The 237,555-nt window shown below is 42.2% G+C and overlaps 1 protein-coding gene across 2 annotated transcripts; it reads right to left on the bottom strand.

Annotated features, from left to right (window-relative positions):
- Nucleotides 1–27,983: 27,983 nt before the first annotated feature.
- Nucleotides 27,984–224,889, bottom strand: HS6ST1 (heparan sulfate 6-O-sulfotransferase 1). 2 transcript variants are annotated; one of them, XM_053389598.1, is made up of 3 exons: nt 223,646–224,889; nt 57,040–57,090; nt 27,984–29,161 (listed from the first exon to the last, which is right to left on the bottom strand). In XM_053389598.1, exons 1-3 carry the CDS (start codon nt 224,164–224,166, stop codon nt 28,453–28,455), a joined length of 1,281 nt encoding a protein of 426 aa, XP_053245573.1. In that variant the 5' UTR covers nt 224,167–224,889; the 3' UTR covers nt 27,984–28,452. The 2 variants fall into 2 exon arrangements, with proteins under 2 accessions (XP_053245573.1, XP_053245574.1); XM_053389599.1 differs by lacking the exon at nt 57,040–57,090 and having other exon boundaries at nt 223,646–224,878.
- Nucleotides 224,890–237,555: the final 12,666 nt, after the last annotated feature.

Genomic DNA, 237,555 nt, shown 5'->3' with positions numbered 1-237,555 from the left:
TCCTGAAAGTCCACAGGTAGACCTGGTCTCACATCCTTACCCCTGCTGAGGATTCCATGCCTAACAAATAAATTGCTCAGCAATAGCAAGGATCCCATAGATTGAGGCAGATCATATAGCCCTTTCCCTGTTTGATTTGAGCTGGAAAAGAAGAACACTCAGGGGAGATTAAAGGGCATGATGGGCTTTTTCTTTGGCCAGAGTTGTCTGTATCGGTAAGTTTTCTGAAGATAAATGGGGCAAGGAGGGAGATGCCTCCAAAAGGGAACAGGGGCTGTCTCTCCTCTCCTACCTCCCAGAAGCTGCCTAAGACATCTAACACACTTGCCTGCAAAAGGTGAGGGCTGGCCAGAAACACCCAAGGCCAAATAGGGTAGACAGCCCTCTGGATGCCCAGAATTCATGCTTTTCTTTTGTTTTAACCCATCTCTTTTTTATAATCCAGAGTCCAAAGGACAATCTTTACACAAGTGGGGATATACAGGAGAAGAAATATCCCTAGGGTAAGGCTCCCTAAGTGGTGGGCCACAGCCTTGAGGAACATGGACCCTCTCCAATATCTTCTACCCAAATGTCATGCATGCTGCATGCCCTTTTCTGGGCTGTTTCCTAAAGATTGACGAGTGAGCAGGGCTTCTTTGAGAGAACAGACTTTAATGAGCCTTCACTGACTGGAGAAAGAAGTTCTTCAGGTTCTCCACATTGGGGTGAGGGTGGAGGACTTAAGCAGTAAATATAGAGTGCTTCTCACGTAGCCTGCAAAATGGACCTAAATCTCACCTTCAGCATAGAGCTGCTTATCTCAGTTTCGTGAAGGTCAAAATAGTTTCACCACCACACCAGACACTCTCTACACAACATGGATACTATGTCACCTTGCTGCCAAATGCCTTTCTGATTGATATCAGACCATGCACTTCACAAAGAATGCGGAGCGTAAGTGGCTCAGGCTTAGGTATCCAACTTTCAGTGAAGGTAATTCAGCTGGTACACAAATGACTAGATGTAGTGCTAAATTTATGGAAACACCAGGAGGGCTGATTGTAAAAGAACACATTTACCTTCTGAAATATGGTGTACATGATCCAGTGTGAAGATTTGCAGATGCTCTAGTCAGGGTGATATGCCAAACCCTCTAGTTGTGAGCAATTATTTAATTATAGAAGAAATGTGTAATTTTCTAGCTATTGAATGAGCTAGGGGTGACATGATTTCAACAAGAACAGAATTGAACTGCATTTTCTTGACATATGCGCCACCAATAGAGCATAAAGTATAGCACTTACTGTGCTATTTTAAAGAAAGGCACTTGGAAAGCTATTTATTAAACTTGCTGCAGCTATTGAGACAGCTTTATATGCTTGCTTAGCTTCATAAAGAGGATTTTTTCTAAGTTCAGTGTGAAATGTTTTCCAGTTGTGTATGAAGGTTGTGTTAGCGTTCCAGAAAATCGAAGTAGAAAAATAAGGAAATGGAAACCAATATTTTTCTAAACTGCCGTTTCTTTAGGATTGGCAGTTTGATTCTCTCCCCCACCCCCTAATTTAACATTCATTTGCCCCCAGTTTGGGTGGTGATCAAGCAACAATGCTCTGTCTTTACACTTGTGGGTTCTGAAGCTCCTTAAGAGATGACAACTCCTCTGTCAGGTTTCACAACTTGAACAAAGGAAAAAGAGAATGAGAGAGGCTATTGATGCAGTTGCCTCTTCCATGTTCTCTGCTTCCTCTGCAGCACGTGGGATCTGTGGCAAACTGAAAGGTAGCAGACATTCATATTTGCTCAGATTCACAGCCACCTCGATGTCCCATTATAAGACTTCAGTTCAGAAAGTGTCTCTGTTCACCATCCGTGCATTATGATGCTATATGAAGAGGGCTCTCCCCAAATGAGGGAACTTCCTTCACCTGAAGACTTAGTAGAACACAAAGTTCCAGCCTCTGCCAGTCAGTGCAGAACACAAATATTCAGGCTGACTTATAGATAAAATCTGTTTTATTTTGACATAATTACACACATTACAGATTTAGATTTAGTTAAGCACTGAGGTTTAAAGTGTTGCCTGAAAAATAACCATATCAGATTTCCTATGAATTAAATGCTTACCTTATCTGTATTTGTTGGCTCCTTATCTAGGTTACTGCATTCTGACAACTGGCTGAAGGGGGAACCTAGGTGCTTAGCTAGTAAGGGATTCTGGGGATATCTGGTGTGCAGGGCGGTGGTGAGGCAAGCTGATAAGGGATCCACATAAGGTCATTGCTTTTCATGCTCAATTTCTCTCCCTTAAGTATGGAGGAGAATTTTAGAAACCTGGAGTAGTTATGCCCATCAGGAGGCCCATCAGAGAAAGTGGGTTGGGCTCAGGTATTGGAGGGGTGAAAGGGATAACAAAGCTAAGGGACCTAGACGGCTGTATTAAGCAATTTGGTTTACAGTAGTTACACAGCTTATGGTGGTCATGTCCCTGCACAAACCACTCTCTTCTAAAAGGATGGCACTGCTGGGTTACTTGGGTTATAAGAACATTACTATTTATATTGGCTCATTTATAGGCTTCCCTATCTGTTAGACCTGGAAAAACGGCACTAGTAATAATAAAATCACACTGGTTGAAGAATAATGCTGGCTTACAAAAGCACTATAGAACATTCATTGTACAGAATACTGTAAGCACAAATAGACGGGTCCCTATTTGTACTTTTAATGTCCTTGAGACTTAAATATCAAGCTGGCTTTGCAAACTCTGTTTTGAAGATTGCCTGTGTTGTAGTAATTTCTGCTCTGCTCTTTCCCCTGCCCACCCCAAAGAAATTTCAGCAGTTCCTTTTCTCTCTCCCCCACCCTTTCTTTTTAAAGCATGAAAGTCAGAGATGGAAGTAATTGTTAGCTAGCTGTTGGGCTTAAAATGGGAATGAACAAAGGGCTTTTTTGCGGCATTTATGTATCTTTTTCAGCTGTGTCCCCATTAAATAATAATGTGCTGAGTGAAGCTCCTCATATCTGTTGATGTACAAAATGTTCAGTACCTTCAGAATGTTACCAGGTTATAATTTATCCTCCCAGGTCTGCTAAACACAATAAAGCCATTTTCATTGTTCCTCTTTAACAAATGTATTCTGATTTATTGGGTTCTGATAATGTACTAAGTTTGGGGGTCTGCAGAATTTACAGAATTTAACTATCTGAGAAAGGCTTGCAGTGTGTCAGGGTTTTCTGTTAGCCACTGAAAAGTGGTATGAGGTATTCCAGTAGTTAAAATGTTGTCCTTCTCACTGTATCAAAGGAACTTGGCCATTCAGGTGAGACGTTTTATTTGTTTTTTGTCCTTGCTGTGTCATGGGCTCAGGGTGAATGCATAACTCAGAGATTACTATCTAAATGAATAAATGACTTGACAGAACACACAAGAGCAGGTTTCAAAAGATGGAATATAACCATAAAAGATCAGAGAGAAATATTTTATAATTCACACTTGTACCCAGTTCTTGCAGGGAACTCAAAAGTATCATGGAGTTTCCCATTCAGCAATTATAATAAAATATTCAAGGTGTTGGGTTACCTGTTCTTCATTACATTGCCCAATATTGCATGCTCTATTAATGATTTGTAGCCAGGATCTAGTTCTCATGTTAATAAGCATGTGATCATTTGCAAATTGCATCCATGTTATACAAATGCCACTCCTACTGCTACCTTTTCAGAGGGAGTATGTGTAGGCAGAAAATGCCAGCTCCTAGCCCTAGATACCCAACCAAACAAAGGTAACTATATGCAGTGTATTTTGTCATATGAAGAGTTTACACAATGAAGTGTTCATGTCCAAGATAGGCTTTAACTAAATGTTTCACTTTTATTACCCAGTTGGGATAGATTACCCAGTTGCTAGTATATTAACTAAAATATCGTTAACTGTAAGCTGAAACCATAAACTATTAAAAGTACACTGGTAAGTCTGTTCTCCTGCTCTACTTAGTCAAGGGCTGGAAGCACTGCCGATTATTTATTTGGAGTTTTAAATACTGCAAAGCAGGACTTAGGTGTTTCTATTGTTCATTTTCCAGACACCAGTATTTAAGCAGTGGCATCTTAACAGCTAGCCTGTGAATCTTCCAGTTTCCTGCATCAAAGAAACTGGGGCGTATATGGCCAGTTTTGGGGGAATTTCTGTCTTTTAGTAGGTCCATTATTATCATCAAGTATTTAGGTCCATTTTCCAAGTTGCAGAGCTAGACCCATCATGTACAGGTTATGTGACTTATATGCTCTCCATCTGGTTTGTGCCAGCTTGCTGATCTTTCCTGACTTGCTGATAAGCACACCCGAGTCCCAGCTGCATGCCAGAGGCTTATGGAACAATCTGTTCAATTATTTCCAGTGAGACAATCAAAACAAAACTGTTTTGGACTTTTCTGGGGCTTAGCACTGAGCAGGACTGAAACATCTTTGGGCAGGCATTTTGCTCTACACACCAGGGGCCGCTGTGGGCATAGGAGAGCAGGGAGAAGGACACAGGCTAGCAACAGCTCAATGAATTTCTGCTCATTGGAATACAGTATTGTCCATGGTGACTGTAGGTGGAGCACTTGCACTGTTGAACCGGGAATTCCCAGCAGTGTTTTGAAATTGGGAGATGCATTTGTTCCATGTGGTTTGAAATGACATTTCAGTTAGGAGAATTAACAGAGAAGAAAGGCAAATGGCGCTTAGTGATCTCTATTAAAATTAGGCCTCGGTAAAGGAAATGCACAGTTCTTGTGTTTCTGCATGTACCCCTAGAATGGTCTATGAAGGTTTGCTGGATATTGGTCTTTAAATCAAGAGCAGCTACTACTATGCGTTACAGTTTTTTTCGCTATGCAGCCAAGGTGAGAGAGTGCAAGCACAAATACCAAATTCATAAAAATGAGGATCTGCAGCATAACCACTGCCTCATAAGCAGCTTTGGGTTACATTCCTGATCTTGAACATCCAGAGTTAATACAAAGTTTTGAATTAGTTGAGGGCAAACAAGCAGAAGCTTAATCCAGATAAGACAAAGAGTCTGGTGATCTGGGAGTAAGTAAATGGCCTATTTTGGAGGAGTTTGTGCTCCCCCTTAAAAACCAGGTAGGATTCAGCCTTTTTGTAAATAGCTGTGTAATCTAGCTACCCCACCCTTTCTTCAAGAAGCTCAGGTTCTCATCGCCTCCCTACAATGAACCACCCTGAGATCTACAGATGAAGGGTGGTATATAAATTTAATATATAAAAAATAAAATAAGTAAATGCCAATGAATGTGTTCCTCTGATGAACAGCAACCATCTAGGGTAGTATAATTCGCACCTGACTTCTTATGGGTTAACTGATTTGGCAAAGCTTTCCCTTTGGGGATTTTAAAGTGTTTCTGCTAATATATTTCATTTTTTCTTTTTTTGCATTCAGCCTCTCAGACACTTTCTTTTCCTGTGTAGACTACCCTCCCCAAAAAGATATTCTGGAATGTCCTTCAAACATCTCCTAAAAACCCAGTTGTCTCCCCAGGCCTATTTTGGAAGTTTGAAAGACTTATCCTGTTCAGCAACTGACTTGTTTTAAATTATGGGTCTTAAATGTACTGTGTTGTTTCAATTTTAAGCCAAATCTGAATATAGGTTGCACCCCTATAATGAGGTATTGTTAAATGGAATACACCCACACCCATAAATCTCTGGTAGCATCCAGTACTTTTTATAATCTTAAAATCACATGCAACCTCTAGACTTATCTCACAATGAATAACTCACTGGGCAACCAGCACCACCTTGTCAAGAAGCATGGGTGATCCTTTTACAAAAACTACCAAAATGCTGCGCAATTCCTGAGGTCTCAAGTCACCACTTCTCTATCTATATAAAAATGCAATTATACAAGCCAGATTATTTTTGGGGTGGGGGGAGTGTGGCTCATTTTTCAGAACAATGTATGCATGTGAACTTTTATTTGTATTTTAATTGCATTTTTGGCATTTTGATTTTATAAATTTATGTAGACTACTTAGGGATTTCTGCCAGAAATGTTTAGTGGCAAGTACATTTTCCAAATAAGATAAATAAATAACTCTTAATCATTTTACTCCTCATCAGACGTAATATATCTGAAGTAGGAAGTATCCCTTGTCTTTCCTCCTCATGCTCCCATTTCATGGTCAGTCTTTTCATTTTGGGCATATGTGAGACTGCCACAAAGCAAACAAGTTATGGCGGAAATGTTAGGTTGCAGGGGTGTCTGTTGAATCATATAATGGTTTGCTCAAAGGTAAGCCCCAAATTGTTCCATGGCGCTTACTTGTCAGTAAGTGGGGCTGTGATTACAGCCTTAGTCTGTTCTGCTAGCTCAAGAGGCGATGCAGAAGGCTTTCTGCACTTGCCCTTGACTATAACAGAATAATAAATGTCCCTGTTCCCTTTATGGCGTTGATCAAAGCAAGAGCTGTGCTCCACAAGCAGAAAAATGATTTGAAAGTTGTTCCAGTACTATCAAGCATAAGCTGATGTAGTATTTTGAGTTGCTGTGTTGTTTTTAAAATGCATGTGCATTTTTGTTTTAAAGATGTTTCAGCAAATGGGAGTTATTTTGGAACACGAGGAAGGCCGGAGAATGAAAATAAGTCGTCACTTCATTTCTTCAAAGGCTTGTTGAGGAAGGGCCTGACCTTCTAGCCACTGCTTCATTTATTTAAGACTTTAAAGTTTAAATGTCCATGCAGCAGAAAAACAAACAAAAGCTGCTCTCTCCTACAGGCCCTGCAAAGCAGGATATTTGTATTGTGTGTTAACCAGAGTGCTGTCATGACCTTAGGGGCTGTGAGGGCAGTGCCAGGTTTATGTATAAGCTAAACAAGCCATAGCTTAGAGCCCCACTCTCTTGGGCCACCCCCAAAAAAATTTAAAGGGAACAAAAACTGGGCGTACATTTCCAAAATATAAGATAAATATAATATACTTCTTAATTGTATTTCAGTTCAACAATTACTTTGATAAAATACATATTTTGTTATGTGCAAATGGCTTTAGATACCTATTAGGTAAAGGTAAAGGGACTCTTGACCATTAGGTCCAGTCACAGAAGACTCTGGGGTTGCGGCGCTCATCTCGCTTTATTAGCCAAGGAAGCCGGCATACAGCTTCCGGGTCATGTGGCCAGCATGACTAAGCCGCTTCTGGCGAACCAGAGCAGCACATGGAAACGCCGTTTACCTTCCCGCCAGAGCAGTACCTATTTATCTACTTGCACTTTGACATGCTTTCGAACTGCTAGGTTGGCAGGAGCAGGGACCGAGCAACGGGAGCTCACCCCGTCGTGGGGATTTGAACCGCCAGCCTTCTGATCGGCAAGCCCTAGGCTCTGTGGTTTAACTCAAAGTGCCACCTGCGTCCCTCAGATGCCTATTAAGCCCATAAATTACCATATAGCATATATTCAACACAAAAAAGTGACAATTTGTTGTTGACAAAGGACAGCTGGTCATATAAAGGGCCCCATTACCTTCAGTAGCTTAGGGCCTCATCAAACCTAAATCTGGCCTTGTGTGAGGGGGTTCCAAATCCTAAGGCTGCTTCCAGGCAATTGGCGCCTAGCCAGCTGCTTTTTCATTCTAAGCTACCATCAGAATAGCAACTGCAGTAGCTGCTGTCGGGGTGGCACAGGCAGGGTGGCATTGCGCCCCTGGTTTTCCAGTGCCAAGTGTCGCTGCCAGATACTGAGAGGGAGAGGACTGAGGTGCAAGGAGGTCAGTGCTGTGCAAGTGTCGCATCAGATTGCTGCCATTGCACCCACACCACACAGAGCTCCTCGCCCCGCCCCCTCTTGGTACCCAGCTGTGGCGCTTGCCATTGAGCTCCCTGTGCCCAGGGCCTTTTTTCCCAGCCAGAATTCGCCAGAACTCGGTTCTGGCACCTCTCAGTGGGCGCCATTGCCATTACAAGAGAACATGGGGAGCTCCGGCCCCTCTTTCTAGAAAAATGTCACGGCCTGTTCCTCACCCTCTTCTCTGTCAGTAACATGAGAACACAGTCAAACTGTATGGTCTTCCATAAGGTACTAAAGAGCTACAGGCTATGTCAGTGTTTCTTAGTTTTGTTTTGATTTCAGGAAATTTTTCCTCATACTGTACCACCCGCTGTGCAGAAGCTGACCTTTGTCATTAGATGCTCTCCTGACAGAGAAGATCAGATACACCTGGCCAAGCAGCACACAAAATGGCCAGATAAGAGCAGTCCCTGAAGAACGGGCAAAGAATGAGGAGAAACAAGCAGGGAGGTGCCGGAAGAGAGCAAGGCCACCATTGTGGAAACAAAACATACATTGCCTGCTGCTGGTAGATACATTATTTATTTCGATTGTTTATGACCTGTCATAGTTCACTTGTGGACAGGATATGCTGTGTCATTGGAGAATTACAAGGTTGCTAATAACTCACAGGAATGAATAATATACTTGCAGGTGCCCTGATATAATTTTTACAGCTGTCTGTGTGGGGTGGCAGCTACTTAGTAATTTGACGCAGACGTTTTGTAAAATGGCAATTATGAGCAAGGTGCGCAAGTGACTAGTGGGAACAGCTGCTGTTCAAAAACCAGGACCTCTCCCAGTCCAGCCTTTCTCCAAATGCCCCAAAGTAGGGAAAAGTCATCAAGAGCAATGCTAAATTTGAAACTAAACTATTTAAGCATGATTTCACCGTGTCTAATTTCTACCAGAAGTAGACTGGAGTGCCATAATTACAACTGAAGAACGTCTGACAGGCCAGTGGTGTGCTGCTGCTGCTGCTGCTGCTGCTGCTGCTGCGTTAAGCCAGCAGGACCAGCAGCCAAGATCTGAGTGCCAGGACAAGGGGGAAGCCAACCCACTTATCCAGCTGCTGTGGGACCCAAGCAGGATACTGGCAGCCCTAGTCTAACAGCTGCCATTTGGTGGCGTCTTGCAAGTTGTTATTAACAGCTTTTCTGACAATTAGAACATTTAAAATAGAATACCAAAACAAACATTAAAAGCAGCAGCTGCATCATTAGACTTCAGTAAGTAACAGTCGAGTCAGTATGTGGGGAAGACCTTTGGAATGAGAGTGAAAACGCTTCTGCCTTCTGGCAGAAGTTATGCTGAAGGCTTGCCAGGCAGGTTTCCCCGGACAGGGAGCTCCAGAGAGCTGGGTGCTCTTTCCTGTCCATACATGGCTCATCTGTGCCACATGTTAGGGATGGAGGCGGGGGCAGGAATTCCATTTGGTATGCATTTTGAAGTTATCTGGGTCACACTTCCCAAAACCATATACAAATCGAAACACTGATCACTCAATATTCATATCTCTGACTTCTTTTTTTTTACAATGCAGTGTTGTTCTCTAACCCAAAGACATCCAAATAAATGCATATGTAAATGGAACATGGAATCCAAAAATATACTCTGGAGCAGGAGAAAACAAGCTTGCTCCATCTTCTGTGTGACAGTCCTTTACAGTGGTACCTCTGGTTTAGAACTTAATTCATTCCGGAGGTCTGTTCTTAAGGTGAAACCATTCTTATCCTGAGGCGCACTTTCGCTAATGGGGACTTTTGCTGCGTGTGCGCCTCCGGCACATGATTTCCATTCACATCCTGGGCCAAAGTTCTCAACCAGGAGCAGCTATTTCCGGGTTAGCGGAGTTCATAACCCAAAGCGTTCATAACCTGAGGTACCACTGTATATATTTGAAGATTGCTATTATCTTTCCTCACAGACTCTTCTTTTCTAGGCTAAACATACCCATCTCCTTAAACTGTTCCTCATAAGGCTTGATCCAGACCCTTGATCATCTTCGTCGCCCTCCTCTGCACACGTTCCAGCTTGTCAATACCCTTCTTAAATTTTGACACCCAGAACTCGGCACAGTATTCCAGGTGTGGTCTGACCAAGGCGGTACTACCAGAGCGGTACTATTACTTCCCTTGATCTGCTGCTGCATCACACTGTTGACTCATATTAAGCGTGTGATCCACTAAGACCCCAAAATCCTTTCCACATGTACTGGCAAGACAGATTACCACCACCACCCCATCTTATACTTTTGCAGCTGGTTCTTCCCGCCTATGTGCAAAACCTTGCATTTGTCCCCGCTGAAACTCATTTTGTTGGTTTTGGTCCAGTTCTCCATTCTGTTACAGTCATTTTGAATCCCAATTTTGTCTTATACAGCATCAGCTACCCTTCACATTTTGGTGTCATCTGCAAATCTGATGAGCATCTCCTCAGTTCCTTCATGAAGTAACCCTTCAACTTGGTATCTGTTTTCAACAGAGAATCTACTAACCCAGCAGCCTGGGATCACTTCTCAGAGTTATAACATGATTGTGCCCGTATTTTTCGCCCCATAGGATGCACCGGCCCATAGGACGCACCAAGTTTTTTTGGGGGGAAATAAAGAAAAAAAAATTTATTTCCCCCCCAGGCGCTTGTGGGGCCTGCTGTCCCCGGAGCTTGCGGGGCAGGCAGCGGGGAGAAGCGCTCTTCTCCCCACCGCCCGCCTGCAGAACAGGTCCGGGTACAGCGGGAAGACGCGCTGCGCCTCCCAGCTGTCCCTGGAGCTTGCGTGGCAGGCAGCGGGGAGAAGCGCTCTTCTCCCCACCGCCCGCCTGCAGACCAGGTCCGCGGACAGCGGGAAGATGAGCTGCGCCTCCCCACTGTCCCCGGAGCTTGCGGGGCTGGCGGCGGGGAGAAGCACGCGTCTCCTCGCCGTCAGCCTCCAAACCACATCGGGAGACAGCGGGATGGCAGCGTTCCGCCTCCCCGCTGTCCCCCGACCTTGTGGGGCTGGCGCTGCGGCTCTCCTGAAGCCTGGAGAGCAAGAGGGGTCGGTGCACACCGACCCCTCTCGCTCTCCAGGCTTCAGCGAAAGCCTGCATTCGCCCCATAGGACGCACACACATTTTCCCTTCATTTTTGGAGGGGGAAAAGTGCGTCCTATAGGGCGAAAAATACGGTAGTTTGGAAAAATTATTTCTTACTTTGGACTTTCTTTTCTTTATTGGCATCTGCTTTGCAAACACCTTGGTATGCAATACTCAAAAGGTAGGATTGTTCCATAGTTGTATTGCCCTTCTTTTTTGCAAGGCAAGGAGAGTAAGGTCCCTAACTCCTTGTGTTAGCATTTTAAAGCTAATTTAATGAAGAGCAGAGCAAGTGATAAGATCAAGCACAGTGTTGTCATTGTCAGCAAGTCTTGAGCTACCAAAAGGTTTATAACAAAAGAGATGCACAAGCACAGGTCCTCTTAGTGATGACTGTGCTGCTCATTATCGGCAATTAAGAATTAAAATGCAAAGCTGAGATTCCTACCGGACATCAGGGTCTTGCCATCAGCCAAAGGTCAATTGCTGAACACTTTCAGGGCACAGCTGAATGTTTTTTGCTACAGAAACAGATGAACCACAGGGACGTGAACGTCTAAAATGAATAAATAGGCTGTTATTTAAAAGGGGGCTCAATGATTAAAACAAATAGAATATATTGATTTCTTCAAAATCTGTAATAAAGAATTTGGAATTGAGTTATGTCAAAACCTACTGACCACATAATAATTACATATTAATCTGTCATAGGTATTGTGCTGAGCCATACTTAAATGTAATGTTTCCTCAAGTCCATGTTGAACTACCATTTTGATTACCAACCTAACAGTGAGAGGTTTCTGTTTAAAGGTTATGGAGGCCCTATGGTGATCATTAGGCAATAGGATAGCTCCAATAATCTTAACACATGCCTGGAGAAACATTTTGCTGCAGAAAGATAAATATTATGAGGAAAATCTATGAACACAGCCTTTAAGACATAACTAGCCTACCGGATATTGATATAGCTGAACTCCCAAGGGCCAGGGAACATGAAAGTTGTAGTTATAATCCAACAACATATTGAGGGCCACAGGTTGGCCACCCATGATCTAGGTGATGAGTGACACTGGACCAGAACAACTTGGTCATGCCCCTGTGACCCCACTGGCACACCATGCATGAACTCCTAGCTGTTAAGTAGAATTGTTTAATTGTGCACTGAAATGGAGGCATGCCTGTCTGTATGTATACTGTTGAAAGCTATATAATGAAGCTCTCTCTGAGCTCTAACAGCTTGATAATCAACTGTTGCTGTTTTCTGCGCTTTCAGGTAAGTGTTTAACCTTAGGTCACACAATTAAGATATTCAGTTGCAAATCTCCATTTTGAAGTGAGTTGCCTCTTGGTCTTTTGTTCCCAGGCACAGTGGGAAGAAGATGCAGGCTAATGTAAGAGACAGGGCTTTGATTTTTGCTCTGATGGTAATTATGTTATATATTTAAGAATAAAAACCTGTGTTTGAATATGCATATGCCTTCTGGGTGTATCATTGATTGTTTTGTACCTGTTTTGAAGGAGTTCTAGTTAGTAAAGCTTTGAATCCTATTTATGGGTCATATTTTGAGAGCATATTCCAAAAGGTATTGGCCTTTATGCATCCAATTGCTTCATGCTGTGAAATATTAATATCTGCTATAGTAGCCACCCTACCAAGTCTAACAGCTGCCACTGCATCCACACTAGTGGATTGTGCCTGATGGGATAAGATCACCCTATGTGCTGTGCCCCCATCCCCTCAATTCCCTATCTTCAGCCTGAGAGTTGAGAAACTACTTGATGACTATGTATGGATTTGTGGTAGTAGCAGACAGTGCAGTGAGGCTGCTTCGCTTGCCTGACCTCCTTCCGGCCGAGTCCCTGCTACATAGTGTGATGGAGAGTGGGAGGGGTGAGGCGGAAGGAGGGATGTGCAGGACAAATATACCAGAAAGAGCACTGGCTTGGCTGCAACCATCACGTTTGCCCCGGACTGACCTTACCAATGCCTCACCCATCCCTTCTCCATCATGGGATGCACCAACACCACGACCAGAGAGATGCCAGATAAGGAGGGCAGCCCCAGTGCTCCTCTTACTTTCCAAAGCAATTTTATGCTCCTGTTGGTAAGTAGCCAGTACCAACTGAGCAGATCTCATTTATCTAAGGGACATGTTGCCTTTAATAATTCTAATATTTAGTTAGAGTTATGGCTGCAATGCCCTCGGGTTGCGTTAATTAATGGTCTCTTGTCAGACTATTAATCATCTCTCATGTGGAACTGATTGTGGTCCCAAAAGGTGAATTGCACCTTTCTGAAGGTTTTCATTTTAAAGTTTGAAGCAATGCTAGAAGAGGTATTAATCCAACAGAATCTGGCCAGCATTATAGGCTTATAGCCTCACCTCGTAATATGAAGAAAAAGCTTTTTGGGGTGGGGAGAGGAGCTCACCAGACCATCTGGAGATATAATAAATCTGACAGCCATAGCAATCTAAGAATCAAACACAACTTCATTATATTAGGAAAAATGATTTTCTAATTAACTCATGAGGAAACCTTGTGATTCATTCACCCTAATAGAGTTTGAGAGTTCAGACTTCCTCATCAGTGTCATAAAATCATTGTCCCTTATAAATTATCGCTTTCTCTAGTCTGCAGAGGAGAGCTTGATAGATTAATAGGGTATTTAAACAGTCTACAGATAACTCTAATAACGATCTTTACATTTTGACATGCACTAATGTAACTAGTTTTAAGCAGTGCTTAAGAAATCTCTTTTGAAGTAAATACAATTTGATTCCGGGGAATCTTCTTCCTTGAAGCTAACTTCAGCATTGATCTTCACTCTCAAAACAGAAACATTTGTTAACTTTCAGTCCTGCCAATATCAAGAAGTGGAGTTTTCCCTCTTGTTAAAACCTCAAGGCAGGTATTGTGTAGTCCTATGGTTGAACAGAATTAAATTTTTTGAATATATATATGTAGAAATTCACTGGGCCGGAATTAAAGAAACAGTCCCTAATTTTTTACTTCCTTACTAGGAAAAGCAACAACAAATATACTTTATTGCTGAAGATTTTGCATTTGGCCAATTTTAGAATCTTTCAGAAAAAAACCAAGACTTACTGATAGCCTATGCAAAGCAAGAGGAGAAATGTATCACCCTCCCAATTAACCTTTCAAAAGCTGTGCTCTAAAGACACCCACACCTAATGAGGTTCCCAAATTGAAATCAAACATTTCCCTAAAAAAGTAGATAATGCCAACTTAGCTTCTAATTCTGCTCCTCTAGCAGATGCTACCAACATTAGGGATACATTTAAAGCACACTCAACACCCCCAAGAATCTTGGGGAAGTGTTGCTTACCCCTCACACATTTACAGTTCCTGGCAACCTTTAACAAAATATAGTTCCTAGGATTCTTGGTGTGTGTGTGTGTTTAAACACGTTTAAAATGTATGGTGTGTAAGCAACCTGTTTACCTTCTTAATCCAGCTCTCCCTTTCTAAATCATAGCGTTGGAAGGGACCCTGAGGATAATATAGTCCAACCCCCTGCAATAGCAAGGAATATGCAGCTGTCCCATATGGGATTCGAACCTGTTGCCTTGGCATTATCAGCACCACGCTCTAACCAACTGAGCTATCCAGCTGGCAGACCAAACTATCCACCCATGCAACAGCAAGCATAAACCCAAAGAATAAAATAAAAAGGTGCCCCAGTCATTTTAAAAGTTTTCCCCCCCTAAGTGTTAGCAATGCTGTGTTCCCATGAGGCTAGTGCAATATATAATCCTGAAATAATAGAAGGGAATATCCTTGCTATGTGTGTTGTTGGGGATGTAGGAAACAGAGTTCCTTATGTTCACAACTAAAATTGTATTAGAGAAGACTTCCTGTTTTCATTTATACTGCAAGGAAGCCCACCACTGACTAGAAATAGGTGGATTATTTTTTTAAAAGGAAGGCCCAATGGATCTGCCAGAAAAACCTTTCTGCTCTTTGAACTTAAATGAATGCAGAGTGAGTGCTCCAGCACTGAGGAAGTGTGGAAGGGAAGCAAAGACACTAAATATTTTAAAAATTAAATGGAACTAAAGGTCAGACAATGACATACTCATGGTAGTGGGAGTTAAGATGGCTCACACCCTCCTGCACTCCATCTTCTTGCTTCCATTTGCTTGTGTCATGACTGAGGGGAAGAATGGGAGAATCCTGACACAGGCTGCACACACACAATATTTGAAGCACATTTCCTCCGCCCTCAAAGAATTCTGGGTACTGCCATTTACACCTCACAGATTTACAATTCCCAGAAACCCTTAACAAACTTGTAGTGCCCAGAATTCTTCAAGGGGAAAGCATGCTTCAAATGAACTTGAAAGGTATAATGTTTATCCTTTCTCCTGCTCTCTGAAGTTTGGGGGCAAATGACAATTTCAAGGGGTAGGGTGGGGGAAAACAGTATGGGAGCAGGAGGAGTGGGAAAAGGATATTGTGCATTGTTCACAAGTGCTGGGCCTTTGGGATGCCTGTAACCACAACAAAATATTCTGCCAGAGGCCTTTGGCCTGCTTATTCCAAAGTCCAGAGGGATACTTAGCTGTGTTAGGCTGTTGTAGAACAACAACAAAACAAAACCCTAACAAATAGTGTGGCATGAACTTTAATGGGTAAGGCTATTTAATATATTTGATAAAGCTGTTTGAGTACAAATTGTATGTATAGCTTGCCCTTCACCAAATGGCCTTAGGACAGCCCGATATCCAGTAAGTAGCTAGCCGTCTTTTTATAACCCCTGTTCTTCTGAGGACATTTTAAAGAATCTTCTCAACAATTCTTTTCCAGCTCATACACCACACACCTGCAGGATCACCTTACTCCGTATGTATCCACTTGACTACTTTGATCTGTGGAGTTGATGCTGTTACAAGTGTCACATAATACTTGCTCTGCACTTGTAAGGAATCAGACCTAAACTTTGGAACTCCCTGCCTAGTGACACCAGACAGGCACCTTTGCTGTACTGTTTGCAATGCCAACTTTAAACATTTTTTTTAGGATACATGTCTAATCTCTTAAGTTTACTATTAATTTTAATTATCTGTTAAACTCCTTTAATTCTCAATTAAGCATATAATCAAACAATCAAACAGCATATAATTTGGTTTCCTGAAAATAAACAAATACTGAACTCCATCTGTGAAGTTGGTCTTGCAATGTAGGAAAATAGAAAAAACAACAATAACTAGGGCATCTCATTTCTGCAGTTGCATCCTCAGCCCAGATTCACCAGAGAAGAAAAGGCAGCAGAACTCATGGAACAAAAGGGTCAGATACATTGGCCCACCTTACTCACCAGTGACTACACTACTTGGCGGTGGATATCCTGTCTGATTTCCAAGCCCTACCTGATGATGCCAAGGATTGAACCTTGAATGCAAATCATGTGTGCCAGTGTTGCCCCTAAGGCCCTTCCCACAGCCCAGCCCAGTTTGACTGGAACAACACACATGCTTATTGAACGCAATCTATCAAAAGGCATCTTCATAAGTACATGACTGTCCTGAACTACCTGGCAGCAAGTCAGTATGTCAAATCCAAAGTCCAGCATTCAAGAAACACAGTCCAGGGTCAATCCAAGTAGCCAAGTCTGAAGTCCAGCAGCCAGGATACAGTCCAGAGCCAAACCCAAAGCACAGCCCCATAGAGGTCCAGGAGCATCCAAACATGGCTAGTGGAGCAGACACAGCCCCTCAGCTCTGCTTCCTTTTTATACTTTGCATGCTGATTGCAGAATCTGGGCTTGATGAGGCAGATGACCCTCACCTGTTCCAAGTCTACTCCAGCTGAGGAAGCACACACCTCCTCCCTTGGTAGCAAGCCCCACCTGGCCAGCTAGGGAGCTGGTCTGTGGGCCCTTGCCTGCCTCAGCCTCCTAGAGTACTTTCCCCACTGCTCCCTATGCCTCAGAGCCCACTGTGTTTATGGGAACAAGAGCTCCTCTGGCTCTGGTGATGAGTCCTGCTGCTCTGGTTCCTGCACATTGACCTCCATCCCCTCGCCATCCTCCATTACCCTGTGAATATTTCCTTTCCCTTCCTCTGCTTGCCCCAGTGTGTCCCAGTCCCATCTACATCCCTTGCCAGGATCCTCTTCCTCTTCCCTGTTGTCCTGCCAGTTCATGACAATGACATATACTGGAGACATTCAGAGCAACGTGATGTTTGATTGTATGTTGCTAACTAAGCATCTGGTTTCCATCACCACAGCCAGACTGAAGAATGCTCTCAGTCCAAAGAGCAGAGAGGAAATGTCCTGCTGCTTGTTAAACATTTTGAAAGCACTCACCTATTTTCCTGGCATTCCCCTTTGGTAGCCAGTTGGGATGCTGACTCTCCTGTGCCTCATGCTTCGCCAAGGTGATTTAACAGCCCATCTAGAGGACATAGTGAAGTTACTGTTGGCTTCGTACAACTTTTCTTGGATAGATTGGGAAGGAGATGTCTTGGCTGGAAGAGTGATGTAGGCCTCACAAAAATGAGAACAGACTGTTGCGTGCAGCCCAATCTCTGAGCGGTGAGAGGTTCCAGGGGTGCCTGAGCTTACCCAGGTTTTGGTTTCCTTAGAATGAAAGTTGTTGGAGACTGCGGTTTCATTTACACATATATACAGTTTGATCACAGGACGGAGGGGCTCACAGCATTCCTCATTAGAGTTCCAGGAAAACCCCCAGCAAGACATGTCTCTGTCTCTCCAGCTTCCAGCATCAAACAAAACTAATACAAACTCTGGCTATCATTCTTCTACCTTACAAGGTGATGTAGCTTGCAACTAGGTGAGGAGGTAGGTTACCCCAATCTCTATGGCAGCAGGGCAATATTTTCTAATGTAAGTGGTGGTGCTTAACCATGAATTTAACAAAGGAACTGGTTTGACTGCTTTCCTGTCATACAGTCTAACCCCACATGCAGACGTATCATTCGGGCTGATCCCTCAAACCATAACACTACCTAAGTATTTCTCATATATCAAGGTAGAGGACTAGAGTCTGATTGACTGAAGTGGTATTGGTTACCTAATAAAATGGTTGGAACATGGCAGCCAGGTCCCCTACACACACAGCCTCCTTTCACAAGGCTGTTGAAACTGCAACACCCACATAACATAGAAGCTGTTGAAATTCAAGGCCCCCCTTTTAAGGTTTTTCTATGGGGCAAACAGAGGACTGTCCCCTGACAGCCCTTCAAACAGAGGACTGCTTCTAAGTCCTTTACAGAGCAGAGTTGTTAAAAGTCTCCAAGGCTGAAATGGAAGCTAAAATCCTGGATTAGATAGAAGCCCTGCTCTGCAGGTTGTGCTGACAGCAAGACACCATTGTCTCCTCTTCCGATATGACGCTGGGATTGTCAGGGTCAGCTCTTCCATGCCGGAAGAGCAGGCAGTCTCCCGGGGCAGCAAAATAATGAGCAGCTGCTTATTGTTAGGAGCATACGAAAGATATATGGAGTGGGAAGGTTTAATCAGCAATCCAGCCCAATCCCAGGAGCTCATCTTGGAGAGCATAATATGACAAAGCATAATATAAACAGATCATTTGTCAACATTATTGCTTTGGGGTATACTTCTGGGTATACCTCAACTTTTCCAAAAGAGGTAGATATCGGCTCCTCTAATCTTGGAGCCCCGCTCCCCTTTTTGCCACTCCAAGTAAAGCTAATACAATTAGGTTGCAGAGGTTTTTTTTCTGAATTCATAAGAAGAATCTGCGGGATCAGGCCAATGGCCTATCTAGGTCAGCATCCTGTTCTCACAGTGGCCACTCAGATGCTGGTGGGAAGCAGCACCAGAGCACAAGAACACTGTCCTCTCCTGTGGTTTACAGACATTCATTCGGATTGTCAGATATTCATTCAAATTCATTCAGATGTCTGGCCTAAGTAACTGAATCGTAGTTGATTATTGTGGAAAGTGAATAGACAAGTGACAACTGGGGTGACAAGTGTTGCGATATTCACCACGTGGAGGTTAGGGGTTGGAATCAGCCAAAGCATAGTGATCAGGGACAGAGCAGGGAGGACTACCCAGCAGAGTGTGTGGACAGGCTTGTGATTGTGCCCTAAACATGTTCTGCTGGCACCATCTTCGTTACCTTTGGTGCATCAGGCAAGGTCTGTTCTGTTGTCTTGTGCACATAATAGTTTTTGAGATCCTTTTCAACTGTTCTTTTTATCTGCTGGCTTGATCCTTTTTACCTTTGTGGGTTTGATTGTTTACATTTATTTTATTGATGATGTTAAGCCCCCTTGCCCACACTGAAAGGTGGGGTATACAGCCTATATGGAAGCAAACTTTTGGATGGGCAGAGTCTTACGATAAGCTCAGTTTTAGCATAGCAATCAAGCATTTGCTTATCTATCCATCTACTTTGTTTCCTCACTGCCCGAGGAAATAATGACTCAATGGCATTTGGAGAGCTAGTAAGGTATAAAGGCTGAGAGTGCATTTAGTGTGTCACCTGCAGTGATAAAGTTATTAGGTCTGTGTTCAGTATCACCAAGAATTGAGAGTAGTCCAGGGATACTTAAAAAAAATATTTTTATAAGTTGTGTGTCCTTGTTTCTCAATTTGACCCTTTTACGTGGTTTTGTATGTTTTGTGGTATTTTATGCATTGTGATTCACCATTATTTTTATTGACAATAGTTTAATAATTCTTTATTGTAACTGATAAGTGTAAACTGATTATTATTTGCTGATATTTAATTTTACTGTTTACTATTATAGTCTAATGGATTGCTTTATTTGATATGTTGTTTATTTTAAAGTTATTGTGACTTTTTTGTATTGGATCAGATCGTTAATACGTGTGTGATCTTTGCTGCCCATTTTGTAAACCGCCTTGTATATAGTAATAAAAAAAGGCGGTATACAAATTAAAAGTGAAATGAAATGAAATGAAAATATAGATCTGGAATCTCTTTTCCAAACAAGCAAGCATTTAAGGCAGTGCAATATTTAAACAACAGCAGCAACAATAATACTTATTATTTTATTATTTGTACCCCGCCCATCACACTGGGTTTCCCCAGCCACTCTGGATGGCTTCCAACATATATAAAAACATAATAAAATATTATACACTAAAAAGCTCCTTATACAAGGCTTCCCTAGAAAAAGAGGTGCCAGAACTCACCACAAACGCCTCCCTTGTTCTCTTATGATGACAATGGCGTCCACCTGAGAGGCGCTAGAACTGAGTTCTGGCTGGAAAAAGTTCTAATTTAAGGTATGAATTACTGTCTTTTCTCTGCTTATTTTCTCTACTTACTGGCAAGATCCCTAAGGAAACATTGCTGTGTGACATTAAAAAAAATGTGCACATTCCCCACTCGGGTTCATTTTTGTTCCATTATGCTGACCTTGAGGGTTTTTGAACGGTCCACAATTCATTGTGATGCCGTTTGTGGATAGGACAAGTATGTCCTGTGATCATAACTATACTCACACCCTGAATGGACTATGTATACAAAGACATTTGTGAGCTACACTGGTATTGCAAGTTGCAATGGCCTTCTTCAGAAAAAAATGAGAGTTGCCACTAGCATATGCCTCATTGAGTTTGAGACATCCCAGGTGTGGTTTTTCTTTTAGGGGGGCCATAGACTGTGCTTGCACATCCCATATACTGTATTACTTTTGATTCTGGTGCTCTGGTGTCTTCCGTGTCAATCAGGTGGCTCCTTCACATGCATGCGTACTTTTTACTGCCTCCCTCCCCCGGTGCCTTCCAGATCTTTATTGGAAATGCTACCTGCTCCACAGGCGAATAGGTTTTGCTAGTGGTGCTGTAGCATCTTAGGACACAGTACAGTGAAACGTGGACGGGGATCCCCCAACAAGGTATTCTTCCCTCTCAACCTTCTCCCAGAGGCATCAACCAGGAGTTTTTAATGAGGCAGTGAGCTGGCGCCCTTGTCCCTGCAGGTATCTTGCAGCAGCCATTAATTTACTCTTGTTCCTGTGCAAGGAGATTTTGCTAGCCATTAGCAGAAGCCAGATGGCGTTTTCATACTAATGAGACTTTGCATTCTAGAGGAACAGAGACCAACCTCTGATTCCACAGGTATTTCTTTCTTAGAAGCCTTGTCAGCCAAAGCAGCAGGGATAGTGCTTTAATTTTTTGCCTGTGTCATGCACATTTGCACATGATACATAGCGCCTTGGTGGGACGGTCTTTTTGAAATTGATGTGTTCAGGGTGTAGATGTATTGCATGGCATTACTTCATTGTGCTACAGTTGGTATCTAAAGTATCCCTGAGTACTGAGCAACTTTTTCAGATGTGCTCACCGTGAGTGGTCATTTTTAACACGTCTCTAGAAAATGGTTGTCGTGTTCAATGGCAAAGAATGACAATTAATATTATTGTCCAAAGTTAGCTCTAAGAATTGAAGGTTTCAGCCAAAAAAAGAGAGGCTTTCTCAAAGTAGGGCACATAAGGTTAGGATACAACACCCCAAACAACACAGTCCCCCACTCCCAGCACCCAAGTGTTCACATTCAAACTACGTATGTTATAATGAGCATGCTGCCTACATCTGTTCTGAACAGGAAAACTTGTGAAAAGTTCCGCACCCATAGCCCATTTTAACATGTTCCTATCTGCCCCACACCAAACCAGGGCAACTTCCATCCCTTGTAATAGAGGCCTGAGGATTTGTCATACTTTTGTACTAGCCAAATAAATGAAAAACAGAGCCTGGAGAGACAGAACAAAGATAACATGTACACCAAACAATGTTTTTAGGGTTTATTTTAATCTGCTAACATCCAGTCTCGATCTAGACAAAAAAGAAAAGGGAAAAAAACCACAATTAGATGACTGTTCCTTTTACTTTGCTTTGTCCATTTTCGTCATAGGTTTTGAGAGGAAAAGGAAACAGGCTTCCTTTTCATTAACACTTTTTTTTTAAAAAAAGAGAGAGATGTGATAAATAAATATATAAAGCTTTAAATGTTGCTTCATTCAAATTAAACATTGCTTTTAGTTCCTGCAGCGAACATGCAGACCTTACAGATTCAGTCCACTGGAAAACAACTGTTGAGATCTTCTCTCAGTCAGTGTTGATCAGAAGAGCCTGTTCTGAGATCTCAAGTGGGTGGGAAAATAGGGAGGGACTTGGTTTAGAGAGATCGTAAGTAGCACTCTGTTCCTTGGCAGAGAAAAACACTCAAGGAAGGGAAATGGGATCCTGTGTGTGGATTGTCCATGCGGTTCCTGGTGCTTCTTAGGCAGTGATGGGGAAAGCAAGGACTACATGAGCAAAGCAAGCAATATGACACAAGACAGATCTCATTTGATTCCAAGAGTATTTATGTCGGCAAAGCCTGGCGATGCCTGAGGATTTGTCCAGCGATTAACACAGGAATATAGGAACGTCACAGTGAAAGTGTTTTCAAAAAGCACTTTAAAAGCAGTTTGAAAGAGGCAATAAAAATAAGTTAAAAACATACTCCAACATGTACAAAGCAAATCATCCTTTGAAAATAATTTTAACATAATTTTTTTTCATAGCATGGCTCCTAAGTTCAGCGTGTAGAAGGAGCACCTGAGAAAGGGGAAGAGAAATGTAGAAACCACAGAGAAAAGTGTGGAATGGGGGTGGGGGCAGAGGCTCATTTGCATATAATGCCCTTCAGATTTTATTGGAAACCAAAACATTCACTGACGGTAGAGCAAAATGATAATAAAAGAAGAAGAAAAAACCCAGCCTCTTTTCAATGGATCAGCGCATGAGTGCATGCAGTAAACTCCTGGTGACAATTATTTGGTTGGGTAATTGCTCTGTGCTTTAAGGGACTTTAATTCAACCCTTGAATTTGTTTCTGCTAGTGGAATGTGATAATGCATCATTCAACAAAGAGGAAAACTGAGCAGAGCTGCGATCTGAAGCATATGCTTTGTAAAACAGTGGAGGGAACGAACAGTATGAGGATTTCCGTGGTGCTGGCGTCAATTCGTTATCTTTCATCATTAACTATGAAGAGCTGCATGGCTGAAATGGATTTTAAGGCATTATAGCACCAGCCGGAGCCTGGTCAGAACTATTCTGGAGCATCTACAAGTTTCAATGAGACTGACATTCCCATTATGATTAAGGCGCATAACTTACTTCCAGCTTTGACACTTTAGCACTAAATTGTGAAAGTTCTGACCTGCCTTTCTCCTAGACAGGTACGTGTCTTCGTGAGACAGCCTCATGCGGAAACTGCACAGTGCAGAGTGTGCTATTAGCCATGCCTGTTGAGGGATCAGAGTGGGCTGAATGAGGATGTGCACTGCAGGTGTCAGGTGTTGCAAGTGCACCTGGTCCCCAAGGAAAGCTCTTTGCAGACACTCTGAACATCCTTGTTGGTGATATAGTCAGCCTAAAACCCAAATGAGCATGTATTTCAAATTGCCTAAGGAGAAGTTCCTTGAAAGTGGGGCTTGAGTCATACTGTGTATGCCATTGTGACCCTTTGCTGTAATAGTTCAGAGGCTGCACAAATCAAGCAATCTATTGTTTGGCCTAGTTCCTTCCTGCTACCCAGGATCCAGGCAAGGTATTAGTAGAGATGCTGCAAAGCTTTGCAGGCTACACCTTCTTCCTTGGATCAGAGCAGACATGTACTGACCAGAATGCTGCTGAGGAGTGAAGAAGAAACATAGAGAGCTGCTTAAAGCAGGTCAAACTTATTTGTCCATTTAGCCCACTGTCTACTTTGTGTTTGGCAACAGGTAGACGACCTTCCCATCACCTGCTCCCCCCTCAAAAAAGTAGAAATTCCAGGGGTTGAACCAGGGACCTTCTGCATGAATCTACCACTGAGCTAAGGTTGCTTCCCAAGTCAATGTCTTGCTGTGCTGGAATCCCATAGGATCCTGGACCAACACTGGCCTTTATTCTCTCATGTTCTGTGTGCATGTGTTGGAATTGCCATTGCCCTCCATATGCTCTTATATCCAAACAGACCCAGGAGGAAGTGAGGTCCATAGCTTACCAGGTTGCACCGCAATCTAATATTGCATAGACCTCCTCTGACTTGGTTTGCTTGTTTGCACAGATGAATTGCTCCTGAGTGCAGGGAGAGTGAGAAAAGCCCAGTTGTACCAATCCCTGTAAAGTTTTCAGCTTTTTAGCAGCAGAGGAACCACCCAAATGGATCAGGGCAATGGTCCATCTAGCCTAGTATCTTGGTTTCCAGTGACCAGCCAGCTGCTTCTGAGAAGCCCATAAGCAGGACAGCCTTCAACTGCAAATTGTATTCGGAGGCCAGCTGCTTCTGAACCTGGAAGTTCTATTTATGTATCCTGACTAGGAGGTGTTGTCTCATTCTCTATTACAGTGTTGGCCAACATGATGTTCTCAAGATATTTTTGGACTCACAACTCCGAACAGATTTGAGCATTGGTCCTGCTGGCTGAGGCTGATGGGAACTGGAATCCAAAAACATTTGAAGGGCACCATGTTGGCTACCCCTCCCGTATAAGGGCAGAAGAATCAGTGCAGACACCACAGCAAAAGTAAGACACAAAAATCAAAATTAAAGGCAGCAGCAGTTCTTCTGGCTACTTAATACCTCTTTTTGTGAAGATTTATTTGCTCCAACTTTTATTTTTAGTACAACCACTGTTAGGAAAAGCTGCCCTCAGCCTTATCCTGCATTGTTACTCATTGGAAAGCATTCTTAACAATGCTTTCTTCTGGAAATAGTTTTGCAGTGATGGTTGATAGACAACACATCTAATATATAGTTTTTACGGAAAATGTTTTGCTAGGCTAGGGTCTGATCTATCACAGGCTGTTTACACACATTTAAAGCATGTACACTTTTGAAGCACATTTGAAGTATATTTCCCCTCTCAAAGAATTCTGGGTATTGTAGTTTATTAAGGGTTGTTGGGAATTGTAACTTTGTGTGGGGTAATACAGTGTCCAGAATACTTTGAGGGAAACAATGTATTCTGAATGTACTTTAAAGATATTGTGTTTGTTCCTTCAGAGCTCTTTCATTGGTTCTTTGCTCCAAACGGCTTCCATGAAAAACCATTTCTCAATCACTTTCAGTGTGACTTTAGGTGGTTGGCTGACACTACAAAACCTGCTTACTGTCTTAAGGACTGCAATAGTGGAAAGCTATGAGCACTGGGGGGAGAAGTTTATCCAGAGCCAGAAGTGTTTTTCTGCAGTAGCCACTCACATGGCTGAATACAGATGTTGATTTTCAGTGGCTGCAGTAGATATTTGCAAGACTCCTCTGGCACCAAGACTGCAAACATTATACACTGTTGCTGTCAACACAGGAAAAGTTCAGTAAATGACACGGGAGGTGAAAGGGTGGAAACACTATCCACCAAAATGTTGGAGGCCTATCAATGCTTAAAGCCACCCAAGAAAGGACATTTGGTGTCCAAGCAAAGACTTTATCACACTCTTTTCTTCTTAGCCCTCGAGAAAGCCACAGACCAGTTTCCCTCTGCTTCCTGCACTCTATTATAGCTCCTTAGCCATTTAGCTGCATCCTGAGTTCCTTCAGTGGTATCTAGGCTTTTAAGTTCAAATTATCATATGCCTACTAGTAAGCCTTTTTGTAATGGTTTAAGATTAATGCTTTTGATTTATAAACAGGAAAATTCAGGGGAAGGAGATAATATGTCAAAGCTGGGACAAGTATGGAGGTCTAAGCAGAAATGATCACCCACCTACTCACCTTCCTTGGGTAGATTTAAGGGAAGCTGATGAAACAACATTCAGTAGTTTTATTTCCTTAGTCTGTTCTTAAAACACAATGTTACACAAAGAAAATGTTGGAGAAAGACTACCACTGATCTCCCCAGAGGTCTAAGATTTCCACAGGCAAGATCCATTAAGGTTTACTCGGGTTGTTGTGGAAATAAAATTTAGGCACAACAAACAAAACACTCCACTTTTATCCTTAACCACACAAAATGCGGAAGCAGAGCTTGGCCTTTGGAACCTGCTACCAATCGTGCAAAGTATAACACAGCAGGCTCTCCAGTCTTCACGCTATGAATATGGATTAGCTGCTGCAACCATTTTTATATTATAGATCCATAACTATGAATGCACAGTAGAAAGCCTTTAGGTAAAGCTACATGCTCTGCATATAGAACAGCTGCTTCTTCATAGCACACATACGTTTGTGGGAGAAGGGAATGTGAAATAGCATTTGCTTTTGTTTGTAAAGAGTTTCTTTAGTTACAGAAATGCACAGGTGTCCTGGGAATTTAGCAAACTGCCATTCATCCCCAAATGTAGGATTTTTAACCTGCAGCCTCCTCTACCCAAAATAATGCTTTAAAAAAAGCAACCCAAAATAACTAGGATGAGATAGTTTTCCTTTCGTAAACCTCAAGGGCATCTTTTTAGCCAGCTGTGCACACTCAGAGAACAGGAAGGCCTTATTCCTAGAAACACTGCCAGGCCCATACAAGACCCACACTAGCACTGATTGACAAATAGATCTGGCAAAGTACTTAAGAACTTGCATATTTTTCAATGTAGGGTAATCAGGAGCACCTGGGCATTTGGGCTGATCAGAGAAACACTGAAAGAAAAGGACAGGTTTTTCAATCAGCCTGCATGGGGTGGGATTTTTTTTACTGGGTTTTTAATTTCCATATCACTCCAAGTCCCTTTTCACTGACTGGCCGTAGAGAATGCGTAGACATAACAAGCTCTGTGTGCTTAATCAGGCAGGCTTCTATACTAGAGACATGGCTTCCCTCCTTCTGGGGAAACACACACACACACACACACACACACACACACACACACACTATGGTTTGGAACCCAAAGCTTTGGCAACTATGCAGACAAGAGTAGCCTAGGAAGAGGGAAATCCATGGGAAATGACAGTGCTTCTTTGTGAACAAGTATATCAGTCTCTCTTTCTATATTTCCAGTTTTCTCTCCAATACACAGTGAGTCCATCCTTTGAGCATCAACCTAACTGCCAGCTTATTCCGATTTCATCTACAACCTAGTCATCTGCATCCTAGGGAACAGGGAAGGAAGGTGACAAACACAGCTTGCTTGAGCTCCCCCCCCCCCCTTTCAGAAAGGCTTAGTAGAAAAGAAAGACACATGCTTTGGATGGAGATCAAATTATCACTTGATGCTCTCCAAACAAAACTTAGATGTTTTTTAAAAAAAAGAGGAAAAGGGATTATTGTGGTTATTAAAGGCTGGAAAAGAACACCAGACAGTGCCTGAAGCAGAGAATCAGTCAAGATGCCCAGTTTTCCAAATGCTACAGCTTTGTTAAAATAAGACAAAGGCAAGGCAGGCTTTGCCCATCCTGGAAAACAGTGGTAACACTGCCTCTTAAGTTCAACAAAGCAGCACTCCTACAGCTGGTGGATGCAATGCAGAAAATGTTAGTTGCTTCTAAATCCCATTGAAATCAATGGAGTTTGTGTCCAGCTGAACGCTTAAAGTGCAGCCCTATACTCTATACCACTCGTGGGCACTAAGGACAGCATGGAATGCCAAACAATGAGCATTTTGAATATGTAATATCTGTGCCAATTCAAATGAAATGCCTTCCCACTGGAAGCAAAGAGTGTTTTGAAGCATAAACATAAGCAAGAAAACAGCCAGCAATGTGGTGATCAGCAGTTTGAAGGGAACATCATGGACCACCTCCTTTTAAATGTCAGGGATTGGTGTACCCCACCCCCCCAGTTATTTCTAGGAAAGGACGTTTTCATGAATATGTGATAAGAACCCATGTTTGGTTTTATGCGGGATTTAGTAGTTAGCATTTGAATAACTGCCCATGAGGTAAAAGCTGAGAATATTTGTGCACAAACCCACCGGTTGTTTTGGTAGTACAGTATGTAGGATTGGGAATGTGTGCATGCAGGTCAACCAGTGCCATGTATTCAAACTTCTGTGCTTGATATGCGGTCCAGGCTGTATTTTGCTTCCTTGAATATTTCTCTTTCTCAACTTCCCCTTTCCCTTTCTGATTGCTTGTTTTGATACTGTTCTGTTCTTTTTGACCATGGTTTTCCATTTGAAGCCAAGCAGCTGAAACTGGAGGGAAGTCACCGTCTGGCAAATTCGCTGCCATTTATTATGACTTTCGCAACTGAAAACCTCGCTTGAGCAAGGGAGAAAAACATTTGACATTTCTGAGGATCAAATTACTCTTGCCAAGGGAGAACAGTGGTTACAAAGCTACTATCAGTGACCTCTAGATTTGCATCTAGGAGGATATGAAACATTACACTGTATTTGGCGTCAGAGCTGGGGGACCTACGCTTGTGCATTTTAAACTCTGAGCTCTCTAGGACTGATTCCTTAATATTTTTTTGTTTTATTTTATTTTATTAAGAACCCCGTTGGTCTTGTAAGAAACAGTAAAAAGACCCTTTGTTTATAGAAGCATTCTACCTTCTGTTTTACAGACCATTTTTTTGTTTTTTGTTTAAATAAGAGTTGCTGTTTTTAATTCCATGTTCTTTTATTATGGAAACCCTAAAATCCTGTTCTCAGTATAAAATTCCGTCAAGGCTACCACTTCTCTATAATATGGCTCATGTAGTCCTCAGTAGGCAAGCGCCCTTGCTCTTCCGTCTCTTCCTTGGGAAGTGCCTCATTAGACCGGTGAAGAAGCCGCTCTTCCCGATTCTTTATCCTCTGCTCCATCCTCTCCAGCTGCCGCTTGTACTGGTATCGCTGTTGGAAGAGGTCTTTTGCATAGTCGTACAGCTGCATGTCCAAGTCATTAAGTTCTTCGATCCTCCTTATGGTGTTGTTGTCTACCTCTACTCCACCAGCCCTTGTGCTGTTGTACTGCATGAACGGCCTGATGAATTTCAGATTGAAAGTTCTCTCAAACAAGTACTGTGTTTTCCTCTGGAACTCTGTCAAGCCAAAAAAGGCCATGTCTCTGAGATTCTTCTTAGCACTCTCCAGCAGTATCTGTGCTCGCTTGTTTTCTGGTATGAAGGACATATTATAGCAACCCACCAAGCTCAGGTCAGCCAACATCCTCACTTGGCGATTGTTGGCTAAGTTATACGGGCAATCCATGAATTCCTGAAGAGTACAGCCTGACCAGTCTGTGCCTTCATAGCATGATGGCAGCTCTTCGGGGGTTGGCGTCCGGCCATCACACATGTGCAAGGATGTTTTCCAGGTGGCTCCTCGTTGGACGTGCCTCCATTCGCTGAGGTAACGAGATACAGGATCTCTCAGCAGAGTGATGTAATAAAACTTCCTGTAAGAAAGAAGAATTGTATGTGAGGATTTTATACACATTGTAATATAACTGTTTGGCATTCTGAGGCCTAGCATATATAGAAGATGGGACAATAATCAATGAGCTGCTTTGTGTGGGAAATTGCAGTCAAATATAACTATGCATGAGTGCAAGTTGGTGCATGAAGGGGTTAAGACAATAGAGTTGGATTCCTAGACTTAGCTAAGTCACCCCCCACTTCCTGTTCCCTTGTTCTCTGTGCCATGTAAATGACCAAGAAAGATGTGTCTAAGCAAGCTCCACGTTCACAGCACATGTTTGAAGTTATCTCCCTGTTTTTTTCCTACCCAAGAGCATTCTGCCTGTGTTCTCACTGTTGCTGCTTAGATAAATGCATGAATTTGATGTTTGGAATGTTTTATAAGTAAATCATTTTAAACATACTTAACAGTGTGTGGTCTGTTCATTGCAAGAGGGGTAGAAATAGATGTTTGCAAGCAGACTAAATGGGACAAAAGGGTCTAACAAGCTGTAGAATGAGACATGTGTGGTGCTAACTGCTGCTTAATTTTTGTGAGTTTAGACTCTACTACTGGGGCTCTCTCCTGCTGGAGGAGTGAGTTTAGCCCCAGGTTTTGAATCCAAGAACCCAGCCAATTCTTTGGTTATTTACTCCCCAAACAGGAATTTATATTTTTCCTCCCACAGTTTGCACATCATGTTCGGCCATAAATTATTGCTGTAAGTAACATGCTGGTGCACACTGCACACTTCAGTCCTCACTCATTCATCCATGTCAAGATAAAGCAAACCGGAGTGGTGGTTTAGCATAATGTATGAATCAGTGCTCATAGTTTGCTTCTTCCAGACAATCTATGTGTAGAAAGTCAAGAATAAGCTTTGGTTTCCAATTATCATGGTTTGCACTTAATGCTGAATGTGAAGCAGCGTGCACCAGCAGACTGCAGCTTCATAGAAAACCATAGTTTATTTTGAACGATGGCTTACTATGACGTGCAAAACAGACCAATTTCTAAATGCAGTTACGATTGGTCTCCTTTTTCTCATAAGAATCTCTTTGATAAACTCATTTATGTACAAAAGGATTACATTCCCCTAATTAGAAATCATCTCCGTCTTCCCCCCCCCCCAAATTTCAGGAATGCTCCATTGTATTTGTTTCCAGCAACATACTGTAATGTCAGAATACATAAATGGAATTCAAATGATTTACCACCCTCATATAGCTTGCTTGCTTTAGGGATCAACTGGCCTTTCAGACTGCCATGCACCTTAAAATTCAGTCAAGAAGACTCACTCTGGAGCACTGGTCAACAGTTACTACTCAGATAACTCACACTTCACACACAGAGTGCCCAGGCATAACTACAGCATTTCTGGAATCTCCCCTGGCCATGGCCTACTCTGCACTCTCCCTAAGTGTTTTTGCCTGGAGGGAGGATGGAGAGATGTGGGACATGGATGTGTAGAAAGAAACCTGTGGATTTGCATGGCTGGAGTGTAGCCTGGCACCACTGGCATGTGACCAATGTTGCCTGTGAAGGCTGTAAATGGTTGCTCACACTTTCTAACATGGCCAACCCCAAATCATTTTCCTCCTGACTGTGATACACCAAGGCTGAAAGCATTGCTTGAAAAATGCAAACAGAAATTAACAGGCTGAATGCTGAAGTAGACTGAGACAATATTATGCTGTTTGGAAATATACAGTGGTACCTCGGGTTACATACGCTTCAGGTTACAGACTCCGCTAACCCTTAAATATCACCTCGGGTTAAGAACTTTGCTTCAGGATGAGAACAGAAATTGTGCTCCGGCGGCAGCAGGAGGCCCTATTAGCTAAAGTGGTGCTTCAGGTTAAGAACAGTTTCAGGTTAAGTACAGACCTCCGGAACGAATTAAGTACTTAACCTGAGGTACCACTGTACTAAGGACACATGCACGTCCATCGGGCAATGAGTGCAACGTCAAGTAAAAGACTTGTGTGTCTGAATCAGGCACCACACAATTCATCAACTCAAACAAAGCTTCCTTCCCAATGACCTTGCACTTTCCGGCGGAGGCAGGTCACCAATTATCTAGTGATGTACATGGTTGTATTTAGCCCTTGATGCCCAACATAAAAAAATTAATAATAATTGCTCTTCTTAAAACCAGCAGGTAAGTTTTCCACCTGCCAACAGTTCCAATGTGACTTTTCTTTCATGGGCAATGCCCACTGCTGCACAAGGCAGCCATTTCATTTAAAAGTGCACCAAAGACACTGGCAAAGAAATTAAACTGCAAACAATGGTATGTCCTTACTTCTTAATACCATATTGGCCCGAATATAAGCCACACCCGAATATAAGCTGCACCTTTAAAATTGGAGGGGGAAAAGAAAAAAGAGGAAAAAAATACTGAAATATAAGCTGCTCCATTCCTCGCTGCTCCTGGCTGCATACTGGGCTGGGGGATGGGGGGGAGCCGCACTGCGTTGCCCGCGGCCTTTCCCTTTCCTCTCTCTCTCCCTTCCTGGCCTTGGGGGAGAGGATGGGGGACTACACATGGGGTGGCTGCCGCTTTGCTGTGCTCCTGGCACAGTATGCCCCACGCTCCTGGTTGCATTCCATAAGGTTGCGAAGCCACACTTCAACTTTTCATGGTCGGAATTTGGAGGAAAAGTGAGGCTTATATTCAGGCCAATACGGTAATTCACGAGGGTCTTGAATGCATTGTTCCCCCTGCCCCCCTGCTGAAGTCACACTGACAGAAATTTAATTTCATTTAATGGGCATTGGAGGAAGTCTAGAGTGCATGTCTTTCAACTTCTGCTTTTGTAAGCAGAGCAAATAGGAATGTCTGCTATTCAGGCTCTCACCAAGCTAAAGATGTCACACTGTCTAATAAGTAACCACAGAGGGTGGGTGGAGGGGGAGGTCCAACTTCCCATGTGTTTCTTTCTCTTCTCATTCCATTTAATAGCAGCCCATAATAATGATTCATCTTCTCTGACCAGGATGCAGCTATGATTTAAATTATCAGTGCTAAGAAACCCCTAACAGGCAGGGATAAAATATGACAACGGAAGGCACCGGAAAGTGATGACTGATGCCAGATGTTCCAGAGAGCGGGAGTGAGCGACAGATTCTAAACATTATAGCCTTTTAGTTTTAAAAAGGGTGAACTCTGGTGGATGTATCTGTCTTTAGACTAGAAGTTCCAAATATAATTTTAAGTCGTCCCCTCCTCACCCTGGCTCTTCCAAGAGGCAGTATTTTATTATTACTGCAGTCCTGCCTAGAACTAGGGTTTTCCGCCGTGAAAGGTGACCACCTGGCAGTGGATGATGATTACAATCGCACAAGAATCCAAATCCTGTGTCAAGAAACCCCAGATGGATGCTAAGTAAAATATAAATCCCATACACCTATCAAATATGTGGAAATTCATTGCTTCTAAACTAGTTTGCATGACTTGCTCTGAACCAGATATGGAACTTCTGGCAGTGATCAATACATGGTGCAGGATGGGATTTGGGATTCCCGGAAAGGGAAACACAACCATGTGTTCTAAAAGAACCAGGCAGCCACTGCAGGGCACAGAGACTCTGGTCCTAGCTTTGTATTGACATTACCTGAGCATGTTTCCTCACCCTTGCACAGGGCTTCCACTGATGGGGTTTGTTATGTGATCTACTGCCGAGTAGAAATGTACAGGATTGTACTATTTCTATATTGTATGCTAATCCTTCCTATTCCATAGCTGTGGTTGTATTGGCAGGGCTGGTCTCTGCCCTTCATGGTTCTGATCTTTCAGATGTGACCACTGAACCGGCTCCCCGTATCTTGGGACATGACGAGGACATGAACTGGTTATTTAGGATGTTTTCAGCACCAGGTTAATAATAATAATAATAAATTTATACCCCACCCATCTGGCTGGGTTTCCCCAGCCACTCTGGGCGGCTTCCAGCAAGGTTAAGACATCCTTGTTTGCTCAGCCATGTTAAAAGGGCTACGTTTGGTTTTTCTCTTTTAGTTTTTATTATTTTATAGCATGTGCTTTGATTATAATGCATTTGATGTTATTACAGGACACTGCCCTGGATCCCTTTTGGATGAAGGGTGTTTTAGATCATTATTTTCTTAATGGACAAAAAGGACAACAGAGGTTTCCTCTCACACAACAACTTTCATGTAGGAATAACACAGGAACATCGAAAACTGTCTTCTATCAAGTCAAACCACTGGTCCATCTAGCTCAGCCCTGTCAATCCTGGATGGCAGTGACTCTCCAGTGTTTCAGACGGAGGACATTTTCAGTCGTACCTGGAGATGCTGGAGAATGAACCAGGGACATTTTGCCTGCAAAGCAGGTTATCTACCACTGAGCTATGGCTCTCTACACATCCTCTTTTGGTGGCCTGCAACCATAGCCTAATGAGGCTCCATCTTGTGAAACGTTTCCACTTTAGTCCCTCATAGTTGTCAAGAGAAACTGGGACGGAAAGGGAAGCCGCATTAGGGAATTGTCAAACTCCTACCTCTATAAAACTCAAGCTTTATTTAAACAAATATTAACAGTGTGGTAGAATATATATATTTCTCAGGAAAAAGACAGTCCTCTATGCCAAGCTCAACTTTGCCTGTATCGCAAGCTATAGGGCATTGCTTTAATCCAGAGTGTTTATCCTTGGTGCTAACAGCCCGTGATAAAATGCAGCAGGGCTTATCTGGTCTAGACTTTTGCAAAAATATACCTGGGCTTTGAGTACCTAGAGAGTAAGCTTTCTTGTGTCAGCCTTTCTCTCACCAAAAGAAGAACTCTTGCTGCTTTGCCTAATTCATTTTTTAGCTTCATGGAAGCAATTAAGCAAATTATTGTGCTCCTATCGATCCCTTCTCCAAGGTTATCCCTGCATCAAACACAGTGCCATTTAATGAGCCATTCACACAGGAGGTCACCAATCTGTTACAGAAAAGAAACAGAGGATTCTCTCTTGCTTCCAGAGTTGCCACTTAGGCAGTCGGCCATTCTAATGGCTCTGAAATTTGTACTTGTTTACTTAGAATATTTTCATCACTATGTTCTCAGGGTAGATGGCAACCATATAAACATCCATAAAACATAAGCATACATTAAAATCTTAACAGTAATTTGGAGTAATAACCATATGAATAAAATGGCAACCTCCAAACCAGCCGTGTGAGTTATATTTCCTGCATAAGGCTAACTAACCAAACTAATACCAAACGAAAGCCTGTGCACATAAGTGACTTTTCAGTTGATACGGAAATGAATAAATTGACACTGCCAACTGCATATTTGTTACTGTCAGGACTCCTACAACACAATACCTACCCTTACAGGTGTGTGGGGGGTTCAAACCCACATTTCCCATTTTCCATTACGTGGTTCTTTCCCATAAGCTACCTTGCAGCCCACTGTGCCATCTCCTTTAACATTTTTGGAGTAAGTGTGTCTTTGTCTTGGTACAACAGGCCCACCTGCCCTTCTCCTGGTCATATGGTCCTAACCTTGCTGTACTTTTTAGTTAGTTTAAATGTACAGCATGAAATAAAGTGCTTATTTCCCTCACACAGACCAGTATCCTGTGTGCCTATTATGGTATAAAGGACTCATAGCCTGTAAAAAACCATGGTTAAAATGTACAGCAAGATTAGGACCATATGACCAGGCCATGCCAAGCATTGGGAGATGATTCATCTTTACCAGTCTAACTTGGGCCAATTAACCCATATTTCGTGTCTGGCTGAACAAACAGCAAAGGACTCACCTTATGCTTGCAAAAATGATGTGGGGATGCACAATAGCTAGGAAGAAACAAGCAGTAACTTACTCCCAAGTAGATGGGCACTGACATGATAAATTACCATATGGGAGGAACCTAAGGAACACTTTTACTGGTTCAAGCCATGAGTGCAATGTAGTTACAGTGGTACCTCGGGTTACAAACACCTCAGGTTACAAACATTTCGGGTTACAGACTCTGCTAACTCAGAAGTAGTACCTCAGGTTAAGAACTTTACCTCAGGATGAGAACAGAAATTGTGTGGCGGCAGTGCAAGGCCCCTTTAGCTAAAGTGGTACCTCAGGTTAAGAATGGTTTCAGGTTAAGAACGGAACAAATTAAGTTCGTAACCAGAGGTACCACTATATAGGTCAAAAGGGTACTCTGACCTGACACACTTATCTAATAATAATAATAATTCGCTTTATCTTGCCTAAGGCAGCCCAAAGCAAACTACAGCCAGCAAGGAATGTACTGGGACCGGCAAGGAGTGTACTGTGAATGCATTGAGAAAGGGGAAGGATGGAATTTCTTTTGGCCGCATAAAATTGTTGACTGAAAGTGCCTGTTTCACAAGTCAGAGCTCTTAATTCATTGTGCTCTTGCTTCTGTGTTAAAGGAATTTATTTGATAACTATGTAATGGACTTCCCTGTAAAGGAAAAATCTGAAAAAGCTACTTCCCTAGAAGTCTTTTACCATTTGACGCCACACGATTCGATTTCCACTTCTCATCTTCCATCCTTACATAACATGCCCTCTCTGTTTGAATGTAATTTAATATGTGTATAATGATTGGTAGAAAATAGGCTTAATTTTCCTCAACCTGTTTCCTCTCATATGGCACTTATTATAGCTCTTCCTGTTCCCCTGCATGAACAAAATAAAGCTCTCAGACTTCCGAATGTCACCAGCGAAAAGAAAACACACACACACACACACACACATACACACACACACACACACTTCCCTATATATGTACATGCGTATGCAAAATAATGGTTGCAGTACAAATTAACAAAAGCCTCTTTTCTTAGGCTATTAAAGGGGGCTGGGGGCGGGGAGGAGTAGCAAAACAAACTGTTATGTTTTTCATGTTTCCAGCAGTCATGGCTTTGTGCATATCAAGTGAATGTGTGCTTTGCTAGCTGCATTTATTATAAAAGACCTTTTAAAAAAAAGCCAAACAAAAAACCCTTGATGGATGGTACCCTTGGGAAGTTAAAAAGATGAATTGTTTATGATGTGAAATGCTGAGCAGCTTCATGAACACACTCCTCCGCTCGCAGGTCATAACTCACTGAATGCTTTCGGTGGCCCTGTCACATGCTATATACTGATCCAGCAGATAACACTGATCCAGTAGCTGTTTGCATGGAGAACAGGTCAAAAGACCAGGACTGTAAAAGGAAAGTGAGCAGAAATACAATATGGAGGGAGTATAATTAATATTTCAGCAGTGTCATCCAAATAATCAATAATAAATAAATCAGGCAACATTGGACAACAACAGTTGGTTGCTATACTTTAAATAAGCCACACAAACACCATTTTCAAAGAACAGCTATTTGGTGCCCTTCAAGCCTGTCTGCGGTTAATTGAAAACTCCAGTAATTAAATCTATGTTTGTTATTATTTTGGTAAATATCTGTGCCAAATGAAGGAACTACTGGGGTTAAGTTTGGAGCATTCAAAATACCAGGTGGTCTAATCAAAGCTATGATTTTATCTCTCTCGCCGCCAGTGGAGATGTAACAGGAAAACATGGGCGACAGGAATGAATTGTGGGGAGACTCAAGTTTTGCTTGTCAGAGGAAGAGTCTGGAAGCATCTACTTCAGGTTTTACAATAACCACAGTTCCCTGTATTATTTGAAGTAGGAGACTGTGGTTTGTATAAATACTAGTCATTTACTTTAATTAGTGCACACACCAGAACCACAAACCTGCAGAAGCTTATGCCACAATAATTTCGTAGTGTTGAGGCCCAAAATACTGTACCGTTTTTGTTGCAACAGACTAACATGGCTACCCCTCTGGAATGTTATAATTAAATTTAATTTGACTGTTATCCGATTGTTCTGCTTCTCTGATTAGTTGGATCCAAGCGAAGCAAGTGCCAGATTGAATAAAAGACAAGGAAGGCAAAACTAAATATAAATGAGAAAAAGGCCACTTCTGGGACATAAATGAGAGCCTGTGTGGTGCAGTGGTTGGAGCATGGGTAGCCAACATGGTGTTCTTCATGTGTTGTTTGAGTACAACTCTCAGCCAGCATGGCCAATGGTCAACAACTGAAAGGCACAATGTTGGCTATTCATGGGCTAGACTAGAGCATCAGTCCTGGCCTGGTGAAGCCTGGGATTCCACTCAGTCATGGACGTTATTGTGTGACCTTGGCAGCCCATTATCTATCAGCTGATCCCAACACCTTGTCTGATAGGGGAACATGGAGAGGGGAACGTGTCCTCTGCGTGGTGCCCTGAACTCATTGAAAAAAGGGCAACATAAAGATACAGTTGTGGGTACCAAGAGCATAAAGACCTTAAAGCAGATTGATGGAAGTAGTATGGCTTGCATGGAATGCAGGCAGAATGCCAAATCTCAGGCCATCTCCCTGCTCTGTTTTGACCTCCCTGGGTGGTCTTGGGTATCACACTTTCTTTTACACTCACTTTCCCATCTGTTAAATTGGGAATATTAGTGATTAATGTTTCACCGAGGGCTGCTGTGAGGATGAGTCAGACAGATACGGTAAAGCACTTATTATTTAATTACTAGTATTCGGTTGTGGAAAATCCTAGTGCTGTAATATCAGAGAAAAAGAAAACACATTTGTGTAGAATTAAAATATTCTATACCAAAATAAAACAAAGAGTGGGGGTGGATTGATTTGCCAGATGGTGCTGTAAATCACGCTCTGTTTGCTTCCGATCTTCCCTCTTACCGGCTAGGATAGATTCTTGAATGATTTACTATAAAGCGACTCAAACAATAGTCATCTGTAAGTCTGGAGCAAAACACACCAGTTAACACAGCTGTTGCAGTGGTTTAAGAAGGGGGCATTGAACTGATCACTGCCACGGCACAACTTCCATACATTTACACACTAGACTATGCAGAAGCCTTTGGAACTGAAATGAAAATGAAACTGTACCTAACAACTACATTTATTCTCTTTGAGAAGCTGACGTGTAGCAGGTGGACACATCTAGGCTTGCGGGGGGGGGAGACTATCTCCAGCAGCAGAGAGGAACCTTACAATTCTGGGGGTGGGGGGGAACCCAGAAATCAAAGGAGAAAAATGTGAAGCGATGTTCTCTGCACTTTATGTGGCACACAAAGCTCTTGCTGTGAATGACACCTCTAGAAACTGCCAAAAGTCAAGTGGTTTTGCAAACAGGGGAGGGAAACATCTTACAGAGATGGTCAAAATGGTGGCGAAAACTTGGTCTTAGAAGTGCAATGGGAACATGGCTTGAAATATGAGATTGCTCTCCAGAAGGCAAGCGGCTTGGAAATGCACTGCCGATTGAACATGGCAAAACTATTCATTATTCTAGTAGAATAACCAAGACCACTGCTTTCTGAAAATGCAGCTAGAGACTTTATGAGCCTCATTAATCATTTTTCACAAACTGCTGATCTGGAAACAGCAGGGCAATTCGTGGTTTCAACTTCATTTGCCTGAAAAGACCATAGCACATTTTCTCCGGAAATTAAGGTTTTCCTCCTGTTTTGAAGAGGAGTGCACAATTGCCATAGTACTATGCTGCACAAAGCACCATGCTAACTTGTATCAATGGTCTGGTCTAGACATATGTAATGGCTAGCCAAATAACCTGCAGTGGCTTCTTAAATAACAAAAGCAATTATTGCAGTGTAGAAATAATCACACCCAAAGACTTATCTCAGACATCCTGTAATGTGATGGCAAAATTGTTTAGCTGACCGGATTTAAGCACTCAGAAGCCATCAAGCTGAATCAGATAAGAGATCCATCCAGCCCTTTGTTCCTGTACATTTATTTCCAACTTTAGGACCACTGGTATGGTAGAAAAGGGACCTAAGAAAGAACTGGACCAATGGAGTTTAGCAGCAGGCTAGAGCTCTCCATTACAGACATTTTGAACCACTGTGCACATTGCCTTAATCAAACCACAAAGGACTGTACTTTCTGTTCAGCTGCCTAAGTATATTACATACGGGTTTCTCTCCTTTCTTACTTACTTTACATAGTGAACAGGAGATGCAGACCAGGTGGCTGGTACCAAGACAAGCTAGAGGAAAGGCTGGGAATGCATGGTGACCTTATCTACCTGCCCTCCAATATGTACCTGGCTAAAGGAATAGTTTCTTCTGTTTCTTTTCATTATAGGAGTGAATATTAAGCACTATTGGGGGGGGGAAATGGAGCAGCATGTTTTCTTTACTTTCTGGGTGTGACAAAAGTAATTTGCTGAGGCCAGGAAAATTTTTTTTTCACAAGGAGCCCTCTTCTTTCAGATAAACAGATTTGTAAGAAATTGTAAATGTCTTTTCGTCTAGAAGTTTATGGCCCTATCTAGTGTTTTGGCCTTGCATGTTCCAAGCTTCGATGTCAAAAGCTATCAGGGCTGAATTCCTTTATCCTCAGCTTTCACTGTTGCAATCTGCAAAGGCTCCTCTGACCTACTGTGCATGATTAAGCAACAGAATTATATTTTATACTCCCCTCTTCCTAAAATTCACATTCGTTTTCATCAGAACTCACGTCCTCCTGCCCTTTCCCTTCATTTTTTTGTATTTTGTAATCAGCCCACTTTCACAGATGACAGTCCCTTCCTTTTCATTTCTTTCGCCATCATCAGCTTCTCCCTTTAAAAAGCACCAAAAAACAACTAAATCTTCTGCATTACTGTTTCCTAGGTTAACTCCTGTGCCCTTTTAGAAGATGGACATTTAAGAATAACAGCATGCTGGCAAATGTACATGCATGCACACTATGCATTTGCTTTTGTTTTCCCCCTGATACTCTTGACTGACATGGACATGTGGCCATTATTCTGCACTGAACAGTTCAGCATGCCCAAGGAGAACAACTGGAATTATTTCTTCGCACCACCCCTTGTTCTTTCCCAGCACATGGCCAGCTAGCTAACTCTGGAAAAACGCTGTGCCTTGATCCGTTTGGATTGATTCTTAGAAACCAAATCACAAACAGGCCTGAAATATAGTTTAATATTTTGCACATATTAGGTGTAGCCTATTGTTTAAAAAGGAGTTGGGTAGTCTGATAGGAAGTTCGCTTAGCTTGACTACAGTTGCATTATTGAGTGTTTCTAAATCCTGCATTCCTAAATTGCTTTTGCAATTCTGAAAAACAATAATTACATTTGGGAACTGAAACCCTGTAGGAAAAGAGAGCACAATGGAATATTTTAAATGTAAATGGAAAAGTCATTTTTCTGTTTCATTACTAAAGTGTAATTATCATGCCTGAAACGTGATAAAACATGCCTACTAACCCTGATGTGTATGTTCTACCTCTACTGTCGGAGTCATTATGCTTCTGAATACCAGTATCTGGAAATCACAAGGGAGTGTTGTTGCACTCAGGCCCTGGCTTTTGGGTTTCCGTAGGAATCTGCTTGGCCACTGTGAGAAGAACATGCTGGACTAGATGGGCCACTGGTCTGATCCAGCAGGCCCTTCTTAGGTTCTTAGGAGAGTGAGGAAATCACAAAGTTATTTTCTCTTGTCAGTTTCACAAAGTGAACTATCAGTGTGCCTCGCATGCGGTCACACTTGAGATGCCATTGTGTGCTGTGTGCATGAACACACCTTCAAAAGAGATCAGCCATGTGAAATTGACACGATCAAATAATTTTGCAATGACAAAAGGTTCATATTGGCTTTAGTTCCCTTGCAACAAAATACAATGATTTATTTATGCAAACAAACAAACCCACCACCATTGTACAAGAGATACATCAATGTAGTATAAAACAACAGTCACTTGGTTACGATGCTGCCGTTTTATACATACATACATACATACATACATACATACATATTCTAGTTAATGCAGCAGCCCGTGTCCTTGGCGTTCTGTGAAGACTCATACACGACAAGAAGTTTTCATGTGAAAAACCCGTTAACAATCAAAGAGTCATAGGAATAAAGTAATATCAAACAAAGTGAGACTGACAGACAGACAGACAGACAGACAGACAGACAGACAGACAGACACACACACACACACACACACACACACACACACACAAAAAACCACCACTCTGAAATGCCCACTGTAGATGATAATATAGCAGTAGTTGCAGCCAGAGCAAAGGATGCTTCAAATGTCTGGCAATTCTGGGGTGCAAAAAATCCACTAGATGGCACTTTGTTACTTTGAAAATCTATCAGATGAGAAGAAACAGCCTGCGAACATATTGCAGTCTTTTCTTTTTTTATAAAACCCCCACAATAATACTGTAGCATTTCATATTATTACAACACATTTACTCTGGTTCCCATGGGGTTTCCTATGTGTCTTACATATTAAGGTCACAAGTGGAAGCGAGCATAACTGTGGGGGAAGGGGGAGGGACAATTGTGAGTGCCTGCATTTGCTGTGCTGGTCTCAGCTGCAGGAGGCTAGTGAGCTGACAAGGATCTACGAGCAGAACCAACTGGCGCCAGGACACATCTGGGTACCAAGTGCATGCTTTGCCAGGAAAGCTGGGCACACCAAGCCAAACAAGAACATCCTTGGCGTATTATGGAACCTCCCTTCTGCTGCGCAGAATTCACAGGACGTGCCACCGGTTTCCGTGTTATATTAATGGTTGCAGCTTTGTACAACATAGTCACTGCTTGCTAAAAAAAGGCAGGGTGCGCCAAGGTTTCTCTGACACGAATGCCAAAATCTAGCATTTTAAATGTGCTCGAAGAATGCACACAGATAGGCCAAGCAGAACAATTTCTGGAGCTTCACCAAAAGTATTTGAAATGGAAGAGAGAGAGAAAAATCTAGCAACAAAACTGAGGTACTTTTGTGGCTTCCACAGTTTGAGCCAATGGGGTGCTGGGAATGATACTGCCTGCCAAATGTAGGGACCCCCCAATTCCTGGCCACTGCTTGGTGGTAGCATGTTCAGAATCCCAACACAACTTTGGTTGTGCACTTGGTTCAGAAGAACTCCTTTAATTTTGAGTGAGCATAATAAAGTCTCTTTGCAGCTCGCTTTAAGTACGCTGCACTCGGCCTACAACAGGAAAGATTCCCTTTGTTTCCTCAAGGGTTCCAATAGTTCTTTTACTCTGTAGTGAGTGGAAGACAAGAGTGAGAAGGGAAAATTCCAGAGAGAAGTGGAGGAAGTGCTTTTTCCAGCTGTATGCATGGCCGGTGCAGCGTAGTGGTTAGAGCACTGGACTAGAAGTTGGGAGAGCAGGCTTCAAACCCCCATTCAGCTATGAAACTCATGGGGTGACCTTGAGCCAGTCGCCAGCTCTTAGCCTAACCTACCTCACAGGGTTGTTGTGAAGATAAATGAGGAGAACCATGCATGCCATCCTGAGCTTCTTGGAGGAAATGTGAACTATAAATATATTCAAGCAAGTAACTTAGCCTTTTCAAGCATTCTTAATTTTAATTTGTGGAGTGGGAGGAGGGCCACATGCACTGGCTCTGCCCCTCCAACCCCAACCTGCCACAATGAGCAGAAAACACTGAAGGGGAAATGGAAGCGTGTTTGACTGAATGTACCTACAAGCTCTCCCCTGATTGTGCATAGGGTTCCTGATTGCACGGTGGACCTTCCTTTGTCAGGGTGAGGTGGCTGGGGGTTGTTGCACACCCCTCCACGTCCCTTTCCACAGATACAATTAAAGAGCACCTGGATAAGGCTTTGGTCTTCCCCATATGAAAAAGGCCGCTAAATCATGCAGGCTTCTCATTGCAATGTTATCAAAAGCACAATAGACTACGATCCTTTTATGCTCTATGTAAACACAAATAACCTGCAAGCATTTGGAATAATTAAAAAAGGGAGAAACCTGGGACCAACGCCACCCCACCCTACAGCAGCGGCCTCTGCTATGGTGCACTGTTTGTGTTGAACATTAGGCCATAATTGATTATCTACATTCCTCCCCTCCCCTCTGCAAAAGGACACAAGATTCCAGTTAATGCCTCTTCCTGATCTTCCTTAGAATATTCATGTGGCTGACCATTCCTAACATAGCATCTTCCATGTACTCTTCTCTGTGAGGGTAACTCTGAAAGAACTTGTACTGAGGCAGACGCTGCAGAGGAGGAGTAGCCTATGGTGAACGGTTGCAATTATAAAAGTGGTTTTCTAGCCCTGGTGTGAAATGTTGATCTTCAAATAAGGGGCCCTATATCTGCAGAGTTATTGAGTTACAGCATATTGATCTCTCCTGTAAAGGATTCCCCCCCCCCCCAGGTTAAAGCTTCTGAAAGATAAAGAGTAGGGTTGTTCATATCACGTCCTTTTACTAGTACAGTGGTACCTCAGGTTAAGAACTTAATTAGTTCTGGAGGTCCGTTTTTAACCTGAAACTGTTCTTAACCTGAAGCACCACTTTAGCTAATGGGGCCTCCCGCTGCCGCCACCGCGGAATTTTTGTTCTCATCCTGAAGCAAAGTTCTTAACCTGAGGTAATATTTCTGGGTTAGCAGAAGTCTGTAACCTGAAGCGTATGTAACCCGACGTACCACTGAACCATCAGCTATTCTACCATTCACACTACAAATATTAAGTCTGTGCAGACAGGCAGACAACTGGAGATGGTAAATACTTTCCCATTTCTAAGGGTAAGTGTGGGTTAGTTGAGACAGCATCAAGTGTTGGACCAGTGTTGATGCGAGTTCAAATCCCTGCTCATCAATGAAGTTTACTGAGACCACTTCCTAGAGCCAATTACTATCTTTCAGTCTAATTACCTTTGCCAAGAGAGTGGGGACTAGCAACCTTCTGGTCCATCACTTGTGCTTATTCTCCCTAGGAGCTCTGTTCTGGACTTGACCCCAGGCCTCAAGATGTGGTGGGGTGAGTTTAGTAATGCCATGGGTCATCCCCCCCTTTCCCTTGTGTCATGGCAGTTGACTAATGAGGTACCTGGCAAGTCTCTGCATTGGCCCTGACCTCCAGCTACTTAAAGAAAGGTCAACATCCTGCATATGCCTATGGGGGGACCTCCAACATATTGTGATCTGGGGCCTGGGAAGATTACATTAGGCCCACCACTTTGGCAATGCAGCAACCATCACTGTCTTCCTTCCTTGGGTTCTGGCCTCCTGACTTGTGCCATGGTCACAGCGGTGCCCGGCTTACAGGCCGGAGTTGGGCAATTTCATTGCAGGTGGAGGAAAGGCTGGCCCTGATCCACAGCTCTTGCATGTGGATGCCATCCAAGGGTCTTGCTCCTGAACAACCTTGCAAGGCTGTTTTGAGCCTGAAATGGGATGGTTACCACAGTTGCTTCCACTGAGCTCTTTGTAGGGAATAACTGGACACAAATAACAACAGTTTAAAATCCACATTGATTAACACAACAAACTTGTTGTGTAATGGATCTTCCTTTTGATTCAATTACATTTCTGCTGCATGAAAATACATAGTGGGAAAACTTTGGATTGAACCGCCCTTTGCTAACACTTTTATCTTCTGTCCCTGAGAAAAAGGGGCTGGCATGCCCCTGGCTAGTCAGAAAGTGCTGCCATAAAAATAAATAAATGTGTGACGATACGCAGAAACTGAAAAACACTAAATATCTCCCAATCAATGCTAGGATGGTCACAAGCATCTCAATGCACTATATACTCCCAAAGGAATAGATGAGAAGCAGGTGTTGTTTCCTCTTCATATGGGTCTGAATGCCACCCTGAGGAGCACTAAGATTTGGATGGCTCAGAGGTCACTCCACTCTTACAACCTTCTTCTGCACAACACCTGAGGCTCTACCATCATCCCAGGCCTCTGGGGATGTCTCCACTGTAGCTTCTTTATCTCCACAGCCACACAGGAGCATGTGAATGTAGAATCAGCTATGAGTCCTTCAAGGATTGCCCACTCTCCAAGGGGGATGGAGCCAATGGGAAGAAAAGGCCTACCAGTCAGCCTAAGCTATCAGATTGCTCTGATTCTTTGCTGAGACAACAGTTTCCACAGCAGGGCCCAGTGGAGCTGCCCAGGGTCCTGATCTGCTTGGCTTGGAACAGGCTCTGGTAATTGTTATTAGCTGTTCCACCAGAACAGAATAACAGGTGGGATATGGAATATGGAAATCATATTCAAGGAACCAAACCAGCCAATAGGCAGAGAAGGGATAGCCCATGATAAATAGGGCCTCATGAGGACAGTGCTTTAGCAGCAACATTTAAAAAAATCAAAATCAAACATATAATCTAGATTTAAAAATTTAAACAACTACTGACTGCAATTACATTTACAATTAAAAGATCTACCAGAAATATACTTAAATTCATTAACTTAGTCCGAATTTGCTACCTCAGGAGACCAGCTGTTCCCTGAATACGGGGCAGCAATATACAAACTACATCTTGCTCTCGTTTGATCTAAATCTTTTGGAAGTTTCAGTGATTTGGCTGTTAACATCTCTTAGGTGATAATTAGCCTCCAGGGGCTGCGAACAATGATTGGGAGAGTAAATGCAGAGTGGAAATGTTAAGCAGTGGAGTGTTTTGCTTTGCTTTTTGTTAGTTCTACAGATTAGGAGGAAGGAACAGTGGAATAGACAGAACCAATTCCAAACAGAAACCCAGTTTTGCCTCACTGTGTTGGCAGTTGCAAATAACAAGAAGCAACCCAGCTGGATGTAAACTCTTTAGGCTTTGTAACACTGGGTTCATCTCAGGCATTGATTGCTTGAATGGTGCCAGTCCAATGGCTGTGCTTTGTAATCTGCAGTTTGCTTCGGGCTCTGACCAATACTATGGCAGAATTGAAGGAATCGATTGATTCATTCATAAACCATAGTCTGGAAAGGTAGGCTTTCATTGAATGTAAGTAAAGCTGTCTTTTGTGAAAGGGTATTCAACACTGAGGAGTGCTGTTTTGAAGAAACTCAGCCAGATCGCCGGGGTTTAAATAATAATAAATTATTATTATTATTATTATTATTATTATTATTATTATTATTATTATCAACACTAAAAGATTTGCCAACATTATTTAGTCAAGAGGGTCAGCTATCTCCATTAAGCATGCAAAAAAAAAATTGCTTACACTGATATCCTTTTATAACCAGCTAAAATCTTTAATCGTTTGACATCTATAACAAATAGCAGCTGATTTCTAGAATGTCTTTTTGGAGCCTTTGTAGACTTCATACTTGCCTCTTTGTAATACATTCATTCATTCCCCCCCCTCTCTCTCTCATACAAATTGTTCCATTTCTGAAGCCAAATGCATTTGGGCTTGACTTTTACATCAGTGGAAAACCTGCTGCCAATACAGCATACAGAGGTTTGATAGCAAGGGTAGCATACAAAAGTAATCAGTTAAACCCAATTACATATCGGGTCTTATGAAAAAACGAGACTGTCACATTTGTCTCATGGAACTCATGACACTAGAAGAAGAAAGTGGTGGGGGGATGAGTAAATCATCTTCTACTTGGAAAAGCTGCTCATGACCTTTATGACCCTAGTCCGTCTATTCAGAGTGCTGAGCTGTTACTCAGAAAGGCACTGCAGCACACCTGTGTTTATAACTGAGCTGGTATGAGAGGCAACAGGAAGGTGGGCGGGGGCTGGTATCTAAAGATACTTTTGAACCACCCAGGTGTTTACCAGGAAGAAGATGGGCAAGCTTTCCTGATATGGAATACCCTGTCAGAGAGCCTTTAGTAGCAAATAATATTGAATTAAGCAATACAGTATTCAGCTTAAGACTTTGCAACTGGATATTCTATTTTGCTTTTGACTCAAATATGCCTTGAGCAGAACTCACCCTTCTTCAAGATTTATCCAAGATAGGAGTTAATGAGATAATAGGAAGATGGACTACGCATGACAACACTCTCCCATGGAAGGATAAACATTTGTTAAATGAGAATACTCCTAATATGCACAGTGGGATACTTAAACCAAGAGCAAAACCTCCAAGTTATTCTGCTACTCTATTAATTTCCTTTCAATGAAGTCAAGGGACTATCTCCCTTTCTACCTGATTGAAATAACTTGAGCATAAATACCAAAATGCCTATTTATTGATGGGTCTCCCACTCAATTATCCTTTGAAGTAGATCTTCTTCGTATGTTTATGGAGATGCTTATTTCCCCAGTTCCTCTGTTCTAGACAGACCCTTGTTCCCCAAGTATGTTGTTAAAATGTTTTTTGTTAGAGAAGGCTGCATAAATCCATTTATTTCATGTCGGTGATTGACAATGACAGTGATGGTGGTGTGGGAAACCCTGCAGGAAACATTGGTCAAACGCAAACAGAGCTTCCCAAGGTCCATGGGGTCCCATAAAGGAATTTTTGTGTAAGTCAGCTACTTCTTTGACACTGATCTTTTGCTTCAGAGACTTTCTTTCTTTGTTGGAAGAAGATGTGAGAATCTTTTAAATGTAATTTTACTGGAGGATAAGAGCTAATTTTGGGAGCTGAAGTGCCACCCCCCCGGACCCGGGAGTGATCCGCGAGAGAGCCTGTTGATGAGGTATTGAAGAGTTTGACAGCTGTCAAATTAGCTGTCAAGACGGAAAAAGAGAGCTTTGTTTCTGTTGTCTCTGCTGGTTATATTTGTTACAATTTGGTTATAATTTGTTGAAAACAAGGAAGAATTGATACAAACTAACTTGACTTTTGGATTTGAACTGGAAGGAATTTTAAGTAACCAAAATCCCTCTAGAGGGGGTTTTGGGACATTACAAGAATGGCTGAAGGAGGGAAAATACATGCTAAATTGGACAGAGTTTTTGTTCTCTTGGGAAAGTTACAAGGCCAAATTGATGTTTTGGCTACAAATGTTGCAACTCTGGATTTAACAGTAAATAAACTCATTGAATTTGATAAGGACTTGACTCAGGAAGTCCATGCAGCTGGACAAGAAGAGAAACTTGAGAACTTTGAGAGTGTGGAGAAAGAGATATATGTTGTTCCTGAGGAAAAGGAAGGAGGAGCTGTAATGCTGCAGATGACAAAGGAGAGCCAGAGGCCTGACATGATGGCTACAAAGGAAAATAAGAACTTGATGTTGAAAATCTGGTTTGAATTGGAGATTGAAGAACGGAGAGATCTCCTTATGTGGAGATCTGAAGATCCAAGGATTACAAATCTGATTAAGGTGGAAGTTGGAGCTTTGGGGACATTTGGACTTGAAAGGAGTAAGAAACAAGATTCGGGCTCCACTTTTAAGTATGGAGGTCTGGCTGGAAGAAACATGGATCCCATTGGGCTAGAGCTTCTCCGAGATCTGGTGTTTAATATTAAGGACTATCAAAAAAACCGGCAGAGAGGAATTGAGAGAGAATTAAGAGCCTCGGACGTGAGATCTCCAGGCTGATAGTAGATTAAGACTGATGGACATTTGTTGGGGATTGAAACCGGGAAAGTGGGGGGTGGAGTTTGGGGATCCAAAGGGTGCATAATTACAATCTGTTTTTGCTTTTATTCTGTTTTGCTATTCGTATGAAAATTGGGGAAGTCGTGGAAGGGAATTTGGGTCGACTTTAGAAAGAGGTTTTAAGAATGAGTATTGATATATAAATATTGATGTTTATAAGGTAAAATTGGTTTTTTTTTTTAATGAACTAAATAGAAAAAGGTCAAAAATTGGGGATAAGAATTTGTTGAACTAACAATTTGAATTGGAATATAAGAAGGGGAGGTGTGGGGAGGTCAGGGAAATATGTTATAGAAAAATAAGGATTGTAAACTTTATGTGTTTTAAACTTTTTTTGTTTTTTGTTTTTTGATTTTTTAATGTATTAAAGTGGAAAATTTCAATAAATATCTTATTAAAAAAAGAGAGAGAATCTTTTAAATGCCCCCTCTGCCTTTTTAGATCGGTTGCTCCCCATTGCTGTATGATTTTATAAGAGAAGGGTTTCCTAAACATGAGAGACATTTCTACTTTTTATTTATTTATTATGTTAAATGAACTAAGAGAATTATAAAACAAATCGCTGCTGAATATAGTCCTACAAAGATCAGCCCTTTAAGTCACTACTGAATTTCATTCCGATTGGCTCTACCTGTTCGGGACTTTGAAGAAGCAAAATCAGACAACGTGTGGGTGGGGGAAAGAGAGGAAAGAGCCAAACAGGGCAGGTTGAAAAGGAAGATGAAAGCACTTGCTAAGATATTTTCAAGCAGGAAAACTAGAGGGCAGAAGCTCAGGGAGCGCCCACTTCAATAAGAAATGAATTCTGAGCAAAAAGATAACGCACATAACTGCATATGTGGTTAACAAGTCAATATATTTATGTTGCATATTAGTCTCCTGTGTGATATTTGCATGTTTAAATTTATTTGATTTATAAGCATTGCATTTTTACACTGCAATTAGTAGTTATCTATGACTGATACTGGAAGTCAACAAACAGGTTGACAAATAAGCATTGCAAGGAAGAAATGTGTTTGATGTATAAGTATTTATGACAGTGCTTTGATGCATACACTGTGCAAACTACAGAAAATTATGTACCCCCACCTATAATATCTGAGACTATAAACTTTGTTCCACAGGAGACTGAAGTGTGGAACAAACTTTACACTTTGCAAGTCTTATGACTAATAATTTAAAATGGCTGCTGACCAAGGTTTAAGCTCTCTCAAGATGCTTCTTACAATTGCTTCCCTCCATGCACCTCATCATGGGACACTTTGGTGCAAATCAGACATAGGACTTGGGTATATAGCTGGTTCCCTCTTTGTTTTCCACTATCATTGCATCTCCTTCCCCTGTTCTCTGTATTCCTTTTTTATTCCAACTCTTAAAGCAATATTAACTAATGCAGCCTCATCCTTTTTATTGATAGCTTGCTCTTTTATCTTATCCTTCCTTCAAAGAGCTCAGGACAGCATTCATCTCCATCACCCCCAATTTTCTCCATACAGTCTTGTGAAATGGGTTACACTGAGAATGACTGTATGAAGGATGGTGATTTTGAACTCTCTTCATCCCAATGAGATTTCACTGATCCAAATATCTCCTATTTTATTTAATTTATTAAATTTGTACACTTCCCTTCATCCAAAGAAAACAGGGTGGTTCAAAATATAAAAAATACAAAATGAGAACACAAAATAATGCATTGCTCCTGCTGCAGAAATCACAAAGGTGATTTCTCCAATAGCGCAAATAGTATCTTGGAGGCAATTTAGATAGAAAAAAAAATGATATCCTTCATCATCACTGCTCAGATCAGATTTGGAGCTCCCCAAAGGCTACTTACAGGTAAAACCAAGATCACTGGGGGACCAGATGAAAGATCTTCCATATCTTGCCTCTTTTGGGGCTTTACAACTACTTCCATATCTTGCCTCTTTTGGGCCTTTACAACTACTTGGTACTTTACAACTACTGTTTGAATGGTCTGGCATCCAAGAAAGCTCACTATTCTGGGCCATTGCTCTTAATGGTTTTGTCACTGTTGCCAAATTCAGGATAAGCTGTGTAAGATAAGCAACTGTTCACAGAAATATTCATAGATCAGCCTTGTTCTTTAAACTAGGTATTTCAAACGTAGGCTCTGTTTTGGTTGCTTCCTGTTTCAACCCTGCTTCCATTAAGATATGCCCTAGGAATTTTATCTCGTAACACTGTATTTTGTAACACTGCATTTTCTATTATTTAGTTCCAGGTTCCTCTCTTGGTACAAGTCTAGAACTTGCTCTAGCTTCTTGTTTTTTCTTATTCTCTGGCTTTTCCCCACTGACAGCAAACCTCATTTTCAAATCTCTACTGGTGTTCCCCAGAAATGTACTGTTAAGAGAATACTCTGGTACCAGAAGTACAATGCCTGCGTCTCCTTCATGTGACTGGAAGGAATGTCATTTTGAAAGAACAAACAGGTTATTCCCTCTCATCCATGTCCTGGAACAAAGAGGCAATGCATCATTACAGAGCTATTATCCTCCATTAGATTAGCTAAAAATGACAGATTGGGCTCCTATACTTTAGCAGTAGACAAAAGAACACTGCCTCATAGTCAGCACACATTTACTCAGATGGTGGCTACTCACCCCAAGACAAGCATACAACGTCTGCTTCCATTAACAGAATATCATGCTGGCATGAAGAGAACTCTCAATGTTTATTGTAAAAATGTAATCAAGCTTTTTGTTTCAATCCAAATGAAGTCAACAAAGATTCCTTCTCAACTGTAGCAGAGATAACCGCAGAAAAGCAGTATTTTCTTTAAGTGAACCACTGGAATGGTATAATTTATTTTGCTTGAGAAGAGAATTAGAAAAGGTAGCCAACTCTCCTCCAAGCACCAAAAGCTAAGGACCGGGTAGGGAATTGTATATAAGAGTTACTAATTCAAACGGTTTTTTACTGTGTGGTCCCTGATCTTCAGCCCTAAAGCTGACAGTGATGAGAAAATATTGTTTCCTAGGAGTAGAAAATTGGCTGCTTTTCAACTTGCAAACTGTCTCTGAGAAATGCACGACCCCAGTAAGGGCCTTAATATCATGTTCACACACAACCAGGCCAAATCAGAAATACTTAAGCATTTCTTACGTTTCTATCTCCTCCAACCTCTATGGAGCTCAGAGCTGCATACACAGTCCCCTATCTCATTTATCCTCAGAGCAGCTCTGTGGAGTAAGTCAGGTAAGTTATAGTGATGGAGTGAGGATACGAGCCAAGGTTTCCCTGTTCTAAATCAGATATCTCTATCCAGTACAATTACAGTGGATCTCATAAGATTTAGCTATATAGAGAGCAAATGAGTTCCCTTTCTAGACAAAATTTAATGCATGTCATAGAGATGAGTTAGAAAAGTTGGTCTTTGCAAGAGTCCTACACTCAGAGCAGGGAAATTCTTTTTTGGAGGCTCAGTTTTAACTTGAGGGCATAAGAATACCAGGAAGGGTCCTATTAATGATTCACACAGAGAAAGCTCCAAGCCTGAATGTTCAAACAGAGCCTAAGGCATACCAATTCAAAGGAAGGGTCTATTCGTCTTCTTTCTTTCACCACTAGGTTGCCATGATACCTTGGAGACCAGTCATCACACCTGATGGATGTTAGTTTTACAAAGCATGTTCCATTTTACACCTGAGTGAACCTGCAGCATTTCACTAACTACTTCCACCTTGCTGAGATTTTTCAGGATGCTGAGTGCCAAATATCCACATTTCATCTTTGACAACCAACAAGTTCCCTCTTAATATTTATATATTTTTAAAGATCGCGCCATAGAAAGAGACCTTGATCTTCCAAAACCTACATATGAAACGCTTTAAACAAGAAATCAAAATCTAAACAACAGATGAGATAGCCAAAAACAGACTCTTGAAGAAGAGGGGGGGACGACCTGAATTAACATTAAGTAAACATTTCTTTAAGTCTCATCATCATCAGCAGCAGCTTTAAGGTAAAGTGACTTGTTGGTGTAGGGCATTTTTTGAGTTGTTGTCATAGAGGTATAAGTGGAAACATGACACTGAAATTGATCCTTATAGTAGATTCCTTTCAGGACAAGAAGAATAGGCAACCATGTGCTCATAGACTGTTCCAGGAGCTAAATTTCCCCCAGTTCCTGTTTGTGGGATCTTTTCAGAATATGGATGACCAACTCTGAAGGGATGTTTTTTTTACTTGTTTTTGCTCCAAGAAAATTATTCCAAAAACTGCCATGGAGGTAAATGTGGCTATGTGGGGAACTATTTGGGGCACAGGTACTTCTATCCAGGTCCCACTGAAATGAACAGGAATGGCCAAGAACACTACTGTGAGAGCTTACAAATGAAAATTCCTGCCAGGAAAACTTCCAATTGGATTTCCCCCTTAATTTTTAAAGAACATGATTTCAAGAAGGAAGCTGAAAGTCTGCTTGTGATAAGATATATTGTGCCAGCCAATCAAATAGTGCTTTGAGCGAGGAATGAGGAGGCCTGCAGATCTGGGACTCTCCCATTCTCTATGAATAGAATCATTTAGAAGCTGCAACAACCTTCCCATTTTAATTCCATAGAACAGTGTGGAAAAAAGCCTCCATTAATGGATCAGGGCTTGCATGAGGATAAACACATAATGTATAAAACTTACCAGATACTGACATAAACAGGGGGCCATGGATGGGAGCATGAAGAGAGGGCCTGAACAAATTCCATGAAGTGCAAGAGATGACTATGGCAGGCAGAGGCAAACTTAGCCCTCCAGATGTGTTTGGGACTACAACTCCCATCATCCCTGACCACTGGTCCTGTTAGGTAGGGATGATAGGAGTTGTAGTCCCAAAACATCTGGAGGGCCGAGTTTGCCTATGCCTGGACTATGGGGACTATAGAAGTGGTTTATGATGTTGCTTAAAATCTAAATATTATCCTACTGCATACATTACTGAACTTTTAATATAATATTTTATTAGGCTTCATATTGTTCTGCTGAACATACTACACTGGTTTGCTGACATCACTGCTTTGGTTTGTTGACATCCCTACATTATCTGGTTGACCTCGGCATGGCAGCTGGCATTGTATTTTACATCTCAGTGAACTGGGTTTTTTTTTTGCTGAAAATTGTATGAAAGAAACAGCTAGCAGAGGGACATCTTTAAGTGAGAACTATTTAACATGATTAACTTCAGTTTGTGTTCCTTTTATATGCTTTTTGCTATTTTAAAATTGAGTCTTGTGAATTTACCTCTGTGGTCTGAATTCTTGAGACAAAGGCCTGTGTCAGTACTTAGACCTTGCAAATGCAATGTATGGGCTCTCTCCCCATCCCTCCCACCATATTTTGCAGATATTTTGCTGGTTTCAAATACAAATTGATTGAAACCCAACTCATACTCTATAGCATGTGTTTACTTTGCTGGGATAGCTCAGTAGAGCATGTGACTCTTAATCTCAGGGTTGTGGGTTTGTGCTCCTTGTTGGGCAAAATATTTCTGCAGTGCAGGGGGTTGGACTAGATGACTCTTGTGGTCATTTCCCACTCTACAATTCTATGATTTTATGAAGCAAGGAAGCTTTAGCCTATAGACTAGAACATGTGTTGCTTCTGTTAAGGCGGTGCTATCTGTTGCTGTGAGAAATACAAACTTGGAAGGGACATGGCTACCCCTAATGGACATTGCTTGTGACAAAATTGATGATGAGCAATCAGAGCCACCTTCACCTTAAGAAGGCATTAACACCAACATTTTTGGTGTTAATCGACAGCAAAGCTACCCCTTGCTTTGCACTATGCCACAGCAATCCCCTGCCCCGGCACCATTTATGAACCTTTTCTTGTTCTCTTTGTCCTTTGAAGGCTTTGTGCTTTGTCTTTCCCTTGCTGGAGTGCAGATCTAGCCTGTTTTCCTCACACAGCAAGATTCCATCCCCTCCGTGTTGATTGAGTTTTGCATTACTGCCTGAATTGGGATGTGGGGGACTCTCATGCAAAGCATAGCATGCGTCTGGGGCACAGTCTGGATGATCCCTTATTATCTCCACTTCCTTTTGTCTTTTCAGTGACAGCCATATTCCCCTGGCACTGGCAGCAACAATGCACTCAAAGAAGAGTGAAACAGAAGAGCCAGCATGATTGAAATCATCATGGGGAAAGTGGCAGACACCCATTAAGGCCAATGAATTCTAATCCTACTACTTCCAACTGTGATCATCATGATGCCTTCAACTGGGAAAGGTACCGTTTATTACTTCTCAAATTCAATAGCAGTTTTTGCCGAGTGGCTTCTAGGGCATTAAGCTCTTGAATGAAACGAAAAAGCCTATTTCCGGTTCCAACGCAGAGCATCAACATTTCTAATAAAAATCGTGTGTACTGAAATCTAGCTGCATCAGACCAGGCAGCCAAGAATCCGGTATGGGCCACATAACAAATGAGACCACATCATAAAAAGAAGCAATGGGCAGGCTTGGGGTTCATTGTTAAAATTCACATCTGGTGTGCAGGGAAAGAGGTATCTACAAATTGAAGCCACCAGGACTCTCCTGCTGAGGAGGTACCTGCAGGTTTCTCTCATGATCAGTGGTCCCACATTAAGTGACGCCGCCCCTGTTGCATTTAGTCTTCCTTCCTCCTCCTTCAGAGAAGGCCACTTCAAACATGGCACAGGAGGATTGTTCATTTTAGCATGAAAATAGCATTAGACACAGTGGTACAAGAAAGCAAAGACAGTCTTCAGACTGAAAGCATACAATGTACATCCATCTCCAGAGGCCTTTTGCAGCTGGAGAAGGAAATACAGTCCTTGCCTTGAAACCCTGCTTTTACCATAGGACCAGAAACAGAGTTCTCCAAGATGCTGCTTTTGTGTAACTGAACAATTTCTCTCTCTCTCTCTTAGGCTGGCTTTGCAAAAAGGGAATTGCCTTTCCTAACTGTGCATACATCACTTTTCTTATACAGCTGGAATCCCTTAGGAGTATAAAACTAACAAGGGCATCCTGGGATGAAGAGGTGACTTTACTAGCATGATAAATTATTATCGGTAATGGGGCAGAAGATTGCATGGAGTCAGTAATCAGGTTTGTGGGCTTTCACCTCTAGATGTTGAGTAGGTGAAGTGAAAATCTTTCCCTTCCCACAGCTATTAAGCACATTAAAGCTAGATGGATATTGGCTTATGCTTTTCAACAATGGGATCCCACCTTGTTGCTGCGTAAAACTAAGTAAGAAAGTTCCCTCTGGTTCACAGGCTATTAAAATATCAAGTTGCAACTGTAAAAATAAAGAACACCTCATAGGACTGTTAAGAAATGTTTCATGTCTAGATCACTGGTTTAAATTAAGACCAGATCAGTATCTTCAGAACATAATCACCAGCTGTTAAATGCTGATGCTTTATGGGCTTTTAATGGAATTTTGTTATATTGCTGCTGTATGTTGCTGTATGCGAAAGCCACCTTGCAAAGGTATATTATACCCTGAAAGTTGGGGTAAAAATATGTGAAAACAATTTTTTTTTTAAAAAAAAAGCAGGAGCCTTGGCTCAACTCAAATCTACAGCGAAGTGGCATTCTCCCTAAAGAAGCCAAAAAGTATGCATCAGACCTGGGGAGAACTGAAATACATTGGTTAAGCACACTGGGGAAACTTGTAGAGAGCTGGCAATGCTGTATTTATTCAGAAACTGATGAGCAACCAGAATTCCAGTCAAATAGCTTGCAAAGAGATGCAAGTTGAAGTCAGGCTTCTGCAATGAGAATAATTAATTACCCAACCACAGAATTCTTCAAGGCCACAGTAAAAGGTTAGCTCCTAGATCACTGAAAATTAGCTGCATGGCCAGAAAGTTTAATTGTTGGCATCCAGTGTTAGAAACTGAGATATGAAAGCTAGAAGCTAAATGGCACCTTAAACCTAGGTTATGGGCGCAATAACTGAATGTCTAGGCGTACTTTTTTAATAACAAGAACACAAAGCTGAAAATGAATGAACTGCAGCTAAAATATTATGTTCATTTTTCTCGCTGTCTAGTCTTTCCCTTGCCCACCCCCCTAGTATTCTTAAAAGGGTCTCTTCTCCAGTCTTCAGAGAGTAGCTGTAAGTGTGGAGGCAGAAAATGGTCCTCCTTTCCTTCCACTCCGCAGTTTTAACCTGAAATCTTAGGCGCAGAACTGATCCCAGAGCTCAGAAACTGCTTGCGCTAATGAAATTCCCTGTCGCAACACTGTTGGCATTAGTGTACAGGGGTTTGGGGCAACCAACTGGCTCACCAACCCAAATACATGACCCCACACCCCTTTGGTCTGTCAGTACAACTGCTGCTGATTAAATTCTATAGAAATCACCATAGATAACCAGATTGACAATATATTGTACTCCTATAAGTGATACTTAACAACACGGAAACTGGAGCTGATACAGCCAGGAACCTCACCAAAATGTTGGAGAGGCAGAACCTCCACAGGCACATACCTCCACATGTGGTGAGAATGCCCCAAAATCCAACCCTTCTGGATAGCGGTCCTATAAGAGATATGCAAAATAACTAAAGAGGTATTAGAACTCACCTCAGAACTGGCCCTACTGAGCAACTTCCAAGATCATAATGACCACTCACACTATAAAGAGCTTATAACCTACCTACTCTCAGCAGCAGGAAGCCTCATAGCTAGACATTGGAAAGACCTGTCAGGAGTGAACATGGACCAGTGGTACTGAATGGTATGGGAAACAGCCTTACTAGAAAAGCTAACCAATAAACTGAAACTGACACTGGGATAAATAGAAGAGGACGCTTTCACCTCAGTATGGCTCCCATTTATCACATACACAGCCCAACAAGACAACAACTAGAACCCGCTGACAACATATGAAGCGATCTGGCTTATGTGACCCAACAAGCCCCCCCTCACAAATGCAAACAAGTCTCACTGCAGCCAACCACACCCAACCAACTACACCCTGCCCCCCCAATCCCTCTTACTGCCAAGGAAATGTAACAAGCGAATATAAAGAGAACCTACCCAGTTGATGCTGACACAAAACTCCACATGTACACCATACAAAATAATATAAATCCTACCACCCCACCCCTCCTCTCCCCCACTCTTCCCCTCCCGACCTTATACTGTACTGAACACTAATGTCTTATAAGAAATGTAACTGATCTGTAGAAAATACTTTACAACCTGAAAAAGAGACAATGCACGTACCTTTATTAAAGAAAACCTTTAATAAAAATTACAAAGAAAGGAAAGAAGGAAGGAAGGGAGAGAGGAAGGAAGGAAGGACAGTAGATTGTACTGTACTCTGTGCATTGAAGCTTCTGAGACCAATTTTGTCTGTGAACATTCCAAAAGCGTATGGCAGCTTATCACTGTCCAAATTCTGTGAAGGAAGGGAAACTTGTCATTTTGGCTAGGATTAAGCTTCACCCAAGTCCTAGAGAAGGAACCATGTTGGGCAGCTAAGTACTGGCAAGCTGACAGGAAGGAAGGTAGGATGCCAAAAGAAGGTAGGATGCCAAAAGGGCAGAGTGCCCAGAAGCAAACTGGCTGAAGGAAAGCCACAAAGTAGATAGTTGAGTTCAGAAATCTGAGAGAAGAGAAGGGGAAGAGACTAGAGGCCTGATGCAAAGAGTTGGTGACAGTATGCTAAGGATTCAAGTAGGCATAAGGTCACCAAGACTAATGTTGAGATGGCCCTTAAGTGTAGCATATAAGGAACAAATTATGTGCATCTCTGAAGTGGGCAGCGAGAACCAAATGCAATGGAGTGGAGCTAAAATTCACATATTGATTTGACCTAAGCAGTCAATTCTTTGGCTTCTATCTAGAACAGCGGTTCTCAACCTGTGGGTCCCCAGATGTTGTTGGACTACAACTCCCATCATCCCTGAGCTCTGGCCTTGCTACCTAGGGGTGATGGGAGTTGTAGATCAACAACATCTGGGGACCCACAGGTTGAGAAAGGCTGATCTAGAAGTTTACAATATATTCTTCAGATATGGTTGCTCAATAGAATAGCACAGTGTGGTAAGTTTATGAATGAAATGGAGATTTAAGACAAAATTTTGTTTGGGGAGGACCTATAGTTCAGTGGTAGAACACATAACTTTGTATGCTGAAGTTCCCAGTTTCAATCCCTGGCATTTCCAGTTAAAAGGATCGGGTAGCAAGTGGTGTGGAATACCTAATTGTCAGACACTCCCACTAAATTGTCAGATATGCAAGTTCAATATATGGCTAGAAAGAAAAACTAGCTATGGCTCCACTTAGCCCTCCCAAGATATGCTCACAGGAAATATGCTTTACAATGACTTGCTGGTCTGAGCAATGGTAACTCCCTGAACCTGCATGCTCATTCTCTAGATAATTAGACTCTTTAAGAAGTTAAATCCTTCAAACTATTGTTGTAAACAGCAGCACTTGACATGGTGACCTAGGACTAAAATAATCCTGAACTCTGATCTGATTAAGCATCCAACTGCCTCAGGCTTCCACACAAAAAGCAAGAACAATGAAAAGTTTAGCAGCAACAGTACAGAGGAGAGAGGTCTTATTTCTGACCTGATAGTCTATGCTACATGGAGCTGACAGGGCATGTGGATGGGCAGGGAAGTGATCCAGAGTGTGCAAACGCCACTCAAGCAATCATTTAAATTACAGCCGCAAGCCAAGTCACTCTGAGACCTCACTCGTAAGGCTTTTATCACTTTCATCTTCCCATCTTCTACATTTTTGGGAGAGAGGTGAAAAGGAAGCAAGGGAATGATGAATGCCCAATTTGCTGGTACAACCAAGAAATCAAGCCAACTCATGAAAGTTATAGCAGGAAGTCCAAATCTCCAACTGTTATCCCATCTGTAAGAAAGAATTATTGCCTGCAACATAATTTCAGTCTCAAATGTGTATAAACACAAAGAGATAAAGATGTAGGTGTAAGACTGGGGGGTAAGTTAGTGTAATTTAATGGCACAGGCACTGGATTAGGGGAACACATCCCTCACAAAATTCACACCACAGCTTTACAAATATGCATCAACTGTCCTTTTTTGTCCCTATATTCTAAGGCAAGGCTTGATAAGCTTTATAGACTTATGGGCACATTCTGAATTTTGAGAGTGGTGGAGTGCCAGTCGCATTGTAAAGAAATTGGCTTAGGAGGTACCTGCACATTTTGCCACATAACTTTCTTTCTAGGAGGGCTAGAGACCTACTTTTAGAAAAAATGAAAGCTCAGGGCACCTGTCCAGGGAAACTACTGGAAGACTTAACATGAGCACCAGGACACCTGCGGTTGCTGGGTTGGCAACTCCTGTTTTAAGTTATGTCCTGTTTCACATTTACTTTCCAATCTGCCCATTAAAAAAATCATAGGAAGCACACAGTGGCCAAATCCTAACTGGAACATTATTTGCATCTAAAGTGCAAGGTTATTAAAACCCAAGTTGCATCATCTGTGGAGATTGATAATTAATGGGATCAAAGCGGACACAGAGATGGAGTGTAACCATTCCTTCTCTTGCTGCAGTTCAAAGAAAAATCTGTCTTCTGGAGTTGGTATTTGCTTTGAGGGAAAATCACTCATTTAGCCAAACTGGACATGGAGCCAAAGACAAAAACCTGACCAAGCCATCCTACTCAAACTGGAGGCCTCACATCACTCCTCAACATGCTCCTGGGAACCTCCTAAACGGGAAATAATTCTCCTAAAGTATCACAAATAATCCTAAATTTTGCAGCAGCCGCAGCCGCTGCCATCTATGGATAAACACAATCCAAATCAGGAATCAACTAGATGAAGCTAAAATATTAAACATTCAAATGGAATGTATTCACTCTGAGTGAATGCAGTTTGTTCCATCTTATTATTCTTGTCACTGCAAGGACATGGCTCTCCCTTTCAACATTCTGTTTCAGCTCACTAAGTCTTCTGACATTCCCTCATCAGTACCTTCAGTGTTGCCCGACCTTGATAACCTGTTTGATGCTGTTAGGTCACATGAATATGGAACTGGCAGCAGTATTTATCCATACGCAAGAGCACAGGGAGATTAATCAAGCGTGCGTTTGCCCTGACTAGAATAGCGAGTCTCTCAATTACACCTGAAGGCTCCACTGGCTCTCCCTAACAGACCTTTCTCTGATCTGTTAAGGTTAATGCTGATTTCCATACTGACCACTGAAACATTAAGGGGAGAAAATAGTACAGATGTTGAACTTCATTTACCACATGACAGACATAACATCAAGCCTTCCATGGGCAGCTGTTGCTTTGGAATAATAGCAGCAGTTCATAAGGATCCTTGGGGGAAAAAATTAAGGTTCATAAATATCATTAACAGTAGGAGGATATTAGGCTCTCTCCTTTAGACTTGAAACAACACTTGCTGAGAAAACTGTTGTCTCAAACGCACTGTACAGTGAATGTGAATAAAAACTAAGGGTGTCACACAGAGATAATCCACTGTCATGTATATTTCCTGAGGGGCTGAGGATTAACATTCACAATAAGTGGGTAGCCCAACATTTCCCACCCTTTTTGGTAAAACTGTGGTTGCTGAAAGGATACCAGACATATGTTATCATACATCAGTGCCTAAGGCACACTGCCCAGTGGTGCTTGTTTGTTTTTTTAAAAAAGAAGTTTCTAGGCTGTCCTTCATTTTGATTAAAAAAAAAATTACTTCCAGTAGCACCTTAGAGACCAACTAAGTTTGTTATTGGTATGAGCTTTCGTGTGCATGCACACTTCTTCAGATACACTGAAGAATACACACCAGTATATCTGAAGAAGTGTGCATGCACACGAAAGCTCATACCAATAACAAACTTAGTTGGTTTCTAAGGTGCTACTGGAAGGATTTTTTAAATTTTGTTTTGACTACGGCAGACCAACATGGCTACCTACCTGTAACTTCATTCTGATGGTTTCTAGAATGGTGCCTAACAGTAACAAGAGCAGCAGCAGCAGCAGCAGCAGCAGCAGCAGCAGCAATACTGTCTAATAAAACATCACATCAACATTGCTTTACAACTGAGAGGCAACTATCAAACTATGAAGTAGGCAGAGGCTGTAAAAATCAATTAGAAATGCCTGACCTGGTGCTGAAAATATTGTAATGCTGGTGCTGATCAAACTTCCTTATGGAGGAAATTCCAGAGATGGATTACTGCCACAGAAGTGGCCTTCTCTTCCAAATATGTACAACATACTTCCCCAATTATTTTTATTGAAAGAAGGGCCTCCTCTGAAGATCTTAATGCATGGTCAAACTGGTATGGGAGAATGTGCTCCTTTAAGTATTTGGGTCCTAAGCTACTGAGCTTGGAAGCAAATAGGCAGCCAAAATAATTATTTAAATATTGATGCAATATGGCTGACTGAAGCATCTGAGGCCTCATGTATAACACATTAAAGTAATCTAACTAGGAGACTATCAGACATGAATTGCTTTACAGTAATGACTACAATTGACAAACCAGCTGAATCTGGTAAAATGTACTCCACAATATCAAGGATACCTGACAGATGAAGGAGCACCCCCAAACGCCATGCCTGTTCTTCCCAGAACCAAGAACCATTAGTCAACAGTGCTTTCATTTTGTCAGGATTCAGCTTCAGTTTATTGACCCTCATCCAGCCAATTACCAAATCCTGGACAATGGTTCAGCCCATCAACAGCTTTACTTGGCTCACATGACAAAGAGAAATAGAGCTGGGTATCATCAATATACAGATCGATAGCACACCACTCCAAACCCTCAGATGACCTCACCCAGCAGCTTCATACAGATGTTAAAGAGCATGGAGGATAAGAAAGATCCTTGCAGAATCCCTTAGCTCAAATGCCATGCTCCTGTAACAAGCTTTTGGTAAAATTGCACTTTTTACACTGCTAAGCAGTACGGACACATGATAAATGGACGACTGACATGATAAAGCTATTTTTGGCCATCTCATCCCTTGCTTTTTCCTTCCAGTAGCACCTTAAAGACCAACTAAGTTAGTTCTTGGTATGAGCTTTCGTGTGCATGCACACTTCTTCAGATACACTGAAACAGAAGTTGCCAGATCCTTCTATATAGTGAGAAGGTGAGGAGGGGTATTACTCAGAAGGGTGGTGGGAATGGGTGATTGGCAGATAGCTGTGATGAGCCTGTTGACGACTCTTAACGACTGCAATAGGTCTTACAGGAAAAAGCAAGGGGTGAGAAGGTGAAAAATGGCTTTGTCATGTATAATGAGATAAGAATCCAATGTCTTTGTTCAGACCAGGTCTCTCCATGGTTTTAAGTTTGGTAAAGCTATCTGCCAATCACCCATTCCCACCACCCTTCTGAGTAATACCCCTCCCCACCTTCTCACTATATAGAAGGATCTGGCAACTTCTGTTTCAGTGTATCTGAAGAAGTGTGCATGCACACGAAAGCTCATACCAAGAACTAACTTAGTTGGTCTTTAAGGTGCTACTGGAAGGAAAAAAATTTTTTGTTTTGACTATGGCAGACCAACACGGCTACCTATCTGTAACTTGCTTTTTCCTGTAAGACCAATTGCAGTTGTTAACAGTCGTCAACAGGTTTACCACACCTACCACCCTTCTGAGTAATACCCCTCCCCACCCTCTCACTATATATAAAGGTCTTGTGTTTCAGTGTATCTGAAGAAGTGTGCATGTACACGAAAGCTCATACCAAGAACAAAGACAGTTGATCTCTAAGGTGCTACTGGACAATTTTTTTATATGAAATGTACATCCGTTATATTTTTAAAATCAGCCCCCAAATTGTTTCTGCAGCACCCAACCTTTGCACATTGCTTGACTTTGTCTTGAAATGTTTAGGAAGACAAAATACAGAGGGCCTTGACAATGCTTAAAAATAAACCAATGCACTAGCAAATTAATGCCCTTTAATATCTAGGCAGGATATTAAATGCGCATGTACTTTGAACATGAGCCAAAAGTAACTTAGAGTTCCTGACAGATCTGCCCCTGGAAATGTTATACAGATAATCAAATACAATGCAACTTTCCCAAACATATGAGTTCATGGAATATATCAAACGTCATCCCTTAAGTGCCAAACCTCACACTGGAAAGAGGCTCACATAATTAAAAAATCATCTATCTAGCCTGAACACGTGCACTTCAGCTAGATGCTCCTAATCTCATTGTCCCTCCTGCTTTCCTCTTCCTGATCATGACATTCAAGATGATTTTTAAGTTGTTTTCCACTTGATGCTAAAAATATTAGATCTATGCATAAGACTATCTGCAAATATACTTATCTTACCTGCAGCACAGTGATAGTTATGAAGCACAGAGGATGGTGATTTTAGATCCAAAGGGAGAACAAAGCCAGACCAAACATGTGGGGGGGAAAAGGGGGGGGGGAATACAGTTAGATTTTTCTTTTAATAATACCGTAAAGACAGATCCTTTAAAAAAAGTTTTAAGAAAGCTTCTGGGTTAGCGCCATCGGCTAATGGCGGATTCCCTCCGAGCTCCGGAGGGAATCGGCTCTGCAGGATCTGGGTCTTGCCGCTGCGGCGACGCGGCGACCCTCAGAAATCACAGGCGCTGAAGCCTGTGAACCTGGTGACTCGGCGGGCACCATTTGCACCCCCCGACCCGTGAAGGAGCCTTTTTAAAGGCTTCGGAACGGGGGACGGGGTGAGCGGCGTGGTGCTGAGAGTCGACTGCTTCTCCTGCGGAGTGAAGCCGCATGCCATGGTCGGAGAGCGCAACAACCCGTGAGTAATACGGAAATTGGATTTGTAAAGAATTTTTTTTTTTGAATTAGGCACGATCGGGGAAGGCGCAAACAGGAAGTCCGTCTCCCCGTCTTATAAATAATCTAAAGCAAGGACTAGCTAACTAAGGTCGAGAGAATTTCTTCTTCTTTATTGGGTAAAAGACATTAATTTCACGATTTGGCAGTATAAGTAATTTCACTGGAGGATAAGAGCTAATTTTGAGAGCTGAAGTGCCACCACCCCGACCCGGGAATGATCCGCGAGAGAGCCTGTTGAGGAGATATAGAAGAGTTTGACAGCTGTCAAATTAGCTGTCAAGAAGGAAAAAGAGAACTTTGTTTCTGCTGTCTCTGCTGGATATATTTGCTACAATTTGGTTATATTTTGTTGAAAACAAGGAAGAACTGATACAAACTAACTTGATTTTTGGATTTGAACTGGAAGGAAGATAAAGTAACCAAAATCCCTCTAGAGGGGATTTTGGGACATTACAAGAATGGCTGAAGGAGGAAAAATTCAAGCTAAATTGGACAGAGTGTTTCTTCTCTTGGGAAAGTTACAAGGCCAAATTGATGTTTTGGCTACAAATGTTGCAACTCTGGACTTAACAGTAAACAAATTCATTGAATTTGATAAGGACTTGACTCATGAAGTCCATGCAGCTGGACAAGAAGAGAAACTTGAAAGATTTGAGAGTGTGGAGAAAGAGATATATGTTGTTTCTGAGGAAAAGGAAGGAGGAGATGTAATGTTGCAGATGACAAAGGAGAGCCAGAGGCCTGACATGATGGCTACAAAGGAAAATAAGTACTGCATGATGAAAATCTGTTTTGAATTGAAGATTGAAGAATGGAGAGATCTCCTTATGTGGAGATCTGAAGACCTATGGATTACAAATTTGATTAAGGTGAAAGTTGGAGCTTTTGGGACATTTGGACTTAAAAGGAGTAAGAAACAAGATTTGGGCTCCACTTTTAAGTATGGAGGTCTGGCTGGAAGAAATATGGACCCTATCGGGACAGAGCTTCTCCGAGATCTGGTGTTTAATATTAAGGACTACCAAAAAAACCGGCAGAGAGGAATTGAGAGAGAATTAAGAGCCTCGGACGTGAGGTCTCCAGGCTGATAGTAGACTAAGACTGATGGACATTTGTTGGGGATTGAAACCGGGAAAGGGTGGGGTGGGGTTTGGGAATCCAAAGGGTGCATAATTATAATCTGTTTTTTCTATTTTGTTTTGTTATTAGTATGAAAATTGGGGAATTCGTGGAAGGGAATTTGGGTCGACTTTAGAAAAAGGTTTTAAGAATGAGCACTGATGTTTAAATACTGATGTTTATAAGTTAAAATTGGTTGTTGTTTTTTTAAATGAATTAAATATAAAAAGGTCAAAAATTGGGGACAATAACTTGTTGAATTAACAATTTGAATTGGAATATAAGAAGGGGAGGTGTGGGGAAGTCAGGGAAATATGTTATTGAAAATAAGGATTGTAAACTTTATGTGTTTTTAACTTTTTTGTTTTTTGTTTTTGTTTTATTTTTTAATGTATAAAGGTGGAAAAACTCAATAAATATCTTTAAAAAAAAAAGTTTTAAGAAAGACTTAGTCCATGAAATACAACAGCCATGAAAGACTAACACAACAAAGAGGGGCTGTTGTGAATGTGAAAAGATTTCTGCTTGTGCAAAGGTAGGAAAGGAGTTTGGCGACCTCTGGGGACAATGAAGAAAGACTTTCATGTGTTTAAAACTTTACCCATTATATTATTGGGGTGTAATGAAAAATCAGGTCTCTGGATATAAAAAAGAGAAATGAGGATAACATGGTCATTGCTTTCTCTTACACACAGTGGAGAAACTGACCTCTCCTGGGCTTGCTGGAACCTGCTAGTTGATAGAACAATCAAAATTGATTATGATTAATAGGCAAATAGCTGCAGCAGGAAGGCTTAAAAGCTTTTTGTCTTGTTGGAATGCAGATGGTCTTTTCGTTATAACAAAAGTGTATGTGGTGTGGGGGCAGGGGGAGAGGAGACAGAATATATTTTTCTTATCTTGTATAGCTAGTAAGAAATTCTTGGAGAAGCAGGACTGGGGGAGCTTGTTGTGCTGGCTAGAATCTGGAGGACATGGAAAGCTGTCATACAAGCATCCTCAGAGCTTTTTATACATGGGTTTTTAATATGGATCTACATTTTCAGTGCCTCTTCTCCAAAGGATATCCTGAGTTCCCAAGAACTAATGTTAAAGAGCATACATCTCAATATTTATCTACATGCAGTGGTACTGTGGTGTCTTGGTTAACAATTCCATGCGATGTTAATTATGGCTGTCACTATTTAATTATTACAATTACATTTTAACCAGCTGATGAACTATACAATTCTAATAAACAACACAGTGTCACAATGCAGAGGCTATTTTGACAATATTTAATGAAGCATATTCCTGCCTGCTTAAGAGAGATTGAACTGTTTACCGCTGCTCCCTTACCTGGGGATCGGACTGCCGGAGAAAAGGAACCGGCTAAGGACTGTCGCTACAAGAAGGTTAAAAAGTAACTGTTATATTGACTTTGGCTACTCTCAACTTGAAATACTTTACTTTGTTGCACAGTAAAGTTACTTGCAGGACACTATTGATCTGGATCCTTTAAAAAGAAAAAAGAATAATTGAAAGGGACTAGGAGGGCTTTTGTTTGTTTTTGGAAAGTGTGGGACCAACTTGAAGGTAAAGAATTGACTTTACGCCCTCTAGAGGACTTGTGAATAGTTTCAGCAATAAGTGGAGCTTAAAACTTGAGAATTTTTTTCTGACAGCTTAAGAGTGTGGGAATGACCTTGAGTGAAAGACTTTGTTATGGCAGATGGTAAAGAGAAAGAGGACTCACAAGAAACAACCTTGAGATCTGGTAGACAATACAAAGTCGATCTTTCTATGCAAAGAAGGGCTTCTGTATCAGGAGCCTCTGGAACTGCAGCTGTCTCAAAGGCAAAAGTGAAAATAATGTCTTCAGAAGAAGCATTTGCTAAGGTATTGGGGAAAATAAATGACTCTTTGGAGGAATTAAAAAAGCAAGGCGCAGAAACTAGAGTACAAGTTGCTGAAACAAATAAGAAAATTGAAGAAATCTCTGGGAAAATTGATTTAAATACAAAAAGTATAACTGACCTTGGGAACAAAGTGAACTCTAATGCAGAAGCAATTGGGAAACTACTGGAAGATTCATCTACAACACGAAAGATAGCTGAGGAAGCTAAAGAAATTGCAACTGCTGCCGAGGAAAAGTTTCCACCGGTTTACAGGAAACTAGATGAGTACGAGCTGGCACTCTCTATGCAGGATATGCAACGCAAGGAGAGGAACCTAAGGATCAGACTTGTGCCGGAAAAGGAAGGAGATAACTTGGTGGATTACTTAACAAAAGAATTCTCTGACTTTTGGAAGCAGGAGCCGGACAAGGAAGAATTTAAGATAGAGAGTGCATTTAGACTGGGAACAAGGCAGAGGAAGAACAGACCCAGAGATTGTTTAATAACTTTAAGGTCAAAGGAGGAGAGAGACAAAATACTGAACCTGCATTACCAAACAACCCTTCAAATTGAAGATTTTCATATTGAGATTTTTAAAGATATTCCCAAGAGTATTTTGGATGCAAGAGGTTTTTACAAGGACTTGGTGACACTGCTGAAAAGGAACTACATACCATTCAGGTGGGAGTTTCCCCAAGGCTTGTCTTTTAAATACAAGGGGAAGAAAAGAAGAATAAAGACAGTGAGTGATAAAGACAAGTTCTTGGGAGAACACGAAGAAGACCTACAGAAAGAGACGTTTCCAGGACAAGGGCATCCTTCAAGCAAGGGACCATTAGACACGGATACGGAACCACCGACAAAAGAGGAACAACAACTGGGAGCTGTAGGAGGAAAGAGTAAATAACCCCATCATGGCTCTGCAACTTTTAACCTGGAATTGTAACGGTTTAAATATTCCCAGAAAAAGAAAAAATATATTTCATGCTTTAAAGAAAGACCAATTGGACTTGATTTGTTTACAAGAGACTCATGTGACAAGAGCACATAGAAAATTATTAATAAATAAAAGATTGGGACAAGAATTTATATCCTCAGACAGAGTAAAAAAGAGAGGAGTGGTGATCTATGCAAAGGAAAATTTGCAACCGAAACAAATTTTTAAAGATGACCAAGGAAGATATTTGGCAATAGAAATTCAATCTCAAGGAGAAAAGTTTTTGATAGTGGGAATCTATGCACCAAATGAAGGGAAAGCTGAATTCTTTAAGAAGTTGCATGAGACTTTGATGGACTACATGGATTACAATTTAATTATGATGGGTGACATGAATGGAGTAGTTTCAACAAATATGGACAAAGCACAAAGACAGGTAGTTACAAAAGACGGAAGACTACCAAAAACTTTCTTTGAAATGACCGACAATATGGACTTGATCGACATTTGGAGAACAAAACACCCATTAGAAAGAGAGGGAACCTTCTTTTCTGAAGCCAAAATGACATGGACACGGATTGACCAAATTTGGGTGACTAGCAGTATGGCGCAGAACATAAAGAAAGTGGAAATCTGCCCAAAAACCTTCTCCGACCATAACGCAGTAAAGATGGTGATGAAGCAAACAACAACTGGCTCCTTCAGATGGAGAATGAATGACACCTTATTTAGAGACGAGGAGATTTGTAAGAAGGCCCAAAAAACTTTGAAAGATTATTTTGAAATTAACTTAAGGACTAAAGTAGAAAAAAGAATAGTATGGGACGCAAGTAAAGCCGTGATGAGAGGGTTTTTGATACAACAAAATACATTAAAGAAAAGAAAGCAAAATGAGAGGAAAGAGAAAATCTTGGAAAAGATAAAAGAAGGGGAAAGGAAACTAAGATTGAAGCCAAAATCGCAAGAGATTTTAAGAGAAATTAAATTATATCAAACACAATACATGGAACTGATGAATCAAGAAATAGAATGGAAAATTAAACAAATGAGACAAAAGACTTTTGAATCTGCAGACAAATGTGGCAAGTTATTGGCTTGGCAAATAAAGAAGAGACAAAAACTCAACACGGTAACAAACATAGAAGTGGAAGGAAAGAACATATGTAACCCAGTGGAAATTAGGAACTGTTTTCAGAGCTACTTTAGACAACTGTACACACAAGGGCCGCAGAAAGAAATGGATATACAACAATTCCTCGAGAAAAATGGGCTGAAAAAGATTTCGCAGGAAAGTAAGATAATTTTGAACCAGGAGATATCAGCACAAGAAATAGAAGATGCCATTCAAAGTATGACGTTGGGCAAATCTCCTGGACCGGATGGACTGACTTCCAAATATTACAAAGTTTTGAAGGAAGGGTTGATACAACCTTTGAAGGAAGTCTGCAACGAGATCATGGAGGGGAGAAGGGCACCCGACACGTGGAGAGAGGCCTACATTACACTTATACCAAAGACAGAGACTGAAAAGACTCAACTTAAGAACTACCGACCCATCTCGTTACTAAATGTGGATTACAAAATCTTTGCTGATATTTTAGCAAAGAGATTGAAAAGAGTTTTGATGGAGGAGATTCATGGGGACCAAGCGGGCTTTCTCCCGAAAAGGCATTTGTCAGATAACGTAAGGAATATAATTGACATTTTGGAGAAGTTGGAAGTGAATATAAACACTAAGGCTGTTTTGATATTTGTGGACGCCGAGAAAGCCTTTGACAATATATCTTGGAGCTTTATGTTGAAGAACCTCCGGGGGATGGGGGTAGGCCAAGGGTTTGAAAATGGTATAGGTGCAATATACTCTGAACAGAAAGCAAAATTAATTGTAAATAATGTGGTTACAGAAGAGTTCAAGATTGAAAAAGGGACACGTCAGGGGTGCCCTATCTCCCCACTACTTTTTATATCGGTCTTGGAGGTTTTGCTTAACATGATTAGGAGGGACCAGTTGGTTAAAGGGATTCAGGTCGGAGCTAAACAATATAAACTGAGAGCATTTGCAGATGACCTAGTACTTACATTACAAGAGCCAGAAGCTAGTACGAAAAGAGTTTTGGAAATAATTCAAGAGTTTGGTCAAATGGCAGGATTTAAATTGAACAAGTTAAAGACTAAGGTATTGGAGAAAAACTTAACACAGGTTGAAAAAGAAAGGTTTCAGAACGAGACAGGGTTGACTGTGGTTAAAAAAGTGAAATATTTGGGTATAAATATGACAGCTAAGAATGTGAACCTATTTAAAGATAATTATGAAAAAACTTGGACAGAAGTGAAAAAAGATTTGGAGATTTGGTCAAACTTGAAGCTTTCCTTGTTAGGTCGAATTGCAGTTATAAAGATGAATGTATTGCCAAGAATGTTGTTTTTGTTCCAAGCATTACAAATAATGGATAAAATGGACTGTTTCAAGAAGTGGCAAAAAGATATATCTAAATTTGTCTGGCAGGGCAAGAAGCCCAGAATTAAATTTAAGATATTAACGGATTCAAAGGAAAGAGGGGGGTTTGCCCTGCCAGACTTTAAACTGTACTATGAAGCGGCAGCTTTCTGCTGGCTAAAAGATTGGCTGCTTCTTGAAAATACAGACATTTTGGATTTGGAAGGTTTTAACAATATTTTTGGGTGGCATGCATATTTGTGGTATGACAAGGTTAAAGCACATAAAAGTTTTAAAAACCATATTGTCAGAAAAGCACTATTAAATGTCTGGGTCAGATATAAAGATTTGCTGGAAAACAAAACTCCAAGGTGGCTGTCGCCAATGGAAGCCAAGGCAGTTAAAAAGTTAAATATGGAGTCGAAGTGGCCAAGATATTGGGAAATCCTGGAAAAGGAAGGGGACAAACTGAGATTGCAGAGTTTTGAGAAATTAAAAGGGAAGGTGAGAGATTGGTTGCACTATCACCAAATAAATGAAGTGTTTAAATTGGACAGTAAAATTGGCTTCCAGGTGGAAAAATCAAAATTGGAGACTGAATTGTTAGAATCCAGTACTAAGAATTTGTCAAAAATGTACAATTTGCTGCTGAAATGGAATACACAAGATGAAACGGTGAAATCAACTATGATTAAATGGGCTCAGGACATTGGTCATAATATTTTGTTTGCTGATTGGGAAAAGTTGTGGACCACCGGGATGAAATTCACGGCATGTAATGCCTTAAGAGAAAATATTATGAAAATGATCTATAGGTGGTACATAACCCCAGTCAAGCTTGCAAAGATTTACCATTTGCCTGATAATAAATGTTGGAAATGTAAAGAAAAGGAAGGTACATTTTTTCACCTTTGGTGGACGTGCCCGAAGATTAAGGCATTCTGGGAAATGATCTATAATGAACTTAAAAAGGTATTTAAATATACCTTTCCTAAGAAACCAGAGGCCTTCCTCTTGGGTATTGTCGGCCAAGGGGTGTTAAAGACGGATTTAACTTTCTTTATGTATGCTACAACAGCAGCTAGAATACTCATTGCAAAGTACTGGAAGACACAAGATTTACCCACACTGGAAGAATGGCAGATGAAGGGGATTGACTACATGGGCTTGGCAGAAATGACGAGCAGAATCCGAAACCAGGGAAGAGAAGCAGCGGAAGAAGAATGGAAAAAGTTCAAGGACTATCTAAAGAAATATTACAAAATGAATGAAAGTTAGAATGATGTTGGACTGGAAAGTAAATGGTTACTATTAGCAATGGTTAAGACAAGGAGAATAAGGAAGATTAGCTTAAATTTAAAGTAAAATAAGGCAAGATTTGCTGAGTAATTGATTAGAATCTGGAATACAGAAAAGGGAGGCATGAGGAAGTCGGGGAAGAAAGGTATAAGAAATTAAGATATGAAATGGTACTTGTTTTTTTGTGTTGTTTTTGTTTTTGTTTGTTTATGTATTTGTTGTATTTATGTTATGTTTGTGTGGTTATAAAAACTGTTTAATAAAAAATATTTAAAAAAAAAATATTTAATGAAGCATCTAGATCGGGGTCATGACAAATATATATGAAAATGTGTGTATCGTGTCTGGTGAAGACTCTTCATTCAGTTTCAAATGGTCAAAAGATGTTGTATTACTGTCCTGAAGTCTTCCATTTTTCAACATGCGGTATTTTTGTGTGCCATTCTCCAAGCACTTAAGACTCAGGCCCAAAGGCTTTGATCCAAGATTTGGAGAAGAGGGTTTAAAGAGTATTGTTCCCTGCATCACAGCCTGAAATCAGAATAGGGTCACCATAGTTGTCCAATTATAGCCTACAACACCAAGACCTGCTGCAAGCATCACTCCAAAATGCTTGGTTTACCATTATTTTTTCATGTTAAGTTGGGTGGACAGTTATGCGTGCGCGGGCACACACACACACACCCACACCCACCACAAAAAAGAGGATTTGCATTGCTAAAAAATAAGAGAAAGAGGGTGCCAATTTGTATAAAATTTGCATTTGTTTATGTATACGATTAGATACAAATGTAGAAGTAGTTTAAATTATTATAATTTATTATATTATATTTATTATTATTATAATTTAAATAGGAATACAACACGCCAGGTGACTTGTCTGCTGCTAACTGTTGATGGACAACTTCAAGGCTCCTGCTCTCCCCATTTATGGTTCCTTATTTCTGAAAGAAACCTAGAGCGGGCAGGAATGGCTCACCCAGTGAGGTACAGCTGCAGTAGCAGCCTCCTAGCTTATTAGGAAGGGTGAGGCAGTAGTGAGGTTGGGGTTGCATGGAGCCAATCTGGGGCTCCCACTGGTGTACCTGCACAGACCTGACCTTGTTGTTGACTCCTCACTCCCCTCTCCTCCTCTGCCAGGAGACTATTTCTGGGGCTCTGCTCCACCAGGCAAGCTACTCCTGAATAGAGGACTGTCCTCTGACAGAACTTCAAAAGAGAGGACTGCCTATTATGACGTATTATTATATCAGTTTTGGTGTGCATAGCTGTGTGGCATACCTGGCCAATTCTGGCATGCTTGGCCAGTTAACTAATCCACTTCTTATCTTTTTGGCAGCCCGTGCCTCAAATTCCCTCTCTTGCTTGCTTTTCTTTTATAAACAAGGAGAAATTCATGTGCAGATGTGCCCTCCTGGTCAAATAACAGCAGGGTGAAAATGAAAAGGAAGAATACAAATCAATAAAGGAGGAAGGGGAATGTTAACTGAAGTCTTTAGGCCAGATATTTACTATCCTGATTTCAATTGTTGAAGAAATCAAAGGCATCTTTAAATGCAGAGTCTCAAAGTTTACTTTTCTAGGAATGAAAAAGCAAACCTAATCAATCAATAGGTGCATTATAATGTCAAGGTACTGAAAGTATTTTTATAACATAGATATGAAAGGATTAAAAAACTTGTCAAAAATAAAGCTTTGGCTTATTGGATATTCAACATAGTTATTACTGTATATTCTACAGGCCATATATATATTTTTTGGTAAAGATTTAAATCATTTAATATCTATGTTGTTTAAAGTATATGACATTCGATTAGTATATTTATTCTTTTGCATTGTTCTTTCAGGAGACCATTGTAAATACTCCCAAAAACATGAAGGGACAGACAGTTTCCATAAGCTCAGTCTATGGAAATAGCCAGAGAGGTGGAGGCAGTATATTTATTAAATAAACACTAGCTATGATCTCATTCTTTCTGAAGTATTTTTTAAAAAGAATGATGAATGAGATATGAATAAAAAGAACTGTAATGAGATACACATTATCCTGGGTTCACGGGGTCACCCAAATAAGCAGGAGCGTAGACTATCCTTATGACTCATACCAGAAAGCACGTCAACCTTCAAACAGGGTGCCTGCTAAGATGCCATTATTCTGTGACAGATCAAGTTCTGTGGTGGAGGCAATTCATGCAATCCCTACTGAGAATGACTGAATAACAGGGAAAGCAGTTAATAGCTCTAGTAAATGAAAACCTAGCACTGTAAAGTGCTCAAGAGGATTGGATTGGGTTAATTTAGAAGCTCTCAATTCTGCATGAAAACAAACTCGGGGAACCAATTTACTTTGTTCAATTTTTTTCCTTCTTCAAACATGAGGGAACATTTCTGAGAAACTTAAGAGGGTCTGTGCACTACTGCGTATCATGCCCTCCCTATGAGGGTCTCTATACACCTTTATTATTAAGAAATTCAGTTTCTGCTTAACACTCATTAAATCATTGTTGTACAGCAGGATTCCCAAGAATTAAAACCTTTGTGTGGGTATTCGCCTAAACGTGTGAGCTCTAAAACGAGGGGAGAGATAAGGGGCATGCATGCTAGCCCCACCAGCAATGTCCCACTGCATGTTGTCCCACCCACTCAGTCCTTGGCTTTCCCCATGCTAGGTGGGGATAGTCTATAGGGGGCTTTAAATCACATTTGCTTGAGTAGAATATGATCACACAGAGGGTTCTGCTCACAAACACAAGTAAAAGCTCCCTGTAGACTTTCCCTGCTCATCCCTGGGAAGACTGGGGACTAAGTGAACAGTGGATGGTGTTGAGAGGCTCCTGCTTTTCAGGAGGTTTCATGTTCGGGCATAATGCTTGAAAAGCACCCCTTATAGATGTTCAGTCAGTTGCCTCTTAAAGCTTCTAGAAGACTGATTATACATGTGGAAGGGATGGATTAAGTCTGCAATTCACTAATGCACGCTCTGATAAATTCCAGATTAGACTAATGCAATATGTTTTACATGGAGCTGTCTTTGAAGACTATTCAGAAATTCCAAACATAGCTGAAAATCCCTTAACTTTTTCAGGAGATGAATGGTACCACAAAGGTGGGGTGGGGAATTTTGGCTTGTCTTTAGTTTTGATCCATAAAGCCTTTCAGGTTTTTGAATCAAGGACCAAGCTACCTTCTCGCAGGCCTGTCTGTACACTCAGGGCCAAACAGATTATATTAACTGCATCGTGTGCAGCTACAACTTTGGTTTCCCTTAATGAATTACAGGTGCCATAGCCTCAGTTCTTATCAGGACTGCAGTGCATGAGGAAGTGAGGTTTATTTCCCCCCCTCCCCAGCTGTGATGCAGACAAGAAGCCTATCCCCCTGTGTGGATACAAGGCTTGGGAAAAATATCCCGTGACACTAATGAAAACTTTCCCCCCAAAGCCCTGTGGTTGCACATGAGAGGAGGTGACTTATCTTAAAGTAAATGTGCTTAAAATTGGAGTAAGTCACCAACCCTGCCAGCTTACTTGAGATGTCAGGACTTACTTTCAAGTAAATATGTTTAGGATTATGCTGCACATCTAGATATCCTGCCACTGCAGGGAATTGAGCTAGAATACATTACAGATCTATTGGTTCAGAAAGCATGCTGCTGTGTGGCCAAGTTCCTTTGTACTTAGAAGATACAGTGGTACCTCAGGTTAAGTAGTTAATTCGTTCCGGAGGTCCATTCTTAACCTGAAACTGTTCTTAACCTGAAGCACTACTTTAGCTAATGGGGCCTCCTGCTGCCGCCGTGCCGCCAGAGAACGATTTCTGTTCTCATCCTGAAGCAAAGTTCTTAACCCGAGGTACTATTTCTGGGTTAGAGGAGTCTGTAACCTGAAGCGTATGTAGCCCGAAGCGTATGTAACCCGAGGTACCACTGTACTTTCAGACCACAAAGTATGGAAGGAGTCTTATGAACAGTGTTACTTGTGAGATTTAATGACAACTTAACAAAGAGTGGTTGGCTTTCCTGCCCACTCTTATGATTGTGCCTGCACATGAAACACGAGAGTTTTCACGCAAGATGGTATGAACATAACTGAGTATTACTATTGAGAATGAGCCAAAGCAATTTTGCATGTAAAGAGCTAAACTTGATTCCTGTTTTTCTACAGAGGCCACTCTCTCTGTCTTGACAAAAATCTATCTTTACATATCCAAGTTATTACAAAATCTAGAGCAATTCTGAGAGGTTCATCTAAAAGACAAGCTTGCACAAAACAGATAGCTTTCTGTTTTTGTTTATATTATTTGGAGCCAACTTCCATGAGCTAGGTCATTATTCACACCAGTCAACTGCCTTTGCAGGACATCAAGATGAAAATGCTCTCCGAACTGTCTAAAGCAAACACAATAGCTTCTCTAATTTAAACACAATATTCTTCTCCCCTCACCGGACAGCAGATTTAAAAAAAACAAAACAAGAAAAGCAATAATTTTAATGATGACCGTATCTGAGGGGAGACAGAACTACAACTAGCTGGATAAATGAAGTTTAATAATTATTTTTAATTACATGATCTTCCATTTCAGCTTTCAAATAGATCCTACAGCTTTGCCCTCTGAAGCCTCATTGTTTTTTTAAAAATACAATAATGAATAATTCAACACAGCTGCAGCCGAGAGTTAAAACACTGCCAATGGTATCAGCGCTGTGATAAATCTACAGGCTGCCCTGCTTCAAAGTTCCCAAATCTGCCTATTAATCACAACACTCCTTGCATTTTCCTAATTTCACAGACAGCAGCTTGTGTATAGCACTGAGCAATTCCCATTTGCCCTAATCTGCTCTGCCAATGCTCAAAGGGCAGCCTGACCCTGTATAACATGGCACCATGGAAAAGGTACAAATTTTGCTCAGGTATGATGACTATTCTCTGAGATAGCGTGCTAGGCTGTCAGTCATGGGGGCAGAGAGGAGGAGGCAAGTGTTTGAAGAATGTGCCTGTGGGAAATATGTCTAGTTATAACACAGTATGTAAGATGAATGAGAGAGGCATTCTGGCTTAGGGAAAGGATGTAGTATTGATTTCCTGAAAACTGAATGTCATGCTTAGTATGGAATCAAAGATATATGGCTTAAGTGAAGGAAGTGTATTTGGAGTTTAAAGAAGGACTATGATCAGCTTGCTTCTTATCTACATTTCCATGTGATCTTTGCGCGCGCGCACACACACACACAAATTATATATATATCACAATATAAAACATTGGGAAGATATCCCACATCAACATTTAGAACCACCACCAAAAGATATAAGCAACTCCGAATATCTTATCAATTTTGAAAGCTTCTTCCTGAGGGGGAAAGGAAAGGAAATCTGTATTTTCCTCAAGATATCACGAAACATTTTATTCTTGAAAAGCCGTTCAACTTTTTTCTTTAGTGAAATCCTTACGGGTTTTTATTTATTTACATTTTTGTTAACACTGCTGGAAATATTTATAAATTATCACAGCTTTTTTAAAAAATATAAAATGAACATGCATATATTACACTATTAACTAATATGAAGTTGTAAGTACACTGTTCTATAACAATGTCAGGGCTTTTTTAAGACATAGGTTAAATACTTATTACACAGGTAACTTTTACTACATAGTCCCATTTGACAGTAGCTTATGTTTCTAAATTCTAGCATATGCCCTTTCACCAAGGGCATAAACCATCCCCAGGAATTTGGGTAACAGTGCAGTCATTATTGTAACTGAACTTTCGCAACTAGGGCAAAAGACATTTGGCTGTCTCCTGCCAAGACAATTCTGTACTCAGGGATTGTTTTACTAGAAGTAAAACCACCCTCAAGGTGCCACTAGGTTCTCTTAGTCCAGGGGCAGGAAAACAATAGTCCTCCAGATGTTGGACTCCAACTCCATCATCCCACAGTCAGCATGGCCAACTCTTACAGACGGCGGTTACTGCAGACTAGTAACATCTGAAGGGCTGCAGTTCCCCACACTATGCCTGCCTTACTCCCTAGCAGCAACACAGAGCCGCCTCATCTTCAATGCTGCCCACCACTGCCGTTGAAATGCCTTTTTGTTAGCAAACTGGCAAGGGAATCTTGCCAGCATAGGATGCCCATCTGTTCCCAAAAACCAGTGGAGCCAGCATAGCAGCTCAGAGCGTTAAGTTTTTCAAGACTTTGCAATTCTTCTAAGAAGAGCCATTGCCGCCTTCTTTCTCTCTCTCTCTCTTTTGTGAGTCTCTGCAGGCTAGAAGCAGAAATGCCACACTTTCCTTTTAATCGGAGGCAGAATTCTGATTTATTTACATCACTCAAGGGCCCATGGCTTCATGAAGGGAGGGAGAATAACAAATCTCAGGAGACTCACAATAAAATTTGTAGCATTCGACAGCCCTGCTCTTTGACATCACCAGTGCATCACCAGGGAAGACAGAATGGGGAGAAGAGGGAGAGGGTGTGTACTATCATCATCATCATCATCATTATCATCATCATCATCAATTAAATTTCTACACCCCTCTTCATTCGAGAATCACAGGGCAATTTACAATATAAAACACAAAAATGCATAACATAGCAACACACAAAAACAATACTCCCCAGTTTAAAAGACCAGAGAAGGCCAAAGGCCTGAGAGAAGAGGAATACTTTTGCCTGGCCTAAAATATGTACATATTTTTTGCCCCATAAGATGCACCAGACCATAAGACGCACCTAGTTTTTGGAGAAGGAAAACAAGAAAAAAAATATTCTGAATCCCAGAAGCCAGAACAGCAAGAGGGATCACTGCGCAGCGAAAGCAGCAATCCCTCTTGCTGTTCTGGCTTCTGGGATAGCTGCGCAGCCTGCATTCGATCCATAAGATGCACACACATTTCCCCTTACTTTTTAGGAGGGAAAAAGTGAGTCTTATAGAGCAAAAAATATGGTATCTAAGGTGCCAGGTAGAAGCCACTGCAAACTGGTTAAAGGGTTTCTGTGTCTATCTTTAGACTTGGGTGAGGGAAAGCCGAAGGTATAGTTTTCAAAGGAAATTCTGGTAGTATCTGGGAAACCAGGAAGGTTTTCAAGGTATTAGCAGTTTGCCCAGATGTGTGGGGAGGAAAGTCCCATCTCTTTAAAAAATTATGCATTAGAAACAAGGGGCATGGTTTCCATGTTGTCTTTTGTCTGTCACATGGCTGTGCATCAAAAAGCCATTAAAAATGCACCTGTCCCAACCACTCCTTTGCTGTCACAAGCACCCTGCATTTTATGTTGAAGTGACAGCAATTCCCTTCCACCAAATATTCACGCATGCCACATGCAAGTGACACATTCAGAGCAGAGATGAAAAGTGGGGAAGTGGAGGAGCAGCAAAAGCCCATTTACCCATGACTTAACTACAGTCGCAAGAAAAACAGAGCTCTGTCTGGCTGAAGAATGAAGTATCTTGCATCTCCTGGGAATGCTCAAGGCATCCTTCAAAAAGGGAAAAGACTGGCTGACAATATCTTACATATATATAGTAGCCTGCCAAAAGTGATCACCAGTCGTTCCTCTTGAAGATTATTAATTTAATTCCTTCCTGATAATCTCCAGAGAAATGAGATTCAGCTGCTCTACAGCCTAAGTTAATGAATGTTGCTGAGTCGGCAGGAAAAAAAAGTGTTGGAAAAAAACCATTGTTTGGGTGCTTGCTGTTGTTTTTAAAAATGAAATGTTTTAATCTCTTATTTGAATCACCCTATTGGTGAGTTTCAGATTATTTAATAACACACAGTCTCTAAAGCTGTGATGGAAGCTCTTTTAATAAAACTGATGGTCATAGTTGTCAACTTACAGATTTGAAAATAAGGGACCAGCAGCCTCAAAAATAAGGGATCAGCAGCCAAAATAAGGGATTTCCCCAGCACAGGTATGTTCAGCTTCTGAGCCCCTCCAAGCCCAAGGCAGAAAGCCCAGCCAGCAGCCAAACGAAGCCTCCAGTGGTGGTTCCCACAGTGCAGCAACCTGGCAAAGGGGATGCAGCAACGAAAAACCACCATCACCTCTCCGCTGGGAAGCGCTGAGCAAAGGCGAGTCCCCAGGCAACGCGGTCGATTTGATCGGCACAAGGCATGCAAGCTCCACTCCCCAGTCGTTCTTAGACTCCTTATTGGGTGAGCAACACAGCCAAGCAACACAGTTGGAGCCTCCCTCCTCCCTGGCCAGCAGGGAGCGAGGGAGAGGAGCTGCTTCCTTTGAAACCCGAGAAATTTAAGGGACATCATCAATAAGGGACAGAAGCGGGACACAGCGCTGGGATAAGGGACTTTTCCGCCAAATAAGGGACAGTTGACAGCTATGCTGATGGTGCATTAGTCAGCTAAAATAGAATAGAAAGGAGGTTAGGATTATCAAAGGATCACGTTATCTCATATGTACCAACTTGAGCATTTTGATGTGCAGAACTTGCACTCCTACAAGTGCCACACAATGCACATTCTGTGTTTGCCATAATTCATTACTTTAGCATGACAGCACCTTCACTTTGGAACTCACTGCCTATTGACATTAGACAGCCGTCATCACTGCATTCTTGTTAGACACTTGCTGAAAAGATTTCTCTTTCACTGTACCTATTCAGGCACATGATTGGTTACATGTTTTATTGTGTTTCATTGTTATTAGATGTTTTAACACTTTAAAAATGTTTAAATTGTTTGTATCTTGTTTTTACGTATGTATTTTTTATTACGTATGTGTTTGCTGACAACTGAGAGATAAACCTTAACCTGTAACTGGCCACATTTTAGCTTTAGAAGAAAATTACTGCCCCTTCTGCCTGTCAAATGCAGAAATTAAGCTGGAAAGGCAGGAGAACTAAGTAGAAACATTTCCCACATATAATAAAGGTATGTGAATCACCATAGCTTCTGGCTATGTAAGCAAGCGCTATATTTTCCTCACCCCAGAGCAATTTGCAAGGGAGCCTTCTAGAATGCTCTCCTCACAGGCCAATTTCTTGTTTTTCCAGAACATTTAACTTTCCTGCTGCAGTAGTGTTTATTTTGTGTGCTGCTTTAAGTATCCATTTCCTTGTGGTTACACGACTTAAAATATTTTTCTAGCCCCTCCAAGACCTTGTTTGCATTTTTTGGTACACTTATTTTATCTTATTCACAAAGTAGAGGCCTGTACTCAACATTTTGTCATGTAAATTCCAATGCATGCTACCAAACAGCAAACCATGGGGAACTTTCTATCAGTCTTTCTCCATTTTCTCACTATTCTTTTCCTCTTCCTCCAATTATTTTTCTTGCAAAGATAACTTTCTCACTATGTTCTTGACCAGCTTGTCTTTTCTTCAATAGTATATCTTCCCCTCCTCACTACTTCCTTGCTTATCTCTTTCTTTCCCTACACTTTTGCTCCGATGCATTCTTCTGGTTCAGCCCAAGAGATTTTGCTGCTGGAGACAAAGGGCAAGATGGTCCCCCCCATCAGTCCTCTTAAAGATGCTGACTGGACTGTTAGTTGAATCTCACTTTGGCGCTGGTAATGAGAACACATCCTCCACCATCCTTGAGATCAGCAGGCTACTTTAGCGGCAATAAGCAGACTGCATGACCCACAAAGTCTGTCTTCCTGCAGAGGTGAATGGCTCAGGAGAAACATCCGGGATTGGCTTCGATTGCTGTTCCACACCATCTGCTGTCAAAGGTGGCCACCTCACTTTGCCAGTTATAGAGCCGTCTGTCTCTCCCTCTCCACCTCCTCTTCTATGTCTCTCCCACCTTCGTCCCTGATGTACGTGCCATTTATGACAAAGCTTCACAAGGACAATACAAAAGAATGCCACACAAGATGTTACGTATTTATAAGGCGTAGGCTCAAAAGCAAGATGGGAGGAAGGAGAGGATGGAGGAATATCTCAGGATCATGTCATACCACTTTGCTAGCAATTCATATTTTTGAATTATTGGTGCTGCCCAATAGTCTGGAAGCAGAAAGAGACGGTCGGCTTTCTCCGATTTCTACACAAATGAAGTGCCACGGTTGACATAGACTAATGTTTCTGTTGGCTGCCTTTCCTGTTGCTCTTAAGGACGTTTCCATGTTTACAGCTGTATCCAAAGTTTGGCTAGTCACTTGCTATCACATTTTTTCAATCTATAGTCCAACCAAATACATATATTCTTCACATCCTAGTTTCACATTCCTTTTGGTCTGAGAATCTGGAATCCCAACTGTGCATGACCTCAGGGAGGGGAGAAAAACTCAAGAGGCCCCTGCTTGCTCTAATTTTTTTCTCCAGAGATTTCCTGGAACAACCATGGCCTTCCTTTAACTGATTTGAGATTCAGAAACAGTGGTGTGGAGAAGTGCAAACAAGTGCAGTTTCAGCAAAGCCATCTCCCCTCTCCCCCCCAAAAAGTTGACTCCTTTATAGCTTAAGAAACACACAACAAACAATTACAGATAGGTAGCCGTGTTGGTCTGCCATAGTCAAAACAAAAAATTTTTTTCCTTCCAGTAGCACCTTAAAGACCAACTAAGTTAGTTCTTGGTATGAGCTTTCGTGTGCATGCATGTGTATCTGAAGATACATGTGTATCTGAAGAAGTGTGCATGCACACGAAAGCTCATACCAAGAACTAACTTAGTTGGTCTTTAAGGTGCTACTGGAAGGAAAAAATTTTTTTGTTACAACAAACAATGGTAAACATAAAAAGCGAGATATCATCTTGGAGATAATAGACTGACCTCTAGGCTGGCAGGCCAAGCATCCCTGAAGAAATCTACTGCAGACAAGCTGTACCGTTTATTTCAATTCAAACCACTTTGCACCAGGGACAAGCTGTTTGAAAACTGCCAGACAAATGGGCTTTGTGAAATCTTCCTGCTTTGCAAAGTAATGCTTTTAGGCAGCTAAACTGAGGAAATCTCCCAAAAGCAACTAACTAATAGCTTGCCATCAGCTGCAGCTGTAGTGCTTCCGTGGCAGAAAATCCCTTTTTCTCTCCTGACCATCAAAGGGGGAAAAATACACTTAACTGAAGGAGAACGATCTCAAAGAAGATTATACATGTTTGGATCCTAATTATGAAACGTGTTCGCATTGTACAGAAACCCTCCTGTTCCTCATCTGCCTAGAGCAGGGCAGCTGGAACAGGATCTAGTGGTAGGCCTCTGCCAGATTCACAGTACAGTAAGCCTACAACTTATGCACATTTAACTTGTCCACATTCAGCTTTACGTGGATGGCAAAAATATTTTTAAATTTTTAAAGGGGGCATGGTTCCCCCTTTTGACTTTAGCAATGCCACCTGCCATTGAACCTAATGCACTTTGATTATATGTGATTTTGTGTTTTTTTAAAAAATAAATGTTTATTAGGGTTTTACAAAACATAGAAATCATCAAATCACATAAATCAAACAATCACATATAACAAAACAGAGAACAGAAAAACAAAAAATACACACTTAACAAAGAAAAAAAAAGAAGAAAAAAGAAAAACCCACTTTTAAGTTTCAAAATTCCATATCCCTCTGTCCTGACCTCCTCACATCTCTCTTTTTTGTGTTCCTCTTTATTCCGTCAAATTCAGCAAATTCTAACCCTCTTTCAAACCTCATTTATAATTATATATTTCCACTTATTATGCCTCTAATTTCCCTTATCTTGGTCCTTTACTCCACCTTGTATACTTTGACATAATATTATTCTAGTCATACCCCCCTTCTCCTTTTTAAGATTCTTCTTTTCATAACTCTTTTAACCATATCCCAAATGCCATGTTACCTTCACATCCCACATCATATTAACACTCAAACATTTTACAATATTTTTGTAAATAGTCCTTGAACTTTTTCCAATCCTCTTCCATCAATTCTTCTCCCTGGTCACGGATTCTGCCAGTCATTTCTGCCATCTCCATATAGTCAATCACTTGCATCTGCCATTCTTCCACGGTGGGTAAATCTTGTGTCTTCCAATACTTAGCGAGAAGTATTCTTGCTGCTGTTGTTGCATACATAAAAAATGTTCTGTCTTTCTTTGGCACCAATTGGCCGACTATGCCCAAAAGGAAGGCCTCTGGTTTCTTAGGAAAGGTAAATTTAAATACCTTCTTCAGTTCATTATATATCATTTCCCAGTAAACCTTAACCTTTGGGCACGTCCACCAAAGATGAAAGAATGTTCCCTCAGCTTCTTTACATTTCCAGCACTTGTTGTCAGGCAGGTGATAAATTTTTGCAAGCTTAACTGGGGTCATGTACCACCTGTAAATCATTTTCATAATATTCTCCTTTAAGGCATTACATGCCGTAAACTTCATACTGGTGGTCCACAACTGCTCCCAGTCAGCAAACATAATGTTATGACCTATGTCCTGCGCCCATTTAATCATCGCTGATTTGACCGTTTCATCCTGTGTATTCCATTTTAACAGCAAGTTATACATTCTTGACAATATCTTAGTTTTTGGTTCTAGCAATTCTATTTCCAATTTTGATTTCTCCACCTGGAAGCCAATTTTTTTATCCAAATTATAGGCCTCTCTTATTTGATAATAATGAAGCCAATCTCGCACTTTATCTTTTAATTTCTCAAAACTCTGCAATTTCAATTTGTCACCTTCTTGATTATATGTGATTTTGACCAAAGGCATGATCCCTGGAACATAACTGCCACGCAAGTTGTGGGTTTACTTTACCTCAGTAATGGTTCCTGGCACTCAGCAGTTCAACAGCAGCAAACTACAAAACAACACTAACAGCGGACCCCCTGCTAGGGTTGGCCTTCTGTTACTCCCTTATCTCTCAGTTTCAGGTTCCTCATCTGTAAAATATGAGAAGTGGGTGCCTTTGCCACAGAGGTTTGTGGCCTTCTTCCATCCCTCCACCTCCCCTCCCCTCCCCAGTTTTCTGTTTCCTCACAACAGTCAGTCAAAATTATTCCTACTGAGTGTGTTCAGTACTCAATGAGCTGTTTTGGAATCTCTCTATCTTTTGCCCCCACCCCCTTTTTTTGACTCTTGCAAACCTTGGGGCTCCCCAAAGTCTGTTGACATCTCTCTCTTGTATGTGGTTGATGCCATTTTGGTTGCAAAAGGCTTGGCACTCAGAGAATGAGTTTGCTATTAGTACATTGGATGCAGCTGGATGACATAGATACTTCATTTATGAGTGCACTGCATGTCTCCTCTATTAAAGCCAAATCACACAGTAAATACTTGTGAAGGAACTTCAAAGGTAGCCTGGAATCTCTTCTGTGGAAGATACGGGAACTCTAGGATTTTAAACACGCACCCACCCCCATTTAAATAATGTTTATTTAAATAAATAAAACTGAAGTAAATTCTAGTCTCCCCTTCAAAAAGCTTGGGTGCAACAGGCAGTGCTGGGGAATTCTGAGGCTCAAATAACCATTGAATTATACACAAACAGACACACTATACTTTGAAATGAAGCTATAGACGCTAGCATTATACTGAACAGAAATGGTAATATGGAGTGGAGAAGGAAGAAATAAATTACAAGAATGGCAATATTCACCATGTGAATTTTCAAAATGGGTTGAAATGTAAAGGGATTTAAGTCATCAATTTGCATAGATTAGGCAAAACTGAAAACCATTGCATTAAGATATCCTGTTTATTTCTTAAAACCCTTCCTGGCTTGAAGCCAGAGGGTCACTGTAGGATATCAGAATGATTGCTGCTTGATGGCTTCCTTTCAAAGTGAGGTGAGGTGAAACGTGGCATATTTGAGTAATTTAGGATTTTCTGCATTCTACAAAAATATCTTCCAATATGCCGTGTTTGCAATGTTGTATATAGTTTTGCCTACCTAACCTCAGAAAAGTTTAGCATCAAGGTGCTGCAAAAAGTACAGAAAAGAGCAACTAAAATGATAAATGAATTGCAACTTTATTTTATGGTTTTTTTGGTGTGTGTGTGTGTGTGTGTCTTTTTTGCCTAGAAAAAGAGATGACTGAAAACATGACTGAAATGCTTACATCAATTTAAATCAATGTAAACCATGTAAAAGAAGGGGGGACGCAGGTGGCGCTGTGGGTTAAACCACAGAGCCTAGGGCTTGCCGATCAGAAGGTTGACGGTTTGAATCCCCACGACGGAGTGAGCTCCCGTTGCTTGGTCCCTGCTCCTGCCAACTTAGCAGTTCAAAAGCACGTCAAAGTGCAAGTAGATAAGATAAATAGGTACCGCTCCGGCGGAAAGGTAAATGGCGTTTCTGTGCGCTGCTCTGGTTCGCCAGAAGTGGCTTAGTCATGCTGGCCACATGAACCGGAAGCTGTACGCCGGCTCCCTCGGCCAATAAAGCGAGATGAGCGCCGCAACCCCAGAGTCGGTCACGACTGGACCTAATGGTCAGGGGTCCCTTTACCTTTACCTTTAAACCAGGGGTATCCTCTGCCCCACAAGCCTAATTGTGCACATAAAAGGTAAAAGGTGAGGGCTGCAGTCGCCAACACCTCCCCTTAAGACCAGCCTTTAAATCCCCCCCTGCATTAGGAACCAGCAAACAGCCTATTAATTCACTACTGCAAGATGTGATGATGGTGTGATAGAAGAGCCCCCACCCCTTGATCCATTTAGAAGTCCTTTATAAGACCAGGCAGGCTGACAGAATCATGTGCCCAGAATATCACTGCTAGGAAATGTGTGTTTCAAAGTAATTACTAAGGTGTCCTTTAGTCTCACTTGCTTAAGGTGCTTGTCAAATGCAAATGATCATCCTTGACCAAAACATTTACCCTTCCCTTATCTTAATAGCCCATCCATTCCTTTGAAGCTGTAAACTCTGCAAGTCTAGACTCTTTAATCTTATAAAGAACCATGATTGGGGAAACTTTTCAGCATACTAAGTGAAGGTTGCTTTCAAAGGAAGTAGTCCTGAGTCATCTGAGTGTAAGGGCCTTTGTGTAATGGCTAGGGATAAAATTAGCTTCTTAAATTGTTTCAGAATCAAGACCAACATCTCTGGAAGCTGTTTGGGCCAGCAGTCCAAAGGATAACTTGCTTTTCCACTGGAAGAAAGACTAGGTTACCGGTAATTCTGTTGCAGCAAAGACAGAATCTTGTTGACTAACAAAGACCCAGATGGATCGTGAATAATAATAATAATAATAATAATTTATTATTTATACCCCGCCCATCTGGCTGGGCCTCCCCAGCCACTCTGGGCGGCTTCCATAAAAACCAAAAATACAGTAAAATATCACACGTTAAAAACTTCCCTGAACAGGGCTGCCTTAAGATGTCTTCTGAATGTCAGGTAGTTGTTTATCTCTTTGACATCAGCTGGAAGGGCGTTCCACAGGGCGGGCGCCACTACCGAGAAGGCCCTCTGCCTGGTTCCCTGTAGCTTTGCTTCTCGCAATGAGGGAACCGCCAGAAGGCCCTCGGCGCTGGACCTCAGCGTCCGGGCAGAATGATGGGGGTGGAGACGCTCCTTCAGGTATACTGGACCGAGGCCGTTTAGGGCTTTAAAGGTCAGCACCAACACTTTGAATTGTGCTCGGAAACGTACTGGGAGCCAATGTAGGTCTTTCAAGACCGGTGTTATATGGTCTCGGCGGCCGCCCCCAGTCACCAGTCTAGCTGCTGCATTCTGGATTAGTTGTAGTTTCCGAGTCACCTTCAAAGGTAGCCCCACGTAGAGCGCATTGCAGTAATCCAAGCGGGAGATAACCAGAGCATGCACCACTCTGGCGAGACAGTCCGCAGGCAGATAGGGTCTCAGCCTACGTACCAGATGGAGCTGGTAAACAGCTGCCCTGGACACAGATTTGACCTGTGCCTCCATGGACAGCTGTGAGTCCAAAATAACTCCCAGGCTGCGCACCTGGTCCTTCAGGGGCACAGTTACCCCATTCAGGACCAGGGAATCCTCCACACCTGCCCGCCTCCTGTCCCCCAAAAACAGTACTTCTGTCTTGTCAGGATTCAACCTCAATCTGTTAGCCGCCATCCATCCTCCAACCGCCTCCAGACACTCACACAGGACCTTCACCGCCCTCACTGGTTCTGATTTAAAAGAGAGGTAGAGCTGGGTATCATCCGCATACTGATGAACACCCAGCCCAAACCTCCTGATGATCTCTCCCAGCGGCTGCATGTAAATGTTGAAAAGCATGGGGGAGAGGACAGAACCCTGAGGCACCCCACAAGTGAGAGCCCAGGGGTCTGAACACTCATCCCCCACCACCACTTTCTGAACACGGCCCAGGAGGAAGGAGCGGAACCACTGTATGACAGTGCCCCCAGCTCCCAGCCCCTCAAGACGGTGCAGAAGGATGTTATGGTCGATGGTATCAAACGCCGCTGAGAGATCCAGCAGAACTAGGAAACAGGATGGATTCAAAAATGCAATTTTATCCTGTCACTTAATCTTATGTTGTTGTTTTAGTTACTTATGCAGTTATTCTAAACTTCTATTTAAATATATATTTGCTTCACTGAACATGGAATATATATTTAAATCTCAACAATAATAGTCAATAAGCAGGAATGGCACAAGGATCTAGAAAGCTGTTGCTTCTGTGCTGCTCTGACCAAAACATTTACTCTTCCCTTATATTAACAGCCTACCTATTCACCCTTGGACAATCCTCCAGGGGCTTCATGCTGTTGTGGTTATGTCCAAAAGTGGGTTTGTCCACTTTTGCTCTCTCACACAAACAGGATGCACTGCCCTTGATCCTCAGCTGTGGATTTTATCTTGGCTTATTTATTACATTTATATCCCACCTTTCCTCCAAGGAGATCAAGGTGGCATATATAGTTCTTCTTCTCCCTGTTTTATGCTCACAACAATCCTGTGAAGCAGGTAAAGCTGGGAGTGAGTGACTGGCCCAAGGTCACCCAGTGAGCTTCATGGCTGACTGGGGATTTGAACTCTATTCTCCCAGTTCTTGTTCCAACCCTTACCACCACACTGGCTCTATGCTTATCAGCTGAATTGGGAGGGTGGGGCCGATTGCCCCTCTGTGCTTATCAAATACTGGGGAGTGGGCACTGATGGATAGTCGCTCCTAATGGACTCCTGTGAGGTTTGTAAGAAATGCTGCATTGTATTGTCACCTTCCAGCAAATGAACTCCAGCCACTCATTACCTCATTCGAGATATAACCTGGAAAAGTTCAAGTAGGGCATAGCATTCTCTGCCCCATTCTCTGGTTTTTCGCTTTTCTTTTCAAACTGACATGCATCATCCTGTGTCTACTGAGCATGCTCAGTCCCCACTGCATTGCTGTATTCTGGGAGGGGCAGGGGGATGGATTTGGTTGCTTTGTATTTCAAAAAAGGCTTTTCATACTTCTGTAAACCTCAGGCTCATCCTCTGAGCCTGGTGATAGCTCCCTCTTGTTTTTCTGTGTTCCTTATTTGGCTCCATTCCTATTGGCTTAACTTTCGCCACATGAGTTTGCTTTTGAGGGAGGAAAATGATAACCATTTGTGCTGCTACTGCACGGTCTTGGTGTTATCCCCTCAGTTTGATGTACCAATGCAATTACAGATCCCTCATTATTCTACTGCTGGGGGAACCAACATGGTGTTATCCAGATATTATTAGACATTAGTTCCCATGAGCCAAGTAGTCTGATGGCAGTTGTAGCCCAACAACATCTGAAGAGCATGGCTTTGGCTAGCCCTATCCCATCTTTTTGCTCTTCCAGTTTTTGCTGAAGCTATGGTTAAGCTTTTCACAGCCATTTTAGAAATTATTCTTGACAAATTTGTCCACACAACAGGGATGAGATTTATTGTATATTATGTAATGTTCTCTCTTCTAACGTTTTAGTTGGCAAGTACCTAACATTCTTTTTTTTAACAAGTAGACTTTCCTTTGGGGATATTCAAGTTGAGGTTAGACTGGGCTGATTTTCTGTTCTGGCGCCATTAGCCATCTGGGGATATCTGTCTCAGAAATGATCAGTACAAATGTGTGTGTGCATGCTATAAAGCAAATAGTATGAGAAGAAGGATGGACTGCAAACAGATCACCAACTTGAAAAGGAAAGAACTTAAGGCTTTCAGAAATGATGCAATGCTCCTACAGAAAAGGACTTCTTAGGCCAGGACAATCAAGAAACGATCAAACCCAATTGCTTTCAATAAAGTGTAGCTTTGTGAATCTGAAGTTATTTCTGTGACTGACAACATAACGGGGGTAAATGGTGTATGATGAGCTACTGCTTGATTCTGTGATAACATAGCAAACTAATATAAAAAAAAGTAATAAGGGCCTTTTGCCATTTATCACGGGAATAGTGGAAAGGAGAAAACGTGCACAGATAAAAAAAGAGATGGTTTCAAATGTACTGCAGTAGCCTGTTTTTGTGCCCATACTTTGCTAGTGGTCTGATCCTATAAGCTGCTGCTCAGGCAAGCATTTAGGCTAGGAGGTTAAGGCTACTTGGATGTATGCCTCAAGATTCAACTGCACACTGCTTCCAGTGACCAGAGTTAAGGGGGACAGGGACACCCAATGGAGGAGTGATGGAAGTTGGAGGGCAGATGCAGTGAATGACTGGGGTGGTGGAACTGGCTTCTCTTGTGGCAATAAAGTCAGGGGGGTCCTGGTTAAGATAACTACCGGTAAGTTTGCTGAAGCGCAAGCAGATGGAGGCTTACTCACCAGCCCAGGACAGCTGATTTCCAAGTCTGTGGCAAATGGCTGGCTGTTAAAAGCAGTAATCTGGTGGGTAGTGGCAGCGGCACAATAAGACATAACAATCTCTAATAACTGAGCAGAAAATTAATAAATAAATGGTCCCTAACTAGCTTTAATTTGAAACACAGCCTGTTGACTGTGTTGTGGGATGAGTGAAAGAAAAGGGTGCTGGTGGTGTTTGGAAACAATAGCAGAAATCTACTTTCTCCTTTGCATAAAAGAAGAACAAAGTGATATGCCACCAGCTGCTCCTTTGCCAGACTGTAAAATGTAGAGGCTCACTGATGAAATAAAAACCTAAAAGTAAAATACTATCCTTTGCTTTGTTTCTTCAAGCACCGTCAAATAATTTAGTCACTTATATACCTCTAACACATTTTATGTGAACATCTAGAATTCTCTCCATTCTTTTAAAGAAGGAAGAATACTTAAATTGCATTCTGCTTGCACCATTTAACACTCGGAAGATACCCGGAAGTCACTTTTTCATTCACGCAGAAGGGTGAAATGTTGGCTTCTGGCCAGTTTCAAATACGTGCACCATGTAGTATCTTAAATGTATGAGCAGATATCAGCAGTGCTGAATAAAATGAATTGTGTTCCTATAATGCTATTTATGCCAAGCACCATTTAAGAGAGTTGGTAACCATGACTGTTTTAAGATGTTTTAAGATGAATGAATACACAGCCCAAGTTCATTGTCTGTAATATAGGAACCCTAATAATCTGGGCGTATTGCTGCATTTTCAAAGACAACTATTCATGTAATTCAGGCCCTGGAACTAGACCCATTAATATTATATCCAGTGTACTCAGCAGGTGAACATAATTAGTGAGAACGGATCTTTCTTAAAGTCTTTTGGAGGGGCCAGATGATGTATGCACTCTGCTGCTGTCCAATTGCGGCTGTCTGCCACAATTAAACTAAAAGCACATGCAGGACTGCAAGCCATTCCCAAGCCAACAAACAGATTAAATGCATTTAAGCATCCATCTCCCCTTCTCTCTCTTGCATTTCTGTAATAAAAAAATTAAATGTTGAATATAATTCCTGAATGAACATAATTTGTGGGGTGTGTCTGTGTGCGTGTCTCTCTGTGTGTACATGTCTATATTGATTAATTCTTTCTACCTGACCCTTTTAAAGAAAATTCCGCTGGCTTCCTCTAATATTATCTTTATTCCCACTCCATTCCATGGGACTTTTTGGTTTCTCTCTCAATTACAATAATTTCACCTTCCTTTCCCCCCCTAAATTTCCCCTGGTTGCTCTGAGGCATGGATCCAGGATAACAGCAGAGAATTACCGTATATGATCACTTTGTCTTTTAAAGCTCTCAGTTCCCATAACTATAGGCCAAAGGTTCTGTGTGCCAGGAGACTTTCGTGTTCCATGGTCACACTTTTCTACCTACATGAGGTCCTGAAGCAAGGGGTGGATATTAATCTTCTCTGAAATATCCTCATTTATTCTCTCCCAGGCAACAGGCCAATGATTCTAATTTGTGCTATTGCCCATGTGCAGTGAGTTCACACTAGACAGACGATGAATTTGTCAGAAGCATGTGCAAAGGGATGTTTTGGACTTTAATCTGAAGACGATGCTTTGGAAACTGGAGGGGACCACACTGCTTTGGAGGGAAATTCTAGGGAAACACTAAAGCTGCACTAGACCTTGGAAAGTATTTTCATACCTATGAATCTCAATATGCCTGTTAGATCCTTCCAACAATGCCTAGCTTGCAGAAGCTGAATGGGCAAATTCTGGAAGCCAAAAAGAAGATTTTGGCTCTTACTTAGGAGAGACTAATTATTAAACTACATGGACTTAAAATCCTGTGTTAATAACCTATTATTATTATTATTATTATTATTATTATTATTATTATTTATTAATTAATTAAATTTATATACTGCCCTTCATCCAAGAATCACAGGGTGGTTTATGATATATTGCGGTTAGATTTATGAGCAAACTATAAACAGATCACAGGATAAGAAATATTAAGGAATAAGTACCAGTCTGAAACAGGGTCAGACAGCTTTCCAAAAGAAAACGCCTATAGTACTGAAATGTGTGATTTCAAATGGGAATAATATTAATAAATTTCTTTTTAGAAAACCCTTTTTGGCAAGAATATTTTGTAAGTTAATTGACCGTTCACAGCTCTTCCTGAACCTAAGGTGAAAATGTTGCAGATGCAAAGCATAATAATCATTCATCGTATTAACTAAAGAATGGCAATACAGCTACAGATATAATGGTCACATATTACATATTAATGTATTGTAATTAATTCCCTGTAGGACTAATGCAGGCTTGGCCTGGAACCAAAGCAGCTGCCTCGAGGGATTCTCTGCATGGCATCCCATTTAAATAACCTAGAAGCAGATACTTATCCACTTTTAGGCCTTTCATAATGTTTGCATGGAAAAAAAGAGAACGAGGCAACGGCGGAGGTGAGGGGTGCACAGCAGAAAAGAATAAAAACAAAAACAAAATGTAGTCTGGAAGTCAGGAAAAGTGAGTTTCCCGTAGCACAGCTCCAGGGGTGCTTTCTGAGTTTCTCAAAGGGGACTGAAAGAACTGGTGCTTACCAGAGGAAACCAAGCTAAAGAGATTATCAGAGTTTGCAATTGTATGTAGGGTTTGTTATTTTATATGCTGCTTCCCATGTCCATCTCTATGCCAGAGATGGCAGGGGCGGGGGAACTGCCTTTGTTCACTGCAGCCAAGGGAACAGGAGACGGAGATTGAGTTTGTATTAATACGGTAATGCAAATACCGCTAACGCTCTTTCCAAGATACACCCACTGTTTTATCTAGTTTATTTAACTATTCTAACTATTATCTATCTATCTATCTATCTATCTATCTATCTATCTATCTATCTATCTATCTAACTATCTAACTATTTATCTAACTATTCCCTAGGAACATTTACGTCTTTCAGCATGGTCCTCAAAGTGTGATTTAACAAGTACCGTACTTCAAACTATGTTAGTTTGAAAGACTTTTGAGATTAGGAAAAAACAACCACCTTGTGGCTCCTTTAAGCAAAACCAGTGACTAGTAAGACCTATTGCATCCAGAATTCCATCTTAGATAAAGCTGCTAACCCACTGTGTAGGCATCCGGGGCCTGTTAGGTACTTAAGAGCAGTGGTGACCTAGGTGTGAGAGTTAGCTGGAGATCTGAGCTGTAAAAACATCTGGGTTATCAGAAGGCTTCCAGCAAGTCATAGTTAAATTTGGAGCTTGTCTGCAAGTGATGGGACCCCTCCTGGGGCTACACCAAATTAATTTTCTACCCATCACATATGCAGTTAGCATGCAGGATTTTGAAAATGCATATAATATTAGCAGCTGATAACTGTCAGGATCACTGCAGAATACAAGGGGAACTTGGACCTTTTCCTCCACCGCTGTGGACCTGAAACTGCTCTGAATTAATTTAACATCCTTCTAGCTTGGCCCCAAGACACTCTACTGATGGGGACGATGGAATCAGAAAATGGGAGGGGCTTCTTTTGGACCTAATCTTCTCACAAAACCACACAGTACTTGCTGCCTGCATGTGTCTAAAAATACATGCACCCCATACTGTCACACACTTTATCCCACAATAAAATAAAAACAATTACAGACATATATCTATAAATAATTTTCATCCCTTCTGGCTGGTGTTTTATTAACAAACCATTACTGGCACCTTCACATTCTCTCTATTTCAAATTTCTGGGCATCCCACGTTATTTATTAGGAAATTTCCACTGTATTAAATTTCCCATCTGCCAGGCTTTATAAATCTCACCATGAATCTGCTCTCGCTCTCTCTCCAGTTCAGCCACCTGCATGTTTAGAAACCTGTCCCATTACTAGTCATTTTTTGACTTGTGGCCTCTTCCAAAGCAGAGGTAAGAGTTTAAGAGGCTAATGGTTGCAACTGAGATATCTTAGCCAATTGAGTAATTTCTTCATGCTGGAGATGTCAGGGCTTTCATGGTGGTAAAGTTAGGGGGAAAGCTTCATCCACTTAAATTTATTCACGTCATACTGCTGTTGAGGCACAAGGACAATGCCAATAAAAGGGGGGTGGGAATCTAATGTTCTGCTCTGCTGTTTTTGGTGATTGAGGCCAAGGGAGGCAAAAGAATATACCTGGAAAAAATAAGTCTCTGAACTTTGTTCCTATTTGCATTTGTTTACTCTGGTTGAGGGGTGGGGAACTAAATGGGGATCAACACAAGCATCAACCTAGTTGCCATATGGCGTATGGGGACTGGTTTGCCCAACTGGTATGGTGGAACCTGCCAAACACACTATATATAGAGTAGGGTTTGCCAACGTGGTGCCCTCCACATTGGTGAGAATACAACTCCCATCATCCTTGACCATCGGCCATGTTGGCTGGGGCTGATGGGAGTTGTAGGCCAACAACACCATATTGGCTCACCCCTGTCTTAGAGGAAATCAAAGGACCACAACCGAAATTCAGCAGACCTTCCACAAAATGACAGGCATGTTCTTTAATCTAGATGGAATACAGACTATCCAGGGTGGTTTTTTTAATAGACACTATAAAGATGACAATAAATCCTCCTTTAGTTGGCTGACACTGCAAAATCAGCCTGAGGGGAATGATGCAGAACAGAAATACATTCACCTTTGCCACTGGAGTATACTGGAACAAGACATGTCCACCATGCCCCTTCATGCTCCCACCCTGAAGGCCAGACGTGCTACAGAACCTCCCTGCTGCTGTCCTGATGAAGAAGGACCAATTTCCATCAGTGAACTGACAGAGAGTCTCAGTCTTAATAATAATCCTGTCCTACACTTCAACTTGATTCACAGTCCCCGATGGAAGATTAATCCACTAAGCCTCTGAGCTCTTAGAAATGACTCAGGCAAGAAACGATTCTCAGTCATCCTCCTCCTCACGTGATAATCACAAAGACAGACAGACATACAGACATACATACATACTATATCATGCTAAAACACCAGATTTGGGCTTGCTATATATTACAAGAAGATTGCAAAGCTCTGATCAAGCTAGCATAGGCTAGGGATGCAGGTTGCGCTCTGGTCTAAAGCACTGAGCCTCTTGGGCTTGCCAATCAGAAGGTCGGTGGTTCGAATCCGTGCAACAGTGGTGAGCTCCCATTACTCTGGCCCAGTTTCTGCCAACCTAGCAGTTTGAAAGCACACCAGTGCAAGTAGATAAATAGGTACTGCTGTGGTGGGAAGTTTAATGCTGTTTTCATGCACTCTGGCACTCGTCACCGTGTCCCGTTGTGCCAGGAGCGGTTTAGTCATGCTGGCCACATGACCCGGAAAGCTGCCTGTGGACAAATGCCAGCTCCCTTGGCCTGAAAAGCAAGATGAATGCCACACCCCATAGTCACCTTTGACTGGACATAACCTTCCAGGGGTCCTTTACCTTAGTATGGGCTATGCCAGGCCTCCTCTTTGTGGCATCTTTTTTTGGGGGAGGGGGAGCACAGCAGGAGAGAGAAAAATGGTTCCTAGATCTCTGAGGGTGAAACCAGAAGAACCACTTCAGAAAAGCAGAAATGCAACTGGGATCAGAGATGTGAACACCCAGTCTTTTCTTGGCAGCTCATCAACATGCAGGATTTTAAATGAATGCTTGTTCTCTCATGTTTTTGGAACCCAGAATCTCAAACCCTGTGGAAGGAAATCTTTGTGGGGAAGGAGAAGTATGTTTCAGAAAAAGGGTGGGCAGGGAAAGATCAAGCACTTCTGTGTCTCTCTAATCCCAACTGCTTCATCTCAAAGCAACTTCTCTGGTTTAAAAGGGGGTGTTGGGCTATCGGGTACCCATAGGAATTCTGCCAGGGCAAGGGTGGGGTGGGGTGTAAAAAACTGAAAGGGGGAGCAGTCCAGTTCTTCTCACACAAAAATGAGAAGAGCAGCACATTTTGCCTCATATCTAAGTTTCTACGAAGACTGAAAACTTACGTTATTTTTTTTTTTTTAATGAAACCTGGGGATCTGGAGATTATAGTTCTTTGAGGCTGGGGACACAACAGCTCCCCCATCACCTCTGCTGTGGACACCCATGGGACCACTATGTGTGCCTGTAGGTAGCTTGGCCTGTAGTGCTGTAAATAGTATAGTTTCTATACAGTACCTGCAACAGGCTCCTAATTTTTCACTCTCTTCTCAGGCCCCAGCACTGCAAATATAATAAATAGACCATCTTTCTAGAGAATATATGAAGCACAGATAATACATGATAACTGGCTGGTTATCCTGTGACCAGCCATTCTGAAAACTAAGTAAGATGTGTGACAAGAATTGACTTTTCACAGCGTAGCATCTTGCTCAACATGTCAGGCAAAGTTATACCGTGTGGGGTGTTTATTCCTAGAGTTTATAAGTGAAACTATCAACCCATTATGGTGTTATTAGACAGGAAGGGTTTGCAGAATTATGTACTGCTATCTACATAAGGGGGACGCGGGTGGCGCTGTGGTCTACATCACTGAGCCTAGGGCTTGCTGATCAGAAGGTTGGCGGTTCGAATCCCCACAACGGGGTGAGCTCCTGTTGCTCAGTCCCTGCTCCTGCCAACCTAGCAGTTCGAAAGCACGTCAAAGTGCAAGTAGATAAATAGGTACCGCTCTGGTGGGAAGGTAAATGGTGTTTCTGTGCGCTGCTCTGGTTTCGCCAGAAGCAGCTTAGTCATGCTGGCCACGACTCGGAAGCGGTCTGTGGACAAACGTTGGCTCCCTCAGCCAGTAAAGCGAGATGAGCGCCGCAACCCCAGAGTAGTTCGCTACTGGACTTAACTGTCAGGGGTCCTTTACCCTTTTTTTATCTACATAAGATGTGTGATTTTCTTTGCCCCTTCATTCATTGCAAGTCTGTTCTTTTTGTTTACAGTAGGTATAAAAAGAGGGGTTAAATTCAGTGACTGAATCATAGAAACAAAGGAAGGGTCAGCAACCTGGCTGAAGGGAAATAATGATTAATTGAACTCCAGAGGTCAATATAATCAAAGCAACAAGGGAAGTGAAAAAGTCCATTTCTTAACAGACGAGTGCCAGCAAGATAATCTTTAGCAATCTCTCTTAGCTGGGAAGGAATGGCGGTGACTAACCTAGAGGGCACCAGAAATGGGCAAGACAAACAGTTTTGATTGCCCTATTGATAGCGTGGCTGCTAACAGTAAAACCATCATCCTAAGAATGTAAGTAAAGCATGCTGGATTAGGCTAATGGCTCATCTAGTCCAGTATCCTGTTTTCACAGTGGCCACGCAGATGCCTATGGGATGCCCAAAAGCAGGACCTGAGCATCTTTCAAAGTAAAATTCCAACCCAACTGGGACTGCATATTTTTCGGAGCTGTTGGACCAGTTACTTCCAAATGCGAACAAGGCTGCTGGGGAGAGGGAGTGAATACAAGCAGGGAAGACAAGTGGCAGAGATATATGAGTGTGGGAACTGAACACAGCAAATACTGTAACTAGCTAAAAGGAGGTGACATGGAAATGCAGCTGTCTAAAATAGCAACGTGGCTTTTTTAATCCTTGGGGAAAGTTAGGTGGTGGAATAAGGAGCTAGAATATTACACTATGCTGCTGAATCAGATGATAAGTCCTCCTCCCTGACCTTGAATGGATGAATCACTAGAAGGCAGTAATGCACCCACTGCGTCACCAACACTGGCACACAGTTGCATGTCCTTTAGCTCAGTCTAGAGGATCTCTTAACATGCTACAGAGTCCTTGGGGCAAGTGGGGCTGTATGGCTAAGCACATAAGTAAACAGACATTGTTGCAGCTTATTTTGAATTCCTTGAGAGCTAAATCAGGCTGGAAACACATTTACAGAATTGGCAAGCTAAGGCAAGATATTTCTTACTGAAAAATGGATACAATAAGCCATAAGCAATAAGCATGACATGCCGCTCCATTTGCTTCTTCCCTCTCACATCAATCTAGAAGGTAGATTGAGATACCTGAGACACTGCAGCATTTGGACAACTCATTCAAAAATAAAAAAGCCAGCAATTACTTTTTATAGAGATCTATTAACAATACACACGTTCAATATGCAGACTGTAAGAGATGATTGGAATAAAGAATTGGAACTTTCAGTATTACCCAGAAAGTGGGAAAATGTATTAGCTTCAATACCTAAGGTGTCATTAGATTTAAAACTAAGACTAATACAACAGAAAATAATATTTAGAGTTTATTGGATTCCTTTATGATTGTATAAAAAAGGGTTAGCTAAGATAGCTCAGTGTCGGAGATGTGGCAAGGACAATGCTTCTCTGAAACACATGTCTGTACAGTGTTCTTTACTTAACAAGTTTTGGGAGAAAGTGTTGGGCTGTGTAACTATGGCTGTGCAGAAAAAGTTAAAATGTTTCAGCAGAGAATATTTTATTGAACTACAGTATATACCTGCAACATGGAAATTATCAATGGGACAACGGAAATGGAATTTCCATGTTCTAATGGTGGCCAAGAGATTGATATTGAGGAATTGGAAAAATAAAAATATGATACCCTTCAATCAATGGATTGACAATATGATGTCACTGGTAATTTATGAATGGACTGTTCATAGGCACAGACACTGTATGGATAAATAGGATAACATTTGGAATGAGTTTATACAAAATGTAGTAGGCTATTAACATTTACATAATCACTAGGACAATAACACTATACCAATTTATACACGAATGTATGGGAATATTGTATACTGCTTCTTTTTTTTTGCATATTTTCGCTTTTATATGCAACTGTGTTGTTATTCTTCCCCCTCTCATGTTTCCTTCTTTTTTCTGTATCACTTTATTTCTTTTAACTGAAATCACCTTAATAAAATATAATTTAAAAAAAATCTAGAAGGAAGGGAACTACAATAATACTTTGGAATGGAATATTATGTAACACCCCTGAAGAGAATGACCCAGGCAAACAAAGACTGCATGCCTGAAATTTGCTCTAATTAATTAATTTCTCTGTAAACCACTCAGAAGAACCTCAATTATTTCAACACCTTCCTAATACTGCCTGAAGGCAGCTTACGCAAGCTCACATCCCCCCATTAGCTGTCTGAACAATCATCCATCTCACAAAGAACCAACTAATCTCTGACACATCCTCCCCCTCAATCTGAGCTCCTTTCACAGGAAAAAAAAATCAATTGCTGTTTATAGTCTTCCACTCCTCTCTCACCACAGCTATCCCTATACATTAAAAATTATGTATCACAAAGACTGAAGTATCACAGTGAAACAGAAGTTTAAAACAAACACTTCTCTTGTGTTCTGATTTGGTAGCTTCTCTTTTTCTTCTAAATTTCCTAAAATAATAATAAAAAAACCCACACAAACATTTGTCAAATAATTAAGCCTGTGCAATCAAATGTTCCAGGGGTTACTTATTTCTATGTAATATTTGCAAATATATTTTATAACATGTGATTCATGCTGTTTCTTTTTCTGAAAACCAGCAAAACAACAAACATCTGGAAATGGTAGAGAGCTGCCTGGCTGATCACTGCTTTGTTGGTTCATTTAAACATTATTCTAGCCACATAGGAGCCACCAACAGAAAAAGTAGGTCCACTGGAGAGAGCGGATGACATTTCAAGCACTGTTACTGTATGTTGAACCTGAATGTAAATTTATCTCCAAGCCCGTGAAGGCTAATATTTGAACCAAAGCTATGTTTTCAAAGGCCTCTCACAAAATTTTATTGTGTTGCATTGGCCAGGTTTGTGTGTTCCTAAAAGCGCCCTGAAACTGGCAATTTGATTTATTCATTTATATCATGTCTCTCTTTCCCAGACCTCAAGATGGCATACATGCCTTGCCTCCCAGTTTTATCCCCCACAATAGCCATGAGAGGTAGGTTGGACTGAGAGGCAGTGACTGGCTTAAGGTCACCCAGGGCGCTTTCCGGCTGAGTGGAGATATCCCCACTGCAAGTGCCCAAAACTTTTTTAAAACAACATGACACTGGATCCTGTTCCCAAGGACCAGCGTAGCTGAGTGGGTTGCTACTGAAAGGAGGCAAACCAGAAGTCCTACTTTGTGCATGGAACCTGTCAGCACCCAGCCCTTTGACTTGGGGCCAATGTGGGTCACACCTTGCTAAGTGCCTTAAAATAGAGTCAGCGTTGGGTGGGGTGAGATTTGCAGGTATGATATAAATTCCCTCAGCTGACAAGGTAAATGGAAGGATGGTCATGGAGGGAAAAAGAATAGTGGAAGTTGAGTAAAAAAAGAAAAGAAGCGTATTCCTGAATGAGGGATGGGGAAGCTGTTGCCCTCCATGTCTTATTGGACTCCATCATTAATCCCAGGCTGTATGGCCAATGGCCAGGGATGGAGTCCAGGAATACCTGAAGAATTAACAGGTTCTCTCCATCCCTGCTCTAATTGAAGGAAATTTCCTTATCCGTGTTTATGTGGCTCAGCCACTATAAAAACTGGGGGCTGAACCTGGCTACTTTCCACCTGTCACCTGAGTATGGATGGAACCCAGCGGGGGGGGGGGGGAGACATCTGCAAAGAAAAGCAAAAGTTGGCAGTTCCTTATCTGGAGAATAACAAGAGACTAGTGCAGCATGTCTTAATTAACAAGAACCGATGGTCTCAGAGCAAAACAGATGGTACTTCCTCCATCTCCCGTAGAAGAGGCAAAAGGAGAAATAATTGTAGTAATCAGATCTTGCAGTTCATATGGGAATTGCTATTAAAGTCTCTCACATGAAGGGGAAGGGCCATACCACACCTGTGCCCACTCGACCGCTTCAGTCGGCGGAATTTGCACTACTACAGGTGCCATGTAACACCCGGTCCACATTTGTAAGAATTCAACCGTTTAGTGTGGCAGCATCTGCACTTTGGAACACCCTGCCTATTGTATGGAAGCTTTTGTGTGATGTGAGAAATCAAATCAGTTGTTCTCTATACGCAGGACCTTTCAATGCATTTGTCATTTTAATGGCTACTTCACAGGACAACATTAATTGAGGGAATATTTGCTTTCCATGGTAATTTAAAAATGTGACCGTATTTTTCAATACACGTTGTGATTAGAGACTGTGTCTGAAGTGAATCGGTTTGATGCACAAATGACGACAGCATTGCCTTCTTACATATCTGATACAATCATAAGTGATTTTATATATATATATATATATATATATATATATATATATATATATATATATATATAATATTCTCTCTCTCTCTCTCTCTCTCTCTCTCTCTCTCTAATTTGTGCTTGCATGTATGGAGGGGTGACAGCATCCTAAGGAGCTATTTGCAATGGATGTTTCAAGACTTTGTTGTTTGCAGTTTTCAGCTCTGATTTTCAGGAATCAGGCTAATGGGAGATTTAGAGGGGGACACCTTTGGGCTCTTTAATCCTGACCTCCAGACTTTTCTTTCTGCTGCTGAGAGGACAAATAAGCATTCATTCCTCCAATCCCACTCCTTTCTGACAAACAGGGGTTTAGCAATAAGTTCTGGCCAGACTTACATTTTGTGAAAATGTGATGTAAGACAAAACTTTGGTGATTTGTAGCATGTATCAATTAACGCGGGTGGCGCTGTGGGTAAAAGCCTCAGCGCCTAGGGCTTGCCGATCGAAAGGTCGGCGGTTCGAATCCCCACGGCGGGGTGCGCTCCCGTTGCTCGATCACAGCGCCTACCAACCTAGCAGTTTGAAAGCACCCCCGGGTGCAAGTAGATAAATAGGGACCGCTTACTAGCGGGAAGGTAAACGGCGTTTCCGTGTGCGGCTCTGGCTCGCCAGAGCAGCGATGTCACGCTGGCCACGTGACCCGGAAGTGTCTCCGGACAGCGCTGGCCCCCGGCCTCTTGAGTGAGATGGGCGCACAACCCTAGAGTCTGTCAAGACTGGCCCGTATGGGCAGGGGTACCTTTACCTTTATCAATTAAGTTAACCTGCCTACCTGAACCCCTCCTGCTCTTTCGGGTTCACCAAAATCCACGGAAATTTGGAACGGTAGTTCGTTTTGAACAAGGATTCTCCCCATGCTGACAAAAATGGGTAATGACATAGTCTTATTAGGCCTTCAAATGTGAAAATCCTGGATTTGTAATTCAATCATGTGCTACTGGTTTTCTGCTAGCTACTTCTAATACCTTAAGTCTACTGTCCCCCACCTGCCTAGAAGTATATGCTATTTATTCTCTTCCTTTATGCTTCCCACAATCTACACTCTATGCTGAACAGATTCTTCTTTATCTAAGAAGTATCTGATGCATATACTGAGTCACTCTTCTGCTTTATGAGATTCTGATCAAGAGATATAGCCTGTCTGGATAAAGCAGATGCCATTTTGCGTAAACCAAGCTGTTAGAAGGATGGTGTGCAGAGTAATGCTGGAGGTGAAGTTTGAATGGGGCATTTGGAATATGAATTCCCCTCATTCAAAAGGCTGGAGAGGCCCACACCTTTCCAAATTTGGGCACTGCCTTTGAATGCGATGTACTGGGGGTTGCCAACCACTGTTACTTCTGCCAGCTAGTCTTCCCTCCCATGTCCACTCCAACTCTCTTTCCCCCAAATCCACCCCTCCATTGTTGTTGCAGAGAGATGCACTGCTAGTAGCAAGGTCTGTCTGTCGGTCTGTTTCTCTCCCCCTCCTTTTCTGGAAACTAGAATGGTGCAACATCAGCATCCCACGATGGACCTGGTACTACTGCATTGACATATTAACTGCAGGACTAAGGAGGGAATAACTGAAAACCTCTGTGTGTCTTTTACCAAAATTGTTACAGAACAACAGCTCTGAACTGGGAGGGAAGCTTTTGATTGACTCACAGTTGGACATTCTGAACTTCAGCTAATTGTGAGTTGGACATGCAGTTCTTTAATGGACACCAGGCTTCAAGCAGGGAGGAGGCCCATATATCTGCCCTAAACAGAGATGAATTACTATGGTGACATGCATCTTTCTGGAGGTGCCTGCCTGCAGTAGAATGTATAGATGTAAAATTCAAGCTAAAGAATGGCTCTCTGCCTAAGTATGAATACAGTCAATTGGGAATTATACCTTGCATACATTTTGCTTGCCCATCTCTGCTTCCATAAAGGTTGAACCCTAGAAGGCTTAGGTTGAGAGCCTCTGTTCCAAAGGAAGAAGTCTCGGTTTGGTAAGCTCTTCCCAACAACAATACTAATACTAGTTTCTATAAAAAGCATTACAGCAACTCAGCCCTATTAACAAACTATTCCTTCTGCCTCCTCTATTCCTTAAAACAATCACAGCAATTAACTATATGGATTATATTATCATTTTAGGAGTACATCTCATGTCTGATAATTGTGATAGGGTTGCCATATTTCAAAAAGTAAAATTCATGACACCCGCAAAGTTGTCTTTTAGGAAACTATAAATATTGGGGGGGTGGGGGGTGGGAGGAGTAACCTAACCCCAAAATAGTGAGTTTAATCTTTTTGAGCTGTTTCCGCTGCTTTTTCCACCACGTTGCCATACATCCGGGTTTTCTCTGACCTTTTGCCCCCTGACATATGGCAAGCCTAAATTGTGAGAAGGAATACAAGCATGTTAGCATTTAAAGGGGCTAAAAAGGCAGTGCAATAATGAGCTTAGCTCATAAGAGACAGCATCTCTCCCCGCCCCCTGCTCCCCAACTCATTTATTCTAAATTCCCTTGAGTAGATTCATTGACAGAGCAAGACATCCCAGAAGAGAAGTATTAGATAAAGGAAATAAAACCACTCTTTTAGAAATTGTTTTGAATTCAAATGGTACTGTGAGAAGCTGTAAACACAAGGCTTAAATGTTGAAGTGCTCCAGTAATATACAGAATAGGAGCAAATAAATTGGGCTGCCAACAGGGTTTTCTGGTCCTTGTATACCATGGCCTCCCTTAGGACACGTGCATGCACACTGGAGATTACAAGTTATTAGAAATCTAGCAACAACTACTCTATGTCCCAAAGGAAAATAGTCCTTTCATCCTCTGTTTATGTTGCTGTGAACATGCAAGAGCCCTCTGTCTCCCACCAGGCTTTTCTTTCCCTTGATGCATTTACAACAAAGGAGAAAGAAGACCAGCTTTTTAACTGTCTCCTTTGGCATCTGGCAAGGATGGAAAAATGGTGTGTGTGTGTGTGTGTGTGTGTGTGAGAGAGAGAGAGAGAGAGAGAGAGAGAGAACTCCTTGCCTCTTTCTGCATCACAACTTCCTCAGTACATAGATACTACTACTACACCACTGTTGGAGTTATGTGAGCTCACTTCAGGCTCATGTGCTCCTTTCAACTCTGTTTAGTGCAAACCATAGTTTGCAATTGTATTCAAACTGGCAAACTATGGCTTTGTGTGGTTGGAATTTAGCCTACTGTCCAAAGGTTAGAGTCATATCCCTTACCTTGCTAGTGGTATCATAGCCTCTGGGAGGTTCTCCATGAGAGAATGTGGCTTTGGGGCTGGAAAAGGTTCCCCAACACATGTGTTAGGGATAGAGATATCTGGGTTACTATTTCCTGTTTGGGCATGATGCTTTAGTGGTTTCATATTCCTCTGGTCTGCAGATGTAAGAGTGGAACTGAAAAACCAGGGGAAGTATGGGTGCATGGAGCAGATCAGTGAAGTGAGCCAAGACAGAGACTGCAAATAAGAGGTAGTTCTTCTTTCTGTCTGCTCCACAATCACACACACACACACACACATACATACACACACACACAGAGAGAGAGAAGCATGTCAAATGCAACATGCCACTGCAGACTGTTAACTCCAAAGAAGGCAATTTTTAATGGGGTTTTTTTGGAAGTGGGTTCCAACAGAGAAGTTTCAATCTGCTAAATAGGCATGAGTTGTAATTCCTGCACCTAATTAATGAACAGTTTAAAATGGGAACTTTGAAATCTCATAGGCTAATGATACATAACTGATTCACATCAAACCTGCTAAAGTCACACTCTTTTAATATACTTGGTTTCTCTGCAAATATTATTTAAACCAACCAAGGGAGAAATTTCAGATATATTTTGTGTGGGCGTACAGCAGCCGCTTAACCTTAACTGCAAAGTTTTAAAACTGCTTTAACTCCGTCATTCCTGAGACTTTTCTGAAATTTAATCAAATTATACCCCTCATGAGGTAGATTCTCTATGCCACATGTCCTACTGATAGGACAGTCAGTCTCACTTATGAGGAATAGAATTTTCAGGCTTTATAAAAATAGAATGCTTGGAGGGAGAAAGTCACTCACCTTAATTATTGTGTCACTCCTGCAGCTCTGAAATATAGAACATGCAAGAAAACTCCTGATTTCTTATCTATTCTCAGTTGGCCCTGCTCGGAGGGATTTGTGTGGCTCATGCTCAGGACTTTGAGTTAAACCCCCGCAAATGCCATCCTGGCAGCCGAGGAGAGGGGCTCTGGGCAAAGAGAGTTCAAGATTCAGTAGGTAATTTTGTGATAGCATTGGACACTTTGCACGATAATGGATTTTCTACATGAATCCTGGAAGAAGGTAGGATGAAAGTGCCTGACTCCAGTGTTGCTTATCTGGGTTCCCTTCCTGGACACCAGGAAGCTACCCAAGTTGCCTAGATGTTGAATCTGGCCCAGCCTACAGCATATAAAGAGAATATATCTGAAAAGAATGCACATTCCTTACTCCATAATTTCAGGATGAACCATTTTCAAGGTAAAAAAACCCCATACAAATATTTACAGAGATAAATTTCTTCCTGCATCTTTATGCAGGGTGTCAATATATGCTTGTACTGTTATAGATAGGAACAGAATTTTGACCTCTGAGTGTATATATGAAATAAACTTACTTTGGCAATTGATTTTTGGCTGCTATATTGCATGCGCTTCAAATACTTGTGTGCATTTTTAAGAATGTGTAACCATGGTCATGATACAAAGGCACACATTGAAACAAACTGAATTTATTTCCATTTAATGATCCCGGACTCAGCATTTCTGATGCATGCAAATCTCTGGACATGGATAAGTTATCACATTCTCTTACTTGCACCCCATACATTATGGGGTGATTTTAGCATATGCAGATAACTTTCCATAGGTTACAAAAAAGCTTTTAAAAAATCCATCTAAGCTTGTGGCTATTGCCACATGTAGAAATGCACTATCAGTCATAATTCATCTGTGGGTCAGTAATGCTGCATCACTAGAAAATCCCACAAACAGTTAAAAGAAACATGTATGTTTAAAATAACACTGAAGCTGTAAGATACCAGAAAATGGAGATAAATATAAACATACTGCAAGGAAAGATAAGATAACATGAAAATGAAGGATTAAGCTCAGGAGTACTTTGAGGCTTTCTAAAGCTACTGGCAGAAATTCTGATCTGATATACTTAAATACCCCCCTCCCTGAAGTCTTAATGTAGCAGCCAAAGTGAAAACAGGCAGTTTCAATTATAAGTAGCACAAAAAAGCAACACAGCACTCCCACTTCCACCTTATCTAATATGAAGAAACTAATTGTGCACATTTAATCTGTAGAGGTCTTATTTCCCATATAGCTCTTCACAAGGAACTCCCCAGATAGGAAGCTGCTGTAGAATGGAAGAATACAGCCTATTGCATATGCAAATATATGTGTGAATTTGCAGGGGAAGGGTGGGAAGATTTGCAGCTGAGCAGGTTAATGATAAAACCGCTTGCATTATTTTTCACCAAAGCCATGCAGCTGAACATGCCAGGAAGCTTGAAGGACAGACAGGGGGAAGGGGAGATTAAAAAGAACAAAGAGATTTTGGCTTCTTAAAATGTTTCTGGCCCGCCTGATAGCAGCACCCGTTGCAAAGCCAGGTGCTGCAGTGCGAGTCTTGAATTTATGTCTCCTTAAAAAGAAGAAGAAAAATCCAAGCTGCCACTCTCAACCATTTGGGAAAACAGATACGGGGAGACAGTAAACCACAGGAGGGAGAGGAGAGGTCATTCCTCTGACTGGGCTTTGGGATCTGAATTAGAGAGTTCTCCACATTGTTGGAGGGGCAGAAAAGAATGAGGACTGTCTGAAGCAAACAGGCAAATAATAATAAAATGGAGGAGGCTAAAAATCTGCAGAAACAGCAGGCACCCCTTCATTTTCCTTCCTTTTTTCCTCCTCCCCATTTCTTAAGACGCGACTAAGCACTTTGAAAAGGCTTTTTGTCAAGAACCTCTGTGCAGATGGCTTCTGATCCTATTCGGAGGCACTGTAGTTCTTAATACAGCTGTCACTTACACTCCTTGCTGCTCTAACAAAAAAAAAAAGGGGGGGGATAATACTAATAAATTTCTGCCTAACAGAGCGCACTGCCACTGACAGCCACCCACTGGGGATGTGGGCCTGCCTCGGACACCCTGCTGGCTCCAAGAGAGGCCCAAGGCTTTAAACTGCTTTCACGCCACATTAACACCCTGCCTGGCAGAGGTAGAGTAGAAGAATCCAGTGCTGCCTGTCTGATCCCCAAAGCTACCAGGAATAGGAACAGGCTGCTTGCATCTCTTACCCATCCTCCTCTCTTTGTGGAAGTGGCAACGAACAATAGGTTTCACTCAATGCAAATGTGGAAGGGAGCTGGGAGAGAGAATCACCTTAAACTCCCCTTTTGTGATCTCAAGCAGATAATAGTGAAAGCCAAGGCCCATCTGTGGATGCTGAGCAGACTTTGTCCCAGTTCTGCAGGCTCATCTATCTATAAGCCTACTTTAGAATCCCCAAGTTTTAATGCATCTTTAAGGAGTGTCGTTGCATTACTTCTCTCTTACTTTACCTTCCCCTTCTTGCGCTTCCCAGCTGTTTCCACCAAAAGCCATATCTAATTTAAAATGTAAAACATTATTTAGATCTTGCTTCAATGAACATTTTTTACGGTATTCTAATACTCTAAAATTCTCATGCATGAGCCCACAGACAGAAGCACACAGCTAGCTCTCTGCTGTAAATATGTGTGCCAGATCCCTCTTTTCATCATATTGGGCTCTCCTCTGTTTACTACACCTCCAAAGTACAATATGGAGCCAATGCAGACTGTATTTTTTCCAGCCTATCTTTATGTGGGGACACAATACAAAATTGTGTTATACTGGATACTTTTTAAAACAGTTATTTTATAATCAAACAGCCACATGGCAGCCATGTTATGGCTGGTGCCTCCAGTATTCATTCAAGATTCAAATGTGCCCACTAGTCAAAAAAAGCTGGTGTGGTTCATCAGTTGGTGAACACTGATCTAAGGAGTTAATGTGGGGAAAATGTCAGGGGGGCTGGTGCACAGTCCCATTTGTGTGCGCAAGCACCACACACACATGGAGAGTTTCTGATCTGCTTTCACTTTTTCCCCATTCAACACTTTGGTCTCTAGGGCCATATTTATAATTACTCAATAGAAACATAATGCCAAACCATGCACAGACAGGCTACAGTTAGCACTTTAAATCATGGTTTCAGATTCTGGTTTGACAGCAAATCACGGTTTGTCAACTTGAACATAATACCAACCAGTTGCCTGGGTGTGATGTCTGCATTGAGACTCTGTAATAAATTCTCATCCACAGCTAATGCAATCAAGTTTCAAATGCAAAGCCCTCAATTTTCAATCTTTTACATTTTTAACCAGGAAATAAAAGCCTTGGTTGAAATGCAATGTGGTATTATTGGAAGTTCAGTTTTCTTAAAAAAAACCAACCCAATAGAATTCTAAATAATACAGTCCATCTGGAGACTTGAGTACAATCTTAAAACTGTCTATCAAATTATGGAAATGCACAAATATAATGACAGAACTCTTTGTCTCATTCAAACCCAAATTGGCTATTGAGTTTTTACTGAATTTCAAAAAGCCACTAGTTAACTGCTAGTCCATTACATATTAAAAACAAGTTTTGCAATGGTTTACATGAGCCAGATAGGCTTTTGCCAAGCAAGAGAGCTATGATTGTGTCTTGTGAGCTGACAATGAATGGGCCCAACTGTAGCAGTCTTATAAGCAGGACAAAGTGGCCCATTAGCATGTAATAAACCTAGGTAATATTAAGGAAGATGCTGTGTAAATGTACCTCAATTTTTCAAATAAAACAGTATTTTTAAAAGGAGAAGCAAATTTAAAATGGAAAGTCTCATTTAGATTCATTCCATTTAAGGATCGTAATTCCCAATTTAACTTTCTCTTCTGTAATAAAAGCATTGGTAGAGCAAGATACAATTATTGTTATTCTAAACTTCTCTCATTTGGTACCTCCTCCAATAACTTATAGTAACATATAGTTAAGCCACCACTAACTCTTTGATTGAGCCCAGATAGAAGGAACTTGTTACGCTCCAAACAACATTTCTTTTAGGGAAGGAAACAGATTCCCCACCTCTCATCTAGCCTGTAAAAAAAGCCTTCACATTTACATTAACATCTATGTCTGTTTCACATTAAGATTGCACTCCCCAACTGTAACAATGCTCTTTTCTAGTGTGAGCTGAAGGCAGCCCTGTTTAGGGAAGCTTTTAATGTTTGATGTACTACAGTATTTTAATATTTTTTTGGAAGCCGCCCAGAGTGGCTGGGGAAGCCCAGCCAGATGGGCGGGGTATAAATAATAAATTATTATTATTAATATTATTTATCCAGAACTCAAACAGGAAAATAGGTTTACTCAAAGAGAGTATCAGGATTGCGTTTATGGGAGAAACTAAGGGCCAACCTGCTTGAAGCTGGCCTAGGTCAGGACCTCCTCCTAATCTGCAATATCTGTCCCTACCCTACTCCTTCAAGCATGTCTTGATTGACATCGTTTCATTGGGATCCAAAACTGAACCTGCTGAAAACTAGATCTAATCTTTATTTATTCCTAACAAGAATAGAATCAAATCCTTTTATATCAGAGTCTTTATTAAACCCAATTAAACCCAAACCGGAAAGGCATGTTTGGTAAAACAACAATATTGATAAAATGCTGACCCTCAGCAAAATAAGCGGGGGAGGGCATCTGGGAAGATTTGTATAGTTTTGGAATCTGTGCAGGCTTCTGTATTTGTCTTCAAGGACTTGGAAGCAGAAAGCAAGATGGAGGCTTGACACATTAAGGCTGTAGCAGATTATAAGGGTAGAGGATAGTAGGAGAAGAAGAACAACATTTATATTATATATATTTTAGTTATTTATTTGTTTGGAGCATTTGTGCCCCGCTCTTTAACCACAAAGGCTCCCAGAGAAGTTTACATGCAATCAAAACAAGACAGTCCCTATCTGCTGGGTTAAAAACTAAAATAACACAGCACACATGGGGGGGGGGAAAGACAGGTAAAGAAAAGAATGCAGAAATGTTGTAGATCTCAGCTAATCTCATGCTACAGTCGCCAACATGGTACTTTCCAGATGTTGTTGGACTTCAACTCCCACCAGCCATAGCCATCTTGAGGACACCATAACCTCGCAAGCTATTGAGTCTGCTCTTGAAAACTCTTCTGACTTACTTTCAAGGTGAGCAAGTTCCTTCAGAGAAGGGGCGGGGAATCCATGTTGCAGGGCTATAGCTCTCAACGTTCTTGTACGTTGGCCATGCTGGATGAGGCTGGCGAGAGTTGGCAACCCAATAACATCTGGAGGGCATCTGTTTGCAGCATCCCAGACAGTGCAGGTCTAACTGAGCTGCATCCTGGTAGCCAAACTCCAAAGTACATCACACCAAGACAAGAGACTAAGAATGGCTGGTGGAATGGGTGGGGTAGCTGCTGCTAATTGGCAGGAGAGGGGCAAGGCATTGGCAATGTCAGTGCTACAAGGCACATTGGTGGAGCCAATCCATCAGTTCCACTGGTGGTGTACCAACCATCTTGCTGCATTTGCACCCCAACCAGTAAGTCCCTGCCAGGATGCTATTGCTTCTGCTCTGTCTGACATACAGAAGGGATCTAGTACTGTACGAACGAGTGAGCAATTTTTAGGGCCATAGCTCAGTGGTAGATCATCTGCTTCATATGCAAAATGTTCCAGTTTCAATCGTGACATCTCTGGGTAGGGCAGGGAATGCATCCTGTCTGAAACTCTGGGTAGTCAGGACTAACGAGTGTAGACAGTACTGACCAAATGGATCAATTCAGTATAAAGTTTCGTCCTATGTTTTCCCATATTGTTGTATCTTTCAGTCTGATTGTTTTACTGCCCTCCTTTTTCTGTTCAGCATGTTTAGCCATTTAGCATAAAGATTAAGAGAACTAGAGCTGATCTGATTCCCTTTTCACCTTGAAAGCAGGAATTTTCAGGGTTGAGGGGGCTTTGCCCAACCCCCCTTTAATCCTACAGTTTTGTGGCAGTTCTTAACTCCCCCCCTCCCTGCAATGCTGTAGCATTTGTGTGTGCAGTTTCGTTCATCCACAAACAATTCTAGCCCATTGCGGATGTGATCCTACATTTTTGCTCTGCATCCAATCAGATTTCTGACTTCACTAAGGGCAAATGAAGCCCATTTAAAATGACAGCAACACTTTTTTAAACTAGTCACACAGACAAGCCTAGTCAATCAGGGGTTATTAATTAATTAATTAAAATCCCATGTAAGAGATCTGAACTTTGTCTCCGCAAATAAGCAAGCACATGCTCTAACTTTCTCATCTAGCTCTCATGTTCGTGAAATGTGGTGGGTTAAGAGCATATCTATGCCTGCATGAAGAGAGAACTTGTATAAATAAAACATGTTGCCAAACCTAACAATTATGCCCAGACTTTGAGCCTGATAGGAAAATGGATTGTTAAGATAGAATACTTTTATTTCAACCTTTTAATTAACAATGAGAGAAACGGCACTGAATATTTTGCCAGGTGTTTTGAAAGGATAGGAGAAGTTAGTGTGGCAGCAATGCTAACTTCAGCATGAGAAAAGTACTGTAGTTTAAATGTGCATAATTACCATCCGTTCCGCCACTGGGCACATACAATGAATGTGAAGGAGTGAGTGACAGCTGCCTGGGATTAAGAGAGCGAGAGAAAAGAAAAGCCAACTGATCCCAGGTCCCTCCCCTTCGATAACCAGCAGCCACTAAATATATGAAGAGGAATGCATTTTGCAAGGCTCAGACCATCTTCACAGTGAATTTAATACCTGACAATCAAAAAGAGAAAACACAAGAATGACAGGCTGAAGTATGCCCACTCCCTCTCCTGAAAAAGGGGGGCAAGAAAAACACACACACCCTCCTCTGGCTCCTCTAACAAGTCAATTCAATAGGGAGATTTTTGGAATTCCTTCCTTTAACCCTACCCTTGGGAGAAGTGTCACTTTTAAGGTCTTAGATAAATGCAGGTCAATCAATACCCTTCAAGGTAGAAAATGTATTTAACGAGAATCTCTTTCTCATTAACTCCACCCTCCTGGCAACTGAGCAGGAAGGGTGGGAGGAGAAACCAGAAAATACAATAAGTAAAGAAATGGAAACAGTTTAGAATAGATGATCCATAGAACAAATATGAAGGCCGTAGAAATTCCTTAGAAATTGTGTTGGAACTACTGCAAAAGGAAATACAACAGGATAACTCTTGTCCCGTTATTAAAAAATCCTCGTCTTATTTATCCCAAACAAGCTAAAAGAGACCAGCTGCATTAAGTAATATAGGATACCAAAGGTTCCAAAAGTAGCACGACAAGGAGACTGGATAGACCATGGCTCGGCCTCAAAATCACTTACATTAATCTTAATGCTGCAATTTGCTTTCATAGAGGATTAAAAGTGGTTTGTGTTTTAAGTTTGTTAAACGGAACACAGAAGCTTTTCAGAGAGCAACTCTGTCCCCAAGATCTCCTGGCTAAGAGGCCTAAGGAAGTGGAAGATGTGGAATACTAATGGAAAGCTCTGCTGGTATAGATGCTTTGTTGATTGGGGTGGGGAGTGTGTGTCATGTAGAGAATGTGGGTGTACAGCTATATCACATTCTAAGCCTCTTTGTTTCCACAACATGCCCACAACAAGGGCACAACTTTACAACAGGTCCTCACTGCTTCCTGGCATGCTTACCCTAGAATGACAGAGCTCTGCATATGGTGCAACTCAGGGTCTCTGTGTTTTGCAGTCTCCAAGCAAACAACCTGGATTACTTTGAAGTCTCCCAACGTGGTTCCAATAGTAGAAAAGCTTATTTAAGGAGTGCCCAAAGTTTCAAGTTGCCTTAAGGTCCCTGACTAATCCAAAGAAAACATCAAATATGGATACATAGCAAGGGGGTGGGACAGAGCAGTTAAGGGTGGGAGATAACTGGGGATAAATGGGGTGTCCCATGTAGAATAAGCAATGGAGCAAATTGAACAATGTGGTCTCTTGAGAAGAACGAGTTAAATAATTGGGTTGCTAAGGGGAGGGAGTTCCTTGAGACAGGAAGTGAATAGATCAAGACTGAGTCTAGAGAAGGGAAGGTGTATTTCAAGAAAAATTGTGGCATGTTGATATGAAAAATCCATGTTCCCTGCCACAGCACAATCGGGTAATCTTATGGAGCAATTGTGAGGAGCTCTATATCCATATCCTATTTGGACTTGAATGCTGACTGCAAAATCAAGGTGTTGTTCTAACAGAGAGTTATGCAGCAGGTGAAAACCTTCCTAACTCTGTGCAGGTGTCATAAGCGATTCCACACCTGTTGCCCTGCTTTCTTTAGAGTCACTTTCCAAGATACTGGAACCTTACAGGAGGAACTGAGTAGGATGCTTTCAAAATCTATTCCATCCTTTACTGATGCTGCTCAGTAAAAATTTTTTTATACTTGTGTTGTGTAGTAGATAGGGATTCACTTCAAACTCAAGGCAGCTTACAAACAAAAATATACCTTGCACAATGAAAAAAACAATCTTAATAATACATAAAGATAAGCTGGAAAATTGTAGTTCATTTGAGACAGCTACCGAAAGGAGGAAACTCATCAAAATGATGCAGCACATTTGCAGATAAGGCAGCCACATCAAGATTAGTCTTGCCATCTGTTATTAGGAGGATCCCTATGAATTTAGGAGGATTCTTGTTCTAATCCAGGCTGATCCACTGATTCATTCCTTTACCTTGTCAGACTACAATAAAACCAGTAACATGTTTCCCCTCCCCTCATTCGGGATTTGTTATCACAATCAAGATGCCAGGACCGCTATCTCAAGGTTGCTTATACAGTACCAGGTCCTATCTACATGAATAAGGAATTTCATGGTGTTTCAGTGACTCTCCTTTTGCTGACTATCGTGGGTCGTTTGCAGGTTGCTGTGCTGGTTCGAAATAACAAGCACAGTGTAATCTGCAGCACCTCCATTAGCTCAGGTCAGCAAGCGAGTCTGACCTCAAAGATTGTTATTATCATACCTTCTTATAATAATTATTACTTTTATTCTTAAAGCAAAACAAATACAGAACCGAGCGCACATTTTCACACTACAGAGACAGATGCTATCCACCATTGACCCTTGATTACAATGATACTGTCTTGACTGGCCTGTAGCATAGCTCAATTAACCATTCTCTCCCCGTAGTCTATTTGTTTTCACAACATTGGGGGAATGGAGCATTGCTGACCAGTTCTGGCTTATTGTGGTTCTTTGTTGGTCTGGGAGAGCTCCTTATAGTTACTTCCTTAGGACTGGTGTTAGGACCAGCTATGAGGTCCAAGACCTCACACTTCACTCTGCCCCAACTTTAAAGGTTATATTTCTTCTCAAAGAATTATTTTCTCATGGTCTCTTTCCACAAAGTGGTTTTCCTTTCTAAGTTGCATTAGGTAGAAATATATAAAATATATAACATATATATTATATATTATATTTCATGCAGCTGGGGTCTGTTCTCGGTCACACTGAATCAGATGTGAAAGGCGAAGCTAAAATAGCACACAAAGTAACGTGTTAGTGCTCGGTGTCTGACAAATGGATCAGCAGTTTCTTTAAGAAGCGCCTTTTCTAATTTTATCTCCATAAACTACAAAGCAGCATTTGACTGCGCAAAAGAAGTAAAAAGAAGGTCAAGGATCCTAGGGGGGAAAAATGAAAGGGAAGACTGCATTGCCACAGGCAAGGAATGTTGGGCCCACACACGTCAGGGTGTTTCTTCAACCATATCAATGAACAGATAATCTTTGAAAAAGGCACTCTTGGCAGTACTGCCAAATTCCACCTCAGCTGATTTTTTTTTAAGACTTGCATTTTTAGCTAAACAGGCCTTTTCTTCTCTTTATTTTTAAGTCAACAATTCATTTTAATATTTGCTGCTTGCAATAGCATATGAAGTATGGTTAAAAGCTACCAAAGCAATTTCCCACCACATCATAAATCTCTCTTGGCAGAGAATAGATCTCAGCAGCTTCTGAGTGATATTTATTTCCCTACCCATTTAGCCCTAGAAGGCTTACCAGTGTTCATGGGACTGCAACCTGTGCAGCAACAAGGTAAATCACGGGCTGCCACATTTTCCTTAAATTTTGTAGAGTTTTCTTTTTTACTTATGGAACAAACCTGCTCAAAACACAACTGATCTGAGCCATAAAACATTAAACTTGTTTTGCTAGATGTGTGTTTCAAACATGCTAGTAGTTCTGGTACAAGCCTTCGTGATGTAACAGTTGAACTTCAAAGGCTTAACCTATTCAGGGTTGCGCTCTTACTTTACTGCGAGTTTTATTCTCATATAAATTCAAGTAACTTGAAACTGATATGTTGTTGTAGCAGGCTTCAGTGTGTTCACTTCCAAACATCATATTGCAGATCAGATCCTTTTCAGATTATTGTTCCTTTCACTGCCAGCTGTACTGAGTTGCTTTCTCTTCTGTTTCTAGGTGGGTTATGCAGAAATAAAGAAGTATCTGATCACCAATTGGGTTAGCCATTTGGATTCTTGGCCTGCCAAATTTCAGCACTGTGGGACTATTGTGGAATAAACACAGTTTTGCTGGGGGCAGGCTTAATCTAAATTTGCCATTCATTAGTTTTTGAAGAGGATTAGGAGGAACAAAGAGTTTGTAATCTGTCATGTGAAGAGAGAAGCTTTGGTGTCACTCAACTCAGGATGATTTGTGGAATAAGATTCCATAGCAATAAGGAATAATTCAACAGAGGCCAGATGTGGATTTCATTTCTCCTTGTCAATATGCTGCCAGGAGCTTCATGACTGCAATGAATGTTTTCTGGACCACAGATGCACAGCCCATGAACTGGGAATCAGATTTTCAGTGGTTTAAATCCTGGCAGAAAAAAGATCGATTTGAATCTTCTTTGCTCCAGTTCCTTTTCTACTGTCTCTGTGGACTTGTGAGTTAAAGGACAGAAATAATACTACTTGTCTCTAACAAAGTAAGAAAAATAAAATTCAAGCTGTCTTTAGATTCTGCCCAACTTCCTTACCAATGGCACTTGGCCTGATAAGCAGTATGGGAGGCCATACTGAATACTGCATTGTTCACCAGGCACATCCATAATATTACTTGGAGTCCTGGCGTAAAATGCCTTAAAAGTTTTTCCTCACCATAAAAAAACTATTTTGATGCACAAACTGTTAAAAAACTGGGCTCCTGAATCAGACTGAAGCCCTATAATTGTAAGGCTATGCAGTGAACAAAATCAATACATTTGGCTGAGAGTTTTGTTGCAAACAAAGGAAAAACAGACATAAGGTTTTCTATTGCGAGTTGAAGAAATATGGTTTCGTATTAGCACTTTTTCTCCTATATTATCTAAAAAAGATGAACTGCTGATTTTCCCCCCATAAGCAAAATTCAAGTCTACTTCATCACATTCACAAGAACAGTCATGGCTGTAGGTTATATATACATACATTCATTTTTCCCAACCTCCAACTCCCAAGAACCTCAGCCAGCAAGTCCAAAATAGAGCACTAGGAGGACGAGGCCTGACATATATGGTATATGAAAATATTTCAAGATCTTACACTTTCCATAGACCACCAGTCTGGCAAATACACATGTTAAAACGTATGTACAGTACTGTATACTGGGGAAGTCAATATGGTGCTCTCCAGAAGTTGCTTATTAGGAAGTAATCCCCAGGTTATGTGGGGTAAGGCAGATCCCTGCTGCTGATCTAGGGCAGAGTTGGCTTCAGCAACTTGGTCAGAACTGTTGGTACCAGTCCAAATTCTGGAATGAATTCAGGACCATGGATAGCAATCCTGCAACTGAGGAAAGAGACAAGTTACTACCTTAACACCAGCTAACAGCTACTGTAGGGTTTTTATAGCCTGTCTTATAGACTGGCTAATACAGCTCTGGGACCCACCTCCTTTGTTGAATTTATAAAGTTCTGTTCCATTTGGAATGGTTTTACTTGTTTAATAATTGTATTGGTTTTATCTGTTCTTGTAAGCATACATAATATTGTTGTAACCCACTCTGGGATCTTACACCCACAGCTAATGGTGCATAGCTGATATGGATTGCTTCCAGTTCATCCCTTTTCTCTATCAGGCCCCTTCTTCTTTAATCTTCAGAAAGGTGAGTGAAATTCGAGAGAGATTTATAGATCCAGCTAGAATTGAGCCAGCTGGCCAGGGAAGTTTGCAAAATCACATGTACAAACTTTAGTCTCAGGTTCCCATGGAAGAAAATATATCTCTATTACCTCATGTTACCATTACAATCAGCTGATGAGGCCCTAATGGTGGTGGGATATGGTTAGTGGCTACTGGAGAGAAGGCCTTTTCTGTGGTGGTGATCAGATACTATGGAAGCACTTTCCCTCTGAGCTTAGGTGAACACGCATGTTAATGACATTTAGGTACCTTTTTAAAACTGATTCATGCACTCAGGCCTTTGCCAGGACTTGATTTCAGAATATTATAAATTTTAACATTGTCCTAGGTTTTCTTTTAATCCCGTATTTTAATGTTTTGAAATGTGTTTAATATTGCTATACACTTCCTCGAGACTTGATGAGGGAAGCAGTATAGAAAGTTTTAAAAATAAATAAATAAAAACAAAAACCATCTATTATGCTTTTACCACGTTGTATACAGGCACAATAGCTGGTAGTACAAATATAAACAAAAGTTTTCAAAGAATAATGCAGAAGTGTTGTTCAATTTTAATTCTTACTCTACACTTTTAATGTTATGAGCTTAAAGCTATTTATTTCACCCCTAATATTTAAACTGAAGTATACTTACTTGGAATAAAACCCTAGTAGAATCCATGATACTTACTACTGAGTAAACCTGTCTAAGATTGGGACAATAGATTGGATTTTTATTTTTTCTTGCCTATGAACAAGGGACCGTTGGAGGCCTGAGGGGTACGGGAAAGGAATGACAGGATCCTTTTAATTAGGTTGAAAACCAACTTGGTAAGAATAGCCTGTCTGTATTGGTAGCTCTAACTGACTGCTCTGAAGACAGAGTGTGCGGATCTGGTGGGGGGTAATTATTGTCTGTGACAATTTGACTGACAGGCTTGTCCCCTTGAGGAGACTCCAAAAATGCTGCTTTCTGGCAAACCATGAATGGAATAAATTCACTTTCTGAGGACTCCATTAAAGAAAGCACAGTGGAAGTTGGGCAACCTGCTAACGGTGGTGATGGGGTTACAGCTCTCTCAGACATCTAGTCTCTGAAAGGTGGCTCAGGTAGATTGGCAGGAGAGGCAAGAGAATGAGTTTAAGAAGCAAGAGTGATTCACTTTGGGAACAGGACAAAACAAAAAACCCTGGAATTGATAAAATTGCTTCCCTGTCCTTCCAATTTAATGTAACTGATAGATTTATTTTTATTTTTGGTTTCTTTATAAAAAAAAGAACTCAAAGTCACTTGCTTTGAGTAAAAATGACCTAAAATACAGTAATATGCATAAAAGAACAAATCCAACTCAACCTCGCTAAAAAAATAAAAATAAAATGCAGTTAAATTCCAAAGGCCTGGATTTAGGCAGGTTCCAAGTCATCTTCATGAAACTGCTTATGCATTACTTTACGCATGATTTTCTGGAAATTAAACTGGACTGAGGCACAATTCATCGCTGAAGACACAGAATATGCATGTCTTGAAATACATGACTTTTGGAATAGCAATTCTCAATTTTTAAAAAAGCAACAACTACCTACTAAGGTAGAGACTGCAGGGATAGGCAACCTAAGGCCCATGGGCCGGATGCGGCCCAATGGCCTTCTCAATCTGGCCCACGGAAGGTCCGGGAACCAGTGTGTTTTTACATGAGTAGAATGTGTCCTTTTATTTAAAATGCATCTCTGGGTTATTTGTGGGGCACAGGAATTCGTTCATGACCCCCCCCCAATATAGTCCTGCCCACCACACGGTCTGAGGGACGGTGGACCGGCCCACGGCTGAAAAAGGTTGCTGACCCTGGTAGAGAGAATCAGTGAAAGACAGCAGACAATAACAACAGGAAGACAGGTCAACCGTTTGCCCCTCAGCCTTCAGGGAGGGGAGTGCTTAGTCCACCACCCCTTGAGTCTCACTCCAGCATTCCACATCTGAGGGAGACAGTTTCCTATTAGGCAAACAGAACAGGTGACTGTTCTGCATAGATCTGAAGTACAGTGCCACATGATCCCCAGTTGTAGGTTGCTATTGCGTTCATTAACATTGTGGTTAGGTATAATAAATTCAATATTTGCAGCTAAAATATTCAAATTACCAGCAGTATCAGGCAACTTAGTCTAAAGCAGCATTCAGTATACACAAGGCTGTGTGTTAGCTAAGAGCTGGAGTGTGCGTGTGTGCTGTACTATATGAATAGCACTTTCTTTCCAGAGGTTAAATGACAGCTGCTATCAATGTTGATTTGTTTTGCTTTCTGCTTAGCAAGATTTATACACCGCTTAATAAAATAAAATAAAAAAGATCCAAGCAGTTTACACAATAGTATACAAATATTTGAAAAATGATAAATACAGAGTTTAAAAACAGCAGACAATACTGTGAAAAGATGCATAACACCAACAGTTTTAAAAAGAAAATATGCACAATAAAATTACATGTCTGGCTAGGCTTGCCTAAGCAAAAAGGTTCTGATAAGGCATAGAAAACAATACAATGAAGGTGCCTGCTGAATATTCACTGGCAGGGGTTTTCAGAAAACAGGTGCTGCCACATAAAAAAATGATTTCTTACAAGTGTGGGACAAACATTATGTGGCACTTGTAAAAGATACAGGGTCAGAAAATTGTTTTTATGAGTGTCTGAAAACGGTGATCATTACTCAAGATGGTGGCTCCACCTGGCACTGAAGGACAACAGATGGGCTGCAGCGATGCCCCTAAGTCCTTTGCATCAGAGTTTTTTAAAGGCCGATGCCTCCATTGCCTGTGCGCTGCTGAGAAGGGTGGGATGGCTAAATCAGTATGTCACACATCATTAACCAATATGAAAACAGGAGCCAGAGCAGGTGACAAACCTGATTAGCATAGATCTGGAAGTAAGTGTTTGCTTTTAAAAAATGGATAAAATCTGGTGGGGTGTGTGTGTGTGATCCCAGCCTGTGTTTCAAAGCAAATTTAATAGTTTAGTAGGTATACTTAATGGGTCTAAAATTCAAAAGTATTGCACGTGCTAGAAGATGAACTCTTATGACCTGAGGAGACGCCTTTTCAAATATTAAAGTCAGGCTAATTGGAGGCATACCGATCTAGGTGAAGCTTTCCGGCTTTTACTTCCCACTGTCAAAATCACCAGGAAGTGCTTTCTTCCCAAAACTGGGCTGCTTGGCTCTTCATCTAGCAAATATCCAGTTCCCTAAGCCACTAAGTGCAAACTCTACCTATAAATGAAATCCAATTATTCTTCCAAATGAAATGCAGGGAAGAGGGTTTTACCATGTGGCCCTGTGGAACAACCCTCCCCCCCACATCCTTTGCCTACTGCCTTCTGTGCACTTTATGCTTTGAATTTGGTTGGTTGGGTGTGCTTTTTTTATATTGCTGGCACCATTAAACAGGGATGCTGTTCTCAATTAAACCATCCCATTGCTTCCCTGAGCTTAATTAGGAGCAGGGCTGTTCAGTCTGGCACAAGCAGTGTTTTCTTTTCAGTGAATGGCTCTAACAAGCTGTGGGTGCTGGTGTCTTCCTTTTTCCTCTTCCCCTTCCTTGCAAGCACCCCCTCCATCATCTTCACAAAACCCCTGGCAAAAAAAGTTTGCAGAGTGAGTGCTTCCCCAAAGCTGCCAGAAAGTGAAAACAAAGCCGCCCTTTAAAAGGTCTGTGCTTCAATGCAAAGAACTCTTAGAAATTGCGACCTTCACTGTACCACAGCATGGATAATCAAAGTTAAACATTGAGGAAAAGTTTAATAAGCCTGGAATAGAATAGGCTAGCAACACTGTAGGTCAGATCTACCTTGAATATTAGCAAAGGAAAGTGTAGGGGGCTCTTGTTTGTGTACATATATACAGATACAGACAAGCCATTAAATCTACTGATAAAAGGCGGCGGGGAGAGGATATCTCTCTGTTTCCACATTTCCAAATAAGAGTTTTGGAATTCAGATTCCAAGGCAAAGGTCCTTGCCGGCTTCACAGTACTGTACTCAAGTATTAGTGTGTGTGTGTGTGTGGAGTGTTGCTGTGTGAACTGGATGAAAATGTAAAGAGAAGGCTGGAAAACTGAATTTGCAAATAAACAAAATTGAACTGCTTGTTGCCATTTAAAACCCTACCCACATGCTCCCCTGGTTCCCTCAGCTGCTGCGAGTGACAGCTTATTTCACCTCCCACTCTCCTTAATCAGTTGGCAAGAGGCACAGATCATGCACAATTGGGCCATTTTGCTTGACAGCCTGTCAGACTGCTGCCTTAGGATTCTTTCTCCTTTTTACAGATCTTTCCTGCTGGCAGGTCTAGGATACCCTGCCACATGGCCTCTAGCTCTCCCTTTGCTCTAGTTCTTGTTCTGCAGCGGAATCTCCCAGGACACCCAGACCAGGCCCTATTGTGCAAAGACTTCCTCGCTCTTGCATCCAGGCTGGCTAATGTGCACTTGCCTTCTGCCGCCTCCACCCCTGCTCCTGTCTCATCAGTTATTAATTGCCTTTTCTCCAGGAGCATCTTCCCTTGGTATGCTCCGCCTTTAGCAATACGCATTCCCACAGGCCGCACTTCCTGGCTTCAGACCTCTCTCTGCCAGGGGGCAATAAACCCTCCCTAACATGGCAACAGTTGTTAAGCATGGAGTGGCTTCTAGGTCTAATTCTAAGGTGAAAACTACTGAAACCTGAAAACAAGACACAGCTACTTGGAAGATGCTGAACTCAAGCTTGTGTCACACATGTGGTACCCACATAATTAAATGATGGCAGGGGTGGTTATTACCTGACTTAAAGGCTCTCCAGTGATAGACATCCTCAAAAGTAATCAGATGACTTATCACAGTGAAGGGCACACAGGCAAGAATTTTTAATACAAAAAAATAACTTGTTAGCAGCTTTTAACCACATGGGCACATTTACAGCCCTCCTCACTGGGTGTTGCTAAAAGGCAGAGTAACAATTATCCCAGATCAGGGGTTCCAGATGTAGGGGGCTCTGGGTAACCAAGCACCCACATAAATTTTGTTGCAGTGTCCCTGGTGCAACTTCTGGTGATTTGGAAGCACCAGAAGTCATGTTTGAGGCCTTGGGAGACCTCGGAGATGCTTTCAGAAGTCTCACGAGGTATCAGAATCTGACTTCCAGGTTCCGAGACCGGGGGACACATGTGATGTCACGACGTCACGTTATGATGTAACATCATGATGTCACGTGCAGGGCACCCATAACCAGAGGCCCAAGTCGGCTCCCCTATCCCTGATTGTTGATTGTGGGGCATGCAGAAGATGTTGTCTGGAGAGAAGAGGAAAAGAGGGAGAGAGAGGAAAGCAGGAAGAGGAACACAATGGAAGGGATGTGTGGATCAGCTAGTCTGCAGTAACAATGAGGAAGACTTAGAGCAGCGGTAGCCCACACACAGTCCACAACATCTGGAGGTCACCAATTTCCTTCAGTCCCAGCTATGGCCACTGGTCAGGAATGATGTGACTTGTAGTTCATTATATCTGCAAGGCACCATGACTTATAAGTAGTAGCGGGCATGGGCGTAGCCAAGGGGGGGGCAGTTGTCCCCCCCAGTAAATATATAGAAATACTTAACTAACAGCTTGGTTCTGCCCCTCCTGACGTAAGGTCTGCCCCCTAACATAAATCCTGGCTATGCCAATGGTAGTTGGCATAGTAATTCTACACCAAATAACACAGGATATAGAGGTATAAGGTATTTAAATTACAATACGTTTCGTATTTTCAATGGGGAAAGCAATGTTGAAAACAGGGACTGATTGACAGCTTGCAACTTGGAAATTAAGTATGTACAGAAGTGGCATCTCCTGCTTAGTAATTTGTAAAAGATGAAGTGAGCATCTAGGCTGCAAACTGGCATCCCTACAGACAATTGACAATGGCAAGTTTTTTCTTAGAAACGAAACTATATTGTTTTATATTCCTGAGACCACCTAATATTTAGAATATGCTCCCACTGAAAGGTCAAATGTACCTGACGACCTAGAGCTGAATGATTCAAAGCATAATTACCTATCCTTTCATCTACTGACTTGTCAACTCAGCAGTCTCCCAGATTTTACATGATTTCAATACCAAATGAAAGAGGAACAGGAATCTTCCCTCTCATTAGTCCTGCCACCTAGGACTTGAAACACCAAGAGAAATGATACTGTTTTATTCGGACCAACTAGTGTTTAAAATGCAACATGCAGCCGTATAACTAAGGGATTCTTAAAATGTCTTGCATTGAAATTGCTTCCAGGCAGGCAAAAATGTGAAATCCATGTATAGATCATTTGTATGTGTAATGCTCATGGACATAGCTGTCTATTTAATTATGTGTACACATGCTTCTTGTTCTATGTGACCAACATACCTACTAAGACTTTGATCTACTTCTGACACTATCACTAAGGGCATTCCTATCTCCTTGTTTCCAGGTTTTCAAGAGAACACATATTTTAATAAAAATTAACTACCTTTCCTCTTCAACAGCTGGATCTGCTTAGGTCTTGAATTCAATCAGATTATGCTTTAGAAATGCATATGGGTAATCCAAGAGAAAGACTATTTACTATGGCTGCAACTAAAAGCAGTCTCATGCTATCTTTTATGGCATTTGTGAGTGTGAAAGGTAAGATTGTTGGTAGACCAATTACATCCTTATCCAATTGCTGTTTCCATCAATTTTATTTTGTTATACTGCTGTCAACTAGGGATAGGGCCTTTTCTGTTATGGCACCTAACCCTACTGAATGCCTTTCTGAAGAACTCATAGTGAGGAACCAGCTTTTTAAAAAGCCCTTTGGTTAACAGTGTAATTTTGGCTGGCTTACTTCTGTGCTACTTTTATATCAGTGGAATTCATTAAATGGATAATGTTAGTGTATGAATTTGAATGTATGCTGAATTTTTTAAAAGGGGGATTATGTTTGTTAGCCACCTTGAACCTCTTTGAAGAACCAGGCAGGCCAGACATTTTAAAAATAAATAAATAAAATGAAGGTTTTGCCAATGAAAGTGATGATTAAAGCATGCATGCACCATTCAGAACACAAGTGAGGTGCACGTCTTGCAGTCTTCCTGTTTTGGCCTACATGTGCTGATGCGAGTTGTAGTCTAAAACATCTGGAGAGCACCAAGTAGGAGACGGCTGGTGTTTTATGTTCACTGTACAATCAGAGCTGATATCAAATCATCAGTTGCTTTGATGAGACAAAGACAGCCAGGCAGAAGTAATAGGAGGTCAAGTGGGTTATGTTTACTATTGACATCTCTCTCATAAATGATACATAGTTCTATCAAAGAGAACCAGACCCATTTAACAATTCTGTAAAAAAATGTTTGGTTCTCAACATTATACTCACTGTCTTTATTTCTCCTTACGCTGAAAATGAGGGCTCATGATGAAATGAATGTTGAACAAGGCATGGTGGGGACAAAGCCCTAGAACTATGCTGTAGTCCTAGCCAAAAGTAAATGCCAAGAGCTAAGCTATGAAATTATACTGCAGCTGTGACCTGTCTTTCCTACTCAGTTATGGCTGGGGACAAGACTGTTATTTCTAACATCCATGCTATATTTACCACCTCCAGTGTGCTTCCAAATTGACCTCACAACATGATTGTAACTGCCTAACTACATTAAGCATGGAACTCAGAAAGCACGTTACCTCTGTACTTGGCCATAACTGCTTCTGTAAGCTGTTTCAAACATGATTATAAAACTCTATGAATGAAAGTGGGGGAAAATATTCACATTCCAGTATATTCTACTGAGACATCTTCTGTTCTCTAGGTTTCTGAAGTATTTATTTCTTTATGAAACTGAGAAACCACAAAAAATTATAGGGAAAGGTTTTGGGCTTTAATTTTCATTATGAGAATAGGAGTGGCAAAGTGCCAAAAAAAATCTGGCCAGCCGTAATTTTTCATAGGGGTTGAGTCTCTTATTGTTTATGGACCAGGGAATAACCCATTTCTTCTTCTCTTTATATTTGCTGAAATTCAAAGGAATGAAGAGGTAGACCTCAATTACTTTACCTCCCCCTTTCTAATTTTTATTTCATGTTTAATTCTGAGCTAGTTTTTGAGGCTCAGGGCAAGTAATAACTACTTTCAAATACAAAAATAGGTTTCAAACAGATTAAGAAAATTGCACACCCTACGCAAAATGTAAACCAATAGCCCAGTGCAAAACACAGAACCTGGCAATATCAATTCTCAGATCCTCAAAACTGCTTTGTGAATAGGGATGTAAAGGTATTAGAATTTCCCCAAGAACAAAGCAGTAATTGCTGTATAGTAAAAAGCATTGATAGTGCATTTTGGATGCAACAGCCAGTGTAAATATCCATAGTTAATGCATATGGGAAGAAAAAAGGTATGAGAAAGAGGAGACCAATTGTACAGTTAAATTTTTACTACTTCAAATTCACAAGAAATTACAGGAGGCTATGGTAGCAGCTAGGAAAATCTCAGTTTCCCATGCTCCCTAGTCAGTTCTTAAGTATTAAACCAGAAGTAAAGGAAAGTAGTATCCTGTAAAGTGGGGACGGACAGGAGCTCAGTAATACAGCCCATCCTCCATATAAAAGATCCCAGATTCAATCCTGGGCACCTCCAGGTGAGGGTTTCAAATAGACCTGGGAAGACAACTTTTCCCAATACTTTTGGAGAGCTACAGCCAGCAATAGCCGATAGTACCGAGCTGCACAGACCTATGGCTTGTGTCTGTATAAGGCAGCTGTTTTAAGCTATCCTTGTGGGTTTGCATAAGGTGTGATCCCCATTAACATTACAGTGGTACCTCTGGTTATGTATTTAATTCGTTCCAAAGGTCCGTTCTTAACCTGAAACTGTTCTTAACCTGAAGACCACTTTAGCTAATGGGGCCTCCCGCTGCCACCACACAATTTCTGTTCTCATCCTGAAGCAAAGTTCTTAACCCGAGGTATTATTTCTGGGTTAACGGCTTCTGTAACCTGAAGCGTATGTAACCCGAGGTACCACTGTACTTCTCTTGCATAGCCTGCGTAAGTCATGCATATTGCAATACAGCCTTCTTCTCCCATCAATTTCAAACTGAAAAGACAATATCCACTTGTAAATGAAGAAGTAGCAATTTGGCACGGATCTAAAGCAAGGGACTGGTATCCAAGAGAACTTCACTTAATTAAAGCTGGCAACTTATGGAGAATAATATAGAAAGTCTCTAGATGCTTTGAATTCTGGATTTAGGTATAATACGCTTGAGGAAAGGGCAGTTATAGTTCACACATTTCAAATGATTGCTAATTACACAGCAGAAGCTAACCAATTTTTCTTAAGGGTCTCTCTCTGTTTCTAACAAGGCCTCTTTCACTAACAACAACAATTACGCCAAGGTAAAGTCCCCAGCCAGAATCGCATTATACATCCTTTTCCACTCTGGGGAAATGCACTTGGCAGCTGATTTGAACAGGATACTGGCTGGGATATGAGGCAGATGAAGCAGGGACAGGTGTTGTAGGGTATTCTTACTAAAGAGAACAACAGCTGGTCAATAAACAATGCACTGTACTCCTGATGTATGTGTGCGTGATTCAATAGTCTACTTCTATACATAACTTTGGAATCAAAGCACCAAATTTAGTACAACCTAACCTATTCCTGAAGCTAACCCCTCCCCCATATGCCCCGATTCCCATGGATGGGATTGCAAGAGATCTTCCAACAAGGATCAAGTGATTTTAAATATCTGCTCTGAACTCTAGTTTTGTGATTGAAAACAACAACTATTGAAGGATAGTTGTGCAAGACACTTGCATTCTAACCTAGCACAGAGTCATCTAACTGATACTGAAAAGCAAACATTCCACCTGTCCCGTTAATGTAGGTCAAGGGTAGCCAATATGGGATCCTCCAGAGATTGTTAGACTACAAATTCATTCACCCCTACTGGCCATACTGGCTAGCGTTGATGGGAGTTGCAGTCTAATAGCATCTGAAGAGTACCACATTGGCTGTAGTCCACCCAGCCAGATATGCAGAAATCTTGGTATAGCAGATCATCACCCAATGTCCTGCAGATGTTAATGCTTGATCCTCTGGTAAGCACAGAAACATTCTTACGGTGGCATTCCCTTGCACAATCCACAATCTGAGAAGTTAAACCAATGGAAAGCAAACTTATATCAAGCCTGGTAGCAAAACGTATTTGTGGGTTGACTAAGATGTCTTTGTATCTCATGGAAGATGTATAATTTTCAATTTTGCAGATTCAGTTGAATCTTTATATTTTCTCCTCCATGTTAATTTGAAATGCAGCACTTTAAAAAAATAATAATGTGGAAAGCATGATAAAGGGACCAATTTTCAACAGACAGTGGGACACTATGCCCCCCCTTTTTAAAGAAGAGTCAACAAGATCCTATCTGCCATATGCAGACTATTGATTAGTTAGTGCCAGCCATTTGAATACAACATCAACTGCATCCAATTTCTTTCACCTCTACCCAGAGTTTATTACATTTAAGGGTGACTGAAATAAGATGGGATGCAATGGGGTTCAGGTAATGGGGTGACTTCCAGCAATCTGCACAGGTTCATTGATATTATCATCTACTGGTGCACTTTCACTGCCACACTGCACATATAGCACATAACTGGCTATGGAGATAAAACTTGATCAGAATGACATATGGATTGCCTTCCTACCAGAAAGCAAGTCCTGCTGAACTTGATGGGACTTTTTGTCTTAGTAAAGATGCTTAGGATTATGTTGCACGTGGCATATTCATCCTGTAACATGAGATACTCCTGAGGGTTATTAAAATGCACCCAGGCTTTCCCAGCTTGAGCTGCTGGCTTCGGAGCTGGGCCAAGCCTTCTACATTTCCTCTTGCGAGCTTTAGAGTGTTTTCCTCTACATCATCTCTAACAGGGCTCTGGCTATTGTTTCAACAACACCTCCATTAAGGCAAGAACACATAAAACCCCATTCAGCTCTTATGTTTTTGAAGTACCAGTGTACTTCACACTTAATCAAGCCTGCCATACAGGAAGTGTTATTGCCAAGTGGCAAGCTGGAGCCCTTGCCCAGTAGCAGATCCACCAAAATTAACCAGGCATCCAGACTGCTGCTTGGAACATGGGGCTGCTGCCCCTCCTACTTGTGAATAGGTTCATTCATGATTAATGTTTCATGGAAGGCAAATAATTCAGTGAAGAGGCCTTTGCTTTCCCAGAAGTGTGTGTTTGTGTGTAAAGGAGATCCTAAGGCTTAGGGTGGCACTGCACATCACATATTCATCCTGTTAACATGATTCACTCCAGAGGCTTATTAAAATGCACCCAAGCTGCACTTTGAGTGATTTCTCAGTTTGAGTGGCTAGCTTTAAAGGTGGGCCAACTGTAATTTTAATGGGAAGTGGCTTTGAATTGAGAACTGTTAAGTGGGGTATACATTATTCAAATAAAAATAACATAAACAGGGACCCTGCAGAGATGAGGTGTAGACCGGAGCTGCTGTGCCTGGGACATCTCTCAGGAAAAATTGCTGATGCAGATCCACCCTCATTATCTGGGATCAACAGGGCAATCTCTCAGAAGTAGGCTAATGCCCATCTGTCACTATTTACATTTCTCGCTTTCAATTCTCCGCCCCCACACTACAATTATGCTTACTTTCTAAGACATTTTTAGTTTTCCTTGATTCCCACTGTCACCCTTCCTAGGCTTATTCTTCTGGAGTTTTTGCAAACCAAATGGCCTGGTTCACATGTCACGGTAAGCCAGACTATGATTTAGCAGGCTGAATGAATGTGCATGCTTCCGGAAGTGAGCCTGAGGCTGCTCACCTCCTCCCATCTTTTTTACTCTTGCACTGCACTGAGCTGAACCAAGGTTTGGCCTTAGCTTAACCATAAGCCTGGGTTCAGATGACACGCTGTCTCTTTGCTAACCATGAGCTGTAGCCAAGGCTTATTCTACCACTATTATGCAATCATTCAGCAGTCTACAGAGAATTCCCAGCTACAATTGTCCAGAGACTTCACCTATCATCTAATTTTCAGGTTTAGTTTCATCCATGTATATACTACTCATTTTTGAGCTGCAGACATAGTGATGGCAATCTAAGGCGAAAGGGTCATAGCTTAGTAGTAGATCATCTGCTTTGCATGCAGCAAGTCCTAGGTTCAATCCCAAGCATCCCTAGGTGGAATGTCCCACTGAACCCCTGGATAGCTGCTGCCAGTGCGTATAGACAATTCTGAGGTAGGTGAACCAGTGGTCTGATTCAGCATAAGGCAGATTTCCATGTTCCATCTACATCCATCCACTTTTTTGGCAAGTTCTTTTTGTCAAGCTATGAAATCCCAAAACTTAGCAGGGTACCATGAACTGACTATCACCTACCCATTCAGTTGTAAAGAAATCATTGAGATTTTGCAGTCTGCTTTGGAATACAGTGGAACCTTGGTTCTCGAACGGCTTAGTTGATGGAACAAATCAGCTCCTGGACGCTGAAAACCCAGAAGTAAGTGTTCCAGTTTTCGAACATTTTTTGGAAGCTTAAAGTCTTACGTGGCTGTCAGCTATTGTTTCCAGGATGCTTGCACCAATTGGAAGCCACACCCTGGTTTTCGAACGTTTCGGAAGTCCAACGGATTACGTTCGAGAACTAAGGTACCACTGTAATCTAAGCCATTCAGCCTAATATGCAGAATATTCTAATGGAGGAAATGCTGATGCTGTCATCTAAATTGCATTTCATTGAAACAACCAGGCCTTTTACTAGTAAATACAGACCCATTTGTGAACAAAGAATCCTTCAACATAACATAGTCTCCAAATGTTCTTCCTGTGAATATGATCAAATTGAGAATAATTCATGGCTAATAAAAAATGTTTTCAAAGCTTAAGATAAATTACAACTAATAGCAGAGTCATACTTGTTACACATTTGAATATGACCATAATGCTATTTTCTGGAAATACTCATTACTGCCAATGCAAAGATTTGAAGAAACTCCAGGTTCCTTTATGAGTTGTCAAATATACTGAATATTGTTCAAGAGGAAAAGTGCCTTAAAACATTTGAGGACATTATCAGGGAAAATCTAGGGTGAGTAAAAAAACATCCAGCAGGCAAAGGACACAAAACCAGCTGTAATATTTAATGCTTTTCCAGGAGTCATTCATTATAGCAAGTTAATTCAATTTGGCTCAGAGTACTTATTGGAACTCCACTTGACAGCACAATGCAAATAGATGTTGGAGCTATAAAACAGGTCAGCATTGATTCAACATATGATCTGAAATTGTTCCCCTGTGTCTGCTTTGGTATGGTCTTGTGACATGAATTACTTTGACAACGGAGATCACCATAGACACTAATTTATCTCCATTCCAAGTTCACTATGTTCTCAAGCCAGTGGGAGAAATATATGGTTCCTTGGCTTTTGATGCAATTGCCAAAACAATAACTCTGAGGGATGGGGGCGTCAGTTTGTATGTTGCGGTGCAGTATGGAAAAAGTTAAACCTGCTTTTCAAATGTCCTCCTTCTAGCTTACTCTCCACCTTCCCAAAATCAGACTTTTTACAGTAAGGAAAGTTACAGAAGAATGTACTGGGGAATGTGGGGTAACCATTGCTTGACACAACATCATTATAACCTCTGTGCAAATTTAATTCAGGATGAATGCTCAATAAACAGATCACCTGGAAGCAACCTTGGTTCCCTTTGAAATAAATAGTAATTAAGTTTTCCATGGCTAACTTTTCATACTGACTTCAATAGGATCTAAGGGTGGCTAACAGTCTCAATCCAACCTCCTACATTAATGGGCAGAAAAGACTAAATTAGAAATTGTTCTGAGCCCTTTCTTACCCTCCAATTCAACAGTTCTATGGATGGAAAGAGAGCGGTCATTTGAGCTGTTGGTGCAAAAATAAAACTAATCGTGGGCAAGTCTGCATGGACAACTAATGGGAGCCATCGGCAAACAATGATAAAACGTATCATGAAAAAAGCCAATACGATGGAAATTTTAAACAATAAGGCTGTAGGTGATAAGGGTAATCATTGTGTGAAAAAAATTGCTTGTCTCTGAATCACTGCATCATTTGTAATCTGGAGAGAGGATATGGTTCTGTGCTTTAGAGATATGGCATCGGTGTTCCCAGTTTTATGCATGGAATGTCATATACAACAAGCAAGTTAGATAGCAAATGCGCCTAGATGAAGAGTAGAAAAGAAAACGCATTTCATTTCTAATATATAATTTCCTTTGCTATCCAAGTGTAACAGAAGCTGTCCATCTTTATACAAAGATACAAAAGAGCACTCTGCTTGTACCTGAGGCACTGGCATGCAATGGCTTTTAGTAACAGAAACACAGATTTTCTCTTTTTTTATCATCAAGCTTTCCCAGCAGGATGAATAGGCCTCTGTCGCAAATGCCCATTTGTACTGCTTTTAAATTCATATTTGGTTATTTCTGTATCTGTTTCGTAACTGGTTTTTTCTAGCCGTTTTAATTATATTTTGTAACCTGCCTTAGGATGTATGTGGAAGGTGATTAATAAATAAGAACAGTAACAGCAGCAACAATAATAATTAGTAACAAAAATGGGATCCAACATCCCATGCTACTATCTTGAGCAAAAATCAAGTACACTAAAGGAAAACCTAGAAAGAACTTCATCTATGCAGCCATAGTTCTGCATGGAAAGTCCTTGGGGTTGCTCCATCTCTACCTCCCAATACAGAAGGTGACAGGCCTTCCTAGAGGCAAGCTGTCAAGGGCTGTGATTCAATAGCCTTTTGGCCAATACATGAAGGTCTCTCCAATTTTCTTCCTCCATGGCACCTCTTCATGTTGCCTCAGTGGGTGTTTATGAAGTTGCCTCAAGCATTGAGAGGCACATGTCCAGGGGCACAGAAGGATGCTTTCAGATAGGGGTGACTCAAATGCTCCACTGTGTTTACAAAGGTCATAGCGCACAGCCCTTTGCATTGAGTGTTGACTCAGAAATTGTTGCCATGTCCCAGACTGAGTAGCAAAAGCAGAGAAGCAACTACCCTAAAATGAGCATCTTTTTACAACAATCCAATAAGAGGGCCATATTCCCCACATGAGGCTTTTATTCCAAATTCCATTACTAGTTATGAAGATAAACATGGATTACAAATATGCTGTTGACAAAAGAAACACACACACACACACTGCCCATCTGACAGGGTTGCCCCAGCCACTCTGGATGGCTTCCAACATATATAAAAAACATAATAAAACATTAAACATGAAAAACTTCCTTATACGGGGCTGTCTTCAGGTGTCTTTTAAATGTTGTATAGTCACTTATCTCCTTGACATCTGGGCACCACTACTGAGAAGGTCCTCTGCCTGGTTCTCTGTAACTTCACTTTGCACAGTGAGGGAACTGCCAGAAGGCCCTTGGTACTGGATCTCAGTGTCTGGGCTGAACAAACTTACCTTGGAGTAAGCCCTACTGAAGTCAGTGATGCTTACTTCTGAGCAGACTTTTATTTCACAGTATGTATTGGCAATTCCTGCAAAGCAACCCTGAATGTGATTACTTAACGCCAAGTGTTGAGACCAACAGAAGACTTAAGCCAGTCTGCATCTGTAATCTATGTCTGTGTAAGTAATCAGATAATGCTGCTGCTGTTATTATTAATAAAATCCTCGCTCCACTCTCAGACCCAGTGAGAAATCCTGATCTGAAAACACTCTAAATGCTCTCAAGTCTTGACCGGCAAAATATATCAGCCCTCACAACCCCAGCTGAAGCAAGGCACCACAATGTCCTTTTCCAAATACTTTTGGAGAGTTGCCAGGCTAATCCTCCTGCTGTAAATACAAGGATCCACACACCTCCCAACAAGGGGAAATGAGCAGATTACACAGTGAAGTAACAAGCTCGGGTGGCACCGAGAAGTAACTATGAGGGAAAACATGACAATTGGCATGCATTCACTTCTCTCCCTGCAACATTTGGCAATGCCAGGGAATCTTCCACTGTGGAACTTGGAGCAAATATAAGACCAGATATAAGAGCTAGGGACAACCTTTACTTTTGACCCCGTTTGTGAGGAAACAGAGGAGCATGTGCAACACAGAAAAACAAGCATCTGAGTATTTGTTTGGAACGGAAAACATTTATTCAGTCCAGCTTGCCAGTAATGACCTATGGACTTGAAACACAGCAATGGAACAGGAAAACGATGCAGAAATGTCAAAGAGGGCACAGAAAGCCTTGCAGTTAGCCAATTATTTATTTGCCCAAAGCAAGTAACAATTGTTTCTCGGCAAATGGCTTGCCAGATTAATCACTTAAGAAAACCTTGGTGAAACACGGGGGCTTAGGAATCAGAGTATGAGCAAATTTGCAGCAGCATGGGGGTGGGAGAGAAAAGCAAAGTTTACGTACCCCCACATACTGTATACTGTTAAAGAATGGACAACTCAGCATGAAAGTACATGATAGCACTGGCAAGTGTAAAATAACTGATGGGGCAAAGGAAGTCTGTTGAATATACCATAACCCAAATTTGAGAAGACTCAGCACTATAGAATAAATTAACCAGTTATTTGGGGGAAATACATTTCAAGAATCCATTCCAAAAGGAAACAGGGACTGTATGACCCATTCAGGGCATGTGAGTGATAGCTACACCTGTATTGAACTACAAATAATCAACATTATATATAAAAAACCCATAGTGCAGCAAGGTGAAGAACTATTAATTGTTGATTATTAATGCAAGTGTTATGTTGCAGTTATATTATATGTCTTACTATGTACTGTTATTACACTATTGTATTTAGATTTAGATTTTTGTAGGTACTGCTTTGAGAAGAGATTTACTTGTGGAAAATGTGGGGTATAAAGAAATTGACAATGACAATATCAAAAACTGGTTGAGTACCCTTGCATGAGAGCTATACAATGGGTGAATGTGTGTTCTCTAAATCTGTAAGAAGTTTATACAATGGTGTCAAGAAGCTGTACTGTAAATTACCATTCCCATCTTGGCCAGTATCAGTTGTAGGTGTGCATGATACTGATTTTATGTAGCTACATTTTCCTGGTGCAAATCGTTATAGTTTTGAATTTGGGGGAAATGGTAATCTGAGGGAAGGCCCCAGGGTTCCATGCAACAACTGAACTGTACATTTCCCTCCCTCCCTCCCTCTCTCTCTCTCTCTCTCTCTCACACACACACACACACACACACACACACAATATCTGGCTACATCTAACACAAGCAAATCTTAGTTTCACACACACTGAGTGAACAAGCCAGGAAACAGCAGTTAACCAGAGTTTCCATTGGGTCTAAACTGGGAAATATGGTTGATGGTGCCCAAACAAATTTGGGTTGGGAGGTCAACTTCAAACTATATCATAAAATTCTTGCTTGTTTGGAAGTCATTCACCATAGTTTCCTTGTTTGGATGTAAGGTAAGGTTAGATGGAGAGGGGATTGAAGTGGTGGGGGTGGTAGTTGGTGCCCACTAGACCTGGTGGAACTGCTAGGAAGTCATTGGGGCATGGCCATCAAATGATCACAGGGCGAGGCCAAGTTGTTTTGCATTTCTCCCCATCCTCCTCCTTTGCAAAGCTACTATGGACACTTAAGCATTGCAGTTTTACAAATAGCACGTAGCTAAACTGAAAAGAGTCTTACTTTGGTTTAGAAGGGTTCCCTGTTGTCACAATTTCTACTGTGGGTTCAGGAAAGGGTGCGTGGGTTTGATGGGGTGGTGGTGTAAAAATGTTTGACATTCTCCTTGAGAGGGTTGTGCCCTGGTAACTCTAGCAGACCAGCTTCTACTGCATGTGGGTGCCTGAAGCTCATGCACCTCAGTTCATCATTATTATTTTAAAAAAATTGTTCCTGTAAATGAAGTCAGTGTTTGTCTTTTCGCTGCTCCAAACCAGAAGTCCCCTTCCAAACTAGCAGGACATTCACTACTGTTGAGTAATCCTATAAGACTTAATGCTTGCTCATGAATATTGGCAACAAATCATACTACATTCAAATTTAAGCTGCTAGGGGGATTAGAAAATGACTGAGAATTAATAAGATCTAAGCATCATCTCTATAATTATGCTTATTCTTGATAAATAGTTTTAAGTACTCTTTCTTCTGCATTTGTAACAAGGTTATGAAAATTTTGCAGCCAGTAACTAGAGACTTTTTATAGAGTGGTAGAATGGAACTGAAAACATATAGGACATATGTTTGTGAACCCCTAAGTAAAATAGTTTTTAAAAAATGAAACTACCATGTATAATATTATTTTTATCACTGAATTCAGACTCCCATATGAATATATAATTACTTCTGGTGAAATACCACAGCTAAAATGAGGGGGCTTTTCCAAATAATATTTTTGTTTTATTATACAAAGAATACACCAGTGTTCTTCTTCAAGGTTGTACTTCTGTTAGAGAAATATCACATTTCCCCAAGACTCATATTATGTCATTAGGAAAAAGAAAATATTTTATAGAATGTGGCTCCACGAGTTCCTGTTGACCTACAGTGCCACTACACGGGTGACAAATTTTTCTCCCCACATTCGTCTTGAAATATTTATTTTTCTTCAAAAATGTAACTGAAAAGGTTGAGCAACTGCTTTGCTGCAACAAGGGTGGGGACATGAAGTCCTTTAGCGGTAACCATTTCAAACTCTGGTAACTTTCATCTTTCTCAGCAATGCCCGCTCATTTCCTAAATGCTTTGCTGTTTCATCTGCCTTGTCTTTTTTAAGAGGCGTAATTCAGTGGACACTTACTTACCTAGGAAGAAGCCTCAGTGAACACAGGCAAGATGGGCTTCTGAGCAAACATGTATAGACTTGCATGGTGAAACTGTAATGGTGGTGTGCTGAACTACAAATTCAACTCATTTAACAGATTAACAAAAGGATCTGCTCCAAACAAGGAGGAACATTAAACTTTGATAAATTGGGTTAGGGTGGAGTGATTACTGTACATTCAGTTCTATTGATTTTAAGACTGAAATAGCATGCCTGAATCCACTCCAGAGATGCAGATGGGATTGATTGCCATTGGTTTTTCAGAGTCTGTGTGTCCAAGTATCTACTACCCAGAAAGTATGCAGACACAGGTATTTGCAGCTTCAATGGGTACATTCCATCTCCATTGTCACAGGCAGTATACTTTTGAATACCATTGCTGGGAATTACAGATGGAAAGAAAACTGCTGTGCTCAGGTCCTGCTTATGGGCTTCTCGTAGGTATCTGCTTGGTCACTGGGAGAACAGAGTGTTGGACTAGATGGGCCTTTGGCTTGATCTTGCAAGGCTCATGTTGTGCTTTGTTCTGTTCTTTACTAACATTACTTAAACACAACAATAAAATATATCTAGGAATTCAAAACTGAAGACCACAGAATACTATAGTGAAACGGTCAAACAACAAGAAACCGACGTGAACAAAGGAGAAACCATAGCAAGTGAACTTGTTCCTGAAGGCAAGGAACAGCCATTCTTCAAAACAGAAGAACACCTGTACCATTGAGGATGGAAATGGAAAGTTGTTAAGGTCCCTGCTTCCAGCAAGCTCACCAAGCAAACTCACAGTAATTAATAAATAACAACAACACATAAATCCTTCCAGAGTAAAAAAAACAAAAACAAAAACCCCCACTTAAAGGGGAAACTGCCCTGTCCACAAACTCTGTGTAGTGGCAGACTGGCAGATACAGCCTCTAAAAACAGGCAAGGAAAACAGAGTCATTTGTATAGCTAGCTCATAATAAAAATCAAAGGAACTGGGTTGTGACTTTTTTGGTGTTTGTACCTGGCTGAGAATCCACCCTGCTCCAGAATTAGGCTGATGAAAGACAAACATGGAAGCAGAGATGAGAGATGCTCTGACCATATGGCACATTTATCTCCATTAATCATTTGGGCAGAAGTCAGGGAAAACAGGAGGCCAGGCAGAAGAGAAGCCATCTAATAATTCAGTGAGAGACTTAAGCAAGGTGGAAGGAGGTAAGGAACTCCCAGAAAACAACATGACATTAATAGTTTCAGTTCTATCCAGGTTTTAGCTAATGGTCAAGAAATCTGAACCCAAATTGGCCATCACATCATTAAAACCTAAAATACTAGAGAAGGACAGGTTTGGTCTATCAAAAGCAGATAATGTGTTATACTTAGAGGAACACGCTACATTTTGGATGTATTATATTTAACTGCCAACCCATATGCACACAGCTATTAGGAATATTACTGGAAGAAAGGGGGATTTCTAAATGGTGCATTTTCCTCAAAGGACTGCTTATCCTTACAATAAGAGGCTAGCCACCCGAGATCTTCATTTATTCATCCCAGAAAAACACGCACAAGAAATCTTTATTTGCTGGCTGAATGGATGGCCAAGATGGCCTCTCAAAGGCCTTTTTAGTGACATAGTGTTATTAAGGTATAAAAGCTCTTTTAAAGGGAGGAAAATCCTTTTTATACAAGAGAGATTATTTCCCATTTTCTGGCTACATATCAAACATGAGAGAATGAGAAGATGCATTTCAACATTTAATAGGAACTTTTTTATATTAAGAAAAGCCTCACCAGGATAAATGGGAGAACCATTTTAGGAGGACTCTTTGACAAGTTTCTCATTAAACATTTATAATAAAATGCTGGAATGCAACCCCCACATCAGGAGGAGCACTCCAGGGCTCCAACTGGCCTTGACTGGGAGTCCTGTAGTGCTGTTTCAGTTAGAGGAAGGGTTGGTGGGGGAGACAGCAGCTGGAGAGTAGGATGGCTCTGGAGAATGGAAAAGGGAAGAGCGGGTCCCTTTTCTATATATAAATTTTTTATTCATTTTTCTTTTTCATTCATTACACACATCTCAGATTCTTAACATTTATTATGTATTCCTTCCTCCCTCCCCTCGTAGGCTTCTCTCAACTTCCACTTCTGGTTTGTTTCTCCTTTCACCCACTTTGCTACCTCCTGACAGAAAAAGTTATTAATAACATAACATCAAACCTTTTTTAATTTGTTCCTCCTGAAACATCTCTGTATAGTACAAGGTAGACCTCAAGGGACAACCCCCACCCACAACCCTAATCTCTCTTCTAGGATATTTACAATGAGCTATTAGGAGCCTGAGCAGAGAATCGCCTTCTTCTCCAGCACATCCATTTCCCATGCACCCTCAACGGATGCCTCATCATTCCATACATCCTAAAAGCCCACATGTCCTTGTCAGGCCACTTGAAGGGTGGCAGTGTTTACTAGGACATTCAGTTTTAATCTGATTTTTAAACAATTTAAAGCTATTATTAAAAGGTTGTTTTAACGAATGGCTATTTTATTCATTGGTTCTATGTTATGAGCGCAAAATATGGTCTGAAGCTCAACATCAAAAAAAACGAAGATCATGGCCACTGGTCCCATCACCTCCTGGCAAATAGAAGGGGAAGAAATGGAGGCAGTGAGAGATTTTACTTTTTTGGGCTCCATGATCACTGCAGATGGTGACAGCAGTCACGAAATTAAGAGACGCCTGCTCCTTGGGAGAAAGGCGATGGCAAACCTAGACAGCATCTTAAAAAGCAGAGACATCACCTTGCCAACTAAGGTTCGTATAGTTAAAGCTATGGTTTTCCCAGTAGTGATGTATGGAAGTGAGAGCTGGACCATCAAGAAGGCTGATCGCCGAAGAATTGATGCTTTTGAATTATGGTGCTGGAGGAGACTCTTGAGAGTCCCATGGACTGCAAGAAGATCAAACCTATCCATTCTGAAGGAAATCAGCCCTGAGTGCTCACTGAAAGGACAGATCGTGAAGTTGAGGCTCCAATACTTTGGCCACCTCATGAGAAGAGAAGACTCCCTGGAAAAGACCCTGATGTTGGGAAAGATTGAGGGCACAAGGAGAAGGGGACGACAGAGGACAAGATGGTTGGACAGTGTTCTTGAAGCTACAAACATTAGGCTGACCAAACTGCGGGAGGCGGTGGAAGACAGGAGTGCCTGGCGTGCTCTGGTCCATGGGGTCATGAAGAGTCGGACACGACTAAACGACTAAACAACAAATGTTATGATTATGACAGAACATCATCATCATCAACAACAGAAGCTCTGAATGACTCGTATTGAAACAAAGCGTGGCATTTATCAAAATTATGAACAATGAACCTAATATAGGGCTAGCCAGTGTGATGCCCTCCAGATTTTTGGACTACAACTCCCATGATTTTTGCCAACAGCTTTGATAGGGCTTATTTTCCCTTACATCCGAGCAGTATATACATTTTATGAAATAAAATAAAAATATATAATTCCCTAAACATTTGCCATGCTGCCTGGGGCTGCTGGGAGATGTAGTCCACAATATCTGGAGGGCACCACACTGGATAGCCCTGACCTCACAGGAGCTCCTCAATTTCCCGGTGTTGTTTCAAGGGAAATCAGCTTGTTATGAATGAATGACAGGAAGGAATCCCGCCTCAGTAAGTGCCCATATGGAATCTCAAGATATCTACTCTCCAAGGAGAAATAAGGAGCTGAATATTTACAGGGTACAGTTGACAAAGTACAGAAATTTACTTTCTGCTGCTGTTCCAAGAAACCTTGAATGTTTGGCAGAATATATGTGGGAGATGAGAAGGAATACACATATTTCTGCTGAAGTGACATTATCCCAAAGGACAAAGATACATACATAATTCAGTCTTAACTGAGATTCCAAGAATGGGTAGACATCTGTATAGCTTTTACCAGATAGGTTTGCATTTCACATATATAGTGGGTAGTATCCAGCCTACAGTTTGTATCCAACTAAATCAATGCGCATAAGAAATGATTTCTGTAAGTGCTATGGAACATCTCCTCCCTCTACTCCCCACACAAATCTGCTCTGGGGTTTTCCCCAGACTCCCAGAGCAAATTTGAGGTGGTGCAGGACAAGGGGACAGGTGGGGAGGGGAGTTCCACTGTGTTTGGGGAAGTGCTTCTAAACCCAAAGAGTTTAAGTTGTATACAGTTCCTATTGAAATCTGTTGGACTTAAATCATGACTAGCTTGTTACAATGATTTCAACAGAACTTGTTCAATTAACTTAGTTCAGATCTCTCTCTCTCTCTCTCATTGAATACCTATACATTTTTCACCCACAAACACTATGTGATATTATAAAGAACTAAATCAAAACTACTGTATAGTTTGTTTTGTCACAGGTCTTGTTTAAGTGAGCAATCTGCTCTTCTCAGTGGAGCAAAGCTAATGATCTACCTACAGCAAGTGCTGTCTGGCAGCCAGAGCACATGCTTTTCCTGCCCCGAAGTCCCTTAACAATGATCAAAAGAGATCAGCTTTGTGGGCAAGAAGGAACTTGTGATTTTCAACACTTGCCTAGTTAGGAGAGCCAAAACGAATTCCAGCTTCAAAAGGAAAAAATGTATATATGCGCATGTAGATTGACCTTTAATATCTCCAGAAAAGAACATAGTGGGAGAAACACAAAACATAAAGATTAAAGCACAGAGACTAATGGTACTCAAAACTGATGGAAGATAAAGTTAACCTGAAAGCAGCAGCAACATTCTTGACAAAGTGAGGTCAATGTGATGATCGGAAAGAAACTTCAGTACCAGGACATAGCTTTTCCAATTTGATTAATGGAGTGAAGGTAAAAGGAGGAGATTGAAAACCAGATGCCTAAACACCTCTTTCAAAAGGGGGGAAAAGACCTTTGTAAGACAAAGAATTGCCAGCTAGTTGCTGGGAAGAGAAGCCATCGCTACTATCATTTTAAACTAAAGTAGAAGCCAAAATGGAGCTGTTGAACAATGCCATCCATAAAAATGCCCTGAAAAAAGCTGAAGTCTTGTATAGCTTCAGTGTTTGAAACAATCCCTATGTGTACAAAGATCATTCGTCTAGTCTAACACATATGGAATTAGTTAGGTCAACAGTATACCATACTGTTGGTGCTATAAAAGTGATAAAGAACAGCAGCAGCTTGGGGTCCAAAATAAGACAGAGATGCCATTAAGCAATGAAACCTCCCAGCCACCCCAATATGGTATTGTAAGGCAATATCAATGGCCTGTTGTGATTGACCCACTGTTCTGTCCTCCCCAGCACAGAATCCCTCTCTCATGATTAGTGGGTTTTGACCAGCAAATGAACCCTGGGTGAGATTTGCCATAGTCTTCCAGAACAAGCTTTGCCCACCCAAGCATGAACTCCTCGTCCAGATCTCCATTCATACTAGGTACATCCCAGACATTTCTCCCCTCCTCCTGAGACTTCCCTGCCTCCATTCTTTAAACACTGATTTTCCCCCCCCAATGGCCACGGAAAAGCAAACACAGAAACTAATGGTCCTGCATTTCCTAGTTTGTGTCAAAACCCAAGGCTATTCTATGATAAGAAAGCAGCAGACAGCAGGTGATTGAGGAAAATTGCTTTTGATGGTGGTGAAGACTTGAGAACCACCCTTTTTCTAAGAAGGTAGCAGTAGGCTCAAAATCGGAGGGGCAAGAGCAACAGACATGCATTAAGTTGCATTTCATTAAGACACATAATACTGAGAAACAATAGAGTCCCCTGTGGCTGCTACAATGGATTTAGATTTAATGTCTTTTCTCTCCAGTGAACAATTCATCCCCCACCTTCTTACAAATGATGACTTGTGGGTCTTAACCTTACAAGCAAGGATGCATGTGACCCATTAGTTACCCTATTTAAAGGCTTTTGTATGAGCTGGAGCCATGGTTTTATATGGAGGCTCCAAATCACAGTAGCAGATGGTCTCACAAAACATACCCCCACCCCTTTTTATTCACCTTCTGCAAGTCATCAACATTCTCTCCTTATTGCATAGATGATGGTTTATATCCGCTCGGCCCCATGTTTGCTTTGCATGTTTCCAGGATGGATAGTGTGGTGTGAAACATTAGTCCCAAACTTTGAACTGAGTCAGCAAGTGGAACCAGGATACCTGTCCTCGTTGTATATGCGTCCCCTCGTAAGTTCCCTCGCAAACTGCATATTCATATTTGCAATAAATGTTTTTTAAAAATCAAGCAAATGTTAACAGAACACTCAACACACATTAGTAAGTGTCTCTGTGCACGTGTGCAATTTTGCATTATTTATAGTTTTCAAAAATTGCTACCGAAACTCCATGCTGGTGGTGCAAGCTGGCAAACACCATTTCGCTTTAAAGTCACACATCTAAGGGCACCCACTACAGATGAAAAGAGACCAGTAGTAATCTGGTTCTTTAAAATATTGTGCTTGCATCTTGTTTGTGCATCTCATAAAATCTACATTTCCAAGTACAGGTATGAAGCACTGCATCCAACATCTGAAGTTCCCTCCATGCTATTTTCTCCTACTGGCTCCTAATTGTTCATCCTTCCCATGACACTTTGTCCCCAGCCTGCAGCAACTGGCTTGTAGAAATCAGCAACTGGGTTTTCACACGTTGGGAATCCTTAAGTCTTGACTGGAAGAAGACATGGAAAATATTTCTCGTTCCCCTGTGCTGTACTCCTCCAAGGGCTCCTTGAGCAGTAGAGGGAACACTATGTTAAAAGCAGGAGCCAAAGTAGAATGAGCAGGGTTTCACCACTGTAACAGCAGTCATTTTACACAAGTGGCTCTCAGTTCGATCTGGTGTCTAATGCAATGTAAACAGGAAACCTGCATCAGCTGGGAATGTGCAGCTGCATTATAAAATGCCTCTCCTATGCTTCCCCCCCCTCATGAAGAATGATTAGAACTAACATAAACAGGATGAGAGAGGCCCCTCAAGTGAAAATGTCCTGGATCCATGACGGAGCATGGGCAACTGGCCTTCCTGCAGGACCATAAACCTGGCTGGTGCCATAATTACTACAGAGATGGGAGGCAGAGGCAGAAGACAATAGGAAATTCTGCCAGAGCAGGTGCAGTTCACTCTAAAAAGTGGCAAAGCGTTTCCATCTCCTGAATGGAGATGGAGAAAGAAACTCAAGGTATTGCTAATGCAGGGGTTGGCAATCTTTCTGGGCCCTTGGTAATATTTGCAAACCAGTGGAAAAAGTCATGGGCTACACACACACTGCAACCTAGGCCCCAACTGCACCATACATTTAAAGCAGTATCATAGAATAATAGAATCACAAGAGCTGGAAGGGACCCTGAGGATCATCTAGTCCAACCCCCTGCAATGCAGGAATAGGCAGCTCTCATATACTAGGATCAAACCTACAACCTTGGCACTATCAGCACCACACTCTAACCAACTGAGCTATCCTGGACATCATATCACTTCAAACAGGCATTGCTTCCCCCAGAGAATTCTGGGAACTATGGTTTGTTAGGAGCGTTGAGAATTGTAAGAAGATCCCTGTTGCACTCACAGATCTACAATTCCCAGAATGGTTTAGCAGTCAATCCCTCTTTCCTAGAACTCTACGAATTGTAGCTCTAAGAGGGGAACAGTGGTCTCCTAACAATTCTCAGCACCCTTAAAAAACTACACTGTCCCAGATCCTTTGGAGGAAGCCATGCCTGTTTTAAGTGATATGATATGGTGCTGGAGGAGACTTGAGAGTCCCATGGACTGCAAGAAGATCAAACCTACCCATTCTTAAAGAAATCAGCCCTGAGTGCTCACTGGAAGGACAAATCGTGAAGCTGAGGCTCCAATACTTTGGCCACCTCATGAGAAGAGAAGACTCCCTGGAAAAGACCCTGATGTTGGGAAAGATTGAGGGCACAAGGAGAAAGGGACGACAGAGGACGAGATGGTTGGACAGTGTTCTCGAAGGTACAAACGTGAGTTTGACCAAACTGCAGGAGGCAGTGGAAGACAGGAGTGCCTGGCGTGCTCTGGTCCATGGGGTCATGAAGAGTTGGACACGACTAAACAACTAAACAACAGCAACAATACAGCAAAAAACAATTAATTTGAATTGTGTGACTCTAATAGTGTCTACTTGACCCCTAAATTTAAGAATGCGAACTAGTCACTTCTGGGGCTCCTCTGTGATTAAGGGCCCTGAAGCTTAAGCTTCATTAGTTTCATAGTAGATCTGCCCCTGTGCCTACTTGCTACCGGGCCAGATTCAAGTGGTTGTTATTTGTTTACAAAGTCCAGCACAACTTGCACCTTGAATGTGGAATTTGTCACCATTTGATATAAGGCACGCTCCAACAAGCTAGCTACTCTCTTAGATGCATGCTTAAGACTTTCAATTTATCCAAGCATTTTCTTCTAGTAGTGAATTATTATTGTAACTGTCTTACTTTTGGTGTATATTTTATCCTTACTTTTGGTTTCTTGTAAACCACTCTGATATATTATAAGGTGAGCAGTTTACCAATTTTTTAAAATACATACATACATACATACATACATACCGTATTTTTCGCACGATAGGACGCACCGGTCCATAGGACGCACGTAGATTTGGGGGGGGAAATAAAGGGAAAAAAATTTATTCCCCCCCCCCAGGCGCGGGGCTGGGGCGGGGGAAGCCTGAGCTTCCCCCTCCCCCAGAACGGGACCCAGAGCCATGCCGAAGCTGCGCGCAGCTTTGGCATCGCTCTGGGAGCTTGCGGGGCTGGGGGAGGAGGAAGCCCTCCGCCAGCCTCCAAACCATGTCGGGAGACAGCGGGATGGCGCGCTGCGCCTCTCCCGCTGTCCCCCGAGTTTGCGGGGCTGTCGACGGGGAGGAGCCGGCTTCTCCCCCCCCCCCGCCAGCCTTCTAGCCAAGTCGGGGGACAGCAGGAAGGGCGCGCTGCGCCTCTCCCGCTATCTCCCAAGTTTGCGGGGCTGGCGACGGGGAGGAGCAGGCTTCTCCCCGTCGCCAGCCTTCTAGCCAAGTCCGGGGACAGCGGGAAGGGCGCGCTGCGCCTCTCCCGCTGTCTCCCGAGTTTGCGGGGCTGGCGACGGGGAGGAGCCGGCTTCTCCCCCCCCGCCAGCCTTCTAGCCAAGTCGGGGGACAGCAGGAAGGGCGCGCTGCGCCTCTCCCGCTGTCCCCCGAGTTTGCAGGGCTGGCGACGGGGAGGAGCAGGCTTCTCCCCCCGCCAGCCTTCTAGCCAAGTCGGGGGACAGCGGGATGGCGCGCTGCGCCTCTCCCGCTGTCTCCCGAGTTTGCGGGGCTGGCTACGGGGAGGAGCCGGCTTCTCCCCCCCGCCAGCCTTCTAGCCAAGTCGGGGGACAGCGGGAAGGGCGCGCTGCGCCTCTCCCGCTGTCCCCCGAGTTTGCAGGGCTGGCGACGGGGAGGAGCCGGCTTCTCCCCCCGCCAGCCTTCTAGCCAAGTCGGGGGACAGCGGGATGGCGCGCAGCGCCTCTCCCGCTGTCTCCCGAGTTTGCGGGGCTGGCTACGGGGAGGAGCAGGTTTCTCCCCCCGCCAGCCTTCTAGCCAAGTCGGGGGACAGCGGGATGGCGCGCTGCGCCTCTCCCGCTGTCTCCCGAGTTTGCGGGGCTGGCTACGGGGAGGAGCCGGCTTCTCCCCCCCCGCCAGCCTTCTAGCCAAGTCGGGGGACAGCGGGAAGGGCGCGCTGCGCCTCTCCCGCTGTCCCCCGAGTTTGCAGGGCTGGCGACGGGGAGGAGCCGGCTTCTCCCCCCGCCAGCCTTCTAGCCAAGTCGGGGGACAGCGGGATGGCGCGCTGCGCCTCTCCCGCTGTCTCCCGAGTTTGCGGGGCTGGCTACGGGGAGGAGCCGGCTTCTCCCCCCCGCCAGCCTTCTAGCCAAGTCGGGGGACAGCGGGAAGGGCGCGTTCCGCCTCCCCGCTGTCCCCCGAGCTTGTGGGGCTGGCGGTGGGGCTCTCCTGAAGCCTGGAGAGCTAGAGGGGTCGGTGCGCACCGACCCCTCTCGCTCTCCAGTCTTCAGCGAAAGCCTGCATTCGCACCATAGGACGCACACACATTTCCCCTTCATTTTTGGAGGGGGAAAAGTGCGTCCTATAGTGCGAAAAATATGGTACATACCTTTGACATGCTAGGAAATGTTATTTACAAGTTAAGAAGAACTAAAATAGATTTTGTTGCTCAGTTGCTCCTATTTTTTAAAAGACAGAGATCAGGTGATGTGGATATATTACATGCAATGTATGGCCAATATAAAGGCCAGCTGAATACAGAAATCCACCAGCAAGCAGAAGCTGATAACAATAGCTGCAAAATGCCTTATTTGTCTGTGGAGATGTACAGCTTTCTCTTATTTCTCAGGAGCACAGAATGATGATAGGCTGGAATGCATCAAGCAACATGAATATTTCAGTCAGACTGTTAGCTTCTATTTGATCACATTATCTCCAGTGGAACACAGCCTCTATCAAGATGCTAGTATTTCTAAGTCTTCCGCTTCACCAGGGGTATTTTGAAAAAGAGGAGAACCCCTTTCTTGACTGTGCCTTCTGTGAGACACTTAAGACAACAAACCAAAAGAGCAGGTTCACACAATGCTCTTAAAATGTTCCAGGAACCTTTGAACAGATTCCCACAACATGTTTATACTACGATGTGGGTATTTTCACTAGCATCAGATAAGCAGAAGGCCTTCCGTTTAAAAGGACATCACTCAATTACTTCAATATAAATTCAGCCTGCATGGTGACCCTGTGAGAGACTTGTGCACCATAGAGTGAGACACATAGTGTGGAATGTTGTTGGAGCAGCTTCCTGCTTTGCATTGGCTGTTTTCCAGATTATGTGTTCTTATAGCTCACCTTTTCAGTATCATTGGTGCTGAAATTCAGGCTCTTGCCATACTGACACCCCAGCATCATACCTGAGTGAATGGACACATTAAATTCTATTGATTGATGTTTCATCAGTATGCTGTAGTTGCTTTGTCTGCCACTTTTTAATCTGTTTATTTTTTAAAAAATACATTTTGAATGTTATTGCTATTTTTACATTGTTATCAACAAACCTGGAATGTAGTTTGAATAAGGGTGGTGTTTATCTATCATCTATCTACAGTTACAGAAAGGTAGCCGTGTTGGTCTGCCATACTCAAAACAAACAAACAAACAAATTTCTTTCCAGTAGCACCTTAAAGTATGAGCTTTCGTGTGCATGCACACTTCTTCAGATACACTGTGCTAATAGGATAATTTTAAAATGCAATCCTGTGCTGCACTTCCAAGTGTACTTAAATGGAGCTAAAGAAGCATCTTAAAAGGGTAAACTTTGCCTGCTGATGGTAAGAGTTCTCCCAATACAATAGCAAGGAGGGATGCATGCCAAATTTGTGTTGCTAATGATATGGAAGACTGAAATCATTGCAAAGGGAACATTCAAACTTCGTCGTTCCCAGAAGAAATGTTACACCTATAAAAGCTTCCCACTGCAGGCCAGAAGCCTGGTGCTGGCCAAGGTGCTAAAAGAGAGATTTTGTTCTCCAGACTTCTCCTCTGGCTGCTGCCTATGTCAGAAATATAACTGTTAGAGACATTAACACAAGAGAATAGGACTAAGAAGCTTACAGCAATGATATAAGGAAGGCCTAGAGCTGCAGGTTTGGGATATCTTTGCCATCTGTTTTGCTGGCAGGCTGGAATTTCCCAGGAGTGAATTCTGAGCTAATTTATCCTGTTTTGGTACACAAAGAAAGCAATTCTTTGTGTAGAGGATATCTCACATGGGAATATTCCTACTTGTTTTTCTCTTGAAACTCCAGCAGGAATCATCTGGATAATTACCTAACTTCGACGACTAAAGAAAATTCTGGCATTCCTGTCAGCTGACTAGAGAGACCAACAACTGCACTGATCATCATACAGCCCTTGACAATGAGGCTTCAAAACAAAGTAGTATATTCTGGCAGATGAATTCTATTCTTTGCTTGAGTTGAAAGGCATTTTGAGCCCCAGCTTGTAGCAGTTATCAGGACTGATTACAGTACTTGGAGGCACAGCCAAAATGGCACTATGAAGGCAGGAACCAGGTTGAACAGCCACAAGAGCAGTACGCAATGAGTTGAGATGAGGCAGGGGAAGAGTATGAATAAAGGGCAGGCAATAAGAGTAAGAGGTTTAGCAACCACTTGGGTTATACAGAGACACAGCTTGCTACAGAACTGCCCCTGCAGTTATATTTCTAATAGTAGCCCCACTGCTCTGTGTATGGATGGACACGGGCCAGAACAAGTTGTTGTCCAATGCAGACATGTACCCAAATTTTACAACCGCTCTGTGCTGCTGTTTTATCAGCACTGTCTTGTCCAATCCTATGTGCTCTTTATGAAAGAACTCCACACAAGAAAGAACCTAGGGACCAAGTGATTCTATAGACGTGTGCAAATGTACCCAACTTTCTAAGCTGGAATTGAAAATATTCAATGAGATTGGAGTACATACTAAGAGCACATGGCCATAAGATGATTTAGAGATTCAGGAAAGAATTCAAAGATGACAAGCCAGATCCCAAGAGAGTGCCTCCATCCCAACTTCTGGGATCATGTATGCGCTTAGTACGCAAATACCTCAGACAGGATTAAATAGGTTATATGCTGGGATAGTTCAGTTGGTAGAGCATGAGACTCTTAATCTGAGGGTTGTTGGTTTGAGCCCCACGTTGGACAAAAGATTCTTGTAGTGCAGAGGGTTGGACTAGATGACCCTTGTGGTCCCTTCCAACTCAACAATTCTATAATTCTATGTACAACTTGCTATCTTTAAAAAAAGGGGGGGGGGACTGATAATCTCAAAGAACATACAAATAGGCTACAAGAAGACTAGCACACTATTTTTCTGGGTTAGAGCAGGGGCCCCTGTGCCTTCATCTCCCACTCCTTCATTATACATATACCGTAGTATTTTGTGCTGTTGTGAAACATTTTGTTTTTATCTAGTTTCAAAACCATAGTATTATTTATTGGTTGACATATACGGTTGTGTGCTGCTTTGTATATGTTTCTGTTTCAAAAGCGGTCTATGATTTGAAACAAAAATCATCCATCTGTCAATCAGTCACTATAGCATAATAAAACAGTGGCCAGGGAAGTCAAAGTTCAAGACCATACATTAAAACAACAACAACACCCTAACAGAGTAGCCCCATCACTACAGCTGCATGGAGGAAGAATGAGCTAGGGAGTTCATGGTGATGCCTGACCCTCCATGATTTTTCTTTAAAACAAACAAACCAAAATGGAGAGGGGAGAGGAGAAACAACAGATGAGCAGTGCCTCCTGGGGATTTGGCAATAGCGTGTGAGTGTCATGGCTCACAATTCTTTCCTCTTCATGGACACTGGTTTTTTTTAACCATTTGAACCTGACATATACCCTTAATTACACACACCACAATTATCTATTAAAGAAAGAAAGGTAGTCAATACACATCTTGTACCTGTGTCTCAAAATTCTGGGGGAAAAAGTGCTTTGGAACTATTAGGTGTAGATGTATGGTTTATTAATGAGGTAATCAGGGTCTTTCCTTAGCCAGGAATAGATGCTGGCCTTTGCAGTTCAAGGGACCTGACTCTTCCACCTGGGAAATCAGGAGATTTTTCATGAAAAAGTCGAACAGTGTGTGTGTGTGTATGTGTGTGTGTGTGTGTGTGTGTGTATGGGGGGGATCATTTGTGTAGCAACAGGTAGGACTTCATATTCAAAATAAATTAGATACATATTTTCTGTACACATTCAATACGGAGTTTCTTTAGACAAGATAACAATTGGAATAATCATGTAAATCACTGGATTGTGAGACTAACCTATCACCGACAATGTACAACACAAGGGAAGAAAAGAAGGGAAGGCTTTGAACAGCATGCAAAGACTTACCTAAATGCATCAATTGAATGGTAGGTCGGGAAGGATGACATCAGAGTTCCATTATAAAAGAGAGAGAGAAAGAGAGAAGAGGCAAATTAATAATTACAATCACCCTGATGACAGATGCTATACTTAGAAACAACAAAATCCAGTGCAAGTTTGGAGGGACAACAAAAGAGACGGCTGTTGCAAATCTTTATAATCTTTATAAAAGTAGAATCATAGAATCATAGAATCATAGAGTTGGAAGAGACCACAAGGGCCATCGAGTCCAACCCCCTGCCAAGCAGGGACAAGCAAATGTAGACAAGCAAATGATATAACTCAGCTTTATGTGGGGACTTTAGCATATTACAACCAGTTCTGTGCAGAGCTATGATTGCTGTTAGCAAGAATGACCAGGCTATGATTGCTGAAATTGTTGCTTTGATTTACAATGAACAAATTTAATGGATTCACCAAGCACTGGTTCAGACTATGTTAGCAAGAATGACCATCAGAAGCTGCAACTGCATCCTTCAATTTAGTACAGTTATGCAGGGGGGAAATTATATGTCTTTGGAGACAATGGATGTGCATGGCATAGAGAAGATTTTGAGCGACTCTTAAGTTACTTTAGTGAGGAATCATAAGGTCAATTTTAAAAAGGTGCACTCCTGTAATTTACAGTATAAAACCTATCAGACATGGTAGCTTGGGCTTGCTTTGAATCAGCTTGCGAAATGGAATAAGACTGAGTGTATGTGGGGGGGGGGAGGGGCGCTCATTTAATTTCACTGCACACAGGTGGTGTAGTGACAATAAAGGTTTATTATTATTATTATTAGTAGTAGTATTAGTATTAGTATTAGTATTAGTATTAGTATTATATCATCCATGCAGAAATTTCTCCATGTGGCAGTAGAGAGCTGAACTGGTGATTTTGCCTCAAGGTCTAAAAAGCTTTCATGGGGTATTTACACTTAAAATACCCCTAAACCTAGAAATATCTAGTGAAAATATTAAAAACTGGGTGTGTATTTAATAACTGGGTTACAAGGAGATGCTTTTATGGCAAGATCTTTATGGGGCAGAGATCCATATATGCTGCCAAACATTTTCATTGGCCACCCTGAAACCTTGGGATAGGGAGGGAACATAAGAGATGGCTTGGATAACTTCCAGACTGGATTACTGCTATGAGCTCTAAGTGGGGCCACTCTTAAAGACTACAGAGAAACCTGACCAAACTGAAGTAGCCAGATTTCTGGCTGAGTTTACATTTAGAATTTCCATAACACCTGTTTAAAATAGCTTCACTGGTTGCCAGATTGTTTATAGGCCAAATTGAAGGTGCTGACATTAGTGCTTAAAGCCCTAAATGTCTCAATTCCCAAATATGTGAAAAACTGCCTCATTCCCTACAGATCCTCAAGATTGGCAGAGGGGGGCTTTTGACTGCTTTTGGGAGGTTTGTGGATGGGAGGGCAGCCTGGGAGAAAATTTTTTATGGAGCGACTGCATTTGGAAAACTGTTCACAGTTCTAGTCGTCTCTCCCCAAAAACGGTATTGCAGAGTTTGAAAAGGTTCGGAAAATGATCAAGGGGGTGCAGCAACTCCTCTATGAGGCTAGACTGCAGCGTTTGGGACTTTTTAGTTTAGAGAACAGGTGAGTAAGAGATGACAGAAGTTTATAAAATTAAGCATGGAATGGAAAAAGTGGATAGAGAAAAGTTTCTCTCTCTCTCCGCTAACACTAGAACTTGTGGCCTTTCAAAGGAAGCTGAATGTTGGAAGCTTCAGAATAGATAAAAGAAAGTACTTCTTTATGCAACACAGTTGAACTGTGGAACTCATTCCCACAGGAGGCAGTGGTGGCCACCATCTTGAATGGCTTTAAAAGACAAATTCATGGAGGACAAGGTTATCAACGGTTGCTAACCACATGATGCCCATATTCCTATGTCAGTCTGCCTCTGAATACCAGCTGCTGGGAATCACAGGAAGGCAAAGTGCTGTTGTGCTTATGTTCAAGCTTGCATGCTTCCCACAGGCATTTGGCTGACCACAGAGAGAACAGGATGCTGACCTAGATGCTCTGATCCAGCAGATTCATCCTATGCTCTTATGAGAGAGCCATTGGTGGCAGCCCTGAGCTGTGGAATTCCCTTCGTTGTATAGTTTTCATGTTATGCTGAAGAAACTCCTCTTTACCTTGGACTTTGACACCGATAGGACCCACCCTATTCCTTGGATAGCAAATGGCGTTTGCTGATTTTAATAACGTGTTTGCATATTGTTGTAACCCACCCTGGGACCATATGGTGAAGAGTCATCATCATCACCATTATCACAAAATAAATAAATCTCAGTGCAGGAAGTACAGACCTACGAAACTTGTTCTTGTTCTTTGTTTTTTTGCTTACTTTTGATCAGTCAGTGAAGACAGATTACTATAACTCTCACAGTTCTGCTATTAAGCTGATTATTCCCTGTAGGAGCCATGTAGCCACAGAAAACTTAATTGGCACATGGCTGATAGTGTGTAGAATTAAAAGGAGGCAACGGATACCAGAAGTACAGCCAAATCAGCAGCAAGAATAGAGCCCTGTGACGGGGGGGGGGGGGAGGGATGTTTTGACTCTGATGGTCTTAACTAAAGGTGGCAAAAGCTAACATAAGGAAGTGTCCACCTCAGTTGAAGAGAAGAAATTGGAAATACCTACGAGGGCAAAGTGAATAAAGAGATAGCTTGAGAACTGAATGCTCTATTCTGTAAAAAAATGCAGTTAGGCATTTTGTGGAGAAGTATATAGCCGTGGCTGGATTTCTGAGAAACCAAATGTGGCACTTTCCCCAGAGCACCAGCTCTGAAGGAGGCCAATCAGGAGATTATTTCCATATCAAAGCAACGCATGAACCCTCGGCACCCTGGACAAGAAAAACTAATTCTTTGTACATGTGCTGATCAGGAAACTGCCTGCATGATCCATCCTTAAATAAATATAAAAAACTGACTATTGCGACGAAGATGACAACTGCCTGTCATGAGGCTGCTTAGTGTCATTCTATAGAGCTCAGTGAAACAGCAGCGGCAAATATACTGGTCTCTAGCAGCCCTTCTAAATATGCCAGCAAACAATTAGTCTCAGCCAGCAATGGCAATGCAGACAACAGACTTAAAAGGTCAGTTAGGCGTCTCAAGGTTGCAGCAGACCTTTGACCTTCAGCTGCCAGTCTCAACAAGCCCTTAGTCCCTCCCTCCCGTGCACCTCAACACTTCCCCTTCTCTTCCTTTCATTCTCTTTCTTCAGGCAAAGGAATTTCTCAAGAGTGCTTCCACATTATTCAAAGCAAGCACAAATGTGTAACCTAATCAACACACTGAGCCCTAACAAAGGAGAGCCACACTCAGCTAACCTGTTCTTGAATGGGGTGCAGGCCTCCTGCCCCAGCATTCCCAAGGGATGCCAGAATCTGTTTTAATCTACATTGGAGAAACACGGCACTCGCTAAAAGCACTTCTTCTTTCCCAGATCCCAGCAGCAGGAGCAATTTATTTCTGCACACAGCCCAGGGTTGCAAGATCCAGCACTACTTGCACAGAGGGAGGGAAGTGTCAAAAAGAAGTCACTCAATAGGATGCCAAAGGGATTGGGGTGGCCAGACAGGGGGAGGAGATCTATCGTATAAAAAGAAGAAAAGCAACAAGAAGGAAGAGACTTGGTTCAGTAATAGGGACCAATTTTCCACCCTCTTGTTTAAAGAGGACAGCTCAAAAGCGACAATATAATTATGCAGCCCAGGAAGTGGGATATTTTCTGCTTACTGACATCCCAGAGGAAGTGGCGGAGATCTGTAAAAGCCTGCAGAATATGGAAGCTTTCCCACCCATTAAAAGGAGGGGGGAAGTTTTGCATTTCTGAACTTTATTTATTTTTGCTGTAAAATGCAGCGCACAAAAGCCCTGTGGGTATCTGGGCAGCCAAAGATTGCTGCTAAGGACAGGGAAGGCAAAGGAAAGAAGAAGAAGAAAAGGGGGGGGGGGGAGTGAAGAACGGTCCACAAAGGCAACACTTTTCCATAACAAGGACAAGGCTGCTGTGTTTTAGAAGTATTAGTTCTGGCTTCAGTCACAAGCATAAAGGAATTTGGCAAGCCCCATCCAGCTCCCTCATTGCTTCAAAACCACAGACCGTTCTGGCACAATTAGCTGGCCCAGCTTAGGAGGAGGCTGCCAGCTAGGATGGAGGTGTTTCATCAGAGCATTTTCTGCTGTCTGACCCTACTGTGTTGGAATCCAGCAATAACTAGCCATCTTTGATTTTTTTTAAAAAAACATTGTTTGACATTACTTCATTGCCAAGATTCCTCCACACCCACACCCCTTCTTCTCTGCATCGCCCGCCATATGGGCCCACGAGGGGCAATGCTGCAAGAGCAAGTATTTTCATCTCTGCGTCTCCGTTTTCAGATGCTCAATTTCCTGACTAATTCCTACCCCCTGCCCCCAATATTTGTTCTCACTTTAGAAGCAGGGAGGCGGCAGCCCACAGCTAGGGCAGTCTCTCCCAGACAGGGGATTTTGTACTGAGCCATATTCTCTCCTAGCTCTAAGCGCCAGGCTTCTTCATCGGCTACAATTCATACACAAAGACAAATGCATCTCTGTGGACACAGATGCCAGTTTTCAGTTTATCCAATCATGGCTCCACCAATTAGATTTCCTGTAATATGGGAATATTTAGCTTTTTGTATCAGTCAGGCAAACAATAACGTCTATTTTTTTTCCAGGCGGAGAGTTGTACACAACTCGTCTTTTGTGACATGGAAACAGGCGCCATCTTCTGCGTTGTGTGTGAAAGTGGAGGAGGATGGAGATAAAAACCCAACCAGCAGGCTGGACACACTTTTCACACTGGGAAGCTCCAGATAGCAAAACCATATCTGGCTGAGGCCCGGTTCTACAGAGTAATTTGCTTAATGGATAATCCAGCCTTGATCTTATCCTGCTTCTATGAATGATAGGAAATATACACTGTGATTACTCCACTGGGTTGAAATAATAATACATGCTCTTTCTGAAGGAAATGTGAAGGCCAAGTTTAAAAACCTTACAAAACAGCTAAACATATCCACTACACATCCTTCTAAAAGGTAAACATTCAGTGTACAATGCTCAAGACTGGGAGTTGCTGTGTAGTCTTGGACTGGTCACTCTTGGGTTAGCCAAACCCCACACTTCCCCCAAGCCCCATCTCTCATCCCTCCCATCCCGTTTCTGATTTAGTTCTAGATTTTTTGGGAAGTTGTTTGTTGTTCAACATTGCCTTATGGAAGGTGAGATAAATACATGTACCTGCTACTTAGACACAAAAAATATTTGATGCTGGTGCCTAGGAATTTGAATTATTTGTTCTGTCTGGATGATTATTAATACTTACTGACAGAACCAACATGTCTACAAATACCAAGGCACACATTTGAGCTAGTTGCAAAAATTAGTTGGGTAAAAGGTCAAAAGCGACAGATGAATGAAACAAGGCAGACACAGTAACACTGGATGGAGTCTCAAGGGAACACACTGGATCTCTTGTTCAAGTTGTGCTAGCTACCCAACTTAGGCTTATTTCTGCATCTTCAATTAACTTCTTCGTCTCTGACTACTATGAAATCATCTACTGTTTAACTTCTTAAGAGGCAGGTACAGGAATTTAAATCTGCCTGGATCTTGCATTTTCTGGCCAGGAAGCCCTTCCCACAAATCCAATAGGTATGAGGCCTGATGGTTGTTATCCTGAGGTGAGAGGAAAACATCTTGCATAGGCCTGAATGTTTCCTTGCTGCTACTTCAGACTTCATGATGCAATGAAAATCAGCTCTAAGAGGAAGTCCTGGTTCAAAGTAGACGTCCAAAATGAGTTAGACAGAAGTCAAAGAATATAAAGAAGGGACCCAAGAGGAATGGAAAGAATGCGAAAAGTAGAAAAGTATAAATATGAAAGTAAATTATTTCTAAACATTACATGTATAGATTACTTAAATAACGGTTTGTGTTCCTGAAATGAAATTATGTATTGTGAATTTGTTGTTGTTGTTTTTTTCCTCTTTCCTTCCTTTTTTTCTTGTTTTTTTGGTAATCTTTTTCTGTTCTTTTTTCTCTTCTTTTTGGGTTTATTATTTATATTTGATTGTATTTGATTGTTAAATTAATAAAGCTTAATTTAAAAAACAAACAAAACAAAACAAAGTAGACCCCCAAAACATGCATGCCAAGGACAGTTTGTAACTGAGAGTCATAAGAATGCCTTTGCAATGCAGAACGCTGTGAGAAAATATACAGCAAAAAGAATAAAGAAGATTCAGGCAAAAACTTAACAGAAAAACCAATTATAATGTTAAAATGCAGCATTGAAATCTTGGTGTCTGGGTGCCTCAAGTGCACACTGCTCTGTTTCCTTCATTCTGTCTGTCTGCTATTCCTTTTTTAAAAGAAAGAAAGAAAACAACAACAGTAATGGTCACAGCCTAAAGCAGGGATAGGGAAGCTGTGACCCTCCAGATGTTGTTGGAGTACAATTCCCATTATCCTTGACCACTGGTCATGCTGGCTTGGGGTGATGGGAGTTGGAGTCCAAAAGCCTAAGGAGGGCCACAGGTTCTTTCCCTGGAAAGCTTGGAACCACAGAGAAGTCACTATTAATTGACACTAGGATGCGAAGCTGTGCATTTAGGAGATGGTGGTGAAGGAGAAAGTCAAAACAGGAGTCTGGCTTGTTTCCATTCTGGTAGCGCAAGAAAGTGGGAATTTAGGAGTATCTGACTTGCAACCAGTTCAGCAAACGAACAGGGAAAAGAAAAGAGCACAGGGAAGGCAAGCAAGTTAAGAAGAGAATAAGAAGTGGCTGCAAAAAGTCAGCAAGCAGCCACAGAAAGCAACTGTATTCCCTTTAGCCAGCAGGTGTTGCTCTGGCAATAGGAAGAGACCAGAGAGCAGCAAAGGCTATAAAGAAACAACTGAGCTGCTTAAAAATAATAAAAATAAGAAAATAACATGTCCAGGCAATACAAGGGCCAAATGAAACCCACAGCCAATGCTTTGGAATTCCTCCCCAACTAGCTCAATGGTCCAGCTGTCAAAGGGAATCACAAGGTCACACGTTCTACACACATCCACGCACGTTCTAGCCTGTTCCCTTCAACTACTTGGAACTGTTATAATAGCCGCTCAATACAAAACCCAACTAAAACATGGCAAGTCACGAAGGCTTCCCCCCGTCCCTGGCCTCCATTTCAGCGCTCATTTGCCTATTGCTTGGCACAGCAAACACTTTTTGTTAGCATGAAGAGGAACAGTAGCAAGGCCTTTATACTCTTGGAATATTGAGGGAGATGGAAAAGCCCCAAGACCTTGAAAATAATAAAAGAGAGAATGCATCAATTCAGAAAAAGGGCACACAGCAAAAACAAGGAAATTCAAGCACAAGTAACATACTAACATGATGGGTGAGGCTAGGTAGCCCACTTGAATCTGGTGTGTGAGGGTTGTTGTTTTTTGGGTGGGGGGCATGAATGTTCCTCCCAATTAGGTAATAACAAATTTTCCCAGTTCCTTATGGAAAACGCAGGGCAGGGCCTACTGCAAGTGAGGCTTTGTTGGTGGTGCTGCCCCTGGGGACTGCCTGCTGGGTGTTAACCCGTGACAAGGCCTTCTCAGCTTCCGTGTTCCTGCATCTGTCTCCCTCATTACTCAGTTTAAGGAGGAACTTAAAAGCATTTCTGCTTTCACCTAGGCAGTTGATGACTGAAAGATACTGTTCCTGGTAACCCTGAAATCACTAGCTGAGAGAATGTTTTTAACTGTTTTTAGAATCTTTCTACAATGTTTTTATATTGGTGTGTTTGCCATTCTGGGCTCCTTCATGAGGGAGGGCAGGATATAAAATGAATGACTAAATAAATAAATAAATGGGATACATAAACACTGAGCCACTGACAGTTTTCTATTACCCAAGCCATCTGATACATGATCAAGCACGTTACCTTAATTTCCTGTTAGGGAGGAACAGTTAATGTCTCCCAACTGCTGCAGCACAGTAACTATTGACAGGTACCAGTAGTTAGTTTGGTACGGGGAGACTAGATTGGTAAAAGCAAGGAGCCGATCCCAAAGTAGTAACGCATCCTTATCAAAACATGGGACATTCTTCCAACTAAAAATTACTCAGGACAGTTTTTGTTGCATAATTACTTTGATTTTTCTGGTGGCTTCAGTCACTGACTACTAGATTAAATTCAGATTTAATCCATACATTCTGACAAGGCTTCAGTCATTTAAGACATCCACCACTCCAAAGTAATGGCTAAATAAATTCCTGAACAGGAGGACTAGCTGAGTTAGCCAACAGAACAATGGGGTGAATCATTATCACCATGGCCTCAAGTTAATGTAGATTCCCACCCACCCCTGTTCTTGTCTTGTCTATGGGTACCAGAGCATGAGAGATGGTGAGTGAACCAAGTCAGCATAAATTTCCCTCAGAAATGACAGACAGCAGATAAAGAGAGGAAACAGAGGAAATGGGTCTGTTTTCTGCAGCTGGTTTAACTCAGTGACAAAGCGAGGTATTAAGGGTGATCCTCATTTGTGATCAAACCAAATTGCTTTTTTTTAAAGTCAACAGCAATTGCTAGACATTACCAGGGTGGCGGAGAAGAGAAGATGCAAGAGTGTTTTGTTTGCTTTTGACAGCAGCCTCACATGCGCCATGACAACTACTTCTGGTTGAGGTTTCCATATTACTCACCAATGAGAAAAGAAGTCAACAGCTACAACTATATATGAGAATCCAGGAGCACCTTTTGGCCTAGAGATACCTCCAAGGCATGTAACAAAACATGCCAGTAACAAAAAGTAAATGTCCCATAAGAAGCAATGCTTCCTCCCTCAGAACTTGGAAACGTATAAAATAGAAAAAGACAACCAGAAGGCAAGATATCTCAATAAAAACTAAATAAACAAACTATGTAGAATGCACAACCCAAGGAATACACAGTCTGAGCAAGCGTATTCTGATCGACTCACTCCTGTATGCCAGCCCCTCAGCTCAGATTTCTGTATTGTGAGAATAATATGCCCATCCCTCATGCTTTTGAACAACTGCAGACATGTAACAGACTTGTGTTGAATTCCTTGTCACTATCCTGAGGGGCAGGGAAGTACAAAAAGCTAATGAAAGAGCCTGTCACTATGGGTATATATTTTTTTATTTTCAAAACTCCAAAGAGGAAATGGAGAATGTGAAGACACCACTGCCATCCTTTCAGCTTGCTCTGAGAAATAAGATGAGATGATGCTCTTCAATTTTCTTTCAAAAGCAGCTGAGTTCAGTGAACTCTTTTAATGAGGATTAGAGGTGAGGCAGAGAGCAAATGGTCTCCTAGCTGAGGGGAACAAATGCATTCCATTTTCAATATCCCTCCCCAGCCCCCAACACCCTCTGGGCTGGGAGGCTCATGCATATTTGACATGTTTTCCGCTCAGACAGTAATTTCAGGAGCAGCTTATCTCATTCTGGTTTATATGGCTTTAAGAAATACAAATATTCTATGTTCTTTATGGAAAGCTCTGATCCTAGTATAACTACAACAAGGACCCTGAGAATTCTAACACGAATCAGACCCATTTTAAATTCAATAGCATTGTTCACATGGCACCCTTAATATATTATTGGGATGCAACGCCCATCATTCCTGACCATTGGACATACTGTCTGGGGCTGATTGGAGTTGTGATCCATGTTGGCTATTCCTGGCTTATAGTGATGGCGAAAACCATGTGGCAACTGAAAATACATTTAAACTCACTCACATGCAGAATATTTATACAACAATCCTGTCTAATATACAAGAAAGGGAACTGTGTGTACATTGATTTGTCTCACCTTAAGAACTGATCAAGGTGGGGAACTTCTGGTCTTCCAGTTCTCTTTATCCCTGACTACTGGGCATACTGGTTAGGGGTGATGTGAGTTGCAGACCAATTACAACTGGATGGCAACAAGTCTCCCACCATCCTAAACTACTTCTCTGTGGTTTAAGAACTGCCTGGTTGGATCAGGCTAAGATCCATCTGGGCCACCATTCTGTTTCCAACAGTGGCTAGTCAACTGCTTCCAGGTATATTTACAACCACAGCATGAAGGCAACATCCTTCTATTTGTCCTCTGGCAGCTAGTATTCAGAGCTATATTGCCTCTAAACATGGAGGTTCCATTTAGTTGTGGCCAATAGCCAAATGTTACCATCTGCAAATTTATGCCGAGACCTTGCTTTCTATTTGTGGTAGATGGTGCCTAGGATTGTACAGGCTGCCTGATGGTTGAAAACTGGATTAAAATGTTCTTAGACCCCTAAATTCAAATATTACAACACAGTAGAGGGAAACAAGAGGCTTCTGGGACCAGGATCCAGTATTTCATGAGAAGTTTCTTGGTAATGAAGGTATACATAGTGCAATTTTATAGGTGTCCATTCAGAACAAATCCCATGAGAATTACTGCTAGGTAAAAGTGCAGCCACGAAATTAAAAGACGCCTGCTTCTTGGGAGAAAAGCAATGACAAACCTAGACAGCATCTTAAAAAGTAGAGACATCACCTTGCCAACAAAGGTCCGTATATTAAAAGCTATGGTTTTCCCAGTAGTGATGTATGGAAGTGAGAGCTGGACCATCAAGAAGGCTGATCGCCGAAGAATTGATGCTTTTGAATTATGGTGCTGGAGGAGACTCTTGAGAGTCCCATGGACTTCAATAAGAACAAACCTATCCATTCTGAAGGAAATCAGACCTGAGTGCTCACTGGAAGGACAGATCCTGAAGCTGAGGCTCCAATACTTTGGCCACCTCATGAGAAGAGAAGACTCCCTGGAAAAGACCCTGATGTTGGGAAAGATGGAGGGCACAAGGAGAAGGGGATGACAGAGGACGAAATGATTGGATGGTGTTCTCGAAGCTACCAGCATGAGTTTGACAAACTGTGGGAGGCAGTGGAGGACAGAAGTGCCTGGCGTGCTCTGGTCCATGGGGTCACGAAGAGTCGGACACGACTAAACAACTAAACAACAAAAGTGTAAAGGATTGCAGCCTAACTTACCGGTATACCTGTGATAAGCCAAAGGTTTTTTGCTGCAGGTACAAATTTTCCTTTCAGTTAACTGTCAAAAGGCCCAAACAATTAGCTGTGGGGCAACTATTGAAGATCCTGCTGCAATGAAGGCTCCACAGACAACCCCTCCTCATTTCCTCTCTGCGACAAGTTTTATGTCAGGAAACAGTCAAAACCTAAAATGGTACTTCCAGCTTGTCAGAAAACTACAATTACCTGTTTTGTAAAAATATAAAAATCCAAATGCATCTAGAGTTAAAACTGTTGACAACACAGCTTTTAATCTGAGTGTTCCACAATACCAGTGAGTATTGAACTTGCTTATTTTAAAGCAATTTTTACCTGATGCTGTCTTCAATTATTCCCATATTCAACAAAAAAGCAAATATTAAAGGTGCCCTTGCTTTCCTAAAATAGATAGCTGATCTTGTTTGCCAATATTGTATGATTACTTGTAAGAGAAGCTATGCCCTTCAGGATCATTTCTTTCTAAAGGAACAGAAATGTAACAGTAAATATGGAAGTTAAAAATTGTATCGTTAATTAAGATAGCAACTGATATCTAGCTGATATCTGGAAGTAAGCTTCACTGAGTACAATTGAATTTACTTCCTAGTGAACTACCATAGAATTGAGCTGTAAAAGAATTGTTCCATTATATAGTCATTGTTTTAAATAAGTCTCTACCTAGAACTTTGTAAGAAATATATGAACTTATACCAAAAAAGTTGCATGTTAAGGATGAATGATAATTATAATAGAATAACCGCCTAGCAAGATGATTCTACAGTAGTAAACATGAAATAGTCATAAAAGTGTTTGGATAGCTGTTGCCTATTCCCTGCCTATTACAGTGGGAAGCCAAACTGCTGTAAGCTACTTCAACACACAAAGCTAGAAAGATGGCAGCATGCACTGAATTAGAAGTAAAGGAATGTAAACACAGATATGTTCCTCCTCTCAGGCATCTGTCCCACATTATTATTACTACTACTACTACTACTTGTTACTGGTTCATATGGAGGAACTGAGTTAGTTTTATATTTTAGGACTCATACCCAATCTTCTTCACCAACATCACTGTGCTTTGAAGACAGAGTTGTTGATAAATCTTTTAGTTATAAACAGAGCTTATACCTGTAATTAAAATGAGCTGATAAAGCAGTCTTGGAGGATAAAGGATGCGTGGTGAATCCTAGTGGAATTTGTTCCACACAGAGATAAGAAAGATAATCAGATAAAGCACTTGAAAGTATTTTCCAGCAATAATCCAGAAGTTCTGAAGTCGTACACCTGTGGTCCTGGCTGAGCCATCAAGTGTTTAAAGTTCTGTAACATAAAAAGAGCATTCTCCCAGCAGGTTGCATTTCATCATTTCTGCAGCAAAAATAATCCCCCCTAGCAATGTCTGACCTAATTACACACAGGTGAATGTGCAGAAGGTACAAACCACAGGTGTCTTTGTCTCTGGAGGCCTTGCGAACAAAGCATATTCAAATGTCCAGCCACTGAGACATAATGCACCTCAGAATGCACATGGAAAAAGCATTTGTTTGAAAGCTTGTCCTTGGTGTGTAGGTTTTCTATATGGAGCAAGATTCTGATATAGGAATGCTTTCAAACAAATAGTATACTACAGAAGTTTTGAGGTGGATTAATTGTGCAATAAGACTACGGCACTTGAATGTTTGAATGGGCTCTTAGTGGGCTTCTGTAAATCTCAGTTTAATTTACAAATGGGCCTCTATAAATTTCAGTTTAAGAGAAGACAACCTATCCAGAATGAATGACAGCCTTTTACAAACAAAATAGGCATTTCACTATACATATTACTATGAGGATGAAAGTCAAACCTCACTTTAACTCCAGCTTCCAATTCCTAAAATAATACAAAGAATGTAGGAAGCTATCTTATAGAGTCAAACCACCAGTCCATCCACTCCAATATTGTCTACAGAGACTGGCAGCACCCGTACTTAAACAGGGTCTCCCCACTCCAGTACAATCTAGAGGTGTCAGGAATTGAACCTGGGTCATTGTGAATCCAAAGCATATGCTCTGTCACTGAGTTATGACCCTTTCCGATAGACATAGACCCCTTCAATGAAAACAGGGGGGTGGGAATAATATGCCAACTTGTCACCTGTAAGTTATTGGCCACTCATGACAGACAACAACTCTTCAAGGCCTGCTACCTGAGTTGAAGAGTTGAACATGGGACCATTGTTATGCAAACCATGTGTGCTACCACTGAGGTATCACCCTTCCCAGGACCAAGGGCACTATAAATAAGACACAACATTCACATGCAGCTGGCAGAAGTTTTATTTGATCCTCTTGCTCAGCTATTATAAGCTAAAGAAGAGTTAAAAGATACTTTTAACAGAAGGATCCTGCAACACTTGACAAAGACTCGCAGCAGGCCTGGGCCCAAAAAGGGTTTCTGGGCGCCAAAACTGGTTCAAAAAATGGGTGTATGTGCAAATTCAGAGATCTGCTTTGAGAGCTCTTACTCCCTTTGCCCCCACACCTCTCACAGTGGTCAGGCTACTACTATCCATCTGGTATGTCACCACATACCCTCCAAAATTCAACAAAGTTGTCTCTCCTTTCATCACCTGGAATGGGGGTATGGATGAGGGGGGGACTGCATGCAGCAGGGATGGGGATCCTTCTAAAAAAAAATTAAACTCCAATTCACATCAACCTCAGAAAGACAAATAAATGGTCAAAGATGACTGGAACTGTAGTCCAACAACATCTGGAGGGCCACAGCTTTACATCCCTACACCAAAGCACTGGTTCATAGATAGCTTAGAATATATAGGTGCAGAAGGTTTGGATACTTTGACCCAGAATCGACTGTATGGGACTGGCAGAATTGATGAGCAGAATCCGTGACCAGGGAGAAGAGTCGGCTGAAGAAGATTGGAAAAAATTTAAGGACTATTTACAGAAACATTGTAAAATTTAAGAAAGCTAGATGGTGTTGGATTGAAACTGAGAGGTTTCTAGCTGCAATAATATATAAGAACATAGATGGGGAAAAGAAAGGGTTTGAAAAATAAGGTAATGTTATAAGCTGTAATGCTTTAAATGAAGGATTTGCTGAACAAATAATCTTAATTGGGATACAAGAAGGAGAAGTATGAGGAGGTCCGAGAAATTTGTTATTTAAAAGTATGGTTTATGAATTTTATGTCTGTGTTTAATGTTTCTGTTTGTTTTGTTTGTTTGTTTAAAAAATTGGAAAATTTAATAAATATTCTTTAAAAAAAAAAATACTTTGACCCAGAAAACAAAGGCTTCATTTGAAACTAATGGAGGGCGGGCGGGTATAGAGAACATTTAGATAAAACAGTCAATTGCTTTAATTTTCTCCTCCCACGTCTTCCCCCAAATGTTGTCTCCCAAGGTTTTGACTTAAAGAAAAGAAGATTTGGAACAGTTTCAAGGCAAATCCTCCATGCATCAAGTTCTATGGAGGGCTAAAATGTGTTAGGAAAACAATCAGAGACAAAAGCTACATCTCCTTAAAGAGCTTCTCAGATTTGCCCAAAACCTGACAGACAGTCATACCCTGGTGGCATGTCAAGTTTCAGGTCATTGGTTTTGAGGCTGAAGCTGCTTAATTATTTAATGGGGAAGTGCTGTTCAACATGAAAACTGCAACCACTGTGGATTTTTCTTATTCTAAATGCACCTGTGTTGTATTTTGCTTGCTGACAAGCCTGTTCCTTTCATTTAGGCCAAGTTTTAGATAGAAGGCACCGAAACTCTTACTGGCCAAAGGCAAGTCATGCCATCTAAGAAACAAATCCAGTTATCTCCAAACAGGGTCAAGGTTCCCAAACTAGATGTCTGTAAGAACAATAGCTATTTCCAGCTATTGTAGAAAAGGAATTTTTTTACTACAGGGCAGGATCAAGTGGGATGTTGTCTTAAGGATTTCCTACAGATTCTTATTTATTTATAGAGATTGGAGACAAGGGGATGAGGACAAACATACAGAATAAGACGTCTCATGCATCTTCTCAGTTTTTCCTGCACAGGTTTGCATTTTGCTGTGGATCATTAAGGGAAAAAAACACACAAACAAACCAAGCCTTACATTTGTATAAAATGGCTACATCAGCCTCCAAGAGTCCATTCACTATTTCAAACACCTTAAAAAAATTAAAGGGTGGAGGGAACAGTACCAGCACTTCGTAAGACATGAATGAGCAATTTGCCAAATATATTGTGAAATCCTTTCTCATGGCTCTAGTGTGTGGTACAGAACCAGCTGAACTATTTTAGCTCTTCTGGGGCCTGACCTGGATAGCATATTGATGTACGCTATTCTGAACTCTTCAGACAAAAGGTAGAATATAAATGCAACAGATAAGCAGGAGTCATTGTGCAATCTTTGCAGAGTACTCCTCTCTCATGTGCACATACTTGCACAAATGCCCTGATGTAAAAGAGATGTGTGCACTAAAGTATTGCCCTATTACTGTGATAGACACTGGTCTGTCCCCATTCAAGGAAAGGTACAGAAACTTATAGGCTATAATGTTTTGGTTTTTTTAATTTAGGAGGGAAGAGCTTTATGCAACTGTGCACGGTATGTGCAAAATGGACAGAGATTTTAATGTTTTGTTTTCTATTCTTTCTTCCTACTATGAGCTCCACCCACTTTTGATTCCAGCTCCACCCACCCTTGGCCTGAAGCCTTGACTGATTTTCTCCATACATCAGTGGCCTTTTATAGAAAAACCATTCCTTACTGCTGCCATGTAGAACAATTGTATAATGTATCCAGCAACAATACACAGGTGGACTGTGAAGATAATTCCATGTTCAAAATGGGCATATTACCTATCTTCACAAACACATATACAAATATACTAGATTTTGAGATCACTTAGAAATCTGATTCCTACAGATAACAACGTTGAAAGATCCCTGCTGGATCAGAATAAAGGCTTATCTAGTCCAGCAATTTGTTATCAGAGTGGACAACCAGATGCCACCTGAAAGTGCATAAGGAGAATGTGAGTTCAGTGACACTAATGTCCTCTCCAACAACGGTTATTCAGAGGTCTAGTGCCCTTGATATTTGAGGGTATATTCTACCATCTTGACTGATAGTGATTGATAGCTTTGTCCTCCATGAATTTGTCTAACTTGCTTTTAAAGCTGTCCAATTTGGTGGCTACCATCACATCTTTTAGTAGCAAATTCCATGGTTTAAATAAATCCTTTTGCCTGTCCTGAAGTTCTCAACATTCAACTTCATTGGAGGTCTCCTAGTTTTAGCACTGTAAGAAGGGAGAAAACCGTATCTCCACGTTCTCTATACCATGCCTGATTTTATACACCTTCATCATGATCCTCTTACTCACTTTTCTTCTGAACAAAACCCCCCAACATTGTGACATCTCCTTCAAGGGAAGTTGCTTCAGCTTTGAACATTTTGGCTGCCACTTTCACTGGTATTAATTTTGAGGGATCACAACTAACATTTTTTCAATTAGCTAAGCCATTAGTTGCTCTTCTAAAAGGCTATTCCATCCAAATAACTTTGCTATTTGAGCAAATGATTGCAAAATATTGTCCTGAGACCACTGATATTTTTTCTTTTCTGTCAACTCTGGAAGCACTTCCAAATTATTGCCTATCAAAACTGTTTATTTCTGGGAATCCCAGAGCTTTTGTTTATTTTCTCCCTGTCTCGCTTTCTGCAGGCCTATTGAGAACAGTTTATCTTCACTCCCTTTTGACTCTAGTCACGGCCCATGAAGTGGCTGTTGTCTCCCCTTATGTCAACATTATGTGGCTGAAGCTAATATATCACTGGCTTCTATGACATCAGTGGCTTCTGAAGTGTTCTCTTTCTATGTGACACAATACCTACGAAAAGCTACAAAAACAACCCAACTTACAATTAGAACTGAGCAGAGACATACCTAGGGGTTGGCGAAACCAGCCCCTGCTTGGGGGCACAGGCCGGCGAGGGGCACAAAAATCATGTATCAGACCATGGAGTTTACAATGTACTGTATATGTGTGTGGCGTGCCTCTAGAACTGGGTAATTACAAGTGATTGGTTATCCTTTGAAAAACTGGACTTTAATATTCAAAAAGCATATACCGTATTTTTTGCTCTATAAGACCCACTTTTTCCCTCCTAAAAATGTGTGTGCGTCTTATGGAGCGAATGCAGGCTGTGCAGCTATCCCAGAAGCCAGAACAGCAAGAGGGATTGGTGCTTTCGCTGCACAGCCATCCCTCTTGCTGTTCTGGCTTCTGAGATTCAGAATTTTTTTTCTTGTTTTCCTCCTCCAAAAACTAGGTCCATCTTGTGGTCTGGTGCGTCTTATAAAGCAAAAAATACAGTACTTTGCAGAGCAGATAGAACCAGATTGAGGTTCTAAGAGAAGATCTCAAATACAGTGGTACCTCCGGTTGCGAATGGGATCCGTTCCGGAGGTCTGGTTGCACCCCGAGGAATTCGCAACCGGAGGACCGCTTCTGCACAGGCATGCATACAGCAAAACCTGGAAAAACACTTCCGGGTTTGCCGCGTTCACATCTCGAAGTTTACGTATCCAGAGGGATACATAAGCGGAGGTACGACTGTAGTGAAATAAGCATTTACGAGGGATGGTGAAGCTGTGGCTCCCAAGATGTTATGAGATACAACTAAAATGATCCCTGCCTGCTACAGTGCTGTACATTACTTAGCTATGCAAGAGGAAAGGAGAGAGCAAAGATATAGGACACGTAGGAAACATTTAGTGCTTTTCAAAGTGTATACATCTCAAGGCAAAAGGATGACTCAACTCCCAAATGTATCTGTCAGTGGTTGATGTTTATGAACCATGCAAAGGGAGGTGGGAGAGAGAGAGAAGTCCCAATGCAATGCCACATTTGGTGAGGTTCAACAATTTGTTACATCAGAGCTTCTTAGCGTAAGATTGTAGGGTAGCTTCAGCTTGAAAAAAATCTCTCCTGTGGTGCACAGTGCCTTGCTTTCCTTGTCTCACAAAAGTGCAGGCGTCTCTCTTTTAAAAGCAGGACAGAATTTGCAATACTTCCCTTCCTCACTTAAACAGCTGCTTTTGGGATAATGGACTCTAGCAAACGGGCAGTTTCAAGAAATCTGTGGTGTTTCTTTTTTAAAAAAGAGACGATTACTCTGACAATATGAGACTCTCCAATGCTTCCTTCTCCAAACTTTCATGTTTGGACATAGCAGATCGCTAGGGACCCCTAATTCATACCTGGCAAACCACCAAATGCAAGGGAAACCCAGATGAACACTGAAATAGCGGAATTTTTATTCCTTGCTGTTCCAACAGTACAGTCTCTACCACAGATCAGTTGGGGGGGGGGGTTCCATGCATACCATGTACTCGTTTACAGACTTACAAGTTCATACAGCTACACTCCTGTGAGTTTGCAAGGCTGGTTCGAGCAGATGGCTTGGAAATGATCTGAAAGAGATCCTAAATCATCCAGAGGAGTCATCAGAAAACTATGTCGGCTCCAAGCCGCAGGAATGATTTCTGAATTACCTATTTGACAGGGAATAGATGCTCTAGGATGCAATGCAGATTCCCTATTGGGGGTGTGGCGTAGGTTGCACCTGCAAACAAATGCAACAGGATCTGCATTTGCATGAACTGTGGATTGGTCTGGAAGTATTTGAGCTGGATTGTCTGCATGGAAAAAGAAGAAAGGCATGAAGGAGAAAGAAAACAGGGGCAAAAAGATTTGATGAAGTCGCATAGAGGCAATACAGTGCAGGTGAATAATTGAACAGGACCACAGATGCAGTTTGGTACTAGGAGAAAACTGTGACTGGTGCATTAAAATGGAAGCAGGCAGTTGTCAATATAAGAGAGAGCAGGTACAGCTGGTCAGTCATTTTCAGCTCCTGGATTGAACCAGGGACCTTCTGCAGGCAAGGCAGATGATCTGGCACTGTCGCATCCTTTTCACACTGGTTGTTCAACATAGGATGCCCTGTGCTTACTTGCTTGGCTTAAAATCCCCCAATCATAAGAAACGGTGCTAAGTTTGTGGTCTTCCTGTGAGGAAATAAAAGCAGCATCTGTACAAGTGATAATTTCCTGTGAAAATATCATAGGCATGGATACGTGAAAGATAGAAATCCACAGTCTATTATGTTACGAGAACTGTGCAGGCTCACATTAATTATCATGCAAAACCCGAATTCGCAGACACATGCAAACAGCAGTGAGAGATCAAAGGCAGTGCTGCACTCAATAACTCCCTTTAAAAGCTTCCATTCATCAAAGAGAAAACTGAGGCTTGAAAGAAGGTTGTATATAACTTGGAACACAGAGGATAGCAGCTTTCTTTTGAAATATCTCAGAAGCAATAAAATTATTCTATATACTTTCCTATGACACTAGAATGCCAGAAAAGGGATCAGGAAAGAACCACAATTCTGGCTCTAACCTTTGCACAGAATCAGAATAGTTGTGTCAAGTCTCTTCAGTCTCCCTTAGTCATTCCCTCCGTTTCCCCCCACAACCTGGTCATACTATTAATCCTGGGTTGTACAAATAGCAGCTCTTTTTCTCCTGCAATCCAATAAAGCACTTAAGCACAAGTTAAACACACGTCTTGCTCTATTGAAGACAATTAATGGCATTTGACTTTGCTGGATCAGTCTTCAGCACTCAGCTAACCTTGTCGCCACATGACACCTAAAGACTAAATCAGCCCTTCATTCTGCAATAAGATTATTATTCTTAATAATGTCCATGACACTTTAAAAGAGACAACTTTTCTTTTTTAAGAAAAGAAAAGAAAAAAAGTGGTTATTATTTCCATTTTACTGATGCAGATTGGTGGTTGGAAGACTTGTCCTAAGCAAAGGCTGACATGGTCTTTGCATTAAAAGAATTCAAGTTCTTTGTAAAGAAAAGCAGAATGAATAAATCATGCAAATTGAGCACATTTTTTTTTTATGAAGCATCATTTATTTTGCTTGTGCCAGACACCGAAAGGGACAAGGCATTATGCAAAGCACTATGACCCATCCCTTATCCCACAAGGAAATCCTGCCCTAGCCTCTATCAGTCTTCTGAGATTTCACCAGATAATGCTGAGAACCTTTCCAAGATTTACCTGTCAAAGACATTTGCTTTTCTAAAATTAAACAAAAAAAGGAGCCTGGGATTCTTAAAAAAGCTGAATTCTACAATGTGATCACAGATATGAGAAACCTGCCCAGTGAATTAATCCTGGTTCCAGCACCATGTCCAAACTTGTGTCTACTGCAATGCATTGGCTCTGAGATTAGATAATTCTTTTCTACGTCTGCGGCATTTTCTTTTGGAAACTTTAATTTGCAGGGTTGCCAACTCAGCATCTGTCATGGTCACTGCACAGTTGTTTAAAAAGTGGTGGAAGAAACATCACAAAATGCAAATTAACTGAAACCTCTCTCCTTCTGTATAAAGACAGAGCCCTGGTGTGGGGTAGACATATCTTTGCCCTGTGCTTCAGCTCAGCCACCAGGAAAGACTATCTGATCAAGAGGGACAAAGCAACAATAGAAAATCCATTAGCTTGTAGTTCTGGAGCATCACAGGTCTATTAGCGATTGACTGATTAGCCTGTCGGATGCAAGTCAGACTTTCTCAAATCTCTCTCTCAATAAACTGTTAAAAGTCAATACTGCACAGAATGGAAATTCAATTTAAGGTAAGGGGGAAAAAATGACTAATTATTCTTTTTGGAACTCCATTGATCTTCCCAGCTCCGGGGACTTGGCAGAAGGAACTCCTGCCAGATCAGAATGCTGGAGATGAAAAGGTACTCCTTTCAGAAAGGTGCCAGAGCGGATAAGAGCTAAATATTAAAATTGGAAATAAAACAATTCACCCTCTCTAGCGGCTGAAATTCCAGGCTGCCCCCAGAGAAGGTTAGAGAAAGTTTACAGAACTAGAAACAAAAACATCAGCCAAAACCACAGAACAGGGTTGCTAGAGTGCTATATAAGAAAAAACAAGTTGGGAACTGTTTTTGTTACCAAACAAAAGAAGGAAGCACATGAGAATTCTATGGACCCTATAACCTTTACCCATATGGGAGATATTTTTCTGTGACAGATCCTGTGTGGCTGGGGCAATAGTTAAATGGTACAACCATTAAGTCAATAGTGTTGAGGACACCCTGCTAAGAAGGAGGTGCTGATTACATTAGATGAGCAGACCCACACACCATGTTATCAGCCTCCATCTTCATGGGTGGGCCATTTAAATATCACCTTTGCCCTACTATATGCTTCCCAAAGTTGGGGACCTCCAAGTGGCTGTTCTACTGCGATGGCTGGGGCTGATGGGAGTTGTACTTCAACATCTGGAGGGCACCAGCTTGGGGAAGGCTGCCCGACTTAGCCTCAAATACATGTAACCAAAATGACATATTCTTTCCCCAGTTACTCCAGCCTCTTCCCCCACCCCCTTCCTCTGATCTCCCTATGTTGAGCATTAGATTGTAAGCTCCTGGGTGCAGGGCCTGGTCGTTGTCTTCTAGAGCACAATGTATGTGATGGTGCTATATAAATTAATCCTAACATCACAGAAACAGACAATTGTAGGGTTGGAAGCATCATCTAGTCTAACTCCCTGCAATGCAGGAATCCAACCTCTTGTGAAGGAGAGTCCACCACCTTTTTGGGGTAGTCATTTCCACTGTCAAACAGCTCTTACCACCAGAAAGTTCTTCCTAATGCTTAATCAGAATCTCCTTTCTTGCAATTTGAATCCATTGGTTTATGTCCTATACTCTGGAGCAGCAGAAAACAAATTTGCTCCATCTTCCATGTGACAGCCCTTCAGGTGTTTTAAGACAGCTATCATATCACCTCTCAATCTTCTCTTCTCCAGACTAAACATACCTAACTCTCCCAATTGTTCCTCATAAGGTCTCATGAAATATCCTACCTGCTCAGGAAGCAGTCATGGAAAAGAGATTTCTAGGTGGCTAGGATCACACTCACAGGGCTCCCTATGTGCACAGTTATCCAGAAAATAACTGGTTTACTTAAGCATCTTCTTCTTTATGACCATGCAGGTAGTTTTCAGTGTCTAGCACAAACTCTACATGCATTCCCTTGAAGTACTGCTGCTGTTTTGAGGTTCACATTTTCCAAGGAATAAAAGTCCTCTATTGCAGGTGTTGCAGGTATTGCCCACTTATTACATGGAAAGGCACTCAAGCGGCAGTATTTGCTGCTGTCTTGATGCTCTGGGCATTGAAAAGACATTCATCATTTTGTAATCCTCACCCAGTACATCAGTCCAGGCGGTTGGGATTATAAACAGTGATTGGTGTCTCAAAAATACTAATGTCATGTCTTTATTGCAAAAACGGGCAGAAGAACTTTATAGTTTCTTCAGTGTTACAACTCTTGAGTAATCTGATCAGCCTTGTATAAGAAAAGGTAAATGAAAAGAGAAAGTGAATGAGTTACTCTTTGCCAATTCATGAACGAACCACCTGCATTCAAGCTCTATCATTGCTGGCAAAAGCTAACTACCACAAGGGTGTCCTGTGACTCTGAGGATGGTGAACATAAGAATATAAGTTCAGTATCAGGCCAAATGCCATCTAGTCCAGCATCCTATGTCTATTGGAAACCTGCAACTAGGAGCTGAGCACAACAGGGCTCTCCTCACTTTTGATTCTCAGCAACTAGTACTCAGAACTGAGTACTATTGGTTACTATTTCTGACAGTGGAGGTAGAACATAGCCATCACGGCTGGTACCCATTAACACTACTAGCCCTTTCCCTTGGACAATCTTGAAAAGCAGCCACCCAAGCAACCTCTCCTATACCACAGATTTCTGCAGATGTGGAAGAACCACCCAAAAGTACCATGATATTTCCATCCCAGGGTTTCTCACCAACTTTCTCAGACACAGAGGAATCTGGAGGCAGCAGGAAACATCACAGTCCCGCCCAAACTTCAGGAGCAAAGTAAAGGTAAAGGTAAAGGGACCCCTGACCATTAGGTCCAGTCGTGGCCGTCTCTGGGGTTGCGGTGCTCATCTTGCTTTATTGGCCGAGGGAGCCGGCGTACAGTTTCCAGGTCATGTGGCCAGCATGACTAAGCCGCTTCTGGTGAACCAGAGCAGTGCACGGAAACGGTGTTTACCTTCCCGCCGGAGCGGTACCTATTTATCTACTTGCACTTTGACATGCTTTCGAACTGCTAGGTTGGCAGGAGCAGGGACCGAGCAACGGGAGCTCACCCCGTCACGGGGATTCGAACAGCTGACCTTCTGATCGGAAAGTCTTAGGCTCTGTGGTTTAAACCACAGCGCCACCTGCGTCCCTCAGGAGCAAAGTGCACCTGCTTTAATTAAAAAGGAGAACTCTACAAAGGAGGGAGGACCTGTGATACACTGCTTCCTGCATTACACTTTGGCTCTCAGTGGGCCCAAAGTTCCTAGAGCAAAGATAGGAAACTTGTGGCCCTCCAAATGTTATCAGACTCCAAATTCCATCATTCCAAGCCAGCCCTGCTGGTGGTCAGGGATGAGGGGAGCTGTCCAACCACATCCACAGCTTCCCCATCTCTGTCCTGGAAAAACTCGCAACAGGGTTCTTGTCACTGGCTGCCAGTTAGCCGATCAAGGTGCCAATTCTGGACTTCCACTGAAAGCTCTACTGTAATAGTTTTCAAACTTCTATGGTCCACTTGAAAACTGCCTGGGGTCTCAGTGGACCACTTAATCAACTTCCTACCCACCCCTCAGCACCGGCATCACAGGTCCTAGGACAAGGCCTTGCCAGCCTGTTCAATAAATCTAGTTCTTGTCAAAATGGCCTTGATTTCTGGTGTGTGTGTGTGTGATCAATCAATCAAGTACAGATATTTTAATTACTCCTCACCTTCTCTTTAGATCACCTGACTATGGTTTGCAGACCAGTCTGTGAACCTCCTTTATTCTCTGTCCACTATGCCCTGCAGTCCATCCTTGACTGGGATTGCAAATACCTTTCGATCTTGATCCCTCCTCCCCACCGCCCCGGGGGAAATTGCTCCTCTACAGATACCAGAGCGAAAAGCAAGAGAGAATCCACCCAGAGCTCTGAGCCCCTTCTCTGGTCATGGCCTTCTTATAAGAAGAACAGATGGAATTTTTGAGACCAAACATTAGACAGAAACATAACGAGTCAGCTGCACTGGGGTGAATCATTGTTCTTCTCCATGCTCCAGCTGGCCATCAACACTTTTAAAAGGATATGCTTGCTTATGAAAATGTTAACCCTTTCTTTTCATTTATTCCACGGATGAGGCATAAAAATGTGGAAGCCTGCTAACTTCTCTACTTCTCTGCACCACCGTGGATAAATATATGCTTCATTGCTGCAAACAGCACCACTTTTTAAAGGAGGTGGTTTTAGTGGGTGACTTAACTAGGGTCCAACAACAACCCTGCCAACGTTTTCACAGGGATGGGGAGCTGGTGGCCCTCCAGAGATTGCTGGTCTCTAAATCCCATCAGCCCCAGCCAGCTTGGCTAATGGTCAGGGATAATGGGAGTTGGAGAAATGGGCTGTAGTGCTAATTTGCATTATGAGTTGCCCAGTTTCATTCTTTAAGGCACGTAAGTGTTAAGTTAACAAGCTCTTTAATTGCATGAGAAAGAAGTACATTATTGTCTCATAAGCCTGTTTGATCAGGCCTATGTTCCACCTATGGGATATGAATGGCGCTGTGGTCTAAACCACAAAGCCTGGGGCTTGCCAATCAGAAGGTTGGCGGTTTGAATCCCCGCAACGGGGTGAGCTCCCGTTGCTCGGTCTCTGCTCCTGCCAACTTAGCAGTTCAAAAGCACATCAAAGTGCAAGTAGATAAATAGGTACCACTCTGGCGGGAAGGTAAACGGCGTTTCCATGTGCTGCTCTGGTTCGCCAGAAGCGGCTTAGTCATGCTGGACATATGACCCGGAAGCTATACGCCGGCTCCCTCGGCCAGTAAAGCGAAATGAGCGCCGCAACCCCAGAGTCATCCGCAACTGGACCTAACGGTCAGGGGTCCCTTTACCCCTATGTCCCATCTAGGCCAGTATTCTGTTCTCACAGTAGCTGCCCAGTGGGAAACGCTCAAGCAGAACCCATGCACAAAAGCACCCTCCCCTCCTCCTGCGGTTTCCAGCAGGTGGTATTCAGAGAAACATTACTGCCTCTGACCATGGAGGCAGAGAATAGCCATTGTGGCTTGTGGCCATTGACAGTCTGCATGAATTTAAAGCCTTCCTAGTTGGTGGCCATCATTGCCTCTTGTGGGAGCAAGAGAAGAAAGACACAGACACACACATTGGCTGTGACATTCACTCTCACACCTCCGCCATTTTGGACATCATCACAGTGGCTGTGTTCACAGGGTATCACAGCTCACTTGCTTGTATGACTTTGTCTGGAAAGGGTCAAGGCAGAGCTCTCATGTCTGGCCCAGGTACAATGACACAGACAAGTGACAAAAGGCAAGCCCCATGCCTTTCAAAGCCACAGCTCAAGGAGGCCCACCTCGCATTAGGCCTGCCTATGTTACATCAATGCATGTTCACTTCTACTAGTTTCCAAGCCACAGTGAATGTCTATTAAACTTTCAGATTGAGTTTTTCTCTGGTGGATGCTATTTATGTAGTTCCTATTTGTGTATTTATTTATTTTTACTAACAGCTGTGTGCCTGGGAACTCACTTTGGAGAGTTTCAGTATTTTTCCAATTATTTGCTGGTGCCATTCTAATATAATTTAAAATGTTTTTTCCGCACTGCTCTTATTCCATATCCTTTCCACCACTCAAAGCCAATCAGATCATTGTTCCCTCAGGTTGTTTTTGCTATGCTTTCTACTCTTCCATCCCAACCCAGTCAGTGTGTCTAATTTTAGAAGATAACAATACATTTCTCACTGAAAAGCGATGGGGACCTTTCTGGGTTCAGAAACTGGGGAGCAGGGGAATGTCTTCTTGCCTGAAAACAGGAGAAGCCACTTTAAAAAGGCAACGAAGAGCTTCACCCATCTGGCATCATACTTATCTATTTACAACAGCTTCAGGTCTCAGTGAGAACCATTCATAAGATCTTAAGAAACTGCCTTATACAGGCTGGTCCATCTATTATTGTCTGCACAAACGCAGCAGCATTCCGGGGTTTCTGGCAAAGGTATTTAGCAGCCCTCCCTACAGATTCTGGAGACTAAACTTGAGACCTTCTACATGCAAGGGAGATGCTCTATCACTGAGCTATGTTCCTTCCCTGGGCCTGTGGATAAAATGTTTTAGGGACAATTCAGACAAGCATACAGCTCTCAGAACTGCCTGAATTTTCTCTCGGACTCTCAGATGCATGTGCCAACTGCCTCCACTAGGAAATAAAGTGTGCTTGATCTAATATGAAAGCACTGTGCTGTGCTCTTTGATCTCAATGGGAATGTTGCACACACGGAAGTCTGTCTTGATGCCATGGCTTGATGAATATGCGCACATGTGAGCTCACAGATTGGAAACAGCCAAAGAGTCAAGTCTTCAGGTTTGCCAAGCACTCACTGTGTGACTTCTGCTCATGTTGGCAAGAAGTTCTCGCCTCAGTTCTCCCTTTGTAAAATGGAAACCATTGCAACTTTCCTCACAGGCTTGTTACAAGGTTGGAAGTCCACACCGCAAAGTACTTTGCAAACTACATGTGCACCGTCCATGAAAAACTGTAGCAATGAACAAATGGAAAGGACACGGAGACAAGTCATGGTGAACTGTGTTTGTAATATTGCTTTTTAAACGTTGCTCTTGATTGATTCATTGTACATTGCTTGGAGTGTGGTATAGAAAAGCAGGATAGGAATGAAACAGTGATGATGTCTTATCTCATAGAATCATAGAATCATAGAGTTGGAAGAGACCACAAGGGCCATCGAGTCCAACCCCCTGCCAAGCAGGAAACACCATCAGAGCACTCCTGACATATGGTTGTCAAGCCTCTGCTTAAAGACCTCCAAAGAAGGAGACTCCACCACACTCCTTGGCAGCAAATTCCACTGTCAAACAGCTCTTACTGTCAGGAAGTTCTTCCTAATGTTTAGGTGGAATCTTCTTTCTTGTAGTTTGGATCCATTGCTCCGTGTCCGCTTCTCTGGAGCAGCAGAAAACAACCTTTCTCCCTCCTCTATATGACATCCTTTTATATATTTCAACATGGCTATCATATCACCCCTTAACCTCCTCTTCTCCAGGCTAAACATGCCCAGCTCCCTTAGCCGTTCCTCATAAGGCATCGTTTCCAGACCTTTGACCATTTTGGTTGCCCTCCTCTGGACACGTTCCAGTTTGTCAGTGTCCTTCTTGAACTGTGGTGCCCAGAACTGGACACAGTACTCCAGGTGAGGTCTGACCAGAGCAGAATACAGTGGCACTATTACTTCCCTTGATCTAGATGCTATACTCCTATTGATGCAGCCCAGAATTGCATTGGCTTTTTTAGCTGCCGCGTCACACTGTTGGCTCATGTCAAGTTTGTGGTCAACCAAGACTCCTAGATCCTTTTCACATGTACTGCTCTCAAGCCAGGTGTCACCCATCTTGTATTTGTGCCTCTCATTTTTTTTGCCCAAGTGCAATACTTTACATTTCTCCCTGTTAAAATTCATCTTGTTTGTTTTGGCCCAGTTCTCTAATCTGTCAAGGTCATTTTGAAGTGTGATCCTGTCCTCTGGGGTGTTAGCCACCCCTCCCAGTTTGGTGTCATCTGCAAATTTGATCAGGATGCCCTTGAGTCCATCATCCAAGTCATTGATAAAGATGTTGAATAAGACCGGGCCCAGGACAGAACCCTGTGGCACCCCACTAGTCACTCTTCTCCAGGATGAAGAAGAACCATTGATGAGCACCCTTTGGGTTCGGTCAGTCAGCCAGTTACAAATCCACTGAGTGGTAGCATAGTCAAGACTGCATTTTACCAGCTTCTTTACAAGAATAGCATGGGGCACCTTGTCAAATGCCTTGCTGAAATCAAGGTAGGCTACATCCACTGTGTTCCCTTCATCTACCAGGCTTGTAATTCTGTCAAAAAACGAGATCAGGTTCGTCTGACATGACTTATTTTTCAGAAATCCATGCTGACTATTGGTGATCACAGCATTCCTTTCTAGGTGCTCACAGACTGTTTGCTTAATGATCTGCTCTAGAATCTTCCCTGGGATTGATGTCAGACTGACTGGGCGGTAATTATTTGGGTCCTCTCTTTCCCCCTTTTTGAAAATAGGGACAACATTTGCCCTCCTCCAGTCTGCCGGGACTTCGCCTGTTCTCCAGGAATTCTCAAAGATGACTGCCAGTGGTTCTGAGATCACATCTGCCAGTTCTTTTAATACTCTTGGATGCAGTTCATCTGGCCCTGGAGACTTGAAAACATCTAGACTAGCCAAGTATTCTTGTACTATCTCCTTAGTTATTCTGGGCTGTGTTTCCTCTGCTGAATCATTTGCTCCAAATTCTTCAGGTCGGGCATTGTTTTCTTTATTGGAGAAGACTGAGGCAAAGAAGGCATTGAGGAGTTCAGCCCTTTCTGTGTCCCCTGTTTGCATTTCACCATCTTCTCCTCTGAGTGACCCCACTGTTTCTTTGTTCTTCCTTTTGCTACGAACATACCCATAAAAGCCTTTTTTGTTGCTTTTAACCTCTCTAGCAAGCCTGAGTTCATTCTGTGCTTTAGCTTTTCTGACTTTGTGTCTACACGTGCTGGCTATTTGTTTGAATTCCTCTTTTGTGGTTTCCCCTCTTTTCCATTTTTTGTACACATCCTTTTTTAATCTTAACTCAGTTAAAAGTTCTTTAGATAGCCACCCTGGCTTCTTTAGGCACCTTCCATGTTTCCGTCTCATTGGTATTGCCTGAAGTTGTGCTTTTACTATCTCCCTCTTAACAAACTCCCAGCCATCATGAACTCCCTTTCCTTTTAGTATTACTGTCCATGGGATCTCACCCAGCACTTCCCTAAGTTTTATGAAGTCGGCTTTCTTAAAGTCAAGAAATTGAGTCCTAGTATGCTTGGCTGCTCCTTTCCGCTGTATAGTAAACTTCAGAAGAGCATGATCACTCACGCCTAATGATCCTTCCACTTCTACCCCACTAACCAGGTCACCAACATTGGTTAGGACCAGATCTAAAATGGCTGTTCCTCTTGTTGCTTCTCCCACTTTCTGGACAATGAAGTTGTCTGCAAGGCCAGTGAGGAATCTGTTTGATCTTTTCCAAGGCTTCCTATATAGAGGCATCCACAAGTGCAATCATATGAAAAAAGTGACATACTTGTTAAACAAGCAAAAGGCATGATTGAGAAGGACAGTATGTTATCACATCTCCTTAATGATAAATATAGGGCAAGCGAACTCATACTACTCTCTCTCTCTCTCTCTCTCTCTCTCTCTCTCTCACACACACACACACACACACACACACAGAGAGAGCAAGAGCGAGAGCAAGAGCAAGAGCGCGCGCGCGAGAGAGCTGGGCTTAACCATGTAATAGGCAGGCTGCCCAGAGCAGCAACTGAAAACATCCCCCCAGCTGCTCAAGCTTTCATCTTGGCAATGCTGATGGCTTGGCAAATCCCCAAGAGAACCAAACTGATTCTAATATAAGGTTTGTGGCCTAGAAGCTAACCTGGTAAAAATGCAACATGCTTCTGCAAATTGCAATGTTTTAATTTGCACCAATTTACTCCATGATCCCATTTCTTCTTACTATCAAAGCAAATCCATTTATCCATTCGCTTGCCTTTATTACCAATTCAGGGGGTAAACGTTATATTCTACAACTGTAATGATATGCAACAGATCTTCTTTATTCGTTCTCCATTGTCTATAGAGGGCAAATGAAGTTAGCTGCCTTTTATGCCTTTTTGGGACACAGCTGGCTCTGGGACAGCAGAACTTGTACCCCATCAAAGTGCCCAGTGGGCTTTCAACAAATCTAGGGTATGCCTGCCAACCTTGTAATTCCTTAGCCACATACCAGAGCCCTCTGGTTGCTAGATAAATCCCATGGATTTCAATGGTGCAATCTCCAGAAAACACCCCCAAATTACTGTTCAGAGCAGTTTCTAAAGATAGCAGTGTCTATCCATTTTTAATTTACTAATTCAAAATATTTATTCCCCACCTTTCAACCTCAGTTTCTTGGACACTGCTCTTTTGCGAAACCATTTTATTATGCCCACTGGCAGAGCACAATAGAGAGCGTAATAAATGGGAACATATTGTAAACATTTAGCAGCGAATCAAGCGCTGCTTTGCATGTTAGGTCTGTTCACAGGACAAAATCAGCATCTACTTGCAGGTCAGGTACAGGTATATTAAGAATCCATGAACAGATTGGCTCATTCATTTTGGATTCACGAACATAAAAGAGTGCTATCAATCAACCAAAGATTGGTTTAGATGCTAGGCTTTTAACTGATTAATTTATTAATTAAATTTACATATTGATAAATCTCAAGGAAAGCGCTGTTTTGAGGATTTTCAAGGGGACTATTTCTTTGGAGTAGGTGCAATTATAATTAAATGAATGCTGCCTCTTTTACTTAGAAAGCCCACCTTTAATTTTTTTACAAATAAAATTAATGACTCTACAAACACTGAATGCAAACAGGGAACCATGGCAATGTACAGTAATGGGAAGGGGACAGAAACCCCACTGAACTCATTGGGATGGTCATAAAGGCTAGTTGTGTCTACAAAAGTAGCGTGTACAGATCTATTTTGCTTTGGTCAGACATCACTTAAGACTACTGTTCTGGGCACTGAAGTTTAAGAGGGTATTAAGAAGGACAAACTGGAGCACGTCAAGAGGAGGGTGACATATTCTGGAGACCAAGTCGTATGAGAAAAGGCGAAGGAGTTGGGGGTACATTTGGCCTGAAAACAAGATAATTAAGAGGAAATATGAGCCATCTTCAAATATTTGAATGTCCGTCACATTAATGTCTCCTAATTTTGCATTGTTTCCAAGACTATTTTCAATGGCTTTTTTGCATTGTTTAAAAAACTATTTTAGGTGATTTCATGATATGTCTGTACATCAGCTTGATGATTCATAACCCAATGAATCAATATAATCAATGATGGGAAAAATTCGACCCCTCCGCTTTCTGTTTTCGTTTTTAATACGTTTTTGATGTATCTGGGGGAGAAACGAACACTTAACAGAACAACAAAGGACTTAAATAACCAAAAAATGGTTATGGCCCATCTGCATTTGATAACAGAAAACCAGATAAGCACATGGGTAACGCTGGGGAATGCAAGGCAAGCTGGGTTAAATCACAAACCGAAGGGAAATTATTTTTGCTTTGTTGTAGCTTATCATGTGGCTGGTTTATGAATGGCTGGTTTCTTCAGTGCTGCCTAAGGAAAGAATCCATAAATTCCCAAAATGGGCATATTGGTCTGGCACTTCTTCACTGTCAAGGGGCAACTTTGATTTCTTGGGTTGCCTCAGAGCAGCCCGAGCCAACCTGGAGCCATCCAAATGTTGTTGGAATAGGAATAGCTTTCGGAATAGCCTCCAGACAGGACAAGTAGTTTTGACAGTGGAACACACTGCCTTGGAAGGCAGAGAATTCTCCTTTTATGCAGAGGCTGCATGGCTACTTAGCAGGGGTGCTGTACTAGTGAATTTCCAGCACTGGTAGGGTGTTGGCCTTAAGGTTCTTTTCCAGACTCTAATTCTGTTTCTGGGTAGATTTGCATAGGATTGTGCTGTGAGTTTATTTTTCACCTGCACTGATTCTGATGCAGTTGCACAGTGGCAAGTCCCAGAGTCTCTGCTTCTTATGAATCCCATACATCAGGGTTGTTTTTTTGGGGGGGAGGGGGAGTTTAAAACCTGCCTTTTAAAGCTTTAATTGCACTGATTAAATGGATTAAAGCTTGTAACCCTAGTAATAAAAGTTTCCCACATCATGATTTTAATTGCAGGAGCGAATCGTGAGAGCGTTCCCTTGAACAAAAATTGTGGTGTGGTAAAAGCCTGCATTCGCTAAATTCCGTGGTCAAAATCTTTGTGGGATTTATATTATACTGGGTATCGTGTAGCAAACTTTCAAAAGATTGATTCCATTTCCCAAAGAATGTGGGTTAAGAGAGACTTTTAGGTCTTTCGACTTCCTACCACATTTCTTTCTTCATCCTCATGAGGGCACCGATTTATCTCCACACAAAAGTCAATCCATCATTTGAAGAGAGCTACTGTGCTTGAGCGCCTGTCTCTCTCTATAATATCAGGTGCATGTTTCACACTTACCTCACAAAGGGATTAAATCAGGTCCTGTCACTGACCACATGATTAGGGTCACTTGATCCTGAGCACCTTATCTGTCATCGTACAGACGGAATGCACCACTTTCATCAGTCTTGACGGTACAGAGACCTTTCCCTTACATGGTAGGTTTTAATCCCCAATAAGAGTGAATCATGTCTAGGCAGCAATCAGCATTTCCATAGCAGACCATAAACAAGGGGGATGACTGTGATCCCAAGCGCAGTTGCACCGAAGTAAATTAAATAGGTATCAATGAGAAGTGAATGATTATTTATTCTAATTTTTTTTATACCTAGTAAGAATAATAAACCTCCCAAGGGCAGGCTACAGAAAATAAAGTGCAAGAATAATTAAAGCACAAATATTGCACGTCATAGCAGGCACAAGACCTAAAAGGCAGGTAAAACGATTAGTGGAACTAAAAATTATAATCAAAAACGTGAGGAAAATGGAAAGGTTTTGGGTGGCAGTGAAATTATAAGCAAGAAGACACTAAGAGGATCTCTCTTGGAAGAGCATTTCATAATTTCAGTGCCCTCCTGAGGAGGCCATCTACATGGCAGCCTCCCATCTCACCTCAGACCAGGAAGAGAGCACCCTCAAAAGATCCTCTAGTGAGGATCGTGTTGTAGGAGCAGGCATCCTGTGTCATGATGAAGATTAAAACCAGCACTTTGAATTTCCAGGAAATAGACAAACTGGCCTAGCGCTTGGGTAATATGACCATAACACCTGGTCTCAGGCAGTTAGTAAACTAGCTGTCACATCTGAACTACTGTATTCAAAGGCAGTCCCACATACAGCAAATTACAGTAATCATAACTTGAAGGATGAAACATTTAGGGTCATGTTCGTTCACGGGGGCCTCCTTTGCCATCATTCTGAAGCTGTTTTTCCACATATATTTTAAAAGATAGGTTTGAGGAACAAAATATACACCACAACACACACGTTGTATCTATCAACCCTGCTCATATGTTTAATCAAAAGTGAATAAGCCATCTGTCCACATGTGTGTGGTTCTAATTGCTCATTTCAGCTTTTTTTGCGCAGTCTGCAAACAGACCTACATCTCTTTTCTCATCTAGCCCAGTTGTGGCACGGGGACAGGGGGAGGGGAATGAATTGGATTAATAATGAGCCAATTTTCTGAAAGACTTTGCTGTTTCCCTTCTTAACAGGTACAGCTACTGGTATGCTGAAAGCCAATTAAATTAGTGATAATTAGCCACTGAACATCAGTGCCCCTGTCAGCTAATTACCAAAATCACCCCAGTGGCATTAAGAACTTGTAGGCTCCTTTAAAGAAAAAAAAATGCAATCAAAATTATGCATTCTGGGTGAGATGTGCAAATTCTCTTGGGTGCAATCCAGAGAAAGCTCTGAGTATTTAAATCCCATTGAAATCAATGGGGCTTGAATGCACAATTAAGCACTTAAGACCCATTGATTCAATGGGACTTAACTCTGCTTTGATTATGCCCAGTGGAAGCAATCCAGGGAGATCTGTACAAGCAGCAGCTTACGTCCAGCAGGGTTCATATTATCAAAACTAAACACACTATTAAAAAAACACAAAAAGTAACATTTATTTATTTATTTATTTATTTATTTATAAAACGCCTTTGAGCTAAACAGAAAGAGAGGTGGAGAAATGCCTTACATGGTAATTTTACAAAATAAAGAGGTTCAGGAAAGCTACAAAAGGCTTCCCCATATAGTTAGTTTTGACACATCAAGAGGATGCCTTTTGGGTGTTGGAAGAATTCATGGCTTACTGAAATAAATGCTGTCTGCTGTTAGTAGCTAGGTGTACAGAAGCACATTTCCAATGACTCTGTTTGCACATAGTGCTAAAACTACAGTTAATCTTCCTTGTGGCCACATCAGAAGGAAGTGGAGGGGAAAGTGTGTGAACCTGAGGCTCACTATGGCTTGCCCTCCAAACACTAAACCATGGTTTAGTGTAGATGCTGCCAATGGCAACTCTTTGTGCCTGACAGCCTCCCCAAAATAATTCTTTGCACACACCTCATGTGTGTCTCACTTTCTCTCCAGAAGATGTCTTGCCACATCACACAGCAGGGTCTTCACGGCAAGGAACAATGCATCAGTAGCGACAAGCTGGTCATGGTGGGAAACACAGCCAATTTAATTTAACAGAAGGGATTCACATCATGGCGCACAGTTGTCCATTAACAGAACAAACACCATTCTCACCATTGCCACCGCCACCACACCCTGCACTTGGCAATTGAAGCAAATCTTCCATGAAAATACATTTCCTATAATGTCCTGGTCATGGTTGGAAGGAGCTGCAGCACATTTCCATAAAGCCACCATGTGGAAAATTGCCTTGCTGTTCAAATGGACTAATGTGAAAGAATTTCCTTTTTCTAGTTGAGAGCCTCAATCGTTTAAAAGAGACAGAGACTACAATATTATCAGGTCACTTGCCAGCAACAAGGAAGGGGCCTCCAAATTAAGGCTGCAAATCAAACAGCTTTAAATAAAAAGCAAAACCAAGTTGCACACCACCACCCACTGGAAATAATCATGTATACACAGCAAGCTACTAATCAGAACTATTATTGTCATTACTGGGGCACATATCAAAAAGTCAGGCCAGGGGCAGCTGACAGACACACTCCTGGGGCAAAAAACCCCCCTGTACCGCCCAACTTTTCACAAACTTTCATCTACTAAATAATGAGAAACCTAAACTAAACCCAAGCTGGGAAAGAGGATGGAAATTAATGTTCTGTCCTAGCAAGGGCCACAGTACAGACCTAGCTAGTGGAAAAATCAGTTTAAAAATGAAAACAACAACAGTGTAGCTTTCAGCTGAAGTTCAGTGCAGCTTACATCATCATCATCATCAGCTCCAGCATTTAAACTGTTTTTAATATTGTGCTTTGAACAACTTACAATCACAGAATATAAACTGACTAAAGCATCAGTGTAGATATCACTTCAACTGATAAACTTTAAAACCCGAAGTACAGTGGTACCTCGGGTTAAGAACTTAATTCGTTCTGGAGGTCCGTTCTTAAACTGAAACTGTTCTTAACCTGAGGTACCACTTTAGCTAATGGGGCCTCCCACTGCCACCGGACGATTTCTGTTCTCATCCTGAAGCAAAGTTCTTAACCCGAGGTACTATTTCTGGGTTAGCGGAGTCTGTAACCTGAAGCGTCTGTAAGCCAAGGTACCACTGTATAGGTTTTTCTAAAGTGCAAAGTAAGGTAGACCCTTGCATTCCCAGATGGGTTCCAACAACCCACATCTTCTCCTTAACCATGACTCATTATCGACTCCCCTGATAAAACATCAGCATTCCCAGGAGGCTCAACTTATATTAATTTTCATTCACCGGAGTCTGATGCAGCCCAGTAGTTGAGTCACACACTCTTACCTAATTGGCTGCCTCAGTTGTTGGAGGAAGCAACAAGGAGTATAAAAGGAAGGTAGCTCTATGATCACAAGGGAAGTCCCAAGGGACAGAAGCGTCTCATCCCCAGTGACAAAGCATCAAGGTAAACACTGGAGTGAATTAAGCAGGTGATTCACACACAGGTGAATTAAGCAGCTGTGCAAGTTTAGCAACAGAATGAGGAGAAGGAGCTGGGCCAGGAGGACAGGGCAGTCATCTCTACCCTCATTTTCCAATGAGTAAGTCCAATAAATGAAACAGTTTTGAAGGAAGAAAGTCAACAGGGGTGTGCGAGCTATCTGGTGTACTGCATAAAATGCAGTGCTATTCTTCTAGAAAAAGAGGTGTGGGAACTCACCATGAACACCTCCCTCATTCTGTTAGAATGGCAATGGCGCCCACCTGAGAGGTGCCAGAACTGAGTTCCAGGTGAAAGAAAGCCCCAATAAAGTGTTGGGTGTGCAGCAATCTACCTACGGGACAGAAGTTATGGGAGTCTGCTCAGTGCCATGAGCTCCTGTCTTTCTGGAACAAGCTCATTTCCTTCAGACCAAGAGAGCTGACATGAAGAACCTGAGAGAGGTTTGTGGATTAGGTCTTTGGGAAAGTAGCAGCCATTTCTCACACTCAGGGTGACAGTGTTAGTGGCTTTTGAAACTTAGAAGAAAAGATTAGTAAGACATGATAGAGGTTTACAGAAAGTTTCTCTTTCCCATAATCCTAGGACGCAGGGCCATTCAGTAAAACTGCAGGATAGGAGATCCAGGACAGACAAAAGGAAATACTACTTCATAGAACACCTTGCTAAACAGTGGAAATTTCTGCCATAAGATATGGTGGTGCCCACCAACTTAGATAGCTTTGAGCGGGAATTAGAGAAACTCATGATGGGCAAGACTATCAAGGGCTACTATCTACGATGGTTCTGTAACCTTCCCAGCATGCTAGGAAACAACACAAGTAGAAAGTGGCTCCTTGAGAAACGTAATGCAAAATCAAGAAGGTGCAGAGGAGCATTCAGTCAAAATAGGAGGCTTGCCAAGGCCTCTGGGTACCACAGACAGATTTCCTACAAAGGTTGGGTTCTGCTACAGCAGGCCAAAGGCACGGAGGGAGATCTTCTCTAGTAAATAATAATAAATCTTTATTGCGGTCCAAAGACCCATAGAACAATTTCAGAACAAAATACAGTTCAGACAGCCAACCACAAAAGAGAGAGAAACCAAGGCAGTCATTTTGTTTTGTCTCGAGCTTGATGATCTTTGTTTCTTTTGACTTCCAAAAGAAACTTTGCCACGGCCAGTGAAATATCATTAGACCGGTCATCCAAAAGATATTTAATATGGGAGGCTTCAGATTTTCCCGGAAGATTTGCCAATAGGGGTTTGATCAGTTGGTCCCTTGCTTGCTCGTATTGCCCACAATGCAGTAAGATATGCTTCATGCAATCGACGTCCTGAGAACATAAACAAAGTCTATTCCGATAATAAAAGGTCAGAGAAATAATGGGTTTGATTTGAGATTTGGTTTGTCCTATTTCCTAAAAGTAACATGCTAACCTATTCAGTAGCTGCATGTACCCATCCAGCTGCATTTGAGCGCCAAAGTTGGAAAGGAGAAGCAGTTTTCAACTAATCAAGAAATTAGATACGCCAACTTCTGAGTTAAGACATTAGGACATGATCCAAATATCAAATACAACACTAGAGAGTCAAGGCCAAGGCTGGAAGGCCATAAAATTGGCTTGTCTTTTTTCCTTTATTATATCTACTCACAGAGGGCCTTGTCCAATGCCCAGAAGCAAACATGTTTGAATCCGGCTCAAAGAGTCTTGCCCAATGCCCCAATTAAATACTTTTTGAATCAAAGCCAAATTTCAGACAATTTCTTCTTGAAAGGAATCCTTTAGAAGCTTGCGGATAACTTTACACACAACTTCTTTGTGTGCATGTGGGGGGGGGGACCACAGCGTACACTGTCATGCATGAAAACAACATGTGCATTTCTTCACAATTACAATTTGTTAGAAACCGTAACCGCTCTACCAAGGAAGGATTAGTTGTAGGCAGGGGACAGACCAGCTTACGAAGCTCTTTCAGCCCTGAGTACAACCATTAGGGAAAGCGAGATGAGCGCTACAACCTCATAGTCGCCTTTGACTGGACTTAACATTCCAGGGGTCCTTTACCTTTACCTTTTACCTACAACCATTAGATAGCCAACAGTAACCAACTCCAACACATTTCTAGTGCAAAACTGTGCACCCACTATCTAGTCTGAAAACATGTCACGTTCCCCCCCCCAAAAAAAAACACCCTTTACAACTGGTGGACTCGTACAGAGCTTCTGGTAGCAATGCTCCGTGAATGAAGGCAAGGTCAGCATCTCTAGAAGAAACACAACAAGAGGTCCCCTAAGTCTGTGTGTGTCTCCTCCTTGAAGGACACAAAGCAGAGGCAGCCAGAATGAGGATCCTTCTGAAAAACAAGAGCCTGTCAGATGTTCAGATCACAGAGGGACATAGAGGGATTCAAGCAACCCAAGAGGCCTCTGCTCTAGCCTACTGTTCAAAATCTCTGGCCATATTCTATGCTTTTTCTAACAGAGGAGGGGGAAGAGCCTTTTGAAGAGGGAACCTTTGAAAAAAGCCTCAAAGGCATGTTTGTGGTTCACCCCATTTAGCCTTTAAATGCCAAGCTATCTTTTGGATGTGGAGGCTCTGCACAGAACAGATCTGACAAAAAATAAAAATCTGTGAAATTCAATAATGAGTTTCTTCCCCCCCTTTTTTTGAAAAGAAAAGAAAAGAAGAAAACTCTCCCTAGTAAAAAGAAGAAACAATATCGCTTCTGACCATGTCTGCTTCCAAACATAAAAGCTCCCTTGACATCACTGAGGAGAGACAGAAACACCCCCCCTCCCCACATTAATACACATGAACCCCAGGCACCACACTTTAAATTACCGAGATCTTAGGAAGTTTATTATGGGGAAAGGAGAACTTGTGAGAAGAACGGAAAATAGTGCGGGCAAGATTTCTGGGGAGGTTTCTTTTGCTCAAGGAACTTTCACCAGCGGTTATCTGCTTTTTGCACAGGCTTTTCTATCTGTGCTACTCACTCAGTGAAAGTTTAGCTTTACCAGGGTCACTGAGCATCTAAAATATCATTAGAGCAAAATCTAACCCTTTTGCACCCACGTGCATTTCCTACAGCTGCTCACCTGCCTTCCAGATTTATGACCTCTCTGCTGCTGTGATTAAAACAATAATGGTTTGTTTTAATTTCTGCTTAAGGCTTGATTCTTCTTCTTCTCCTCCATGCTCTTCTGCAGAGGGTGGAGGCTGTTGAAAGCACCAAAGGACTCCATGCAGCATTCAGTAGCTGGCTACCAGATGCCCTGGGAGCAAAACCCAGAGCCTTAAGTTCTGCATGCAGACGCAAGAGGCCACCCCAAGACATGAAGGAAGTCACAATTACTTATCATCTCCCAAATCATCACAATACTGCTTTTGATATTAATTGTTTCCCCCCCTCAAAATATAAAACGCAGAACTTTGCATAAAGGAATAAAACTCTATAAAGTGAATACTAAAAGTGATTGTGCACTAATTCCCAAACAATCAGCTACCACCCTACTCCCTAACATCATCCACAGGATCACCATTAAAGCTAGTCAGTTCTTACATTTGATACCATTAATCACCAACAGATACAGATATATTTATACACACACACATACACACTCTTGTGACAATGATGAGATCCGATGGGCATTTATAAGATTGGTCCTCAGACACAGACTCCGCCCACTTTTAACAGGGCCTTCTTGGATAAAGCAAAATGAAGTCTGGCGCTCTCAATATGTGGATAATATTCAGGCTTTCATTCTTTTCACTTTACCTTGGTTTTACACCTTGAGCATCTGGCCATGGTCGGACTGAGCGTTTGCATGGAATTGAATCCAGGCAGTACTGAAGTAATAGTGCTGGGCAAAAATGCCTTTCACCGTCACTGAGAGCATTCAGCTTCCTTGGGCATTCAGGTTTGAGGTAATTGACAACTCTTGCTATTTTCTAGACCTGAGACAGGCAACATAGTGCCAGCAGATATTGTTGGACTATATAATATCCACTTTCCCTGACCATTGCCCATGTTGGCTGAGGCTGACGGAAGTTGCAACAACTTTGGGACTAACCCTGCTCTAGGCCACAAATGGTACTGAGTGCTATCTTCCAATCAGTGGGAAGCCCACAACCCTGTTTCTCACTGATTCAACAGTAGTAACTGCCAACGAGCTCAAGGTTAGACCAATGTAATGCACTCTTCCACGAAGCTGCCTTTGAATTTTGCCTAGAAAAGCCCCAAATGGCTGAAGCTTAATACACCTAATGATTGCCTCTCCCCAGTCAGTCAAGAGCAGCCTCTTAATAGCATGAGCCATACACATGACAGCTGAGACCCACAGAGGACTCTTGGTGGTTCCACCTCCCCTTTGTTGCCAAACTTCCCCAGAGGCTCACTAAGACCCAAATCATGGAATTTAATTATTAAATCTAAATTGATAGGTTACCTTTCCACCAAGAGCAGTCCTTGGCACAAGAAAATTAAGGCAAAAAATTTAAAACCCTATCAAAACAACTTAAAACCTAAGGTGATCTGGAAAAAAGCAGCAACTTTGAGATAGAAGGCAAAGTGAAATCAAAACCATAAAAGTCTGACAAAGAAATCACTTTTAAAATAGAAAAAGATAATTAATCTCCTAAAATTGGCAAAAATAGCCTGATGCATCTCTTTAAGGCAGAGCTTTCCAAACTATGTGTCGTGACACGTTAGTGTGTCAGCTGTAGTGTGTAGGTGTGTCACACGAACACTCCCTGCACTCCTTTCGGGGCTGGAAAGGGGTTAGTTTAACCTCTGATTTGCTAGTAAAACTCAATTACTGAGTCGCGAAATGATGCATGTCTAAAAAGTGTGTTACCAACTTGAAACGTTTGGAAAGCTCTGCTCTATGGAGAGACTCATACTACAGGGTCCCTACTGAGAAGTACCCTCTTGCTACCTAACTTCACTGCTGGTCTTACTTCATACAGAGGTTCATTTAGGAAAATGTGCTCTGTAAGAGAGCCAAGACCCAGGCCATTTAAGGCTTCAAAATCAAAATCAGCACCTTGTAACTGGTAGGTAGTCAAACCTGTAGCCAGTGCAGGTCCAAAGACCTGGTTTGCTTCAGCTAACAGCTGCATTGCCATATTTTACAGTTTCAAGGGCAGTCCCACATATTGCACATTACAGTAGTCAAGTAAAAAATAATAATCAACAGAGCATACACAATAGTGGACATGTTTTCAGCCTACAGAAAGTGGAGCAGCAAAAAGCTGGGTGGCTGAACACAGCAAACACCCCCCCACACACACTCAAACTACCCTTGGCACTGGGTGTCTAAGAACTTCTGAGCCATAAGCTTGTTCCCTAAGAAGGAGTCTGACCCCATCAATACAACTGGGCCCACCCACAATAATCAATCTTGTCAGGATTATGTTTCAATTTATTCACCCTCATCTAGTCCATTATTGATCTCAAGCAGTCATTCGCGGAAGACTCTTGTCACACTGCAGAAAGGAAAGGAGAAATACGGCAATGTGTTACCAGCTTACTGAGGGCACCGTGCTCTGCACCCTTGAATAACCTCTCCCAACAATTTCATGTAGATGTTAATAATAAGGGGAGACAATATATAACCCTGGGGAACCTCACAGGACAACTCCTGCTGGTAAAATAAGGACTGTCTTCAGCACCATTCTCTGGAAACTCCAGCCAACATAGAAACAAAGCTACTGCAAAGCAGTACCTCTTACTACTGACCTATTTAAGTGGTTCAGAAGGATGCTGTAGTTGACAGCATTGAGAGATCATCAACAGGGCTACACCCTCTGTCTCTTGGCAGTGGCTGTGTGCAGACCAAGGCAGTGTCCAGCTCAAATCCTGGTTGGAACCAAGCTCTTGTCCAAGAGCACCTGGAGCTCATAAGCAACCACCTGCTCAATCACCTAGGTGAAGATAGTCCATTAAAAACTGGCATCCAGTTTGCAGACACCTGGTTTCAAGGGAAGGCTTCAATAACAACCGTTTGACCACTGCCTCTTTAAGGACAGCTGGCACCAGTCCTTTATACCAGCGATGGGCAACCTTTGGCCTTCTCACCACTAAGAAAAGCTCTGCAGAATGAGAATGCATGGGAACAGTGGTGAGAGAAAGAAGAACACTTCCTTTCCACTGCTACCAAAGAAGAAGTCTTCAAATTATTTCTAAATCATGTGTTATTCATAACTGACTCTAGCTTCCCAGTAAAGCAAGAAGGTGTCTGTGCTGTTACTAGAGGGAATCTATGAACTATTTTGTCAACTGCACAACAGGCTCCCCATTTTCTTCTAGGCCCGTGACAGAATAGCAGAGAGAGTCAGACAAATATTCCTGTAAGACCTCTGGATCTCATTCACATTTATTAGCCTTCAGGAGTGGACCTTTCTAACTGGCCTTCCACCCCTGTAGATGTCCTATAAGGAGCAGACAGCCTGCTGCCCTCCTGTGGAATGGAATGGCCTTCAGTCCCAGCAAACATTGCCAATAGTCCACAACATCTGGAGAGCACCAGGTTGGCAACCCTTGGATTAGAGCTTTAACTCCAGTTTCATCAAAGTGGTGATCTATGGACTCCCACCCAAAGATCACCCCCTATTTTGTCCAGTACAAAAATCTATATCCAGAATGTGAGCTGCTATACATGTTCTACCCAGCAGACATTGCAATCATGGCTCTGTCTCAATAGGAACCACAAGATCCTGAGCCACACCTATTAAAAAAAAGGTTATCTGTGTTAACACAGAAATCCCCTAGCAGCCTATTTTTAAAACATTGATGGCTGTCTGTGTTTTACTGGATACTTGTAGCTTTGCTTTCACCTACAGCTAACTGCCCTGAGATCTGGCTATAGCATTCAGTAAGGAAACAGAAGAGTTGCCGTTTCTGAAACCTAATTGGCTGACTCCCCAATCAGCCTCACAGCCTCGAAGGGTTTGGGTCAGGCCCAATCCCCTGCTGCACTGTGTTTATGTCCATCTGTCCTCATTAGGACTCCCCTGTTCCCTATTCCATCTGACTCACCGTGTTCCTCTCATCTCAATTCCTGCCTTGCCTGTGCTTGTGGTTCTGCTGTACTACTTACCTTCCTGGTTATTGGTCCCCCGTTCACCTTCCTGACCGTAGTAACTAGCTGCCTCTTGAACCAACAAATGGAATGGATCTCCCAGACATGCATCTGGGCATACTCCCATTTGCTGGCCAAGCTCCCAGCAGCAAATTTTTTCTCCCAGAACATGATAGTTCAGCTCAGTGATTTGATGACAGAAGCACCTGCATTCATAGCGTTCTGTACATAACGATCATGCATGAATGAATGCCTGTGTACAGGCAACAAATGTTAATAGTCACACAGAGCCAATAAACAATGATGCACATTCTTCAGCACCATCTACTGGGATATTTCCAATTTGTACTGCACAGTGATGTAGACTTCTGGAAGACCAGGTCCCAAAGTAGGCTAATTCTGGATAATTCAGTGAGCCATCATCCACACAGAGCATAAACTGGTGCAATGTTTAATGTGTTTCACTCAATGATATCAGAAAAATGACAGCCCTTGCAGTTCACATGGTGCGGCATATACTTGCCATATCTGAAAACCAGTTATCAGCAGGCATCCACAAATCCACTCACCAACTCTCCAAGTGTTCCCCTGGTGAGAAGGACAATCAAGGAAGCATAAATCCCATCTCCTGAGCTCTCATTTGATTTGCCCTTTGGAGAAGATGGAAAACAGCAGGAGTTGTCTTGCACTGTTTCTTGTCTTATCCAAATCTCAGTGAGCAAGAGAATGTCAACCAGCCAACCTATTTTTTGTGTCTCTGCCCTGGAGAGCAGCCAGAGAGGTAGGGTCAAAGGGTGTTTGTGGTGAAGCATCTGCAGGGCGCTCTCTCCCTGCCTATTCGTTTCTCTATAGTCCCGGCATAAAGTCAGGGAAATGCCTTCCTTTCTCCCAAGCTGCCTGTAGGTGCCAGAGGACTTGGAGAAAGATGGGGGAAGTGGTTAATTATCATATTTCCTACCCACTCTTCATTGCAAATGTACCGGTAATTCCGCAGGAGGTTACAATTAAAAACAGAACTGCATACACAACACAGTCACTTAAGAAAACAAAGTAGATAGATGATATCCACTCTGGCCCTCAAGTCCAACCCCAGCACTCCAGCTGATGAAGAGAACCCAGTCAAGTCTGTGCCACCTGTATCTCAGAGGGAAGAGAATTCCAAAGCTAGGGTGCCACCACTGAGAAGGCTTTCCCTGAACTTGCTTTGAAGGAGCATAAAAGAGGCTGGCAGATGAGTTAAGCAATATTTTTGGGCCACCACTTATCCCATTTATGCATTTTCATCTACATGGAACCGGCTTTGAAAGGTGGTCACCATATTGGCAAAATCAGCTGAACACCAAAGATTTCATAGCATGTTTTCAAAAGAAGAACTGCTCACAGAGCAAGTTTGTCTCAAAATACCCTTAACTGGGGGGTCTGTGGTGAAGTCAGCCAAGAGAGGTCAGAGAATAAGCAAAGACTGAAATGTAATCAGACGCTTTGAAAAAGTTTTCCCCATGTTTGGGAAAGTAATCATCGTGCAAACAACACTCTTGTTTTTCTCCCTCTGTTGAAGGCCCTTTCATTAACAGTGCCAACAATATTGAGGAAGAAGATAAGCCTTATTTCCCAAGATGTTAAGACAAGAAATGAAGGCCTAATTGCATTTCCCCTTATTGTATTTCACCTCTCTTGATCTTGAGGGAAACTTCCAAAATATGTTGTTATTTAAATTCCATAACATTAAAGCCTAGTTCCTAATAAGGTACTGAATATAGGTTCAGAGTGGATGCTAATGATGAAAAAAGGTTTCCTTCCCTCCGGAAACAAAACAAAAGATGAGGTTGTTTTCAGAGCATACAGAATCAGGCAAGATTCTACAAAATATTGAATATATCTGTGTTGTTTCCAAAAGGTACATAGCATTATCGTTTCCCTTTGCCAGTGACACTAATAGCACTGGGAGGAGAAGGGAAGAGTAGAAAGATATTCTGCACAAAGATCTGGAGGTACCATGACGCCAGGGTGGGCTGTACAGGACAGGACCCGAGGAAACACTTGAGGGTTATTTCACACATTATTTAATTTTATTGTTAAAAAAAGCTCAACAATCTTTGGGGTTGCCTGGTTTTTCTGTTTGAAATATGGCAACCCTACTTATAGGTCAGATTTCAGTAAAAACCACATGAAAACCAGAATCACAGACTAACCGTGAAAGAAAATGTTTTTTTCTTTTATTGTAAGCCTGGTGACATAGGAAAGTTTTCAGCAAACAGTATTACACATACACACACATGCACACGCATGCACATGTCACCTGATGAATTTCTATTGGAAGAGACTGACCTGGCCAGCAGGTGAAACTGACACGGCACGCAGCAGGTAATGACAGCACTGCAGGGAGAGGACTATGATTCTGAAGAATACATAATGAAAATTAGAAAGCACTGCTGGTTGATTAGGCTGCAGCCCTGCAACCTTTAGAAGAAAACCCCAACTCTCTCTCCTCACAAATAACAGACATTTTAAAAACAGCTAACGGGGACATGAAGCTCAGGTTAGAACACAAGACAGACATGGACAAGCTTAAAATGGTGGCTAGTGCTATGGAGTTTTGTGCAGCTGATCAGGAGAATCAGATCCGGGGGGAAATAAATGCTTCCAGGGCGGGGGTGGGGGTGGATATCCCTGAAAAAGAAGAGAATGAAATTGCCCCAAAGTATTCCTTAAACCTGACAAGAAAAGCTGAAAGCACACTTGAATAAGAACCAACTCTAAGGTGGTGGTGGTGAAACATTGGGGTTTTTTTTTAAGCCTGACATTTTAAGATCTGTATAAACTTTTGACATAACTTGGATCTTTGTATCGTGTTTTCCCCACTTAAGCATGTTTGCACAGGCTTTCCCCCAGGAGGCTTGCAAAATAGTTTTCAAAAATCCAGCCCAAAAAATCTGGGATATTTGTCAATATAGTCTCATGTATTTGGTGTTACTCTTAATCCGAACAAACATGAGTCACCCTTGATTTTATTTGAGGAATGTCACCTCAGAGCCTGCTCTTGAAATTTATCTTGGAGCAATTATGGCTCTGGTCCACCGACTTCCTCTTCCGGAGCTCCCATCTTCTCCGTTCAAACAGCTAATGGTATTTTGACTGCACTTCTACGAGTTGCCTTAAATGTTATGATTTAAAGTCCCTGCAATTCCTCTTAAATTGTTCAGGCCTTCCTGGTAACAGTTGCTAAGAAAAATAGCTGAAGAGACATTAGTTGCTTCCACATTACCCAAGGTCTGGGAACATCTGGTGCAAAGGATGGAAGAAGGTCCCCACATTATCAACTCAAAACAACTTCTCCCTCTTTTCTTGCTTCCTTCAGATTTCAAGGCATTTCCTTCCCCCAAATCTCTCTCCAACCCAGCTTCTCTCTCTCTCTCTCTCTCTCTCACACACACACACACACACATCTTATTTTAAGAAGGAACAAATTGAGACACACTAAATGTTTCCTACACATCATTCCTAAAATAACCAGCTGAGATTTTTAGCAACTGTTATTAATAAACCGTTTAAGCTGAGCCTGAAAATGACACCCACCAACTGGAAGTGGAAACACTGAAAAATGCAAAGATGCTTGCCCTCCAAATTCTACACAAGTTTAAAGAAAGATTAAATGCCTAACCTGTTGCCCAGTGTACTCTTGCTACTGTAGAAGAAAATCCCTCTGCCCCTTATTCTTCATTGTGGCAGTTCCCTTGGTTAGCTCCTATTCGTTTAAGGAGAAATTCCAAGGAGTCCTGGAATTTATAACCCAGTGGGGCTCTGGTCCATGAAAGCTAAAACCACAATAAAACGTGTGAGCCTTTAAGGTGCCGCGGGACTCTTTGTTGGTCTTACTGCAGCAGAGTAACATAGCCGCCCCTCTATCATTCATTTCAATGGGGATTGTGCAGGAAAACTTTGCAGTGTATCATACTTGAGGCTTCAAGCTCTTATGCCTTTAATGGTCCAATGAGGAGCCAGATAAAGAGATTAAGAATATCTCTCCCCACCCACCTCCTCTCCAAGGGTGCCCTTAACACACTTCCACTTTGCCACAATAATTTCCAGCAGGTTTTAAAAGAGAGGTGTAGAGAGAAAACGGAGTCATGTAAAGGCCAAGCTATAATAACCGAATGCTAGCACAAGCCCTATGCAAATGTGCACAATTACATCCAATAACATAATTACTAGGGTCCGGTTTCTTAAGGTGTGTGGTCTCTGGGCTGCTCACAGCTTCAAGATTCTGTTATTAGTACTTTTTTGTGCTGGCTGGTGTTTTTAAAAGCTGTTCTCATTTAAACAGTTGCATTTTGAGAAACAGGATGCTATTTTATTTTATTTTATTGCATGCAGCCTTGGGTTCATGGAGAGTGGAAGGTGGGATAATTATGCATAATGCACAAATATTCAAACAGGAAAGCCAAGCTTAAATTGTTCCAAACAACGTCTCCCAGGCCAAGTTCAAGATTTGAACTAATGGCTGTTGTTGTGCCGTGGCATTTGTTTACGGAGTCTGGTGCGCTATTATCAACCGCAGGCCGATTGTTGCTGCACCTTGATGTTGCAATCACTTCCACTGCCTGGGAGCCTTTAACCCCCGTCATGAAATTTCATGAAATTGATTTCTGCTCACAACAAGGCCTGAGATTACACCGGCAACCATAACAAAATTGCAGCTCCACCAAACAGATTTCCCAAAACAAAGTAAAATTAACAAGAATCTGATCAATTTCAGTACAGCTACTCACAAACTTGTAAGAGCAACTGTGAAATAGCTTTAAAATCACCCATTTATTCTGTTGTTTAGAAGCTGACAAACAGAAGCTCAAGGCACCATAAAGGAGGGGAAAATTAGAGGGGAGAAAACAGTGTAGATATATCTTTCCATACCAAATCAAACTTAGCTACTACCTCGACATTCAGATAACAGCAAGATCCTTCTCCTTTACAGTGACAGACCATAATAAGCACATGCAAAAGTTTCCACATTCAATACCCAGCATCTCCAGTTAAAGGGATCACCTACAGTCTTCTTCAAACTTGGGTCCCTGGGTGTTCTTGGACTACAACTCCCATAATCCCTGGCCATTGGCTGAGCTGACTTGCGATAATTCTCTGCACAATTTTGCTACTGTTTCCTAGCAACATGCAAATTGTGTTCCCTTGATTTAGGCAGTTCAATATTATTAGCTGGTCCAAAGTCAATACGGGAACCTAAAATCTGGGTTGTTCATGCAAAACCGCAGTTAAGTTTCTAAAATCAGGAGGGAATGAGCACTGGCTGGAAGTCAATATCAAGAGTCAATATCTTAAACCAAAACAAGGAGCATTCAAACCGTCTAGGTCTTCATGGGCTTTTTGAAAGTTTGCAAATGTTTTCTTTTCAAGCTCTGATTACATGATGGCCATGCTCAGAAGCCCTGAGCAAAATCAGGGCACTCCTAAGTGCTGTACAATGTATTTGCAACCTGCCCAGGCAATACAGAGGAAGTGCTGCTGTTTCCACATTGCAAATGAATTGAGATAAGTATCTTTGCTTAAGACATTGACTCTTGATATTGACATCCAGTCAGTGCTGTGTCTCTGATTGCTTCACTGATGGGCAAGTCTGTTGAAATGGTAAACTAGTGATCACTTGGATGATGGTGTATTCTTGCCAGTTTAGTTTTTTCAGCACAGAACTGAAACTGCTATCAAATATTCACATGGATACTACAGAATTGTCGAAAGCCTGGGAGAACAAAGAAGTCCTAGCAGGGCACCAAAAAAGGCAACAACCTGGGTGCTAGGCAAGTTTCCATAGAGAGAGCATTCCATAAGAATCCTGGGAATTGTATTTTGTTAAGGATGCTGAGAGTTGTTAGGTGACCCCCTTTCCCTCACAGACCTACCAGTCCCAGCTGTGAGGGCTTCCCTAAACACTCTCAGAACCCTGTTTAAATTGGTATGATACTGCTTTAAATGTATAGTGCAGATGAGATCAAGGAAGGACCAACAAAAAGGCCGTCTTTCAGCCACCCACTATTGTGGCCACCCTTCAGATTGAGGAGCTACTGTATACAGAGAAGAGTCTTCACAGGTGATCTGAAGGTATTAGTAGGTACATCTGGGAAGAGGTGTTCCATTAGATGTAAGGTCATGTAGGGCTTTCTAGATGAAAACCAACACCTTAAATAGGGATCTGAAACTATTCATCAGCCAGCGTGGGCAATAAAAGACTGGCACCTGTCCTAAACAGCGTGGGCCCAGTATTATTAGCAGATAGCCTCACCTATTGTAGTCTAGTGCACTTGCCAAGAACAACCAAAGGCTGCTACCTTATTCTGTGTAGCGTGATCAAATAATGAAGCTTCACATACAAGACCCTCTCAGAAGATGCTTCCCAGCTGTGGAATTCCTTTTCTCACTGAGGATAACTTTCTAGAAGCACTTCAAGTTCTTTTTGTCTGGCTTGGCTTTCACTGATAAGCCATTATGGAACCATTTTTCACCATTGTTACGACCATCATTTTGTACTTTGGTATTTTGCATCTTTTGCTAGCTGCCCTTCAGAAAGAAAGGCAGGATAAAGATGTCAAAAATAAGTGGATTAGATGTATACAATTTTAATGACATTTATTCAATATTTTATCTTTATCTTTAGGTTTGATTAACAGCATTGCTATTTTCCTAGAGCTCTGAGGAGAGACACAATACACATCAAGATAAAACAACTCAAAGCCTGTGGTGTTACGAAAAGTGCCTATGAAAGGAACATACAGTCTCCAACTTTACATGGTCATTTTAAGAGGCTGCTTCTAATTGGAACATTAAAACATTTGCCTGATGTAGAAAGTAAAGAGAAATCCTGTCCTCACCAGTGAGTTTCTGCTCATCCACTCTAAAAAAGAATCTTTGGGTGACTCTCTGCTTTGAATGATGTAAGAAATAAGAAATAAAAGCAGCAATAAAAATAAAATGTAAAGTCATACAGCACCTAGAACAGCAACAGAAAGATCAGCATGAATGAATCTTTCTTTATTCAATCTCATCCCAATTGGGAAAGCCATCATTACATTGACAACCCTCGGGTGTTTGTCACCAAGATAGCAGAGTACAAATGTTTCCCTCATCTCATTGCACACTTTGCAGAGATCAGCTCTTCTGGGAAGCAAAAGCAAATATTAACCCTTCGGATATTAGCCTAGGGTGATTATGGTAATTTTGAGCCAGTGGCAATAAGCAAACAGACTGATGTTTAGAGTAAGACATGCCTCCAGGCTCTAACTAAGACCTGCTCCTGTTAGCCTCACTGGTCAAATTTCTCAGGGAGTGGCAAAAGGACTGCAAAACCAGCAATTGATGGTAAAACCAGTGAAGTCTCATTTAAAAAAAACAACAACCCAAAACATTTTGGTTGCATATTCTATACAGAAGAGATAATGCACTTAATTTTCTTTTTATGACAAAGAGATGAAAATATATTTCCTGCACATTTACAGCACACTGGCACTGATAACTGAGTAGCATGAAATTCTTGTTGGGCACAGCTTCCAAAGACAATCAAGTAAGTGGGTGGCAGCTGTGCCACTCTGTTTGGCACAAGGCAGTCAAACTCCTTATTGCATCTTAAAGACGGCAGATAGGAAAAGGGATTAATATAGGAGGCTGGGCGCCATGGAATTTCAAGGGGCGCACAACGAACGCAAGAGCAGAGCCAGCGCATGCTAGAGAAAGAATGGCCCTGCCCTCTGCTTATCTACACTGGAATGCCTTCAGCAGACACAGAAATAGAGGAGGGGGAAGCAGACAAAACAAACGGGCTGTAGGCCACCATGAAGCTACTGAGTGCACAATGGTCCTGATGTGTTGTTGTTTAGTCGTGTCCGACTCTTCGTGACCCCATGGACCAGAGCACACCAGGCAATCCTGTCTTCCACTGCCTGCCGCAGTTTGGTCAAACTCATATTTGTAGCTTCGAGAACACTGTCCAACCATCTCGTCCTCTGTCATCCCCTTCTCCTTGTGCCCTCCATCTTTCCCAACATCAGGGTCTTTTCCAGGGAGTCTTTTCTTCTCGTGAGGTGGCCAAAGTATCGGAGCCTCAGCTTCACGATCTGTCCTTCCAGTGAGCACTCAGGGCTGATTTCCTTAAGAATGGATAGGTTTGATCTTCTTGCAGTCCATGGGACTCTCAAGAGTCTCCTCCAGCACCATAATTCAAAAGCATCAATTCTTCGGCGATCAGCCTTCTTTATGGTCCAGCTCTCACTTCTATACATCACTACTGGGAAAACCATAGCTAGGAAAACTGTGGCCCTGATAGCCCATCTCTAATCATTACATTTGAATTCTGCACTTCTGACAAATTTGGGGCTTTTATGGAGTTGCGCCGAATCTGCACAAGCAGAGGCTCTTGGAGAGTTGCCCACCACCAAGTAAAGCAGTCGAGTTGGGAGGTGCTAAGCATTGTATGCCATAGATGCAGCGCCCCAACGGGCACATTAGATTGCCACACTTGAATTGAGTCAAGAGCAAGATTGGTAGTCATTTTGGTAAATGTGGAATTATATGAAAGTTTGCAATAAGGCAGAGGTGGCTATCTCTTTGGGGTTTTGTCGGTTTTCGGCTGAAGGACCATGTTGAGGGTTGGCATGCCACCCTGGGCCCATTTCCCAAGCAGATGCACACTCACACATGCATGCATTCTGCAGAGGGGATGGACACAGACAAGTGGTGGGAAAATGCATATGCACATCCATAGTGAGGCGGGAAACAGACAAGCAAACAGACATACACAGAGAGCCGGGGAGGCAGAGGTGGGGGGGGGGAGCTTCTCTAGGGCAACACCAGTGAAGGAGGGTCTCCTCCTACCCCAGTACTTCCCTAGAGGGACAATAATGCAATGTTTGTTTCCCATAGCAGCAGTGAGGTAGCACTGCCTCCTCCTACACCAGCCCAGCTCTGAGGTGAAAGAAGGCCATGCTTCTTCCTGTTTCCTAAGCCTCTCTAAAATCTTGACAAAATGCAGCCAAATTTGGGCAGTGTGGGTTGCAGGTCACCAAAAGTCACTTGGGGGCTGGATATAGCTTGGATCAGCTACCCAGGAATTAAGATAACATTACACTATTTAGGACTTCCTGTTTGGAAACAAACATTTAGATTCAGCTTAAGTGTCCTTGAAAGCAGAAAAGCCAGACATATATGCAGCTGCTGGGTTTGGTTTGTTTCTGTGCATTTCTGAGGCACAGTGACTATGGTAAATATGGCTTCTCAATTCAGCCAAACTATTATTATTATTATTATTTTGAATTTATATACGTACTGCCCTATACGCAGAGGTCTCAGGGCGGTTTGCAAACCTGCTTCACACACCAGTTTCTGGATTTCTGGCTGATCGCAAATCATGGTCCATCCATTTAGACATCTGCCAAATTCTAAGTCAAGCATTCTCAACTATGTTTTGGCATGAAGTCTGACTTGAGATACTCACAGGAAAACTGTAGCATCTGCCAACTGCTGTTCACTTTACTACTGCTCCATCAGCACCTCCCATCCCCAAGACACACTGTGCATAGGAGAAAAAGAAATCTTTACTTTTGGTAAACCTACTAAACTGCTCTCAGGATTTGACGGATGCTGAAAAACAGAGGACACTCTCTTTTAGAAAAGGGCATGTGCAAGGGAACAAAGATAGAATGCAGGGGCCACACACCATACTGGACTATGGCCTAAGTGCTCAGAACTCCCTAAAGTAAAGTTAGTAAGCTATGAAAAAGAAAATAAATGCTCAAGCTGTTTTGTTATAGTCATAAATATTTATAGTTTGCAATAATGCTGCACAATAAGAGACCTGTTGTAACATATTTACAATACTTGACCTCACAAATAAAACATTTTCTCCATTTTTGTCCTGTTGCATAGGAAATCAGGTGTTAATTCTATTCAGTTGCAAAAAGATAAGTGTAGAATTCATTATGTTTTTATTCAATTCAGATTTCATTTTCAATCAAGTCTTTTAAGTGACTTAATATAAAATGTGACTTCATTTTTAAAAAAAATATTTTAAAATCAATTTTTATCCACACTGCATTCTTCATAATTAAACTCTCTCTCTCTCTCTCTCTCTCTCTCTCTCTCTCTCTCTCTCTCTCTCTGTGTGTGTGTGTGTGTGTGTGTGTGAAAGAGAGAGGGAGAGAGTGGGAGAGAAACAACATCTTCTGGAGTAGTCATGAAAAGTATCACTTGGTTTTTGGAAAGGGTTTTGTACTGGAACAACAAAATGTGACAGGAGTGGGAAGGGAGGTGAGAATCCTTTATTTATTCCCTGACCTCAATGTACAATCCAGGTTTCAAAAACTGAGACACTTCATCTGCTGGAACAGAAGGACCGGACACAACAAGACCCAGCTCTGTGAGGTCTCCATCTGAAGGTCAACAACTAGGACCAGACCTAAAGGCTTTGTGTGTTTTCCTTCAAGAGTACAGTATATAAAATGCAAACAGTTAGCTACAGATGGGTTGCTCTGCAAAGATACTGAAACCAAATCCACCCTCTTTTTTGTGTGCGTGAGCGCTGCAAATCCTACAGTAGGGTTAGTTAGCTTTGCTGGCTGAATGCCAACCAACCAAATTCCATCTTCTCTGCCTGTCCGACTGTATTTATAAGACTTGGGCCTGTGTCTGCAGTTTTTGATTTTGTTAGTGTGAACAACTGGAGGAGGGGGGCAGGGGCAAAAAACAATCTTGTTCTGGAAATCGGTGGTGCTTTGAACAGCATATGAAATGGGTACCTGGACTGGTTACAAACCCAGTTCTTAAGAATAGTAACAGGAAGCAACTTGCATTCAAAATACTACCAGAGCGTTCAGCTTCTCTCTCTCCCAAGAAACCAATCAGCAGATTGGCTTCGAGGGAAATAAAAATTCTGTCCCAACCAAAATCTATTTTATCCACGGTAAGAGGTTATTTTTGTATTTTAAATGATCAACAGGAAAAGACAGATGTAATTGAAAATAAGCCTGAACCAAGCCAATCCTTGCACTGGTGTTTTTCAAGAAAATGGTGCTGTTGCTATAAGGAAGTGGCCCATTTCTGTTTGAGATGTGCTAATACTAATGATCCCGTGGGTGCTTTCCCAAATCACACAACTGGCAAAATGCAATTGCACATATGCCCTGGGCTCATCAAGAGGCAACTGCTGTCATGCATCACAAAATCTGCCTGGCTTGCAATGAGTTTGCAAAATGTATTTAAAAAAAAAAATCCCACCCCCCACGCTCTGTTCCTCTCTAAAACCCAAAGGTTATAGAAGTGCAATGCAGCCAGTTTCTTTTGAGTAAGACAAAGCCAAGGTGGACAACTCTCTCACAACAGAGTGCCAGGGGAATCTAGAACTGTGTTAAGTTTTATGTCAAACAAGCAGAGAGAGAGAGACTGGAAACATTTATGGAGCTGTTTTTTTTTTTTGGGGGGGGGATACCTCCTCGCTTTGGCTCTCCCAACCGCAGTAGTGTTTCAGTGGGGAAAGACTTCAGAATGATGTGTTCCCTTGCCTTCTTGTTAAGGCAGTCATGGCTTCAATATGCAAACAAAAGCTATTTAAACTGCAGTGGCATCGATCCCATCACCCTTAAAAGGTAAAGGTACCCCTGCCCGTACGGGCCAGTCTTGACAGACTCTAGGGTTTTGCGCCCATCTCACTTAAGAGGCCGGGGGCCAGCGCTATCCAAAGACACTTCCGGGTCACGTGGCCAGCGTGACAAGCTGCATCTGGCGAGCCAGCGCAGCACACGGAAACTCCATTTACCTTCCCGCCAGTAAGCGGTCCCTATTTATCTACTTGCACCCGGGAGTGCTTTCGAACTGCTAGGTTGGCAGGCGCTGGGACCGAGCAACGGGAGCGCACCCCGCTGCGGGGATTCGAACCGCCGACCTTTCGATCGGCAAGCCCTAGGCGCTGAGGCTTTTACCCACAGCGCCACCCGCGTCCCCCCCATCACCCTTAAGGTTAGCTTTTTAAGTTGGAAGGGACCCTGAGGGCTATCTAGTACAACCCCTTGCAATGCAGGAATCTCAACTCGTACAGGATAAATAAAAATTTATCAGTCAAATTTGATTAATTCTCTTCCTTTCTGCCGAAAGAGACTCGTTAAAAAAAAAATGCTGAGAAAAAAATTATTTGCCAGATCTGACACATACATGGCTCATAGAATGTAACCTTAGGACAGCAAACACTTGTTTTGCACTTCCCCATACCAGAGCTTCAGCCAGGGAGAAGATGGTTGAGCTAGAGACACTTTTGCCCCAAGCTGATTCCAGAAAACTGAAGAGACAGGAACTGCAGCTTTCTCTGCCTTTATACCACACCCTCTGATTTCCTTAATGCATTGTCTACAAAAGAGGAAGACTTCAGACCTTGGTTGGTAAGATGCATCCTCCAGGACCTTCTGAACAGACTAGCACTAGAGGACCGTGCATAGCATCCTTGCTCATTCTTTACATGGACAAAGAACCCCTTTAACATCAAATATTGCTTAGACCAGCTCAACATTCTTGTGGACTTCTGTAGAAAATGAAGCACGTTCTCATAGCGTTATATGCAAGCAAACCAGTACTGATGTGGTTTGTGCAATAGTCTTCATTTATTATTAGGCTTTTATTTTTCCTCTCTTTCTGCTCATAATCTACTTAAACGTGACTAATGGCCAACGCCAAAACTACAGAGCCAGGAAGCACAGTATTTTATACCAAAGTTCAGGATGCAAATTGAAACAAAGGCCTTGTTGTTAAGACTTCCTTTGAACTCCATATAGAAGTTCATTCTCTGTAGTTCTTTTTAAACCACACCTCCAAGTCCTTGTGGGAAAGCACTGGGTGGGTTTACTCCTATTTTTTCTCAGCAGAGATAAAAGCAGAAGAGACAAAAATCTAAATGAATGAGTTGTGTTCCAAGGCCAACCACCGCAAGACAAATTACTCGGTGGTGTTGGGTATTTTTTTGAGGGGGGAGACGCAATAAGTCAGGGAAACTTTGAAATGGAGGTTGAAAGATTAATGCTGGGCGTGTTAAAAGTTGCTAACCATCTGCAAGGCACTTCTCAACTCACATTGCCTCTCAGATCAAATAAGCAGATTCCCATCCTACAAAACTCATCTGGAACATGGATGGCTGTGGGGTTCAGCAAATCCCTAGGGAGGGAGAATAAATCCAAGGGATGAGTGGGAAAAGTCTAAACCATGTCTCACAAGCAGTTCTGGCATTCTGTGATTTGCTGAACTCTATGGGTTGTACCCAACTAAGCAACACTCAGAGTAAGCCCATAGATTTTAAGTCCATTATTTCAGTGGGTCAACTTTGAGTATGACTTGGTTGAAAGGAACGATTACCAATTTCTGCAATGTACTTACAGAAAGCAGCAAAATCAAGTCAGTTAGCAACACATTTCCAAAGAGAATCATGGGGGCGAGGAAAGGACTCACTGTGCCCCCCCTCTCTTCCACAATCCCCACCCAACCTGTGCTCAGTTAGGAACAAGAGAACTGTCAACTTCAACAGCACAAAGAGTTTCACAGAGTCAAAGTGTGCCACTGTGCACATCTGAGGAAATTGCAGATGACAGCTGGATAAGACTCTTTCACAAGATTCTGTCAATTCTCTGTCTTCCCAGCAGAGTGGGAGGTACTAGGACAACCCAGAGTTCTGTTGAATGTCTGCCTCTATGGTACTCAACATCTGGCTTGAATCCAGTCTTGCTCCAGCCCTCCTCTCCCATTCCTGAAATCTAGAGATTAAGGGGGAAACTAAGCAGCTTCTTAACAGTTCCTCTGCATGTTTACTTGGCAGTAGATCCCACTGTTTCTCGTGGGACTTATTCCCAGGGAAGTTTGCATAGGATTAAAGTCTCACAATGCAATCATGCAACCCTATACACATGACCAGGGCTTCTAAATTAGTGTTTATAGCCTCAGTAAACTAGGTAGGGGGCATAAGAGTGTATATATTTGGCTGAAGCTATTGGTTGTACTTTTTAAGTATTTGTATCATTTTGGGACCAATGCATTATATCTGATTTGATGTTGTTATCTTTGTATTCCATTTTTTGTTAACCAAGTATAGTTGGTCCCCTTGAGGACTAAGTTAACAGACAACTAATAAATGTAAACAATAATTAAGAATAAATATTGTGTTCCGTTAGAATCAGAGACGTGGAGGATACAAAGACCACCTAGTCCCACCATGACACAGGAGAACCTCTTATTTTATTGAAATGCCTCTATTGTAGGGATTGATTAGATCCCACCTTTTGTCCCATGAACACAATGTCTTTCCCACCTCTCCTTTCCTCCCACAACCCCCTGAAAAGCTACTCCTAGAAAATGGGCAACCTTTGTAATTGGCATGTGGAGGGCTATAGCTGGAGGGGGAGTTGTCAACTTAAGGTTCAAGCCTTAACATTTTATGAATGTTGTATTACATTTACCAGTTGTGTTGTGGCTTTTCATGATTACTGGATTCTTTCCAGTAAGCTATTGTTAGCAGCTTTGCGATTCCTCTTGGGAGGTAGAAAACAATACAAACACTGAAATTACATCAAATGATTTGTGCTGCATGAGCCAGAGAGCCTTGATAGGTCAGATACAGATCAGTGCTGCCTACCTCTCGTTTAGTTTATTGGGTTTGAAACAGGTCCATCATGCAGTGATATGGACTGTGAGATTGCTCACAGTCTTTGGCAGAGACAGAAAGCGCACATCCTCATATTGCTTAGCCTCCTTTCTCCCATGCTGCTACATGCATTGTGCTGCTTTTATCTAATTTCAGGTACCGGCCCTTGTGAGGGCCAGCGCGTGTTGCAGATCTGCCAAATATTGTTCATCATCTGTGTATCACCACAAAAGCAAAACAAAGTCAGATTGGTAATGTATTACTTGCACGCAAGAACTTACCTGACTTGCTTATTATGGTCCATCACACTTAGAATGAGGAAACCCACTCTCATTGGCTACAAAATCCATTCTCGCCTAACAGTCAATGTCAGAGTGCAAATAATGTGCAAGCAACTTCATGAGTTGGCCATTTAGTTGGAAAGAGAGCTCTTCGCAGGCTACCCCCCAAAATTCCAGAAGTTTCTGGAAGTGGGCATGCTTTAGCTTTTGGCAAAGGGGCACGGAGCATGTTTTCTTTGAGACAGTTATTCATTTCAACAGACAGCTACAGCATTAGACAGGATAAAAGCCATTTATTCTTTCTTCTTGCACAGCAACACAACTTGTATATGCCACTTTACTTTGGCAAAGCCTCTTTAAAGGAAGCTTTAAAAGTCCAGCGAGTGGAGGGGGAAAGCAGAAAATTAATCCTGTCTTTTCTGATTTCAAGTGTGTTAACAGGAGAAACTGTTGACTGCTTATGATTGTACTTTAATGCTTCCACTCCTAGTCTGTCCAGTGTCTCCATTAGGAAAAGCAGAAGACAGTTAAGAATGGACGAGTCAGCAATCTACTGCAATTTGTCTCAGCAATGCAACATTGATCTCCCTCCCAACCTCTTACCCCAATACTGTCAATGCTGTCATTGATATCCTAACAGTAATCATTGCTGAAAGGAAAAATGAACCATAGACAAGAGCCACCCCCTCAACCAATACTTTATTTACAAGGTTTGGTTGGAGCAGGAAAGTTGTTGATGGTAGATGGCTGAGATCAAAAGCACTTAGAGATGAAAATAAAATACAAGATGCATGCAAATCTCACTCAGGGGTTCCATCTGTGTGGGACCATTTCCCATTGAAGATGATATTCATTGAAGCAGACACTAAAGAACAGCCACAAAAACTCATTCTATAGCAATATCTTAAGACTGGGGTCACCAATCTTTTTGGATCAGGGGACACATTTGCAAATGGCACCAAACACACACACATACAGAATTCAAGTTGACAACACAACCTATTGTACTGGCTACAACAGAATGCTTTTTTCAGGCCTAATTTCAGCTGTGGGGGCAGAGACCCTGTGGAAAATCCCTTGGTGGGCACATAGGCACCATGTTGGCAACCTCTACTTTAAGACGATCAAGTCTAATTTGCATTGATCATTGATTTCAGGCTGCAGAATGAGATTCCACCATGGCATTTATGATCCAGGGAAGCAGGGAGAATTAAAAACTTTCTGGTGCTGAGTAAAACACCAAAAATTATATAGCTCTTAAGAAGGTTCTCAAAGTGTTTGACTCCATTCTATCTCTCAGAATGGCCAGTACCTAAATGGGAGATCATTTCTGGAGCTTCATTTATGTGTGTCTGTCCAGAGCAGGAGGAAATGGGGACACGCCATGCATTTATCTGAAGAGCATTTTAGTGACCATGCTGAAGCTCACATTATTTCCATCATCAGTTAACATACGTACATGGGCTGTTTGCTAATGCAAGCACTTTTTCTAAAAAGAGAATATCAATATCTCTTGGTGTTTGCACTGTTAAAAGCTTGCAGAAAAAGAAAGAGAGGTTTTTAAACTCTCAGAATGCACTAAAGAAAATGCTGGTGATGTAATTCATGGCAAAGCATCACCAAGAATCACTGGTTCATAGGGTAGAGAAGAGTTATGCAACATGCTGTGGTGTTAGCATAAAAATCACTAATTGCAAATCACCGTTTTCTTCATAAAGATGACAGGCAATTGCAAAGAATTGCTTTTTAAAAAGAGGTTCTCAGCTGTTAAGATGAACTTAGCATTAACTCAAGGTAAAACAGAGTTGAGCTGGGTAAATTTAGGTGTATTTCAGATGCCTGTGTAAAGTCAACAATTCTGGCAGAAATGAAGTGGCTGTGATTAAAAGGAATGTAAGACAAAGAAACTGCCAAATGAAGTGGGGGCAGGGAACCACCACAGACAGGGCCTTTTCAGTAGTGGCATCCCAATTCCTATATTCACAGGAACATAGTAAGCTGCCTTATACTGAGTTAGAGCATTGATCTATCTGGCTTAGAATTGTTTACACTGACTGGCAAGCAGCTCTTCAGAATTCCTGGCAGGAGTCTTTACCAGCTATAGCTGCAGATGCCATGGACTGAACAGGGTACCTTCTACATGCAAAGCAGATGATCTACCACCAAGTTATAGCCCTAGAGAGGTTTATCTAAGACAGTCTTCTCAGTGCCAGGTGCAGACCTTTTCATTTAATCTTTAAACCTTTATTTTAAATTTGGGTTTGTGGTGCTTTCTGTTTCTCTGGTTGGATTTATGTTGCACTTGAGTTTAAGTTTTATTTTGTATTTAAACTGTTTCTATACTTATTTCCTGCAAGCTGCCCAAGGAACTTTCTGTTATTGGGTGGTATAAGAATACCATGAATAAAGAATAAAATAAAGCGATCTTATGTGTGGCTAGACGTAAGTCTCCCATCCATTCTCACCTGCCGGCTCTGGATTTTGAGAAAAACCCTGCAGGGTTCGTCTTCAAAAGTTGCTTGTCTCCTCCATCCACCTTCCGAAGCCTCGCTGCATTATTGCTTCTGATCATAATTCCCTTAAGGGTACCGGTGAGCACTTCGTAACGCTCCGTGGTCCCAGAGGAAACAGTTACTGAGCAGAAGCTCTAAAGAATATGCTCTGAGATACTTGGTTGTGAAAAGCAAAGCACCTTTCAATTAAGAACAAGACGAGAAGAGCCCCACAACCATTTCTAGGGAAAAGGAACATCTCATGTAGTTAAGCCTTATAAAAAATATCCTCCACGGAAAAGGGATTTGAACATTGCTTTGATTATGATCTAAGGGAGCAGGTTTCCAAAAGACTAACGTGACACACATTTTTCAAGTAGGCCCCCAAGAGGCAGTAAGAATACATTTGTATAGCGCTTTCAAGCATTTCAAAGTGTTTCACCTGCATCATCTAGCTGTTATCCTTACAGAGGCCATGCAATTAAAGTCTGTATTATTATTATTCACCAGATGAGGGGACTGAGGCTGAGACACAACATATTTCCTAAGGCCGCTTGGTAAGTTCATGGCAGTTCTGAGATCTAGAGTGGTGGATTCTCGATTCATAACTCAGGGCAGATTCACACCAGACATATGGAGTACATGTCTTCTCCCAGGAAATCCTGGAAACTGCAGTTTGTTGAGGATGCTGGGAATTGTAGCTCTGTGAGAGGGAAATTACAGATCCCAAGATAATGTTAGAAGTCACTTGCTTGAAATGTATGCTGTGAATCTGCCCTCAGTCTCTAAGACACTACAGTACACCAGTTAAAAGAAGAAATTCTGATTCCTGCAATAGAAAGATAAAAAAAAACTTATTACAGTCGCTGATTTGATTTTTGGGTGTGAAAGGATATTTTATTATTTTGTAACTGATTATTTGCTGCTTAACATTTTAGTGTTAGCACACATTATTTTAAAATTAAAAATACATGATAATAAAATGATCTCTCTGATATGTATTTTCTTATATTTTTCCAGTCGTAGTTTCTTTGAAGCTTCTTCAGTCAGAGAGAGCAACAAATAAATTGAATTAAATAATTAAAATGCTGTTTGCTTTACAAATGATTTTCCTATAAGAAATTGGATGTTACTGCTAATGGAGGGAGCATTAAAACAAGACAAAAGTCATAGCAACAATGTCTACTCTTCTTACAAACATGAATAGCTATAGTGTAAGCAAGTTAAGGCTGGTTTCACAAGTGACGGGGAAAATCAGGGACAGTGCAGTCCTATACATGTTTACTCAGAAGTAAAGTATCTGGACAAGAAATTTAAAGCAGGCAAGCAAAGAAGTCCACAAAGAAGAGAACTGCTGTGCTCAATTGTCTTCTGAAGCAGCAGAAACCCAGAAAATCATCCCACCTCCTATAAGTTAAAACCCATAGAAATTTATACCAAGTAGCTTACAGATACAGTGGTGCCCGCCCCGCAAGACGAATGCCTCGCTAGACGGAAAACTCACTAGACGAAAGGGTTTTCCGTTTTATGAGCTGCTTCGCAAGACGAATTTCCCTATGGGCTTGCTTCGCAAGACGAAAACGTCTTGCAAGTTAGTTTCCTTTTTCTTAACACCATTAATACAGTTGCAACTTGACTTCGAGGAGCAACTCATAGAACGCAGTGTACATAGTAGCCTTTTTTGAGGTTTTTAAAGACTTTGGTGATTTTTGAAGCTTTTCCAAAACTTCTTTTGCAGCCATTTGGTAAGTTAAGCTTTTAAAACTTTGGGGGGAGGGGTTTGGATTTTGGGTTGGGGTGTTTGGAATTCAAGGACTTGGTGTTGGGGAGGGGTTTGCAAGAATCTGGAAGCTTGTGTGTTTTTTTCCTGCATTTTTATGATTTTCTGTGACCATTGGGGCACTCTGCTGTTTTTTTAAAAAAATTCTGGATTTGAATTTCTGTGTGCTGGGTGGCTGGGGGAACAGTTGGGGAGGGGCTTGCAAGAATCTGGAAGCTTGTTTTCCCCCCCGGCATTTTTATGATTTTCTGTGACCATTGGGCCACTCTGCTGTTTTTTTAAAAAAATTCTGGGTTTGAATTTTGAAATGCTCTTTACAGTATGTGTGACTTTAAAGAGCACTTAATAAACTCTTGTTGTACCAAATTTGGCTTTGTTTGGACTTTTTTTGACCATAGGAACGCATTAATTGATTTTCAATGCATTCCTATGGGATTTCGTGCTTCGCAAGACGAAAAATTCGCTAGACAAAAAAATTCGTGGAACGAATTAATTTCGTCTTGCGAGGCACCACTGTATTACACACACACACACACACACACACACACACACACACATTTCTTACATTAAAAAAAAAATCACCACACCTTCTCCTGCAGCTGATCAAGGCAGCATGCAATAACTTCCCTAATGATGGGGAATGAGCTGAGCTAGGAGAGAGGTCCAGGGGCACCTAGGGAGCTCCATGGCTGAACAAAAATTCAAGCCCAGGCCTCTATAGGGATGTGGAGGCTTGATCTGGCCACCCACCTGACATCACAATGACATCATATGACCGTCTTTGCCCACAGGGATCTTGCAGGGTCCCTTTCAAAGTGCTATCTTGTGGGGCGCTTTGCAGAGGGCGCCTGCAAACTCCCTTTTCCCTGTGCCGGGTTTTTACCAGCTGAACACCTGACGTCATATATGGCATCAGGTATAGGAGAGGTGGGCATGGCTTGGTCGAAATGGCCTCACAGTTCAATTCTAGCAGGCTCATGGGCTAGAATTTCCCAACCCTTCTATACACTATGTGCTACACAACATTAAACATTAAAGCTCTCCTGGGAAGGGAGCGCTGTAAAAAACACTTTTGATGGCAGCACTCCAAATGGTGAGCATAAAGTTTGGAAAGCGGCCTGCCGTACGAACACCAAGCTCCAAAGAAGTCTTGGGATCAGCTCTGCGTATTCATGAAATTGTTGGTGCCAGTATGGACTCCCCGTTCAAAAAGCAACATTCACACAGAGAGCTGTTTTCAAGCCCTTCTTCTCCTGTGAGGAGTCTTTGGCCCTATGGAGGAGGTTGAACCTTTGAATCAGCCCTAGTCTTTACCATTCCCCCATAGGAAAACAACTCTAACCATGTAAGCTCCTGATATTATTCCATCCTTGCAAAGGATTTTACCTTTTGTTTATAGGAAGTGCCCTTAAGAGCTCTTAGGGAACATGTGAGAGATAACTCTTAACAGTGCAAGCAAACAGTGCATATTTACACAGAATTCAGCCCCCTTGTTTTCAGTGGGGCTTACTGGGAGGTTCATGTATGCAGACGGCAGCCTAAGTTGGTGTATATATTAGGAGTTTACATACTGTGCTATTCTAAAAGCTTTCTCAGGAACCCACCTAAATACTTCATTTAATGAAGAACTGGCAAGCCATCTATGCAATCACTGCCTAAGAGCAAAGTACAGGTAGTGACCAATTTACGTGGGCGTTACGTTCCGGCTTGCCAGGACATTCCAAAAATCGTTGGGGTTATTTTTTAACAAAAATGCCAAAAAAAGTGATTTTTCGATTTACTTGCCTAAGATCCGGACGTAATCGCAACACACATTCACTTGCAAACGCACCGTTCCGCCCCAGCCCCACTGCTTTTTATGGTGTTATCAGGTCACTTCAGGGTTAGGTGTGAAGGGTGCAGTTCTGTTCACACACATATCGGACACACTTAGAACGACTGCTGCCTGTAGGGGTGATAATCCCAATGGGCTGTCCAGGTCACCTGTACCCCAATCTTAGGAAGGCAATAAAGACATGCAGGCATCAAGATAGGGTTGGCTAAAATGAGCTCCTTGCCTCAGGCGGTAGGTTGGGAGGGGCTTGTCAGTCATGGTGGCCGTGGTATTTCACCGGCTGGTGAAATGGCAGCAGGCAATTCTGTGGGTGGATAGAGGCAGCAGCAGATGGGTTGAAGGGGCACTGGGAAAGATCTGTCTTTGAAAGAATCTCTGGAGGACTACTGCCAAGCATTAAACCATACTGAGCTAGAACCATACTGAGCTAGAACCAACACAATGGTGTTCCTCAGTATACGGCAGAAATGATATGGTACAATGTGATATGATATACTTAATTAAACTTATTAGTTGCTTGTTACCTAAAAGGTATCCAAGCGACTTACATTTAAAAGCATAAATGTAAGAACATTATACCCTAGGAAAAATCATTCATATAACATACCAATCCCCCAACTCCCCACCCCATAACAGCCATAGTAAGCTTTGGCAGTGCACTGAATGAGCTTGGTCCATCAAAGGCCTGGGGGAAATGTGAAGTCTTTACCTGGTGCCAAAAATAAGTCAATGAAGGTGCCAGCTGGAGTTGAATGGGGAAAGCATTCCAGAGAACAGAGAATACATGTTTGTAGGACTAGCGAGATGTTATATCAAGGGATGCGAGTGGCGCAGTGGTCTAAACCACTGAGCCTCTTGGGTTTGCCAATCGGAAGGTCGGTGGTTCGAATCTGCACGACGGGGTGAGCTCCCATTGCTCTGTCCCAGCTTCTGCCAACCTAGCAGTTCGAAAGCACACCAGAGCAAGTAGATAAATAGGTACCACTGCGGCGGGAAGTAAACGGCGTTTCTGTGCGCTCTGGCACTTGTCACGGTCCTCCGTGTACCAGTAGTGGTTTAGTCATGCTGGCCACATGACCCATAAAGCTATCTGTGGACAAACGCCAGCTCCCTCTGCCTGAAGCGAGATGACCGCAGCACCCCATAGTCTCCTTTGACTGAACTGTCCAGGGGTACTTTACTTTTACATTTTACCTACATCAAGGCCATGGACCACCTCCAAATGCCCTCTGGGTGACCTCTAGCACCAAAGAATCTGAACAAGTCAGGGAGATGTTTCTCTGCTCTGCCATTGTTGAAGCATAGGATGGGCTCTCAGCATTTTACACCCAAATTCAAATGTTTTTATGCGAAACATTTCATTTCAGTCTGCCTCTTGGCATGATGCCACTGGCATTTCCAAATGGGCACACAATGGATATGCCGAATCTACAGCGAGGGAGGAAGAAATGGTACCAAGCTGTGAAAGTCCACAACACAACACGCAAACAAAAGCCACCACATTATTAGGGCCCTGTTGTTTCTTTTAAAGCTTAAAAAGCTAAAAATAGCTTGCCAGAGATGTTAGAGAAGTCATCTCATTGATCTATTAAATGAAATTTAAGCCAAAATAGAGAGAGAGAAAGAAGGAAAAAGGCACAGAGAGATCTATTTTCCCCCAGATCCTTGAGAGCAGGTTCTCTGAATTTAAGAAACAATCAAACAGGCCACTTGATAGCAGAGGGGTTTTTTATCATTATTATTTTAGATTGTGGTCACAGGAGGGGTGTTCCTAACAGTTTTGCAAGCAGTGACAAAGTCAAATGAAAAGCTCAGCAGGTAAGAGTTCAGTGACACACTCACATGAATGTGCACACAAAACAGAGATTAAGTAAGCCTCCAAATGAAGCTCATATTTAAAAAAAGAAGTCAATTTGGGGAAGAAGAAGGAGGCAGAGAAATAGAGGGTGTGGGAGGAAAGATATAGAAAGAAATATGAAAAAGAAAGAGATAGTTCCGTGTGCAGCAGCAACTGCAGAAGGCCTTCCACACCAACATGATGCTTGTATTAAAGAGGTTAAAGAGGCTGCAAGCTTCAAAACCAAAATATACACCAGGTTGCTGTTTGTCTCCATCTCCTCCTATGCCATGAGTAACTTGTTCGGGAGGCGGAATTTTCAGAGTAGGAAAGGGTTGACACACTCTTACCCAGAGTGCCACTTCCCCACCCTGAAGTGGAGCAGGATAATTGCATGGACGGGGAAGAGAGAGAAAGACTAATTATACAACTCCAACTAAATGACCAGTTTGTCCATCAATAAACATGTAACAGGGGCCTGCTTCTGTATGCAGCAAAAGGCGCTAACTAAACTTACTTGGAAGTAAGTGGCATTGAATTCAGTGGCTCTCACTCCCAAGTTAAACACCACAATCCTGTGCGCGGCAGTTCCTTGATGGTGGTGTTCCTTTTTGAATGACCAGTAATAAAACACAGCTATCCACCTATCACTTTAGTGAGGCACATTTCATCCTCCTCGATGACTGTGTACACATACTTAAAGCACATGGGGTGGAATTTGAAGTTGCACTGAGAGAAATGCACTGTTCTGGGGGTCATCCTGGCACAAATCCCAAGCCAATTTTTAGAGGAGTTGCCCTATGTGGCCTAGGACCCACGTACCTACGGGACTGCCTCTCCTGGTATGCCCCACAGAGGACCAAATGACAACATTTTGGAGGTCCCAAGTCACAAGGTGGTTAGATTGGTCTCAACTAGGGCCAGGGCCTTTTCAGTACTGGCCCCGACTTGGTGGAACGCTCTGTCACAAGAGACTAGGCCCCTGCGGGACCTGACATCTTTCCATAGGGCGTGCAAGACAGAGCTGTTCCGCCTGGCCTTTGGTTTGGACTCAGTCTGACCCTTATGTTTCCCTCCCCTTATGGGTCTTGATTTATCGGCTACTTTTAAAATGAGGCTGCATTTTAAATAGCATTTTAACCTGTATTTTAAATTGGTGTTTCTCCCCCCCCCGCCCCCTATTATGTTTTTACTGTGATTTTATTGGTGTTAGCCACCCTGAGCCTGGCTCTGGCCAGGGAGGACGGGGTATAAATAAATTTTATTATTATTATTATTATTATTATTATTGGGGAAAGCCCCCCCCCCGAAGTCCTTGCACAGGGCTTCCACTGTCTGGGCTTGTAAGATGGCTCCTGCCCAAAGAATCCTGAAAACCTCACAGAGCGACAATTCCCAGCAGCTTTAACAAACCATAGTTCCCAGGAGTCTTTGGGGGAAATCATGTGCTTTAAGCCTGTGGTGCATACACTGCCTATGTCATGAAAAGGCTTCTTCCACGGTGTGACGGGTTTATGCACACGTGAGTCATTTTTGCTCTGTTGTTCCTCAGGAAAAGGGATCATAAGCCAAACGAACATCAAATAATCCCTCCCCGCCCCCCCCCCCAAAAACCATGATGAGAACTGGAAAACAATGAAAAGGTGTGGGCTCTTAACCAAAATCTGTAAGATATTGTAACAACTTTATAACTGTCTAACAGCAATCTTTCCACAATTCATCAGACCTCCCTGCAAAACACAACAATGCATTTGAACACACAGAACTGGTTTTAGCAAGATGTCGTCAGAGAGACATGAGGAAATGAAGGAAGCAATTTAAGTATCCTTTGAAGAAAGAAAGAAAGAAAGGAAGGAAGGAAGGAAGGAAGGAAGGAAGGAAGGAAGGAAGGAAGGAAAAAGGCCCTGGTGTCACTGGTGGAGCAGGAAAGCAACAAGAGCCATTGCATACCGTACATGTACTGTACCAGGCTACAGACTGTAGTGGAAGAATGCACTTAGCAGCGCTGAAATGGCACAGCTTACAAGGTTAACAATCTTTTAGCTGATGATTTGTATGTATTTATGAGCACTGCTGATCGACCTTCAAGAATGCCTGTAAGACACTGGCAGGGTGAATTAGAGAAACTCAAAAATCTTTTCTTTTCTTTTTTTAAAAAGCTCTAAACAAACAAACAGCTTTCCTACACTTACAGCTCTGATGCAACAACTGGAAAGAGAACATCAGCAAGCAGAAAATTACAGAATGGAAGAGACTATATCAATTCAAATTGGTAATCCTAACAGGTGCATTTGAGAAAAAAGTTGTTTAGGCTGCAATCCTATACCCCTGTTAAGATGGGAGTAAAAGCTTCTGAATGAAATGAGACTTACTTCTGAGTAGACATGTACAGGCCTGTGCTATTAAGCAACTGACAACCTGATCCTATGCATATTTTCAAAAAGCTGAGCACCATTGCATGGAACTTCCTTCCTGATATACATACTTGGAATTGCAGACAAAATTCGTCCAAGTGAAATGGATCTGAAATAACGGCTCTTCTGTCGGCTGCTGTTTTCAAATAAAAAATGTTGGAGCCCAATTTCGACAGGGTGAGCTCTGTGAATCTCAGGACCTTACGCATACTTGAGCCAAGAAAGCGAGTCCAACAAAAGGTATCACCCAACGCATTTCGCTGCTCTCAGCAGGCTCTGTAACGTGCGCCAGACGTGAAAAGCAGAGGCTGTTCCATTACCCTAGATACATTATTCAGAGGGGGGAAATGAAGTGATACAGTCACCACTGTAGTGGAAATAATGCAAGAATGAATCCCTTTTCTATCCCAACAAAGGAAATGCGCTCCACCAGTGGTTTTACATAAACAGCTCTTGTTTATGAAGCCAGATTTCATTACAAGCGGCGAGAAATGTTATCTTTCTGTGGACATGCTGAAATGGACTGCAGCACAATAGGCCTGTGTGATAGGACAATATTACAAAGTCAAGCCAGCAGCTCTTGTTTGTCGTTATCAAAAACATTCCCCTGTACACAGTTAATGAATGGCCAGAACTTTGGATATTAATAGAGAAAGGTTATGAGCAGCTGATTGTTAAACCTCCTCATCACCAGAAGCCCTTCATGGCTGAACATCAAGACCTTCCTCAACCTTAGCGGGGCAACCATCAGGGAGACAAAAAATAAGCAAACTAAGCCAGAGGCCAAAACCAAACATCAGAATTTGTATGCTGCAGAATAACATTTTCTCTTTTACACAACCTCAGTTTGAGGCTATTGTCCTATCCATGCTCATCACTGAACTCACTGAGATCAGCTTGTTATTTTTAAAAAAAGGATAGCTGCTAACTGCTACTAGAATCAGATACTAGGGAAAAAGAAATCCCAAACCTAGAGTCATTACAAATCCAAAAAATATCTACAATACAAAGTTCATCACAAACACAGCCTTAAGAAAAGCACTTCTGGGTTCTCTGGGATTCACTTCCCAAAAGAACAGACCACTCAGCCAATACAAGTAAATTTAGTGGTCACTGCTACCCCAGCAATCACATAGCAAAGCCCTTACTCTCACTATCCCAGCTTGTCATTGTTCCAACAAAATATAAACCCATTTTAGCATTAGCATGTAAGTTTTGATTCGAGGAAAGGAGAATTCACCCATAAATCTGTGTACTGGTCTTTATGCAAGGTTAATGATTTGCTAGCTAAGAGTCAAAGGTCAGATTTTTCTTTTTTCTTTTCTTTAAACACAAAAGCCCCAAGAACATAAACATTCTACCATTTTAACTTTGCAAGGTATTTTCCGACATCACAGCTCTTGACCAAATGTCAACATAGTAAACATGGAAGAGCATTGTTTGTAACTGTTTACACATGTCTGTCTTCCCAGAAAAGAAACCTAAATGGGTTTGGCCCTTCTGGGAGAAGTTCCCTGTTTTGATACTCCTGCGTCAGCCTGCATAAGGCAGGGCGAGAGCGATTAATGATGAAATCCACCAAGATGAGTTAAAAAGCTAGGAAGAACAACAGAATCAATAGACATAATTGATAACTGCATGCAGCACTGCATGACGAACAAGTCTAACCGAAATGGAGCAAAAAGAGAAGAGAAAGAAATGAGCATAGCAGCAGTGAAGAAAGGGGTGGGGGGAATACAAGGTTCTGCCTTCCAAGGCTGCCTACTCATTGCAAGGATTATAAAGGATATTAACAATATACATGCACAGCACATGGCATTAACAAATGTGAACATAAAATCCTGCGGAGCTATGGGAGCTAAACTTTGGAACAAAAGGCTCTAAAGGGTAGTAACAATCGATGATTTACATTCACTAGGTAGGACAACAGAGGGAACAATAGCTCTTTGAATGAGACTCCAACATATTAAAATTACAGAGGAAGGAATTAGAAGCACCTCTAAATGATTTAAAGAAACACAGCCGGTTTGGAGGATCAGGAAAGGCCAAGAGATATTAACTGAGAAATAAGAGGAGCAGGGGACATTTATTTATTTATTTAAGTTAGGATACGAAAAGTGGAAAGCAGGGCAGCGGAATGGGACTCATGCCTAGTGACAACTTTCCTTGCTTCCCAAAGGCTGGTGTTCAGCGGTCCTGTTTTTTGTCCCCCCCCCCAAAAAAAAAACCCCACTAATCCAGGAGAAAGGAAAAGCAACCACAGGAGGAAGCGTTTCGGTGGTTGCCGTGTGGAAGTACTGGGTTCAAGTACACATGGCAAGAAAAGGGGTAGGCAACCAGATGAGGAAGGAATGATGCTTTGCAACAAGGCAAATTTGTGCCATCTAAAAAGGAGGATCAGGGCTCACAGGCTAATCAAGCAGGTGTGTCCACAGGTTTGGGGGAAAGGAAGGATGAACAGCAGGGCAGTCTAAGCCTGGGGGGAAAAGTTCTTAGGGACGCAGTCCAGGACAAGGGCACACAAGCAGGAATGCAGAGCACTCTTTGAACAATGCACTCTGTGCAGTATATATAGATGGGAGACTACAGGAGAGAAAAAGGCTACTAGTAAGGGTAGGCTATGTAGGGCTACAGGACAACACTTAGGATAGTATGAGAAAGGGGCAACAAGCAGAAACGCTGTTCAGATACTTTGACATGTGAAGTACAATGGCCAGGAGATCAATGGCCCTTGTGGTGTGCCTCCTATAGGTGGGCTAAGCAGTCAGAAAGGTCAAGGCTGTGAGGTGCAGACTGCAGAGCAGGGGAAGAGGTCGGTGCTGAGCAGGGTGCAAGATCCAGAGTAATACTATATGCTGCAGCGTTGGGGTGATGTGGGCATCCCAGAATTAGGTGCGGAGGCATCTGCCCAACATGTGCTGGGAGAGATGCAGGGATTCATTTGCAAACTGGAAAATCCCGGGTCTCAAATTTGCTTGAGGAGTACACAATCTGTTTCAAACATTCTGCTCCCTATTCCCAAATGGGGAGTGAAAAGCTGTTAAGGGGAATGAGGGGACATTTTGTTTATTAATTGTTTCTTTAACCTGCACATCACCATTGCAATTCACGGTACTCTGCTCGTACTCAGAGGCTCTTTCTCTCAAGCCAGCCTGCAAATGTAGATGGCGGTGGGAGGGAGATTCCAATATCGTAACTCCAATATTTAAAATGATCAAGTCCAGTTAAGGTCTGTGGAGGAAGGCATGCCCTGGAGAGTACAGAGCAGGGAAGAAAAAGAGTAGCAAGTGGCTTTGGTATAAGGGGAGATGGTTATTATGAGGTAGAGGGATGGTTCAGCATGAGCACAATATGAAGGCAAGCAGGCTGCTGCAGATAGGGCTGACACTTTTCTGCCCCAGCTTCTGTTGCAGATTTAACAGCTTTACTAAGGGCAGAAATTCCACAGGTACAGTACTTTCCCTCCTCCTCCCCCAACATCAGCTGCTAAATTCTGTATATTGTGCAACTATTAAAGGTGCACAAGTGTGGGTGGGGGACAGAGTGGTGACCCTATTGATGAAGGGGATCTGCTCTGAGGACAATTACACAGGACTAAGCTGGCATGTTGAGTACAGGGGCCGGGTGAACAGTCTGTTAGGCTGCATGTGCCCAACTTGCAACTCTCCTGTTATTTTCTGCCTCATCACCAAACCTACCCCAGAAGCAGGCTGAGCAGCAAGTGCAAGAAATGCAAATTCCCAAGTCTGACTATTCCGTGAAGGAACAGCCAAGCCCCGTGTGATCTGTGCGTGAACCCTTACCACCACAGCCTGCTTGAGTACAACAAAAAATGCCATAAAAGCAGGCTATGGGAATGACACACACTCTGGAACCCAGGTCCAGAAGATCCAACCAGGCCCACTTTCTCGAGAGGAAGTGCAGAAAGCGTAGCCCAGTGGTTAGCAGGTCAGAGAGAGAGAACACCCACTTGCAAAATCAGTAGTGAAGTTGGGGCCCTAGCCTACCTCGCAGGGTTGCTGCGAGGATAAAGGAGTGGGGAGGAGAACCGGCAATGAAAGTAAACAAGGAAGTTTAAGCTCCCGGCGCCGGGAGAGCCAGGCTTCCCTCCTGCCCGTCCTGCTGCTGCTGCTCACCTGGGCGTTTTGGCGGCGGCGGCGCTCTCCCGCTTGTCCAGCACTCCCGGCACGCAGTTGGTGAGCTCGGTCCAGTCGGCGTGCAGCCCGCAGCTCCAGCCGGTGGAGAAGCGCGAGAAGAGCCAGGTCTCCCTGCGGTTGGGCCGGTAGCAGGTGCACTTCTTCTGGCCGGGCCGGCAGTCGCAGGGCACCTCGAGGCGCACGTTCTGCACCAGGTGGCGGCCGAAGGTGGTGCCGCCCGTCTTCTGGATGTGCAGGAACACGATCACGTCGTCGCCCTTCATGTCGAAGGCGAGCTGGCGCTCCAGCTCGCGCACGGGGAAGTAGTACTTCTTCACGTAGTGCGGGTCCGGCGTGGGGAAGAGGTCCAGCTCGTCCTGGTAGGAGCGGAGGCTCGGCGAGCCCAGGCTCAGCCCCGGCCCCACATACTGGTACAGGATGAGCATGAAGCACACCGAGCCCGCCACGATCAGCAGGAACTTGCTGTTCCGCTCAACCATGGTCCTTCCAGCGCGCTTCATATGTCACCATCTCCCGGCCAGGGGGAGGCGGTGGGAGAGCTGCTGCTGCTGCTGCTGCTGCTGGCGGAGGTGCCCCCGGCGACGTCGGCTCCCCTTTCGCCCGCTCCCCGGCTCCGAAGAAGCCCCGCGAAACCACCCCGACGAAAAAGCGCCGTGCGCCCCGGAGAGAGCGCGGAGGGCGAGGGATTCCCACCCCTTTCCTCCCTCCCTCCCTCCCCGCCCGGCCCCCCTTCAGTCAGATCCGCAGCCAGGGGGGGGCTTCCTCCTGCCAAGCGGCGATCAGCCACCGGGGACGGGGGGGGGCGAGAGAGAGAGAGAGCGCGCGGCTCCCAGGGTCGACCGCCCTCCCCCGGTTCCGCCTCCCTTGCAGCCCCGTCCCGCCTCTGCCTTCGGGACTTTGCCTCTGCCGCTCCTGGCCCCGGCTCCGATCCGGCCGAGGCGCCGGGCGCGCAGCCCCTTCGGGGTCTCGCGGAGGCAGGGCTGGCGGAGGCGGCTGCACGCTAGTTCAAGTCCTTCCTGCCTCGCTTCCTAGGGTAAAGCCCCGCCGCCGCCGCCGCCGCCGCGCTCCGAGCCCAGCATGCACAGCGCCGCCTCCTCGCGCTCCGCTCGCCGCTCCAGGCGCGCGCTGGCGGAGGGAGGCAGAGCAGCAGCCGCGGCAGCACCACACAGGCACGCCGCAAAGGCAGCGTTTCTGGAGGCTCCCGAGTTGCCAGGGCCCGCCCGCAGGATAATTTCGCTATTTTCCTCCTGGTTCTTTAGAGGCTCTTTCACTTCCTCTTTCTCCTTCCGCCAATGGGGAAGCGCACTGAGCGGGGCGGCTCTAGCCTGGCGGGGTGCTGGCGTTCGGAGGTGGCTCTCTCAAGGGAGCTTTCCTGACCTCCCTCCACCACCACCACCACCCCTAAGAAAAAGAAGGGGGGGCATTAAGTTTTCAGGTCAAAAGCTTGAGTCTCTCCACCCCAACCCCTGCATGAACAGAGCCTACAGGCTCCTGCTTTAGGGGCTTCTTGGCTTTGCCTCACCTCCTCCTCTTGAACAATTGAAAGGAATCGGCAGAAATTCAACAGGTGCGGTTTCCCGCTCGCATCAAGGTGCAGCGCCGGGCAAAGAGTGGCCTCTTCATTTCTGCTTGTTGTGGGAATGTGAAAAGGCGCAAGAGCCCCAGCGGAAAGAATAAAAGTGGCTGCCCTGCTGCTGTCTGGTTTTGGAAAGGAATTTGAGAACCAGTTGTGGTGAAATATCATTCTCAGAAATGAGTTTTCTATTTTTAAGTTAAAATACAATATTGACGTAGCCAGCTAAATGGTGGGGTTTTAAACGTCATTCAGGCATCTTCATAACAAGCCTCTTTTTTGGAGCCCTTGGGAGTGCCTGCCAGCAGCTGAAAGCTTTTCTCTACAGCTATGAGCAGCAGTGAACATGGAAATTCTCATGTCTGTGTTTGTAGGAATTTTGTGATTCCATCTAGAGATAGCTCAATTGCAATAATAACAATAACAACAACAATAATTTATTATTTATACCCCGCCCATCTGGCTGGGTTTCTCCAGCCACAAAATGTTAAAAATATTAAAAATACACTAAAACATCAAACATTAAAAACTTCCCAATACAGGGCTGCCTTCAGATGTCTTCTAAAAGTCAGATATTTGTTTATTTCCTTGCCATCTGATGGCAGGGCATTCCACAGGGCAGGCGCCACTACCGTGAAGGCCCTCTGCCTGGTTCCATGTAACTTCGCTTCTCGCAGTGAGGGAACTGCCAGAAAGCCCTCAGAGCTGGATCTCAGTGTCTGAGCTGAACAATTTGTGCGGAGACTCTCCTTCAGGTAACTGAGCCAAGTATACAAATGACCCTAAAAGACTGCCTCTGGTTTTGCCTTCCTCATGTTCAGCCCAGTATCACTAGGTCAGGGATGGTCTTCCAGGTATTTCCCCTCACATATTTTTTGGACTCCCAACTCATCAGCCCCAGAGAACACAACCAATTGTTGGGGGTGATGGGAGCTGTGGTCCAGCAACATCTGGAAGGGACAGAGGTTCTGCATCTCTCACCAAAGTGAAGAACAGCCAAATCATGAGAATTCTGAGCAACAATCCTCACTTACTTGAGAGTAAGCCCCGCTGAACTCACTGGGGCCTATTTATGAGTAGACATGTAGAAGAAGATTACACTGTCGGAGCCACACAACTACAATTGTTGGATAAGACTTGAAATGTCTCTCTGATTCATTCTATGTCTGCATTTACCACTTCAAGAAACGCCTTTAAATAACTGCCTTTTAACTTGGCCATCTAAAGAGGAAATCTTGTTGCTGTTTTGTTAATGTCTTTACTTCTGCAAGGGAAAACACAAGCAGCAAGAGAATTTTCATGAGAAACAAGCTTCCCCTCCTTTCCAAATGTGACTGCCCCCTTCACATCAGCCACAGTAATCCTTTCATTGTGATGTCACAAATAGCTGCTATTCTGATGTCACAAAGGCAGGATTATGAGGATGGGAAGTGGCAGAGAATACATAGCAGAAGCATGCAACAGACAGAGGCCCATGATTAAGGAAAACATGAAGGAACCTGAAATGGCTAAGAGGGTAAATCCAGCCACATCAGTGTCATCTATGGGAACTGATTTGGCATGAACGTATGGAGTTTAAAGGAGCAGTGTAGTTGGTTGGGACTTTTTTTAGAGCAACAACAACAACAACAACAGTGCACAAGTAGGGCTTGTGGATTTCACAATTGCTGACTGTGGAGGAGGATGATTCAACAAGGCACAGCACACAAATCCAAAAGGGGCTAATCTGCCTCCAGGAAGGCTTTCTCTCTGCTGCTCTGAAGTGCAACAGAGGTCAAGGAAATCCCAGAATGCAAGCAGTGAAACTGCCATGTTTTTGACAGTAGTTGTAAATATTTGGCAGTAAAGCTGACGGGATACTGACAGCAGTGGTAACTCCTGATTGAGGAGAAAGAGGACCAGCTCTTGTTGGGTTGGGTGGATTTGTGGCCCTGCCTCAAAGCAGTTTCAATTGCCTTCTGTGTCCTTCTAAAACCCATAGTGATTGCAGGTACCAGACAGTGGAGGGTAATGCTGTTTGTGGGTTCTTACAAGTTCTCCATTCCTATTTCCAGCCCCTCCCTCTTTTTCTAAATGTGATCTGTCCTGCAAATGATGTGGAATCCTGGGTGATGGGTGAGAGTTCCCCATGAGAAAAACTGAATTTACATGTCAATCCCTGAACAGAGGTAAATTACTCTAAAGTTATTTTGGATCACAGTATTTATGCTTTAGAGTTCTCCAAGCGTTTTTTTACTTCCTTGTTCTGCAAGTGTGGGTTCAGAGTTGCCTGTGCCACAGAGGCTGTTTAAAAACTTATAGTGGTACTGACAGTTGCATAGAAAGCCTATCTAAAGGGGAGGGGCATGGTTTTTGCATGGTGGGGAGACAGTGTTTTTCCTTTCGCTGTACATTGGTACCTTGGAAGTTGAACAGAATCCGTTCTGGAAGTCCGTTTGACTTTCAAAACATTCAGAAACCAAGGTGCGGCTTCTGATTGGCTGCGGGAAGCTCCTGCAGCCAATCAGAAGCCACGGAAGCCGCATTGGACGTTCGAGTTCCAAAGAACGTTCACAAACTGGAACACTCACTTCCAGGGTTGTGACATTTGGGAGCCAAAACGTTTGACTCGCAAGGTGTTCGGGATCCAAGGTACGACTGTACTAGAATCCAAAGTTATCCAGTGAAACAGGCTAACAGGAGATTCAAGACATCATTAAGTTATGGTGTTTCCCTGCTACCAGTTGTGATGGTCACTAGCTCAGATGCTTTTCGAAGGGGGTTAGACAAATTTATGGAGGATGAGGTGATAAATGACTCCAAGTCATGATAACTAGCTGGACCTTTCAAGTTCAGGGGCAATTGCTGAGGAGCAACAAGAAGGCAAAGTCCTGCTTGGGGACTTCCCTGGGCTGTCTGCCTGGTCACTGTGGAAAATGGGAAGCTGGACTTTGGTCTGATCCAGTGGTGCTCTCCTTCCTTCCTTCCAGTTAAATGTGGAGGTCTGGTAAAACTTCTTTGGTGCATCGCTGAAAGACAAAGCTTACAAGCAGCCACCTCTCTTAGTGGATGTAAGCACCACTCGTTGAGTTCATAGGCAGCCATAGTAGCATGAAGGTGAATCCAAAAAGTCTGTCATAAAAATATGATGTGAAAATCCAAAGGGAAGGATGGGGAATCCAACAAAGCTAGGATTATATTTCTTTGTAAGAGCTATTTTCCATATGCGTAAGTTGGAAGGAAAATAATATTGCAAAGGTTTCAGTTTAAATTTTTTTTACCAATATACAAGCTAGAGTGAGACAGCTGTGTTAGTCACAAGGTATACAGGCTGGGTGAATTACACAACTCAGATCTTCCCAAACTAGATAAAATAAAAGTCTTTATAGCACTCCAAAGAATCATGCTGCGTTCGTGCTGTTTATTAGCTTTGGTTCCCCCTCCCCATTTAAAAAATACTGCTACTTTCTCTATATTTGTGTGTATCTTATTTTAGAATAATTATATCATCATTATGGAAAGACCACAGTGGACAGTTGGAGGTCAATTTAAGTTTGGGAATTTATACCTTGATTTGGGAAGTGCTGGCATTTATGCACTATTTTATGTAAGTGGTTGAAATATATGTGAAGCTATAAAGAGCCACAAAGCAGTTTGTGGTATTGATGTTTGCCTCTGGTTGTAAAAGTATATAACTAGTGGAATAACCCGCTGAGTGTTAATTCTGAGCAAGCGTTATTTACTGTAGAATGAGTTAGCAGCAAATGTGAAGGATGAAGAGAATATTAAGAAACCTTTGTTTACCTGTACCATGTTGATTGTCGGTGGTAAAAGTGGAGCAGCTCTAATAGATCTCCTTCCTAGCTCATGTTGTTGGCAAGTATATTGTTTGGTGGCTATGGGATAAAATGCACACACACAGTTTAAAAAGAGGAGCCGATTATCTCCAGAGACGATAGATACTTTATTGTGTAAGATAGATACTTTATTGTTACATATTTTTAAAGTACAGTGGTACCTCAGGTTACATACTCTTCAGGTTACATATGCTTCAGGTTACAGACTCCGCTAACCCAGAAATAGTGCTTCAGGTTAAGAACTTTGCTTCAGGATGAGAACAGAAATCGGGCTCCGACGGCGTGGCAGCAGCAGGAGGCCCCATTAGCTAAAGTGGTGCTTCAGGTTAAGAACAGTTTCAGGTTAAGTACAGACCTCCGGAACGAATTAAGTACTGTACTTAACCCGAGGTACCACTGTAATGAATGCAGTTGCATTCCTCAGCTTGCAGCACATTCAAACACAAGACTCAGCTGCACATTTCTGAAGTGCAGTCTCTGAACAGCCATCCAACTTCATGAACAGCATGCTGGAATGATGACCAAACGCCAGAGATTAGTAATAGAAAAGACAAGTCTTCCTTGAGAGCTTATCTGTCTTCCTGACCCTTCAGACTCTCCCCAGGCCACACCCCCTTTCTCCAGGCCACACCTCCTTCACAGCTTTGCTTTTGCCTAGTTGGAATGTGTCATTGACTTCTGGAAATACCTCTCACATGTCTGCATGAAGGACAGAGAAGGGTGTGTGACAGTGTTAGACACTGAGATATGAAAGCTAGGAGCTAAATGGCACCTTAAACCTAGGTTACGGTTGCAACAGCAGAATGTCTAGGTGTGCTTTTTTAATAACAAGAATACACAGCTGAAAATGAATGAACTGCAGCTAAAATACTATGTTCATTTTTCACACAGCCTAGTCCTTCCCCTGCCCACCCCCCTAGTATTCTTAAGAGGGTCTCTTCTCTAGTCTTCAGAGAGTAGCTGGAAGTGGGGAGGCAGAAAAAGGTCCTCCTTTCCTTCCACTCTGCAGTTTTATTCTGAAAACTTAGGCCCAGTACTGTGTCCACAGCACAGAAACTGCTTGCACTAATGAAATTTATTGTCGCAAAATGCGCCTAGAACAATGGGAGTTTCGAACACTGGTGTGTGAGTGTGTGTACAAACTAGCCTACTGTACAAAGGTAAAATGTGTGTTAAATTGTTAAACCCACTTTTGCCTCTGGCCCCAACCAACCACCCACTTATGGTCCCCAGAAAGGAAGGTACCTTAGATCAAGTACAATAGGTACTGATCATCTCCAAACTCAACAGGCATTCAGAGGAGATGCCTATATATTCATTGCCAGCTCATCTTTTTCATTGCCCGCTTCTGGGTCATTGCTTGCAAGTGGATCCTCTTCATCTTTCCAAGTGGAGGCTTCCTCCAGAGCAGAACCCTGGCAACAGAGCTTTCTGGCAGCCAAATGGTCACTTCTGTGGCGACTCGGGGATTCCCACTGGGTCCAATGCCATTCTTCATCCTCAAGCCCCAGGGTGTGAAGGGACAGAACTGGGGGTCGAGGCAGGACTCAGCATCTGACTGGATGGGTTATTTGGGGGGCCTGCTCCTGCCATAGCTGTGAAGACACAGCTGACACAAGGCAGCAGATGTGGTTTAAGGGAATTTACTTGGAGGCTTGCAAGGAAAATGGGTCATGCCACCCAGCCCTAAATGGTGCGAATCTAAGCATCTCAAAGCAAGCTAAATCAACTGCTCAGGATCGTGTGAGAGGAGGCATCATGGCACAGTCACATAATCTTTGTTTTGACTGCCAAACGCTTATGCTGTTTAAGCCGAGTTCGATATGAGACAATAAATGCCTTTGACTAGCAAGTAATTAGTCCTGTAACGTGCAATTAGTGAAAGGTTATGAAGACTGAAAGGCAACAGTATTCATCTTCATTATTTATTTCTTTTTATCTCTTTCCTATTGATTTTTGTTTTAGAAGCAGCCCAACTTCTTATTAAACCTACTATTCCCAACTACACAAAAGCTTATGTAATGCTGCACAGTATTCTGTTGTGCTTTGTTAACCTCACACAAAGCATGCCTAGCTTCATGTTAGACTAAGCTGTGGCCATACCATTAGGGAGAATGAGGTGGCCTCCTCAATTGACAGATGCTAGGGGGTGGGTTGCAGCAGCCCCCCCCCAGCTATTCCTCCTGAGCCCCCTCTGGCTGCTCTCCTGAGCACTCCACCCCCCGCAGGCTGCTCCCATACTAGCAGTTTTGCTCATTGCTGGCCTGGTCTGGCAGTCTCGTCTCATTCTCCTACTGCAGGGATAACTTACATGGCTCCTGCCACATGTTGGACTGCGATTCCCAACATCCCTGACCATTGGCCATGCTGGCAAGGGCTAATGGGAGTTGTCGGCCAATGCCATCTGGAGGATACCATGCTGGCTACCGCTGTCCTAGTGTATTGTGGTCGGGGTCAGGCAAATAAGCAGCCAGCCCAGGCCACATCCTCTTACAGGCAGGTATTGCTCTGCTCATGTGACACATGCTTGTTGGTACCACCGTTGCTGCATTGCAGCACTTACTAGAGTCACCAGATGGAGAGATGAGTGAGTGGTAGTGAGGTGTTGAAGGAAAGGACTTTGTGCCTTATGGCCTGCTCCCAGTGCCTCCAAGTTAGCCTGCTGCCCTCTGGTGCAGGACACAGTTCTATCCCCAGTGCTGAAATAAAATTGAACTCCTAGCCTGGGCAGCTGTTATATGTGAAATGTGGGAGGACCTTCTTGTACTTTGTCTCAGGCAGCAAAATGCCTTGGGCTGTCCCTGTAGGCCGCAGGAATGTTATGAATTGTTTTCTTTCTGGTAGGCAAGCAAATTGGCAAGAACGAAACCCAGAAGCAATCAAGGAGAGAAGCTATGTTCTCTGTGTCATAGGTGGTATTAGCTAGTAAATTCCCAGGAAAGACAAAGGAGGCTTCCCAATAAGATGGTTATTGTGGGATGGGCACTCCTCATGCATGCACTTGTGCTGTTGTTTCCAATTTTGCATGATGTCATTGGCATCAGAATGCAAGCCTGTGTTTCCCTTCCATTTAATCCTGGGTTGCCACAGTTGGAGGCAGCAATGCTTCTGAATAGTAGTTACTGGAAACCACAGGAGGGGAGAGTCCTAGGGAAGAGCCTTGGAGATGGCAGGTGAGTTGAACTTTGCATCTGTCTGGAGCATCAAGCAACTGAAAAGGTGCACGGCTCAGTGGTAGAGCATCTGTTTTGCATGCAGAAGGCCCCAGGTTTAATCCTCTACATTTCCAGGTTGGATACTCTCTATCTGAAACTTTAGAGAGCCACCGCCATTCCATTTAGACAACACTGAGCTAGATGGCTCTTGGTCTGACTCAGCGTAACGCTTCCTTTGTTCCTATACACACAGGTCCATGGAAGCCACCGGTCTAATCCACCTAAGGAAACAGGAATACAGAAGTGATCAAGCAGCTGTCAAATGCTGTGGAATCATACAAAATTCAAAGAATTTGAGTCAATATCAGGGTCTTGAGCCACTTGGGAGTAGGCATGTGATCTCACCAAAGAGAGAGCTGGAGGCTTTATGTAGACAGCCTCCCCTCCCTCCCCCCCAAAAAACCCTCCACCTGAGTTATATATGAATTTCCCCCTTCATCCCCCAAGTTCCTAAGCATGCATCTGCATGACAATAGTTGCAGTTTGGTGACAGATACAATTCACTTGCCTTCTGATTCATTCTCGACATTGATTTAGCTGTTCCGAAGATATGAAAGTTATAAATTTGTTAAATGCTTATAGGCTTCGGCTTGGTTTTGAATTGTGTTGTCAAAATACAAAGCATTTTCCAGTCAATAATAACTTGTAGAGCAGAATTGTGTGCAGCCTGGAGAAACGGCAGTTTCAAACACATCAGATCTGTTGCCACCCTCATGTTTACAGCAAGAGATAAGATTATCCAGGGTCAGTTTGGGAGTCCCAGGAAAGCCTTCAAGCCACTGGAATATTGCATGCACATCTGTTCTCCTAGACCAGTGGTGGTGATGCTTAGTGGTGGTGATACAGTGGTACACACCTGACCTCCAATCAGGTGCTTTGCTGCTGATTACTGGGGGGCAGAGAGGAGTAGCAAGATGGTGGCAAGGCTGGCACAGTGCAAATGCACCAACAGAGCTAATCTGGTGCTCCTGCTGGTGTGTTTGCGCTGCACCTCCACCTTTCCTGTCCACCTCTTCTTCCCAGTCTGCAGCGATAGCATGACCAAATGAAGGTCAGGTGATCAGCACTGCCCCACCATGGTGTCCACTACTGGGGAGGGGGCTGTAGTTCTCCAACTGCTCTTGAACTATCATCCCTCTGGATCATGCTGGTGGTGTTGATAGGAGCTGGAATCCAACAAATGAGGCTACTTGACTTAAAATAGAAGTTTTAAATAGCAATCAAGTTATAAATAGGTGTGCCTGTACTATATTCCTACTGTATCAGATTCACGTGTGTCTCTTACCTGTGAAGAGAGTAAATTGCAGAGCTTTCTAAAGAATCACAGAAATACCTATGCCATATATACTACAAAGGTTTATGATTCAGAATCATATACATTTTTGTGATATTAAAGAACCATTGCCTTACTGGGACTGATTACACAAAGCCATAGAAAGCTGTATTTATAGCATTTTGTCCTAATATTTCAGCAATAAATCATCCCTATCCTTAATTGTACTTTGTTTCCTTGACATTTAAAATCTGTAAGCTATTTGAACTAGTAATTTAAGACCTATTGTTATTTTAGATTGGGAATTTAAATTTGCCACCTGTTTAAAACAAATTGCAGAACTAAAGGCTATATTTCTTGTCTTTTAGTAGAATTCTTGTCTCAAGGTAGAGTTTAATAAAAACCCACCTCCCACCCTCTCACTACATGGAGTTTCATGTCTGAGAAACGAAAGATCAACCTATGAAGCTTCTTTTTGGATCTGAAACTCGGTGCAATGCTGGTTTGTGGAGCGTGGGGGCAGCACTGTCAATAATAATTCTGATCTATTTACAAACCAGTTGACGTTACAAAATTATGGGATTTTCCACACTTGGTTCTTTAGTTGTGATTCTGTCAGCATCTTATCAAAACACCCTTTTAGAAAGCATGAAATCAGATCTCGGGAATTAAGGGACATAAAATATGGAGAACAAAAAAACTCTTAGAGGATTGCAAGAGGCAAATAGCTCCTAACCAATTTTTAATTGAATCAAAATAATACTCTTAAGGTAGCTTTCTTTGGGGTGTTCTAAGCCATTAGAGGCACCGTTCCTAAATGCAAAATGAAGAGGGGAATAAATTACCCATAGAAGACATGTATTTGTCTTCCCTTTACTTGCTTGTAGGGATGCGAACTTATTCCCCAGCAAAGAGCCCCCCCCCCGCTATGCCGTCCCTGGTCCTCGCTTTTGCAAAAACAACACAAAATGCAAGAAGGAAGCAAAAAGCTGAAGTGAGGACTGTGAGCTGCAAACATCCATTCTACCCCCTTCTCTCCCTGCCATACACCCATTTCCCAATTTTTTGTGTTGTATCTTTGCTATGGATTATGATTGCTGAGAGCTAATTTTGGCAAGGAATTAGGCCATAAATATACAAACTAAATGGAAAAAAAATGCAACCAACCAACAGGAGCATTGATTCTGCTGTGATCACAGCAATGCCCTGTAGAGTCTGCAATGTAGATAGATGGATGGGCAAGGTGCCTACATTCACAATTACTGTTGAAACAGGGAACCAGCTGCATCACACTTATTGAAGTATTCTAGTTGGTAAATATAATGCCAATCCTTGTCTGACAGCCCCACCTGAAAAGTCAAAGTGCTGGTGTTGACCTATAAAGCCTTACATGGCTCAGGACTTCAATACCTTAAGGTCTTCCTCTCCCCATACAAACCGACCTGGACCCTGTGCTTGTAATCTGTGTCCCTGCTCCCTGAGATATTCAGAGGGTGGCAACATGAGAAGGGCCTTTTCTGTGGTGACTCCCCGTTTGTGGAATGCTCTCCCCAAAGAGGCTCCTCTGGTGCCATCATTACAGGTTTTTAGGCACCAGGCAAAACTATTCCTTTTCACCCAGGCCTTCAACCATTAAATAATCTATGGCCTGTTAAAGCCAGGGATGGACAGACTGTTATTATGATTATTATCATTTTGCTGATTATTACTATTCTTCATTTCATGTTTTTATTATTATGCTGTGTAAAATATATTCCTAATGTTGTGCACCACCCTGGGACCTTTTGATAAAGGGTTGTATGATGATGATGATGATGATGATGATGATGATGATGATGATGTTGCTGTTAAAAAGTCAGGGGTGGGGGAACTTCCATCCTAATTAAGCCCATCAGACCTCTTCACTCGGTCCACAGGGCCATCTTGGCAGACCCATGCCCATCATTTGTTCTTTAAAGCACTGCACAGGGCTCTTTATAAGGACCCTGATCACTGCTTTGAAGTCCTGACAATCAGCTGATTGCTGGGGCTTCAAACTGCCATGTCATTTCCTCCATACCTAACTACACCCAACTATACTGGTGACAGGCTAATACCTTCATTACTCCTTTGGGCAGCTGGCCACTTGGAACCCAGCTCTGTCCTCCATTAGAGAGGAGTGGTCAGGAGGTTAGGAAGAGCAGCTGGAGGGTTTCTGCTGCTATCTCCCAGCTTCTGCTGCCTGAGATGGTTGCCTCAGTCCACCTGTTGGCTGGACCAGCGCTGAAGGTTCCACACCTGTGCTCCAGATTGTTGTGGCTGTTGAGGACAAGGGCAATGTGGGAGCAGTGAAAGAGGCAGGGCACCTCTATCTAGTCTGAAATTCCAAGGGGTCAGAGAAAAGGAACCTTGATGGAAATGGGGAGGTCTTGCGGCAGCAGAAGCTTCTGGTGGTTGGATGGCGACCATATCGGGTCAACCACTGTGGCTCAGGCAAAAGAGCTGAGCAGCATCTGCTGAGCATTCAATTCTAACTTCTCTGCAGCGCAAGGCTTGTGCTTAAGAGAATTATTAGTCTCCATTGTGCAAATGAGATGCACGGGGCGTGCTTCTAAATGCTACATTCACTCAGGCTTCTTCCCTTTGTAGGAAGTGAAAGTAATTCAGATTGAAAGCGTATACGTTGCCCTTTGTATACGTCTGGCAATAGAAACATGCTTGTCGAGGAATGGAAATGAAATGGAAAGTGCAAGGGCAAAAAGCCATTTCATGTTTTGCAAAGTGAGGCAGTGGAATGGAAAAGGCTGAACCACCACTCCCAGAAATAGGAAACGTTTTCAATCTAAGAAAGGGCCAATATAAAATTCATGTGATCCCTAATGGGTCTGGGGGAAAGAATTGTCTTTCCTTGCAGCCCCTGCCTGAAAATTTCTTTTGCAGTTTATTCTTTATGATAGGAAGTTCTGTATGCCCTCTTCCTACTAGGTGCCCAATGCAATGTTTTATATTGCAGTAAGACAGTTGGCCAATCCCGCAGTTTGGCAGAGTAAGGCAGGCACCTCTCAGGGATCTGATTTTAGGTGCCATCAAAGGGCAGCAAATGGTTAGTTATGTAATGTAATATTGCTGCATTTTTACTGCTAGGGAAAAAGAGAGGTGATTGTGAGTTGCCAAAATAACTTGGCTGGCCTTGGGTGCTATTAGAGACAGCGAAATCATCCTATTTCCATCCTAAGACACTTTCGGTTTTTGTGAAACCAGCTTGGCTTTGTCCCTTTACAAAAAAGAAAAAGCGGAGGAGGACTTATGAGGACTTTTGCCTGGCACCTTAAAAATTGCCTTTTTCTTCTTTTTATATCCTGCTTAACTTTTTAAGCTGCTCAGAGGAGAGCCATGGCCATGTGGTAAATCGTGTCTTTGAAAATGTTCCAAGGAAAAAAAGATGGCTGCCCCCATGTACCATGTCAAAAAGGAAAAAGAGGGGATTCTTAGATCACCTTGTAACTATTGTATGGACTGATGTGCCATTTTGTCAATTGATTATGTGACTTTTTTTTTTTTTTTAATAATATTTATTGAGTTTTTTTCATAATATCTCCAATCATACAATTTTAAACATCACTTATTTTAACTTATCCGACCTCCCTCAACTCCTCTGACAATCATCCATACTTAATTTCTTATCTACACATTCCTTAATTATAATATTACTATTTTGATACATTTTCCATCCTCTTTTACATTTTTGCAATATTCCTTGTTTTTTTCACAAAGCTTCTTTGAAACACACTAGCGTTATATTTTCCTCACATACAATTTTCAAATAATCTCTAAATTTCCCCCAGTCCTCTAAAAACTCATGGTCTCTCTGAAATCTGATTTTCCCAGTTAGTTTATCAAGTTCTGCGAAATTTGTCAGTTTTTCTCTCCATTCTTCAATACTTGGAAGTTCTTTCTGCTTCCACCTTTGGGCCAGTAATGTTCTCGCAGCTGTTATTGCATATTGGAAGATT

Source organism: Podarcis raffonei, chromosome 5 (assembly GCF_027172205.1).
Source record: "Podarcis raffonei isolate rPodRaf1 chromosome 5, rPodRaf1.pri, whole genome shotgun sequence".
Classification (NCBI taxonomy): Eukaryota; Metazoa; Chordata; class Lepidosauria; order Squamata; family Lacertidae; genus Podarcis; species Podarcis raffonei.
This window is presented reverse-complemented; position numbering and strand designations above follow the sequence as displayed.

What these genes read in the sequence shown, in the direction of transcription:
- HS6ST1 (XM_053389598.1), bottom strand. Translation starts at nt 224,166, where the DNA reads ATGAAGCGCGCTGGAAGGACCATGGTTGAGCGGAACAGCAAGTTCCTG. An exon ending in GCCGCCGCCAAAACGCCCAG is followed by an intron (nt 57,091 to 223,645) that starts GTGAGCAGCAGC and finishes TATCTCTTATAG; the next exon opens with GACCGCTATCCAGAAGGGTT. An exon ending in CATTCTCACCACATGTGGAG is followed by an intron (nt 29,162 to 57,039) that starts GTATGTGCCTGT and finishes TCTTTCTTACAG; the next exon opens with GAAGTTTTATTACATCACTC.